At 41.4% G+C, this 261,221-nt stretch overlaps 11 protein-coding genes across 17 annotated transcripts; 5 read left to right on the forward strand and 6 right to left on the reverse strand.

Moving 5' to 3' along the window:
* Positions 1-955: 955 nt before the first annotated feature.
* Positions 956-6,801, reverse strand: snrpa1 (small nuclear ribonucleoprotein polypeptide A'). Its single transcript, XM_041044486.1, has 9 exons — positions 6,624-6,801; positions 5,458-5,605; positions 4,214-4,292; positions 3,748-3,794; positions 3,545-3,647; positions 3,110-3,189; positions 2,355-2,430; positions 1,756-1,849; positions 956-1,234 (listed from the first exon to the last, which is right to left on the reverse strand). The coding sequence occupies exons 1-9, from the start codon at positions 6,703-6,705 to the stop codon at positions 1,077-1,079; spliced, it is 867 nt and encodes a 288-aa protein (XP_040900420.1). The 5' UTR covers positions 6,706-6,801; the 3' UTR covers positions 956-1,076.
* A 10,085-nt stretch (positions 6,802-16,886) lies between these two features.
* On the forward strand, positions 16,887-52,365 carry LOC121181958 (mucin-5AC-like). Its single transcript, XM_041038200.1, has 45 exons — positions 16,887-16,896; positions 17,000-17,261; positions 17,569-17,683; positions 17,821-17,911; positions 18,017-18,129; positions 19,036-19,264; positions 19,959-20,084; positions 20,178-20,295; positions 20,465-20,603; positions 20,980-21,090; positions 21,218-21,287; positions 22,132-22,269; positions 22,595-22,759; positions 22,843-22,937; positions 23,051-23,177; positions 23,270-23,525; positions 23,785-23,837; positions 24,308-24,411; positions 24,576-24,727; positions 24,889-25,027; positions 25,396-25,506; positions 25,633-25,812; positions 25,926-26,165; positions 26,345-26,501; positions 27,074-27,202; positions 27,468-27,618; positions 27,738-27,781; positions 45,397-45,467; positions 45,728-45,899; positions 46,035-46,282; positions 46,516-46,699; positions 46,909-47,092; positions 47,397-47,575; positions 47,710-47,779; positions 47,897-48,027; positions 49,100-49,134; positions 49,246-49,414; positions 49,666-49,764; positions 49,884-49,924; positions 50,164-50,286; positions 50,756-50,806; positions 51,155-51,283; positions 51,508-51,547; positions 51,839-51,962; positions 52,140-52,365. The coding sequence occupies exons 1-45, from the start codon at positions 16,887-16,889 to the stop codon at positions 52,363-52,365; spliced, it is 5,901 nt and encodes a 1,966-aa protein (XP_040894134.1).
* Positions 52,366-61,028: 8,663 nt separating this feature from the next.
* LOC121185747 (mucin-5AC-like) lies at positions 61,029-64,966 on the forward strand. Its single transcript, XM_041044137.1, has 4 exons — positions 61,029-61,110; positions 61,419-61,460; positions 61,533-61,791; positions 63,454-64,966. The coding sequence occupies exons 1-4, from the start codon at positions 61,035-61,037 to the stop codon at positions 63,572-63,574; spliced, it is 498 nt and encodes a 165-aa protein (XP_040900071.1). The 5' UTR covers positions 61,029-61,034; the 3' UTR covers positions 63,575-64,966.
* Positions 64,967-66,780: 1,814 nt separating this feature from the next.
* Positions 66,781-104,569, forward strand: LOC121185731 (mucin-2-like). Its single transcript, XM_041044112.1, has 50 exons — positions 66,781-66,922; positions 67,076-67,201; positions 67,310-67,427; positions 67,712-67,850; positions 68,057-68,167; positions 68,338-68,407; positions 68,770-68,907; positions 69,102-69,266; positions 69,397-69,491; positions 69,576-69,702; positions 70,032-70,287; positions 70,709-70,758; positions 70,991-71,100; positions 71,201-71,352; positions 71,636-71,774; positions 71,871-71,981; positions 72,556-72,732; positions 73,238-73,477; positions 73,668-73,824; positions 73,985-74,113; positions 74,376-74,523; positions 75,262-75,305; positions 77,631-77,834; positions 78,472-80,511; positions 80,710-80,985; positions 81,184-82,723; positions 86,243-86,531; positions 86,991-89,432; positions 90,291-90,347; positions 90,525-90,722; positions 92,430-92,607; positions 92,800-92,982; positions 94,627-94,901; positions 95,455-95,626; positions 96,337-96,584; positions 96,763-96,946; positions 97,364-97,574; positions 98,127-98,299; positions 98,387-98,456; positions 98,739-98,857; positions 98,973-99,004; positions 99,088-99,256; positions 99,952-100,047; positions 100,767-100,807; positions 101,694-101,951; positions 103,055-103,153; positions 103,361-103,489; positions 103,601-103,640; positions 103,782-103,902; positions 104,177-104,569. The coding sequence occupies exons 1-50, from the start codon at positions 66,796-66,798 to the stop codon at positions 104,367-104,369; spliced, it is 12,966 nt and encodes a 4,321-aa protein (XP_040900046.1). The 5' UTR covers positions 66,781-66,795; the 3' UTR covers positions 104,370-104,569.
* Positions 104,570-104,645: 76 nt separating this feature from the next.
* On the reverse strand, positions 104,646-110,956 carry LOC121185739 (toll interacting protein). The gene is made up of 6 exons (XM_041044124.1): positions 110,800-110,956; positions 108,873-109,022; positions 108,208-108,390; positions 107,697-107,849; positions 107,037-107,121; positions 104,646-106,760 (listed from the first exon to the last, which is right to left on the reverse strand). The coding sequence occupies exons 1-6, from the start codon at positions 110,830-110,832 to the stop codon at positions 106,537-106,539; spliced, it is 828 nt and encodes a 275-aa protein (XP_040900058.1). The 5' UTR covers positions 110,833-110,956; the 3' UTR covers positions 104,646-106,536.
* A 2,247-nt stretch (positions 110,957-113,203) lies between these two features.
* celf1 (cugbp, Elav-like family member 1) lies at positions 113,204-153,677 on the reverse strand. 6 transcript variants are annotated; one of them, XM_041041357.1, is made up of 15 exons: positions 153,495-153,677; positions 149,313-149,438; positions 139,177-139,364; positions 138,281-138,363; positions 128,094-128,142; positions 126,794-126,928; positions 126,203-126,282; positions 125,871-126,032; positions 125,653-125,722; positions 125,266-125,388; positions 124,278-124,391; positions 123,691-123,879; positions 121,860-122,003; positions 120,605-120,777; positions 113,204-116,313 (listed from the first exon to the last, which is right to left on the reverse strand). In XM_041041357.1, exons 2-14 carry the CDS (start codon positions 149,414-149,416, stop codon positions 120,650-120,652), a joined length of 1,569 nt encoding a protein of 522 aa, XP_040897291.1. In that variant the 5' UTR covers positions 149,417-149,438; positions 153,495-153,677; the 3' UTR covers positions 113,204-116,313; positions 120,605-120,649. The 6 variants fall into 6 exon arrangements, with proteins under 6 accessions (XP_040897291.1, XP_040897374.1, XP_040897463.1 ...); XM_041041440.1 differs by having other exon boundaries at positions 113,204-120,777; positions 149,313-149,435; XM_041041529.1 differs by having other exon boundaries at positions 113,204-120,777; positions 126,794-126,925.
* Positions 153,678-157,465: 3,788 nt separating this feature from the next.
* mtfmt (mitochondrial methionyl-tRNA formyltransferase) lies at positions 157,466-163,272 on the reverse strand. The gene is made up of 9 exons (XM_041036657.1): positions 162,949-163,272; positions 162,221-162,418; positions 161,094-161,216; positions 160,912-161,014; positions 160,741-160,816; positions 160,560-160,651; positions 160,048-160,126; positions 159,430-159,503; positions 157,466-158,223 (listed from the first exon to the last, which is right to left on the reverse strand). Exons 1-9 carry the CDS (start codon positions 163,155-163,157, stop codon positions 158,038-158,040), a joined length of 1,140 nt encoding a protein of 379 aa, XP_040892591.1. The 5' UTR covers positions 163,158-163,272; the 3' UTR covers positions 157,466-158,037.
* A 3,127-nt stretch (positions 163,273-166,399) lies between these two features.
* On the forward strand, positions 166,400-180,637 carry vps35 (VPS35 retromer complex component). Its single transcript, XM_041035529.1, has 17 exons — positions 166,400-166,520; positions 167,630-167,728; positions 168,484-168,580; positions 170,525-170,648; positions 171,276-171,458; positions 172,398-172,617; positions 173,220-173,303; positions 174,139-174,248; positions 174,501-174,597; positions 175,784-175,932; positions 176,107-176,314; positions 176,770-176,925; positions 177,291-177,413; positions 177,508-177,687; positions 178,124-178,363; positions 178,441-178,584; positions 178,904-180,637. The coding sequence occupies exons 1-17, from the start codon at positions 166,518-166,520 to the stop codon at positions 179,081-179,083; spliced, it is 2,397 nt and encodes a 798-aa protein (XP_040891463.1). The 5' UTR covers positions 166,400-166,517; the 3' UTR covers positions 179,084-180,637.
* A 1,946-nt stretch (positions 180,638-182,583) lies between these two features.
* Positions 182,584-190,034, forward strand: c1h16orf87 (chromosome 1 C16orf87 homolog). Its single transcript, XM_041044162.1, has 4 exons — positions 182,584-182,848; positions 185,841-185,937; positions 186,524-186,703; positions 188,350-190,034. The coding sequence occupies exons 1-4, from the start codon at positions 182,783-182,785 to the stop codon at positions 188,466-188,468; spliced, it is 462 nt and encodes a 153-aa protein (XP_040900096.1). The 5' UTR covers positions 182,584-182,782; the 3' UTR covers positions 188,469-190,034.
* Positions 190,035-194,849: 4,815 nt separating this feature from the next.
* On the reverse strand, positions 194,850-220,315 carry LOC121181051 (plakophilin-3-like). 2 transcript variants are annotated; one of them, XM_041036842.1, is made up of 13 exons: positions 219,840-220,315; positions 212,987-213,075; positions 210,058-210,677; positions 209,625-209,748; positions 208,097-208,301; positions 207,780-207,939; positions 206,931-207,039; positions 204,378-204,542; positions 201,415-201,594; positions 201,176-201,329; positions 200,334-200,529; positions 199,842-199,929; positions 194,850-195,407 (listed from the first exon to the last, which is right to left on the reverse strand). In XM_041036842.1, the coding sequence occupies exons 1-13, from the start codon at positions 220,042-220,044 to the stop codon at positions 195,366-195,368; spliced, it is 2,337 nt and encodes a 778-aa protein (XP_040892776.1). In that variant the 5' UTR covers positions 220,045-220,315; the 3' UTR covers positions 194,850-195,365. The 2 variants fall into 2 exon arrangements, with proteins under 2 accessions (XP_040892776.1, XP_040892768.1); XM_041036834.1 differs by having other exon boundaries at positions 201,415-201,597; positions 219,840-220,313.
* Positions 220,316-226,131: 5,816 nt separating this feature from the next.
* Positions 226,132-251,763, reverse strand: LOC121181074 (CD81 antigen-like). The gene is made up of 8 exons (XM_041036867.1): positions 251,584-251,763; positions 241,567-241,681; positions 232,420-232,517; positions 231,821-231,895; positions 231,419-231,538; positions 230,255-230,353; positions 229,190-229,273; positions 226,132-228,009 (listed from the first exon to the last, which is right to left on the reverse strand). Exons 1-8 carry the CDS (start codon positions 251,647-251,649, stop codon positions 227,947-227,949), a joined length of 720 nt encoding a protein of 239 aa, XP_040892801.1. The 5' UTR covers positions 251,650-251,763; the 3' UTR covers positions 226,132-227,946.
* Positions 251,764-261,221: the final 9,458 nt, after the last annotated feature.

The following is a 261,221-nucleotide window of genomic DNA, read 5'->3' on the forward strand; positions in this document are numbered from 1 at the left end:
TCTCTGCAGAAAATCAATAAAACTTTTACTTCCAGAGGTAGAGACACTGACAATAAGTTTACAGGTTTTGTGAACTGATTCCAGCTGGAGGCTACTGTTCAAAAATTTGTGTACATATTTATTGTCAGTGCATTTATATGAAACTGGAGAGAATTGCCCTTGTTTGTATTTCAGGTTTGTTATTTACAATTAATTAATTTATAATTACAAAGAACTCCTTGGCATTGCCAATCTATTTCATTACTCTTGTATTACAACTCTCTGATAAATAATCGTGGAAGTGACTAGTACTGGCTGCATATGTGTAGAAAGTAATGGGTTAAAAAGGGAGTCCTGCTTAACCAGCAAACAGTGATAGCAACAGAGTTTTCTCAGCTCATGCTTGGAGACTAACAATTTAAAGTCCACACCATAACTATTTGGACAGTTAGAGTTTTTTTGTTCTTCAGTACATTCAATTTGAAATTAAACAGTGGACACCACATTCAAGTTTCAAGTCTCAGTTTGAGACAATTTGAGTACTTTGTGACTCATTGTCCTGCTGAAAGATGAAATGTCACCCCATGAGATTGATGCATGTGTGAATCTGAGCACAGAGTGCTCCTTTAGACCTCATTCAGTTTCAAATTCTCAGTTTGGACTGTACCAGAAACTCTTCCTTACAAAACAGGGACATGAAGTATCTATCAGCAGTGTCAAACAACATGATGCTATTGGCTCTATTTTGGGGAGTGCAGGATCCAGTGTTCCATGGAGTATGACCCACTATAGTGACAGGTCAGGAGATCCTGGCCTCTTATCATTTGATTTTGACCTTTCTTTTTCAATACATCTCTTGTGAGTCCAAAGCTTTTGCCGTTTTAAAATACAGGACACTTAGAGGACATATAGTTGGACTGCATTCAGCTGGGAAGGTCAACTGACTGCTTCAAGAAAGGAGTCCCACTCACAGCAATATTAAAAATGTGTTTTAATTTTGTCATTTTACAAAATAAACAGACCCGGTAAACGTATGTTCAACACAAGAAACTGACAACATGAAAAAAAAAAAAACAACTCAAATAATTTCAGGGTACTCAGGAGCCATTAACATGTGGTTCTTCATCCATATCTTCATCATCTTCCTCTTGATCTCCCACATTCATTTCCTCTTCAGCACCTCCACCCATATGTTCCTCCATCTGTTCAGTGTCTCCCTCTTCCTCCTCCTCTTCCTCCACCATCCCAGCTGGACCTGATTTTACAAATGAATAGATTAATCCATCAATCAATCAAAACACAACATTATACAATCTAACTCAAACTCTGAGGAATTCTGTTATCCCAAACTTTTCCCTCCTCTGTCTGTGGCTCTCAGCCACAAGTCCACTGGTTCCTACTGAAGATGAACATTTTTAAAAGCAGCTCACAAATGTTTTTACCATACTGAAAATAGTCCTTTGCAGTGGCAGATTAATCCACACTTGGTGCTCTAGTGAGTATTTTCACACACACACACTGCTTATCAGGAGGGTCAAGTAATTGCTAGTTCAGTCTTTTTATTATAAAACACTACCATTTACCATTCAGAAGCTACTACTGTGATTGGTCAGCAATATTACTGCCTCAGCATTTCTGTCACAACCTCTGAATAACCCAATGTAAGGAATCCTGGTCAAATGTGTTTATACAAACAAAATGACACATCGGCATAAAGAGTTCATCAGGCTCTGCAGCTTCACTGGAGATCTGAGGTAGTATTCAGTCAGCACTGACCTTGTCTGAGATCTCGGCCTGGGATCTGACCGGCCTGCAGCATCCCTTTCAACCTCTCCACCTCTGCCAGTGATGAAGCATTGGCGATGGCATTCTGAAATACAAACACACTCATGTAAACCTCAGCTAATATGATCCCACAAATTCTGTTCATCGCTTTACATTCTGCAAATTCACCACTACAGATCAGACTCTTCATACAGGTCACTTAGTACATCAGTGATTCCTCATCTCAAAGCTTCAAAGCCACATTGAGTCCTACATATGTTAAGAGTGAAATTTGACAAAGTAGAAATTTTAGCATGAATGTTATTAACATTAGAAACTGTAGTTTGACATAAAAAAAAGTCTAGACTCAAGGCTCCCTTACTAGTTTTTTCAGGAGCTTTTTAACAACATCTCACTGTTCTTAGTGGGTGGAGACTGCCCAGTAGTCATGGAGCTGGCTAAACTGTCATCATGTGATTGTTAACCCTGTGTCTGTACTCCAGGATGCTCTCTGGCTGTCTGAGCATCAGAACAAAACCAACATACAGCGTCACCTGAGAAGAGGTCAAAGGTCATCCACCTATCCTTGAACAGAAACCATATAACTGCACCTTGACAGCCTCCACGTCCGCTTGAGACGGCCCCGTCCTCTTCTTCTCAAGCTGTGCTGCCACCCCAGGAGTGAATCTGAAAGGAACACACCTCCTTTAGACAACATGGACACACACGGCTTCTCTGACCTCTCAACCAGTGTAGTCAATCTCATGTGTAGTGTCTTTTCTTATGTCAAATAAACTGATACATTGTCCAAAGACAGCAGTCCTAAGCAACACTGTGGTCAAAGTTACTGGCTTCAGGTTTAAGTAGTTAAGGCCCATTCATGTATTAGCTCCATTAAGGGAGGTTTGCTTTAACTCACATTTACTGGGACAAGTAGCAAGTGTACTTTACTACTCAAATCATTCAAATCTACAATTTAGACCTTAAGTATTTGAACAGTTACACATATTTTGTTCCTCAAACATTTTTGTCTGTCAGCCACATGCGTCCAAGCGTTCTTGAAGTGGTTTTAAATTGCATGTGTTAAAGCACAGAGTCTGAAGAACAAGACATGTTTAACTGTCCAAATAATTATGGTGTGGCCTGTGTGTTTCAAAATTTGGGGAATTATGTAATGAATCATTGCACACAGCCAAAAGAAACATAGCAGGCCAATATATGTTTGTCCACTGCTATGTGCACGAATGTATTACATAAGACGGGTGGCCACAGTGTTTACTTAATTGAATGCATGATTTAAGCCGCTCCATCAGCCAGGGTCCAGCGGTTCTGAGGAGCTGCTGTCTGACATGGACTTTTATCTTACGTTTTCGTTCGCCTGGCAATATCCTTTGCAAGCTGAGCACCTCGTTTGCCTTTGAACATTTTCTCCGCCTCCTGGCGTTCCTATGATGATATCACACAGTTAAAGTGAAAACCCTTGTTAAATTCAACCGAGGGGGGGCAAGTCCGGGCAGGAAAATGCACAATTCACCACAACTCCTTCAGACATTCAACAGGATGTGAACTCCAGAGTGTAACATATATTAGTTTAAAGGTTATTCAGCCACTGTAAAATCCATAGTTTTGCTTTAGCCTCCATCTCCAACACATCTAACCCATGAATAACACCTCATGCCAGGCCTGGAAAAACTGTACGTGGTCACTGAGGACTGGTCAACAGCCCTGTATCCCACATTACCTCACATTTAAATAGGACTTTCAAAATACTGGCACAATATACCTGCTCGCTCGCACTTACCTTGAGTTTTACCTTCTGGAAGTCAAGCACACGGATCTGTGGGATCTTGTTGATGACGTAGAGCCTGTAATGCTTCTTGTTTGTCACTGGATTCCTTAACAGGCTGAAATTTCAGTAAGTATTACAAACATGTACGATCACAATTAATTGGTGCACAAGTTAGTTTAACAACCAGTTTGTCTTTGAGTATTGACGATTCATACCTGAGAAGGGTCAGTGTCTTGACTGAGGCCAGCGGGTCCAAGTCGCCCTACACAAGAAAAGAACAACTGTTCAGGAAAACTCATTACGGTAAAAGAGAGACGCAGAGTTTCCAAAGTGCCTGATGGTCTACTACCAACTACAGAGTCACATTAAACTAATTTAGAGGGGATTCATTCCACTCTTTTGTAGGTGATATTACTCAGTCTTTGCTGTCACAGGCAAAGACTCAACTGTTGTTTTAGGGGATGTAGTTGTGCTGCTATGATGGAAAATTTGAACAGAAAAATTACAATAATCTTCACAGAGGTAACAATTATAGAAGGGCGTCAGAGTGTAAAGGAAATTCCATTTTCTGGTATTTCAGAGTAAATCAGTAAACTTTGTACTCAACATTGTGATCACAAATATAAATATCTATAACATTAAAACGTTCTGTTGCATTAATGGCTGTTGAAGTGAACTCACCAGCTCCTGAATATGGTTGTTTGTGAGAACCAGTTCTGTCAGACTTGGCAGAGACACCTCCAGATTCTCACCTATACGACTGGAGAAAACATTTAACAGTGTTAAAGGTACGCACTGTGTGCAAAATAATAAGGAAGCAAGATCGCATCAAGACACTGTTTATTAATGTAACACTTATTTTGTTTATTTCAGCTGTTATATCCTAAATCTGTTCTTCTCACACAGATTCACTCAGTGATGTTCAGACCAAGAAAACAGCTCTGTGTTAAAGAGAAGCTATTTTGATGTAGCTGCTTGAAGTACTACTGAGATGATTAAGTATAATCTAGAAGGTCAATTTAACATCTTATCAGACACTGTAGCACTGCACAGTGATTTATAATCTGATGACAACCCTGTGAAGTTATGACACATCATTCGCAATTAGCACAAACATTACATTAAACACTGTGTCTGTGAGCGGTAATTAAGCAGGCAAGTCACTAACAGACCACATAATAGCAAACTGACATTATTTGTCTCATCTGTCACAGACACGTTTTTGTCAAACACCTACAGACTGCACACAGCCATATGTAGTGCACCGCCACCTCAACATTATTCATAAGTGAATTTCATTCTGAAATCTTAAAACCTTTCATAAAGCTGTTGATGCTGATGATGTTTCCATAGTGTTTGATCGTATATTATCATTAAACCCCCTCAGGAGGTTTTCATTAATAATGGGCATTAATGCAGATGAGTGAAATTTAAAAAAAAGCCACTCTCCTGTTGTTTTTCCCAGGAGAAAATTACATCAAGAGGTTTATAACAGTCAACACTGCGGCACATCAAAACACATAATATTAAGGCAGAGTTCTGCCTGGATAGAAAGCCTTGCTTTAACAGTCCGCATACAAATATACATACTCCAGCTTTCCTACTAGGACTGTATGTGCGTCAAAAGGTTAGCTAGAAATAACACCCCATAGACTGAGAAGCTGTAATTAATACTGACAGGTAGGCAGGGGAAATGTTCACATATGCTCTAAATGGGAGTAAAATTGCTGAATAGCAAGGGCAATATTAGACCAATCACACCTGAGCTCAAAGAAATAAATCACTAATATATTATTTATAATCCCAAGTTTATTTTGAGTCTGCAGAAAGCACTGAAATGCTCTGTGGTTAATTTGACTATACAACATCAACATGCTTTCCTTTTTCAACTCAAGACACTGGAGGATGCTGCAGCATTCACTTACCAAATCCTGTTGTTGTTCATAAGCAATGTTTTCAGTCTTTTGAGCAGAGGGAAGCCATCCAGTTTCCTGACTTCATTATCAGAGAAGTCAATAGTGTCAAACTGGTCCAGAGTAGCTCCAAGATTTTCAAGCACTGGAATTTTATAACCTGTGACACGAAAAAAACATGATTGTTGAGAAGGAACCTTTTCTTGCACCTGACCAGTAATACTCTCCAGGGATCAGTGTGAAGAGGAATAAAGTGACTGACAGAGGTAGTTTGAATATTTCATTTTGTTTCTCCTACTGAAATGAAGGGGACAGGCTTACTTTCTTATCCTTACCGTTTGTTTACTTTTTCCATTAAACGTTTCATTTTCAAAACTGGGTTAGAATTAGTGTGCAGTAAAGGCTTAATGCAAGGAATTACAACAACACAGGGCTTGAATAATTTCTGCTTCAAACTGACCTTTAATAATTTAGTAATACTTATTATATATACTATCTGCTGTACTGGAATGAGAGTTAGGGTTATCCAATGTGAGGGCTGTGTCTGTGGGCCATACAGTCACAGCTTTTAGAGTCTGAACCAATTGAAAGGTACATTTTTTAAAAATCATAATATTTATGAAAAATATTATTAATACACAAAGTACTAATATCCAAAGCAGCTAAATGGAAATGATTTTTTTGTAGGTATAGGTATAGGGAAAATTTCCCATGTCACATTTCGGTCAGAGTGATTTACAGATGGTCCCTAACTTTCTTGTAACATGGCGGGATAGGTGAACGCTCGCTGCCGAAATCAGACAGTAAACACCGGCTGTCCGGAGGCCTTTTTAACTAAATGTCTGTTTAAAACCCAACTTCAAACTATTTTCACCATGGTTAACAATCCAGCTTTCACGTGTACCTACAACACGACACAACAATTTCCACAGAATCCTGACACTTTTAAAGCAAACACAACTGGTTTGCTTTCAGGCCCCTTAGATGATGCTAGGTTGTAGCTAAGAGCTACGCAGTAAAACAACTGCAATTTATCTTAAACCTACATTAAAGTCACTTTGCCGTACATATCAGAAAGTACAGGACCCAGTTTGTGAAGCTGTTGAATGAAGCGCGGCATGAGGCCTGCACACAGCCTCAGTAAGCTAACTGAACACATCAGCTAAAGTTGAACTAACCTCGTAAATCCAGCTCTCTGTCTCTCACAGGGTTGGTATATTGAGCAGCCTGCTCAATTAGCTCCGCTGATAATTTCACCATGTCGAAGCCAATAACAGACGATATCAACTTTTGATTTTTGCAGCTAAACCAAACACGCTGCCGCCCGGAACAAAAGCTGCGCTTTCTTCTTCTTCTTCTTCTTCTTCCTCTTTTTTGAGCTTCCCCGGCGGCTGGCAAACACGGAATTGACGCATTACTGCCACCAAGAGGTTTGGAGTGTGAATCGGGATGTCTAGCGTTGACAATGTTCTTCAAAAAAACTCAAATCAGTTCATCTAACATACTGAAATGGGATTTGATGACATTTTTACTGAGTTTTGTGTTTATTTTGTAGAATGATGAAGAATGCAACGAAATCTCGTTCCTAATACGTACCTGAACGTAGAAGGAATGACAATAAAGTTCTCTGAATCTGAATCTGAAAAAAATATATATATCAGATCCTCCTCCCTCTGCTTTTGCCAACTTTCCTTCAGTCTCTGCTTCATAATGCTCTTGATTTCTGTCCTGCTGAAGCTAACTGGCAAATCAGTGTTAATATCTTTTGGGACCGCCTTTGTAACCTTATCTGCCATGTCATCTCCTTTGATATCAATAAGTACTGGTACCCATCAGAATCTTACTGTACCCATAATTTAAATTTTGCACGTTTGTTGTACCTGTTCTATCAAAATATCTGGTCTGCTGTCAGAGTGACTGTACAGTAAACTGACTGGTGATGAAGTCCAAAGCCCAGAAAATTAAAAATCATCATCAAGAGCCAAAGAATATTAACGTTGCTTTAAATCCATTTTTAATCACCTGCTGCTGAACATCAGTTCCACCTACTTCAGGTACACCTTCCTCCTCTTCTTTGACTTTATTGGTTGGCTACAAACCAACATCAAAGGTGCATCATGCTGCCACCTACTGTCCTAGTGTGTGTAACATCATGATTGTGGAAGGAGTTTATTTTCTAGATGTTAGACGCCCATCCATCTATCCATCTTCTATACCGCTTGATCTGTCAGGGTCGCGGGGGAGCTGGAGCCTATCTCAGCTGACTATGAGCAAGAGGCGGGGTACACCCTGGTCTGGTCCCCAGTCAGTTGCAGGGCTGACAAACAATGACAGACAACCACACACTCACATCTAGGGGCAATGTAGGGTAGCCAGTTAACCTACTGTGCATGTTTTTGGGGATTGTGGGAGGAAGCCGGAGTACCTGGAGAAAATCCACGCAGGCACAGGGAGAACATGCAAACTCTGCACAGAAGAGCCCAGACCAGGGTTCAAAGGATCACACGAGGCTAAATATTGGAAGAAGCCATGCGAACCGCTTAAAAGGACTGTACAACCATCCACCAGCCTGTCTTACTCAGGTTTCGCTCCATGTCCAGCACCACTCCTGCTAGGCAAACAGTAGCACCCAGCATCGCCCAGAGCTATCAGTCTAAGCTGATACACACTGATTACAGCTCATACACCTACACATCAGGCTTATCTCTCTTGCATGCCAAGTTCGACCATACCTGTGGCTTCTGTGTGCTGTGGACAGATAATCATCAGTGGGGTTAAAGGGGTGGATTTCAGAACAGGCAGTCTGTCTGGTTGCTGCAGTTAAATAACAAAACACAATTTTAGGTGAAATAAACTGTTTGATTTAATTTTAAGCCGTTGATAGTTTCAGTACCTAATTGTGTCACAGTACCTTCTCACACCTCTTTAACAGCTTAATCCATGCGTACTCTTATCTCCACCACAAAGCTGGATGGAAACTATTGTTCATACAGCAGCTGCATCACGGAGCAAAGGGACAGCTCCTGCTCTGTTTCTAACCAGTGGTGGAGAGTTATTAAGTACATTTTACTCATGGATTGAACTCAAGGACAGTTCTGAAGTACTTGAGTGTTTCCATTACACAGGCCTGTTGTGAAGTTTTTACATACAGGCTTGCATGTATTATATATGATGTATATCACATATAACTAAAATTAGCTCCATCTTTGTAAGATGACTTTTTACTCGTAATAACAATTTTCATTCATTAATCTTCTATATACTGCTTGATCCGTCAGGGTGTCATAGCAATTTTAAAACGAGATATTGCTACTTTCTGATCTCAGTACTTGTTAAATTGTGGCAATTTGTTTAGTTTTTTTATTCTATTGAAAACACATACTCAATCTGTGGGCATAATATACTATAATCAGTTTTAAATGAAGGTGTTAAACTTGTGTTAAGCTCTATTTGCCAGCAAATGAAGGAGCTGAGAGGTAAAGTTGAATCTAGATCTTATTTCCCACAGTTTCACACTGTTTTAAGTCTGTTTTAAAACAGTACTGATATGCTCAAAATCCATAGTCTCCAAAACTTATTAAGTTTATCAGGAGTCATTCTGTGGCTGAGTTCATTAAATAATGATTGAATAGCAACACAAACAGAGGATCTGAGGACTACATATGACTCTGATGAAGATACAGCAGTGTTAAAACATTGATCTGTTTGCAATATTAAAGGCTACAAACCAATCAATGTGCTTCATTTGCATTTTCCCTCAGAGGTTTGTTGTCCTTGAGTTGAGAGGCACCTGATTCCTCTTAGTGCTGTGGCTGCAGAAATTGTGGGAAATGAAACCTAGATTCAAATTTACCTCTCAGCTCTTTGACTTCCTGACAGAAACAACTTAACACAAGTGGTCATCTCCCTGTGACAAATTACTGCAGTATATTGCGTGAACGTGTGTGTTGGGTTCAAACTGACAAGAGCACTGGGAGAAAAAACACAGCCTCTTCTTTTATTTGAGTGAGGCCACAGTGGAGATGCCAGGTTCTGGTAAGAGAGTTGTTGAGCAAAACAGTTGAACCTGTTCACCTATAAGCAGATGGCATTGTTCTGTTTTTAAAAAACTTACCATCTATTCCTGCACTTACTTAATTTTTAGATGTATTTGGAACCTTTTCTGAAAACTTTATCTATCATGCATAACTATCAAGGAGGCATCTGATGCATAGTCCTGTATTATTCTTCTTTTCAACAAATCAAATGTGCGGCTTCAAACCACCAATGAATTTATCCCAAGTGCTGTGCGTGTGTCCAAAGCCTGATCCAGGATCTTACTCCTCTGTGTCATAATGTTCCTTTGTTTTCAATAAACAATTTAAAACACATCAGTGAGCCACACCGTTACACAGGGTGACATGTTCCGTCATTATTATGCTGTATCTTATTTTGACTCACACACACCATCCTGCTGCCAAAAATACTCACTACAGCTCCACCTGTATGATTAATTTTTTTTTTTTTTTGCAAAAGTGAGCTGCTGCACTTTCAGGAGTATCTGACTCTGAGGTCCACTGAGGGTCTGACTCACACAGGAGAGGAGAGGACAGGCAGAGGAGCAGGGCTCTGAACATGTTCCTCTGTTTGGACAGTTAACATCCTGCTGTATTTCCGTACACACTCAGGTAACACCCAGAGCAACAACAATTAAGCCCTTACACCTCCAGGAGATGAAGCACACTATCCCCCTGCCCATCTCAGATATTCATTTACATCATAACGTCCCAGCACGTCCTGTCTCTTTTTAAATTTGTTTACCGTTTTTCATACAAAAAAAAACAAAACCACATAAACCCTTTTATTGATATAAAGACATGACCTGGATGCTGACAGGTGGACAACCCTAATGTCAAGGTGATTATTCTGTTCCATTATGGCAATGTCTGTCCAGGTGATTTCATTATATATATTTTGTATTCATTTGAAATTGTGAAAAAGTGGAAGACAATGTAGGAACGTCTCAGAACTATTTTCCCAGCAGTGGAGAGCTCTGTGTTGACAGTCTGGTGTCTTCATGCATTTCTGAAAGAAAACCAGAGCAAGACCCTCCTCTGACAAATATGTGGCACTGAATGTGGAGCCACAAGGTAAATATAACCTTCTGTGGTACCAAGAGGTGCTAGTGGGTTACCTGTGAGGCCTGATGTGGCCCTTGTTCTTACACAGATTTAAAATGGAAGGGCTTCAGCCTCAACTTCTAACATTCCCACACAATGGCAAGCTTCTCGTTCAGTCTCAGACTAATGATATTCTACATTGACAAAGCTCAGCTGGCATAATACACAGATGTTTGTGGTCTATCACTTTGTTTATGGCTCATTGTTGTTCCTAATCTCACAGGATTGGCATCAACTATCACACGTGTGTCAGCATCTTTGTTGAAGTGTCTCATTACTGCCCTACTACATCCTCTACAAACACTGTTTCCTGTGCTAATACGTGGGACTAATGTGATTCTGATCATCTCTTATAGAGCCATAACCCACATTCACAAGAAGGTAGTTTGATGGATGGCTGATGTATAAAGTGAATAACTATCACACCAGAGACTGGGGTTTGTCCTGACTTATCAAAAAAGCCCTTTGGTTAAAGTTAGAGAAAGATGGTGGTTTGGGTTGGATGTTAATAAGCTGTTCAAAGCTCTTTTCTATGCAGCATCACAAAGTCCCAGTGTAGTTTAAAACTATTAGCTCACCTCTGCAGGAGCACTCTGACATCAGCTGAGTGGGACAACATGTCAAAGGAAGCAGCTATAGACAAACTTAAGCCATTATCACATGTGAAGTCTGCTGTCCTCTCTTCCTTTTCCCCAAGGTCAGCTTCAGCTTCATCCATTGGCAGGTTGCTTGTGTGCAGAGTAGTGTTCTTATTTGTCTTTAACACTGGACACATTACTCTGTTCAGACAGTTACCATCCTGCTTTATTTGTGTCCACACTCAGGTAAGACCTGGAACAGCAACAACTTGTAAATCCTACCTTTTTATCTGCTGGACTTGATGTACACTAAAGGTAAGAAGGGGAAACTCTCAGAAGATTGGAGGTGATTATTGTGAATGTCATAATTTGTCACTGGAGTCAAAACAAAATTTTATGACTTGCCGGATACATTAATTAGCAGAATTTCATCTCTGCATGACAAACGTAATCTGGCATCACATTCCTCTTATATGTATTTACTGTTGCTCATTTGTAGTATATAAATGTAATTAGTAGAAGACAGTGTTGTATGGTCACATGAAGCTGGGACAGCTGTGGGACTTGACTGATTGACTGATTGATTGATATGTGTGTATGTGTTGGAGCAGCTGGTCAGCACAGCAAGGCGACTGGCAGACAGGGCAGAGCTTTCCCTCACAGTGTGAATGTGTCTGAACTTAACAGTCAAAGTGACCAGTGTCGGTCAACTCATGGTCATCCAGCTGTTCTTTCTGTGTCTGCAGTCTTTTGTCGTCCACATGCATATTCATTATAAGCCGATCAGAAACCTGATTAGTAGTATATGCGGCAAAAAAATAGGTGTCCACCTGGAGAAATCTGTTCAGGGAAATCAAGTTTTTCTAATCCACTACCTGTGTTAGGGAAACCAACTTACTGCAAAAAGCAAACTCCAAACCAGGTTACTTAAGTGCAAATGAATGCACTATCTCACACTTGAATTTGATCCAGACAAGTAGTTTATAAATGTGACTCAGTGGAATTAGATCCTGTTACTGTTCCACATTGGTTTTTAATTATCTAAATGATACCACGTCATACAAATCCTGTACTTATACCTTCGAGTTCCATTTAAAATATTTAATGATTACAAACAATTATGTGCCATAAGCTACTGAAGCTAATAGCACATTTGTAATCAGCTTATAAAACAACTTTAAACTCATAAATGAAAGTAAAGCTTACACGTGTGGCACGCGAACCATTTCACATGTAGTCCATTAGTGAGCCAGCTGACTGGTCATATATTCCTTAACAATTTGATGATAAAAGATAAGTCTGGATGATATAAGGGGAGTTCCCGCTTTAGGCATGCCAGCTTTATTTTCATCTTATCAAATATTTGCTGTGTAACCTTGCTTTGATAAAAAAAATACATTCAGATTTCTCCAAAATGATCCAGGTCAAACCACAGGAGCTGGTTTGTTGTGGTTGGGCCCAAACCACCAAAGACTCAGCTCAGTTATCACTGTTGGTTAAAGGAGGTGAATGCTGTCCAAACACACTTTGACCCTGTGTTGTCACGTCTGAGGTTGACTCAGAAAATCTCGATATTGTGCAACTTTTTCACATTAGATTAAAGTTAGTTTACTCCACCACTGGACACACTGAGGTCACGTTCTCTAGGCTTTTTTCAAAGCCCCTGTACAGCTGTCAGCTTCCAGCATGCTATTTATGTATTTTCGCTGCAGTTCTGCCTCTAAAATATGCACTGATTTACTTTCATGGTCTATTTAAACCTACTGATTTATCATTCATACAGTGACATGGTTCACATATTTTTCACTAGTATTGAGTATGATATGTCACATGTAATTACTTTGATATGTAAGATCAATGTTCCACATTTTCCAAGGAACAGTGGTTTTGTGGAGAGGCCACCAAAAGAGCTTCAAGGAGGAAATACACTCACTGAGCACTTTATTCAGAACATCATTCTAACAGTGGGTGGGGCCTGCGTTTGCTCTCAAAACTCAAAAATGGGAACAGATTCTGGTACATGTTGGATCAGAATCAGAAAAACTTAATTGATCCCTGCAGGAAAATGGCTCTGTTACTACTGCTTAACACACAGTTCGGAAAGAGGACGTGAATAAGTAAAAAAGTAAAAACTACTATAAAATAGTGAGAATAATAAATGCACAGAAAGGGAATGGAAAAATTTAGCAGTGGAAAGCTGGTGCATGTAAGCTCAGACAGGCCTCGGTCTTTATGTGGTGCCATTTTAGTTTTGGTGGTCCTCTCAATTGTTAACAAAGATTCAAATGTTACACAAATGACATCAGCTCTGACAGGTTTTTTTTTCTGACAGAGGGTCCCTTCCCAAAAACCTGAAGCTGTTTGGAGCTTTGTGGCAGTGGTTGCCCGTGGCTCTGCCCTCAGAGTCCACATCTGTCCTTATTTGAAAATGATGAACAACAACAAACATGCATTTGGGTTTTTACAACCAGTGAAATAAAAATCATTGCAACAAGACAATTTCTGTTTTTCCACATGTAATGATTTTTTAACTTTAAAGAGGTTGAAGGATGACACACAGTTTTCTGTCCAACTGGGCTATTTTTTTTCTTTTGACTTAATTATGTGGGGGAAAATTGTTTTGGGTGGGTGGTGATAAGTTGGACTCCTTTCTTTATATTTGGGTTTCCACCAGCAGAAGGTTTGGTTCCAATAATCTGGTCCTTATGGTCATCACAACCAAATGTCATTTCACTTTATTACAACTAAACTTTTCTTCTATTCCAGTTATTATTCTATCACAGCTCTGTGATAAGAGAATGATAAAGGCTTAAATCTGTTCATATGAGTGTTACATTGAACATGATGTAATTACATTATCTAAAATGTATGTATTTGAGTAGTTTCATAATTAAAAATTCAGCCACCCCTATGACGCTTGTGCAGGTTGGTGCAGGTGTGCTGATAATGATGTAGGTGTGTTTGGGATAGTACTCTCCCATTGTCTGGAGAACCTGTGCACAGGACGCACAGACACACTAACCCTACACTACAGTACTGGGTGAAATAAGGAAAAGATGTAATCAACTCACTGTAGCTACAACAGACCATGTTACTGTATGAACAATCAAAACTAAGACAAGGGTACTGAAACAATAACAGCATCACAGCCATGTTTTAAAGTGGCAAAATAGCAAAATTGTTAAAGTGACTTTAGAAATTACACAACCAAAGCATCTTCAGCTCAGTATAAAGTCACTAAAACAACCAGTATGTGAACTTTTTACACATACACATCATTTTTTACACATGCACTGTTGCCCATAAAATTGGAATAAAATATGTTTTACCTCTTCTCATGAAATGATTGTGACAATGTGATTTATTCTTGATAGATAGAAGTATATACCTTCTCAAAACATTATTGATCAATCTTTTCTAGTGTGATTACTGATGTGTATAAATAGGAATAAAAAGAGGAATGTGTCTATATGTCTATATGTCTATATATATATATATATATATATATATATATATATATATATTGCTGATTGCCTAAAAACTGCTGTTTTTAGGTATAGAAACATTAAATGATGTTTTACTGTTGAGGCATTACCATGAGCCCTTGTTGTGAGTGTGATTTACAGAACCTCCTATGAAACAACAGGATTCTGAAAACAATTGCTGATTAGTGGTTCTTTGTCGATGGCAGGGCTACACCCAGGACTGTGCAGCACAGAGCAGACCCACGTCACAATCCTCATAATCTCATTTTGGTGGACAGTAAAACAATACTAATGGGTCTGTAATGAAATGAAGTGAATGTAAGTAATCTCAACTTTCCATTCATGTTGAGTCACTGCTGAGTCTTGCTATTGTCGGAGATGACTGCTGGCGATAAGAAAACAAAAGGCAAAAGTGTTAATCACTCAGGGATCTGAACACACCTTGGATAGATTTAAACTTTTATCGCCTGAGTTAAAATATGATAAAGTAAAGCAAATAAAAACACGCAGGAGAGTATTTAGTGAAGTCCTTATTTATCTAAAGTCTTACATTATATCAGTCCATTATTGGTGATAGACCACCACGGTCTATTACTCCTGCAGGTCTAAATCAGATTTGGTCCTTGTGGGTGTTTTCTACTTGAACCTTGAACAATGCCAAAGCTGTATCCTGAAAACGCACAACCTTTCCTATCTTTCTTACTGTTCTTTGCCACAGGTAGAAACTGGCTGAATACACATACACACAGGACACATGTTTGGATTTGAGTTGCAGTTTTAAGCAGTGGATATCACCAGCCCTTAAAGTTCCCCTCAAATCTCTGTTCATGTTTTAAATGGGTGGGTAAATATATTTCCTCACTTCCTTCTAGTGATTTATCTCCATGCTGTTTTCGTTTTATTTGTCCAGGTTTTTCTGATATCTGTCTCCACCCCAACGCAACAGAAGGAGCTGGAATTTCATTTGTAGTGCTCAACAGCACAAAAACACACAGAACAGAATCTTAACATTTACTGATCACGGTGAGGTCTACTGATCATGCCATGCTGCTGAATTTTTATTTTTTAAGAATAATTAATAATATAAGTAAAATAAAATAAATAATATAAGAATATATTCATGCAAGCTGTGACCCATGATCGGGCTCATTGCTATTTTACTGTTGATCCCCACGGCTGTTACATATGATGTCACACACACTGCAGTCTTCTTCTCAGGGCGATCCTATCTTTAGGGTGATTCAGCAGAGACCTTACGGTGCTGAAGGTATCACTGGGATGATTCTGATCAGTTGACAGTGTCCCCGTCTGATCTGAAGTTGTGGTGGGATCGTCATCATCTGCTCCTTGTAGCTGAGTGCCCCTTAGACCTGCTGCACCTCCCTCTCATTATCCTTCTCCTCACTGGCAACATGCTATGCTCTGTGAAGAAGGGTCTCCTCCACCAAGCTTTAATGGTCTCTGTGAGTGGGTCTCTTGTACAGTGTGTGTTCTGTACACTTTGGTGGAACTCACCCAGTTTTAGGATGTGATGGTGCTACTGGTCCTATGACACTGTTAAAGAAATATAAAGTCTTTGAAACTGCAACTGAGTTAAACAATGTGTTTTCAGTTTTATTATGTAGTGAAGTCACATAATAAAACAGTTATTCCACATTATTATAGGCTGTGGTTATAGGTACCAAATGTCCCAAGGTGTGTGAAGTGGAGTGAACCAGGTACTATGGAATTAATTGAGACATAGGGCAGGACCAGCGGTCATGATTCATGATGTAAAGCTATGGGAATGCCACTCCCTCACATGTCAAACTAAGACCTTGCCCCCTGGTATAAAGACCTGGGCCTCCCTCCCCTTGTCCTCAGTGATCCTGCGGAGAAGCAAATGGTCATGGCTAAAGCGTGGCTGCTATGGCTGACCCTGTCTGCCATCGCGGCTGCTTGGCAAAGCGGTACATACATTATTCTCCATTAGACAGCCTGACAAATATAACAAATGGGACAGTTCAGCAGTTCAAATGTTTATCCTTGTGCTGCAGCAAAGTTCATTCTTATTGTGTTTTAGTGTGGTTTGAGATTTGATGATTGATTTCTTGACAAATAATTCTCATTTCTTTCAACAGAGGCAAAGTCTGCTGTGAACTTGTTCTCCTCCATGTCCCAGTTTCCTGAAAAAATAACTGGTGAGTTTGTTGGTTGTTGGTAGTAACTGTAAATTGAATATGTCGTTACGTAAGGCAGTGAGTGAACATTCATCCATGTAGGCAAAGACCTGTGTATCACATCTAACCCTAACCCTGCCTTTGTGGTATCACATCCTGATTTGTCTTTGTAGGTGTGAGTCCCATCCACAATGGCCAGGTTTGCAGTACATGGGGCAACTACCACTTCAAGACCTTTGATGGGGATGTCTTCCAGCTGCACTCCACCTGCAACTACGTCTTGGCGTCTTCATGCAGGAGCAGCTACAAGGACTTCAACATCCAGATACGAAGAGAAGAGGTTGGCGGCCATCCCACCATCAAAAACATCATCATGAAGCTGGAGGGTTCTGTGGTGGAGCTTTCCAAGGGTTCAGTGATCTTTGATGGCAAAGTGTGAGTTTACTCTAAAAAACTCCATTTCCATTCTGCCTGCTTAAATTATTGCTTCGGACTGGATGAAAATGCTGTATAAACTGTGTTTATACAAATGTTTGGTGATTTGTGACGTGTAATGAAGCCTGATCTTGAGAATTGTGCTTGCTTGAAGTGATCAGTCATCAGAACAGCATAGTCAGAATATAAAGACATTAGACACACAATTAAATTTCCTTATAAAATACTGACATCTGCTTCCACTCTTTGCCTTCACCTTCCTTTGGCTCTAGGAGCAAAAACACATAACGGTCATTTTCTTTTGCAGAGCCGTTCTACCGCTCAGTCAAGCAGGAGTGTTCATCGAGAAAACTCCCACCTACATCAAAATCAAAGCAAACCTGGGACTGGTTGCTATCTGGAATGAGGAGGACTCTTTTCTGGTATGTGTTATGTGTCTGCACAGAAAATATGAATGTAATATATGTGTGTGTTTTACATATGTGTATATATTTTTATGGACATGTGTACATTTCTATTTTTTAATGTTTTTATGTGTGTATGTGTCTGTGTTGCTCAGGTGGAGCTAGACCTGAAGTACAAGAACCAAACCTGTGGTCTTTGCGGAGACTTTAATGGGGTCCAGACCTACAACGAGTTCTACAGTCACGGTACACTTCAACACACTTCGACACACTTCAACAGTCTTCAATAAGTCAGTCACTGTAGGCGTGGGCACAGAACTGAACCACGGTTCTTCGATTTTATCCAAACAGGAGTGAAAATCTCCCCGGTGGATTTTGCCAGCTTCTGGAAACTGGATGGGCCTACTGAGAGCTGCTCTGACTACACACTGGAATCAACAATTCAACAAAACTGCAATGACATGGTGAGGCTTCACCCAGTGAGATGGAAATCAAAATGGAAAAAAAATCATTCTACACAATATTATATCACCGTTACACCGTGGGCAGTATCTGTTTTGGGTTCTGGGATTTGATATTTTCAGATAACTACGTGTCTTGTGGTGTCGCAGCAGCAGCTTCATCGCTGCTCTCGGTTCATATGCTGAGCTGGAGCGTAACTGGTTTCAACAACCATGTTCTAGAAGCAGCTTTTCCTCCATATCAGAGTAGAAAAGTAAAAGTTAGAAGATTGACTCACATCAATGAACATTTGAAATGGGCAAATACTTCCCAGCATGCTCTCTGGCAATGTGCATGAGACTGTCACCCTTTCACAATGACTCGATGAACTGATGCAACATTAATAGTTAATACAGTCTGACTAAATTACACTGCGGAAAAAAATGTGTCACATTATAGTATTTTCCCATCTGAAAACTGCATTATGACAGAACATGCTTTACTCATCGTCTGCTTGCACATGTGATATTTGACTACCACTGCCATTAAGTAATACTGTCCTAATTACAGTAATATAGTTTATAGTTTAGGTTATTTCTGTAGGTCAAGTGGGTTCAGACTAAACCACCAGTGCAGTTTAAACCACAGCTTCTGAAAGACTTCAGTGACCATTTGACTTTGACCCGGACAGTGTAGGTTTAAACCTGTCCTAAACCTTAAGTCACAGCTCATCCAGTGATAGAGCAACAGCCCCCTGTAGGTGGAGTGAGAGCTTAGTGCACCAAGCCAGACAACAGCATTGCTACTATGACTGCACTATGCTTCATTTTTCACCTTATTTTCCTTTGCCTTACAAATTATTTGCTCTCTTTCCTCTCTGTGCTTTTCTTCGGTTTCCAATTCTGTCCATCTGTCCATCTGTCCTGCAGAAACCTCTGTGCGAGCAGATCCTCACAGGGCCGGCCTTCAGCAGCTGCCACAATCTGCTGGACACCGCCGCCTTCACTGCCGCCTGTGTTGCAGACCTCTGCCAGTGTGGTAACGGAGCGAACGTAGATGCAGACCCCTTCTGTCTGTGCAACACTGTGTCTGAGTTCTCCAGACAGTGTGTCCATGCAGGTGGGAAGCCCTACAACTGGAGAACCAAAGCGCTCTGCTGTGAGTACACTCAATACACACCACTCATTAAATATTGGTTCACTGACTCGAAAAGAGCAAAAATCGTATTATAACCCAAAGAAACCCAAGAAGAGGCTAAATTTAAAAAAATCTAAATTCTGTCACAGAGTAATTTCAAGCCACAAGCAAGCCACTCAAGACACAGCAGAATATAATGCATATTTTTGCAGAATCTTTTTCTAAATGTTCATGGAGAATGAGGGATCTAAGGCCTAATTCACTTAAAATAGTTGATTGAAGTGATCGTGAACCTTGACTTGGGGTTGTGATTTAACTGTTGATGGCAACAGACCTGGTACAGCTCCACCCACTCTGTTACTCATGGCTGGACCACTTCTCCAACCAAGAACAGCAAGTCAAAGGCAACTCCAGACTTTAAGACCATGTTACTGGGCCTGGAAAAATGCAGGATCTACTGCATTTGTTTCTATATTTTATTTCACATTACTAGACTAGTTCCTCATTAATCAAACACTGAGGTCAGAGTGAGTAGGCTGATTCATAAAACATGATCAACATGTCGTCCGGCCCCCACCCCTCCTCAAAGCTGTGGTCAGAGAGGATACTTTAGAAGCGTGGGCAGGCCGTTCACGGGTGGAACCAGGACTCAGTGATATACTCTGTGTGAATGAATGTTATCTGAAAGGTTATGTAAGAACTGGTTTGTTCACAGGGAAGTCGTGTCCTCTGAAAATGGAGTATAAAGAGTGTGGAAGTCCCTGCGCCGACACCTGCTCCAACCCCGAGGCCAGCCACACCTGTGACAACCACTGTATCGATGGATGCTTCTGCCCTGCAGGTGCAACAGAGTGACACACATTCACATATACACATATGCATTAAGCTGCACACACACCATGTATCAACAAAGTGACACTTTGATCACTTACAGGCACGGTCCTGGATGATTTAAGTGGAAAGGGTTGTGTTCCACTGAGCGAGTGCTCCTGCAGTTACAACGGCAAGGTCTATGGACACGGAGAGTCCTACTCCAGTAACTGCAAAAAATGGTATGTTTATACAGTGTGCCAGCCTGTCTGTCTGTTAAAGGAACACTCCACATTATGGGGAATGTGCTTGCAGGTCCCAGAATGTGTTCTTGTCTATTGTAGCCTAGTCTGTAAATAAAAAAGCTTTGGAGATGACTGGTAATTAAGATTAACTTGTGTGTGTTGACAGTGTGTGTGAGAGCGCTCAGTGGAAATGTACAGAGGAGAACTGTCCAGGAACCTGCTCTGTGGAGGGAGGAGCTCACGTCAACACCTTTGATGGAAAGGTCTACACCTTTCACGGGGACTGCTCCTACATCCTGACTAAGGTAGCATTCATCACTTCTGTTAAACCACACACACACCTGTGCTAAGGTGACAAATGCACAACACTGCTACACAAGCCTTAACACTTCAACCTCAAACTAAAGCTATTGTAGATAGCTATAATTAATAAAAACATCTCTGTACCTTCCCATAGGGGCTAAAACTATTATTGTTACTTCTGCTATTACTACGTCAACCATGTCTAATAGTAATACTATAAGTATTAATGCTGCTAGTATTGCTGCTGCTGCTGGTGTTGCTACAGCTGATACATGCACTGTCACTTCTCTTAGTGTTATTCTGCTGCCTGTGCTCTGCGCTCTGCAGACATGTTGTCCCACCAGCAGGAGCTGAACAGTTCTGTGTCTGTGTGTTTAGGACTGCAGTGGAACCCAGTTTGTGGTTCAGGGTGAGCTGATGCAGTGTGGACTGACCGAGAGTGAAACCTGCCTCAAGTCTGTTACCTTAGGTCTGTCGGGAGGGGCTAATGTGAGTATGATACGCACACATACGCACACACTCACTTAACATTATTTATTATACTTCATTCATTTTGGAAAACTGTACTTTTTGTCTGACAAGATTTCGATAACATGTTGTCGTCTTTCATATAAAGGTGATCACCATCCAGCCCAGTGGCAAGGTTTTCGTGAATGGCATCTATGCCCAGTTACCCTTTTCTGCTGGTGAGAGACTTTCCGCTGTTCTGTAACCACCTGTGACTTTCTCTCTATCTTACATGTACAGAAAATGCACAGTTATATACATTAAAAGCTACAGTAAATTTTATCTATTTACCTGAATGATAAATCCTTCCCTGTAGCTGCAGTCAGTCTTCTCAGTCCTTTCATTATTGGATCTCAGTGCCCAAACTATAGCATCTGCTCTTTTCCTTTACTCCATCAACATTTAAATACCATCTCATGTTTGTCCTCATTTGGTAGTAGTAGTAGTAGTGATAGCTAAGGGTACAGGGTGGTGCAGAGGCACTGCATCAGCAACACCCACTGGTCAGCCAGTGAAAAGCTAGTGTGAAAATAAAGTGTGGCTGGCGACATCATGCGTCCATGTTGGGTCACTATCTCATCTCAGAGCTCAGCCATGCTGCCATTTATATGGAAAGAAACAAAACAAACAAAAAAAAAATTGAAAATAGAGCTAAAAAAAAAATCACTTAACAATATATATTTTTTTTTAAACTAGAAATGCCACTGAGATTCATGCCATGTTTGTATTTTCAGGCACTGAAATCAACAGCATAAGCTCAGTAATATCAAACTGCATGAGCATCATTTTCCATTTTCTACAAAATCTGACAAACATCAACCAAACAAACCCAGTAGCTGTTTCCACATGGTCCTCCCCAACAAGTTAACCATCTTCACTGCAGATCCAGCATCATTTCATTTGTCTGTGGCCCAGATAAATTTAACAGCACGTAATCAACTGTAAACTGTACTATTTCATTCTGTCCATTCCCTTCCAACCTTATAACAAACTCCTATCCCTAACCTTTCTCTCAACCTGTAGCTGGGATCTCCGCCTTCAGAGCATCCTCTTTCTACCTGCTGGTCCAGACATCTGTTGGAGTTCTGTTGGAGGTGCAGCTCAAGCCAGTCATGCAGCTCCACATCACAGTAACCAGTGAACACCAAGACAAGACCTGTGGTATGTACACTAAAATGATCTGTATGCACTCTGAGACTGACAACACCCCTAAGTACTCAAAGAGTGATGGCGTTATTGAATCCTGTTGGTGCATTTGGGAATGTATGGATAAATAAATTGGGAAAAAAAGTAAACAAATACAAGCACAAATAAATAAAAAGCAATAAAGGGCATAAACACAGGTTATCCAACACTGTATATTTTACTCTTTAATGGGAGCTGTAAGTTACTGATGACTGAACCTTTCCTGCTGTTGTTTACTCAGATGTCCAGTTTTCTTTTAAAACAAAGGTGATGTCATTAACATGATGGTGTCCGCCTGCAGGTCTGTGCGGGAACTTCAACAGAAACCAGGCTGATGACTTCCTTAAGCTCAGCGGTGTTCCAGATGCTACAGCAGCTGGTTTTGTCAACAGCTGGAAGACTCATGCTGCTTGCTCAGATGTTAAGAGCAACTTTGAGAACCCCTGTGCCCTCAGTCTGGATAATGGTAGGTTGGACTCCTCCAGATTCTCTGTTGTCCCCCTGAGGTCATCAGAATGACTGATGTTGGTCTTTGTGTGTCACTGACAGAGAAGTACGCCGTGCACTGGTGCTCCATGCTCAGTGATCCTCAGGGAGTGTTTGCCCCCTGTCACTCAGAAATCAGCCCCGACTCTTACAAAGAGGTGAGTCTCACAGCTGCAGCTTTACACTTCAGTGGACTGTACCCAGACCAGTCTCCAGACCTGTGACATGACCTCATTCCTGTTTCTTTTTTTTTTTTTTTGTATCCTCACAGAACTGCATGTATGACAGCTGTAACTGTGAGAAAAGTGAGGACTGCATGTGTGCTGCAGTCTCCTCTTATGTCCATGCCTGTGCAGCTGCAGGAGTCCAGATCAGCGGCTGGAGGAAGACCATCTGTGGTGAGAAGTGAAAAACAAATTTGCCATTGAATTGAATTGTTAAAGCATTACAAGTTCCCTCTGATTCTGATTCTGTGGTCTGACCTCCTCAGGGAAATATGCCGACTCCTGTCCGAGAAACATGGTATACTCCGATAACATCACATCCGGCAGTCGCACCTGCCGCTGCCTCGGCTCCACAGACCTCAGCTGTCACTTCTCCTTCCCGACCATCGACGGCTGCGTCTGTGCCGACGGAACCTACCTGGACGACTCTGGGAACTGTGTCCCATCTAAGGCTTGTCCCTGTTATGACAAAGGCTCTACAGTGCCTCCTGGACAGGTCGTCAACAAGGACGGGGTCATGTGGTATGAAAACTATATATTGCATTTAGCAAGTTTTTTTTGTTGTGTAATTGAATGTGATTTGACAGGTTAAAATGAGCTTACGTTACACATCATATCATAGTCTTAAAGTCCCAGTAGTTTTTTGATTCGAATGTTTTAGATTCATGTATATAATTAAAGCATTTTGTTTCTTTCTTTGTAGTCAGTAGTTTTAAGCAATGCACTGAAAGGTTATATATGTACATTAATATCGTTTTTTTTTTTTTAATCTCTCCACTAGCACCTGTAAGGAGGGCAAACTCAGCTGCATTGGAGAGTTTAGTGTACAGCCAGGTAAGTTACATGATTCAGAATAACATGACAAGTAGCAGCCTAAAAGTGATAAATTAATTCATGATAGTAACTTATACAACTCTGATGGTACAGGGTTGTTCTTTTTTGGGGGCTCAAACACTGTCATCTAGCATTTTGTAGTTTAAAGACTTTGGCACACAATCAAAAGCAAGTACATTTTCATTCTGCTACCAGGAGGCGATGTTTACCACAGTAATCAGGGCCCTCTGGAGGCTTGGAATATGGCTCTGGTAGAAAAAGCAAAAGAGCTGCTGAGTCTAGTGCATCATTTTAATATGCTATTACAAATTTAAACTACAGAAAGCTTGCTCTGTGTATGTGTTACTGTGATTCTCAGGCTGTGCATTTAGTAATTAAGACTTGAATGTGTCAAAATCAAGAAAACAGTGGTAATGTCATGTATAAATTAGTGACCAGAAGGAAGTGATCTCTGACACATCTATTTTCAGAGGCCTGCCCTGCTCCCATGGTGTTCTTCAACTGCTCTGCAAACGGTCCAGCTGCAAAAGGAACTGAGTGTGAGAAGAGCTGCAACACTTTAGACATGGCCTGTGTGAGTCATCTGTTGTCCGACATAAAAGGAAATCTACATGCAAATACAGACTATTTTATGACAGTTTATATCTAGAACAAAGATTTGGATAATCTGAGGGGAAATTAAACTTTTTCTCTCAAAAATGAAACTTAGGACTGAATGAAGTTTGATCTTTTCTCCAGGTGACCACTGGGTGTATCTCTGGCTGTATGTGCCCATCTGGGATGGTATCTGATGGTAAAGGAAGCTGCATTAAGCCAGAGGCCTGTCCCTGCGTTCACAATGGCATCTCCTACCAGCCTGGAGAGACCACCAGGGTGGACTGCAACACCTGGTAAATGAATCACAAGCGGAACGAAATACCGTAAAACTAGAAAGACGTGCCAGCTACTAAATTCTTTTAGTTACATCCTAATCTGTGACCGATATGTACAATACAAAAAGACATGTATTTTATAATAACCCTGATTCCACGTCATCTGAATCTGTTTACAGCACTTGTAAAGATCGAAAATGGAGCTGTACCACCAATCAGTGTGATGGAACCTGCTCTGTCTATGGTGATGGGCACTACATGACTTTTGATCAGAAGCGCTTCACCTTTGATGGCAACTGTGAATATATTCTCACTCAGGTATGAATGTGCACAAAACAGTTGGTGAACAGAATGATGGAGGTGAAGTGCATTTTCAGACAGGAATGAAGAAAGAGCCATCCAAGGTGGCTACAGCACTTTGGCTTATGAGTTATTTTATAGAAACTCTCCATGAAAGGATGAATATCACAAACACAGAGATGGCGTTACACATTCTTTCACTCCCTGTTTGTTAGCCACTATGACCTCCATGCTTCAGTAACTGTTTGTTTCAGTTTGTATAAATACCAATATTTTATTTCTCTGACCAATGAAAAACTGAGAACCAGCAAGTCAAGAGTCAAAAGCAGAACCACGAGTATTTATTATTTGCCTGTGTGTGTGTCTGTGTGTGTGAACTTCCTTAGGACTACTGTGGCCATGCTCAGAGTAATGGGACCTTCAGAGTGATCACTGAGAATGTTCCATGTGGAACCACAGGAACCACCTGCTCCAAGACTATCAAGATCTTTCTGGAGGTAAACAGTCAATATAAAACCATTAAAAAAGCAACTGCATTGTCCAACTCAATGTAAACAGTGCAATCAAGGGAGATTCACATAAATAAAGTTTGACCAACAACCAATGTCTGCTCTTCTATTTAGAGTGCAGAGCTGATTCTAACAGATGGAAACTACCAGCTGCTTTCAAGTGGAAATGAAGAAACAGTCCCATTCCGTTACAGCAGTATGGGCAACTACCTGGTAGTTGAAGCCAACAATGGGCTCATTCTCCTATGGGACAGGAAGACTACCTTGTTCATTGAGCTCAGCCCAAAATATAAGGTAACCCTAGAATATACGAAGCAAGGTTTTGGTTTTAATGTGAAAAATTCAAGCTTTGTTTTGGTTTGGTTTGGAAATTTAACAACCTGACATAAGGAGCTTTACTTTTTCAGGGCCGTGTGTGTGGGCTGTGTGGCAACTATGACAACAATGCAAATAATGACTTCACTACAAGGTGCCATGCTTTGGTGGTCAGCCCACTGGTGTTTGGCAACAGCTGGAAGGATTTACCAAGCTGCCCTGATGCTAAGAGCATCACCAGCCCCTGCACAGACAACCCACACAGACAGTCGTGGTCCCAGAAACAGTGCAGCATCATACAGAGTGATGTCTTCGCTGCCTGCCACTCCACCGTAAGTTGTTGTTGAAGTCAAGTTTGTTGTTGAAATGTTTCTTCTGTTTTTATCCTGCAAGGAACAGGATGTGGATGTTCGTCAGTTTTAACTGTATCCTGTATCTTTCCTCAGTTTTTTGTTGTGGAGTTGCTCTTTCATAAGCACTGAACTCAATTATGTATCATCACGCTGTGCAGGTGGATCCCACTCCATACTATGAAGCATGTGTGTTTGATTCATGTGCCTGTGACACTGGTGGAGACTGCGAGTGTTTCTGCACTGCTGTGGCTGCTTACGCTGAATCCTGTAATCAAGCTGGTGTCTGCATACGATGGAGAACCCCTAAAATCTGCCGTAAGTTGCCAGAATGGAACATTTCTTGAGTTAAACTTCATACAGTTCTTCTGAGCTAAATTAATTTTTCAAGACAAGGCAAGAGACCAAGCTATCAGGGCTGTGAACAGGGACTATGGAACTATGGGAGTGAAGAACAACTCAGGAATGACCTAATAATCATTAGAATCATTAATGAGGAGTTCCTGAATAACAGAATTGAGGGCTTTATAGCAGATAATTATGAGTTACTGGAGGACATACTGGAAGGTGCTATATTAATGATTTATTAGGTAATGACCAGTCCATAAATTGGGATAATGCCACTTTGAGTAAGGAGTAAATCTTGATGAACTCTCAATCAGCCGCTGAGCAGCACAGATAATAACGACCCATTCATTACTCAATACTTAATCATTGCTTACTCTTTTTGTTATGTCTGTGTTGGCTAATATCTGATGAAAATGAGATGGAAATAACTATCATATATAATTATATGTAATATGTATTATTGATCATCATAAGTCATCAGTATGCTCACTGAATAGTGTGGAACATTCCTGTACTGTATAAGTTGTATTATCTTTTTCCAGCTCTCTTCTGTGATTACTACAATCCCCCTGGTGAATGTGAATGGCATTACATGCCATGCGGATCTCCTTGTATGAAAACCTGCAGGAACCCCACAGGGAAATGCGCTATGCAGATACCTCCTTTAGAAGGTACAAGATAAAGTTTTTATAACTTGACCTAGTCAGCTAATCAATTTATGGTTCAAGGCTAACTACTGAACACATCAATTGTCTTTTTTTCTTTTTAATATTGACTATACTGTTTACAGCACCTTAATAATATCACTCAATCAACTGCGATGCCAGGTGAACACAAAAAAGCTGCAATGGTTGTATCCCTGGTTTGAACAATACCAACAAGTTTTAAAGAACTTATATCTTGCTGTGTATGAACATCTGTTTGTTTTTCATTTAGGTTGCTATCCAAAATGTCCTCCTGCTCAGCCATACTTCAATGAGGATACAATGACGTGTGTTTTGAAAGAACAGTGTGGCTGCTATGATAAAGAGGGGAGACACTATGATAATGGTGAAAAAGTGCCAACAACTGAAAACTGTCTTACATGGTAGGTCTTGCTTATGTGCCAGTCAAGGTAATATAACTTTGTGGCAGGTTCAAAAATGAAATCAGAAATGAAAATAAATAAATAAAAACTAACTGTATTTCTGTTTTTTTCTCTTGAAGTACATGCGATTCAATGACCATCACGTGTCATTATGATGCCCAAGGTATGCAAAGATTTGTAGAGATTGCGGGTTTTAAAAATACATACTTAGGTTTATTTGTCAATAATACATCTCCTCTTTTTGCAGCCTGTACTTGCACATACCATGGAAACAAATATCCCCCTGGTCATACCATCTATAATACAACAGATGGACATGGTAACTGCATCACAGCAGTGTGTGGGAAGAATGGTACCATTGACAAGAAGTCATACCCATGCCCAGTACCTACACCAACAACACCTATGTCCACCACAACCGCTTCTACAACCAGCCAGCCTACAACCACTTTTGTTTTTACATCACCCACACCAGGTACGCTGAAGGTTTTTATGTTGGAGACTGATGACAGACTCAGCAGTGTAATGTAAGATTTACCACAATGTATTATGTGTGTCCACAGAGCCAGTTACAGTCACATGTAGTCCTTGTGAATGGTCACCATGGTATGATACCAGTTTTCCCACATTGGGAACTCCAGGAGGAGACAATGAAACTTACGAACACATTAGAGCAGCAGGGCACAAGATATGTGAAAAGCCAAGCAAGATCCAATGCAGAGCGGAGAAATTCCCCAACGTCACCATTGACAGTGTGGGACAAGTGGTGGAATGTGATCAAGCTAAGGGGCTGACATGCAGAAATGAAGACCAGGCAGGGCCTCTGGCCTTGTGCTTTAACTACCAAGTCAGAGTTCTGTGTTGTGACTATACTGCATGCCCAACAAAGCCTACTCCATCGCCAACACCTCCAAGCACAACCACAAAACCACCAGTGACACCTAAAACTACACATGTAAGCACAACACCTTGTCAGGAAACATTGTGTTCCTGGTCAAAATGGATAAGTGTAGACTACCCTGAATATGGTCCTGGAGGTGGGGACAATGAAACCATCAAACGCATTATCGAAAAAGGATATGACATCTGTGAGAATCCAGTGGCAGTGGAGTGTCAGGCTGTGCATTATCCAGGGGTTCCTCTAAAAGAATTGGGACAAACAGTAACGTGTAATACCCAAGTTGGATTCCTGTGTAAGAACAGCTTACAATATCCACCAATATGTTTAGATTATGAAATAAAGGTAAAGTGCTGCAAAACAGTACAGTGCACCACAACACCAAGTCCTACAAGCACTACTTTCACGACTGTGCCAACTAAACCATCTACTACAACGCCTTCTACCACGACTGAAACTACAACTAAAACTGAGCCACCTAAATCTACTACTTCAACCACTAAACCTTCAACAACAACTATGACAATTCCAACTCAGCCACCTAAAACCACTAGTACAACCACTACACCTTCTACCACAACAGAAAAAACTCCAACTCAGAAACCTAAAACCACTAGTACAACCATTACACCTTCTACCACAACTGAAACGACAACTACATCTATGCCACCTACAAAAGTACCTTGCCCTGGTGGACATGATATGACATGTGCTTGGTCAGAATGGATCAATCTTGGCAAGCCCACACAAGGTCCTGATGGTGGAGAAGATGAGTCCATCCAGAAAATAATCTCTGCTGGTTATCACATTTGCTCAGCTCCAGATGAAGTCCAGTGTAGAGCTGTTCTTTACCCAGGACTGCCCATTTCAGACATGGGACAAACTGTTACTTGCAACAAAGACGTGGGTCTTATATGCAACAACAAACAACAAGGACTTCAACAAGAGTGTTTTGATTATGAGATTAAATTCAAATGCTGTTCGTGTCCCACACCTTCCACTACTACAACTACAACAACTTCTACCACTACTGAGACAACTGCAACTCAGCCACCTAAAACTACTAGTACGACCACCACACCTTCTACCACAACCGAAACAACTACTACATCACAAACACCTACAACTGCACCTTGCCCTGGTGGACGTGATATGACATGTGTTTGGTCAGAATGGATCAATCTTGGCAAGCCCACAGCAGGCCCTGACGGTGGAGAAGATGAGTCCATCCAGAAAATAATCTCTGCTGGTTATCACATTTGCTCAGCTCCAGAGGAAGTCCAGTGTAGAGCTGTTCTTTACCCAGGTCTGCCCATTTCAGACATGGGACAAACTGTTACTTGCAACAAAGACGTGGGTCTTATATGCAACAACAAACAACAAGGACTTCAACAAGAGTGTTTTGATTATGAAATTAAATTCAAATGCTGTTCGTGTCCCACACCTTCCACTACTACAACTACAACAACCTCTACCACTACTGAGACAACTGCAACTCAGCCACCTAAAACTACTACTTCAACCACTAAACCTTCAACCACAACTGAAACAACAACTACATCTCAGCCACCTACAAGCGCACCTTGCCCGGGTGGACATGATATGACATGTGTTTGGTCAGAATGGATCAATCTTGGCAAGCCCACAGCAGGCCCTGACGGTGGAGAAGATGAGTCCATCCAGAAAATAATCTCTGCTGGTTATCACATTTGCTCAGCTCCAGAGGAAGTCCAGTGTAGAGCTGTTCTTTACCCAGGTCTGCCCATTTCAGACATGGGACAAACTGTTACTTGCAACAAAGACGTGGGTCTTATATGCAACAACAAACAACAAGGACTTCAACAAGAGTGTTTTGATTATGAGATTAAATTCAAATGCTGTTCGTGTCCCACACCTTCCACTACTACAACTACAACAACTTCTACCACTACTGAGACAACTGCAACTCAGCCACCTAAAACTACTAGTACGACCACCACGCCTTCTACCACAACCGAAACAACTACTACATCACAAACACCTACAACTGCACCTTGCCCTGGTGGACATGATATGACATGTGTTTGGTCAGAATGGATCAATCTCGGCAAGCCCACAGCAGGCCCTGACGGTGGAGAAGATGAGTCCATCCAGAAAATAATCTCTGCTGGTTATCACATTTGCTCAGCTCCAGAGGAAGTCCAGTGTAGAGCTCTTCTTTACCCAGGTCTGTCCATTTCACATCTGGGACAAACTGTTACTTGCAACAAAGACGTGGGTCTCATATGCAACAACAAACAACAAGGACTTCAACAAGAGTGTTTTGATTATGAGATTAAATTCAAATGCTGTTCGTGTCCCACACCTTCCACTACTACAACCACAACTACAACAACTTCTACCACTACTGAGACAACTGCAACTCAGCCACCTAAAACTACTACTTCAACCACTAAACCTTCAACCACAACTGAAACAACAACTACATCTCAGCCACCTACAAGCGCACCTTGCCCGGGTGGACATGATATGACATGTGTTTGGTCAGAATGGATCAATCTTGGCAAGCCCACAGCAGGCCCTGATGGTGGAGAAGATGAGTCCATCCAGAAAATAATCTCTGCTGGTTATCACATTTGCTCAGCTCCAGAGGAAGTCCAGTGTAGAGCTCTTCTTTACCCAGGTCTGCCCATTTCACAGCTGGGACAAGCCGTTACTTGCAACAAAGACATGGGTCTCATATGCAACAACAAACAACAAGGACTTCAACAAGAGTGTTTTGATTATGAGATTAAATTCAAATGCTGTTCGTGTCCCACACCTTCCACTACTACAACTACTACAACTTCTACCACTACTGAGACAACTGCAACTCAGCCACCTAAAACTACTACTTCAACTACTAAACCTACTTCCACAACTAAGACAACTACAACTCAACCACCCAAAACCACGAGTACAACCACTACACCTTCTACCACAACAGAAACAACTCCAACTCAGCCACCTAAAACCACTAGTACAACCACTACACCATCTACCACAACTGAAACAACAACTACATCTCATCCACCTACAACTGCACCTTGCCCTGGTGGACATGATATGACATGTGTTTGGTCAGAATGGATCAATCTCGGCAAGCCCACAGCAGGCCCTGACGGTGGAGAAGATGAGTCCATCCAGAAAATAATCTCTGCTGGTTATCACATTTGCTCAGCTCCAGACGAAGTCCAGTGTAGAGCTCTTCTTTACCCAGGTCTGTCCATTTCACAGTTGGGACAAGCCGTTACTTGCAACAAAGATGTGGGTCTCATATGCAACAACAAACAACAAGGACTTCGGCAAGAGTGTTTTGATTATGAGATTAAATTCAAATGCTGTTCGTGTCCCACACCTTCCACGACTACAACTACAACAACTTCTACCACTACTGAGACAACTGCAACTCAGCCACCTAAAACTCCTACTTCAACCACTAAACCTACTTCCACAACTAAGACAACTACAACTCAACCACCCAAAACCACGAGTACAACCACTACACCTTCTACCACAACAGAAACAACTCCAACTCAGCCACCTAAAACCACTAGTACGACCACTACACCATCTACCACAACTGAAACAACAACTACATCTCATCCACCTACAACTGCACCTTGCCCTGGTGGACATGATATGACATGTGTTTGGTCAGAATGGATCAATCTTGGCAAGCCCACAGCAGGCCCTGACGGTGGAGAAGATGAGTCCATCCAGAAAATAATCTCTGCTGGTTATCACATTTGCTCAGCTCCAGACGAAGTCCAGTGTAGAGCTCTTCTTTACCCAGGTCTGTCCATTTCACAGCTGGGACAAGCCGTTACTTGCAACAAAGACGTGGGTCTCATATGCAACAACAAACAACAAGGACTTCGGCAAGAGTGTTTTGATTATGAGATTAAATTCAAATGCTGTTCATGTCCCACACCTTCCACTACTACAACTACTACAACTTCTACCACTACTGAGACAACTGCAACTCAGCCACCTAAAACTATTACTTCAACCACTAAACCTACTTCCACACCTAAGACAACTACAACTCAACCACCCAAAACCACGAGTACAACCACTACACCTTCTACCACAACAGAAACAACTCCAACTCAGCCACCTAAAACCACTAGTACAACCACTACACCATCTACCACAACTGAAACAACAACTACATCTCATCCACCTACAACTGCACCTTGCCCTGGTGGACATGATATGACATGTGTTTGGTCAGAATGGATCAATCTTGGCAAGCCCACAGCAGGCCCTGACGGTGGAGAAGATGAGTCCATCCAGAAAATAATCTCTGCTGGTTATCACATTTGCTCAGCTCCAGACGAAGTCCAGTGTAGAGCTCTTCTTTACCCAGGTCTGTCCATTTCACAGCTGGGACAAGCCGTTACTTGCAACAAAGACGTGGGTCTCATATGCAACAACAAACAACAAGGACTTCGGCAAGAGTGTTTTGATTATGAGATTAAATTCAAATGCTGTTCATGTCCCACACTTTCCACTACTACAACTACAACAACTTCTACCACTACTGAGACAACTGCAACTCAGCCACCTAAAACTCCTACTTCAACCACTAAACCTACTTCCACAACTAAGACAACTACAACTCAACCACCCAAAACCACGAGTACAACCACTACACCTTCTACCACAACAGAAACAACTCCAACTCAGCCACCTAAAACCACTAGTACAACCACTACACCATCTACCACAACTGAAACAACTACATCTCATCCACCTACAACTGCACCTTGCCCTGGTGGACATGATATGACATGTGTTTGGTCAGAATGGATCAATCTCGGCAAGCCCACAGCAGGCCCTGACGGTGGAGAAGATGAGTCCATCCAGAAAATAATCTCTGCTGGTTATCACATTTGCTCAGCTCCAGACGAAGTCCAGTGTAGAGCTCTTCTTTACCCAGGTCTGTCCATTTCACAGTTGGGACAAGCCGTTACCTGCAACAAAGATGTGGGTCTCATATGCAACAACAAACAACAAGGACTTCGGCAAGAGTGTTTTGATTATGAGATTAAATTCAAATGCTGTTCGTGTCCCACACCTTCCACTACTACAACTTCTACCACTACTGAGACAACTGCAACTCAGCCACCTAAAACTACTACTTCAACCACTAAACCTACTTCCACAACTAAGACAACTACAACTCAACCACCCAAAACCACGAGTACAACCACTACACCTTCTACCACAACAGAAACAACTCCAACTCAGCCACCTAAAACCACTAGTACAACCACTACACCATCTACCACAACTGAAACAACTACATCTCATCCACCTACAACTGCACCTTGCCCTGGTGGACATGATATGACATGTGTTTGGTCAGAATGGATCAATCTCGGCAAGCCCACAGCAGGCCCTGACGGTGGAGAAGATGAGTCCATCCAGAAAATAATCTCTGCTGGTTATCACATTTGCTCAGCTCCAGACGAAGTCCAGTGTAGAGCTCTTCTTTACCCAGGTCTGTCCATTTCACAGTTGGGACAAGCCGTTACTTGCAACAAAGACGTGGGTCTCATATGCAACAACAAACAACAAGGACTTCGGCAAGAGTGTTTTGATTATGAGATTAAATTCAAATGCTGTTCGTGTCCCACACCTTCCACTACTACAACTACTACAACTTCTACCACTACTGAGACAACTGCAACTCAGCCACCTAAAACTACTACTTCAACCACTAAACCTACTTCCACAACTAAGACAACTACAACTCAACCACCCAAAACCACGAGTACAACCACTACACCTTCTACCACAACAGAAACAACTCCAACTCAGCCACCTAAAACCACTAGTACAACCACTACACCATCTACCACAACTGAAACAACAACTACATCTCATCCACCTACAACTGCACCTTGCCCTGGTGGACATGATATGACATGTGTTTGGTCAGAATGGATCAATCTTGGCAAGCCCACAGCAGGCCCTGACGGTGGAGAAGATGAGTCCATCCAGAAAATAATCTCTGCTGGTTATCACATTTGCTCAGCTCCAGACGAAGTCCAGTGTAGAGCTCTTCTTTACCCAGGTCTGTCCATTTCACAGCTGGGACAAGCCGTTACTTGCAACAAAGACGTGGGTCTCATATGCAACAACAAACAACAAGGACTTCGGCAAGAGTGTTTTGATTATGAGATTAAATTCAAATGCTGTTCATGTCCCACACCTTCCACTACTACAACTACTACAACTTCTACCACTACTGAGACAACTGCAACTCAGCCACCTAAAACTACTACTTCAACCACTAAACCTACTTCCACACCTAAGACAACTACAACTCAACCACCCAAAACCACGAGTACAACCACTACACCTTCTACCACAACAGAAACAACTCCAACTCAGCCACCTAAAACCACTAGTACAACCACTACACCATCTACCACAACTGAAACAACAACTACATCTCATCCACCTACAACTGCACCTTGCCCTGGTGGACATGATATGACATGTGTTTGGTCAGAATGGATCAATCTTGGCAAGCCCACAGCAGGCCCTGACGGTGGAGAAGATGAGTCCATCCAGAAAATAATCTCTGCTGGTTATCACATTTGCTCAGCTCCAGACGAAGTCCAGTGTAGAGCTCTTCTTTACCCAGGTCTGTCCATTTCACAGCTGGGACAAGCCGTTACTTGCAACAAAGACGTGGGTCTCATATGCAACAACAAACAACAAGGACTTCGGCAAGAGTGTTTTGATTATGAGATTAAATTCAAATGCTGTTCATGTCCCACACCTTCCACTACTACAACTACAACAACTTCTACCACTACTGAGACAACTGCAACTCAGCCACCTAAAACTCCTACTTCAACCACTAAACCTACTTCCACAACTAAGACAACTACAACTCAACCACCCAAAACCACGAGTACAACCACTACACCTTCTACCACAACAGAAACAACTCCAACTCAGCCACCTAAAACCACTAGTACAACCACTACACCATCTACCACAACTGAAACAACTACATCTCATCCACCTACAACTGCACCTTGCCCTGGTGGACATGATATGACATGTGTTTGGTCAGAATGGATCAATCTCGGCAAGCCCACAGCAGGCCCTGACGGTGGAGAAGATGAGTCCATCCAGAAAATAATCTCTGCTGGTTATCACATTTGCTCAGCTCCAGACGAAGTCCAGTGTAGAGCTCTTCTTTACCCAGGTCTGTCCATTTCACAGTTGGGACAAGCCGTTACCTGCAACACAGATGTGGGTCTCATATGCAACAACAAACAACAAGGACTTCGGCAAGAGTGTTTTGATTATGAGATTAAATTCAAATGCTGTTCGTGTCCCACACCTTCCACTACTACAACTTCTACCACTACTGAGACAACTGCAACTCAGCCACCTAAAACTACTACTTCAACCACTAAACCTACTTCCACAACTAAGACAACTACAACTCAACCACCCAAAACCACGAGTACAACCACTACACCTTCTACCACAACAGAAACAACTCCAACTCAGCCACCTAAAACCACTAGTACAACCACTACACCATCTACCACAACTGAAACAACTACATCTCATCCACCTACAACTGCACCTTGCCCTGGTGGACATGATATGACATGTGTTTGGTCAGAATGGATCAATCTCGGCAAGCCCACAGCAGGCCCTGACGGTGGAGAAGATGAGTCCATCCAGAAAATAATCTCTGCTGGTTATCACATTTGCTCAGCTCCAGACGAAGTCCAGTGTAGAGCTCTTCTTTACCCAGGTCTGTCCATTTCACAGTTGGGACAAGCCGTTACTTGCAACAAAGACGTGGGTCTCATATGCAACAACAAACAACAAGGACTTCGGCAAGAGTGTTTTGATTATGAGATTAAATTCAAATGCTGTTCGTGTCCCACACCTTCCACTACTACAACTTCTACCACTACTGAGACAACTGCAACTCAGCCACCTAAAACTACTACTTCAACCACTAAACCTACTTCCACAACTAAGACAACTACAACTCAACCACCCAAAACCACGAGTACAACCACTACACCTTCTACCACAACAGAAACAACTCCAACTCAGCCACCTAAAACCACTAGTACAACCACTACACCATCTACCACAACTGAAACAACAACTACATCTCATCCACCTACAACTGCACCTTGCCCTGGTGGACATGATATGACATGTGTTTGGTCAGAATGGATCAATCTTGGCAAGCCCACAGCAGGCCCTGACGGTGGAGAAGATGAGTCCATCCAGAAAATAATCTCTGCTGGCTATCACATTTGCTCAGCTCCAGACGAAGTCCAGTGTAGAGCTCTTCTTTACCCAGGTCTGTCCATTTCACAGCTGGGACAAGCCGTTGCTTGCAACAAAGACGTGGGTCTCATATGCAACAACAAACAACAAGGACTTCGGCAAGAGTGTTTTGATTATGAGATTAAATTCAAATGCTGTTCATGTCCCACACCTTCCACTACTACAACTACTACAACTTCTACCACTACTGAGACAACTGCAACTCAGCCACCTAAAACTACTACTTCAACCACTAAACCTACTTCCACACCTAAGACAACTACAACTCAACCACCCAAAACCACGAGTACAACCACTACACCTTCTACCACAACAGAAACAACTCCAACTCAGCCACCTAAAACCACTAGTACAACCACTACACCATCTACCACAACTGAAACAACAACTACATCTCATCCACCTACAACTGCACCTTGCCCTGGTGGACATGATATGACATGTGTTTGGTCAGAATGGATTAATCTTGGCAAGCCCACAGCAGGCCCTGACGGTGGAGAAGATGAGTCCATCCAGAAAATAATCTCTGCTGGTTATCACATTTGCTCAGCTCCAGACGAAGTCCAGTGTAGAGCTCTTCTTTACCCAGGTCTGTCCATTTCACAGCTGGGACAAGCCGTTACTTGCAACAAAGACGTGGGTCTCATATGCAACAACAAACAACAAGGACTTCGGCAAGAGTGTTTTGATTATGAGATTAAATTCAAATGCTGTTCATGTCCCACACCTTCCACTACTACAACTACAACAACTTCTACCACTACTGAGACAACTGCAACTCAGCCACCTAAAACTCCTACTTCAACCACTAAACCTACTTCCACAACTAAGACAACTACAACTCAACCACCCAAAACCACGAGTACAACCACTACACCTTCTACCACAACAGAAACAACTCCAACTCAGCCACCTAAAACCACTAGTACAACCACTACACCATCTACCACAACTGAAACAACTACATCTCATCCACCTACAACTGCACCTTGCCCTGGTGGACATGATATGACATGTGTTTGGTCAGAATGGATCAATCTCGGCAAGCCCACAGCAGGCCCTGACGGTGGAGAAGATGAGTCCATCCAGAAAATAATCTCTGCTGGTTATCACATTTGCTCAGCTCCAGACGAAGTCCAGTGTAGAGCTCTTCTTTACCCAGGTCTGTCCATTTCACAGTTGGGACAAGCCGTTACCTGCAACAAAGATGTGGGTCTCATATGCAACAACAAACAACAAGGACTTCGGCAAGAGTGTTTTGATTATGAGATTAAATTCAAATGCTGTTCGTGTCCCACACCTTCCACTACTACAACTTCTACCACTACTGAGACAACTGCAACTCAGCCACCTAAAACTACTACTTCAACCACTAAACCTACTTCCACAACTAAGACAACTACAACTCAACCACCCAAAACCACGAGTACAACCACTACACCTTCTACCACAACAGAAACAACTCCAACTCAGCCACCTAAAACCACTAGTACAACCACTACACCATCTACCACAACTGAAACAACTACATCTCATCCACCTACAACTGCACCTTGCCCTGGTGGACATGATATGACATGTGTTTGGTCAGAATGGATTAATCTTGGCAAGCCCACAGCAGGCCCTGACGGTGGAGAAGATGAGTCCATCCAGAAAATAATCTCTGCTGGTTATCACATTTGCTCAGCTCCAGACGAAGTCCAGTGTAGAGCTCTTCTTTACCCAGGTCTGTCCATTTCACAGCTGGGACAAGCCGTTACTTGCAACAAAGACGTGGGTCTCATATGCAACAACAAACAACAAGGACTTCGGCAAGAGTGTTTTGATTATGAGATTAAATTCAAATGCTGTTCATGTCCCACACCTTCCACTACTACAACTACAACAACTTCTACCACTACTGAGACAACTGCAACTCAGCCACCTAAAACTCCTACTTCAACCACTAAACCTACTTCCACAACTAAGACAACTACAACTCAACCACCCAAAACCACGAGTACAACCACTACACCTTCTACCACAACAGAAACAACTCCAACTCAGCCACCTAAAACCACTAGTACAACCACTACACCATCTACCACAACTGAAACAACTACATCTCATCCACCTACAACTGCACCTTGCCCTGGTGGACATGATATGACATGTGTTTGGTCAGAATGGATCAATCTCGGCAAGCCCACAGCAGGCCCTGACGGTGGAGAAGATGAGTCCATCCAGAAAATAATCTCTGCTGGTTATCACATTTGCTCAGCTCCAGACGAAGTCCAGTGTAGAGCTCTTCTTTACCCAGGTCTGTCCATTTCACAGTTGGGACAAGCCGTTACCTGCAACAAAGATGTGGGTCTCATATGCAACAACAAACAACAAGGACTTCGGCAAGAGTGTTTTGATTATGAGATTAAATTCAAATGCTGTTCGTGTCCCACACCTTCCACTACTACAACTACTACAACTTCTACCACTACTGAGACAACTGCAACTCAGCCACCTAAAACTACTACTTCAACCACTAAACCTACTTCCACAACTAAGACAACTACAACTCAACCACCCAAAACCACGAGTACAACCACTACACCTTCTACCACAACAGAAACAACTCCAACTCAGCCACCTAAAACCACTAGTACAACCACTACACCATCTACCACAACTGAAACAACAACTACATCTCATCCACCTACAACTGCACCTTGCCCTGGTGGACATGATATGACATGTGTTTGGTCAGAATGGATCAATCTTGGCAAGCCCACAGCAGGCCCTGACGGTGGAGAAGATGAGTCCATCCAGAAAATAATCTCTGCTGGCTATCACATTTGCTCAGCTCCAGACGAAGTCCAGTGTAGAGCTCTTCTTTACCCAGGTCTGTCCATTTCACAGCTGGGACAAGCCGTTACTTGCAACAAAGACGTGGGTCTCATATGCAACAACAAACAACAAGGACTTCGGCAAGAGTGTTTTGATTATGAGATTAAATTCAAATGCTGTTCATGTCCCACACCTTCCACTACTACAACTACTACAACTTCTACCACTACTGAGACAACTGCAACTCAGCCACCTAAAACTCCTACTTCAACCACTAAACCTACTTCCACAACTAAGACAACTACAACTCAACCACCCAAAACCACGAGTACAACCACTACACCTTCTACCACAACAGAAACAACTCCAACTCAGCCACCTAAAACCACTAGTACAACCACTACACCATCTACCACAACTGAAACAACTACATCTCATCCACCTACAACTGCACCTTGCCCTGGTGGACATGATATGACATGTGTTTGGTCAGAATGGATCAATCTCGGCAAGCCCACAGCAGGCCCTGACGGTGGAGAAGATGAGTCCATCCAGAAAATAATCTCTGCTGGTTATCACATTTGCTCAGCTCCAGACGAAGTCCAGTGTAGAGCTCTTCTTTACCCAGGTCTGTCCATTTCACAGTTGGGACAAGCCGTTACCTGCAACACAGATGTGGGTCTCATATGCAACAACAAACAACAAGGACTTCGGCAAGAGTGTTTTGATTATGAGATTAAATTCAAATGCTGTTCGTGTCCCACACCTTCCACTACTACAACTTCTACCACTACTGAGACAACTGCAACTCAGCCACCTAAAACTACTACTTCAACCACTAAACCTACTTCCACAACTAAGACAACTACAACTCAACCACCCAAAACCACGAGTACAACCACTACACCTTCTACCACAACAGAAACAACTCCAACTCAGCCACCTAAAACCACTAGTACAACCACTACACCATCTACCACAACTGAAACAACTACATCTCATCCACCTACAACTGCACCTTGCCCTGGTGGACATGATATGACATGTGTTTGGTCAGAATGGATCAATCTCGGCAAGCCCACAGCAGGCCCTGACGGTGGAGAAGATGAGTCCATCCAGAAAATAATCTCTGCTGGTTATCACATTTGCTCAGCTCCAGACGAAGTCCAGTGTAGAGCTCTTCTTTACCCAGGTCTGTCCATTTCACAGTTGGGACAAGCCGTTACTTGCAACAAAGACGTGGGTCTCATATGCAACAACAAACAACAAGGACTTCGGCAAGAGTGTTTTGATTATGAGATTAAATTCAAATGCTGTTCGTGTCCCACACCTTCCACTACTACAACTTCTACCACTACTGAGACAACTGCAACTCAGCCACCTAAAACTACTACTTCAACCACTAAACCTACTTCCACACCTAAGACAACTACAACTCAACCACCCAAAACCACGAGTACAACCACTACACCTTCTACCACAACAGAAACAACTCCAACTCAGCCACCTAAAACCACTAGTACAACCACTACACCATCTACCACAACTGAAACAACAACTACATCTCATCCACCTACAACTGCACCTTGCCCTGGTGGACATGATATGACATGTGTTTGGTCAGAATGGATTAATCTTGGCAAGCCCACAGCAGGCCCTGACGGTGGAGAAGATGAGTCCATCCAGAAAATAATCTCTGCTGGTTATCACATTTGCTCAGCTCCAGACGAAGTCCAGTGTAGAGCTCTTCTTTACCCAGGTCTGTCCATTTCACAGCTGGGACAAGCCGTTACTTGCAACAAAGACGTGGGTCTCATATGCAACAACAAACAACAAGGACTTCGGCAAGAGTGTTTTGATTATGAGATTAAATTCAAATGCTGTTCATGTCCCACACCTTCCACTACTACAACTACAACAACTTCTACCACTACTGAGACAACTGCAACTCAGCCACCTAAAACTCCTACTTCAACCACTAAACCTACTTCCACAACTAAGACAACTACAACTCAACCACCCAAAACCACGAGTACAACCACTACACCTTCTACCACAACAGAAACAACTCCAACTCAGCCACCTAAAACCACTAGTACAACCACTACACCATCTACCACAACTGAAACAACTACATCTCATCCACCTACAACTGCACCTTGCCCTGGTGGACATGATATGACATGTGTTTGGTCAGAATGGATCAATCTCGGCAAGCCCACAGCAGGCCCTGACGGTGGAGAAGATGAGTCCATCCAGAAAATAATCTCTGCTGGTTATCACATTTGCTCAGCTCCAGACGAAGTCCAGTGTAGAGCTCTTCTTTACCCAGGTCTGTCCATTTCACAGTTGGGACAAGCCGTTACCTGCAACAAAGATGTGGGTCTCATATGCAACAACAAACAACAAGGACTTCGGCAAGAGTGTTTTGATTATGAGATTAAATTCAAATGCTGTTCGTGTCCCACACCTTCCACTACTACAACTTCTACCACTACTGAGACAACTGCAACTCAGCCACCTAAAACTACTACTTCAACCACTAAACCTACTTCCACAACTAAGACAACTACAACTCAACCACCCAAAACCACGAGTACAACCACTACACCTTCTACCACAACAGAAACAACTCCAACTCAGCCACCTAAAACCACTAGTACAACCACTACACCATCTACCACAACTGAAACAACTACATCTCATCCACCTACAACTGCACCTTGCCCTGGTGGACATGATATGACATGTGTTTGGTCAGAATGGATTAATCTTGGCAAGCCCACAGCAGGCCCTGACGGTGGAGAAGATGAGTCCATCCAGAAAATAATCTCTGCTGGTTATCACATTTGCTCAGCTCCAGACGAAGTCCAGTGTAGAGCTCTTCTTTACCCAGGTCTGTCCATTTCACAGCTGGGACAAGCCGTTACTTGCAACAAAGACGTGGGTCTCATATGCAACAACAAACAACAAGGACTTCGGCAAGAGTGTTTTGATTATGAGATTAAATTCAAATGCTGTTCATGTCCCACACCTTCCACTACTACAACTACAACAACTTCTACCACTACTGAGACAACTGCAACTCAGCCACCTAAAACTCCTACTTCAACCACTAAACCTACTTCCACAACTAAGACAACTACAACTCAACCACCCAAAACCACGAGTACAACCACTACACCTTCTACCACAACAGAAACAACTCCAACTCAGCCACCTAAAACCACTAGTACAACCACTACACCATCTACCACAACTGAAACAACTACATCTCATCCACCTACAACTGCACCTTGCCCTGGTGGACATGATATGACATGTGTTTGGTCAGAATGGATCAATCTCGGCAAGCCCACAGCAGGCCCTGACGGTGGAGAAGATGAGTCCATCCAGAAAATAATCTCTGCTGGTTATCACATTTGCTCAGCTCCAGACGAAGTCCAGTGTAGAGCTCTTCTTTACCCAGGTCTGTCCATTTCACAGTTGGGACAAGCCGTTACCTGCAACAAAGATGTGGGTCTCATATGCAACAACAAACAACAAGGACTTCGGCAAGAGTGTTTTGATTATGAGATTAAATTCAAATGCTGTTCGTGTCCCACACCTTCCACTACTACAACTACTACAACTTCTACCACTACTGAGACAACTGCAACTCAGCCACCTAAAACTACTACTTCAACCACTAAACCTACTTCCACAACTAAGACAACTACAACTCAACCACCCAAAACCACGAGTACAACCACTACACCTTCTACCACAACAGAAACAACTCCAACTCAGCCACCTAAAACCACTAGTACAACCACTACACCATCTACCACAACTGAAACAACAACTACATCTCATCCACCTACAACTGCACCTTGCCCTGGTGGACATGATATGACATGTGTTTGGTCAGAATGGATCAATCTTGGCAAGCCCACAGCAGGCCCTGACGGTGGAGAAGATGAGTCCATCCAGAAAATAATCTCTGCTGGTTATCACATTTGCTCAGCTCCAGACGAAGTCCAGTGTAGAGCTCTTCTTTACCCAGGTCTGTCCATTTCACAGCTGGGACAAGCCGTTACTTGCAACAAAGACGTGGGTCTCATATGCAACAACAAACAACAAGGACTTCGGCAAGAGTGTTTTGATTATGAGATTAAATTCAAATGCTGTTCATGTCCCACACCTTCCACTACTACAACTACAACAACTTCTACCACTACTGAGACAACTGCAACTCAGCCACCTAAAACTCCTACTTCAACCACTAAACCTACTTCCACAACTAAGACAACTACAACTCAACCACCCAAAACCACGAGTACAACCACTACACCTTCTACCACAACAGAAACAACTCCAACTCAGCCACCTAAAACCACTAGTACAACCACTACACCATCTACCACAACTGAAACAACTACATCTCATCCACCTACAACTGCACCTTGCCCTGGTGGACATGATATGACATGTGTTTGGTCAGAATGGATCAATCTCGGCAAGCCCACAGCAGGCCCTGACGGTGGAGAAGATGAGTCCATCCAGAAAATAATCTCTGCTGGTTATCACATTTGCTCAGCTCCAGACGAAGTCCAGTGTAGAGCTCTTCTTTACCCAGGTCTGTCCATTTCACAGTTGGGACAAGCCGTTACCTGCAACAAAGATGTGGGTCTCATATGCAACAACAAACAACAAGGACTTCGGCAAGAGTGTTTTGATTATGAGATTAAATTCAAATGCTGTTCGTGTCCCACACCTTCCACTACTACAACTACTACAACTTCTACCACTACTGAGACAACTGCAACTCAGCCACCTAAAACTACTACTTCAACCACTAAACCTACTTCCACAACTAAGACAACTACACCTCAGACACCTATAACTGCTCCTTCTACCACAGCCTCTCACCATACTCGTCCACAAATTTGCCATTGCTTACATAATGGCACAGAGTTTAACCCTGGTAAGTTCTTTTTAATAATTACATTTTCTTTTTCACCTTAACCTATCAGTTGGTGTACATTTACTATAGATATGTTTGTTATCATACATTTAAAAATTTTGTTCATAGCTTTTTTTTCACCTACATGGGCATTAGTGACTGCTAAATTACCATCAAAGTATTTGGGGTATATCTTAAATACACTTGTAACAGTCTTTTTTTACTGAATTCATTGCAACAAATATCAATATTCTAAAGTAACGACCAAAATAATTATTGGTGTAGCAAATTTGATGCAATAAACACAAGGAATCAGACAATCAGGAAGGTTAGACGTACACTTCAGGTAAGCCAAATATATAAAAGGGAAGGTGAATTACTAAATTGTTACCATTTTGCACTGTAAACATCCTTCACATCTTTTAGATTGACTCCCTGGTTCATACTTTGACAAACTATGTACATTACGCACTCAGAGTTTCATATTTTCATAATGGCTTTCTAAACAGTGTGAAGCTGCTCGTTTTTTTGTCAAAGAGAAACTTTAGTGACTGTGAAGTTAAAGGTGTAAAATTACACAGCAGCACAAATGCATATGGTAAAACAATAATACAAAAGTATAGGCTAAATATCTACAGAACATACACTTTAAAGTGTATACATTTGTGTGTCAGACATGTGTTGTACTGTGTAATATGTGCTATCAAATATGTAATATGTGAATCTCTCCGTGCCTCATTTGCAGGGTCCATGATCTACAATGTGACAGATAATGATGGCCACTGTTTCATAGGGTATTGTAGTGAGGACTGTCAGGTAGTCCCTAAACATGAGCCTTGTAATCCATCTAGGAAAGAGTGTGTTGATGTTACTCCTCCAAGAAAGGTAATTCTTTCTCTCCAATTTGTACATAATAAGCTGTGTTTCTATATGCAATTGTTAAACAATACTGCAGTCCTTGAAATGCTAGCATTTAATGATTGCATGCATTTAGCAGGACTAATTACTCTGACATTCTCTGAAAATAGCAACCCTCTCTTTTTTTCTTCTCTTCCCATCTGTGATTCCCCACATAGGACGGTGAAAGTTGGAAGGAAAGTAACTGTCGTACAGGAACATGTGAAAATGGCAAAGTGACCTATAACGTCACACAATGTCCAACTGCAAAGCCTGTAGTATGTGCAAATAACTTCCCTGCCATTGAAGTCAAGGATGGTGATGAATGCTGCTCCCACTATGAATGCCAGTGTAAGTCTGACTCACTAAAATATTGTAAAACTCTCAAACATATAAAAAGAATTTTAACTGTAGCAATGTTTTGTTTTATTCTTTAATTTATCTTGAACTGTCATTTTAAAAATGGAATATTTATATTGCATGAAGGTATCTGCTACGGTTGGGGAGACCCCCATTATGTCACCTTTGATGGAACCTACTATGGATTTCAAGGCAATTGTTCCTACTGGCTGGTCAAAGAGATCTTGCCCAGATACAACTTCAGCGTTATGATTGATAACTACTACTGTGGTGCAGCTGATGGCTTGTCCTGTCCTCAGTCCATCACTGTCTTCTACAAAGGCTACAAGATCTTTATTACACAGAAAGATATTAATGGTATTTTCACAAACCAGGTAAATAAATGACATCATTAAAATTCTACATTTTTAACTCAAAGTCTACTCATTACCCTTCAGTGCAAATGCATGCACAGGTTTTGACTCATGTACGTACCTGACCTGATCCTAATTTGTAAAACTGTCCAAAGAAGGGCTTTCATACCAAAGAGGATAAATGTATTGGACTTTACAAAGAAATTTGTGAAGGCTATTTTTCTGACGTTAATTCCATGATGCTTTTGTTTTAGATTTCTGTGAATGACAAGCCTGTAAGTCCTGCATACCAGAATAGTGACTTCCGTATAACCACCACCGGCATTGACACAGTGCTCGTCATCCCTCAAATCAATGCGAAGATCACCTTCTCAGGGCTCATATTCAGCATCTACCTACCCTATAGTAAATTTCACGGCAACACAGAGGGACAGTGTGGTGAGTCCTGTAGCATCTTACTGTATGTAGAGTTTGTACATCAGTTGATAAATGACATTTACAGTAGTTGAATATTTTGTTTATTCAACACAATCTGCATTCTGTAAGAATGCAGATTGTGTTAAATTCTAGTAATTCAGGAGGTAAACAGCAGTGGAAGACTGACTTGAATTGTGTCATGCTTTCACTAATGATGAGTGTTTCTTTAGGCACATGTGACAACAACCGGACAGATGACTGCATGTTGCCCAATGGCAAAATTGATCCTTCATGTCCTCATATGGCACACGAGTGGCATACTAACAACAGTCACTGTGAACCTCCAGTTCATCCTACACCAATACCTAAACCTGGTCCCTGCAATACAAACATCTGTGAGGTCATCAAGAGCAGGTAGGAGGAAAAGGGAAAAACATGTCATCTGCAGCATTAGGTTCAGACATTGGTTAGTGCGAATACGAATTCTCAGCTGGTAAATTTGTAAATTGACATATAATAATAGTATAATATAAATAAATGAGAGAACTTAGCATTAACATCTTGTCATGCTTAAGCACTTCCAAACAGGGAGACAGAAACCTGGAAGCAAAAACCAACACATTACTGGTTTATTCACTTGTCTCAGCTTTATAATGTGTAGTGATGTACTCAGTTTGTTTCCATTGTTCATACTGACTGTAAATCCCATCTTCCCCAGTGTGTTTGAAGCTTGCCACAAGATCATTGACTACACTCCATTTGTTGAGGCCTGTGAGTTTGACGTGTGTCACATGCACCTTGATCACATTGGCTGCACTAGCATACAGACCTATGCTGATGCCTGTGCTGAGGCTGGATTATGTGTTGACTGGAGGAGTGCCACCAAAGGACTCTGCGGTATGCCACTAGAATATGTGATGTTTAGGTCAAGCACCATTTCACACAATTTTTTTTTCAGAACTCACCAACAACATCACAGCTATTGACCTCTACTAAAACATGATGTTTATTCCCTTTCCATCTCACAATAGCATATAAATGTCCAAGTCCCAAAGTGTACAAGGCCTGTGGCCCTCTGGTGGAGCCTACCTGTGAATCCTGGTACAGAAATTCACCACCACATTGTTGTTATCCGTCACAGTCTATCAATTTTAATTCATTTATGCTTTGATTTGTATAGAACAACACAGGTCACACTGTATGCTGTTGTTTCTGCAGGTACAACCAGAAATTCATTTATGCTGTCAATGAGTTCAGCGACATGACAAATATCAAGCTGGAGGGTTGTTACTGTCCACCTGGCACTTTCCTCCTCTCTTCAAGCTCAAATGAATGTGTGCCCTCCTGTGGTAAGACAAGATAACACTATTGCATGACTACAGCTGTGTCACATTCTTGCACTTTTTTAATGGCTTTTTCTGACCAAGTCAAACTCACAAGTTTATGGATACAGTTAATATCCTGTAGCAAAGAGGAAAGTGAGGGTTTGAGGGTGAGGGTAACACATGGAGCTTCGATGCCATAAACCCAGGTTTGCACCTCAGCTTAAACCAGCTATTGATATGGGCAGTTGTTACTATGACAACAATCTATTCCATACTTCAGCGGCTTCAAGACAACAGGAAGGTAGTCTGAGTTTATTTAGTGGGAAGATGTTGTATAGCTTCTGTTCTGGTTTCACTAGAAAATCTAATATGTAAATTAATGTACAAAAAGTCTCAGGCCCACAGAATTTTGTTGCAGAAAAAAATCAATAAAGGAAGAAAAGCTCCTAAAATTAAAATATGGCTGGTGCTGAATTTACTGCCACACTGTCCAGCTTGAATCCTAATCTTTACAGTCCCTATAACTTAAAGCTGTAGAGAGTGGAAAGTGAAGGAGAAATATGATGAATGTATGAAAATACAAAATACAGTTTAATTCAATACAAACTGAACAGCAGCAAATAGCAGCTACTTTATGTATAAATGTTCGATTTGTTGATACTTGTTAGGGTGTCCTTCTGTTATGATGTGTCCTGGGCTGATTTTTGTTCTCCTGCCACAGTGATTTAAGAAAGCTGAGACTCAAGCCATCAAAGCTTTAACTGTAGGTGCAGTCTGAGTCTGTTTTGCAGTCTTAGCTATATAAAAGAAGGAACATGCAAACCATCTCTCTGCACTTAAGCAAGCACAACAATCTCTGGCTTCTACACAACACAGTGCCTTAGCAATAGGTTAAGGACTATTTATACAGTTTTAATGGTAAACCAGTGGTTACAATATGAAGTTGGAAAATAGAGAAAGGGAATGCTTTTTAAAATAATAATAAAATACATTTTTAGCATTCAGCATTTACCTGTTAGCCTGAGCTCTTGAGGCAGGCTGACCATAAGTCTCATGAGTGGAAATGACTTTATGCTTCATACTTTTCTCCCAATAGAACTTTGTCGGCTGCCAAATGGAAAATGGACAAAGGTAAAACATTTGTTTACAGTCCCAGTCCCTTTGTAATGTTTTGACAGGGCTATAACTGCTGATAATACCATGTCCCCTGACATGATTTTACAACTAACACTGTGTCCTCAGGCCAATTCAACATGGACAGAAGGCTGTAAGGAGTGTATCTGCGAGGAGGACACACTGCAGGTCACCTGCCGTGACATGTCCTGTCCAGCACAGCCACCTCTGAGCTGTGACCAAGAAGGTCAAGTCAAGGTCACTGACACTAGTGGCTGCTGTCAAAAGGAGAAGTGTGGTGAGTGAGCCCCCAGGAGGTAGCAACTTCTAATACTGAAATCACAGCTTTCCTGCTCAGTGCGCTGCTCAGTGTCTTTATAAATACAGAGTGCATTTACATATTTAACAGTGTGTAATCTATCCATAGGTGTATCCATCTCTGTATTCAGAGAAGTGAAAACACAGTATGCTCTGTTCTGGCCTGTTATGAAAACATCTTGAAAAGTGGTGTGAACATTCCCTCCTTGATTCATCTGTGTCTGTGAACAGAGTGTGATGTGAAGCACTGCCCCAGTACTGTGCCGTCTTGTCCTGCTGGTTATACTCTAAAGACCACAATGGGAGTCTGCTGTCACAACTACACCTGCGGTGAGTGTGCTCATGCATGTGAATGTTATTGTAACTGCTTAGCCAGGTGTAATTTTTGCCACTGTGATTGTTGTGGCACATTTAAAATGTATTAATTGACTTTTCTGTTTCCTTCACAGTGGTTAAGGATGTGTGCGTTCTCAATAACCATGAATATCAGGTGAGATCTCACATCTGTTCAACAGTCCACACCTATATAAACCTGACAGCCATTTCCAAAATTTCGAAAAATTAAAATTGCAAAAAAACATTCAAAATAGACAGACAAATCTATGTGGGAATGGGTGTGGTGTCTGTTCATGACTGAGGTTGTAGTGTACAGTGGTGTTTTACTTGACTGGACAAACATGAGTTTATAGTGTCTGTATCTGTACTGACCTTCTCACCCTGCCCATCAAGGTCGGAGACCTGGTGCCCATGAAGCCATGTGACAAGTGCATTTGTAGTGATGAGACAGATCCCAGCAGCCACCTGCACACAGTACAATGTCAGCCCATACCATGTGACACACACTGCCCTCTGGTAAGACCAGTCTCTTTTCCCTCCCTCCCTCCCTCCCTCCCTCTCTCAGTTAATTCTTACTGACTTCATGGATGAGGACATTCACAGATTTTTGTTCAACATTAGAAGACAACAGTAATTTTTCTTGTTGCCATTAATGCAAACAGAACTCAGGTTTGCAGTGCTTTTTAATCCTTTCTGCTTTTACAGTCTGTCTGTATTGTAAGTTCTTCCCATGCTTCAATTAAGCAAAACTATCGGGTACAAAACAGCACCTAACAAATCTCAACAAGGATAATATTACAGGCCCAGAAATGAGAATACACACCCACAGATTTGTAAGTGCCATCAAGAGGAGAGAGCAAGGACAGAATAAAGTGTCAAAAATGTGTCTCTAGAGAACTTGTGTCAATAGATTTGGATGGGCAGCTTTATTACCTTTTCCATCTCTATTCAAAACTTTCCACTCACTGTTTGCGTCTCTCATCAGGGCTCTGAATACCAGATCATCCCTGGCCAGTGCTGTGGAAAGTGTGTCACAGTAGGCTGCGTTGTCATGCTGCCGAACAACTCCACACACGTATTAAAGGTTTGTAAATGTGTGTATGCCTGCAGTGTTTGTATGTGAGTTTGGAGAGTGAATGAAAAGACGAGGAGACTAGATTTTATATATATTTAAGATCACCATGGTCTCTAACGTCTCTACTGTCTTTTAAATACAATAATAATGCTGCAGGATCATATTGCGTTTATTTGTACAGCCACACCTGTTATGTTATTTCAGCATAACATGTCACACATGAGGAAGAGTCCACATATGTTGATAGCGACTGTGAGGCAGCCCTGCTTGGGAGGCTGTGTTCTAATATTCTGTTGTGTTATTCCTCAGCCTGGCACCATTTGGACTCCCCCTGACACTCCCTGTGTGAAGTTCGAGTGTGTGAAGATCGCTAATCAGTTCGTCACCATTGAGGCCAAGACCATCTGTCCTCCCTACGACCCTAATGAATGCATACCGGTATACTGCATATGCACACAGAGACACACACATGCTTAAACTATCATGAGTGTAGCTTCTCAAGCAATGGAAAATTTGCGTCCTTCAAATCACACATGTTCACTGACGATACAATGTTCACGTCACCGGAAAAGATTTAGACACACAGGAGCACACTGCCACCTACTGTTGATGTGAAACATGGCCCAACAGAGCACTGATGTGAATGTGTATCTCTCCCACAGGGAACAGAGACCATAGCTCCAGACGGATGCTGTCATGTCTGTACGTATTGCTTCCATGAACACTCCGTCCTTTCACTCTGGTTTCACAAACAGACCAGAGAGCTCAGACAGGTTCTTCCTGCTAAGTTAAGTTAAACTGCAGTTAGATTTCTTGTACTTGTGATAACAAAAACACAAATAAGTCAACTTTTCCATTATGGTTTGCACCCAAGAAAACCACAACCAAAGAAAGTGTAGCGTTCGCATCACAGTCTTCATTTTCGGAAGCGTCTACAGAAGATAGGATCAGTGCAGATCAAGTGAGACAACATGTTTCTCCTGCCTGCCTCAGGTATTCCAAAGGGTCATCCATGCGGCGTGTCTACGACTACTGTGCGCTTGGAGAACCAGGGATGCCAATCCAAAGACCTGGTGAACGTGACATCTTGTAATGGAGCATGTGGCACCTTCACCTTGTGAGTCCCCCTCATTTCATTTTATTTATCATCAGTGCCATGGAATATTCTCAGCATCTTCACATGAATGCTTCTGTTTTTTTTTCTCTTTTGCTGCATCAGTATCTATTAAAACTGAAATTATAGACTGAAGGCAGTTTTCCCATCCTTCACACCATCATTTCTCTTTTCTCTCAGCTACTCCAACAAAATGAGATCCTTGCAGCACACCTGCTCCTGCTGCCAGGAGCTGGCCACATCCGAGAGGCAGGTCCAACTCATCTGCCCCGACAGTACCGAAATCACCTACTCCTACATCCACATTGATTCCTGCGGGTGCCTCAAGACAGAGTGCACTGTGGTTGGCCGCGGTGAAATGGCAACCCCTTCGTCCAGAATCAAGTCACGTAGACGCAGGAGATAAGGCAAAAACCAGAACCGGCCACTTCAAACCAGCATGAATTTGTAGAACCCTAATTATAATTTAATCAGTGTCAACTTCATCTGCTTACATGATTCCTCTATTTATGTCTAATGTATTAGTGTACTTAGTTTTAGTTTGACAGGGTTGTAAACCCACAAAGATCTCATCAATAAAGATCATACTGTAACTGCAGGCTGAGCATGTCTGTTTTTGTCCTGGTGTCCTACTGCATGCACGATGTGTGTGAATGTGTAACTCTCCTCTTCACTGCAAACATACATTTAAAAACCTTATTCAACAACAACTGTGATGCCAGCTACTGACGTGGAGCTTACTCCCAAGCTGGGACAGCCTGATCACCTCCGCCAACTCAGTTTAATGTAGTGCCTCACATGTTTACTGTGCTAGTTGAAGGTTTGTTAAAGCACATATCACACATCACACATTTAAATGGCATCTTGAAAGAAAACAGATTCAGATGCTCTTTAGACAACAGAGGGCAGAGAGACATTCTGCCCACAGCACATTAAACTGGACTTGCTTTAGATGTGAACGAATCTAAAGTAAAGTGAACAGCATTTTATTGCTGAATTGTTTTTCTGTGTTTTTAACCTCGGCTGCCTTTTCTGGTGATCTAAACTGCACAAAAACATTTGAAGAACAAATTTACTCTTATTAAGAGTAGTTAAATGCAATGGTTATTAGTTCAGGGTTGACCTTCTCTCACTGGCTGCTGTCGTTCCTTCCCTCCATCATTTCATTGTCCTGAACAAAGTTTGCAAAAATGGAGCTGAAAAATGTCGCACCATTTCCTGGAAGAGAGGAAATCATGCCTACAAACTGCTTATGCCTACCCGCATAGGTGTGTCTAACCCCTTTAATGATCTTTGTTAGTGAATTCAATATTAAACTAAGTGTGTGCGTTAAGCTGCCTCCACCTTGATCTGCGGTAACACTCGACTTTCAGGTGTAGCCCATCAATCAAGCGGCTGTGTGAGAAGCCTATCGCTGTGGCCACATCCTGCTTTCAGTTTACTTCCCAACCCAACATGAGTGATAAAGGTCTCACAGAAAGATCATGGCAAAGCCGTGATGACAGAGCAGCCAAACATAGCAGTCGCAAGCAGAGAGCCGCACACAGAGCCGCAGACAAACACTCCCTGTGTGTGACACTGTGTCTTTGGGCAAGGCGGCACCACACAGCACACATCACCACAAGTCAAACCTTTCACAGGATAATGGGTGGAGAGAACAGGTATTCATAAGAGTCTTGGTAAACAAGGATGTTTACTTAATTTAACATTTATATAACTAGATAGGTCAATGAAAGCAAATTATCGTGACCTGCGTCTCAACACCACAATGATTTAAAGACACAAGCAATCAGAGAGCAGAAGTTACAGTGTGTCCTGAGAAAGACTTCAGCAGTACACGCCTCAACAATTCCCACATTAACTGAAAATCAAACACGCGGACAAGATATGTTGAGTCAGTAACACATTCAAGCACATGATATTACGGAGGAAACTCACCGATAAAACACAAATACATTTTCAAAGCATGGAAATTTATAAGACCTTAACTCTATGATTTGAGCATTGATCTCTTCTGCCTGTAAGTCACCTCACCTCTGGGATGTTTAACTGCTGTCCTGAGTGGATCAGAGGAACAGAGTTGATTTCCATGATGAAACTAGTACTTGTCCAGTTCGTTAATAAGCTCAGCTACTGGCCTTTCTGCATCATGAATCTCACTCTCCTGATGGAAAAAAACAAGTCATTACCATTTCATTTTGAACTAAATGTTTCATCCCAACTTTCTTTTCTGCTTGTTACATTTACCAATAATGCATTGCATCAATCTCCAGTCTGCAGACAAAATGTTCTGCTTCAAAACAATCAGACTGAAAGACTAAAAAGTCTCAATCAAAATATAAATGAACATAAAAACGTGATGGTTTCAGCAACTCCTTCCAGACTGCAGTTAATAAATTAAGAAAGAGCCAAGTCTAAACAAAATCCACTTTTTCATCCTTTTAAAATAGACTGATTTGCTAATATTGCACTGGTAAACTACAAGCCTGGAGCCATTCTATATTTTTCTTATCCGACACAAGGCCACATCTGAAATCACTTCCTTTTATGTTTTGCATTTACTGTCCATCATTTTTCATTTTAAGTATCCAGAGCATTATTCATGATAGTGAATGCCTTCAAGAATTCCCACCCTCATCATCACAATGCACACAATGCAATGTGAATGTGAACATTACAGTCCAGTGACACCACACCTGTCACTGATAATACAAACAAATCTAGAGATGGAAATTAATATCTCAGTAGGTAAACTTGTCGGTCTGTCTGTTTGAGAGGAGTTTATTTTATTTTGATGGACTTCCAGAAAAAAAAACAACTTTTACTTACTTTAACTTCTCGATCAATCCATGTGCTGCCCCATCACAGGGTTAGTAAAGATAAAGGTTTGTTTTAAAAAAAACTGACTGTTAATGAAAAAAATGAACATGTGAACATTAATTTTTAGCTTCTTGCAAAGATTGAATTACTTATCAGTGAGTTCTGACTGTTTCCTTACTGTACTTTCACTTCATTTCATTTGAGGGACAATACATTATAATGAACTAGGCACACATAAGAGGATACAGTATAAATTAACAAAAACTTAAAACAAGTACTAATAATCACAGAAGAGACAAGCATATAAAATCTATTTTTAAAATAAGTACCAACACCAAATATCACATTCCTGTTAAGGTCTGCTGATTTTGGTTCACATAGGACCAACAGTGAACAGCCAATAAAGAAATGTTTAGTGAAGAACAGAGGAGCCTGGATGGTTCAACTGGACCTGAGAAGTAAGAGTTACACACCAAATTAAACAGACAAAACTTAAACTCTCAAAGAAAAGAGCTCCATCCCCTCTGTGAAAGATGGACGAGGATCAGTTATGTCATCTGGCTGATTTGCTGCATCTTTCACAGAGTTCATTAAATCTGTGCAGAGTAAAATGAAATCAGAAGATCAAGACATTCTGGGGTGAAACACACCGTCCAGGGTCAGAGAGCTCTGTCTCAGTCACAGATCCATCCTCCAACAGGACAATACCCCAAAACATACATTTACAAGCAGCCAACAATGGATGAGAAGAAAACACAGGACCGTTCTGAAGTGGTCTGTCATGATGTGATCTCAGTCCAACTGAATATCATGGAGAGAGCCGAAAGTCTCAGTTAAGAGAAGGCACCCATCAAACCTGAGAGAGCTGGAGCAGTTTGTTCAAGAAAAATATTTGTATAAGGTTCCCAATATTGCTGTCTGTGCTATTTTGTTTTGTTGTATTATTTTAAATAATAGATTATATACAAGCAACGCTCTCTGTTCCAACAGTGGAACAGTGGATGCGAGACAATCTGAATGATTATGTTGACATTTCCTGTACTGACACAAGTTAATTTGATGGCATGTGTCAGAACATAAATCTTAATTACACAACAAAAACACTCCAGTTGGCAAAATACAGCAGGGTTTTAATTAAAGATGCACCACAGGATGCATATCCTGGACTGAGGGAGCTGAGTCACTGTGGCTTATTTACGCAGGCCTCTGACATCAACACAAGCCTGACAACCCTTCTCCTCCTTAGAGCAACACAACGTTATGTTCACACCTGAACAATGTTCTATATTGTGTTCAATTTCCATAGCTGCCTGAGTGATGGGTGTGGACCGCAGCATGTTAGGATGTCTTACGCACTGAATAAGCTAGTGATTAGATATTCAATGTCACAGTGCAACATGTTTGTTTTTACTTCAGTATGTTTTTATTGAGATGGCTCGGTAGCTGTAAGTCATTTTTAGTCATAAACATGTGTTGACATGTAGATTTTGATGTCTGATAATGAAGGAAACACAGCTCTTTATAGTCCCTGCTTCCACGGTCACATAGATGCACAGACAGCATGGAAAGGCTGAGGGAATGGACTGTTGAAACACCAAATGTTAAATCACAGAAGGCTCTGGCTCAGGCCATGCCCAGGAGGACCATGCAGTGATCCATCCATGCCCTGCAACTGCAGTGAATCTGCCAGTAAAATAAGAAGCATTCAGAATGCAAACCTCTGCTACACAATCCTACACAGAAGCATTATAGTAATGGAAGAAAGTGGTTAGTGCATCAAAATACACACAGCATGAAGATGTCAGGCTGCTGGGGATGAATCCGAGACCCCACTGATCAGGATATGAGTCAGAGGTGATGTTACATCTGATACCTTAGCTACAAAGGCTGCTGCAGTATTCCAGAGCAGTGATGCTGAAAGCACTGCATCAGGACTATGCTGAACCACCCTCCATCCTGAGGGAAGTTCACGCACAGTTTGCTTGTTGTGTTAGTGGCAGAGTTGAAGAGGGTTGTATTTAGTGGTTACACAGGGAATTAATAAACCAATGCTGAGTTTATTAACTGTGTGGTTGCACATACAACACACATGGACAAATCTTTCCATACACGTGTCTATGAAATCATTCATTATATCATGAAATCGTATTAACATCTGAGAGTGCTGTCTGACTCTGTGCACAAACAAATCTGGTGAGCCTCAAAGATCCCAAGCCGCCTCAAATGGGCTGCAGTTCTGATCGTACAGGAACAGTTGAGGGCAGACATCATGTACAAGAGCTGGTATCAGCAGCAGCCGAGTACTGAACGGTGTCAGCAGTGACTAGACATCACAGAAAACAAGAAACCAAAGAAACAAAGGCAGAATGAAAACTTAGCAATACGGTATTTATATAAAATATAAATATATTAACTAAACTGGGTCTAAAATGAAAAATTAAAAAGCTAAACACACATGACAAAAACTGAAGAAATGAATAAAAGAGCTTTTCATCTGATGGGTGAGATCAGAGAGAATGAAGCTCCGGTGTTTCTCCTGGTAACATTTCTCCACCACAGCTGAATAAAAAAAAATAAAATAAAATAAACAAAACTAAAACAATAATCTTATCCAACATCTTGGTGACTCATCCAACAGGCCCAATTCTCGGCCTCGCCCCTTTTGCAGGTATTAAGAAATTCAGTTGGTACTGCAGCCTGAGCTTATCTACATACTTCATGACTCAATAAAGTAATGTGACAACACTTTTCTGTGGCTGCGACAATGTGGTGCTATTTCTCATACACAACAGCAGAGACTGAGTTAGACATAGTCTGTCACATACACAGGTACAGTTCGGTGCAGTTAAGTTGTTACGTTACTGAGTGAAGCACTGGAGACAGGCGAACTACTGGGGACTTTTGCAACCAATAAAAAAAAGTAGTTATAAATGTCACTGAAAATAATTAACCTACTGTATCTGCTCAAATAGCTGCCAGGGCCTTTATTTACTTGAGATGCAGAAGGTAACAGGACTTTATTCAAAGCAGGACTTCATTTCTGATTCCCGCTGAGAAAACTGAGAAATAAATCACATGACATGTACAGTACAGTGCATCATTAATGCAACATTACCACTCCTTATCACTTCTATTCAAAGTATTCGCTCACAGTTGATTTTTTTCACACTCTTTTTTCTGTTTCACACTCATAGTCATCTCAATAAGTATTGTTTCTTACTTCTATGAAAAAGTGCTCTGTCTCTCAGAGGCCTCAGCATTATCCATTCTGTAATCCTATTGGCTGAAAATTTTCCTTATGAAAACATATCAAACCATCATTTTCTTCCAGTGCATGTTCACAGAAAAGCACTCAAGTGGACCGCACTATTGCTCAGCTTTTGGTGGACATTATAAAAACACATTTTAAAAATAAAATGAAGAAAATACCAACAATGTCTTCAAATGAACCTGACTGTGTCCTACAGCCTTTATCTGCTGGTCGTGGCAGAATAGTGATTTGCAATCATGGGGCCCTTGGATTGGATTACAGCAGCAGTGAATCTGTCTGCTATCACAGCACCTCTGAGGAGTTTCCCTGCTGCTGAGGAAAATTATTAGGTCTAAATGGGAACAAATCAAACACGGAAATAAAGAAATACAGAAATATAACTTATTGTTTGTTTTTTTTGTCTGCACTTACTGTTACTTAAATGACAATGGATGTTAAATGGCAGCTTTTTCACGTATGTTTTTCATTTAATTGTGAAACAGTAAACACACAAAAAGCAAATACAAATAATGTGTATTGTATTTCATGTTATTTCTGTGCCTGATTTGTTTTCATTGAGGTTTTTAAGATTCTTCCACAACCGTGGATGTTAAACCATCAATACTGGTGTTCTTACTGTACTTCTGTCATTTCTCCCACAGCAGTCCTTTCTCTGAGAAAACAGCATTGTTTTCTCAGAGAAAGTTACATTATGATTAAAAAAAAAAATGTAATCACTGGCAATATTCAGAGTTTTTACATCTAGTGTCATCGTTAGAAAAGTGTCATAAATTTACAAAACAGATGATAAGATGTTTTTCAAGGGGCAAATGTGCTTGCTAATCATCTTCTGAAGTTAACTGTTATACATAGTTGTTCCAACCATAACTCTCACAGAAAATCAGAATCTGTTTCCCAGCATTTAACTCACCCAGCACCATGGAATCATAAGCCACTGATCCCAAACAGTGCCACCACTGTAAAGTCTACGTAAAGATGTGAGGCACAGACAAAAGTGATATTTCTGTCATGACTGGCCCCTAAGGGGCCACAACAAGAAAACTCAGGGATGACAACAGACAGACTGACAAAGAGACAGGAAAAACAAGACTTAAATACACTAATTGGTTGTCACCAATTACCCCAGGTGATCCATATTAAGGCGGGACAGACAATCAACAAAGGCGGAAACCAGGCAAGGAAGTAGACTGGGAACAGATACACAAGGAACCAGCCTTCAAAATAAAACAGGAAATGCTGGTGGAAACCAAGGAACCAAGACAAGAGTCCAAAATTCCATAAAGAGTTCAACAAAAGCCAAAAGTGGTTCAAAATAAGTTCAAACACAGGCCAAAACAGTCCAAGAAGAGTTCACCAGCAGTCACAAAAGGGCTGATCACAACAGACAGAGGTGCAAAGAATGAAAACAAATCACTGAGGCAAAAATCAATCACATCAAAAATGACTATCTCACACTATCACAACAACTCTGAAGGAATCTGTGAAGGCACAGGAGGCTGCCCTGCTCTCTGATCACACTTGACAAAGACAATTTTTAAAAGGCAGAGTGTGCAAAAATATGACAACACAACCAACCACAATAGAGGTCAAATGCTGCTTCTCAGCTGGTCATTGGGTTTGTATATGGTCAGTATCAGCAAGTGACATGGGGACTCACAGCATGGGTTTAATGCAGAGGAGTCCAAACTGTTCCACAAAGGGCCGTGTGGCTGCAGGTTTCTGGTCCAACCAAGCAGCAGCACACCAGACTTGACTCATTTAATCAACTGATCTCAGTCTTCAGACAGCTGATTGGTCAAACTGTGTGCTCTTCATTGGTTGGAACAAAAACCTGCAGTCACACGGCCCTTTGTGGAACAGTTTGGACACCTCTGGTATAAGTAAATGTATGAGACTAAATAAAAGTTTTCCTTTCCTTTTCTTTCACACTTCACCTGATATGAATGGGAAATTAAATCTCTGTGTTCAGGGTGAACAGTAAATAAATCACTGACTAAATATAGGTAAAGTCAGTAATCTTAATGGGCCATGCTCAGACATACAATGTCATTTGAGTTGTGTGGTTGTTTTTCACAGTCAGTTAGTGTTACTCTATTTATTGTAATATTTTCCAAGAATGCATTGAGAACAGTAATAATACTGTGAAAGCAACAAAAAATCAACTAGTGCAACTGTCACAGTGTGTGTTTGTGTTTTCTTCTATTCATATATTTAGTTTAGTGTATATGCCATTATGTATGCATAATGGCACCAAACATCTTTCTAATTATTATTATTGTTTGTTGTTTTTTTGTTTTTGTTTTTTAATTTTGGTTTTCAGCAATATCAGGGTTCTGATCAGTTTAAGTTTCTACAACAGCTGGTTAAGGTTAGGGAAGGATCGTGGTTTTGGTTAAATATTGAAAAACTTACTTTTCAAATCAGCACTGATTTTTTTTTCTTTTTTCAACACTGAACAAAAACACAGGATCTTTTTTTAACCCTTTAACTATGTGAATAGAGTAAAGGTCCATCTTAACAGGCCTTTTAACTCATCATCTTCTTATCGTCTTATTCATTCCTGTTCCAACATACTGACACGCAGTGTAAGAGCCTGAGGCTTTCATGCTGATAATAAAAGATCAAAGAATCCTGTTAGTTCTGTAGTTCGTCTGAGGCCTGTAGGGTTAAGAAGCTGCTGGGTGCAGTGATGGAGGTAATGACGTGAGCAAACAAATAGTAAACGTGTGTGCAGTGTCAGATATTTATTTAACATGTAAATGTCACACACTGGAACCAACCACACTGAAAATAGGTGAAGGAGGGATGAGTAGTGGAGCTGCTTTACAGAATCTCTCTCCCTCCCTCCCTCTCTCTCGCTCTCTCTCTCTCTGTCTCTCACACACCCCTGAAGAAACTGCCTTAGCTCCACCTTGACTGGCAGGTTATAAAGGGACTCGTCCTCCAGGTGAGTCTCTCATATCGGGTCAGTCCTCAGGGCCAACATGGGGACTACAGGACTCCAATCGACATTATGGCTCATCTACCTGGTGCTGCTGGTCGGCTCACTCACTCAGACCGGTGAGTGATGACCTCAAAATTATTTACAGCAAAATTATTTAGAAAAAATTTTTTTTAGATGATTGCAGGAGGCCATAGAGAGGATGACTGGATGTTGTTCTCTTAGCAGAAGTTTATTTTGGTGTGTGGTAAAGAAGGAAAACACATTCAGTTCATTTTCATCTTATGATGTCTTCTTTGTATTTATCTGTAAAAATCATAAGACGAGATATTGTTTTATTTAGATTATGTTGTAGTTTAACAACTGAGCCATTTGATTGAATAGTCTATGGGTTTGATTATTTTTTAACTTCTTCTCTTTACTACAGTAACCATCGTCCCATCTCTAAACACTCTGAGCCTGAATTCAGGTAACTGCAAATTTTTGGAATTTTCTTTATGTTGGTTCAAACTGATGCTTTAACGTGTTAATGTTGTTGCAGTTAATGCATCTCACATTGGCCGAGTGTGCACTACTTGGGGACACTATCACTGGAAGACCTTTGATGGAAATTTCTTCCAGCTGGGCTCCACCTGTAACCATGTCCTAGCCTCGCAGTGTAAGGGTAGCTATGAAAATTTCAACATCCAGATGAGGCGAACGACAGTCAACAACATCCCCACCATCAGCAACATCATCATGAAGCTGGAAGGTTCTGTGGTGGAGCTCTCCAGCAGCGCAGTGATTGTCAATGGCAAGAAGTAAGTCCAGTCCAAACCAGCCCAATGCATGCATACAGACTCTGAACCTAATGTGTGTGGGGTAGGCTGAGACACTGTTAGGAGTTTTGTTCCAAACAAATATTTACATTCAGTGCTGCAGCACTTGTTGAGCTTGAAAGTTTCTTTACCTTGAAAACATTAGAGTGACTGAAACCAAAAGAAAAAGAAAAAAAAAAACAACTTTGAACAGAGCTTTGAACCACATCTCAGGGTCTATCTGTCTCTGTAAGTGGACCTTGAGTTAAGATTCTTTAGCCCATATACTAACAATTGTCGCCTCAATGCTGTCGACATTTTTTGAAGCCACTCTATTTCAGTTTGCTTTTTTCAAGCAAACAGTGCTTCACTTCCTTTAACGACAATATGAACAACTTGACACACAGTTTGCACTTAAAGCCACTGTGTCGATGATTTACTGTGTGTGATTGTAGTTTTATTCTGGTGTCATCTCTGTAGAAAAATTAATTTTCCACTCCCAAAGGAAAAGCACTGGTCACATATTTGATAGCACCACTGGGAGTCACCAAGACATAGGTTTTTTGAATGCCACACTGAGGCTTTAAATATAATAAATGTATTTAATTCCAATGAACATTTAGCTTAGCTTCAAACTTATGATTTGATTTGATTTGATTTGATAAAATAAAATAAATGTACATGTTAGTGTTTAAGAGGAAAATAAACACAAATTGGTGTGATGCTGATTTTTAGTTATTCATTGTAACCTGTGAACTATGAGTTATGACAGGCTGGTGCACATGACATGCCTCATTTTTATATAATTAAAAGTGTTAAATAACACCCAGTTTAATATCAGATTAAACCATTTGGAACATAACAAGATGGTGTTGATGATGGGGGTAATAAGACTGTGGAGGTGAGTCAAGCAAGAAAAGTTGGGAACCACTGAAGTCCAGCACCTGTAGTGTGTTTTAAAATACACTTTCTGTATTTTTATACAGAAAGTGTATCATGTCTAAAAGGACAGATCTGACAATAGTGGTTGCTTATAATCTTAATTTTTAACATCACTGGAGAAGAGATGAAAATCTCATTTAGAATCTACGGCTCTTTTATGAAGTGACCTAACTGGGTTCAGGACTGTCTGTCTTTTTCTGTTCTACTGTTTCTGAGTTTGCTTTTAGTTACATTTCAATGAACTCATCTTGTCAAGATGCTTCTTCACATCAACAGTAGCATATCTAAATCTCACTGGGATGTCTAAATATTTGATCTCATTGATAGGATTTGTAAATGTACAATTTGAACCTCTTTTTTTTGGCTTTACATTCCCTGATAATTGGTGCCACTGGTGGTGAGATTGTGATTTCCAGAACAAAGTTGTATTAAATCAGCTACATGCTGCCTGCAACAGCAAATGTCAGGAAGAAAGACAGCATTTTTGTCTGACCTACTGTGTCACTCTGGGAAGGCTGGAAACTGCCTGAGGTGACTGTAGTCCCTGAGCTGTTCTCTTCCCAGTTTCCAAATTCCTTACAAATGAGCTTTATGGCTTTGTCACACTGTGACTGTGTCATTTTACTTTACTTTATCATTCACAGAAAACTTTGATCATTTTGTCTCACATTGGTCTGATCAGCTGCTGCTCATTTTCATACTAACTCTCTGTGTTTGCTGCAGGGTGTCTCTGCCATTTGTCACATTCGGGGTGACAATCAAGGGGACGACGTCTAGTGTCTCTGTCGAAGCCAAGCTGGGAATCAGCGCTATCTGGAACATGGATGACTCCCTGGATGTATGAAGCGCACCCTCACACGCACACATGTCTGCACACTGGTGTATTTTCACCTGCTGTAAAGCCTGTTCCTGAACAGGCTCATTATGTATGCATATGCGTACAAAGAAACATGCTCAGTCTCAAGCTGTTTTACTTGTTTAAAGGATCAGGTAGATGTTATCTTATCACGAAAAGACCAAAACCAACAATGAATTTATTTTTCTAACAAGTATTATCTGTGTTACCACAGTCTGATAGATATTATCCCTCCTTGCCACAGAACTACACTGTTGTCCAAAAGCTTTTAAAACCATATTCAAGAGCCACATTGTTTCACTTTAGAGACATATTTGATAAGTGTGATGAAAACAGACAGTGTAGTTTGGTCCCCTCGGCTCATTAAAATAGTAACCACAGATAGGCAGCCAGATCAGCTGTGAGCAGCAGCCTACGCTTTTTATACATTTTCAGTTGAAGAGTCTGAATAAAAGCATGATTGTCACTGATATCTACCACCCTTTAAATAAAGAGGTGGAGTAGCTCCCTTTAGGGTGGAGGTATCAACTCCTCAGGGCCTGGAGCAATACTTTCAAACATCCTGTGTAGCTTGAGCAAATAAATAATAAAATTCTGTCAATAAATGAGAACCTTCTGTATTTACCAGAACTGTAGCACGCACACTGCCTGTCCTATGGAGGAAATATGAGAGGCATTTAAATATATCGTGTTCCTGTGCATCAAAATTTTGCGCCTTCAGAAATGATGTTAAAAGACATGTTGCAAGAGAATTACTGTAGGAATGACAACGGCGCTGTCCAAACCGTCCTTGGCCCATCAGGCCTGCACTAAAGGAAAAAAAAAAAAACAAAAAACAAATAAAAAAGGGACAAATATTGATCAAGTCTCACTCAGTGAGTCACTGGGTGAGTTTGTGGGATATGTCCTGGAGAGATAAGCAAATAATGTGAATAAGCCAAGCCTGAATACCACAAAGGCAAATGGAGCTGCTTTAAGTAAACATGTGGCTTAGTGATTAAAGGATTTACTGATTAGAGCGATAAGAGGTCTGAGATTTCAATACAAGAAAAAATATGTAAACAGAATTATTTTTACTGAGGTTGCATGGGAACCATTAATCATAGCTTAATACCTCTTGATATTATACTGGGAGGGATGGAATTAACAGTAGTTACACTTGACATTAGAAATATTTTCTCTTTATTTGCAGACTAATTGACAGCTCAGGCACCAACTGACAAATGGCTTCACTCTCCTATGATTGCCCAACACTGAGCCAAGAGTTTACCCATCTCAGAGCTCACACACAGCACATTGCACACTGAGGTTCCTCACGAGATTTATAACAAGTTTCTCAACCATTTGTGGCACATGAGCTTTTATTTAGATCAAAAAATCTCGAGCATCTCAGAAGGAGTGCAGACAAGTTCTGATGGGAATTTGAGTATGATTCACTTGCACAGAAAGACTGGCATATTTCAGACTTTTATTGATAATGTGCTTTGAGTCATAAATGACTGATTACCTGCATATGATCTTGTCACCAACTGCTGTATGCTTGGGGTGTGTTCACAGATTGAAATAGATAATAAATATCAGAACCAGACCTGTGGACTCTGTGGAAACTTTGACAGCATATCCAATGATCTCATGAAAGACGGTAAGATCATTTTTCAGTATTATGGATGGGCCATACACTGAAGCTTGTTACCATGTTTCCACTTAACATTGAAAAGAGAGGTACACAGCCTACAAGAACTGATTACACACTGACACTGTTCGGTGAGGAGTATGACGCTACTCACTGTGTCAACACAACGCTTGTGTGTCTGTTGGCACCAAACCATGAAGGGATTTTGGATTCATGAATCACAGTGGGAAAGATAAGGATTTTTTTTTTTTTACAGAGATAAATAGAATCAGTGTTTCAATATCAAAGTTAATTAAATCACAAAATTATTTATAAATCACACACACACACATATATATATATATATAAGGGTCAAAGGTTTTAGAACAACTCCCAGCAGAATCTTATTGTTGAACTAAAATTAAGATAAATCTTTGACTCATACACTCATGACATCATTGTCTTGCTGTAGGATGAAGCTCTGACCAGCCAGCTCTGTCTTCCTCTGTTACTGGTCTTCTTCTCTCCACTCTGATAGAAATATACACAACTACTTCCTGTAGCACAGTATTGTCCTGATAATGTATCAGAGGGTGTAGAAACACAGTTTGTTCTGCCTTTGTACAGACAGAGGGTTTGGAAGTCATAAACAAAAGCTGGGTCACCTGTAGGAATTTTCTGCACTAACTTTCCAAGCTTCAATTTACTTACATAGCTTTTACTTTGCTTTTCTAAAGGTCTTTGTAGTGCTCTTCCTAGTGTTCTTATAGGAATCTGTAATCAATTTACAGTTTTCACAAAATGACAAACTCTGCATTGTTGGTATGGTTTATAGCTCTACTGTAGGCTACATCAAGCAAAAACGAATATACTGCAGGTGCAACCTGTATTTTACTCAACAAAAACCCAAAACAAGATTCAGGTTCCTGGTGCTAGTGACTGTTGCAAGAACCTTTAGCACAGAGTAATATTTACCAAACAAAATAAAAGATTTCTGCACTAAAACTTATAAAAACTGGAACTGGAACAGAATGATTGAAAACGTGGCACAAACTGCATTGCAAGTTTTTACTGAACTACTGAGTGGGCTGAACAATCACAATGACCACTGCTGTGTGATTTGATCTACTGTAACACAGGAGCACCGCTGTCTGTGACAGACTATGCTGAGACCTACAAGGTGAACGGGCCGACAGAGAGCTGTGAGGAGCCTGAGCTGATCCCTGTCCTGAGCTGTGGCGACAAGGTAACGCTTCACTGTGGAACTACAGGTTATAATGTCTTATAAGGCTGCAGCCTCTGTGTTATATATTTTTTTACTATAAGTATTGGAGCAAGTTCATCAAAACATCTTCAGTTATCCTGCCTTCATCACATACCATCAGACAATGAACCTGTTACGTACACCTTCCAAAAAGATAAAAACAGTATGAGATGGAAACAAATCTTCTGTTAATGGTCCAAAATGAATTGTTATGACTGGTTGTTTAATTCTGTTTCGTTTGTTTTTCAGGAACTCTGTGACCAGATTTTCTCCAGTTTTCCATTCAGCAGCTGCCAAAACCGTCTGGATGTGGAGTCCTTCAGTAAAGCCTGTATGGCTGATATGTGTAACTCTAAAGACAACACAGACTCCGTTCTCTGCAAAACCATCTCAGAGTTCTCCAGAGAGTGTGTCCATGCAGGTGGCAGACCCCAGCAATGGAGGAATGAGACTTTTTGCAGTAAGGGTGCTGATAGCTAAAGAAACCTATGTGCAGTTCACGTGAATGTTCTAGCTCTGAATTACAGACGTGTGACAGTGCTGTTTGTTTCATGTTTGGCAGAACTGTTTGATTGTCACTGGTACAGCAACATTTAAGTGTTTTTCTCCACAGACAAGAAATGTCCATATAACATGGAGTTCTTGGAGTGTAGCAGTTCATGTCCTGACAGCTGCTCCACCCCTCAGGCCAGCCAGACATGTGACGGCCACTGCCACGATGGTTGCAGCTGCCCTGCCGGTATCCACACACTTTTTACAATATATATTCCATATGCAAGCATTTGCAACGTAACCCATGTCTCATGCACATGACAGTAAAGTTTATCATTTCTCCTCTTCTCTTCAGGAACGGTCTTTGATGACATCAGTCACACTGGCTGTATTGCACTGGATCAGTGTCCGTGTCTACACAACAACAAAGTCTACAAGTCAGGAGAGTCGTACTCATACAACTGTAGATCCTGGTAAGATGAGAACTAGGGTGTCTTTATTGGGACAGAGGGTTGCTGAGGTGCTACTCATACAGATGCAGCATTTCTTCATTTTCTTTATACCTTGATATGATTTACGTGACATAAATTCAAATATCATTACATCCAGCCTAAATTTAACCTTCTTCCCTCATGCAAAATCATGTTCTCTTTAATTCAAACTATCACGTTAAGATTAATGTATTAGTATAATTTACTCATCATTACAATGCTGCAAACAAATTGCGTGCGTGTGTGTGTGTGTGTTTTTCTGACAGTGTGTGTGAGAGTGGTCGGTGGATGTGTACAGAGGAGAACTGTCCAGGAACCTGCTCTGTAGAGGGAGGAGCTCATATCAACACCTTTGATGGGAAAGTCTACACTTTCCATGGAGACTGCTCCTACATTCTGGCTAAGGTAGATATCATCAACACTACTGATAAACCACCACATACACATGTTTTATACCAGGAGCATGGATTGATAAACCATCTGCACAGGACAGGCACCATGCTATATAATATGATATAATGAATGTTCTACATAATGGTCCCATTCAGTATTCAAAGAACCGGATTAGTGTTTGTGGTTGGTCACATGCTTTGTCACAATGTTTGTTGCAGGAAAGTAATGGCTCCTCATACACTGTGCTGGTGGACCTGGTCAAGTGTGGCCTAGCTGACAGTAGGACCTGCCTCAGAGCTGTAACTCTGGCCTTATACAGCAATTCTTTGGTAAGCTCCAGGCACACACACTCACAACACAAAAACAACTTACAAAAGCTTACAACAACCTGTAACACCAAGCAGGTTCAAAGCTTTCAGCAAAGTCTAAGAATTATTTGGATTTACTGTTGCACTCATGTTTGATGTAATCTAAAATGTGTCTTTCCACAAACTGACAGGTCGTCAAAATCCAGGCATCGGGGCAAATTTATGTCAACCAGATTCTTTCTCAGCTTCCCCTGTTTACACGTGAGTTACTTCAAATGATACGACAGCTGGAAATGTTTTTTTTTTTAAGGAAAAGACCATCAGAATCAGTCATTAATTCGGACTCTAATCTATTTACTCAAGTGCAAAATAACAATAATAAGACGTTGAAAGAATTTTGAATTTGCACTGATAAAGTATATGCACAGACCTGCATCAAGATCAGAGGACAACACTGAGCATGGCCACAGTCTAACATGCAGAGAAGCTTACAGCTCTGTGCTTAAACCTCAGGCGGCACTGAAAAAGAATTGAGGAGACACAGAAATTATATGTACATTTCTTTGACTGATTGAAGCATTTGCTGTAACACTGAGTTGTTCAATATTCTCTGACTATTGCAGCGGAGCTGAGTGCCTTCAGGCCATCATCCTTCTACATCCTCATCAATACCAGGGCAGGAATACAAGTGATGGTGCAGCTGTCCCCCATGATGCAGGTCTTCGTTTCAGCTCACACTTCACTCAAAGGAACCACCTCTGGTATGTCTTCATATTACTGCTTCAGTGTCTGGAGAAAGTGTCCTCCACATTTTTTTTACTAGTATTTACAAATTAATCAGTTAGTTAAATTCAGAAACAAAGTGGTGGAAAAGTGTCTTGGTTTGTAAAACTTAACACTCTTCACATGTATAAATGTTAGTATGTGTATAAATGTGTGTCTTTCCATCCAACAGGTTTGTGTGGCAACTTCAACAACATCATGAGTGATGACTTCAGGGTGATCAGCGGGCTGGTGGAGGGTACTGCTACAGCGTTCGCCAACACATGGAAAACCAGAGCCAGCTGCCCTGACATTACAGCACGCTATGGACACCCCTGCAGCCAGGGCATCAGCAAGGGTACAGCTAGGACTCTCTGCTCATGACATGTCATGAAACCATACCATACCACATTTTAAAGTTAGTCATGCTAAATTCAAGCTTATAGTGTTTTGTAACCACCACATTTCTTTATGTTTCTGTGTCTCAGAGAGCTACGCCCAGTACTGGTGCTCCAAACTAACAGATCCAACGGGAGTGTTTGCTCCTTGCCACTCTGTCATCAGCCCCAGCACATACAAGGATGTAAGTCTGCACACACAAAGCTGGAATGACAAACCATGTAAACTACTGTACTCTTGTTAATGTGCCTGCTGTGTCTCCTCATAGAACTGCATGTATGACAGCTGTAACTGTGAGAAAAGTGAGGACTGCATGTGTGCTGCAGTCTCCTCATACTTCTATGCGTGCTCAGCGGCGGGAATCCATATCACTGGCTGGAGGTCAACCATCTGTGGTGAGTAAAACACCAAGGCCCCGTTTTGTTGTACCGTGATAATAGAGAGAGGCTGGTATGGTAACAAACGGGCAATCACATGCAACTTCAAAAATTCTACAGCAGCATATTTAACAAGATTTTCTGAAATTATTATTTATCTATTGCAGCAGTAAACAATAATAATAAAAACTAAGCACATGAACACCATGCAATTACTATTGTAATACTCAATAGGTGTTAATAGGACCAGATGACCCTTTGCTGTTGCCTATCTGCAACAACAAACAGCTTACTGAACTGGTGGATGTACTCTCACGCTACAACTCAACTCTTCTCTCTCACACCAGGTAAATTCAGTGAATCATGTCCAGCAGAGACAGTGTATGACTACAACATGACCTCCTGTGGTCGTACCTGCCAGTCCCTGAGCCAGCCTGACTTCTCCTGCCGCACCAACTTCACCGCAGTGGACGGCTGTGGCTGTGCTGAGGGAACCTACATGAACGAAGAGGGGCAGTGTGTGTCCGGTGCAAGTTGTCCCTGCTATGATAAAGACACCATTATTCCTGCTGGACAGGCTGTCAGCAAAGATGGCACCACATGGTAAATACAGAGTGCAGTGACCTGTTTAGAATTTGTGTGGATGCTCCCAAGTAGGAAACTTAACATAACAGGACATTTTTGCCATTCCACCAGCTGTGCCAACACGATGTGCAAACATCAAAACAGCTAGAATTTTATCACTAAAGAATAACTGGTAAAAAACGGAAAAAAAAAAAATGGGAAAGTCAAAGTGTAAGTAGTTTTTGTGCCTAAACCTAAACAAACCATGACTGTTCTATAAGCTTAAAACTTACAACACTAATCTATCAGGACAACACTAAGCTTAACACAGAGGGTATTGGAGCGTGGGGACAAACAGCCTATATTAAGAGAGACAAGGAATTCCACCAATGGACAGCGAATGACTTCACGATGCAAGCTGTGATGATGTTAACTCTAGTCTTCTTATGTGCTCTCACAGTGTCTGCAGACAAGGGGTTCTCAGCTGCTCAGGAGCATCACAGCTGCTATGTAGGTTTCCACACATGGACATACTCAAATCCCTGTAATTCAGATCTATGAGCAGTTTGAATGCTATTGTGATTAACTGCTGAATTTAGTTTGTGACTGATATAATGATTATTGTTCTTCCAGATCATGAAGTTTAGAATCTAAAAGAAAACTGGAATTTATTCATGATCATAATGTCCTTTATAATACCTATAAAGCTCCTCTGAATTTGAATTTGTTATTTATTACCCAGCCTCACCATCATGCATTGCCCCCATGGTGTACTTTGACTGCTCCACTGCTCAACCTGGGGCCACTGGGATTGAGTGTCAGAAGAGCTGCAGCACTCTGGACATGGCTTGTGTAAGTACAGCTCAAATACACTCACAGAAGTCAGACGGTTTCACATACCGTCGTATTTGGCTCACTCCTTCTTTTCACCCTCCACTCTGGCCAAATACAGATCAGCACAGGCTGTGCATCAGGCTGTGTGTGCCCGAATGGCCTGGTGTCAGATGGAGCAGGAGGCTGCATCAATGAAACCAGCTGTCCATGTCTGCACAATGGAAAGGTCTACCAGCCTGGACAAACACTGACTGTGGACTGCAACACCTGGTTTGTACAGTGCTTCACATACACATACCAGTATAGTATGCACCTATTTGGAAATGCACACACTAAATATAGAGTAGTAAGAGTGAATTTTTGTATTCAAATTTGCACAGAGATTGTTGTATTCTTAACAGTAATAATTCCCGATCATTTTGCTGATGGTTCTTTAACAGAATAACCCCCCAAAGACATGCCCTACATGGGTATAAAAAAACATTACAATTTCATAATTTTTCTAGGCAGGTTTACATGATTGAACGTTTGTGTCTGGTGTGTGCCTTCCTAGCTATTGCAGTGGAAGGAAGTTCACATGCACCACCAATGTGTGTGACGCTGTTTGTGGGATCTATGGTGATGGCCACTATGTCACGTTTGATGATAAGAGGTTTGACTTCAGTGGACAGTGTGAATACACACTCCTCCAGGTAAAGAGACAGATGAACAGCGGTTAAAGCTGAAATTCTTAGGATGTTATTCCTGGTCGATTTGGTAACAAACCTGTGCATCTGTGCTTTACTCAGGATTACTGCGGCTCTGGTGACGGCAATGGAAGCTTCAGAATTATCACTGAGAATGTTCCTTGTGGAACCACAGGAACCACCTGCTCCAAGACCATCAAGATCTTCCTGGGGGTAAACAAGCATAACAAGCTTACAAATGCACAAGTTGTGCTTCAAGCACTAGATCAGAATATCAAACTAATGCTGAAGAGAACACACTGAGGTTGGGATTAGGGATCAAATGACAATTGTTAAGGCTTGGACCAATTATTTATTTTATTATGTTTGATAAACCCTATAATGCTTGTATTAAGTCATCTGTGTCACCAATGGGGAAAAAAAGTGAAACAGATTAAAACTACACTGAAACTTAACTTTATTTGCTACAATAATCTGATGCATAAGGTTTATTCTACGACCAATAATAATGATGGAATTTTATTCCATAGTCTTGCTATGATGCCAATGCCCATAATGAAGCAAATATATCCTGGACATGTGCATCATGTGCAAACGTTCGCATTCAGTGACACTGTCAACGAAATGTGGCCTTCATACACAGTCAATTCATATCTGTTCGTTTTGTGAGGAAGGAGGGAGTTTTTTTTCCAGATATCAGGGAACAGGAGTGATTACTTGTTACTTGTTCCATTTAATGTAACAGGTGCAGTAATAACTGCATCTTCATTTCACGTTACTTTCACAGGATAATGAATTCCAACTTAAAGATGAAAGCTTCCACGTGGTAAAGGGCAGCAGCCAAGTGCTCCCTGCTCAGGTACACAAGATGGGTGTTTACCTGGTGGTGACGATCAAGCCAGGACTTGTGCTCATGTGGGACCACAAGACCAGTCTTTTCATTAAACTCAGCCCGCAGTTCCAGGTAAACAACCAAGGCTTCATATCCTGGTTGATGCATGGCTTATGCTGTGAGTATAGTTAATAGTCAAACCAGCTCTTTTCAGTCTTGCTTATTGTCAGAATACAGCATGAGAATCTTCACAGACATATCAGGACATTTTGTTTGACAAAGCAGCTTGTGTTCATTAAATCTTTTGAGCTGCCTGAGGTGTCAGGAGACATCAGATGTCTTAAGCAGAGAGAGATGAACAGTGCACGTTGACACCATGTATTGTGATGTGAAGTTGTCCTCCCTGGTGACCACATTAAACCCTATAATCACGTCATTCTTACTACCTATCAAAAGAAAAGGTTATTAGTTAGGTTATCAGTCCAGCTTTAAGTTAGCTTAAGTAACATTTCTTATAGAAATCTTGTGTACACAAAACTGCAATACTGCATTATTTTGTATTTGTGTTTTGTTACCTTATTCTGTATCAGTCCTATCATATAGCTATAAATTCTGTCACTGGGTTCCTCCCTCTCAGGGTCAAGTCTGTGGTTTGTGTGGAAACTACGATGGCAACAGTATGAATGACTTTACCACACGCTCCCAGGAGAGAGTGGCAGATGTTCTAGAATTTGGTAACAGCTGGAAAGTTTCATCCAGCTGCCCCAACGCCGAACTCATCACTGACCCCTGTGCCTCCAACCGCTACCGGGCAGCCTGGTCTCAGAAACAGTGTAGCATCATCACCAGTGTCACCTTCCAGAGCTGTCATTCACAGGTAACTACGGTGATAACAAACAAACTTACATATACACAAAAATGTATACACATACCTAAGCATTATTACAGCAAGTTACAGTTGCTTCCAGTGACTGCTGCTGTTATTACTACTAGAATAGTAGTAGTAGTAGTAGCCTCAACTATTAAACTATTAAACTGGCTAAACAGTACATTATTGTGTATTCAAGGTTGACCCTGGTCCATACTTTGATTCTTGCGTGAGAGACTCTTGTGCTTGTGACACCGGTGGGGACTGTGAGTGTATGTGCACTGCTGTGGCTGCCTATGCCAAAGCATGTAATGAAGCCGGGGCCTGCGTTAAATGGAGAACTCCAAAGCTGTGTCGTAAGTTTCGCCACGATCACACCAGGAAAATCTAAGCTACAGGATTTGGGGATTTAGGGGACACTCCGGGTGCTAAAGCAAAACCAGGATTGTATCTGTAGCCAAAAGGTTTCAATTTATTTGTCACATTTAGTACTGAAGTACTTATTTTGTCTTGCAGCCATTTTTTGTGACTACTATAACTCCCCTGGTGGCTGTGAGTGGCACTACAAGCCTTGTGGAGCTGACTGCATGAAGACATGTAGAAATCCATCAGGAAACTGTTCCAATCTCATCACTGCCCTGGAAGGTACATTAGACAGATCTTTTGTCATAAATATTGACCTGACAGTTCTCTTTCAGTTTTGTTTTTATCCTAAGAATGGGAACTGATGGGGCAGATGTGGCTCTTGAGGTACAGCAGGTTGCCCACTGACCACAGTGTTGGTGGTTTGATCCCCAGCTCCTCCTGTCCATATGTCCTTATTCTTTGGATAGCGTATGAAGCATTTTATCAGTTGGCCATACTTGCCTCCGCTGAGTTTAATCAAAATATTATCATGGTTTTGCAGGCTGCTATCCACAGTGTCCACCAAGCCAGCCCTACTTTGATGAAGACACCATGAAGTGTGTTGCCTGGGGCCAGTGTGGCTGCTATGATGACAAAGGCACCCATTACAGCATCGGAGATAAGGTCCCATCAAACAACTGTTACACTTGGTATGTCTCATATACTTGGTATGATTCAGCTTGGAACTTAGTACACGGTAGGCAATGATACAGCATTTGGACATTCACACTTGTGATGTTAAATAACATCAAGTGCTACACCCTGCCAGTATGTAACATGTGGATGAAAAACTTAATACGCTGCTCACAGCCACATGACTGGAGAATTCTAAGCTCGTGTTCTACACTCGTAAACTTTGTTTTAGAGTAAAAATGTTAATGAACAAGTCAACTGCCTTCACCATAGAAACTGGACACGACTGTAGCTAACATGGTGAGAAAGGCAACGGTGCATGTGCAAGAGGTCGTAATCTAATTTGAAAGGATTTGACTGTCCGTACACCAAATGTTCAAGATTTGGCTGGCATTTGGTTGGTTTTATGGGGAAATGGGCCAAAGCCAAAAGAAAAATGAATGGTCAAGAAGACTGTGAAAGCCACAACAACTTTTGGCTGATAAAATCAGCACTCACATGGCACAGAAAAAGAATTCTTGCACCAGCATGCTGAGGCATACCATCACTCCTGATCTGCTTTGCCATTTTATGTTTTATGTCAGTTTTCATCAAGAAATTTGACTGTGGTTATCATGGAAAATAGCAGTTATATTTGGGCTATTTAGAGAGATGGCAATGAAAATGTTATTTATTATGATGACCTAAAAATTTGCATTTTGTGTATAAAATGCCAAAAAACAATAAAATGACCACAATTTCCTTGCATTTCAAAGCTCCTGTACAGTTTCCGGAATACATTGCAGCTACGATGTGAACAGTAAGTACACTTATTTATTTAAACACACACACACACATACACACACACACACAAATTGCTGCACTGCTGTTGTCCATACTAAATATATCATTCAAATGTTCACAGTGTAGGTTGGAAAACATACGTAAACCCCTATAATAATGAGATCAGCAAAAACTAACTGGAGTTAAGTGCTAGCAAACCTGGAGTCCAGTCAATGATACAAGGTTGGAGGGAAGGGATAAAACTATATTGACTTGTAAAGCAAGAAGCTAAAGAATACTGGTGTCCAAACAGCCAGGGTCCGTCCCTGTCAGTGGGTCAGATGCAGAGGTACCTTGGAAATTTGGACTGTACAGAATATGTTGAAAGCTTGTAAGGGCCTCTGACATGTGGCTTTAGCCTGAAGCATAACCTCAAAGTATATAGCTGATTGATGGTGCCAGTAAGGATAACAGGAGATTGCTGAGATGAGGTAGAATAGCAGAATGGGTACCTGGCAGCTCAATGTCAGAAATGAAAATGATGGGAAGTTACTAAAGTGAGAACAGATGAGTAGATGCAATGGAAATAGCAGAAGGTTACTGAAGAGAAATAATAATAGCTGAATAACTGGCAACTTGTATCTCTAATCAAAATGAATGGCAATAAGCTATGTAAATAGAGGAAGAACTGAGTCAACCAGTAACTGCAACAGGGCCAGGTAGCTGAGGTAACAGATCAGATTGCTCAAATGAGAAAAAAAATAAATTGCAGGAAGTTACTGAAGTGAGGCAAGAATGGTCCAAAATAAGCAACCAGTAACCAGTAGCTGGTGGGTGAAATGGTGTCAAATTGCTGAAATGAAGGTAGAATAAGGGATTAAGTTAATTGGTAACCCAATGCCAGTAATGGCTAGTCAAGGCCAGAAGGCCAGGCAAAAAAAAAAAAAAATTAGCACCCCAGTACTGGTACAGGTATCAGAAACAGTGAGAGGCAAGAATGGCTCAATGAGTAGGTGGCAACCTCAAGTTAGAAATGCATGGAGTGTGATGTTACTGAAATGAGGGCAGAATAACTAAACAAGTAACTGGCAACTCTGTGCTGGTGATGGAAAAGACAGTAGCTATAATGAGGGAACCAACCTGAATGAATCATTGGAAACCCAGAAACAAGCTAGATTAATAAAAGCATGAGATATTTTTCACCTCACTAATTATATAGGTGGAGAGTAAAAGAATTAGCAACCTGGTACCACTCACAGAAACTTGATGTAAAGGGGGTAGTACCCTGATGCCAGTAATGTTACTAGATTTAACAGAGAAGGCAATGTTGTTTTGGGTTAGGGATGGTGCAAACCTGGAAATCAGAGCCAGTACCAGAAATAAGGAGAGGTTGTTAAGGCAAATAAAGGACAGTTCAAGCTTTACATTCTGGTGTCAGTTATGCCGTTAGATATAGGAAGGGCTATTTAGGTAAATGGGGAATAGTACAAATATGGAAACCTGGACCTGATGAGATTTATCACAGACATTTGTGTAGAGAAATTTTAGGCTTTACTGGATGATTTTGGCGACATTTTGCTGGATGAAAGCATTAGATGTCACACAGAGTTAGAGGATTGCTGTTTTATTCAGGAGGAAACTAAATGGCCACTCTTCTTCAAATGTGTCTTCTCAAAGTGTAGCTGAACTGCAATCAAAGTTTCCAGTATTTCCCAGAGCTCACTGATGTGGTTGGCACAATTGGTGAAGATATTTTTAACATCAATGCAGAGGCTGTGACACAATGAATCTTGAGTCGGGTTGTTACCATGTGAAACTAGGCTGGTGATTAGCAGGTTAGCTGGGAGAGGATCTGCTGATAGGGATGATTTAGTGTTCAAACTAATTATCTTATAGTTAACTAACTACTTACGTAGCTTAATTTCTTGCAAAAATAAGCATAAAGTGAAGCTGACATTCTGAGGATCCATGATTGGAAAACAAGAGCATGCAGAGGAAGGCATTTATAAAGGAATGACAGAAGAGAAGTGTTTGAAGTGGGTTCCTGCTTCTGAACTTCAGAAAAAATTATCTCTCAAAAATTAAGATGATTCAGTTCTCTGACTACTCTCCCAAGAAGTGAACATCCAGGTAAGATGACTCCAAAAGCAAAGTACAAAATACTCCACAAGGTTAAAAAAAGGAACTGAAGACTTCAAAGAATCATTGGAGCTGATTAAAATCTCTGCTCATGAGTCTACCACTGACAGATCTCAGTATATGGTGTATGGTTGTGTCCATGGCAGGAAACTATGCTGTACTATGCTGACACACATATGTACTTTACGTATAAAACTGACAAGATGATGTTCTTGTTCTGCAGCTTGTACATGCTTTGTCAATGGAAAGACCTACACATATGGGACAACAATATACAACACAACAGATGGACTAGGAAACTGCATTACTGCTGAGTGTGGGGCCAATGGAACTGTAACAAGGAACATGCACCCATGCTTAACGACCACCACGCTTGGCCCAACAACATTGCCCTTTACATTCACCACAATTGGAACAGCAACAACTGGTAGGGAAGTCTACAAATGATAACCACTTATGCTGTGTTCATATTTTAGATAACAAATGAAGGAAGACACTTAAATATTTTAGGAAAAAGAATGTTAAAAACTACTAAATACTTTTGTAGTGATGAAATCTGTATAAAATTCCATGTGTTGTAAAAAACAGTGCTTTGTAAAAAAAATTTCATTTTATCACAGTTGTTACCACACCACCATCAAAAACGACAGAAGTAACAACATCGAAGACTGTAAAAACAACAACGTTTCGAGAAACAACAACACCTGTTGTTGAAACCACCACTTCACTGCCTGTTGTCACAGCAACCAGCCCAGAAACAACAGTGGTAACATCAAAACCACCTGTTAGCACCACCGCCACTAAAGTACCTCCAACAACAACCACAGTGACTACAACCAAACCTGCAGAAACAACTACATCAGAGGCCACAACAGTAAAGCCTGAGACTACAAAACCATCGAAAGAAGTCACAACACTCCCAGTGAAAACCTCTACCACAAGTGTTGTTGAAACCACCACTTCACTGCCTGTTGTCACAGAAACCAGCCCAGAAACAACAGTGGTAACATCAAAACCATCTGTTAGCACCACCACCACTAAAGTACCTCCAACAACCACCATAGTGACTACAACCAAAGCTGTTGAAATAACTACATCAGAGGCCACAACAGTAAAGCCTGAGACTACAAAACCATCGAAAGAAGTCACAACACTCCCAGTGACCACCTCTACCACAAGTGTTGTTGAAACCACCACTTCACTGCCTGTTGTCACTACAACCAGCCCAGAAACAACAGTGGTAACATCAAAACCATCTGTTAGCACCACCACCACTAAAGTACCTCCAACAACCACCATAGTGACTACAACCAAAGCTGTTGAAACAACTACATCAGAGGCAACAACAGTAAAGCCTGAGACTACAAGACCATCGAAAGAAGTCACAACACTCCCAGTGACCACCTCTACCACAAGTGTTGTTGAAACCACCACTTCACTGCCTGTTGTCACAGCAACCAGCCCAGAAACAACAGTGGTAACATCAAAACCATCCGTTAGCACCACTACCACTAAAGTGCCTCCAACAACAACCACCACAGTGACTACAACCAAACCTGTAGAAATAACTACATCTGAGACAACAACAGTAAAGCTTGAAACTACAAAACCATCAAAAGAAGTCACCACACTCCCAGTGACCACCTCTACAACAAGTGTTGTTGAAACCACCGCTTCACTGCCTGTTGTCACAGCAACCAGTCCAGAAACAACAGTGGTAACATCAAAACCATCTGTTAGCATCACCACCACTAAAGTACCTCCAACAACCACCATAGTGACTACAACCAAATCTGTTGAAACAACTTCATCTGAGACCACAACCGTAAAGCCTGAGACTACAAAACCATCGAAAGAAGTCACAACACTCCCAGTGACCACCTCTACCACAAGCGTTGTTGAAACCACCACTTCACTGCCTGTTGTCACAGCAACCAGCCCAGAAACAACAGTGGTAACATCAAAACCATCTGTTAGCACCACTACCACTAAAGTACCTCCAACAACCACCACAGTGACTACAACCAAAACTGTTGAAACAACTACATCAGAGACCACAACCGTAAAGCCTGAGACTACAAAACCATCAAAAGAAGTCACCACACGCCCAGTGACCACCTCTACCACAAGTGTTGTTGAAACCACCACTTCACTGCCTGTTGTCACAGCAACCAGCCCAGAAACAACAGTGGTAACATCAAAACCATCCGTTAGCACCACCACCACTAAAGTACCTCCAACAACCACCACAGTGACTACAACAAAAGCTGTTGAAACAACTACATCAGAGACCACAACAGTAAAGCCTGAGACTACAAAACCATCAAAAGAAGTCACCACACGTCCAGTGACCACCTCTACCACAAGTGTTGTTGAAACCACCACTTCACTGCCTGTTGTCACAGCAACCAGCCCAGAAACAACAGTGGTAACATCAAAACCATCTGTTAGCACCACCACCACTAAAGTGCCTCCAACAACCACCACAGTGACTACAACCAAACCTGTAGAAACAACTACAGAGACCACAACCGTAAAGCCAGAGACTACAAAACCATCGAAAGAAGTCACCACACGTCCAGTGACCACCTCTACCACAAGTGTTGTTGAAACCACCACTTCACTGCCTGTTGTCACAGCAACCAGCCCAGAAACAACAGTGGTAACATCAAAACCATCTGTTAGCACCACCACCACTAAAGTGCCTCCAACAACCACCACAGTGACTACAACCGAAGCTGTTGAAACAACTTCAGCAGAGACCACAACAGTAAAGCCTGAGACTACAAAACCATCAAAAGAAGTCACCACACGCCCAGTGACCACCTCTACCACAAGTGTTGTTGAAACCACCACTTCACTGCCTGTTGTCACAGCAACCAGCCAAGAAACAACAGTGGTAACATCAAAACCATCTGTTAGCACCACCACCACTAAAGTACCTCCAACAACCACCATAGTGACTACAACCAAAGCTGTTGAAACAACTACATCAGAGGCCACAACAGTAAAGCCTGAGACTACAAGACCATCGAAAGAAGTCACAACACTCCCAGTGACCACCTCTACCACAAGTGTTGTTGAAACCACCACTTCACTGCCTGTTGTCACAGCAACCAGCCCAGAAACAACAGTGGTAACATCAAAACCATCTGTTAGCACCACCACCACTAAAGTACCTCTATCAACCACCATAGTGACTACAACCGAAGCTGTTGAAACAACTACATCAGAGGCCACAACAGTAAAGCCTGAGACTACAAAACCATCGAAAGAAGTCACAACACTCCCAGTGACCACCTCTACCACAAGTGTTGTTGAAACCACCACTTCACTGCCTGTTGTCACTACAACCAGCCCAGAAACAACAGTGGTAACATCAAAACCATCTGTTAGCACCACCACCACTAAAGTACCTCCAACAACCACCACAGTGACTACAACCAAAGCTGTTGAAACAACTTCATCAGAGACCACAACCGTAAAGCCTGAGACTACAAAACCATCGAAAGAAGTCACAACACTCCCAGTGACCACCTCTACCACAAGCGTTGTTGAAACCACCACTTCACTGCCTGTTGTCACAGCAACCAGCCCAGAAACAACAGTGGTAACATCAAAACCATCTGTTAGCACCACTACCACTAAAGTACCTCCAACAACCACCACAGTGACTACAACCAAAACTGTTGAAACAACTACATCAGAGACCACAACCGTAAAGCCTGAGACTACAAAACCATTGAAAGAAGTCACCACACGCCCAGTGACCACCTCTACCACAAGTGTTGTTGAAACCACCACTTCACTGCCTGTTGTCACAGCAACCAGCCCAGAAACAACAGTGGTAACATCAAAACCATCTGTTAGCACCACCACCACTAAAGTACCTCCAACAACCACCACAGTGACTACAACCGAAGCTGTTGAAACAACTTCAGCAGAGACCACAACAGTAAAGCCTGAGACTACAAAACCATCAAAAGAAGTCACCACACGCCCAGTGACCACCTCTACCACAAGTGTTGTTGAAACCACCACTTCACTGCCTGTTGTCACAGCAACCAGCCCAGAAACAACAGTGGTAACATCAAAACCATCTGTTAGCACCACCACCACTAAAGTACCTCCAACAACCACCACAGTGACTACAACCAAAGCTGTTGAAACAACTACATCAGAGGCCACAACAGTAAAGCCTGAGACTACAAGACCATCGAAAGAAGTCACAACACTCCCAGTGACCACCTCTACCACAAGTGTTGTTGAAACCACCACTTCACTGCCTGTTGTCACAGCAACCAGCCCAGAAACAACAGTGGTAACATCAAAACCATCTGTTAGCACCACCACCACTAAAGTACCTCTATCAACCACGATAGTGACTACAACCGAAGCTGTTGAAACAACTACATCAGAGGCCACAACAGTAAAGCCTGAGACTACAAAACCATCGAAAGAAGTCACAACACTCCCAGTGACCACCTCTACCACAAGTGTTGTTGAAACCACCACTTCACTGCCTGTTGTCACTACAACCAGCCCAGAAACAACAGTGGTAACATCAAAACCATCTGTTAGCACCACCACCACTAAAGTACCTCCAACAACCACCACAGTGACTACAACCAAAGCTGTTGAAACAACTTCATCAGAGACCACAACCGTAAAGCCTGAGACTACAAAACCATCGAAAGAAGTCACCACACTCCCAGTGACCACCTCTACCACAAGCGTTGTTGAAACCACCACTTCACTGCCTGTTGTCACAGCAACCAGCCCAGAAACAACAGTGGTAACATCAAAACCATCTGTTAGCACCACTACCACTAAAGTACCTCCAACAACCACCACAGTGACTACAACCAAAACTGTTGAAACAACTACATCAGAGACCACAACCGTAAAGTCTGAGACTACAAAACCATTGAAAGAAGTCACCACACGCCCAGTGACCACCTCTACCACAAGTGTTGTTGAAACCACCACTTCACTGCCTGTTGTCACAGCAACCAGCCCAGAAACAACAGTGGTAACATCAAAACCATCTGTTAGCATCACCACCACTAAAGTACCTCCAACAACCACCACAGTGACTACAACCGAAGCTGTTGAAACAACTTCAGCAGAGACCACAACAGTAAAGCCTGAGACTACAAAACCATCAAAAGAAGTCACCACACGCCCAGTGACCACCTCTACCACAAGTGTTGTTGAAACCACCACTTCACTGCCTGTTGTCACAGCAACCAGCCCAGAAACAACAGTGGTAACATCAAAACCATCTGTTAGCACCACCACCACTAAAGTACCTCTATCAACCACCATAGTGACTACAACCGAAGCTGTTGAAACAACTACATCAGCGGCCACAACAGTAAAGCCTGAGACTACAAAACCATCAAAAGAAGTCACAACACTCCCAGTGACCACCTCTACCACAAGTGTTGTTGAAACCACCACTTCACTGCCTGTTGTCACAGCAACCAGCCCAGAAACAACAGTGGTAACATCAAAACCATCTGTTAGCACCACCACCACTAAAGTACCTCTAACAACCACCACAGTGACTACAACCAAAGCTGTAGAAACAACTACAGAGACCACAACCGTAAAGCCTGAGACTACAAAACCATCAAAAGAAGTCACAACACGCCCAGTGACCACCTCTACCACAAGTGTTGTTGAAACCACCACTTCACTGCCTGTTGTCACTACAACCAGCCCAGAAACAACAGTGGTAACATCAAAACCATCTGTTAGCACCACCACCACTAAAGTACCTCCAACAACCACCACAGTGACTACAACCAAACCTGTAGAAACAACTACAGAGACCACAACAGTAAAGCCTGAGACTACAAAACCATCAAAAGAAGTCACCACACGCCCAGTGACCACCTCTACCACAAGTGTTGTTGAAACCACCACTTCACTGCCTGTTGTCACAGCAACCAGCCCAGAAAAAACAGTGGTAACATCAAAACCATCTGTTAGCACCACCACCACTAAAGTACCTCCAACAACCACCACAGTGACTACAACCAAAGCTGTTGAGACAACTACAGAGACCACAACAGTAAAGCCTGAGACTACAAAACCATCAAAAGAAGTCACCACACGCCCAGTGACCACCTCTACCACAAGTGTTGTTGAAACCACCACTTCACTGCCTGTTGTCACAGCAACCAGCCCAGAAACTACAGTGGTAACATCAAAACCATCTGTTAGCACCACCACCACTAAAGTACCTCCAACAACCACCACAGTGACTACAACCAAAGCTGTTGAGACAACTACAGAGACCACAACAGTAAAGCCTGAGACTACAAAACCATCGAAAGAAGTCACCACACGTCCAGTGACCACCTCTACCACAAGTGTTGTTGAAACCACCACTTCACTGCCTGTTGTCACTACAACCAGCCCAGAAACAACAGTGGTAACATCAAAACCATCTGTTAGCACCACCACCACTAAAGTACCTCCAACAACCACCACAGTGACTACAACCAAACCTGTAGAAACAACTACAGAGACCACAACAGTAAAGCCTGAGACTACAAAACCATCGAAAGAAGTCACAACACTCCCAGTGACCACCTCTACCACAAGTGTTGTTGAAACCACCACTTCACTGCCTGTTGTCACTACAACCAGCCCAGAAACAACAGTGGTAACATCAAAACCATCTGTTAGCACCACCACCACTAAAGTACCTCCAACAACCACCACAGTGACTACAACCAAACCTGTAGAAACAACTACAGAGACCACAACAGTAAAGCCTGAGACTACAAAACCATCAAAAGAAGTCACCACACGCCCAGTGACCACCTCTACCACAAGTGTTGTTGAAACCACCACTTCACTGCCTGTTGTCACAGCAACCAGCCCAGAAACAACAGTGGTAACATCAAAACCATCTGTTAGCACCACCACCACTAAAGTACCTCCAACAACCACCACAGTGACTACAACCAAAGCTGTTGAGACAACTACAGAGACCACAACAGTAAAGCCTGAGACTACAAAACCATCGAAAGAAGTCACCACACGTCCAGTGACCACCTCTACCACAAGTGTTGTTGAAACCACCACTTCACTGCCTGTTGTCACTACAACCAGCCCAGAAACAACAGTGGTAACATCAAAACCATCTGTTAGCACCACCACCACTAAAGTACCTCCAACAACCACCACAGTGACTACAACCAAACCTGTAGAAACAACTACAGAGACCACAACAGTAAAGCCTGAGACTACAAAACCATCGAAAGAAGTCACAACACTCCCAGTGACCACCTCTACCACAAGTGTTGTTGAAACCACCACTTCACTGCCTGTTGTCACTACAACCAGCCCAGAAACAACAGTGGTAACATCAAAACCATCTGTTAGCACCACCACCACTAAAGTACCTCCAACAACCACCACAGTGACTACAACCAAACCTGTAGAAACAACTACAGAGACCACAACAGTAAAGCCTGAGACTACAAAACCATCAAAAGAAGTCACCACACGCCCAGTGACCACCTCTACCACAAGTGTTGTTGAAACCACCACTTCACTGCCTGTTGTCACAGCAACCAGCCCAGAAACAACAGTGGTAACATCAAAACCATCTGTTAGCACCACCACCACTAAAGTACCTCCAACAACCACCACAGTGACTACAACCAAAGCTGTTGAGACAACTACAGAGACCACAACAGTAAAGCCTGAGACTACAAAACCATCGAAAGAAGTCACCACACGTCCAGTGACCACCTCTACCACAAGTGTTGTTGAAACCACCACTTCACTGCCTGTTGTCACAGCAACCAGCCCAGAAACAACAGTGGTAACATCAAAACCATCTGTTAGCACCACCACCACAAAAGTACCTCCAACAACCACCACAGTGACTACAACCAAAGCTGTTGAGACAACTACAGAGACCACAACAGTAAAGCCTGAGACTACAAAACCATCAAAAGAAGTCACAACACGGCCAGTGACCACCTCTACCACAAGTGTTGTTGAAACCACCACTTCACTGCCTGTTGTCACTACAACCAGCCCAGAAAAAACGGTGGTAACATCAAAACCATCTGTTAGCACCACCACCACTAAAGTACCTCCAACAACCACCACAGTGACTACAACCAAACCTGTAGAAACAACTACAGAGACCACAACAGTAAAGCCTGAGACTACAAAACCATCAAAAGAAGTCACCACACGCCCAGTGACCACCTCTACCACAAGTGTTGTTGAAACCACCACTTCACTGCCTGTTGTCACAGCAACCAGCCCAGAAACAACAGTGGTAACATCAAAACCATCTGTTAGCACCACCACCACTAAAGTACCTCCAACAACCACCACAGTGACTACAACCAAAGCTGTTGAGACAACTACAGAGACCACAACAGTAAAGCCTGAGACTACAAAACCATCGAAAGAAGTCACCACACGTCCAGTGACCACCTCTACCACAAGTGTTGTTGAAACCACCACTTCACTGCCTGTTGTCACAGCAACCAGCCCAGAAACAACAGTGGTAACATCAAAACCATCTGTTAGCACCACCACCACTAAAGTACCTCCAACAACCACCACAGTGACTACAACCAAAGCTGTTGAGACAACTACAGAGACCACAACAGTAAAGCCTGAGACTACAAAACCATCGAAAGAAGTCACCACACGTCCAGTGACCACCTCTACCACAAGTGTTGTTGAAACCACCACTTCACTGCCTGTTGTCACAGCAACCAGCCCAGAAACAACAGTGGTAACATCAAAACCATCTGTTAGCACCACCACCACTAAAGTACCTCCAACAACCACCACAGTGACTACAACCAAACCTGTAGAAACAACTTCAGCAGAGACCACAACAGTAAAGCCTGAGACTACAAAACCATCGAAAGAAGTCACCACACGCCCAGTGACCACCTCTACCACAAGTGTTGTTGAAACCACCACTTCACTGCCTGTTGTCACAGCAACCAGCCCAGAAACAACAGTGGTAACATCAAAACCATCTGTTAGCACCACCACCACTAAAGTACCTCCAACAACCACCACAGTGACTACAACCAAACCTGTAGAAACAACTACGGAGACCACAACAGTAAAGCCTGAGACTACAAAACCATCAAAAGAAGTCACCACACGCCCAGTGACCACCTCTACCACAAGTGTTGTTGAAACCACCGCTTCACTGCCTGTTGTCACAGCAACCAGCCCAGAAACAACAGTGGTAACATCAAAACCATCTGTTAGCACCACCACCACTAAAGTACCTCCAACAACCACCACAGTGACTACAACCAAAGCTGTTGAGACAACTACGGAGACCACAACAGTAAAGCCTGAGACTACAAAACCATCGAAAGAAGTCACCACACGTCCAGTGACCACCTCTACCACAAGTGTTGTTGAAACCACCACTTCACTGCCTGTTGTCACAGCAACCAGCCCAGAAACAACAGTGGTAACATCAAAACCATCTGTTAGCACCACCACCACTAAAGTACCTCCAACAACCACCACAGTGACTACAACCAAAGCTGTTGAGACAACTACAGAGACCACAACAGTAAAGCCTGAGACTACAAAACCATCGAAAGAAGTCACCACACGTCCAGTGACCACCTCTACAACAAGTGTTGTTGAAACCACCGCTTCACTGCCTGTTGTCACAGCAACCAGTCCAGAAACAACAGTGGTAACATCAAAACCATCTGTTAGCATCACCACCACTAAAGTACCTCCAACAACCACCATAGTGACTACAACCAAATCTGTTGAAACAACTTCATCTGAGACCACAACCGTAAAGCCTGAGACTACAAAACCATCGAAAGAAGTCACAACACTCCCAGTGACCACCTCTACCACAAGCGTTGTTGAAACCACCACTTCACTGCCTGTTGTCACAGCAACCAGCCCAGAAACAACAGTGGTAACATCAAAACCATCTGTTAGCACCACTACCACTAAAGTACCTCCAACAACCACCACAGTGACTACAACCAAAACTGTTGAAACAACTACATCAGAGACCACAACCGTAAAGCCTGAGACTACAAAACCATCAAAAGAAGTCACCACACGCCCAGTGACCACCTCTACCACAAGTGTTGTTGAAACCACCACTTCACTGCCTGTTGTCACAGCAACCAGCCCAGAAACAACAGTGGTAACATCAAAACCATCCGTTAGCACCACCACCACTAAAGTACCTCCAACAACCACCACAGTGACTACAACAAAAGCTGTTGAAACAACTACATCAGAGACCACAACAGTAAAGCCTGAGACTACAAAACCATCAAAAGAAGTCACCACACGTCCAGTGACCACCTCTACCACAAGTGTTGTTGAAACCACCACTTCACTGCCTGTTGTCACAGCAACCAGCCCAGAAACAACAGTGGTAACATCAAAACCATCTGTTAGCACCACCACCACTAAAGTGCCTCCAACAACCACCACAGTGACTACAACCAAACCTGTAGAAACAACTACAGAGACCACAACCGTAAAGCCAGAGACTACAAAACCATCGAAAGAAGTCACCACACGTCCAGTGACCACCTCTACCACAAGTGTTGTTGAAACCACCACTTCACTGCCTGTTGTCACAGCAACCAGCCCAGAAACAACAGTGGTAACATCAAAACCATCTGTTAGCACCACCACCACTAAAGTGCCTCCAACAACCACCACAGTGACTACAACCGAAGCTGTTGAAACAACTTCAGCAGAGACCACAACAGTAAAGCCTGAGACTACAAAACCATCAAAAGAAGTCACCACACGCCCAGTGACCACCTCTACCACAAGTGTTGTTGAAACCACCACTTCACTGCCTGTTGTCACAGCAACCAGCCAAGAAACAACAGTGGTAACATCAAAACCATCTGTTAGCACCACCACCACTAAAGTACCTCCAACAACCACCATAGTGACTACAACCAAAGCTGTTGAAACAACTACATCAGAGGCCACAACAGTAAAGCCTGAGACTACAAGACCATCGAAAGAAGTCACAACACTCCCAGTGACCACCTCTACCACAAGTGTTGTTGAAACCACCACTTCACTGCCTGTTGTCACAGCAACCAGCCCAGAAACAACAGTGGTAACATCAAAACCATCTGTTAGCACCACCACCACTAAAGTACCTCTATCAACCACCATAGTGACTACAACCGAAGCTGTTGAAACAACTACATCAGAGGCCACAACAGTAAAGCCTGAGACTACAAAACCATCGAAAGAAGTCACAACACTCCCAGTGACCACCTCTACCACAAGTGTTGTTGAAACCACCACTTCACTGCCTGTTGTCACTACAACCAGCCCAGAAACAACAGTGGTAACATCAAAACCATCTGTTAGCACCACCACCACTAAAGTACCTCCAACAACCACCACAGTGACTACAACCAAAGCTGTTGAAACAACTTCATCAGAGACCACAACCGTAAAGCCTGAGACTACAAAACCATCGAAAGAAGTCACAACACTCCCAGTGACCACCTCTACCACAAGCGTTGTTGAAACCACCACTTCACTGCCTGTTGTCACAGCAACCAGCCCAGAAACAACAGTGGTAACATCAAAACCATCTGTTAGCACCACTACCACTAAAGTACCTCCAACAACCACCACAGTGACTACAACCAAAACTGTTGAAACAACTACATCAGAGACCACAACCGTAAAGCCTGAGACTACAAAACCATTGAAAGAAGTCACCACACGCCCAGTGACCACCTCTACCACAAGTGTTGTTGAAACCACCACTTCACTGCCTGTTGTCACAGCAACCAGCCCAGAAACAACAGTGGTAACATCAAAACCATCTGTTAGCACCACCACCACTAAAGTACCTCCAACAACCACCACAGTGACTACAACCAAAGCTGTTGAGACAACTACAGAGACCACAACAGTAAAGCCTGAGACTACAAAACCATCGAAAGAAGTCACCACACGTCCAGTGACCACCTCTACCACAAGTGTTGTTGAAACCACCACTTCACTGCCTGTTGTCACTACAACCAGCACAGAAACAACAGTGGTAACATCAAAACCATCTGTTAGCACCACCACCACTAAAGTACCTCCAACAACTACTACAGTGACTACAACCAAAGCTGTTGAAACAACTACAGAGACCACAACCGTAAAGCCGGAGACTACAAAACCATCGAAAGAAGTCACCACACGCCCAGTGACCACCTCTACCACAAGTGTTGTTGAAACCACCACTTCACTGCCTGTTGTCACTACAACCAGCCCAGAAACAACAGTGGTAACATCAAAACCATCTGTTAGCACCACCACCACTAAAGTACCTCTAACAACCACCACAGTGACTACAACCAAACCTGTAGAAACAACTACAGAGACCACAACAGTAAAGCCTGAGACTACAAAACCATCGAAAGAAGTCACCACACGTCCAGTGACCACCTCTACCACAAGTGTTGTTGAAACCACCACTTCACTGCCTGTTGTCACAGCAACCAGCCCAGAAACAACAGTGGTAACATCAAAACCATCTGTTAGCACCACCACCACTAAAGTACCTCCAACAACCACCACAGTGACTACAACCAAAGCTGTTAAAACAACTACAGAGACCACAACAGTAAAGCCTGAGACTACAAAACCATCAAAAGAAGTAACCACACGCCCAGTGACCACCTCTACCACAAGTGTTGTTGAAACCACCACTTCACTGCCTGTTGTCACTACAACCAGCCCAGAAACAACAGTGGTAACATCAAAACCATCTGTTAGCACCACCACCACTAAAGTACCTCCAACAACCACCACAGTGACTACAACCAAAGCTGTTGAAACAACTACAGAGACCACAACAGTAAAGCCTGAGACTACAAAACCATCAAAAGAAGTCCCCACACGCCCAGTGACCACCTCTACCACAAGTATTGTTGAAACCACCACTTCACTGCCTGTTGTCACTACAACCAGCCCAGAAACAACAGTGGTAACATCAAAACCATCTGTTAGCACCACCACCACTAAAGTACCTCCAACAACTACTACAGTGACTACAACCAAAGCTGTTGAAACAACTACAGAGACCACAACCGTAAAGCCGGAGACTACAAAACCATCGAAAGAAGTCACCACACGCCCAGTGACCACCTCTACCACAAGTGTTGTTGAAACCACCACTTCACTGCCTGTTGTCACTACAACCAGCCCAGAAACAACAGTGGTAACATCAAAACCATCTGTTAGCACCACCACCACTAAAGTACCTCCAACAACTACTACAGTGACTACAACCAAAGCTGTTGAAACAACTACAGAGACCACAACCGTAAAGCCGGAGACTACAAAACCATCGAAAGAAGTCACCACACGCCCAGTGACCACCTCTACCACAAGTGTTGTTGAAACCACCACTTCACTGCCTGTTGTCACAGCAACCAGCCCAGAAACAACAGTGGTAACATCAAAACCATCTGTTAGCACCACCACCACCACTAAAGTACCTCCAAAGACTACCACAGTGACTACAACCAAAGCTGTAGAAACAACTACAGAGACCACAACAGTAAAGCCTGAGACTACAAAACCATCGAAAGAAGTCACCACACGTCCAGTGACCACCTCTACCACAAGTGTTGTTGAAACCACCACTTCACTGCCTGTTGTCACAGCAACCAGCCCAGAAACAACAGTGGTAACATCAAAACCATCTGTTAGCACCACCACCACTAAAGTACCTCCAACAACCACCACAGTGACTACAACCAAAGCTGTTGAGACAACTACAGAGACCACAACAGTAAAGCCTGAGACTACAAAACCATCGAAAGAAGTCACCACACGTCCAGTGACCACCTCTACCACAAGTGTTGTTGAAACCACCACTTCACTGCCTGTTGTCACTACAACCAGCCCAGAAACAACAGTGGTAACATCAAAACCATCTGTTAGCACCACCACCACTAAAGTACCTCCAACAACCACCACAGTGACTACAACCAAAGCTGTTGAAACAACTACAGAGACCACAACAGTAAAGCCTGAGACTACAAAACCATCAAAAGAAGTCACCACACGCCCAGTGACCACCTCTACCACAAGTGTTGTTGAAACCACCACTTCACTGCCTGTTGTCACTGCAACCAGCCCAGAAACAACAGTGGTAACATCAAAACCATCTGTTAGCACCACCACCACTAAAGTACCTCCAACAACTACTACAGTGACTACAACCAAAGCTGTTGAAACAACTACAGAGACCACAACCGTAAAGCCGGAGACTACAAAACCATCGAAAGAAGTCACCACACGCCCAGTGACCACCTCTACCACAAGTGTTGTTGAAACCACCACTTCACTGCCTGTTGTCACAGCAACCAGCCCAGAAACAACAGTGGTAACATCAGAACCATCTGTTAGCACCACCACCACCACTAAAGTACCTCCAAAGACTACCACAGTGACTACAACCAAAGCTGTAGAAAAAACTACATCTGAGACCACAACAGTCAAGCCCGAGACTACAAAACCATCGAAAGAAGTCACCACACGCCCAGTGACCACCTCTACCACAAGTGTTGTTGAAACCACCACTTCACTGCCTGTTGTCACAGCAACCAGTCCAGAAACAACAGTGGTAACATCAAAACCATCTGTTAGCACCACCACCACCACTAAAGTACCTCCAACAACCACCACAGTGACTACAACCAAAGCTGTTGAAACAACTACAGAGACCACAACAGTAAAGCCTGAGACTACAAAACCATCAAAAGAAGTCACCACACGCCCAGTGACCACCTCTACCACAAGTGTTGTTGAAACCACCACTTCACTGCCTGTTGTCACAGCAACCAGCCGAGAAACAACAGTGGTAACATCAAAACCATCTGTTAGCACCATCACCACTAAAGTACCTCCAACAACCACCACAGTGACTACAACCAAAGCTGTTGAAACAACTACAGAGACCACAACAGTAAAGCCTGAGACTACAAAACCATCAAAAGAAGTCACCACACGTCCAGTGACCACCTCTACCACAAGTGTTGTTGAAACTACATCCTCTTTGCCCGTGGTTACAACTGTTGGCGTAGTAACAGGAAAGCCACAATCAACAACTGTAATTACAAAAGCTTCTATTTTAAACACAACTGTAGTGACTTCAAGTGTAACTACAAGAACAACAGTCAAAGCGACAACTTCAATTGGCCCAATAACACAGACTCTTCCACCCAGCACATCTGTTGTGACTTCAAGGGTAACTACAGGAACAACAGTCAAAGCTACCACTTCAATTGGCCCAATAACACAGACTCTTCCACCCAGCACAACTGTTGTGACTTCAAGGGTAACTACAGGAACAACAGTCAGAGCTACCACTTCAATTGCCCCAGTAACACAGACTCTTCCACCCAGCACAACTGTTTACACAACTGGTACAACCACTGCCATACCAACCAGAACCACAGCTGCTTCCAGTCTTTCACCTTTCACAACAACATTATGTGCCTGTATTGTCAATGGAACTTCACATCATCCTGGTAGGAGATTCTCCATTTTTCATTTTCACATGCATGTTGTTTTATTTATTATGTTTTCGAAGTACAAAAGGTCCTAGGATCCTTTTTGACTTTGGTTTTTCATCATGAAAGTATTTTTTTATCATGCTATTTTTCCCAATTTAGACATTCGATCATTTTATATTTCAATATCATTTGTGCAATTTTGAACATAAACATTTTTTTTTGCATCCCATCTCCTACAGGAGGGAAAAGCAGGGCTTTTTCACTTTTGATTAAGACTTCATGTCAAAATTACTTAAGCTTGGGTTTTAATGATGAACATTAAACATATTTTGTTTCTCAAATCCATGACCTAATACTATACCTAATAATGCAAATGTTAGTTTTCTGGTGGTTTTGACATTAATGTTTTACTCTTTCTTGCATTTCATGCTAACTTTGTCTTTGTCCAAAGACTTGGGCCCCACAAATGGTAGCTTGTTTGTGTGTTTGTTATATTCGGATTTAGTTAGCAGAGGTACACACAATACATTTATGTTCAGTTAGCCCTTTTTTATTTAGGTTTCACCACAATTTGTGTCTATTAAGAGTAATAATTAGATTATTCTTAGTAATAATTGTTAGCCATTATGTCCACATCTGCCCGAATAATCTGTGTATTATTATTATATGTGTATTATGGATAATGCTCCATGTCATAAAGCTAAAGTCAAACTGGTTTCAGGAACATGACAGTGAGTTCAGTGAATTTCAGAGTCCTCCTCAGTCTCCAGACCTGAATCCAGTAGAACACATTTGGGATGTGGTAGGAGAGATGCAAAGGCTTCATACATTTTTGCACATTGTGCAGTTACAATTTTGACATTAGCCACCAAGGAGCAAGGTAATAATGTAGCTCAGCCTACAGTTACAAAGGCCTACGTCCCAGGACAATTTTTCTATTGAAAAGGCTACATTTTTTCTTTATAGCTGCATGATGTGTGATTCAGTTGTTTAATTATTAGATAAAATAGAAATCCTGAACAGAAACTTGGGATTTGTTCATAACTGACAGTTGTCAGTTAGTTGATAGTTTTTTTTCTGTAAAAGCTTGTTGCTGTCCAGTAACAGTAATGTTTTTTTAAATGATTCTCCTCACTATCACCTGTTTCACAAACATTTTCACTGCACGCACATGAGCCTTTTCTACTGGTAGCTCTGCCTTTATTTCATTAATTATTTCTGTGTGCATGTGTTGATATTCTGTTTGTAAATTTGTAATTTAATAATCCATATAATGACAGTGAAGTCTTATATATTGTAGAAGTGTTTTATTAGCATATATGTATGTATGTATATGTAAAAAAGTGGTAATTATGTTAATATCTTGCATCAAAATATTTCCACTCGACAGACTGGAGATTATAAGCCTTGTGCTAATCAGACAGACAGAGTTAATCATTTCAACAGCAGAGTGAATCAGAAAAACAAAAAGGCTCATTAAACGCAGACTTTTCTTCCAAGTAATGACACATCATATAGAGTAGTTACATGGCCTACTCTCTGTGATCCCCTGAAGTAAACTGGTACATTGTACTCTCTCTTGTTGCTATACATTTGTGTATGAATCACTACACCTTTAATTTTGTGCACTAACCTTTTATCGCCACTCTGTTTTTACAGGGGACTTGGTGTACAACGTCACTGATGGCTTAGGGTGGTGCTATGTCGCGTATTGCAATGCATCTTGTAAAATTGAGACACATTCCAGTCCATGTCCCACAACACCAATACCCAGCACAACCGCAAGTTTGACTACTGCAGTGTTCAGCACCACTGCAAAGGCCACAGCTTCAAGCTCAGTTCCCACCACAACTATTCCTACCTCTACTTCCACTCCATCAACAACCCCATCTACAACTACCCTGGACTGTAATGACGTGGATCCACCAAGAAAGGTGTGACATACATACGATATGTTTTAATTCATGATTGTGTTTCCAAAAGACATTGTCCAGAAACTGGTTTGTGTCCAGGAACAAACCTGTGGGGACTTTTCTGTCAAACTTAAGACACAGGTTGCTCTATTTTGGTGCATGGTGCAGAACACAGCGCCGCACTAGTAAACTGGCATTTTCTTGATGCACTCTGAGATTATTTCCTCAGCTACACCAGTGCAATATGTTAGTGACTTACCATGTGGCCTGAGGGGAGGAAAGGCATGGAGCTTCTATTTATATTTGCAAGTCATCAATTCCCAGATAACAGTTTGTTTCTGAAGAAAACTTCACAGGTTTTGCACACAGGCACACTAACAAAGCGTAGCAATGAAATTACCAAATGTGCATCTGGCTCGCCCACAACACACTGGGCATGGCACAGCACCACTGAATTCACTGAAACAGAGCCCTGAATCTTAAAAAGATAAATTGAAAAAAATTGAATTGCACCCTACTGTTTTATACACCTATGTTTTCCTGTATGACTTACTGCTTCTCAATCCCCATCCAGAATGGAGAGACGTGGAAGGCTGGCAACTGTACCACAGCTGTGTGCACTAATGGCAAGGTCACAGAGACACCTACTCCCTGTCCCACAGTACAACAACCCATCTGTAGTAACGGACGCAAAGCTGTCAAGATCGATGATGCTGACGGATGCTGCTTCCACTACGAATGTGACTGTAAGTTGAAAAGGTAACCTTTCAATACAGGTTACCACTTTTGACGATTATACACAGCAGAGAATCCTGTGTCCATGTCCTAAGACTCTTGACATTAATACATCCTTTCATCCTTTCTGCAAATGAGTGACATTTGCACTGTACAGTGAGCTAAGTTTACTAAGAAAACAGTTTTGTGAAAATGTGTTGCACTTTGCATTGGATTTGCAGCCACAATCTGCATCTATTAAACACCTAATTTAAAGGCCAATTCGTGGTTTCCACAAATGATAGTTGCAAATTGTGTAACTAGTAAATCCAGCAAATACATAATCAACCTCTGTCAGTTTGACTCCTTTTGAATAGCTGTTTGTGTCAAAAAGGCACAGAGAAAAATATCAGACCATGAATAATGAATCTTCATTCAAACATGTTATCTAGAAAAATGGGTAAAAACTGGATGAAAGCAGATGGTGAGAAAATAGTCACATGGTGTCTCTAATGAATTCAGTTACACATCAAAAGTTACTCATTTTCTTCTTGATCCCTCTCCTGACCATAAATCCCATTAAATTTGCTTCAGTAGTAATAACTGTCAAAGCATATAACAACAAAAGTGAATCTGTAGTAGATGCTGACTGCTAATGAATATGGATGTCCTTGGTGGAGGTAGTTGTGTTGTCTGCCTGTTCCAGTTCTTATAATTTCCACACCTGGTTCTTCTCCTGCAGGCGTGTGCAGTGTCTGGGGCGGATCCCACTATATGACATTTGATGGAAAATCCTACAGTTTCAACACCAACTGCTCTTACTACCTGGTCAAAGAGATTGCCACTAAATATGACCTGACTATCATAGTAGATAACCAGGACTGTGATCCTTCAGACGGCACATTCTGCCCACGCACTCTCATCGTTACATACCAATCCTACAAGGTTGTTTTGACTCAGATCAAGATTTCAGGAACAGTAACTAATGCGGTAAGCAACAACTCAAACTGTCAGAGACATTTGTTATTTTACTCTCAGTATCTCACATGATTCATTATTTTTAGAGGTTAATCTGTTAAAGTGGTGTGATGCCTGTTACAGTTGGACTCAGGAATGCTGCTGTGCTTGCGCTCATCCCTCTGACGTGTTTCGTCTCCTTGTCCTACAGGTGTACATGAATCAGAAACGTATCTATCCCGCCTACAGCAATTCCGTCCTGCGGCTCACTAGCACAGATATGGTGATCACGTTGGATATACCGGGGATCAACACAAAAGTGGTCTATAGGGGCTCGTCATTCAGCATTGACCTTTCCATGACGTTTTTCAAGGGGAACACTGAGGGACAGTGTGGTGAGTTAGCAGAAGACGTAACCTTTGATCTTCACCCCGAACCCTCTCGTAGGACATTCCTTTCTTTCACAGGATGAAAGAAATGAAAAAGTTCCGTTTCAGTGCCATTTATAACCAGAAATTAACAATTCTGAACAACAGAATTGAAAATAAATAATAAGAAGAGCAGATATTAAAATAGTCAATACAGCACTTCAAAGAGCTGATACAATCCAAATGACCTGAGGAACGGGACGTTACCATATAAGGCCACCTGTTTAGCATCAACAAGACATCATGTACAACAAGACGTCATGTTCTGTTTCATGTGTGGGCAAGTTTGATTTATAAAAATGTTCCTAAATGTAAAGTGTACTCCTTATGAAAAAATCTGTTACAGCCAGTTCTTGCATGACGCTTCATCCTCTCCTTTTCCAGGAACCTGTGACAACTCCCAGACCAACGACTGCCGTTCCCCCAATGGCCAGGTGGAAAGCTGCTCAGACTCTGCAGGCCAGTGGCATGTCCCAGGTACACCCTGTGTCACCCCCACAACCCCATCAATTACTACTACAGTACCCAGTACCACCTCAAAACCAACAACACAGCCCGTTTGCAAACCTGCCATCTGTGATCTTCTAACCAGCAGGTGAGGGGAACCATAAGTTATGTGGTTTGATATTCTTCTTTTTGGGTGAAGGAATTTTTCTGGCGCTCCTCAAAGGTTCTGTCATAGAGTATTGACATATTTTCTGCAAATTAAATGCTCAGTTTTAGACAGATTTGATTTGACTGATTCAAGTCATCCTGATTTCTTTAATAACTCTGATTTCTCAACACCATCATACAGAGACTGCTCAAAAATGGCTGAAATTCTGATGGAAAAGAGCATTTTGATAATGTACAAGCTATTTACACTGAGTGACACTTGAGCTTTGATGTATTGTGATGCAGTCAAACACAACACCACTACAGAGTATGGCCTCAAAATACACCATGGAACTGAATCACACAACTATAACACAAAACACCCAGAGCAGGGGTTACAACAAAATTGGAACATTTTATGAAAGTTAACGTTTATCGCAGGCTTATTTAACTGCTTTAATCTCAGCATAACATCTTTATATTTTTATGGGTACTAGGTGTATGTAAGTGGTATAATAACTCCTGATATACTGTCTTCATGTTCTCCCTGCAGTGTATTCGCACCGTGCCACTCAGTCATAGCCCCAGGACCATTTGTGACATCCTGTGTATCTGACGTTTGTAAAAGTGGCAATGACACCTGCTCCAGCCTGGAGGCCTACGCCACTGAGTGCTCTAATGCAGGAGTGTGTATCGAATGGAGGAATGCTACCAATGGGCAGTGCGGTGAGCAAAATGATCAGTTGTGTACAATCCTACAGTTGTTGTGTGGAGCTCTTAAAATGTGTATGTGAACATATCTCCATCTTACAGAGCACAAGTGTCCAAACGGCAAAGTGTACATGGCTTGTGGCCCCTCTGTAGAGCCCACATGCAATGACAGGTAAAGTTTACTGGATGTCGACAGTATAATGTTTCATGTGTTGTGTGATATTAAATTGATTTTGAGGTCATATGAGAAACTATGAGAGACAGAAACTTGATTCCAATCATAAAGACACACAAAAACCTGTTACTGTATCTAGGTAAAACAGTTTGGAGAATTCTTCAACAACAGTGGTAGCCACGGTTTCCACTCTCAGAGCCGTGTTATGTGATGATCTTTCAGAACATTTTCATGTCTGCTCACCACTATAATAACAAGTAATTCAATATCTGACTTCAGATACAACAAGATGTTTGAGGCAGATAGCCAGGGATCCACTAACTACACTGAGGGCTGCTTCTGTCCTCAAGGCACCACCTTATTCAACACAGTCTACGGCACATGCGTTACCTCCTGCGGTAAGATGGGAAAAACACAAACACTTGCGTTGACTGGGTAATGTAAAATTTTTCACAAAAACATCAGCTGTCACACCTACACATCTACAAACACTTGTTTTTGTTTGTATTTCAGGTTGTGTCGGACCTGATGGAAAACCCAAAGAAGTGAGAACTTACTCTTACGTACATTCACGTACATCAGCAAAGCATGAGCTGTGTGTCTGAACTGCTTCCTTTCTCTTAACCAGCCTGGCGACACATGGACGAGCGGCTGCAACACCTGTGTGTGTGACAAGGACTCCATGAGCATCCAGTGCCAGCCTGTTAAGTGCCCATCAGTGCAGAGCCCCAACTGCAGCGAGGCTGGCCAGCAGCTGGTCAACAAGACAGACGGCTGCTGCACAACACAGTCATGTGGTCAGTTGTTGTGTCACAGAACTAGATGTGTTTCTGTTTGTGATGTGACAGTGGATGGCAGGAAAAAGAACTTTTATTATATATTAACTTTTAAGTGTCAGTATATCTAATCTGGATGAAGAGAAACACAGGTTAATGCAGGTGTAAATACACACTGGAAGATGAGTGGAACTGGATCTGCCAGACCACATCTGGAGGTGGTCTCATCTCAGCCAGACCAGCTGTTTGGCCCCCCTGTTCTTCATGTAGCCGGTGGTTTCAGTGCTTTTCTGTACGGTAAAACATGCCTGAGACATGTCCTCGGTCACACTGAGCAGCCTCAGCTTTTTGATCTGAGTCACCGCATCTTACCTAATGCAGAGCTCCAAAATCTAAAACAACACGCGTTTAAAAATGGTCAGCAATAATGCAGGAGCTCAGTGAAGAGCTCATGGGCAAAGCCTTTAACCCCTACCTGCTTCAGCAGAGCAGTTCAGTAACCAGCAGATCAGACTGGTTATACTGGACAACTTCCAGGTGTGTAACTGTGTAAGTGTGAGCAGGGCCTTTCTGAACAGAGAAAGCCTGGGCTAAGTCTCCTTCTAACCTGTGGTTAGAAGAACTGCAGAAGAACTGCTGTTATGATTGTTAAACTTCTTGTTATCAAAGGTAAATTCAGGTAAATCTCTACATTCACACACTTTTGTCTCCAACAGAATGTAATGCAAATCTGTGTCCGGCTCCTATCACCTGCCAGCTCGGCTTCCAACTCAGCATCACCAACGGCACCTGCTGCCAATCCTACAAGTGTGGTATGTGCCTGTAGTCTATCAACATAACATTATCTGCTGGTGTAGAACATATGTCATGCAGAAGTGTATGTCCTATAGAAACATACCACAGTGAGCTTGTTAGAGGTTTGTTGTTGAAGAGCTCCACAGCAGCTGAAAAACAGAGAGAAAAACAAACAGAAATCAGTATCTGTCTTCATGCCTGAGAATATCACAGAGCTGTAGTTTCACATTCTGAGGGTGTTTGCTGTGGTCTCTATGTGAGCAGTCAATGCCACAAGTGAACCTGTTGACTGTCGTACAAAGATTGGTGGATTTTCATTTGCAGGGCCCTTTTTGACAAAACCAATTAAAAGACCATAAAGGACATTTAAAATGACTCTAACTCAAAGTTATAGTGTGGAGAAATCCATGGTCTCACTGACTTTATTGTATTGTGTTTTTTTTTTTTTTGTAATGTTAGTTTCCCATTCATATCTATCATGAAGTGACAACAAAGCAGTCATTTCTCAAGAGAAATAGATTCGACTTAGCACGATTCTTTTAACTAATTCCCTCTGTCTATATTTGTTCATCATTTACTGTCAGAAAATGACCTTTCAAAGAAACAGCTTTGGGGAAAATGCCTGTGAACTGTCATAACATTACATTTCTATGTATCCACTACAGAGACAGATGAGCTTATCTTACCACACATGTGCATTACTAATCTAATTAACTCTCTTTATTTGTCTCTGCAGTTCCTAAAGGTGTATGTGTCCATGACATGAAAGAGTACAAGGTAAGCACACAGACCACACTCCAACGGGAACAAGAGGAAGGAGGGTCCACATACATATACAGGCAGGGCAGGTTGAATTACAGCTTATTTACTTTACCAGAAGAAAAGTCAACGAGCGAGCTGACAGCTCAGCAGCCCTAACTCACAAACAGTGAGTGGAGGACAGGTGTGCAGGAAAGAACAGGTCAGGGAGCAGCCAAATCAAGAGATGCTGACGTGCATATGCACGGTTACGAAATGAGAAATGTTAAAGGAGATTTCTCGGCAGTTGCCATGATGAGCAGATTGATCCCTTATCGTTATTATTATTATATTATTTCACAGCATTGAGTTTACTTGGATGTTTTCTGTCCAAATGACAGCATTCACACCATAGAGTAATAACAGCAGGTGTGACAGTGCTGTGTAACAGGACAAACAGCCTGCAGTGTAACTTAAGCCTGCTTTTTAAATGTTTGGTCTGGTTCAAACTAACTGTGGTGCTTTTGTTTGTTTGTATTGGTGTGAACACTGTCATTTAAACTCTGGTTTGGACTAAACAACTGCACCAAGACCACCTGAAAAGGTTTCTGAGCAAACTCTGCTGTGGATCGTTTGTGATGCAGCTGCACCAGCTGACAGCAGATACATCAGCACAAACTGCTGTTAAATAAAGTGAAGCTGTTGTCAGTCAGAATAAACAGTGTGATGACCGACTACAGTCACTAAAACTTTACACCTCCTGGTTAATTTGTACTTTCACTAGTGTGAACATGACACAGACCAGAACTAAAAGGCAGCAGTGGATTTTTTTTCCTTGGTTCAGAACAAATGAAAGTGTGAAAGCTTCCTTACAAAACCGAACAGATGTTTGAGAGAAAAGCATTGATCATTGTGTATTTTATAGCCTGGTGCCAAGATACCAACTTCAGAAACGCCATTAGAGCCACCACTAGAAGCACCATCAGCACCAGAACAAGAATCAAGAGCAACAACAACAACAGAATCATCAGGACTGGGAGAGGCAACACTGGGACCTGTAACAGAGGAGATTACCCAGCCTGGCCCCTGCCAGGAGTGCTACTGTGGCCCCAAAATGGATCCTGTCACGAAGCTGAACATCATTATCTGCAAACCGATTGTCTGCAACACAAGCTGCTCTGAAGTAAGTTCATTACACAAAAGCATCACAAGCTCAGGGGTACAGTCACACTACGTGGTAACTTTATTTGGCACACCTGTACAAGTTAATGCACGTTGTAGTCAGGAGTCACAGCTTTCAAGTATCTTTGATTAGTAAGTGAATAAATCCAGTTGGCAGTGTTCTACGTAATAATGTTATCAGTGTTGTACTGAACTGAACATTACACACACAGCTGTTGAAATAGATTGCACAGGTGTACCTAATAGAAGTGATCACCGAGTACATTCAGTGGCTTCAGAAATTATTTGCACCTCTTCACTTTGTGTTGTAGATTTAAATTTAAATAGATAATATTGCCCTTTTTCTTCATCAATCCTTGTTTGCAAATTTATTAAATTTAAACTTCCTGTTTGCTTTAAATATCCTTCAGATGTGTCTAGAACTTGACTGGAGTCCACATGTGGAAAAACTGATAGTTTAGAAGAACACACACCTGCAAAGTGTGTGCAATAATGGTATTTATATCCACTTAAAATTAATTATATAATACAATAAAGTCTGCAAAAAGCAAAGGGATCTGAATATTTTCTGAAGCCAGATAAATATGTGTGCATTTACCCCATCCTTTATGCACCGCCTGTCTTTCTTTTTTATCTTATTTGCATTGTTTGTTTGTTTGCTTGCTTTCCTTCTTTGCATTTATTCTGTTGGAACCACTGAGCAATAATAGTTCACAATGTCAGATGATATAAAATAGTTACTCACAGAGCCACTACTGAGGGAGTGAGAAAATGACTGAGCCCCTTGTGACACAAGGCAGCTGAGGCATTAACTCATGATCACTTCAGTCCCCCAACAACAACAACAACAACAACAACAACAACAACAACAACAACAAAAATGTACCCACCTTTATCTGTCACAGCAACTGCTGACAAGTGAAACCTCCTTTCCTTAAGATGTTTTTCAGTCTTGTACAGACAGCACATAAAGAAAAAAGAATCATAATAAGCCGCATTTCAAAAACACCTGCTCAAAGTGGCTAACACACACACACACACACACAATGTTTCCTTACAAAGCCAGAGCAGTTCATCTGATTTTCTCCCTCACTGCCTCTCCAGGGTTATGAATATCAGACTGTCCACGACAAGTGCTGTGGGACCTGTGTTCAGACGAGCTGTATTGTCACCACACCTGACAACACAACGCATATCGTTAAGGTCAGTCCTCCAGCTGTGTGAGTGTCACCTCACATTTCTAACCAATAGGAATCTGAGAAAAGACAGAGAGAAATACATCACATCTGATGTTGTTAGTTCTTGCTAGAATTTCTCTTCTCCAGAAATGTAGAAGCATTTAGGTCAATCTCTGTAATCTCTTTGTTGAACATCTGACTTACTGTAGCTTCTGTTCTTCCCTCGGTACAGGTCAACAACACGTTTGTACCTCCTAATGACAAGTGTGTGCAGTATACCTGTGACAATATCAATGGACAGCTTGTTACCAAGGAGACCAAGACCACTTGTCCTCCATACAACCCCTTGGACTGTGAACCTGTGAGTTTATCAAACCTCCAGAGCCGATATCCCTCCCCCTGCCCTCACCGCCTCACACACTGTCCAATGTTTAATGTCTAACACACAACATGACATGTCTTCCTCCGCCAGGGAACCGAGACAACTGATGCTAATGGATGTTGCAAAACCTGTAAGTCAGTCACAGCATTTGAATAATAACTACTAAATCTGAAATCATGAAACAGGTTTTAAGAATAGAAAGTTGACTTCAGAGTGTAAAGCTGTGCATCATGCGTTGCTGTTAGGGCCTAACAGGTGCTGTGTGTTTCAGGTAAGCTTCGGAGTGTGTGTGAGGTCCAGAGTCAGCAGACAGTCATCGAGGTGAACGGCTGTAAGAGCGCAAAGCCGGTCAACATGACATCCTGCTTCGGACACTGTGGCAGCTCGTCCATGTGAGTCAAATTTGATTTTCTACTCAAATCTGCAAACGTACTTAGTTTTGACTGTAATTTGAAGGAGAGTGAATGTTCTCAGGTTGTGTGAAAACTGCAGGGCCTGATGATTTTTCAGTGAACACTGGGATTCCATAAGAAGGCTCAGCCAACTTCTGGCACATTTTAATGTTTATCAAATTTATCTTGCCCTGTTGTGACAGCTGTGCCACTCTTTGCCAGCCACTGAGTGAAGATAGTAAGAAATGTTGTCTGCGTGTGTGTGTGTGTGCAGGTATTCTGCAGCATCAAACACGATGATGCACCAGTGCGAGTGTTGCCAAGAGGCCGCCACCAGTCAGAAACAGGTGGAGCTGATCTGCAGTGACGGGTCCACGCTCCAGCACAGCTACACGATGGTGGAGACGTGCCGCTGCACCAAATCAGAGTGTGTGACGCCCAAATCACAGCGCCGCAGGAGACGCTGAGCAGTTACTCACTTACACTGGACTGAATCCTCACAAACACGATGCACAACTTAACCTTAGATCATCTTCTTCTTCTTCCTCTTCTCAGGTTTTATTATTTATAGCCCAACACGCTCTCTTCTTCATTGTTACAACATGACGTAAACTTTCTTCAGCTTAGGATTTCATGGATGATAATTATTAAAATTATATTTCTGCAATATGAACACTTGATTCGACGTTCTTACTGATTCCTGTGAAATGATGAATATCAAAGAACACACAATTAGTCAACATCTCTGAAGAACATCAGTATGTTCTAAGCAAAATGGAGGGCACAAATTAAGCTCTAGCTAACATTGGTGTCAGTGAGATCACATTGCCAAATCAGTGGCACCAGTATTCAAAGTAAGTCCAAGACCTCACACAGAGGTTTTCCATTCACACAGTTTCCAAAATTCATCATCATCCTGTCACATACAGACTGAACACCTGTACTACATGTTCTTGTTTTCTGGTTTAAAATTCTGCAATCCATACCAGAACTTTAATAAATTAAAATTTAAAATATGCAAATCAAATTTAAGACCAAAGTGTCTACACTTCCAGACGCTGTGCAGCAGTGAATTTGAAAATAACAGAATCACATGACACAATAATAAAATGACTGTGACATTTTAAGAATCTGGACAGCGATCGTTTTGGAACCACAAGTGAAAAAGTCACAAAGAGACCACGAATCTTAAATGAAACCTTTGGCAGACAGCACATTAACAACAAGACCTTAAAACCTACAAGAGTCAAAGCTTCAGGACCTACAGCGCACAGAAACACTGAACATTTAAAGCTCTGCCTGTGGTGTTACACACTGCTGTACAGTACGGACAACTATCAAGCATTAATGAGATCCACAAGTTTAAGATCGGTGGGGGGCAGCTTCTGGGGACCATGAACATTCAGGGTACACTTCATGGAAGTCTGGTCAATGACATCTTCACTCACTGCTCAGGGGGAAAGAAAAGCGATGTCTGCAAACAGCTGTGGATATGTATGTAACTCATTAAGACTGAAGTACTCTGTTCAGGTCTCCGCTTCACCCGAGTCACTCCGCAGGCATCCTGAAGGGAACCTGCATGGAAGTGTTTCAGTGTTAGAAGGGCTTCATAAAACATCTGGCTGAGCTTCAAAACATCTGCATTTCATCATTCTCCTCATGCTCACACTGCATCTTCACACTTGTTAAAAAGTGACTCCACAGGACATTACTTTATGACAACAAGCCTTCACATCCTTGCTTCACTGACAGAAAAAGGGTTACATCAAAACTTTACAAAGGAATGTTGTTATCGCTTTGAAAGATGGTTCAGAGTGGAGTGATGGGCCTTTCAGTGGTTATACTCTTCTGCACCTCAAGTCCCTCAGGTCATTCTCAATTCATTTGTCCCCGTGTAGAACTCTATATAATTAAATATTTCCATAATAATTTATCTGACTTTGAATGCACTAAACATTTTACAGCGCTATATAGAAACAGAAGCAGTTCACTGCAGGTTTCTACAGACAGGTTCTCCACACATTAGTAACAACAACGAACATAAACAGAGGATGGACTCTGAACATGACTCTCTACAACTCAAACTGTGCAAATCAAACCCTGGGTTCAGGGAGGACAGACGGCGTTACCATGGATACAGTGAGAGATGCAAACTGATTGGGGCTTGTAAGATTTACAATACTCATCAAGTCACACTACTGCAAATGCAACATTCTGTTTGAGACTCTACTGTGATACACGCCTTGATAATCCTGTCACGACTTCAAGAACCTCCCAAATACATCTGCTTACTGATCTTAAACCAGTGACTTCTTAAAACCAAAGGTGAACACAGTTGTTGTGATGCTTTGAGGATCCAGTGACAGAGGGTGGTGTGTTAGCAGAGAAAGCCCAGGCTTCATGTACTGTTAGGCCAGAAAGAGTCAATAACGGGGGAGGAAACAGATCTCTGTGGCTACCAGCTGCTGGAGCTGGTGGGAGCTCAGATATGGCTGCAGTATGTGGGTGAGCAAACAGCCACACTGTGGGTGGACTGTGTGTGTGTGTGTGGGAGGGATGCATGCATATGTGTGTGTGTGTGTGTGTGATTGTGTGTGTGTGTTGGGATGTCCACTGTGAGCTTGTGTTCTGCAGTTAGAGCTCCTCAGCCATCTGCAGCAGAGAGTTGATGGCAGCGTCCTTGTTGCCCTGCTGTGCTTCCAGCACAGTACGAACCACCTCCTTATCCAGGTTGGGGAACATGTCCTGCAGAGCCTTCAGGTCCTCCTCGCTGCACACCGGCCCCTGGCCCCCAACAGCTGGCATGGCTGCTGGCATTGCCATGGGCACCATGCCCTGGTTGTAGACTGTCGGCACTCCTAACAACACAGGACAAACACTGCAGATGTAAGAGTTAGCTTTAACATAGCAGATGAAAGTATTGTAGCATGAGCTTTGTTAGAAATGTATAGTTTACAAGACCAGGCTGTGATAACCCTGATGATATCACTGTCATATCATCAGGGTTATTTTCTCAGACTTAACCAAGTTTCTCCACAGCCACAGAGGACATTACATTTAGCCTGTTTTCACAGGCTGGGTGGGTGGACAAAAGAACATGTATGTGTGTGGATGCGTGTGTCTGTTTGTCTGACCTGCAATGGGCACATATCCTACTCCTTGCTGATACACTGAGGGCATTAGGACAACAGGCTGAGTCATCATCCCTGCTGGTAAGGACTGGAACAAAGACACAGACACAGAGACAAGGTTAAGAGCTTCACTGCTTCTACTGAATGTGTTTTACCATATGATATCAAACTCCAGTTGGTATCACAGTCCCTGCAATCTCTGCACTCTACAACCTGGAGTCTCTGGAGTTCACATCCACACACCAGCAGAGGGCAGCACAGGAAAAAGTGTGCAGTGAGGAGGTCGTAGCATAAACAGTGAAAGCTAAACACACGGTGAGATTTGATGCTGTTCCACAGGAAAGCTGACAGTTGTGAGCATTACCCTTTGTTTTCTTAAAACAAAAACCTTGTTTTACCTTATGTTAGGGACACATCATCTGATCCATCACAATGATGTTCAATAAATCATATACAAACAACAACAGGTCAGCTACCATCACATGTACCGTGTAACAAGCTGATTATTAAACATTCTAATAGCAATAAAAATGCCATGAATAGTTTTTATTTATCGATTAACTTCATATAAAATGCAGTCAACAAAAAAAAAACCCTAAATCAATATCAAATCAAACTCAGTCTGTTCAGTCTGTGTGATGGGATGTGTGTAAATGTACTCACAGCAAACGACATCACCAGGTTGATCATGCCCTCCTTGTCATCGCCCTGTCTGCCGCTGAGGCTGAACCACTCATCCACCACGCTGCCCTCTCTCAGGCTCTCAGGGATGGTGACATGAGTCCATGCTATCCTGTCATCCATGGAGAACGCTCTCTGGATGGCACATCAGCAATAACACATTTAAACCGACAAGAACCTACATGCTCATCAGGTCACTATGTACACACACACGGGTAAAAAAGAAGGAAACAAAACAGAGAGACGCGTTGCTCTGGCATCAGCTGCAGGGAATGAGAAACCTGAATTCAAATCTTTTCGTTCAAACCTGCATTCACAGTACCATCTTTTAAACAGTGAATTGTGTGTGGCCTTATTTTTTTGGGGACAGCTACAGCACACTCTGTTATTAGTAGTGTAGCTCTTCCTGTACCTTCTCCTAACCACTGCTGCGCCTGTGCTTCAGTTTATGTTCAGTCACCTACTGCTCTTGTTCCCTCTTCCATCTCCTCACCTCATCAAAGATCTCCAGATAGAAGGAGTCCACCCCTGGAGGCACCGTGCACTGGATCACCTTGTTCCAGCGTGGGTTCTTGGCTCCGTTGTGAGCGGTTGGTGTCTCGTAGACTGCATAGCCCAGTCGGATCCTACAGTACGGATCCATCCGTGTCATACCATAGTTTTTAGCCAGCTTGGCCTGAACAGCAAAACAAAACAAAAAGGCCTCAGTCAGGGGATACATCCAAGCTGGCTACTGTCACAGTTCAGCCTGTGTGTGATACGTGTGTATATATATATTCATCAGGTTAGAGTCCAATACTTTAAACATGGACACCTGTGACAGGTGTTTGTTTGCAGCCATAAAAACTAAATGTACCAGTATCAAACTGTAGGTAAGGACAGCAACACAGCATTATCGCTTACTTAACTCATTCAGGTTAACATGGTGAAAGCCAACTAAAATGATCCTGTTAATTCTCACCAAGCTAACACCAAGCATTACAAGCATTTCAGAACTATTTTTGTTGACATACAGTTAACTTGCATGATAATCTAAAACATTGTTCATAATAGGCTTTTATACCATAAAGTCCCATGTTATTTGGTACAATTACCAGATTATCCATATATAATGAGATTCTAGGTGTATTTCTCACAGCAAAACTGAGCTGTGTTTACCTGGACCACAGTAATGCTGAGTCGCCCTACGGTGCCTATTGAGCCTCCATACTGCAACTGCCGGGCAGCCTGGGCGTCCAGCTGGACCTGCTGCTGCTGCTGGGTGGGAGTGATCCGCAGGAAGTCCTGTGGAAGCTCCCCAATATACACCTGAACACATACATACATACAAGGATTCAGAATGACAATGCAAGGAGACAGCACACACCTGAGACAGATGGACAGTTAAACACCTTGCTATATCTTGAAAGTTACACTTAATTAAATCACACTATAGCTGGTAGTTTCAACTCAAAGTAAACATTTTTGCTGGTTTTAATCTTGTACACATCATGTGAGTCTGAAATCATTCATCCTAATGGTATGGCCAGTAGCTGCCTCCTTGTAGTCATGTGCATGTGATCAACAGCATGTAAACCACAGACTGATTTACGTATGACAGACATGCACAGAATCACTAAATGCTCTAATAAGTCTGTCCACAACCTCTCTCATGGACTTATTCATGTGAAAATCAATACTGTAAATAGATTTGGTTCAGAATGGATTGATTTCAGTTTGTATTAAAACTGTTTTAGAGGTGCTGATTCAACTTTACAGTCATTTTGGGAGCTGCAGTTTGTGTTGCTGTGTTATTTTAACATGTGTTTCTATTTTTTTGTCCACTCCATTTCTATCATGAGGGTAGGCTAAATAACATAAACACTTCCCTATATAATGCAATATAGTTCAACAGCACCGCAAACTACAGCCTGCAATTTGAGTTTCAACACAAAGTGGATTAACGGGTTTACGGCAGGACTGTTATTAGACTGCATTAGTTTTAAATGGTAACTGGGTGCAATCCCTTAGCTCTCAAGGTCACTCAGAACCAACAAGTAAAAGGAGCGTATGATGACCATACTACACCGTCTAAAGACCAGGACAGACACTGACAACAGCAGAGGAGCACCAGAAGCATCCCAGTGAACTGCTTGCTGAATGGCCGCTCAGCTTCAGAGAGGTGCAGAAGAGAGCTGCACAAACAAGTGAATCACTATGAATGTCGAGGAGAGACTCTCCAAAAATGTACAACCGTATCTCCACATTTAAGCAATTCCCCTGTCTCGTCCCTCCCTATGATGAAACATGTTCGGAACACATCTGCCTTCCAGCATGTTGACACATCATACTAACTGGTTCTTTTCACCACACCTCAGCTGTCACGTGGTTAGACTGTCACTACATCCAGCCAGAGTCTTCAAGTCACAAGGGGTCAGCACTTACATCAAACCACTCAGCACATTAAAGTCTCTGCTTCTTACACCCTAAAGACATAACATGTGACAGCTGAGGGAACACTACTACAGTGAAACAGGGAGGACCCTGAGCAACAGACTGGATGAACACCAGACCAAAACCCCTCACAGTGCAATGGGAAGAGGTTAAAGGTCATCAACCAGGAGTTAGGGGACAGCTGGAGAATGATTTTTGAACACAGACGGGAGTTACCATCTCCCCCGCATACAATTACAGCCTTGACTGAAGTTTCTGTACCACCTCTGGAGACAGACTTTGTCGTCAGTGTTGAATTTATGGCCAACTCTCAGGTCTCACACTCAGGTATTTAACGTTAATAAACCGCTACAGCAGCTTGTTCCGTGCATGAGCTAATGTAACGGTTTACTGACGTTAAATCCGCAGACGATTAGCTAACCTCAGCTAACATTAGCTCGTTATAAATACATCCTGGCTGTCTATGTCCTCGCTAACGGACGGAGATAATGCCAGTGAAGTAGGCCGCTGTGTGCAACTGTATGTCGCTGTTGAATGACTAAAGTTGGTCAACTATCAGAGGTGTTGTTAAACTCTAGTCCAGCTAGTTCCGCCTAGCCGTCTGCCTGTCACTCTCACAACAAACTGAATTAAAGCAGAGTCCATGGCGTACCTGTCCCCGCTGGGTGCTGATGGTGGTCGCCATGTTATCTCTCCAATGTCCGGGAGATTAGGTTTTCGAGTCTTCTTTAGTCACAGATGTACTGTTAGCAAAGTAAACAACAACAACAGCACAACGCTCCGATTAGAAATGACGAGTTGACCCGGAAGTGTCACGTTGTTGTTTTTTCTTTTTTTCAAGAAATCTTTATTGTCAACATTCGGCACACAAATACAATCCCTCGAGGGGGAGTTGGTTTTATGAAAAACAGAATCCAACAAGAAGAATGTTTGAAAGTCATTTTAACAACTGAAACTTAATGAAATATTACATTTATGAAGAACAGATATAAATAATAATAATGATGGATGGATGGATGGATGGATGATAGATGATGATAATGATGATGATAAATAAGAGTAAATGTGTACAAGGGGTATTTATTATTTCAGATTGTATTGAACTAGTAAAGCAAATTGTATATATTGAGGGCTGTTCATCTTCTCCAGGAGTTTGCTGCTCTTTATCTGCCATTTTAAGGTTCCCTTTCTACTTCCTGTTCCTTCTAATTTATAAAATAAAATGTATAAATAATCCTAGTCGGACATGGTCTAGATGTGACATGGTCTAGATGTGGAAAAAAGCAAAACCATTTTCATAACTAGAATAAAGGTTTCACAAATCTGAAACTGTGTTTTAAAGAGCCTCTGGCTTCTCCGGGATAATTTAGTCCACATTTGACAAGTCTTAGTGGTTTTTGATCTAGAACTGGTCCACTGTGGACTGGATGTGGGGGGAAAAAAAGCAGTGTGATCTTTATTTCTTGCTTGCACAACTACAATAAAGTTTTCCCAAATTTGAAAGTGGGTTTCAAACATAATAATGTTCAGGTTTTACCTAAACTGTCTGACACAGCTTCATAACAGTAAGAGGAGCAAAAAGCAGAGAAATCATTGACATTGTTTGGGTAGATCATCTTCCAGTAATAACAGACTTGTTGGTGAAAAGCAGAAATTCCGATTGGTAACTGGGATGAATCAAAGTCACAGTTTAACAGAAATTCAAAACTCCTAATTTTACCGAATTTTGAAGCAGGAATAGGGAAGCACAATAAGCTGCCTTTTGAGAGCTCCATTCATTATTTCTGGCTTGATGGCCTTTATTCCACCCTCCTCAAATACCCTAATAAATCATGTAACCTCACCTCTGCCATAATTTGCACTCAACTATTTACATTCTCATTCACATTTTTTTTCTCCAACTACAAATCTTTTCTACACATTGGCAAACTCAGTTTCTCATGGAGACTGTTTTTTTTTTTTTCATCAAAAGGTGATTTACAACTACAGACTTTTACAAGCTCCAAAACTTAGTATCATTATCTCTCATCTGATCCCACAGGTCAGCTCTGAGGGTCACATATGCTGAAGAATTCAGTCATTTTGCAACACAAAAAGAACATGTGATCTACCACATTGCTGATTAAATACATCAGTATATTTTTAAAAATTTACAAAAGACTTCATAGGGATGAATTTAAATGCCAGGAAAGCTGTTTCAAAGACTATTTACACCATGAACATAAAATTTCATTTTTCATATTGAAATTGAAACCTGATTCTCATTAACTTCCTCTGTTGTCATAAATTAACTTGTGAGAGCGATGAAAGATCATTTAATGTTTCTCCATACATGGACAGGAGGGTTTACAGTCTCTACAGAATGTTTAAAATGCTGTATATATGTAAAACATCGCTGTTCAGATTCACACTTTGGACGTTTAAACACACATCAAACAGCCACATTCGCTTCATTTAGATCAGGTGCTGATTCCAAAACATCACTAACTTGTGTCTTCTCCTCATCATCTCCTTTTGTTTCTCGTTGTTTTCCTCAGTCATTTGTCACTTTGTGCTTGGAGCCTGCAAAACACTGCTTACCGCTTCTTTAAACTGCAACCAGCTCCATCTCTAATTACAGTGTGTCCATTATCTCATTAAGTGTGAAGTTGTTTTGTTTTGTTTTTTTCCTCCCCTGCATGTCAGTCGAATTTTGTCACTGCTTATAAAGCAAACAGTCAAAAGCTACAGAAAAGGCTGATGAGTTAAACTTACCACCTGCTCTATTCTTAGACTTGGACTCATTTCATGCACAAAAGTACTGCTGCGCTTTTCGGTATTTAGGGAAGATGGTCATTTGAACCATTGATGTGTGACGGTCTCATTACCTTAACTACCAGACTGAGGTCGTAAAGTAACTGTCCACTATCCCATTTCAGTGGGGGCCAGTGCCACCCCCCTTATATTCTATAGTTAATAAAATACAAGTATGCGTAATGTGGATTACTGTGTGGTGGAAACACTGACCCTGCTGTGTTGGGGCTCTAACAGACATCACAGGAAATACGAAGGCTTCTCAAACATTTTATTTGGGACAGAAACCAAACCAACCGAGCAGTAAGGATCACATCGTTGGCTCACAGAAATGACAGCTGGATTGCACTGCAGCTTCATGTGGTACAGAAAGCAAAGATCCAAAGCTTAAAAACAATCCAAACACTGGAGACACACACCCAACCTAAAGAAAAACAAACTAACAAGGGGTTAGTTCTAGTGATTCAGCAGTGTCTCACATTACAATCACAGCAATGGAATCCTCAACAAAAACAACAAAAACTGCATTTATATCAGTGCAATGGAGCAAAAGGCAACTTCACAGAATGACTTCAAAAGGCTTCGTCAGTTTGGGTCCCGCACACGTGAGCAGGGAGTTTGGTCAGCGTTTTTACCTTTTAACAGTTTCAGTCTCAGTGTGCAGGCAGATGGTCGTGGTAACAAAATCAAAAACATGTTTATCCAAAAGTGAACACTGGTACTGTTACACCAGGAAGAAATACAGCATCCAGTCCTGTTACATGTGAGGAAAACCCACTGAAATGAACCAGATGGAGAGAATCGGAGTGCTCTCTCCTGCTCCACAGCAGAGAACACTGACTTTACTACTATGTGTCATGTGACGTCTTGCTGACGATCTGATTTGTGAAAAGCAGAGCACTTCACCCCCTATTAACAATTTTATCTTTAATGACTGAATCATTCAACTCTGTCTCATACTGCCACATTCACTTCTTACTATAATCACATAACATAAACCTCACACATACCTTTGACATTTCTCTCCTGAAAAACACGCTGATACTGACACGGTCACATCTGTGTTAAACTAAAATCAGTTACAAATGATGAATATTTTCGGAGCTTCTGCTGTATAATAACAGTGTGATCCTTCCAGAATGTGGCTGATATGAGGGACCTGTCCATCTCTTTCTAACACACGTACACGTGCAGGTCAGAGGATGATTACAGTTTTACAGTGAACAGTGTCAAAAGGTACAATAATGTACTGTAGCTAAAGTCAGCTGCACATTAGATGGTAGAGGATAAAGTGAATGAACAGTGCTTTGATATAGAATTTGTGCATTTCACTTCTCAAGTTGGTTTTATTTACTGTTTACTTTAAACGTGATGTTTTTTTTTCTGACCCTAAGTTTTACTGCTGAAAGAACATTAGTAAATAATGTCTTGAGAAAACACTCACCAGAGCACACACACACGCTTGTTTTTTTTTCCTTCTCATCTGTAATATTTACCTGTGTGTGCCTTCCAGCGTTACTGAGACAACTGACGCGCTTCACTTACACAATCAACAGCTCAACATTGTGACTGCTTCTGTTATCAGAATAAATCACACAACTACTAAAACAGAGATGATGGACGAGCTGAGTCACGGATGTTTCAAGCGTCTCCACACTGATTTGTGATTACTGATGAAGTACTGACATGATATGCCGTAAACTGACCTATATTAAGGCTGGGTAGGAAAACCTCTCTCTTCCTCTGGTGTTGACTAAAATATGTCCACCACACTGCTGAAAACTGTCAAGTACTGAAAGCTGCATCAAGTGTCGGCTTAGATTAGTCTAATGTGATGTATTCACTCTGATCATAACACACAGGGGGTCAAAAAGTAAACCTACACAAAATGTTCATAACCTGTACACTACAATGTTAATAGATTAACTGATTAACAGTCAGACAACACCGTGTGATTGTAGGGTCACGACTTATTACTGGGGCTTTTACTCTCCATATATGTTGAGTTGTTTATTGTTCCCTGCAGACACATTTTTACATGTTTGCATGCTAAGCTGACCTGCTGCTCTCTGACTAAAACACTCTGTGGGTTTGACTTGAAATGAACAGGAAATAATTGATTAAAAGTGTACAAACAGAACTGTCCCCATTATCCCCTTAATTTGTACCAAGCTACACAGTTCATCCCAGGAACCCTCCTCTGAATTCACAGATTTTTATCTGGGAAAGTGTAGGAAAGTATGGGACTTGTTAAATAAAGTTTTATCAAATATTAAAGCAGGATGAGAACATGGTGAATGGTTGATTACAATCCATACAAACCAATGTCAGTCCGCTGATCAGGAAAAAAGACAAACTGCAGCCTTAAGGAGTGTGGGTCTGTAGCCTCTGGATTATATTCAGTGAACACACACAAACAGTACACACACACTAAGTGCTTAAGAACAGGCCGCTTATGTTTCTTGTTGCTGTGTGAGCACTCTAGGTCTATATAGTTCCACACAAAACTCATCAGTCAGTTCTTCTGTATCACCTGTGGTGCTTGACGCCCCCTTCCACAACAGACAACCCCTGCTCCTACAACTGATCTGACCAATAAAGCAAGTCCAAGAAAAGGGGAAAGTACTGATTGTGCGAAACATTTGGCACCAGTTTATTCATAATTTTTAAGTTAACACAAACTAGATCACATTTTACCAAGACTTTCATTGTGGATAAAAAAAAACAAAAACAAAACATGAATACTAAATATAGTGTGACAAAAGTCTCTGCCCTGTGGATTTTATGTCTGATTCTCCACACAAGAAAGAGCAGAAAAGCATCATGTGCTTGCGGTGGTGAGCTAAAAACTGATTTTTACACTGACATTAAATTCTACCTCCTCATAACATCACTCAAAATGGGAAAACCCAGGGATGAACTCACACACCACATCGTCTGGAGGCAGATTAGCTGCTTTCACACACACACACAAAAAAAAAAAAAAAAACACAGCAAAACCAGAGGATGGGGGCACTGGGAGGACTGCTTCACAACACAGGAGATAAAAACAAAGTTAAAGCTCAGACTCGTGTCAAACTGATTTAGCAAAAATTCTAGTGGTTATGTCAGTCAGGTCTAGAAAAATAGATTCTCTTATTTGCTCGTAATAATTCTAATGTAACTTTCAAACATATTCAGTGGCAGTCTTTCAAGTGCCCCTGTTGAGAACACAGAGGACAAATAGGAAACAACAAAACAAAACCTCCTGGAAATCAATGTCAAACACAAGGTCAAAGGTGAAATTGGAAGCATCAGAGAAGCGCAGGAAACACAAGGACTGGACGATGAACTGTGACGCCACATCAACATGCTAGGGCAAACAGGAAGAGATCTAGAAAAAACAAAAAGAAAAACACAACAGGGAGACAAACCTAGGTTAAACAGCAATGGAACACAGACAGGAGAGAGAAAAGAAACCAAGAATGATTATCTCTGCATGGGGGTTGATCACAGTCTAAACACTTAACAGTCAGTATCAGGGACAGAGTGAGGACGAGTCACACGTTACCAGAAACTGAGGTGGATGACACAGAGGCAAAACACACATGACAGCCTAAATAAAATGGCAGCACACAATCGGTGACAACATGCAGGTCACACCAGGCCTCCAGAGTTCTGGATCAGCAGCTACAGTCTGGCACACCAGCATCTACAAACAGCTGGTCACATATGGAGGCTTGAGAGGATCTGATCTGTCATCATCAGTTATTATAAACTACATTTGAATGATGCTATTAGAACAAAATAAGTAAAATAGTAAAATGTTCATTCATAAATAACTAAATTTGTCAGTAGATTTGGAAAACGATTATCAAAAAGGTATTTAAATGATGTACTGAACCATCTGAGCGAGTTTCTATAGTCTGATATTTGATTTTTATGCCATAGAGATAAATGAAACCCAATGGCTGCCTGGAACTGAAGCAAAAAGATACCTGAAACTACCCAGCATGCATCTAAAAACTGTAAAACTGTAAAGAATACATGATTTGTAATGAAGAGATGTTACCTTTGTCCTTACACATGGATGGTCTTATTTTATTCCATGTGGAAATTCAAATGTCTCCTGCTTTATTTTTGACAGCCTCCATTTCCCCACAGAGCAAACCAACACTGAGCTGATCCTACTGAAAAGTAATGTGTGTGAGTCTGATATGTATCTCATTCCTCTGTGCCACACTGAAGAGCTTCATTATTGTTCAAAGACTGTTACAAACACGTCAGTGAGCCACACTGCTGCACTGGGTGACATGAACACACACACACAGTGTACTTTCTTTCGACTAAGTCCCACAAACACTCACACAGTCCTGCTGTCTGAAAAACTCACTACAGCAACAAAATGTGGATTAATCTGACTGAAAACAATCCCAAACAAAAACACAATTTCCTCCCGCAGCGAGCCAGTTTAGGAAATTACTCATCCTTTTAAAAAAATTGAACTATATATTAGTGATGAGCTTTTAAAAGATCTGCAATCAAAATCAGTGGGCTTGGGGGCTCAGAACGACAGAGTAGGGAAGTCAGAAAGTACTAAGAGATGGACATTGTGTGTGTTTTGGTCTTTTAATTGAATTTTTTTGACTTAGGTCAGTGCGCCACAGTAAAACTTTAACACGGTGCTTTTTTGGTGCACCTCTCATGTGCACAAAATGTTAAGGCAGAAATGTCCCAATTCAGGGGCTGTATCCTACCTGGAGAGATAGGTTCCTCTAAAGATGAAATGCTCTAACCCCACAGAGACAAAAAGTGAGAGTGAACTGAGGTGATCCTTATTAACTTACACAATGTACCACCAGGAAGTGGCCCTCAAACGGCTGACATGTTCATAGCTGTGTTAAATTCAGCTGACTTCCTTAAAGAATTTGCAAAACCAGCTGTAATGTTCCACTTCGTAACATAAGAGCATAACATGTACAAGCTTAACAGTAAACGTATCATTGTAACACCCATTTATCTCTTAACAGTGATAAACGACACATCCTGGCTAATAACTACAGACAGTGGATTTCATTCCTTACTTCCATTATTCAAATCCTGCAGCATATTTTCCAGTGGTCCAGTTCATGTGATGGATGGATGGATGGGTCATGACCCATGACCTTACCACCATTACTCATCACTGAACACTTGGAACTGGTTTAATTTTCACTGTGCACACCATACAGCCAGTCTTTAGTCTTTGAATTAAAGTATATATATATATAGAGAGAGACAGTGATCCTAAAGCACAACACGGCTACAACACCTATGACGAGTCAAAAGTCCCTGACACATAATCATGATTTTTGTGCAATAGTGTGAATGATTTTGTACAGTAGACAATATACCAAGAAACTTCAGCAATAACATAACACTGAGTAAATGGGACAGTATTACACAGAACATGGTGATGTTCAGCTGCTTAGACATGAATGACCCTGTGGCAATGAGAGGTCCTCTGAGCACCCTGGTCATACTTCCATCACACATGGTTATAATCTGACTGTCCCAGTGCAGAAGACTCGATCTTTGGACCTGGACCTAGAATCGCTTTTAAAACTAGTTCTAGTACTAGAAACACACCCAGGACTTCGCCTGGCGCAAAGGTGTAGATAACACATTTAGGATGGCTCTGTATTCATATAGAGAGACAGGACCAACAGGCACATGGACTTATGGAATAAACTATGCTCCCTGTGTTTTTGGAAAATGATTTATTCAGATGGAGGCATGTGTGACAGAGAGGGAGATCTATGAAGTCTGTAGCAGCACTGATGGATCCTACACACACAGTCCATGCCACACTGACACATAGTACACATCACCAAAAGGAAACAACGCATAACAGGCAAAAAGAGGACACACACCAGGAGATCAAATGGAGTTGTTGGACTTCACATTTGTCTTTCAAAATAATTTCAATTCAGATAAATAATTTAGGCAATAAATAATTCCCCAACACACAGGGGAAGTATAAAACCTATATAAAAATAGAAAAGGCATAATAGTTTAAATATACATCTCAACAATTGTCTTGCTTCCTAGTTCTATTAAAAAACACACACACGCACACACACACAAACGCACACACACACACACACAAGGAAGTCTAAGCTAACTAACATGTTTGTCTTGAGCAGTTTGACATTTATATGAATTCTCCAATTACAGAAGATATTCAGTGAGAGACATAGTGGTGTAGCCCTCTATAGATTAGCTAGCCGCTAACTAGCAGGACAGTAGCTGAGGGTTGTGATGAATGTTTAACAAATCACCTGGATTCAAAGTTCAAACCAACTGAAACAATAAAAATGTGTTTCTATGAGTCATTAAATCTCCATTAGACAGACTGTTGGATATTAAAGTTGAGTGGAACAAGTCGATGATGTTTGGTGTTTGTTTTTTTGTTTTTTTTCCCCCCAAACTTCACAGTGTTGCTAGTTACAACTGCGGCCTTCACAGCCACATCAGCCCGACCTCTGACCTGTCACTCAGAGTGCAGCAGCACAGGAGGAGCACCACCAAAACATGCTGAGCTTAGTCCTCTGGAAAAGTCTATACTGACATGCAACTTCAACTGCATTAGAAATCTGTCTCACTAACCTCCAGATAAAAAAAAAAAAATACAATAAATGCAATGAGTACACTGTTTGACAGAAGTATAATATCTATATCATACAGGAATCAATTCCAGCCACTGTTAATATACAACACAACCCACACGCAAATACATAGCCATCCGCCCGAGGCTACTTGATTAGTGTAAGCCATGCAACAGCTGCTACACCCACACGACAAGTCACATATAAACAAGCATTTATGTGTCATCTAACGCACAAACAGGTGGCAGTCCTTTTCAGTAACTTTAGATCTGAGTTGAAAAAAACCAGGTAGCACTATGTTCACAGCATCAACAGGCTTCTTAGCTGTCACAACAGTGACTGATTAAGACTGTGGCCTCACAGCACTAAGAAAGACACACACACACACACATTTCACAAACTCAGAGTGAGGAAATATATGTCAATATATCTGCATGTTTTGGTGGCGCTCCTCCTTATGAACAATCTGAGCTTTTGCACATTACAGCTAATTTAGGTGTATATCACATACACTGTTTCCATTTCAAGAGATAATACAGATACCTAATACAAAAGTAGGGAAAATCACAAGTTTGGTTTGTAAAAATGTAAAAGAAAAGTGATGATTTCTGTTTTCTAATCAAACGTAGCTCTGTCTTTTAGCTCTGTCAGCTGCTGCCTGCTTTCAGGAGCTTTAAGCTGAGTCTGGGTTGCGGAGGGAAATAAAAACAGATGGATTTTGGCACCTGACTGTCAAAGTGCAACAATACCCTAACAATGAACTCATATGTTTATTATGTACCACAGCAAACTGATAACATTTCAACTGAAATTAAAATACACCTGTTTCTCTGATTTGTTAAAGTGAAAACAAAGTGCATAAACCACAACAGAACACAGGAAGAATCCAGTCAAGCCCAAAAACTCTCGGATGTAGCTTTATGTGTCTCTTTGCCTGGACATGTTATAATGACCAGGAGAGGCAGCGCAGCAGACATCACCCTGTAATGCACAGACAAGTTTCTGTGGACCAGTCTTGGTTATTCATACTCCACTTACCATAACACCACCCTGCCTAACTAAGTCTGCAGTGCCTCAGCACCCTCAGTAGGGCTTGCTGTCATTCTTTGAGCGCTTCAGCTGCACCTTCAATCTCTTCATACCGATCTGGAAACCATTCATTGACTGGATGGCTGCCTGTGATGACACGGGGTTGTCATAGCTCACAAAGCCTGAAGGAGAAATACAAACATTCACACAATGTTAAGACAGTTCAAAAACAGTCGCTCAGGGACTTAGCAATGAAACCAATCCCCACTTCATCTGTAAGAGCTTGAAATTCTTTCCAGTCCTCCCAACTACAACACTGACAGTGGTCAAATCAGAACAATGCTCTAAGTAACCAATCCTCACTCCAACATTAAAGGACAGGTTCAGGTTCTTTTTTTCCAAGACTTTCTTTAAACAATAGTCAGGTGCCTATGTGTGTACAGAAACTTGTTTTGTTTGCTGTACTCTTCCCTCCTGTCCACACAGGACACACAGAGATCCTGTCTAAAACAAATGTCAGTGTACATGTTGGTATTCCACTCTCCTTATTCTGTGCAAAAATACATTTTAAACTTCAGCACTGTACAGCGAATACAGTGTGAGGCTGATGACCATTCAAATGGTACCAACTACAAAACTCTGAAATGGCACATTAGCTCCAAAGTTAGCTTAGTTTTGAATAAAACGAGGACTGTGGATTTTGATCCTATCACTTACATTTCACACTTACACACCTTCCAAGTTAAACACACTATTTTAATTGTGCAAGTGCTATGACCAGTGCAGAATGGTAGGTCTTGGCACACAGACTGTGTGTATATACAGTAGCACAAAGTACACAAAGGCTGGATCAAGTTAAATATAAATCAAAGTGCGTGGTTATTAGCAAATACATTCTTAGGCAGGTGCAGAGTGGCACAACATGAGGGAGAAGGTTTTCATACAGTATAAAGCAGCCATGGACAAAAGATAATGTTAGAATCACCCATACCAATTTATAGATAAGTGCATACTTATTTACCAATGTTCCTGCATATTAAATGTTATTTTTTAGTGCCATCTACTGGTTGGAGAGAGTTTAATTAACATAATTTACATTTTAATTGTTTTTGTTTACATTGCATTGTTCCAATTTTTACTGTGCATGTTGCAGCAGAGTCATTTATAATGATTTTAACACAGCACTGCACGATCCTGGAGGGACTGATTCAAACAAGTTACTGATCATCATAGGGGTTATATACAGTGGTTCACATGTACTCACCAAAGCACTTGCTGAGGTTTGTCTGTTTGTCAATGAAGACTTTAGCAGAGATGACATTTCCAAAGGGCATAAACATCTGGAGCAAATCCTGGTCTCCAAACTCCTGGGGCAGGTGGTAAATGAACAAGTTGGCACCTTCCGGACCTGTCAATCAAGGAGTCTGCTTTACCGGTCAAACACACATTAAACACTAAGATATTTTAACAATTTGAACAATTTATGACTCTATATTTAACTAACTTTTAAAACGATGGTCATGATCAAATTACATGTTCAACAACAGCTGTACCATGTGGAGTCCCGCAGGACCCATGTAATTTAAAAAACATATATATTGATGTGGAAATCTGTGTTAATAGATAAATAAACTCAATCAGCTGTTTAAAACTGTTTAACCCATGTATGTAGATTGATACAATAAAGCATTAATACATGCTCATTTAGATGTGGTAGCTGAACTAGCTGTACTTGAAGATGACAACCTTCTGTTGCTTCTAACTTTCTCTGAACACAACACTGAAATATCTAAAATGATTTGATCTGCAGCTCAGCAGCATGGTAATAACTGCTGGTCAACATGGTATTTATAAGTCATGAACAAATTTTGGTCTTGTTTCATTATCTGTAAATAGATACAAAATATAAACAACTAAATAACCACACTGCAGCTGTTTTCATCCACCAACCAGTCAAGTTACAGTTTACATCTAGGTCTGTACAGACTCATATGTAGTGAAGACTTTGAATTAAAAAAAAGTATCAAGTGTAATTTGTAATAATTAGTGTATGAATTCTTGACTAATGGCCAAAAATGTGTTTTGTGCCAGATATGAATAAATTCTGGACATTGCGTTCACGAGAATGGGACGGACAGATGGACAACCTGAAAACATAATGCCTCCGGCCAAGGCAGCAAATGTGTTTTTTTTCCTCTTATGCACGCACAGTTATATTTCGTCCAGGTGGGTCTGTGTTGAAAATTGAATCTGTGCATTAAGTTTATCAATCCAGATTTCCACATTAACATTTTATGCTCTACCATATGATCCCTGGGGGCCTCCATAGTGTCATTTAAAACAATGAAAAAAAAAATATAAATCAAATCAAACTGAGTGACAGTATCTGAGAAATAGAACTAACATGAACATACAAACAAGGACAAGCCTTCTGTTATGGACTTGAACTTGTTTTTAAGTGGAGCTGTTGACACCATGATCTGAGACCATGTCAGAGAGAAGGTGGGGACGTCTTACCGGTGCTGTGACTGTTGCTGGCTGACGCAGCATTTTTAAAACAAGACAGAATCCTTAGCAGAAGGTGAGATCAACAGACAGCACACACATCTCAAACAACCTGCCTGCAACAGTACTTTAAACAAAGCATCAAAACATACCGTGGAATTTCCCATCATTCAAAGCTGCAGTATGCCTGCTCCCTGTGGCTACTGTTACCTTTCTTGTATCTCCAAAGGAAGTGGAAGCCCAGGTCAGTTTGTAAAAAAGTGGGCACATTTAGAGTAATCATCTAAACTCCAACTCTTTTATGCCTGTAGCTCTTTTTTTGTCAAGTTTCCCTGAGTGTTTGGCCAGTTTGAATGAAAACTGGACTGAGAAACACTCAGAAGCATGCTCCGACAGTACTTTGGAATACTGGTTTTCCACTGGATCTCTGTACAAGAGTTTTTCCTCATGTAAAGTGTCCATTTCTAACACTGGTTATGCTAAATGACCCTCAGTTCCTCCTGCTCTCTTTTCTCCAGTCATTTAATCTGTACTTTCTCCCACCCTCCCATGACATCTTCCTTTTTCTACTACCAGCCCACAGAACCCACCTTCTTTTTGGCTGCCTGCAGCTGACACGCTCTGCTGGGGCAGCAGACTCTGGTTGTAAAGACTGGGGATGGCGGCAGCAGCAGCATACTGTTGGATGCCGGAGTAGGCCTGGCTCAGGGCCTCCATGGTGTTCCCGGAGCCATTAGACAGGCCTCCGGACCCAAGGCCGCCATTTAGCGCTGCCATGCCTGCGTCAGAGTCACAATACAACAGAAATGTCATGAGTGAAAATATAAGCTCTTATACAACATAACAGTTGTGAACAGAGCGATGACAAAAGTCCTTATCAGTGTCAGACCTCAATTAAAGCCTCTGTCTGTTAGACTGTCTGGGCTCTGATATGATTTCTTGCTGTCAGCATAAAACTACGAGAAACCAAGAGTAGCAATATGTTGACACGTGTGCCCGATGGCAGTTACAGGAAGCTAACATCAACACACTATCACATTCACAAGACAACCTTGTCTGCTCTGTGAATCTCTAACACAAAGATTTAAATCAAGCACACTGCCTCACAGTGATTTAATCAGTGGACATTTTCAGTCTGACGCAGACAGTGAGTACAGGACCAGCTTAGGGTTAGTACCTGCCAGGGAGCCCATGTTGAGGCCAGCTCCAGCACCAGCAGCTAGAGACTGCAGGGCTCCCAAAGAAGATATAGGGTTCACTGAGGAGTTGCTGCTGGAGGTGGGAGAGGAGCCTGAACGGGGAACATTTACTGTTAATGACAGAATAAACACAACTGGAAAATATTAAACAAAGCTGTGTTACAGTGCTACAGCAAAGCAATGTCAACATGTTTACTGCATAAACAAATGTTATTCATGATAATGAACTTTTATTCATAGTTTATTCATATATAGTTAATATATATAGTTATATATAACTGTACAGATGTTTAAAAAGAAGAGTTTAAATTCTGAGAAAAGGTATGTGAACCCTTAGGAACTACCTGGGCTTTTGTAAAAACATAAAATGTGGTCTGATCTGAAAAGTCACAAGTATTGACACAACGTACTTAAGGCAATAATACACAAACAATTACAGTTGTTCATGTTATTCTAAACTAACATTCACAGGTCAGGTGGAAAAACTAAGCGAAGCCTTGGATTTAATAACTGTCCAAGAGCCTTTTTGAGGTTGTTGGCAGGAAGAACCTCAAAAAGGTGCTTCCAGTAGCTGCAGATCAGACCTGCACAACATTCAAGAGGAACTTTGGATCATTCACGTAAATTCAATTCATTTTTTATGTCAAAGTAGCTCTAACGCACACACACCTCCAACTTGCACCTGGACTTGACTGAGGTTCACATACTTTGAATGATGCATTCAGTATGCACAAGAACACTACAATGATTTGTGTGATTGTGTTTGTACACAACTGTAACTTATATGAAGATCTGACCATGTTTTAAGACACATTTACACATGAGTGCAGGTAATTCAAAGGGTTCACCTACTTTTTCTTGCCACTATTATGTTATGTGGACTCAACATGGCTGTCATCATACCACTAAGCCCTGCTGCATGTGCCTTGACTATGATACAGTACTATAGTTGCAATTTTTTGTTACCTGAGCTTGTTAGTGCACTTAGTGGGCTACTAGATGTTGTCATGGCGCTGGAGCCTGTGGGCGTGGCCTGTGTGGCAGTTGCTGCTGCTGCTAAAGCAGCCAGGTTCTGTATAGCATTAAGACCTGACAGACACACACAGAGTTTAACAGACCACTGTTGTATATATGAACAGTACATGTAGATGTGTTTCTCTGCTGGCTGGCTGAATGATTATGAGGCTGGACACTGACACTTTACTCAGCATCTAGAGGGATGATTAAGCCACTTTGTCATGAACCTCTTCTAAACGATTATTCAGCAAAAAATACATATTCACATATTCAAACCCTAATCCGACATCTCATCTCTAATCTTACATCTTAAAGAGTGTGTGTGTGTGTGTATACCTGAAACAGGGTGCAGATTGTTGAGTGCGTTCCCTGTGGAGGCTGACTGTTGCAGCAACTGTAAGTAGAGCTAATGCCAGGAGGAAACATGAGAAACAACATGCTAAAGCGGAAGTGACAGCAAAGATTTAACTGGTCAAACCGCTTTGTCACTGGGCTATTCACAGAATTTTCTGTTATGACACACTCAAGCCCTATTAACACACACACACACTTACTGCTAAGTACTGTGGCCCCAGGCTGTTGAGACCAGTGAGATTTCCCCACATGGAAGCAGCACTGAGTTGCTGCATCTGCTGCTGCAGCTGCTGGGCCATGCGCTTCTGCTCCTTGTCCTTCTGAGTGTCTGCAAACTTCACCACAATGGGCGATGAGCAGCCCTAAACACAGACACAGGAAATGTTTTATTATGTGACAGCTTGGTACAAATGTTGATTAAAGATGATAAACAGTTTTTCTTGGTAATATTTCCAAAATGGAGACAACATAATCTACCAACATTGAAATCAAAGTCACAATTTTACAGCATGACATATTGTTTTCAGTTCACCTCCATGGTCTGTGACTGATGCATGGACTTGATGGCTGACTGGGCCATTTGTCTCGCTGTGAATGTCACAAATGCACAACCTGAAAGACAAAAACATCATGATTCACACAGAGGAAAATTCTGTTGTCAATACCTCAAGGTCTTTGTTCAACAGTGACTGTGGACCAGAGTGTATCTGTTATGATTTTGGCTGTGTCTAACTGTCTGACATCTGCTTGTTCCTGTCCCAGACTGAGGCTCCTGTGTAGTGTGTGTGATTTTAATTTTTACTACCATGTTTTATTCGTATTGTTCTTTTTTTTGTTCTTTCCCTCTGTGCTCTGAAGCATGTTGGATCATCTGTCAGCTGAGTTAGTGTTCTGCACCTCACCCTGACCTCACCCCGGCCTTTAGGACACAGCTGGACCTGCCTGGTTTTGCTAAATTTGGGACCTGACCTGAAGATGTATGGAAAATAGCTCAACAATAAGCTGAAACTTACTATAAAGCTCTGTAAAGCTGTGGGGAGCTGCAAATTTGAGTGATTATTTGTAGGTTCATCAACGCTTTCAAATGGTATCGTTTTACCATTGTCGGCAGAACAGGCCTTACCACGGCTGAGTCCATCAGGTCCTCGAAGTATCCGACACTCCTCTATCTGTCCATACGGTGAGAACATCAGTCGGATGTCGTTTTCATTGCACTTCTTGGAGATCATTCCAATGAACAGCTTCCTGTCCTCCACTGCTGTTTTCAACACAACACCAAACACACCAGCTCTGTGGTTATGGGGCATTACAACATTCAACACACACACATGTTTAACTGTGGCTCTTGTTTGCTCAGGTTGTCTGCTCAACAGAATAAAAATGTTTAAAGCCATGTCCACACTGTTGTGGATAATCGGGATAGTACAGATCTTTTAACTTGTAGAGTGGATGAGTGGTGTTGGTCTGTCAGCATGTGGAGGGGACTCCACTAAACCACGTTTTCTGATTTATCCACACTACTTTGAACACATCTAAGATTTACTAAAGGCTGCCCTACTTTCCTTTATTATGTAAAGAAGATGCATAAACTACAATGGTACATAGACATAAAATTAAATTTCTTTGACTCTTTGCACTAGTTAAACTTTTTTTGTTGTTTTTAATTAAAGTTATATGTAGAGTGAAGCAAATGAGAAGTTTCTCTGCCATCTCTGCAGGTGATAGGGTTACAGGTAGTGGTTTTCCATTTCACTCATGGCAGACAGATCGGGGAATAGACTGTCTGTGTAGGGCTCATTTTTAATCTCTATTCTCCATTCTTTCCTCACAGTTCACAATACTGATGGCAAAACAAGGCTTTCCTGAAGAAATGAGGATTCACACAAATGAAAAACATGCACTAACTAACAGCCATTTCTGAAATAGGGGTTATTCCTCGTCGATGACACTGAACTGCATCATACTCAGCTACAAACACATCTGAATGCACAGGAGCCAACTGACTCCATCCTATTGAGATCACCACATATGCAGCTGTCAATGAGTCACTCATTCGTCAGACACGGAAATTATCTCAACTCAATGAAATGGCTGATGCAGACCACCTGTGGCGCATCACAAACAACAGTGCTAGTCACTGAAGTGTTAATTTATTTACCTGCTGAGTCACAGCTATTCCCCAAATCTACCCTCAGTCACAGGTTAGCACCAGCACAACTCACACAGCTGGCATTTCAACAGGGTTGTAGTAAATTATGTCATTCAACTGTTTTAACAGTGTGATTAAACTGAAAAATGATATGACTGTTTAAAGAAATATGCTTTATTAGGGTTGTCATTATCATGAGCAAATGATTTACAGTCACACAGAGCTGCTAGTATGAAATGACAGAGAAGACATGGAAATGCTAGAAAATCCTTACCATTGTTTTTCTCACTGTCAGCTGGTTTCATCTGGATTGGGTGGTGCATCTGAACAGGGCAACAAATAACACATTAGTACTCACAATGCTGAAATATGCACCTCTGTGTTTTGCAAAGCATTTCAGTAAGGCTGGCAGAGATACCACATCCATGTTACTGGTTCTAGAAGTTAGAAAACAAAAAGTAAAAAAAAAAGGAATCAGCATCATGGTTCAGGTATAGGATAGAGAGTTATGGTATGAAGATAGCCAGCTGTGATACTGTTACTGATACAGATGGTTTGAGTGCTTAAACTATGTTGGTAACTGGTGACAGCAGGCAGAGTGGCTGAAGACGTCTTATTTCTACAAGTTAATGTTCTGCTTTTTCAACAGATGTTTGATTGATGTATCATCTCTTATGGATAACACAGAGAACTGCTTTTGACAACATGTGAAACTTAACCTAAAGTTCGTTCCATTCAAACTGGCCTCTTCTCTGAACTGCTGACCAGCTGCGCTCTGTGTCTGTGTGTGTGAAGAGCTCAACACAGTGCCCATTCACTCATGCAAACACCGACACAATAAAGCAGAACAGAGGAGAGAAAGGCGGACAGGCAAAAAAAAAAATCCCTATTCAGAACCAGGGTTTGAGTGTTGTCCCTAATTCACAGCGAAGGCTCCACATTTTCAGCAGAAATCCATTACAAGAACGATAATAATCATTTTTATCACAGTAACATTTCAACCACAGAAATATTGCCCAGCCCTAATTTTCGTCACCTGATACTTTCAGAAACATCTATACGTTTTGTAGTAGAACCAAAAGAAAACACAGGTCTGAACAGCAGAGAAAGATATCACACAAGTGCCACAGCAATGTTGTGTCGTTTTCCATGAATGCTCCATTCAACAATGAACCTGTGGAAGTTAACCAGCTAACATGGATACCACAGGAAGTGCCACAGCTACCTGCAATAGTCACTCTAAGCACTTGCTGTCCATCTAAAAGGAGATTATGATGCCCACACATCTTCTAGTATTTGCATTCAACAATACAAGTGGCAGATGGAAGGTAAATAGAGTGACACAACTTCCTGGCCATTGGCTGTCACTTGAAAAACTGCTGACCGATGGGGTTGCAGCCCTATAACACTTGCCCACACGACACCTTTGTGTCAGAACTGAAACTGATTCTGATTTTTTTTCTGTTCACACAAATCTAATCCTGTATAAAGTAGAATTACATGGTGTTGTGAGCAGAAGGACAAGTGATTATGAAATAATCTGACTATAAATTATACAGCAGTGAAATAAAATGAAGGAAATTTAATGACTCAAAGGAATAGACACCGATGTCTAAATGAAGCAGAAGCTGAGTGACAGCAATTAACTGAATTTGTATAAATAGGTCACATAATAAAAACAAATGGCAATGATCTCTGTGATGAAACATTATATACTAATCTATCTTATTTTCTAATGCACTTAATTACATTTCAGTAACATCTCCATTCAGGTAAAAAGAGAGTAGTGTGAGGGCTGTGGATGATGTTTAACAGAGCAACTGAAAAACACAGAAAGAGACAGAGACAGAGCGAGAGAGAGGGAGAGAGAAGGAGAGAGAGGAAGAGCTGCCCAGAGAAGAAAGACTGTGCACCCACTGCACACAGCAGGAGGTGGAAACTGAGCTGAACTTTTTAACCACCTGTTAACCCTAATTGTACAAAGACATCAGAGACAAATACTACCCGCAGATTACAATCATCCAAAACATCTGTGAGCTGCTGTTACAGGTAAAGGGCGTCAATGGAATACAAGTTGTATTCCAAAGAAACATTCAATGTTTACAGAAATCTTTCATATATCACTATTTAAAATTACATTTTTATTATTATCATTATTCATCATTACTGATTCCTATTTTTATGAATATTTTTATAAAATTATTATAAATAAGTATTATTCATAATAAGTATTATTAATACTTAATAATAACTTTCATTATTAATAATAATGATTGTTTCGTTAATATGTCAATGGGAACATCATAAAGGGACAATGATGACATCACTCTTTTGTGATGTCACTGGGGTAAAGAGACAATGATGACATCACTCTTGTGATGTCACTGGAGACAACATAAAGGGACAATGATGACATCACTCTTGTGATGTCACTGGAGTGATGTCACAAGAGTGATGTCATCATTGTCCCTTTATTTTGTCCCTAGTGACATCACAAGAATGATGTCATCATTATCCCTTTATGTTGTCCCTAGTGACATCACAAAAGAATGATGTCATCAATGATAACATCACGTTTGTGACACTCTTGTGACAATGATGACATCACTCTTGTGATGTCACTGGGGACAACCACTCTTGTGATGTCACTGGGGACAACATAAAGGGGCAATGTTGACATCACTCTTGTGATGTCACTGGGGACAACATAAAGGGACAATGATGACATTACTCTTGTGATGTCACTAATGACATCATCATTGTCACTTGTGATGTCATCATTGTCCCTTTATGTTGTCCCTAGTGACATCACAAGAGTGACGTCATCATTGCCCCTTTATGTTGTCCCTAGTGACATCACAAATCTTGTGACAATGATGACATCATTCTTGTGATGTCACTGGGGACAACATAAAGGGACAATGATGACATCACTCTTGTGATGTCACTGGGGACAACATAAAGGGACAATGATGACATCACTCTTTTGTGATGTCACTTGGGACAACATAAAGGGACAATGATGACATCACTCTTGTGATGTCACTGGGGACAACATAAAGGGACAATGATGACATCACTCTTTTGTGATGTCACTAGGGACACCATAAAGGGACAATGATGACGTCATGATGACATCACTCATGTGATGTCACTGGAGTGGTCACAAGAGTGATGTCATCATGACGTCATTATTGTCCCTTTATGTTGTCCCTAGTGACATCACAAGAGTGATGTCATCATTGTGATGACAATGATGACATCACTTTTGTTGACATCATTGTCCCTTTGTCCCGTGACATCACAAGAGTGATGTCATCATTGTCCCTTTATGTTGTCCCTAGTGACATCACAAAAGAATGATGTCATCAATGATAACATCACGCTTGTGACACTCTTGTGACAATGATGACATCACTCTTTTGTGATGTCATTGGAGACAACATAAAGGGACAATGATGGCATCACTCTTGTGATGTCACTGGGGACAACATAAAGGGACAATGATGACATCACTCTTGTGATGTCACTGGGGACAACATAAAGGGACAATTATGACATCACTCTTTTGTGATGTCACTAGGGACAACATAAAGGGACAATGATGACATCACTCTTGTGATGTCACTTGGGAAAACATAAAGGGACAATGATGACAATGATGACATCTCTCTTGTGATGTCACTTGGGACAACATAAAGGGACAATGATGACAATGATGACATCACTCTTGTGATGTCACTGGGGACAACATAAAGGGACAATGATGACAATGATGACATCACTCTTGTGATGTCACTGGGGACAACATAAAGGGACAATGATGACGTCATGATGACATCATGACGTCATCATTGTCCCTTTATGTTGTCCCTAGTGACATCACAAGAGTGATGTCATCATTGTGATGACAATGATGACATCACTTTTGTTGACATCATTGTCCCTTTGTCCCGTGACATCACAAGAGTGATGTCATCATTGTCCCTTTATGTTGTCCCTAGTGACATCACAAAAGAATGATGTCATCAATGATAACATCACGCTTGTGACACTCTTGTGACAATGATGACATCACTCTTTTGTGATGTCATTGGAGACAACATAAAGGGACAATGATGGCATCACTCTTGTGATGTCACTGGGGACAACATAAAGGGACAATGATGGCATCACTCTTTTGTGATGTCACTAGGGACAACATAAAGGGACAATGATGACATCACTCTTGTGATGTCACTTGGGAAAACATAAAGGGACAATGATGACAATGATGACATCACTCTTGTGATGTCACTGGGGACAACATAAAGGGACAATGATGACATCACTCTTTTGTGATGTCACTAGGGACAACATAAAGGGACAATGATGACGTCATGATGACATCACTTTTGTGATGTCACTTGGGACAACATAAAGGGACAATGATGACATCACTCTTGTGATGTCACTGGGGACAACATAAAGGGACAATGATGACGTCATGATGACATCACTCTTGTGATGTCACTGGGGACAACATAAAGGGACAATGATGACATCACTCTTGTGATGTCACTAGGGACAAGAGTGATGTCATCATTGTCACTTTTTCTTGTCCCTAGTGACATCACAAGAGTGACGTCATCATTGCCCCTTTATGTTGTCCCTAGTGACATCACAAATCTTGTGACAATGATGACATCATTCTTGTGATGTCACTGGGGACAACATAAAGGGACAATGATGACATCACTCTTGTGATGTCACTGGGGACAACATAAAGGGACAATGATGACATCACTCTTGTGATGTCACTGGGGACAACATAAATGGACAATGATGACATCACTCTTGTGATGTCACTTGGGACAACAAAGGGACAATGATGACAATGACATCACTCTTGTGATGTCACTGGGGACAACATAAAGGGACAATGATGACATCACTCTTTTGTGATGTCACTGGGGACAACATAAAGGGACAATGATGGCATAAAGGGACAATGATGACGTCATGATGACATCACTCTTGTGGTGTCACTAGGGACAACATAAAGGAACAATGATGACGCCATGATGACATCACTCTTGTGATGTCACTGGGGACAACATAAAGGGACAATGATGACATCACTCTTTTGTGATGTCAATAGGGACAACTTAAAGGAACAATGATGACGTCATGATGACATCACTCTTGTGATGTCACTGGGGACAACATAAAGGGACAATGATGACATCACTCTTTTGTGATGTCACTAGGGACAACATAAAGGGACAATGATGACATCACTCTTGGGATGTCACTGGGGACAACATAAAGGGACAATGATTACATCACTCTTGTGATGTCACTACGGACAACATAAAGGGACAATGATGACATAATTCTTGTGATGTCACTTGGGACAACATAAAGGGACAATGATGGCATCACTCTTGTGATGTCACTGGGGACAACATAAAGGGACAATGATGGCATCACTCTTGTGATGTCACTGGGGACAACATAAAGAGACAATGATGACATCACTCTTTTGTGATGTCATTAGGGACAACATAAAGGAACAATGGTGACGTCATGATGACATCACTCTTGTGATGTCACTGGGGACAACATAAAGGGACAATGATGACATTACTCTTTTGTGATGTCACTAGGGACAACATAAAGGGACAATGATGACATCACTCTTGGGATGTCACTGGGGACAACATAAAGGGGCAATGATTACATCACTCTTGTGATGTCACTAGGGACAACATAAAGGGACAATGATGACATAACTCTTGTGATGTCGCTAGGGACAACATAAAGGGACAATGATGACATCACTCTTGTGATGTCACTAGGGACAACAAAGTGACAATGATGACATGTCACTAGGGACAACATAAAGGGACAATGATGACATCACTCTTGTGATGTCACTGGGGACAACATAAAGGGACAATGATGACATCACTCTTGTGATGTCACTGGGGACAACATAAAGGGACAATGATGACATCACTCTTGTGATGTCACTTGGGACAACATAAAGGGACAATGATGACAATGATCACATCACTCTTGTGATGTCACTGGGGACAACATAAAGGGACAATGATGACATCACTCTTTTGTGATGTCACTAGGGACAACATAAAGGGACAATGATGACGTCATGATGACATCACTCTTGTGATGTCACTGGGGACAACATAAAGGGACAATGATGACATCACTCTTGTGATGTCACTGGGGACAACATAAAGGGACAATGATTACATCACTCTTTTGTGATGTCACTAGGGACAACATAAAGGGACAATGATGACAATGATGACATCACTCTTGTGATGTCACTGGGGACAACATAAAGGGACAATGATGACATCACTCTTTTGTGATGTCACTAGGGACAACATAAAGGGACAATGATGACGTCATGATGACATCACTCTTGTGATGTCACTGGGGACAACATAAAGGGACAATGATGACATCACTCTTTTGTGATGTCATTGGAGACAACATAAAGGGACAATGATGGCATCACTCTTGTGATGTCACTGGGGACAACATAAAGGGACAATGATGATATCACTCTTGTGATGTCACTTGGGACAACATAAAGGGACAATGATGACAATGATGACATCACTCTTGTGATGTCACTGGGGACAACATAAAGGGACAATGATGACATCACTCTTTTGTGATGTCACTAGGGACAACATAAAGAGACAATGATGACATCACTCTTTTGTGATGTCACTAGGGACAACATAAAGGGACAATAATGACATCACTCTTGTGATGTCACTGGGGACAACATAAAGGGACATGATGACATCACTCTTGTGATGTCACTGGGGACAACATAAAGGGACAATGATGACATCACTCTTGGGATGTCACTGGGGACATCACCTGGGGACATCTAGTGACATCACTCTTTTGTGATGTCATTGGAGACAACATAAAGGGACAATGATGGCATCACTCTTTTGTGATGTCACTAGGGACAACATAAAGGGACAATGATGACGTCATGATGACATCACTCTTGTGATGTCACTGGGGACAACATAAAGGGACAATGATGGCATCACTCTTGTGATGTCACTGGGGACAACATAAAGGGACAATGATGACATCACTCTTTTGTGATGTCATTGGAGACAACATAAAGGGACAATGATGGCATCACTCTTGTGATGTCACTGGGGACAACATAAAGGGACAATGATGACATCACTCTTTTGTGATGTCACTAGGGACAACATAAAGGGACAATGATGACGTCATGATGACATCACTCTTGTGATGTCACTGGGGACAACATAAAGGGACAATGATGACATCACTCTTGTGATGTCACTGGGGACAACATAAAGGGACAATGATTACATCACTCTTTTGTGATGTCACTAGGGACAACATAAAGGGACAATGATGACAATGATGACATCACTCTTGTGATGTCACTGGGGACAACATAAAGGGACAATGATGACATCACTCTTTTGTGATGTCACTAGGGACAACATAAAGGGACAATGATGACGTCATGATGACATCACTCTTGTGATGTCAACATAAAGGGACAATGATGACATCACTCTTTTGTGATGTCATTGGAGACAACATAAAGGGACAATGATGGCATCACTCTTGTGATGTCACTGGGGACAACATAAAGGGACAATGATGATATCACTCTTGTGATGTCACTTGGGACAACATAAAGGGACAATGATGACAATGATGACATCACTCTTGTGATGTCACTGGGGACAACATAAAGGGACAATGATGACATCACTCTTTTGTGATGTCACTAGGGACAACATAAAGAGACAATGATGACATCACTCTTTTGTGATGTCACTAGGGACAACATAAAGGGACAATAATGACATCACTCTTGTGATGTCACTGGGGACAACATAAAGGGACATGATGACATCACTCTTGTGATGTCACTGGGGACAACATAAAGGGACAATGATGACATCACTCTTGGGATGTCACTGGGGACATCACCTGGGGACATCTAGTGACATCACTCTTTTGTGATGTCATTGGAGACAACATAAAGGGACAATGATGGCATCACTCTTGTGATGTCACTGGGGACATCACCTGGGGACATCTAGTGACATCACTCTTTTGTGATGTCATTGGAGACAACATAAAGGGACCATGATGGCATCACTCTTGTGATGTCACTGGGGATAACAAAGGGACAATGATGACATCACTCTTGTGATGTCACTTGGGACAACATAAAGGGACAATGATGACATCACTCTTTCGTGATGTCACTAGGGACAACATAAAGGGACAATGATGACATCACTCTTTCGTGATGTCACTAGGGACAACATAAAGGGACAATGATGACATCACTCTTGTGATGTCACTAGGGACAACATAAAGGGACAATGATGACATCACTCTTGTGATGTCACTGGGGACAACATAAAGGGACAATGATGACATCACTCTTTTGTGATGTCATTGGGATCACTCGTTCAGATTTTAAGTCTGTAAGTAGGACACAATGTAACAGTCTGGAGTCACTTCACACTCCACATTACTACATTACTATCAGGACAATGGAACAGGCAGGTCAGCAAGAGGACACCAAATGCAGCACTAAGAAAGTGTTTAGTGAAGTTGCTTGTAGGCCTACTTATTTCTCGGACAAGAGCTAAAACTGAATTGAATTACGACACTTTAGAAGAGGCCATCACAAAACGCTTATTTAATAGAATATGGGCTGATGTTCAGGACACTCAGTTTGAAATAACACCATACACCTTAGAAACTTTAGATAAGGCTGTGTTAAAGGAACTGGTCAAAAAATTGGGCAGCAACGTCAAGTATTATTCCATATGATGTCCGAGGACCCTGTACATGAAATTATAATTACTAGTTGTTTCATTACACACCTGTTGAGACCAGCAGGCTATAATTTCATGCATCGATTCATAAGATTCGTAAGTGATAATTGGCTCTTCTTAGCAATAACCACAACAATATCAGCTATGCTACTGTTAAATAAGTCTGAGATTGTAATTTATGTAGGATCGTATGTTGCACTAACATAATACCACAAACCAACTGACTAACTGAAAGCCCAAGAAAAAGACCATCCTTTAACACTGTGGTATCTGGAGGAATACTAGTGTTCCTCCAGATGAATGCCTTTTAAATGTGATATAGAGTCAGTAATGTTGTGGCACGGGTTTTCGCCAGGTGCTCTGGTTTCTCCCATTAGTTTCAACTAATAAAAAAACTCCTTTAACACTGTGGTATCTGGAGGAATACTAGTGTTCCTCCAGATGAATGCCCTGTGATAAGGAGTCAGCAATGTTGTGGCACGGGTTTTCTCCAGGTGCTCTGGTTTCTCCCATTAGCTTCAACTAATAAATAAACTATATATATATTAAAAAAAAGTTCTGTTTGGATTTCTCATTCCATTACTTGTTTGTGCATGCTTTACTTGACATCAGTACTACATTTCTGTGAATCCTGAATCCCACTGCTGATTTCCAGCAGCTCAAAGGGACAACATTGAATCGGAGTAAAACTAGAAATGAAAAGAGAAAACAGAGAAGATACAACCACCATGAAGAGCGTCATTCACCTATGCAGATGTGCTGTCAGCCATTGAGGAAAATAAACAAAGACAAAAACTCCTGATGTTTTGGTGGACTGAAACATTACCCCGTTTGGGGGAGGGTAATACAATTACTAGACCACCAGATGGCAGCATGAGATAAGTAAATGGCATGAATCTCTGTATCTGGAGTATTGTATTTACCAAAGTCTGTGGTATTTGAAGGGTGTTATGTGTTTTGCATCACACTTTGCAGATCAGTAAATCCGGAGCTCATACTGAATATTCCTGTCAGTTTTCATGCAATTTGAAGCAAATCTTGATTTCACAGATGCGCAAATCCAACATCCTACCAAGGAAGAATTTACCTTCTATTTAAACTTTTACCAATGCTATACAAGAAGATTATTTATTTATATCTAAAAACCTACTGCAAGCTACAGTCTCTAACACCAAACATAAAACTGCCTGAGTGTGAACCAGTCTCCCTTGGCCTCAGATTGTAAAGTCGGCAGGGCCTGTCTAGACAATGGAGGTTTAATCCCCTTAAAATGAATGACCATAATTTTTCTACTTTATGGAAGAATTTAAAAGTTAAATCACTGACTATTAAAGTTAGAGATCAACAACACAAGATAACTCTACGCTGACTATGTCTGGATGTACCTACTGTATCTCATTTTTCATTTTTTGGGGCTTCTTTGTATTTTTGTAAAATTTGTCATGTGGTTTGTACAACATCAAAAATGGGCATGATGAGTATTGACGGGAAGGTTGCAGGGAAACTACTTTGTAAAACTACATGTACAAACATAATAACAACACCAGCATTAGTATAAAGCGCAGAATGAGTCACCTACCCCTGGCAGAATCTTCATGTTGTGCAGAGCATTCTGTGCTTCCAAGGCTGATTTGCGAGTGTAGTACGTTATAAAACAGCAGCCTGCCAGGGAACGTATAAGACACGTGTCACACAACTGACTCAGTTACTAGATTTGGTGTGTAAAACCACACATCTACTATAATGGAAAAAGGCTGGGACCAAAAACAGTTTGGCACTACCACTACTAGACCAGAATGAGGTCCTTGATCATTAAAAAATGATTCATAATGTAATGTGACCTTCAGCATTCACAATAATAATTAGCAGTAGGACTATAGGAATTACTAATGCAACAAGATAATTACTTTTGCTATTACCAAAAACATAAAGACACACAGACACACTAAAAGAACACAATAATGGTGTGACTGCTACAGACACTAATCAGTCATGGTACAGTGTTAATGTAAAGACAAAGACACCGTTACATTAGACATGTAATGTATATAGAATTAAGACGCATGCAACCATTTTATTCTTTAATAACTTGTGTAGCTGATCTTTGAAAGTGTATTTTTCCTCATCCACAAAGTAAACCTGAACACACAAAAACACAAGCTACAACATGTTTGTATCTCAGATAAATTGAGGAGTTCTTTGAAAAAAGACAACAAATGGAGCCTGGGAAGGTGTCAGGTTAGCCAGGTCCTTCTAGTTTCTATGTGGCTATAAAAGGATTTTTCAAATTAAAAAAAAAAAAGACAAAAAGAAAAACTACAGAAAAGTGTAACAGCCAGTCTAATTTTATACTATACTGCTAAATTGAAGGGTCATATATGGACTACTAAAGATTCTACTGTGGCATTATGTCTCTAGTATTTTGGTATCTGTGTGTGTGTGTGTGTGTGTGCAGTACTATTACTACAGGCCGACCTTTGCTCTGTGGTGGATTCTGGCTGCGGTCTCGGAGAACATTAATCTCATAGACTGCTCCATAAGGCTCAAACAGCTCACGAAGCTGCTCTTCGGACCAGGACCGTGGAATCTGTCCCACAAACATCTTAATCGCATCAACATCTGGTTGGTCGGGATGGTCCAGAGACCCATTCATCTTTTTCCCACTGTGAAAACAAATATCAGTGCATTAGATGGAGGTTTCTTTATTTATGATGCTGATTATCAACATCATCTACTAATCGCATACTGTACTCATTTCTTTCAGTTATCACATAAGGATATATTCAGATCAAAATTTCATTTAGTTTTTAGTTTATCTGTAAAGACACTGGATTTGATATTTATTAATTAATAATTAATGCAGTCATTATTTAACCAACAATCAACATAGACACAGTAGAAATGCCCATAACTGGTCTGGTTGCATTTTGGATTAAAAAAACTATGAAGACAGTGAAGAACTGGAGAAAGACAAAGCCACTTACAAGATGTGAAAACCAGAGATGAAATACTGTGGAAATACCACAAATCTCTGAAACCATTAAACAAAACATCACCGAGATACACAATCTGCAAAAACATCTGACCCGAAACAAACCCCATGGGAGAAGGCATTTGCGTTAAAGGTACCATTCAGTTCTCTGTGTTCCCAGTTTAGGTATGTCTTACTTACACTGGCATAATTCAAACACACAACTTTAGAATCAATTTTATCAGCTGTTTTAGAGCAGCAATTTTAAGAGCTGGAGCAAAATAGTTCAAATGGTCTGATGCACTTTAAGACCGGAAATTTTGAATTTGAACAGGCCATTACAGTTTGAATATTATATTTCTTCCCACATTCACACAAATGTCCAGATTATATATAAAGAAAGAAATTGTTTTTAATTATAATTCTGAAGTGAACACTGTCAGTTCAGATGAGACAGAGTATCAAAATCAAGTTGGAACATAAACAAATAAACATTTAGTCCAAAACACCCGTTTCCCCTGGGATGTGATCCCGTACTCCTGGCCTCCCAAATGAGAAATCACTGGACTACAAACAACATGCTGACTGCAGCCATTTTCTCCAAAACGATACACTCACTGAGCACTTTATGAGGAGCCTGTCATGTACACCTGCTTATTCATGTTATTGTCCAATCAGCCAATCATGTGGCAGCCGGACAATGGAAAAAAAGGTCAAGAGCTTCAGTTAATGTTCACATCAAACATCAGAATCTCAGTGACTTTGACGGAGGCATGACTGTTGGTGTCAGACAGGCTGGTTTCAGTGTTTCTGAAACTGCTGATCTCCAGAGAGTTTCTCACACAACAGTCTCTAGAGTTTAACTCAGAATGGTGAAAAACAAAAACCATCCAGTGAAGCAGCAGCTCTGACGACAGAAACACCTTGATGATGAGAGAGGTCAGAGGAGAATGGTCAGACTGGTTGGTACCAACAGGCTACAGTAACTCAGATAACCACTCTGTACAACTGTGGTGAACAGAGAAGCTTCAAACTTGAGGTGGATGGACTACAACAGCAGAGACCACGTCAGGTTCCAGTCCTGTCAGCCAAGAACAGAGATCTGAGGCTGCAGTGGACACAGACTCAACAAAACTGGACAGATGACTGGAAAAATGGACCCAACCTGCCTGGTGTCAACAGTCCAGGCTGGTGGTGGTGGTGGTGGTGTGATGTTGTGGGGAATGTTTTCTTGGTTCACTTTGGGCCTTAATACCAATCAATCATGGTCTGAATGCCTTGGTCTATATGAGAATGCTGCCCCAAAACTGTGGGACTAGTTGTGTGCAGAAGTTTCATGGTCTAAAGAAAATTTGAAAAAAAGATAATGCGTATGAGGAACAACAGTGGTCGTCCTTTGCATCCTCTGTGTCAGTACACCTAATATGTGTGGAGGACTATAGTAGTTGTGATTTGCCAACTAGTGATGAAAACAATAGTGTACTGAAGCCGTATTATGACTACATTACGTCAATTCTTTTTCAGTCTTAATAATCCTAATGTTGTAAACAGTCACACCACATCATAAAATGTGACACAGCAGCTTTGCACCCTAATGCATTTCAAAATAACACATGAAAAATTGAAAAAAAAAATGCAAAGAAAGCTAAAAAGAAGGTCATGGCACAGGATTAATGAAACCCAGTTATCCAACATCTCCAGCATAAACAGGCAGAATAGTCAGAGTTACAGCCAACCAGTGTGATGTGTGCAGAGGTGTAAGGTGTTACTCTGTAGCAGCCAAATGTGTTAATTTAATCAAGGTAAACACACTGAGCAGCCATGCAAAATGCCACTGCACTCTGCTGCAGCACTTTTGAAATCAGATGCTGCAGATAATTATTGCTGCACATTTGATAATAGCATTTAGTATGATCCTGTTTACAAAATCACCAAAGTTGCAGTAGACACATGTTGTGCTAGAAGTAGACATGGTTCTGAAACGTCTAATCTTAGCAAAACATCGACGACCCATCCCAACGACTCACTTTGCATCGTCTCATTTGGATGAAACTTCCACCTTGTATCTCAGATCCAAAATACCACATAGCCAGGCAAAGCACACTGTCTGAGCTCTACCTGCACTGGATACTGCACCTTTATTCTAATGTGATGCAAACAAACATGCACCAATACTGAGTTTCAGGGTTAATAACAAATAACCCAATAACTATCTGTTGTGGTGGATACCCAAACAATAACTAACCACATCAATATTACAGATGGAAAAGAGTAAAGAACAATAAAAGCTATACAGCTATATTAAATTGATGTTTATTTTTCTAATATAACACAAAAGGCCTTGGACTCCACTGAAAGGCTGCAAGCTTTTTACAATATACAGGTCAACACTGTGTCATCATTCATCCTCTCCTCTGAGCCTCCTCCCTCTGTTGAAGAAACACTCCTGGACTAACTAGGCTTAGACATTACATACAAGAGCAGTTAGCTTTTAGCTCGTCCATAACAATTTGATATTAGCAAAACATGCTTGATATGCCCTGTGGATGAAGAGGGAATGACAGCTGACAGTGGACTGAGCAGTTGAAGACATCTTACCTTTACCTGTTAGTGTTGTGCTTATTCTCAGGTGTCTGATTCACATACTGTTTCCCTTACGGCCAGACTTTGGTGATGCTCCCAACGGGAATACAGAACAATAGTGGGTGATGGCAGGTGCTTGCTGGTGGCTTTTTACGGCATGTTGTTCTGACTTCTCATGAGATTTTTTTTCCACCAGGCTTCAATCAAGCACTACAAGTGTCGTTCTCGGGCCTGAACTTGTTGAACTTGCACTCAAACTTGTTAGATGAAAGTAACTTTGACATCAACCACTTTAACTGCACAGTTAACTGCTTTAATGATTATTGGTTTCATGTTGGTTTCATTTTGTAGCATAAACTGCAATGTGTCTTGATCAAACTATGCTTAGATTAGCGTTTGACCAAACCATCAATAAACCAATCTTAGCTTATTGCTGATTTACCTGCATTAGTGCATATGGAAGCTGATGAGTAAAAAGAAATCAGTGTGATGTTAAACTAAAGACGTGTTTGAGCCATATTATCTGAGCTGGCTGAAAACATCACTGTTTTGTGATCCACAACATGTAACCACTGCTTTTTTTGTGTTGTGTATTGACAAGCACTAGAAAAAGAGTTATTTCTCCCATGTTAGCTTCTCTAGACTGGATCCCTGTAAAATCCAGCTTGTGGTGACATGCTGTCATGGTAAGGTGCTGATTTGAATGTGAAATACATGACTTGAATGATAAACATTGCCTCCCGCATTTCCCCTTGTTGTATGAACTAAATACAATTCAACAGCTGGGTTTGAAGCTGCCGGCCAGCTAGCATTCTGTGTTTGTGTGTTCTCCAGGTGCCTGCATGGGTTTCCTCCAGCTTCCTCCCACAGTTCATGCAGACATGCAGGTTAATCTAAATTGCCCTCAGGTGTGAATGTGAACGGTTTGTTTCTGTGTGTCAGTCTTGTGACAGACTGGTGACCCATCCAGGGTGTAGCCCACCTCTCGCCCAGCGCAAGCTGGGATTGTCATACTTCAGACACTGACTTTTCTGACAAGGTCACAGGTCACAGGCAAGATGTCCCTCTGATTACTCCTCTATGTAGACTGATGTTTCTAAATGTCAAAAATGATCAAATTTGAATTGATTACATAATGCTGCACCACCACTCCTTTGTCACCTAAACCTTTTTGCAGGTTCTCTGCAGTCCTCTGTACCTTGAGGTCATTTTTGACCACGACATGTCCTTTGCCTCACAAATACACAAATCTCTAGGACAGCCTTCTCCTACCTGTGCAATACTGTCAGCATTAGAAACATCCTGTCATGCATTTGCAACCTCTAGACTACACTACTGTAATTCCTTAAATCAGGATGTCTATGACTGCGAAAAGCCTCCAGTTGGTCCAAAATGATGCAGCGCATGTACTGACAGGCACTAGGAAAAAGAGTTATTCCTCCCATGTTAGCTTCTCTACACTGGATCCCTGTAAAATCCAGAACTGAATTTAAAATCCTTATCTTAAAATCCTTCTCCTGTTCTCAAAATGCAGACTTACTTGTGGTTCCTACACCGTCCAAGGATAGAATGGGAAGCAGAGCCTTCAGCTACCAGGCTCCTCTGTCTCCCTGTTCTCAGTAGCTGCAGGATCCAGACCTGCCACTACTCAGTCAACATTCATCATCATAATTAATTGGTTCTGCCACCGTCTTATTAACAACATTATTACACCTATAAGTATCACTATTATTATTATTAGAACAACCAGTCTGACAGTGCTTGAATACAACAGCATTTACAGCCGTTCTTACTCTCTGCCTCTCCCCCCTCTCCCTCCTGTTTGAGGTTTCTTCCTGCTAAGAAGGATTGTTTCCACTCCACTGCCACCAGCTTGCTACTGGTGGGAACTCTTGGGTTTATCTCTATTATATAATATTTTAGTATTGTATTTTTACATAATATTGTCTTGGCCTTACTCTGTAAAGTGCCTTGATGATTTGGTGCTATACAAATAAAATTGAACTGAACTGAATATGGAGGGGTTGCTTTTCATTTATGCCCAGTAAATGTGCAGTATTATCTGTGTTTCATGGTCTTCCAGATTTTGTCTTGTCTTCATCAGTGCTTTTACTTAAAGACATTTCAGAGGAAAACTCTAGCTGAAAGAGATCTGACATGTTTTTAAAGCCTCCCCTGCTTTGTGTGCAATACTTAGCTTCATTTTCAGATCCTCAGTCAGTTGTTTAGAGGAGCTGATGGTTGTTGAGCGTTTCCACAAAGTTTGAAGAGTCAGAGAAAGGATCAAGCTCTGGAACTGTCATTGGCTGACAAGTCCTAATGAGTCAATGAAGGCCTAATGAATAAATGAGGTTGTGAGACTTTAAACACTGAAAGGTCCTAAAATTTTTTGTACATGCCACAATTAAGTGTTTTTTTTTGTTTTTTTTGAGTTTGCATAGCTGGCTAGCTGCAGCACAAGCAATAGTGGCAGAGTCTGAACAATGCTCAAAGAATGGCAGTTTTAAGTAGTGAGTATTACAGCATGACGGGTGATAAATTAAAGGAGAAACCAACATGTCTCAGTGAGACGTTGGGTCACCACGTACCGCCAGAATAGCTTCAATGCATCTTGCCGTTGATTCTACAAGTCTCTGGACTCTACTGAGTGATGAACACCATTCTTTCTAAAGATACTCCCTCATTTGGTGTTTTGAAGCTGGTGGTGGAGAGAACTGTCAGACAGGTTGGTCCAAAATCTCCCATAGGCTTTCAACTGGATTTAGATCTGGTGACTGTGAAGGTCATCACATATAATTCACATGGTAAAAGATGACTCATCTGACTCATATCACTGTTTTCCACATCTCTGTGGACCAGTGCCTGTGTTTTTACACCAATGAACTCTCATTCATCTTTGTAACGTTGGGTTTATGCTCTGCAGCTCTACTATAACATCCCTCTGTATGTAACTGCTGATGGACTGTTCTCACTGACACAGTCTGATCATGTCCTCCTGCTCTGCTGTTTGTCCTCACACATCACACTGATGCAAGAGCATCACAGTCATCAGTGAGCTGTCGACCACAGTCTCTGACCCTATTTACTGACGTCTGTCCCATAGGTCCAAATGCAGACGTCACTTTAGTCACAGTTCCTGTTGAAACAGTATCCAGCTGAACAGTCTCTGTGACTGAAGCTCCTGTAATCTGTGCTCCAACAATGACGCCTCTCTCAGAGTCACTCAGATCTTCTATTCTTGCTCAGCAGTTTTAAACAGGCCACAGAGCAGGACTGGATGTTAACTGCTTGATTGCTATCTTTTGTCATGAAAATCTATCATGTCTAAATTTATCATTTTTAATTTTACTCTCAGATTTCTATTGATAAAATATAAAATCCTATAAAGTCCTATTTTAGGCAAGTTACATAAATAAAAGGTATGCAACTGCAACTGTACAGATGGTCTTTAGTCACTAACAGTTTGCTGCATCATCTAAGATGACATTTCTTTAAATGACACAGACAACTGAACTTGGAAAATGCTTCGATCATACAGATAAATATAGCATAGGACTGGTAAATTAATCAGTTATTGAAAACAGGCTACAGAAAACTGATCTGACAATAAAACAAGTTTATTTTTCAACAGGATAATGTCTTGCTCAGTAAAGAATAATTATAAAAATGTTTGTGCTTCTATTATAAAAATGAATACTGACTGATATTCTGCTATCACTTTTATAATATCCTTCAAATATCAGTATGTGCCTTTAAAATGCAGTATTGGTTAGGTTCTACTTAAAATGTGATAAGACATCAGAGCTTTCATGCATCTGAGGTGTCATTTCTTTTCCTAAAAGTACTGATGATATACCACAGCATACCATGACCTCAAAGTTAGCTGTGCCAGGGGATGCACAATACTGTCAAAATCAAATATAACAACTAGTGTGATCAAAGACCTTGATATCAATATCATTAGACATATACACACATTACTTCAGCAATGACAAAACAAATTTGTTTAAATACAGAGCTCCATGTCTCTAAATTGAAACTACGGGATCAAAATTTTCGAGGGAATTTTTGCCAACTCTTCAATGGACACAGAGGGAACCCATGTTGTTGGAAACAGTGAGCAGTGCTGACTACACAGAAAAACAGTTTGGATGTCAACACATTCAATGTTCCATTGAAAAGTGGGGTGCAACTTTGAAAGCAAAGTGCACCCAATCAAATCAAAGATTTTAAAGGTTTAATAGAACGTTATTTAGCAAAGTCTTTCACTAAAGATGAACATAATCAAATCAACATGAAATGTGAACAGCTTAGATTTACTGCAGGAACATTTGAGCATGAAAAAACTGCAAAGAGAAAACAAATGACCAAGGAAAGTGCATTTCTCGTTCTTTGGCCTGGTACCACCCTGACACACCACAACACAGCTGCTCATTATTAGCACTAATTACACACGCAATCACAATATAAGACCTTAAAACAGACCAGATCCTTTCAGCTGATTTTCAAAAACACAAGACAAACCTGTGAAACATACAATACTTACAAAGCCGGCCAGAGGGGATTACTTACACTGGACTAGAATTCAAAGAGCAATGGTCCACCATCATCTCAGGGAGAAAATCCAGCTTAAAAGAGGCCATGATGGCAAAATCTGTTCGTTTTTCTTTCTTCTTCTTTAACACAGTGAAACTAAACTGATACCGTGATCAGAAGGGGGTGGTAAACTCCAGAACATACACTTGCTGGTAAGTCCCTGGTGACTGGTATAGCGAGGCAGCCGACAGTGCAGGAAAAGGCAAAGAGAAACAGTGTGCTGCAACAAAACGATCCACGTGAAGAACCCGTCCACAGGAACACAAATACAACAAACAAAATGTGCCTGAGGAAACACCTTTGTCTGAGATGGAGGAAAACTACAAATGACAGACACGAAGTGACAGGCCTTCAGGTTGGCTTTCCAGGTTCTGCAACTGGGACTAACCAGTGCATTGGGGATCATGGAAACAGAGTGCTGGTGGGATCACTGGGGCCAGAGAGAGTAATGGCCATTTGGGGTCCCACAATCAAAGTGCTGATGATCCACGGCCTTTGTGAACATTTCTCCAAGGCCAGCAGATCTGGCTGCAGCATCAGATAAACAGGGTGTCAGATTGATGGTGATAAGGCCCAGTGGGCAGAGGGAATGAAAGAGGGAGTGAATAGTACTCCCCAGCCAGTAGCTAATCCCTGGACTAGGCACAACAGGGGCTAACAATTAGGTTCCGGCCTGAGGGGGGCTGTGTTTGCCCTGTTGTCCTACAGGCTGCACTGGTTGGTGTGTGATTTGTGTGTGTGTAAAAACAATGTCAAATGACACTGGCTTTGGTCTTTGTGCAACCCACAGTGCACACACAAACTCACACACACACATTCACACCTATGAAATGAGATAAACTCCAGGAATGTATGTAATATAACACTGGACTACACAGCCTGTCCACTTGCCTCAAGGCAGTTGTTTCCTGGACTCAACGTAACATCTTACTGCTGCATATTGCTTTTGATTTCAATTATAGTACTTGTTTTTTTTTTTTTTACCCACAGCCCCTCCCTTTTATACATACATGCGGACCCCACATGGAATTGTCAAGCATACTGTTTGTCTTCCACCTGTCCTACACATACAAGCAGGAAAGTGCTGTCAGATACCTACCAGGTATTACCGCAGTAAACAGAAATGTTCTCTTTCAAACCCTGCTCACTATGGGAGATGTGGCCCACTCCCAGACTGCATGCTCCAAGGACCATAACACCTTGGCCCAATAAGGTCGACAACACAAGCTCGTTAGGATGAACCAACACTAAGGACAGGCGCCGTCACATACAGGTACCACAATTTTTTTTTTTAATTATGGCAAAACATTTGTGCACACAACAGGGAACAGTTCGGAAAAATGTCTGTGATTAAAAATCAGAAATCGATGATATAAATCTGAAAATCTTATTTTGTATAAACTTTCACAGAGGTCCCTGACTTCCAACAGTTTCCCACCTACTTTCAAGTCATGTGTTAATATGGGATTGTCATGGGGTCAGCCCTGGCCCTATAAAGTATGATGCACACACACCTTGTACTAAACAATTCTATTCATTGTTAAATGTGTTCAGCAAGGAAAAACGATGTTGATCACCCGTTTCTCCTCAGCTTGCACTGTTTAAACCCAGAACTGCTGAAGGAGTTAAAGAGGCGGTGCCTAACAAAGATATCAGCTTTGCTTTTCACAGGTTTTGGATTTAGTTGTTTCTTCTGTGCTTATTTTGTTGTTTTTGTTTGTGTTTTTTTTTAAAGTACTGTTTTCCTTCAGTTATTTTATTTATTTATTTGTTTTTCTTTGCCTTTGGACTGCACTGTACATATTGCTGCACAGCACTGTCGGTTTCCTAAGGGTAAATAAATACACCTGGCCTGAATAACTGTGTGTTGTCTCAGTTTTTGTGCTTTAGCCACTGGGCCAACCTTACAGGAGCACTAAGACTAAAAGCCCAGTGTAAGCTGAGTACTGTACCTGATACACTTCCATCTACAAACGATGGTGGCTATCAGTCAGGCCTACAGGATGTGCAGCTAATGCGGTTTTGTTGATTTTAGCAACAGCTACAGGTGACAACACAAGAGCTTTCTCATGTAATGTAGCAAATTATGACTGAGTTGTATTTAAAGCCTTAGGTTTTATGTTGTTTTTAAAACATGGAGCCAGTTATTGGATCATGTCAACAACAGGTAGTGAAGTTACATACTCATTACATGTAAATACCCTTAAAGTCACTGTATCTGTCTGATAAAGCATACCATCAGAGTATCTAGTTTTATGTTCTGTTGTGGTGACGCCCACTGTACTGTAGTTATACACAGTTTACAGCTTTGTATGTGTAGATTGACTGACTCACTGTGAGAGATAGTATATATGGCTTCATGGTGAGGACACTGTTTTACTGAGAGTTGGAAAAATGTTCTACAATCCTCTGTTGTCCCTCACGCTGCAATACAGATCAGAGCAGACTGAAGGCTCCTTACCCCACTAGTGCCGTGCTGGAGACTTCCAAGGAAGGGAGGGGGAGTGTGGGCTGTCCAGCCTGCTCTGGGGACACATACAGGGTTTCAGGGTCCAGGCTATCCATCCAGGGCCTTGCACTACTACTTCTAACACACACACACACACACACACACACACAAACAAACACGGGACCAGACCCACAACACACAAGGACACAAAAAACAACAAACAAATAAATACACAACAAAAATACACTTGACAAATATTTACACATTTAACAGAGACAACACATGAATCGGGCTGTAGCCTGTGCTCTTCACAAACAGGAACATACAGTGACATCTAAGACTGATAAACAATGAGTTCAAGTGATTGGGTTTTTCCATGGGAAGGTTGGTTTGGAGTTTAGCTTCATGTATAAGTCTTGTTCTGCTGTTTATGGATCACTTTTAAAACTCACAAGTTAATGCTGACGCAAACAACGTTTCCTGCTGCGGCTGCCTCACATTAAAAGCCTTCCACTGGCAAACCAGCAGGAGGCTTTAACTGTGCTGAAGGAAAGCAGCTTTGTTAGCAGTCCCGTTCTTCAATTAAAAAAACAGGTCGACACAAAATCATATGGATTATATATTATACAGTGTATATTCAGGTTTTAAATACTGCAGGGAGGGATGATACACACAGAAACAGCCACAGTGAGCTGTTAAATGAAGCATACCACAGGTTTTTACTGGGTTTTCTACAAACCACCACATCTCTAACACATCATCAAGTAAGCAACTAATTCTACCTTGCTGTGTTGTGCAGTCAGAAAACGCTCACACCATGCCAGCACAGCACGACCCTGGCTGTTCAAGGTTCAGCATGACTAGACCCGCAACATGAAAAGACCCTGTTAGTCTTGCTCCCTATAAGCTACCTTAGGTGATCCTTGATAACCCCCCATCAAAAGGCCAGTTATCAATGGCTTAGTTAACCACAGGTTTACACATCCAGCAATGGGTAACATTCACAATCTAGGTTGGAATATGTATGTGATTCTCTCTGTTAATCACATCAACAAAAGCTAACTGGAGTCACAGTTCAGCATAACTGGAGTTAAAATAATGAAACCAGACTGAAGGTGTGAGTTAGAGCTGCTGTGACTTATAAAAATAAACATTTTAAGTTTGCTTTTCACAAGAAGCATCTGCTGATTTGAGCCGTCCCTCGCAACAAAAGGATCTCAGCAGGCAGACGATCAAGAATTGTTGATCTGCATAAACCTGGCAAGGGTAAAGTAAGGGTAAAGCCCCATCAAGACTCACACCTTCGTCATCTGCCTATGCTGCCTGTGATTTTTTTAAGATGACCCTTTCAAAAGCTTCCTTTCTTCTTTTCACAATGTAAACTTCCTTTCTTGTAAGACAAAGATGTGACAGTGGAATCAGTCTGATCGCTGTTTTTCCTCAAACACACCCACCTGAATATAAGTGGTTGAACTGTCTGCCTCTGCTTTTCCCATGTCTCTGTACATTAGTAAAAATGAAATTGTGATGTTCTGGGTTACTCTGTGAAACAACTCAGAACATTTGATATGCTCTCAGTGTGACCGTGCAGTAGGTATCCAGTTTGCACTAAAAGCCTTTCCCAGTAGGCCCAGGAGAGCTCATTTTATCCAGCATACTCAGCCATAACCATCTATGTATCAACTGCAGGCTCACAGCAGGAGATAACTGCACTGACCCACCGTATTATTTCTCTGTGTGTCAAGTGTGCAGTAACTTATACCTAACGATCTCTGTGGTTTGTGCTTGTATCACTCCTACACTCCTGTTACGTTACCACAATGTAATGTAAAGCCTCTGGTAAAAATCTGAAGAAACAGGCTTAACAGAAGTACCTGGACAGGCTTGGTCCAACTACAAATTCAGAAGTAACAGTTAGGTATTAGTTTATTTTGATACTTAACATTTCAACATGAGAATTGGAGCACATCTGTAACATTTCTGTCACAGTGCACAGAGCAGCGTTTTTCTCAGGAGGAAGAACTGTGTGTTTCTATCAGACTGCATTGCAGACATCTATGAATTAATTACACTAAATCAAGTGACAGTGGCTTAAACCGATTAAAATAACATTCATCATGTCTTTCAAACATGCTAAACCTTCAGCTCCAAGAACGTGACTTCACCAAAGTACAATACACAACAAAACTGAGTGCATCACAGTACAATATCACTAGTGTTACATGATTCAAAACTGTCTTATCTTCCAAGAACTGTATTATTTTGGGCAAGACAACAGTGGGGCCAACTTCATAAACATGAATGTATGTCACTGACTGACTGAGTGATGAGGTTACACCAGTGGTCGGCTGGCCAAGTATTGGGAGTTTCCCCATTGGCCCTGGTTTGCCCTTTCAAACATTTTTTATCACGTCATCAGGGGAACATTTAAATGCCGTGTTGCCAACTTAGCACCTCTGACACTTCTTGGACAGCTACTTTTCATCAGAGTCAAGAGTACTGCCCTGTAAGAGTGAAGTAATGAATTGCCTGAATAAAGAACCAGACTGTACGGCTTCACAAAGACTGGAGAAGGTACAAGAGCATCAATAGGCTAATGAACAAACGCTGAAACAGTTGCAGCAGTGGTTAGGAGGTATAGGAAGAGCCAGTGACACAGTCCTCAAAAAAAAGATGCCATTCACAATTAGCTATTGACACAAACTCACACTGAAAAATAGGGAAGTGCCTCTTACTTTGTACAAGGATTATTTGTGGAAATTGGTGTTTCAGTGACTGGTCAGACAATGTGAAGGACATGAAATCATGAAGTCAACCTCTAGTGACTGCATTCAAAAAGAAAACCATTGTGCACAAACCTGCACCATTAAACTTTGTAAGAGAACATGAAGAAGAAGCCTGATAAATTCTGGCAGCATATTCCAAAATAAATTTGTTTGGATCAGATGAATCCAGCATGTTTGGCCTGGACCACCACCACTGACCACAGTGACTGTACAGTGCTGAGTGTGAAACATGGAGGTGAGAGTTTGCTGATATGATGCTGAATGAGTGTAAAAGGTGCAGGGGAGGTGACATTCCTAGATGGCACTATGAATGCAGGTCTATACCCAAATACTGAATGAACAGATGACTAGCAGCATCAATAAGATTCACAGGAGAAAAATTTCCATGATAAAGATCCCAAACACATCAAAACACACAAAAATCACAAGTTTGTAAAGAAGAGAAAAGTGAAAGCTATGACCTGACTTGAATCACACAGAACAATTTAGGAGTATTCTGCAGCGTGAGACAGAGAAAGAAAACAGAAGAATAATATGTCAGTGATGGCAGAACATGGAATTAAACAGAATCTCACTAATGAAGAATGTACTGACTTCTGTTAATATGGACCTTTCATTTTAGTGTCATTAGTCAAACATTTCTGTTTTCAAATTAATTGGCTTCATTTTCCGTTGGCTAAGAACAAATTAAATTGTATTAACTGGATAGGATTTGTAATTATTTAGCATGTTATTGATACTGACCATGGGTGTAGTCACCTTTATTATAAACTGTATGTGTTGACCTATGGATGTATTATAACGTTTGTGAAGTTCTAAAAGACTTTAGTCATACTGGCAGTATGGAGTAACTTCTGTTTTAAATCTTCTGAATCAGTTGGTGCAGGTGAATTGCACAACAGCCCTATCAACACTTTAGCAGGGTTTCTTCATGTGAGCCCAGGATGACAGATCCTGACTGTGGGAGGGACAGAGGCAACTTCCGCGTTACGTGACATCACGGGCATGCCCTCATCTTTCTGATATGTACACACACATATATATATACATATACGTGTGTGTGTGTGTGTGTGTGTGTGTGTGCTAACTACACACCTTTCAAAAGCTTTGCAGCAAAACCCCACAGAGGCAGCGTTACTGCTCAACAGCACAAGAAACATACATCATTGCTTACTTATGCAAGCCAAACCAACTCTGTCATGACGCAATTTCCTAAACATATTACTGCCATATTAACAAACTGTGGTTCACACCGTAAAAGCAGACCCTATATGAAGCCTTGACAACCAGCAGAACCTGTTTAAATGATCAAGACAACAAGTGCTTGCAATGCTAAAGCACTGTGGGCATGTTATGGTAACGTTAGCTTGCTAGACTAGCGTTTAATAACTTGGAAGGACCAACTTACCCGTGTGTTCTACGCCACTGTTAATTTGAGTCGTGCTTAAGAACAAAACGCCGTTTTGGGTGTGTGGTTACAGTGAGACGCTGTTTACGCTTCTGGAAAAACAAACTGAATACCACATAGGCTAATAAGTTGTGGTCAATCACTTTAGAGATTTAGCTAGCACTCCCTGTGTAAAATGGCAGTCTCTCCTCCTGAACCGTTACCACTCGACAGCTGCAAGGGGGGTGGGGGTGAGGGGGACTGCTAAGAGCCAGCGTTATATGTCATATTTTGCTTCAAGAGAGATTTAAATGGCTGCACGTACAATTGTATTTTTGAACCGAAAATATTTTTATTTATGAGTGGTCTTTGTTATTTCCTGCGCTCTGGCACGATAGTGAAAGTCCATGTGACAGTTCCCTTGTTAAGTGTAACGTGGTACGGTCCATAGAGAGGAACTCTAGCATGGACAATCATTTCCTAATTTCCCACAAGCCCTGAACGTGGTTTATGTTTTAATCCATATTGTGCATGGACACAATTTAACAGGAATAAACAAGTAAATACAACAACAAACAAATAAATACGATAAAAAATAATATGATACTTTCAGAGCAACAAAATGACTTCAATAATAAATTGAACCATCAAAAAAAATAAAACTAAAATTGCACCAACACAAAATGTAATGTGAGAACAAACAACACGTTTAAAGTCAAAAGCTACTTCATAACCTCATATTAAAGCATGTGCTGGATTTGTAAAGGCTGATACCAGAGTTACAATAGAAATATGTACAACTCTTATATATATAAAAATAATATATAAAAATGCAGCAATAAACCTATTTACACACACACTTACACACACTTACACACACACATCCCTCCTTTGTCACACACATCTGAGCCAGGTTGTGACAAAAATGGGGTTCTTCCACATAGTTTCCTAGTTGATAAGTTGAGTTAGAATTCATAATCTGCTGTCTCGCAGGTTGAGCTATGTACAGTTGAGCTGGCATTGTTGGTCTTATAGTACTAGTTTTGGTAGTTGAGGTCAGTTGTCTGTAGCATACACAGTTCTGGCTGGTAGTTCAGTTTGCGGTTCTTGTGTATATTTTTGCTTTGCTTGAATCAGCTGTTCAGACTGTTGGGGCAGTGCTTTAGTGCTGTCTTGTGTGGGCCTGGAGAGTGTTTCAAATGTAGGGCCATGGTGACAGTGTTGATTGTGGTTCACTGGAGCTGGAACTGGAGCTTCTCTCTTATGCAGTGTAGGAACGTTTCCCCTTTAGGATTCGTTCTTGAATTCTTCATTGTGCCCTGGTGAAAACAGTTGGAGCAGTTGTCTTGGGAGCACATCAATAGACTCAAGGGGGTTGTTGTTTTTGCAGTTGCTTTTCTCACTCACCTGCTGCAAGTAGCTGTATGAAGACTAGGGTTGAGATTAGTATGTGTTCTTTTTTCACCTTGGGGATCAGTGCTGTCCTGTTATGGCTACCATTGTTAGTTTTGATCAGTCTCCCTCTGGGGAAATGGAATAGTTGCACAAAAAGTTTGAAGCTTGTTGCTTGTTGTTATTCTGGTGCTGATGTTGGAGAAAAGAGGTTAAAGGATGAAATTAGCCTGTGACGCTGCAGAGTCCAGGTGACAGTGCTGGTGAGTCTACAGTTTCTCCTATAACAGCTTTGTCACTGTGAATGAAGGGAGACAAATTGAGCTCAGTTGCAAGAGTGCAGGTTTGACATAATTAAAGCAGTTAAATCTGTGCAGACACTGTACAGTTTTACTGATCTTTTGCATTCTGTTAACTCAAACTACACATTTTAATCAGCTTGGCCAGATCCCGTGACTTCTGTGCTCACACAGTGCAGGTCAGTCGAGATGTCACAATGTAGACTAACACTGAATATAAGCACAGAGCACCAGGCTTGTTTTGTCCAGTGACAGTTCCAGTAAAGTTTAATTGCACAAGATAACTGCGTCCTCATTATTGACAGAGAGCGAGAGCAGCAGCATTACCTTATACAATTCTATGATGAATGGAAAGTGAGATGAAAAAAAAAAACATATGGAGCTGTAGTCTGTCTGTTCTCCAGCGAGGTTCAGTTTTATATCCCAGCAGTCTTAGTTTTAGCCACAGCATGGAAAATACTACCCAAATAATTTCAATCCAAGCTCACTACAGTTAAATAATGGATCCTTTGACATTAGACCTCACTCTGCAAGACAGCTAGCCACAATTTCTGACATGCAAATATGTACAGTGCCTGTCCAGCTTGAGCTGTCAGTAATGCTGACACAGAGTGTTGAGATGAGTCTGTAGCATTTGTTTCACAGGGTTTAAAAGTGTTTGATGTGGTTATTAACTTTTATCCAGAACCAAAACAAAATGAAAACTGGACACTTTGTTCCTCCCTTTTTGAACATGTCAGTAATTCAAAAGGGTTGGCCTGAGGCTGATCTGTGTGATCTGATAGTGCTAGAGCAATTTTAATATTCTTCTCCACCTGAGGCTGTCACTCATTTCTGACATGGAGTGAAAACTGGAGCTGCCGCTGTGACAAATGAATATGTGTTGCCACATAAAAGGAAATTCTGAGATTATTGTGCTTCAGATGATAATGCTCCTGCTAAAGCTATTGATGAGTCAGCCACACTGTAAAGCAGAGTGAATCACACAGGTGGTAAGCTTTTGTCTCTCACTAGAAGTGATGAAGCACCGGTGAAAATTCTCCAAGATACAGAGAGGCATAGTCTCTGAAGAGAAGTGAAAAATTGTCAATGCAGAAGCCGAGTACATGCTCGATGACAACATTGGCATACCTTCTTCTGCTAGTTGGGCTTCTCCATGTTGCACAGACGTTCACAAAGTAAATGCTGTGACAAAGCAAGATTTTTATCTATTCTCGCCCTCTCGCCCTATAATAATACAGTTGGTGGAGTGAAATATATATGAAAGCATGATCTGTTCAAAGGGTACTGACAGGTGCCATTAACTCAAGAGCACAAGAAATATCTGGTCTGTTTTCATGGTCCACTGCTGTTCAGTCTGTACATGTTGCATCAAGGCTTTACAATCCAGTGATGTGTCCTTAATTTGCAGGAGAGAACAAATTGGAGTGCAGTAACCATTCTCAGATCAGAAGTTCATTTTACAGTGAATATAAATGTTATTTCTCACCTCTGAAACCTTGCTCCTGAGAACCTGTCTGCTTGTCGAATATGAACCTCAGAACTGTGTCACAGGCCTTCTGCTTATTACCAGGGTTATATCAGAAGTTGATAAACCAGTCATTGGTTTTTATTGTCCAGGTTTCATGATTACATTGCATGTGCTCCATTCCTCTGCCTGCAATTACACAAAAACATATATATCTGTAATTGTTATGTGTTATATGTTCTCAGATGAGAAATTATATGGATATGCCCTGATTTCTTTCAAGACTGTTACTGAAGTTCACACATGCAATGTATGCAGTATGTTGAAGAAGTTATTACTGGTCATCAAGCAATTCCTTTGTACCATGACTACACTGTGATGGACTGGGGACAAGCTCTACACTCTTCATTCAGTGTAACAAAGCATTCCACTGCTCATCTTCAGTCAAAAGGTAAATAGACTTTAAACAAGACTACAAGTCAACAGCCATGCTAGAATTCTATTTAGGCACAACGCTGCTTTGAGCTTAATGTTAAAGTGTCCATGGCTGTTTGAAGAGGAACTGGATACCATGTTTTAAAATAGCAGCCCATTCATTCCTATGGACACTTGGAGCATAGCTGAAAAATGTTCATGTTTCAAAAAATGTCATCTGGCAGAATCACTGACCGTCCAAACATCACCAGCTCTGTGAGGCTAAAAATCCAAACCTACCCTCTAACTTTGTTGTAGAACTTAAGTCCCTTCAGTAGGCACAGACCATATTGCAGTTATAATTTTACCGCATTTAATACAACTGATTTTATGTTAATATTTGATGTGTACATGTACCTTATATATAAAGATGGATTTTTGCCCCCGTCAACTTAACATGATTTTCCTAATGTGCTTTTGGCCCCACACTTCAGGATGTAGCATTTTCTAGAGGTTTGTGGTTCGGTATGTAAATACCAAACATCTGCAAACCAACTGCACTAAACCTCTGCTGCATCAGTCATAGCTGACAAAGATCCAGCCACTACCAGAACACTGTCAACGAGTAAATAAACTATAAACTGTAGTTTGTGTACAGTCTTGTGATAATGTGTGTATAGCTGAGCTCCTTGGCCACTGATATGTTACCATGGGTCAACACTTACTCTTCCTATAGGCACTTTTTAAAATCAAACATTGCTGCTCAATGACATTACAGTTGAGAAGACTGTTTTCATGATTGTTCCTAGCCTCTGTCAATCAAGAGCACATTAATTTATTGCAAATATACAGCACAAATACATGAATGCAGTAAATGTACTGTCGATGCAAATGTCTTAAAACAGACAAGAGTAAAAGCTAAAAGTAAATTCCATTCGATGAGGTTGTGTGTGCAGTGTTCACATCAGGGAATAAAATTACTGTTGTAACATCACAACACTGAGTTTTCCCTCTTCTGATGTGAAGCATCAGTTCCTCCTTTTCTGCTAACAAACAGTCCACCCTCTGTCCGGCAGGGTGTTGTCTTTTTCAGGTTCTGATGCAGGTAGCCATTATAGAAGTCAGCCGCTGTCAGTCTTTTCTTCAGGAGCACTGCCTTGAATCCCACCCAGCCATCCTGGAACAGGGAACATGTTGATTGAAAAAAACAAAACAAAACAAAACAAAACAGCAAAATAGAAGTCATCTGGAATTATTGAAAAATGAGTGATGAGTCTGATGTGACTTTGTTGTTATGCTAATATAGTGAATGCTGTGGAAATGTGCATTACATTATTTTATTATTTTGGCGATATTTTATGCCTTTATTATAGCCAACTGCAGCTCAACATTTTAATTCATATGGTCCCATCAGTTATTTTAAAATGAAATTTATATTTGGTCAAATGACTAAATTAAAATAAAGGTCCTATTATGAACACTAGGTGGCACTAACACCATTTGGGCACTTTGATTGCTGCTCTTTCTGAACAAAAGAGACTTTGCCAATCACAGTCAAGACATGGTAACAGTACCAAGAACACAAAACATGACAGTGAATGCAAGAGATCCCAGACACACAAAATGACTCGTTTTTTTACAGAGCTGAAGGTGAAGTTTGGTGGTTTCATTTTCCAAGAGTCTGCTGTTGTGATTTAACCCAAGAACCTTTAACCAAAGAAGATATTTTGAAACAAAACCCTGAATCCTTCAAATCCTCCCCGGCTAAAGAGACAGAACAGAGGTGAGACAATTTGCAGTTTCAACTGTTTGACAGACAAATCAGTGCTGGTAATGCCGCACACTTCCCATCTCCAGCTTCCCAAACACCAAAGTTTCTGTGAACTTGGGGAAATATGTGACTGAGTTCACATCAATCACCGAATTTAACCAGCACCTGTAAGATTTCACTGCCACTGAGAAGGACCTCATCCTGTTCTCAAAGACCTGCTCTGTTGATTTGGAAGGAGCACGAGAGGATGTGCAGTTGGAGTTGAAATGCCATGTGAAGATGTTCTCCACAGACACCACCAGCAGCACCCAATGTCAGAGTCCTACAGGGGTTTGGAAGAGTGCAGATTTCTCCAGATGTGGCACTTTGCCCAAAGATGTTGAGTTTCTTTGGCTCTACATACATATTCATTCTCTCTAATGACAGTGAACAGGAGCAGACTGAGGTCCAAGAGAAAAGACAGTCACCTCTGTGATGTACTTCAAACCTGGACAAACCGAGGACATTTTATTTATGCATCACCCAGTTCTTTTTAAAGAGACATGATTTGATGCGGCAGTGATTGTGGAATAGAGAGGGACAGGGTCAGGTTTAGATCAGATTTGGACAGACCTTACAGCAGACAGCCAAAGTATTGGACTCCTTCTGATAGGTCACTGAGCCAGGGACAGGTCTCCTTGTTGGATCTGCAAAACAACATGTCAGAGATATATGACAGGGTCCAGGTTCAGGGTCATGGCACTCAGGTTATGCATTACTGCAGTAGCAGAGGGCAACAGCAAATACACATGCATGAGTGTCAAACCTCTGGCCTCTCACTCTCAATGTCTCAAACACGGACACATAACATTCTTCTAGACAGCTTTCAGATGGAACAATATGCTTCGCAATCTGCTTCATTTCAAGCTTCCTGATTGGATGTTTCTCACAGCAGTGCTCTATGGGAATTCAAAACTTGTCATGAACTTTGTCTACCTTTGGAAATTAACTATTTATTTAGCTAAACAAAGCTGCTTATTGTTTGTACTAGTGCTTAAAAAAGGAGAATTTAGGAGTTTGACAAGCTCCAAATGTCACCTGATACTGTGCACAGAAAGCACACATACATCTGCTACTCAAGTTGACTCTGCTGCATTAAGCTTCTCCATCTGATCAATCAGCCCCCCCAAAAATGTGCATATACTGTAAATATATCCATGGATTAAATAAATCTGATTTGAACAAACGTACCTGATAATGAAATGTGATATTTTCCTACAAAATCGAGAAGTTTTATTGTCCTGCCCATCCATGTGGTCCTCAAGGGTACCTGATGACAGAGAGATGGATCATCACAGTGACACAGTCACAAAGGATCATAACACTAGGAGTCTCTTAAACACTGACACAAGCTTCAAACTACAACTTTCCTCTTCAGAGCTACTGACAAAGCTGCAGAGCAACTTTTTGTAGGGAACTAAGAGAAGGGGCGGGGCTGACCCATCTGACATCATGTTTTATTTAAGAACCTACAAACTGTTACCACAGTGACTGGTGATAGATAGATAGACAGATAGATAGACAGATAGATAGATAGATAGATAGATAGATAGATAGATAGATAGATAGATAGATAGATAGATAGATAGATAGATAGATAGATAGAGAGGTAGCCTCTTAATTTCAGTAGTTTGTCCTAACTCTTTGTTTAACTTCAGCTTTCAGTTGTTGAGTGAACATGGCCACAGATCAGTTCTCATTACCCGGGATCCGATGGCACGATATAGACGATCGATTTGGTCACAACTCTGTTCCTCCCACACCACCCAGCTCATGGAAGTGTTGATTTTTGGAGCTGTTGGAGGAAATTGAGGTGTAAGTTGGAAGGATTTGTGATGATTTATGTTTGGTAAAACTGTGCGTATGTAGCTCAGACCTACGTACCAAATGTTGCACCTGTCTGTGTCTGCTCCCTTTTATGTGCTATTTTCTCAGGCAGTGTCCTCAACGTATCAATCAGCTGCAATCGAGAAAACGAATACAGTAAAAAGGTCAGCATCTTGTGACTAAGAGGATAAGGTATCCTCTGTGAATATACACATTCCAACAGCTCACCAGATGTGCTCCCTTAGTGGCTAGGATATCTCCAAGCTCATCAGCAGTACAGTTCTCAGGGACCTGATGGAGCTCTTGGTTGAGAATGGGGCCCACGTCAAACCTGGGATGTGAAGATATTTTTAATCTGTGTTAAGAAAAAAAAACCAGGAAGAACACAGAGAGGTTTTCCTTCTGTTTACCTGCGGGGGCGGATCTGCATGATGGTGACTCCCGTCATAGTGTCACCATGCAAAATGGTGTGGAAGACGGGTGCTGGACCTCTCCACCTCGGCAGCAGGCTGGGGTGAACGTTCAAAATCCCACTGAAGTGACAGAGCAGGAGCACAGTGGGAGAGGAATTACAACATCTCCTTTCTGAAAACTTGAATATGTCCTAAATACAGCGGGCAGTGATTGAGAAATGAATCTGTTTTGTTTGCATTACAGAGAGTGGATGGTTGAAAAGGACAAAGTAACTGGAAAAGCAGAGGCACCACCTGGTTTTACACAGGCACTGTGCAGAGGCAGTGCACGGACTGGTGCTGCTGTGTGCTGAACTTAGAGGTTTCCATGACAACAGACACACAGTTTACACAGTTTATAAAGTTATAATTTAATTCCTTCGCTGTAGATTAGACTCCATGTCTCAGTATATGTAGTGGCCAGGGCTCCAGGCTAACACCATCTGGAACATGGTTTTGAGATGCCTTTAGACAGTGTTGTCCAATGAGGCATTATTTCAAACAGCTGTCTTCTCTCCACCATCACAGTGAGAGTTGGACGCTGCCTTTAGTCGCCTCAAACTTTCCCTGTGATTGTACATTTTAAATGACAATATAAGACAACTATCTGGCATCTCAAACTTTCTGTCTAATAATGCATTTCAGACATGGATACAGCTGATGATAAAGCATGGCTGTTGTCATTAACCTGTATTTATGTTGAAATAAGTATGTGATAAACTGAGCTGTCTGTCCTAGTCATTGTGATAGTCATTACCTTTTGTTGTTTTTCAACTGAAGAGGCAGAGAAGAAGAGATTTGGCCATTTGATGGCGTGTTTTACTTTGAAAGGAGGAAATGCTCATTGGACACACATCATGTAACACGGAAAAAGTGTTTTAACCTTTAGTCACTTTGAGATCTCAGCCATTATTTTGGTGAGTACAGTGTTACCATAACTGATAACATCATCCACTGTTGTATTAAACTGCAGATTTCTTTAAAACTTGGATAAGTTTTAGACACAACATGACTTCCAGACCATGAGGCCTCCACAACCAGACCAGAGGAGAGCAGTAGTCCACAGATGTCATTGAAATGCTTACTATGGAAACTTGTTGATTAGTCTCTCAGGAAGTAAACAGCCAAAAGACACCACCACCCCAACATCAAACCGTCCATCCACGTTGTCAGGGGGCCAGCTGTGGACTGGAAGCTGGTTCTGTAGAGCAAACCTCTTCACGGGGACATCACCAGGCAAAGTTACAACTTCAAGGGAGTCCACTACCTCATCACTGGAGCTCCTACACACGGAACATGGAGGTTAATCATCATGCACTTTACACTCATTTCTCTTATTCCAAGATTATGAAGCACAACAAAGTCCCTCCCATCAGTTTTCAGGTCTTCTGTGACCAGACTTTAGTTGTTTAACCAGAACTGAAATGAAGACTGGGACTTGACAATCTAATCTAACGATTGTTTAAAACCCTACACCGTCTGTGTATTTATATTCTGGTCCAGGGGACCCAGTCACCATAGCAACCTGTTACTGTTGGCCAAATCCTCTCCTAACAGGGAATATTGAACAGCAGCTTTAAGGCAGATCAGCAGAGCTATTGCTGATGGCCATAACAAGGCCTTAATTTCTGTAGTGACACTGGTCAGGATAAGTCTCCAGGACATGAATGGAAGTCCATGTAATGTCCTCAGCATCTGACAGCTGATTATCCTGGACACGCACCGTGCAGCAGGCACATCTAACATTTCTGCAGATATTATCTAGTTTGTGTATATCATGTCTAACACTGGAAGGTGTGTAGTAGGTTCGCACCTGCTGGATGCGAGGAGCTTTAGAGATTCCACAGCAAACTGATCAGAGCCAAAGAACAAGAGCCTCCACGGGGGTCCTGATGAGGACATGCACCTACAGAGACGCCGCTGCCCATCAGCCTCCCTCTGCAGCACCCGGAGGACACAGCAGCGCTGGACGTGTTTGAGGATTTTCAGAGTCGCTCCTGCTGTTTTGCGGCTCGTCCACATGCTGTTGCTGCAGTTCAAAATACCATGTGTCCAAACTGTCAGTACTGACACTCAGGGAGAGTCTGAAGCTAAAGTGAATTTGCCCTAAGTGTGTCGACACAGGGCGCCGCCATGTTTTCTGTCCCACTTCCGCCCCGGTCTTCTTCGTGAACGATTATTGGCCGCTGGCAAACAAGCTTACTGCCACCATCTGGATACTGGCTAACAGAGAAGGAGGTGGGTTTTTATTAATAAGAGCCTTTATTAGCAGGAACTAAAGGCTGTGCTGAGGGATGAGTTTGGTTTCTGAGGCAGATGAAGGAGGAGAGGAAAGAAACTCCAGAACTTTACAGTTACATTGGTATGCTGTGTCTAAACAAAGACAGGTGTCGGCTGGCCTGGCTGGATTTACAGTTACCAACTCAGGTCAATTCAGTATAAGATAAAACATGTATAAGAATATGTTTGTTTACCGAGATGCCTCAATGGACCTTGTTTTGTTGGGGAAAGCAATAAGGAGGTAAAGTTCAGGATAAGTGATCATGAAGTGTAATTAGGAATAATGGTGTTAATGCTTCAAGGGGCTATTCAGACACTTGAACGGGTATGAGCATGGGAGGTGGAGAGCTCTGAGGAGCAGAGATGGAAAACTCCAGCACACTTCTGCTTCAAAACTCTCTCACCTTACCCAAAGGCACAACCTGGTGGCAGAAGCTGGACATCACACCCACAAACATTAATACTGCATAAAATATTAAATAAATACTAAAGTAACACTAGACCCTGGAAAGCATGTTGTATCTGTACATCATAGAATATAAATACTACCTGCATAGAAATGAATTTCAAATTAACCTACTAAGGGTGAAAAGCCATTTGTGTCACATTTGATGGGTGAGTTTCTGGGAGGGATTCAGGTCATTGTGAAAGCTACAGAGCAGCAGGTGGAAAAGATAGATTTAACATGGGAAGAAGTAATGACCCAGGTTAATGAGAGAATGAGCAGAGAAACGCTTGACAGCAAAATAAAACAAGGCAGAATATTGGCTGCACTGGAATCCGTTCCTAAATGTAAAGGCAGTATAAAGACTAAAGTAGCACCATTGTGGGCTAATAGGTCTAAGGAAGTAAGAAATAGAAAAAAGAAATACGTTTAAACTAGTCAAAGAGCTCTTAATTTTCAACAGGATTCAGTACAAGCAAGCCCAGGCAGGAGTAAGGAGGAGAAAAGAAGGACACACTGGAGAAAGTACTGAGATTGAATCAGAAATACAGCTCTGGTAAAAAAAAAAAAAAGTGTGGGGGATGATAAAAAGATGGGAGGGGACAGGGGGGATTGGAGCTCTGATGGATGGAAGTGAGACTGCAGTAACACAAAGGAGGAAAAAGTAGAGTTGATTCCAAACACTTTTGTTATGTTGAATAGGGAGTTGGAAATTAATAATAGAAGGTGTATTGTGTTCAGAGGATGAAATAGGTAAATGAAGAGACAGTAGTTGTAGTGTTTTCTGATGCTGAGAAAGCCTGAGATATGAGAAGAGTGGCTTCTAATCAAACAGCACTTAATGGGAATCGGAGGGAAAATGTTCAGTCAGGTTAAAGACTTTTTAGATGAGATGGAAGAACTATTCAGTTCTGCACAGTTATCAAGCCAATAAGCTGTAGAAAACAGAACGGGACACCTCGGGGGAGTGTCCAGCTATATTTAACATTATAACAAATGATATACAATATTTGTAAATATTCCACTGGATATGGGGAGATCACTGTTTGCAGATGTAGGGGCTTTGTGGAAAAGAGGGAGAAATGTTGAACACATTGTTCAGAGTTTGCAAGATGGAATTAATCAAGTTGAGAAGTGGGGAACAACATGGGGATTAAAATTTTCATTGAAGAAAAAAGAAAGAAACAAGAAAGAAACTCTTTATGAAAATAACTTAAAGATACTTGACAGTTTTCAGTTATGGGAGAGTATTTCAATCTGAGTTTAACACAGAGAGAGCATATTAGATGTGCAGTTAATAAATGTAAAAAAAAAAAAAAAAAAAACAGTATTTAAAGTCATGAGGTGTCTTGCAGGATTGGAGTGGGGAGCTAGTTTTACATCTCTGAAATTATTATTATGCATTCTTTATAGGATCAGGATTAGACAATGGGTGTATTGTATATGGATCAGCAGCCAAATCTGTGCAGACCTGGATATTATGCAGGCGGGGCTTCTAATAGTGTATTAAGAAGCAGTTAGAGCCTCCACAGTGTGTGCACTCCAAGCTGAAGCAGGTTAAATGCCACTATGGTTGCATGGGAAACAGCTGGTGGCTAATTAATGGGTCAACCAACAAAAAGGGTGCTGCAGACATGTTGGGAGAAGGAGAGGACACAAAAAGAAAGTTTTGGCTGGGGCAGGAGATAAAGTGGCAAAAGATATGACAGTATATGATAAACAGTTTGGCACATCTGTGGTGTGGCTTGTTAGACCTGTGTGGGTATTTGACAATTTGTGAGTAGATCTGGAATTACTTAAGAAAACGCACAGTAATTTTAGGGACTTTAAATATAAAGGCAGTGGTCAGAAGATGCAACATGGTGTGAATAGACTGAACAGGTCAGTTACATGTCGAGACACTTATTATATATGAATATATTCATATGTAGTGATTCTGTGTTGACCCCTGCAAGCATTACTACAGTACAGCTGGAAGTCACCATCTGCTTCATGACATCTTGGCATGATCAGTGCGGTGAAGCTGAGGCAGCTGATCCTATACTTATACCCTGCAGGAAAGTTACATGTGAAAGACAAGGAATGATGACACAGTTGCAGAAAACAGGATGGACAGAGGACAGTGTTAAGTATATTAGAATATAGAGACAGTGTTCAAGGGAGGAAATAGTTATTTAATATTTTAAGGATGAATGGCCTGGAAAGACAGATTCGAAATGAATGAATGGACACTGAGGGAGAATAAAAATTGAGGGTGGCAGTAAATCAACAACATAAATGCCAACTGCAGTAAAAACCTCTCAGAAGTCATTGTATAGAAATAAAACATGCATTACAACCATTAATGTAACTGCACTTTTAACACAAACTGTAAAAACCTCGGTTTCATTTCTGATAATTTGTTGGTCATTCGTGGTCATGTGTTGCAGTCTGTTGTGCTGCTCATGTTGTGGCACTGCCTTTTGAACTGTGTGAACCTGATAGTTCAGTAAAGGAGAGTAAGCTGCCAGATCACTCATATCCTGCAGCTGGTGGATCCCTGGCCACGCCTGTCCTCTGATGTGGTGGTGGCTGAGACCAGGGCCGTGAAGGCACCATTAATGTGAGTCACATGACAGGCCAGCCTCTCCGACTGATCTGATACACATCTAATAATCATGGTAAGCAGTTTTCCAAATACAATGTTATTTTGTGCAGTCACATGTTGTCTTCAGATACCCGCCTGTGTTCGGTGTCGGTCAGTGGAGCAACTGATCTGAAGTGTGTTACGCTTATCTAAAATTAGTCTTGTATTTTGAGCGCTACTATGGCCTAACGTCTGACAGCGGCTAGCGATGCTAACAAGCTACCAACTGACTGCAAGGGTGTAGATAAGTGTTTTACTGAAACGTTTATTGTATTCACCTCTATAAGGCATTTATCATGTCATATTGCATATGATGTGGTGGTTCAGGTGAGCCAGTGAGCATAACCTCTCAGATTTCCTGGACGAAGCAGGTGACAGTGAGAAAGCTACCGCTAGCTGTTGTTTAGCGCACTCTTCCGCTTTGCTGTGTCATATTTTTCTGTCGCTAAATGTTGTGGCCTGAACTCGTTTCAGCATAAACAAGTAGGGCTTTCGTGTGCTGGTTAGCGGCAGTGCCGTGCACAACCCCATAAAAGCCCAGAAAACGTTGGTATTTCGTACGTTTATCGTTCATATGCACGAACATACTTCGCGCAGACCTGCCTGCGCTAACAGCAGACATGGGAGTAGTTACCTCTGGGTTCATCGCGCTCCAGTGGAAACTCTAACGGAGCAGCCGAGTTCAGGGACATTAGTTTGGTTGGTGTGGGCTCTGTTCATGTCTCACACAGACCACGGTCCACTGACAGTCCCAGAACATGAAGGCTGTGGATGCGATAACGGGGATTACACATAAATAAAGACATAAAATTTTTATTCTTTATTGCAGGTTTATTGCATTCTTTATTGCAGGTTTTCATCCTGTTAAGCTCAGTATGCTTGAATCAAGGACAATCTGAAGTTATTTTTATTTCTCCATTAAAAGAACGATATAATGTGATGTTGATAAAGTCCTGACTCTGTAGTGTTTATTTGTAGTTTTGTCCAGTGGAGCAAACGTCAACAGCAATTTCCACTTCAAAGCCTTAAACAGCGTTGCATCACTGTGAAATGTTCTTGATTTATTCTGCAGAATTACTTAAATCATTACTTGTACATCAAACAAAGATTCAAATAAGTTGTGTTTCCATCCTCCTGTTTCAGCCGACCACACAGCAGTCTCCCCAGGATGAGCAGGAGAAGCTTCTAGATGAAGCTGTTCAGGCTGTCAAGGTCCAGTCTTTCCAGATGAAGCGATGCCTGGTAGGCTGACTTCAGTTTGTTGCAACTGTCATTGTGGTTGTGATGTTTGTTTAAATCATTGGTCCTCAGCCCTGTATGTTTATTAAGATGAGCTGACCAAGGGCTTGAGGACCCTTTTGCTGAAGGGAAACTATTTGCATCTCCTGTGCACATTTTCAGTTTTTCTTTAGTAAAACAGATTCTGCATCATATGTTAAAGGGGAATTATTGTCTTCACCCTGCAAATCTATGTTCAGGTCAATCAGCCCATTGAACATGTATAATAGGCTGAGCCAGCCAGTTGTGGTCCCAGCTCTTCTGTTAGTTTATTTTATAGCCTGGTTCCAGATCACTGATTCATTGCCCACATCTCAGATTTTCTCCTTGATAAAATAACGACTCAAATTCCTCAGTGAAGTGAAACAAAGCAGATATTGATTCTGATGACCATGATAAATTTGAGTGGTAGCATTTGTTCTTACTGTTGGTTATCTATGATAAAGAGCATTGAAGCTGTTCTGGAGGATCATGGTGGAACAGTTTTGTTTACTAAGACTCTCCTGTGTGTGTGTGTGTGTGGGCTGTCAAAATAAATTATTTACATGGGAGGCACTGTCCATCATTGCTGCTGTCATTCATACCAACATTTTCAAAATGTTCAGCTTTCAATTGCAGGCTCAGAGAAAAGAGGTTGCATTTAAGCTGGTGTGTAACTTGTTATATATGTGGTGTGGTGTGTAACTTGTTGTATATATGTCTATACGTGTGGTCTGCAGGACAAGAACAAGCTGATGGATGCTCTGAAGCATGCCTCTAACATGCTGGGTGAGCTGAGGACCTCCATGCTTTCCCCAAAGAGCTACTACGAGCTCTGTATCCTTTGCAGTTGTGGCTTAAGCACATTGGAAACTGCAATAAGACGGATACAAAGATATGTCATGATGTGTGTCAAACAGTGTTTAGACATGTTTTATGGTCTAATAACTAGTGCAGGCCTTTCTGTAGACAGCTTAGATTCTAGCACCATAACACCAAGAAAACAATCAATAAACTATCAGTCATCTTGATGCTTCTTTCCTCTCTGTAAAGTCTAAAGTACAGGGAGACTAACAAGAGAAAAGGCTACATAAGCAACTTCAGCAGGGTTTTCAGCCGACTTGGTGACACAGCTCCTCATCAGACTACACCAAAAATAACAGACAGCCTTGCTCAGCCTCAGAGGAAAAGCAGCTTATGCTTATGTAGGTTACATTAAAAAAAAGAAAGAATAAATGGTGTTCATTATAGACATCCACGAATAGCACAGAAGTGCAGTAACAAAGCATCACTGTGGATCAGGTCAGACAGGCAGTTTCTCACTCCACATTTCTGTGCTGTTGGCTATGTGAGCACCATATGAGTCCCCCAGCAGAAGCGTTCAGTCCCTGTGTGGGGCCTGCTCTGGGAAAATAATCAAGGTTCTACTAAAAGAAGGTGCAAATCCTGTTCAGGTTCCACATCAAGTGTGGCTCCAGAGCCACTGCTGCGAGTCAGATTGAATCCATCTTTAGTCAGTGCATCTCAGTTGTCTGGTTCTAGTTTACATATCCTTCCCATTAGAGACACAACAGTCCATGTCCACAAAAACTAGTTATTGTAAACACTAGTCAGACACACCAGAGCCTCTGCATGTCCTCGCCATCCAGATGGCAATGTACCGAATTCTCATGACTGACGCTGATCTTTCAGACTGAGCCCAACTGGTGCAGGCCCACCCACCAGACGCTCGACTGTGACCTCCCCACCCATGCTCAGCTCCAGAAGGTGGCCCTGGATGAACTTATTTGAGGCGATGTGATTCTTTCCTTTCCTAGCCTGATACCAGGCTATTCACATAGGGAATCAAAGGCTGGAATAGCCTGCTGTTCATTGTGAGTGACACCAGGTGTTTCAGCCTGGTGTCACTCACTGAGCTACAGTGGCACTACAGGTGAAAACAGAAAGGCTCCACGTTATGCAGATGTCCTCTGATGCAATGCAGAGCTCGTTTTAAGGTCTGCAGAAACAGAAGCGTGGAGTTGTTTACTACTGGCTGCCAGTGCGGATGCAGAATGCTGATCAGTATTGTCAGCATCTGTGCCATTTCTTTATTAGAGCGGTTTCATCAACTTGTACAGTGAAAAGGTGGCTCTGAACCTGGGAAACAAACTGCACGATGAGACACGAAAAACTCCCTTGTGTGTGGTACAATGGCTACAGTCCAGTCTGAGCAGAGTGTGTAGAGTAGATGCACAGCACAACACTCACAGTCCACCAAGGAGGCTGTGTTTCCATTTGTGTCTGTTGGTTGGTTTGTTTTTTGATTTGTCAGCAGGATTACTCAAAAAGTACTGAACTGATTTACACCAGGGACAGGGTCTGGGCCAGAGAAGGACCCATTACATTTTGGTGCTGATCCAGTTAAAGGGGCAGATCCAGGATTTTTTTTTTATCACTTTTCTTAACATTGTGAGACAGGTCATTTTTCACCTTGGTGGACGTATGAGCTCGACTGAGTGACATTCTAATTTAATATGTCTGTCTTTGTATCTAACCAGAGTTATACATTTCTGTCCTGACATTTTTGGAGTAATGAACTGAGTGTTTTAAGCTGAAGCCAGTAAGCACAGTTTTCACTTTTACAAATGTAATTACACGAGTGTGTGTTGGGCTCTAAGTGCTGCCAGCAAACTTGTGTGGCCTGTGTAGACTGAAGCTGAAGCTGTTGTGCCTTCAAGCATTTATTGCGACGTGGATGATTCGTGGTGGGTTTGCTCTGGTCCTTAACTGTCTGATCAGACATGGCCATCTCTGATGAACTCCACTACCTGGAGGTTTATCTGACGGATGAGTTTGCCAAAGGACGCAAGGTGGCAGATCTCTATGAGCTGGTCCAGTATGCAGGGAACATCATCCCCAGACTGTGAGTATCACCTTAACTCAACTTCCATCAAACATGAAATAGCTTTTTATTTTAAATTCCTTTCACGTTGTAAAAGCCTTTAAATACTGACAGATATTGCTGTTTGTGTTGTGACATGAAGCAGTGATTATGAGGACTAAGTGCTGACTTCACACTTCACACTAGACTGTGACGCTAAGAACACATTAAAATATAAACAGATAAATCAGAAAATAACTTATTCTCCTTTTTAATATACCAAAAATGTTTCCTCTAGAGTTACAACAGCAAAATGACTCGATATAAACTCAATAATATTTCCCTACAAACAAACCTGAATTGAAATAGATAATATTCCTGACATTAAAACCGGTTAATAAAAATATAGTGTGTACCTATAGTATCAGTAAAACCAGAAGCTAGTAAACACCTTTCACCAGACATGTTGCAAATAAAAAAAATAGTGCTCTGTCTGTACCAGGTTTTATAAACTACTGCATCTCCTAACTAACTGCTGCTGTTTATGCCTCTTATAAACACACATCAGTCTTCATTCACATGTTTACTTGGGGTTTATACAGAAAAAATATTGGCAAATATGAACATCTGACCAGATCAAGACTCTTTGCTTTGCCCTTCTCTCCCCAGCTATCTGTTAATCACGGTGGGTGTGGTGTACGTTCGCTCCTTCCCCCAGTCTCGTAAGGACATTCTGAAGGACCTGGTCGAGATGTGTCGGGGTGTCCAGCACCCGCTCAGGGGCCTCTTCCTCAGAAACTACCTGTTGCAGTGCACTCGCAACATACTGCCAGATGATGGAGAGCAGTCAGAGTAAGCAAGTCAAGCTTTTTCTCTCTGTGTCTTTCATCCACTCTTCTTTCCTGTAGCGTGCTGTCCTGCAACCTCCTGTCCTCCAACAGCAGAGGGTAGGTGGGCTCAACCCATTAACTCTTTGAGGAGATGTGGTCAAGAAGGTGAAGACAGAGAGAGACTGGCAGAGCCCAGCAGAAGACAGAGACAAACTGCAGAATGGAGGAAAGCACAGGAGATGCAAAAGAAATTGGTGGAAAAGAGACGACAGAGAAGAAGCAGCCCTGAAATAACGTAGTGCCAGGGAGCATAGAGGCCTGCTTCAGCTTTACAAAGCAGAGACTGTCTGTAAAAACCAAGAGAAAAGCAGCTGCAAAGGACAAAGGCCTTCTGTGGCAACCCCTTCAAGTTCACGGCTGATCTCCTGGGAAAACCTAAGAGTGGGAGACTGATTTGTCTGGAAGGGGCAGTGGAGGACAATGTAGAGGAAGCCCATAGTTCCCCACACTCCATTTGATGTGTCAGGCTCCTCCAGGCTGCTCCTGCACCAGGTCCACTGGACACAACCTACAAAGATCTACAAAAGCTGCCCACAGCTGCTGAGGAGACTATCTAAGCTTTTTGTGGTTCCCTGTGGAAGAAGAAGAAGAAGAAGGAGGAACCTTGCCAATGGGGACAGGCTGAAGGTGTCTTTGTCCCTAAAGAACCCCAGTTGGTGTGTGACAGATGCTTTTTTTCACAAAGGGTGGAGCCAGCTTTTCCTCTGCTCCCAGTCTAAGTGCTAAGCTAAGCTGACCAAGTCCTGATCCCAGCTGTGTACTTGACACAGCTGGGATGTAAGATTGATATAGAGCTTCACGTTCATGTGAATGTCACAGTGTGTCGTTTTTAGTTCAGTCTTACTCTGACACGCTTATTTTTACACGTCTTTGTTCTAAACGTGTACTTTTCCCTCCACAGGGGATCAGAGGAGATGACTGGTGACATCAATGACTCCATCGACTTTGTCCTGCTGAACTTTGCTGAAATGAACAAGTTATGGGTCCGAATGCAGCATCAGGGTCACAGCCGAGACAAAGAGAAGAGAGAAAAGGAACGACAAGAACTTAGGATCCTGGTGGGAACCAACCTGGTTCGCCTCAGCCAGCTGGAGGGCGTCAATGTGGACAAGTACAAACAGGTGTGTGCTCGTGTTTCTCGTGTAATCAACCATGAGTGTCCAGTTTGAATTTGGATGGTGAAAACAATGAAATGTGAACTGCAGCACAGGGGATCGAACTCTAATCTGGGGTTGCTGAGAGGTTCCCAGCCCTGCTGACAGGTCTGCACTGTAGCAGCCTGAGCTCAAGTCAGTTTGCTGCTCAAAGCAGCTCATGAGCTATGATACATGCACGATACATAACCCTGCACCTGTAGCCAGTTTGTATCGTGAATGTAAATTAGCTTCAGCTAATCAGAGTCTGCAGGTGGAGGTTTTCACTTCAGTGAGTCTGCTGCTGTTGGAAAAACAAATCTGTGAGGAAGCACATCAGAATGTTTCCTCCAGGACTGGGGTCCTTGGCAGAAACTCTCCCCAGCATCTACTGGAATAGCTGTAATCATCATGTAATCTTCTGTCGGCCTACGTCATATTTGTTTTAGCTGACTCTGGGGAGTTGGTGCTTTTCTTTCCTCAGTGTCATATGTGTTGTATTTAACATAATGTACAATAATTTAGTTGAGGTGATTTGACGTCTGTCTGCTAAAAGAGAGTTTTCCCTCTTTGTTTGTTTCTCTCCACAGATCGTTCTTCCTGGAGTGCTGGAGCAGGTTGTGAACTGCAGAGACTCGTTGGCTCAGGAGTATCTGATGGAGTGCATCATTCAGGTAGGTCATAGATTCAGTCCATGTGGGTGCCACTGCTGAAATTATTGAACCGATCTGTTATTGGCCTTGACATGGATGCCATCAGTCCACATTAAATGCAGTTTCCTTGGTAGTTTTATAATAGAATTCACTGTTTCTACTATCTACACTTGAATGCCAGTGATCCCAGATTTATTGATACTGACGAAAGAATGAAAGAGAAGAAGGAAGAAAGAATTAGAAAGAACGCACCTGTGGGTATGAACAGAAGGAGGATGTGAAAATCAGACTTTAATTTGGCAGTGATTAAATGTAATTCTCTGGTTGGCTGGTGAAGTGTATAGTACCACACTGCAGACAGCAGACAGCCACAGTGACAGCTCTCTCATATGAATGAATCCCACGCGTGCTGAGTAAACGTGCAACCTCTGTGTGTGTCTGCAGGATGTAAATGGTTATTAATAATCACAGACAGGCTGAAGACTACAGCAGAAGAGTAGATGATCCTGCAGAGTTGCACTGAATCCGTTTACAGGTAGTGTCAGTTGTACCTCCACAGCACAGACAGTGAGAGGAAGGGAACATGGAGGCAGAGACTTGTTTTTTAAACTTTCAAACTAAGATTCTAGGGTCAGGTTTGGGTTCTGGCTCAAAGGTTGTGGTTGCTGTCGAGTCACATGACCTCACCTTTTAGTTAGTTTGTGCAGTCACTGTAAAGAGGGTTAGACTGTGAATTTAACAAGGCCAGTTCTTTGGTTGAATTTTCAACCTTCATGTTTGCTTCACAGATAAATAGATAATATAAAGTATAAGCACAGCACCACACCCCGGGACTAAAATGACCTTGTCTTGTAAGGTTTTCCCAGATGAGTTCCACCTTCAGACCCTGAACCCTTTCCTGCGTTCCTGTGCTGAGCTTCATCAACACGTCAATGTCAAGAACATCATCATCGCCCTCATTGACAGGTACAGTGTGATTCACTGTAAATCCGCAAAGCTCATGAAAATAGAAACTCTGTAAATAGGTTTTTGGTTTGACAGTTTATTGTATTAGCAATGTTATTATCTGCACATGCAGGTTTTTAGAAAACAAAATTAACCTTACTTGCTTTTTAATGAAGAATGAACATGACTGCCTTTATGATCTGTGTTTCTGACCTTAGCCGTGAAAATGCACTTACACTCTGTCAATCTGTGAATTTCCGTTTTGTTTTTCAGACTTGCTCTGTTTGCTCATCGAGAAGATGGCCCTGGTATTCCAGCTGAGATCAAACTGTTCGACATCTTCTCTCAACAAGTGGCCACTGTCATCCAGGTAGGTTACATTAGGTTTGCCTGGTCTGTAAGAACATTTCATTTGTTAATACACACTCGAAATGCTGTTTAAGGCCAGGGTGAGGACAAGTGATCTTTATATGACATGATTTAATAGGCAACAATCAGAATAGATTGGACCTGGTAACACTGACACTTCTTATTTGGCTCATGCATGAAATGTATTCAGTCACATCCTTCCACCCTGCTCTCCAAGCTGAGGAGAAGCCCTGCAGGGCCTGGAGATTTGAACAACATGCTTTTCTGGTTCCACTGCTACAGACTTCAGTGTCTGCTGCTTGCTGTTGGTTTATTGTTATCATCTCTGGTTTTTGCTGCATGTTTCCTACACAAGTGTGGGTTTCAGGAGGCTGACTCAGTCATGCCCACTGTTGTTGTTGTCATTGTGTTGCTAATGTAGACTCATCTGTTTGCAATTCACTTTTGATGAAGTTATCAGCTATGAGTAGTGTCAGCCATGTTAAGACCTCAGTCATCTGTAGACCTATGAGTCTGCCACTGAGCAAGACCACAATTCCCACCTTGCCTGTTGTTATTTATGGTCCATGCTTCATTCAGCTCTCTGTGTCCCTCCCTGAACCTCCTAAAGTCCACATGCTGATGGTCTGTGTGACACAATCTCCTTATCCTCTGTGCCCGCTCTCTTCTCAACACTTTGATCACTGGTCATGTCTGTCCTGCCACGCCCCAGCACATTCGCCTCACTAATGGTCAATGATGCTGCAGATACACTCTCCTTCACTCTGAGCTCTTGTCTGAACAGTCTCTGTCCATTAGACCTTCTTGGGTTATTCCATCCCAGCTGTTCCATGGCTGTGCAATGTGTTATACAAGCTGCAAACCAGTCACTCCTTTGGTCTGATTATCCACTCACACAGTTTTTCTTCTGAGATGATTTCTCTTATACTGTCCTGAAGATGCTGTGCTCTATCCAGCCAGTCTTTGTTCTGTACAGCATCACTATCCCACTTAGCTCTGCCTCACTCTAACCAACTTAGTCTACTTGAAATCAGGGCATCAGTTTACACTGTGGTGGGTTTCTCCTTTAATTTGTCACCTGTTTGTGTTTATATTGCTGTCCCTCACAAGCTCAGGTGACTTCAGGTTAAAGTTTATATTGTACTGACCATACTGATGTTTTCATTGTATGTTTCCGCTTCCTTCAGTCTCGCCAGGACATGCCATCAGAGGACGTGGTCTCTCTCCAGGTCTCTCTCATTAATTTGGCCATGAAATGTTACCCTGAACGTGTGGACTATGTAGATAAGGTCCTGGAGAGCACTGTGGAAATATTCAACAAGCTCAACTTGGAACAGTAAGTCCTCATACTATATATGGGATGCCTGCAATATCATGAAATCTTACAGGAGGGTTGAAGGGAATGAGTCCAGCAGTTAGAGACAAGATATAATTTCAGTCTTTGTTTAGTTAGTAGTTGTGAGTTAGAACGTCAGTGTCGCACTCTGACCTTTTCTTTCCCCTCTTGTAGCATCGCGACCAGCAGCGCAGTGTCGAAGGAACTTACCCGACTGTTGAAGATCCCGGTGGACACCTACAACAACATCCTGACGGTGCTGCAGCTCAAGCACTTCCCACCACTGTTCGAGTACTTTGACTATGAGTCGCGCAAGAGCATGAGCTGCTATGTGCTGAGCAACACACTGGACTACAACACCACCATTGTGGCACAGGAACAGGTCAGATTTCAAATTTCCACCCGAGCACAAGGATGTGTCAGCTGGATGGCTGGGCATTACAGCATTTTCAGCTGAATACTTTCTCACTGTTTCACGTCATGTCACCTTCACTCATTATAACCTCATGACTGTAAGCTTTGACCAGATGAAGGGTTTTAGTCATACGGCGTCTGGATCTAATGTTATCAAAAAATCAAGCTGAGCAAACAGCCCCTCCTCTGTCCTGTGTCTGCCCAAGAGCTTTGGAGAAACTGCTTTATGCAGACAATAACATGGGTAGGCTATACTCTTCAAACACAAGGGGTTAACAGTAGTCTCCACATAGATAACTGTGTCCCACAGATACAACAGAGCAGCATTACCTAGTGTTAACTAAGGTTAATCCCTGAGTGTGGCCATCTCTTTAGAAAAGTATATCACATCAAATCTCCTCACTCCCTCTCTGGTTTTTCTAGGTGGACGCCATCTTGAATTTGGTATCCACGCTGATTCAGGACCAGCCAGACCAGCCAGCGGATGATCCAGACCCTGAGGACTTTGCCGAGGAGCAGAGCCTTGTGGGTCGTTTCATCCATCTGCTCCACTCTGAAGATCCAGATCAACAGTACCTTGTGGGTCTTTTCCTCAACATTAAAGGATCATGACAGTGATTTTTCACATTTATCTCAATGTACAAGAAGTAACACATTCCACACTACCACTGCTGTACTTTATATTACTGCTGACTAGTTTGGTAACGCTGCTGTGATGAGTTACACCATGAACTGATTTACATATTGTATGGAAATGAATGGAAAACAGTGGCTACCTTGTATGAAATTTACCAGCATGCTTTGGTGAAATGATGACAGATTTAAAACTGTCACATTTTTTATAGTTGAGTAACTTTCTCATCCCAGAGTTTGTGGCAGCCACAGTATCTTTGTTGTTGTCGTCTCTGTTGTGCGTTGAAGTTAACCCTGTGATTTGTGGTCAGATTCTGAACACAGCCCGAAAACACTTTGGAGCGGGTGGAAACCAAAGGATTCGCTACACACTCCCTCCTCTGGTGTTCGCTGCCTACCAGCTGGCCTTCAGATACAAGGAAAACTCCTCATTGGTGAGCAAACATCACTCTCCATTACACCTCACATGCTGTATTTGTAGTTCTATCCGTCCTGTTATCAAATTATCTCACATTTTTCTCCCCACAGGATGACAAGTGGGAAAAGAAGTGTCAGAAGATCTTTTCCTTCGCCCATCAGACCATCAGTGCACTTATCAAGGCTGAGCTTGCTGAGCTGCCTCTTCGGCTCTTCCTGCAGGGGGCACTGGCTGCCGGCGAGATTGGCTTCGAGAACCATGAGACTGTAGCGTATGAGTTCATGTCACAGGTAAAATGAAACTGTTCTTTGAATATCCTGAGCCTTCAGGCTCAGATTGAATCTATACAAGCTATGTAGTGAAAGCAGCTCTTGTCCATTGCAGACCAAAATAAACCTAAGTACAAGTGTGAAAGTGTAATTGGTCATAGAAAATAAAGTAAGGTACAAAGTGTTTCAGTGGATTTGCTAACACTTACTCTCAGGCCTTCAACTGAAACATTCTGTGGGGGCTTTTTACAGTGAAGATCAATTTGTGGTGTTTCACAGAAAAGTAACACTGAGCAACTCGAGTGTAGTAATTCTGAAAGTAGGGTGACTAACCGATAACTGATACAGCCATATTGATTTCTTGCATTTATATTTTTCCCTCATTTGTATCCTTCTCTCCTTCCTTAACCACCAACCCCACCTTTCCCATTTCTTCTCCATACACCCCCCTCACCAGGCCTTTTCTCTGTATGAGGATGAGATAAGTGACTCCAAAGCCCAGTTGGCAGCCATCACACTGATCATTGGTACCTTTGAGCGGATGCGTTGTTTCAGTGAGGAAAACCACGAGCCGCTGAGGACTCAGTGTGCGCTGGCTGCCTCCAAGCTGCTGAAGAAGCCTGACCAGTGCCGAGCTGTCAGTATCTGCGCCCATCTCTTCTGGTCGGGTCGCAGCACTGACAAAAATGGTGAAGAGGTGAGTTGGAGCCGCAGACACGTTTTTGGTGCTCTTAAATGTGTTTCCTCTGCTAATGGGTGCCATTTCCTCTTTAGATCCGCGATGGTAAGCGGGTGATGGAGTGTCTAAAGAAAGCCCTGAAGATTGCCAACCAGTGCATGGACCCGTCACTGCAAGTCCAGCTTTTCATTGAAATCCTCAACAGATACGTCTGCTTCTACGAGAGGGAAAACGATGCGGTAGGACTCCACACGTCTAATTTCTACATGGTTAACACATGTGGTCCGAGCTGTGCTGTGAGCAACTGTCAGTTTGTTCTTAAGCAGCCAGGTTACTGTGTCGCATCTGACACGTCACGTAGAGGACAGACCTGGTTTCTGTAGTTGGTGTCCACAGATTTCTCCAGGAGAGAGAGCTGATGTCTTGGCCTGTGTGCACAGGACTGGGTTTCATCAGTCAGTTGCATCTATATTATGTGAATACAGTGTATTAAAGTTATGTCAATATGAGACCGTAAACAGGAGCTCTGATACTGTCCCTTATCCTCCACCCGTCCAGGTGACTGTCCAGGTATTAAACCAGCTGATCCAAAAGATCAGGGAAGATCTTCCCAACCTGGAGGCGAGTGAGGAAACGGAGCAGATCAACAAACACTTCCACAATACACTGGAGCATCTTCGCCTGCAGAGGGAATCCCCTGAGTCTGAGGGCCCTGCCTATGAGGGCCTGGTCCTTTAAAACTACTGCAGGTCGGAAGGATGTGAAGTCCATCCCTAGATGTTTCACTATATTATGAATATGAAACTACACACACTCACAAGGACACACAAAGGCGAGGAATAAAAATAAACATCAAGAAATGCTAAAAGAACTCAGTCCTTCATTTTTAAAATCATCATTATTATTATTATTATTATTATTATTATTATTATTATTATTATTATTATTATAATTCGTTTTTTCTGCATCATTTCCTCCTCACTGTCCCTCAACAGCAGAACTGTTTTCTGCAACAGGTTGGAGATGTTACATTTTAAGAAACGTGTGTCAGCAACAGTGTACTTAGCTTCAATTTGCACTTGTGGCAAGTCTTAGGCATCATTCCTTTATGAATCCATACTTGACCTTTAACCTGCATCACTTTATCGTCGATAGTAGACTAACTAGCTGTGATAGGTGTATACACTGAGCCATCGACCCCTCACCTGTTCGCATCTTTCCATACTGAGAAGTGGATATATTAGCTGAGTGTATAAAGGCTACAGAACATAGTAGTGGTGTCACAGCTGTGAAAAACATGAGCTAGTTTCCAAACCTGAATAATCAATAACTCTGCTGTTGTTTAGGATTTGGCTTTGTGGCTTTGTAAACAGGTTGGGACCAACCGAGCTGAAGACCACACAAACTTTGGCCCCACAGACCCACTGACCCCCCAAAACAACACAAACCATGTTGTTCCCATTAAAAAAAAAACTGGTGAATCTTTTTAGAACAGAGCATCTTTTCATCTTGTCGGACTTTGACTGTGGGAGCTTCAGTTAATAATTGTGCGAGCGTTGCATGTCCCTCGGTTCTTACGCCATCTCTCGTGGGCTGCAAAGAAAATGACAACCTCACGAGTCCAGTCATGTGTATGTGGGAAAACGTGCATATTTTTCATATGATCCCATCCTCTCCCACTTCAGCAGCGCTTCTTTTTAATAACATGGGATTGTCTCTCCATCTCTGTGCACTCCATGTCATATGTATGAGGTGGATTGACACGTTCTGAACTGCAGCATGTGTTTGCATGCTTTAGTGTGCTTGTACCATAAGGCCTGGTGTCAATGTCAATTTGCTCTACATGCCACCAACTACAATGTCTGACTTTTTGTCCAAATTTTGTTCATTAATGAAACCCTGTTGCTTGGTGACACTGTCCTTTCAGATGAGCGTGTGGCGAGGAGGGGGGGGTGTAGGGTGCGGTGTGCAGCGATTCCTCAGGATTGTATGCCTGACAAGTTGCCATACTGAGTACGTAATGATGTACAGGTTTGTGTGTAAGACTTTGGAATTATTTGCTGCAGCATCTGATGTGTGTCTGCTGATCTCTCCCTCTCTTTTTTCTTTTTTTTTTTAGCTCTTGTTGATTTGTTGAAGGCGGTTTCACCAAATTCTCTCCCTTTTTGAATCTGTTTGAACCCACTTGTAAATCGGATAAAGAAAAAAAAAAGCAGATTAAATAGCAATTATCATCGTCATTTACTGAAATAAAACTGAAATTAACAATAAATATTTGCATTTTGTTAATTTTACACACAGCATATGAATATAATAAAAATCTTATCATTATTAATATGTTGAGTGACTGTCATATATTCTGGTCTTATGTTCTTATATCTTACTCCTCATGTGTATCTTGCATTATCGTGACACAACACTTTGCACACTAACAGTGAGATTCCAAAAAGTCCAGACTGGTCTGTGAATATTATAAAAAATACTTCTTTTTCTCTCTGGTACACTTTTGTCTGACTTGTTCCAAACTTGTTTCCCATCATCTCTTTAATCTCTGTAACAATAAACCATCTTGATGATCAGTGAGTTAGAAGCTTGGTGATCATATCATATATAAAAGCATATTTCAGTTCTGACATAATGTGGATGCAGTGAGCTGTTTACACATTCATATACAATGATAATGGATTCTATCAGAAGAAAATGTGTTGTACAAGACTATAAATACGATGAGGTAATAAACTAAATACATTAAAACATAAAAGAAGTTCTTATTTCCATTCACTGATGTTATTTACTGTACACACACCACACACCACAGTGAATATGCCGGTATTTGACAGATGATTTAAATGCAGACTCTGTAACACTGAAAGCCAAACAAAAAGGGGGGAGGAAGATATATTAATACAGCTACAGATACAGAGTGAGAGTTGTTATTGTGGAAAAACAAAAAGACAGAATCACTGTTCTTTGTGGTGAAATGTCTCATTGTGATCTGAGAGTGCAGCTTCTGGTTTGTTCTAGGCTTCATGTTCTAATCTGTGTTTAAATATTTTAACAGGTTGTGCAACAATGACAAATGTCACATGACAAAGCAGAGGAACTGAATTCATGTCCCTCTGACTGGCTCTCGCTTCTCTAATCCACCCGACAACATGACTGCAGCAATCTCCGCTCAGGTACTAAGAGAAAAGGGTTGGGGTCAACAGAGAAACATAGGAAGCTTGGACTCAGACAGCCTGGGGGGGTCGCTTGTTGTTACCAGTGAAACATTAAAAGCCTCATTAGATGGCAAAACAGTGCTCTGTGGTTTGTGAATGTGAACAAGTTTTTGTGACAATCGAGAGGTAAACAGCAGAAATATGCAGCATCAGATTATTAAATAGCAGGATGAGACGGACACCGACACATCTGTAACCTCATTTCTTCACTCTTCACTAAGTTCTTTAAAAATATTTCATCAGAGTTTGTATAAACAACACAAACACATACTGTATGTACACATGACGTGTACTGTCATTTTAGTTGTGATTCATATTTGTCAGTAATATTGTTTAGTTATAAACACAGATACAGTTCCCTAAAAGTGAAACAGTACCATCAAAGGAGGAACCCAGCCAACAGGACACCTTCAAGGACCTTAATGGTTCTCTGAAGGTTACCTTTATTTTTTTTTTGTTTTGTTTTTACAGGTACAATTTTTATTTTGCAACCTTTAAGGAGCTCCGGGAGCATTAAGAAAACTTTGCTGAATCATCTTATGGGGACGTTCACAGAGTCGAAAAATTGTTTGCTGAGAAGTCACGTGGCTAGTAAATGTCCCAGAGCAGCCGTGGACACCATGTTTGTCTCTGCAGGCTAGATCGACATGTGGGGTTTTCATATTCCTCAAATTTGAGGAAGGATGTAGCCCTGTTCAAGGAAAATGGATGTGAAGTATTTGAATGTGGACTGTATGGTTAGATTTATGACCCTGATTGCATTTACTTTTACTATAATAAAAACTGTAGTAATATCAAAATATTTGCAGACTATTAATGCTTTCCCTTAAAATTTCGCCTTTGCAGCAGTGTAATAATAATAATAACAATAATAATAATAATAATAATAATAATGTCCACTTGGTACTTGGACCTAAAAGGACTGAGGAAAACCACAGTGCTGTAATTACCATTTTTTCCAAGGATCTTGAATGCAACCCGCCACCAGAAAGGCTCTCCGTGCGCATGCTCGCAGCTTTAGCATTATTAGTATACTGTAGTATGTTGGTTATGTGCTCCTTAAAGGCTTGTTGTCATCCAGCGACATAGGTTTGCGTTTCTTGCACACACCCTGCATGTTAGCAGAAGTCGGAGGGAATCAGCTGCCGTCCATGAATTGCAGAGAGAAGTTGTAGTTAGCGTTGAAGTATCGGCGTGTCGCTGGAGGAAACGGACTATGTCGGCAAATAAAACAAAGAAAGTCAAAATGGCTACTAAATCTTGTCCTGAATGCGACCAACAGGTGAGAAAATACATTGTTTAAATTTGAGCGTTGTCACAAGTTGCGTACGTTATGTGCTTTCCGTAGTTTTGTCGGTGTTTATTGGGGGTTGAACAGTCACGGCAGCACACACGGGGCAGTTGGGAGCTCTTAAGACGGAAATGGGGTTCAGGGGCAGCCCCCAGGGCTCAGGCTGTGTGGACCACGGTATCATCAGACCCCCTCAGAGGCTGAGCTGGGTAGCTGCTGGTTTTCTGTCTGGTCTCTGAAATGTGGGTTTGTTTTATAAACCTGTTTAGGCAGCTAACGTTTTGTCACAGTGTTGCATTCAGTGCATATATTATCCAAATTATATTTGACTACATTTCATAACTTGTTTTATTATTGTAGTTGTTTTACAGCATGTGAACTTCGCCATAAACAAAATCGTCATTAAATTTATAATTTTCTGGATGGAATTTTGTATGATCCACTGTTTTCCTAAGGCTTATACTGTGACAGAACCACTGTTTATGGGGATTTTTAAACCTAAGGTGAATTACAGTACACCTACAGCTGATGCTGTCCTGATATGTCCTGAATAGCACACCAGAAAACACCGCACAGTGCCACTGAGCTATATTTTGGGGGGTTTGCAGTTAATGCTGCAGCAGTTTCTCATTTAAAGGGGAATTTCGTTTTTACACATCAAAGTCTGTTTGCAGGGCTCTTGCTGTGACTGCACATGTGAAAAAAAAAAGTTGAATCAAGCTTGTGGTGGCTCCACAGGGAGATGCACCGTATCTGAAGTTGCATCAGGTGATGTTGCTTAAGGCAATGCCTGTGCAGGCTGAAGACTACACGTCTGAGAATGGAAAGAATCTGGGGTTGTTGCTTTGTGCCCAGTTTAGGGACAACCTAGACAACATGCAGTGTGACTGCCCCATTCTTCCCATTCCTAGGAAAGGCCAGCTTTTGACTTCATGTTCACAGTAGTAGTTTACTGAAGCACTTCCCAAAACAACAAACAAACAAAGGTTCACTAATCAGACCCTAAACTTCTCTAACTTAAACAAAAGTTCAAATAAAACATTTAACCTGAACTTAAACTAAAAACAGGTGAAAAATGTTCTTTAAAAGGTTTTCTCACTATTTTTACTAACTGACATCAATGTAACATAAGCCCATCATAATTATTAACCACTAACTGCTGTAAAGCTACAGATCTCACATGGTAATATTCAACTGCATGCTGGCTGCAGTCGGGAGTGGCAGAGGTGGAGAAGGGAAGATTACTGTCAGCTGTGCACACCGAGCAAAAGGGAGAGAGAGAAAGTAATCTGTCAAATCACACATCAAAATAGAAATGACCTGGGGTCAGGTGGAGTTAGGAAGACGGGAGCTTGCCACAACTTTGTGGCCCGCTCCTCATCTCTGCTTCAGGCTAGCAGCTTGAGGCTATATTAGCCGCTACCGGCAATGGGGCAGATGTGTTGTATGTGCTATCAGTGCTGTCTGAGCACACTGAATATCAAAGACATTTTGATGCGGTTGGACAGCATGTTAAATGAACCAGTTCGGTTCAAGCATAACCCGACCCTAACACACTTAAATCTCCAACCCAGACTCAGTTGCATTGTGGGTAATTTAGGTGCCAGGTTTTGAGGAGGGAATAACATTGTATTTTACCTGTGCCATTTTCTAATGTCAGTGTTTTTTGTTGGGCCTGTTCTTTAAAGTTCACAGTATTCATCAGGACCACTGTGTGTTGAAATGTACAATTAGCACTCGGCTCTGGAAAGAAGACCAGTGTGTAAATTTCATGTGGCCTTGAAAATGAGGAATTTGAGGAAGATTAATAAAGACTTCACAGGAAGTGGCTCAGGTTGGAACAGAATGCCTCATCTAGCTGTTGCAAAAGAAATAAGTGTGAATCACTTCTGTGTCAGAGACATCTGAAATACTCAGGAGCTGTTTTCCTACGTCCCAGCAGCAGCAGCTGCTTCATTTCCTAGAAGCCATGAAAATCATTTTGCAGAGACTTGAAACTTGTTTGATTTAGATTGCCTAACTCAAACAAGTCTGTTATGTTAGCTGAGTTGCATTTTGTGAGACCAATCACTGAGATCAAATTAAAATCATATTTCCCATAAATCCACATTTAATATGATTGTAATCATTGGTACACAGAGGGACTAATGCTGGAAGTTCACCACTGTTCAAGTCACTTGCCAGAGAAGACATTGATATCAGGCTGGTTCAGGAAAAGCTCTGACTGTTTAATGCAGAGCCACTGCAGCATGGAGCAGGGTCTGGCAACCGAAACACAACTTTGGAGCTAAAAAAAAGCCTGTTTTTGTTGGATTGAGGGAGTTTGCGGGTTACAGCCTGTGATGGTTTGGTTTATTGCAGACTAGACGATGTGATCTTGTTCCATGTGTCGGGAAAATATGAATCTTAGTTCCTCAGATCATTGCACATTTAATATTTTGCAATTTCAAACTTTTCAAACCTTATTTCTGACATCATCATCTAGTAGTAACATAAAGCAAGTCTGGACTGGTCTAATCCCACCTGAAACAGGTTTGGGAAGATCGTAGTAAAATGGATTGGAGCGTACTCAGAGGCTTATAAACAAATACAATCATAATTCATTTCATCATGATAGTGAGATCATGGAAAACAGACACCAGGAACACACCTCTGGAATCAACTTGTCTTACACTCTGGATCACATAGAACATGATATAATTAATAATATTTAAATACATCAGCATGTTTTGTAATATGGTGAAAGTTTCTGGACATTCAGATTTATGGATCAAGTGATTAGATGCAGTAAATCAGTGGACTTTCTGTCTCATTTGGACATTTGGAACACCAGTTTTTTTTTTTATATGTGCTGATTCTCTGAGCTGCTCTGTTGTGACATCCATGTGTCTAACATTTCCACTCCCCCCCCCCCTCCCTCCCCGCGTGGCAAGGCTGAACAGTAATTAAATTTTCTTTATGTTTCCTGTTTGTTTCTCTCTAGATTCCAGTGGCCTGCAAGTCCTGCCCGTGTGGTTATGTGTTTATTAGCAGAAAGCTCCTAAATGCCAAGTTAAACGAGCGCTCTCCAGCCATAGCAGGTAAGGTTCAGCTTGGACCAAGCTAATGAAGAAATAAGTTTGGAGCTGAGTGATATTAATTGTATAAAAAACAGTTCTTCTGCATAGTCTGAGTGTTGTTGTCGTGCTGCTGAACTGATTGACATAAAGCGTTCCCTAACCTTAACCAGACTAAATGCCTCACACCCCAACCCTTACCCTATGTATGTATCTAAATGTGTGTCTGTGTGTGTACATGTACATGTATTTCTACATATGTAGATAGGTAGAGAGACAGAAAGGTGGTTAGAGATGTGATGTGATTGAGGAATAATTATTTAAAAAACTTCAAACTGTTGTACTGATTGTACTTAGAGCAGATAGTTTTTACACTGATCAAAGAAATATATTGATTTCAGACTTTTTCATTTTGTAACTCAGCTCACAGCGAGGTGAACAGCTGTATCTCATCCACATTTGTCACCATTGTTCTGGCTCTGACACAGGACTTTTCTAACTAGGGTCAACTCACTGGAATCACGGAACAAATCAGAGGTGTCAGCCAGGAACCAGTCTAACACAGAAATTATGATGATATGTTTTCAACTATCCACGTTTTCCTCTGTAGATAAGCTGGACTTTAAGCGGAGGAGGACAGAGCGAATTCGCAGAGAGAGGATCGACTCTCCTTTAACCGGTGACATGGAGAACAGGAGAAGGTCCCGGGCCAACAGCCAGTCAGATCCTATCCGGAGGGGACGAGGTAGACCAAAATCAGTGGGGCTCAAGAAACAGGAAGAGGAGAGAGGTAAAATAAGAAAACATGTACAGTTGGATATTACAGGTCTGGATCTGGGCACAGCTTCAGTGTTTGATTATCTGGTCTAGAACAGTAAATGTTTCTGATGCTAGTTAGCAAAAGTAGCTTTATTAATCATGTCATATTGCTATTGATTATATGCACTTATACATTTTGTCCAGGCCGGTAGGATTGGATGGAACTGGGAGCCAGGAACTGTGTTAAAGCATCTTTCATTGACTTATCATGTATCTATAAACAATCATCGCAGTAACGTCTGAACGTCAGAGGGATTATCAATGATTCATTTATAGCACTCACACTGAAACAGGCTTTTTACAAAGCACTTTGTTAAAGTTTGATGAGGAAATAATGGCTCAAATGTAAATGAGAAGAATGATACAAGACTCATAAACAGTGAAGCTGATCAATGCTCCTGTGAAATTTTAGTTTGCTGTGTAGATAAAACAAAAAGGAAATAATGTTTCACTATATGATCACGTTTCTCACTTTATCTTTGATCTCTGCTTTATCATGTCACCCGCAGCTGGTTTTAAAAAACTGTGTGTATGCCTGGTTTGAAGAATGCAGCATGTGTGCACTATGTCTCCACACATTTATAAATACCAGTTCATGGCTGGGAACCCATGTATGCCTGGTTGTTGTACCTTCACATCCTTCATCCATCCATCTGACCCCTGGTCCTTTCCACTGTGGACAGTCCACTTCCTTGTAAAGCTCTTTGTGTCCCCTTTCATATTTCTCACCTGTGTGACCTAGTTGTGCAGGTAAACGGGGCTGTGTTGAAATTTCTGCCATACTTGTGTCTTCATTGTTGTCGAACATTTTCCCATTTGTCACAGTTTCTGTGGTGGACTGTTAAAATTTGTCAGTTATACAAATATACAACACATCTGGTTCAAGTTCATGCAGATGTGCAGCTGCAGCCTCAGTATACTGACATGTCAGTAGTAGGCCAGCAGCAGGGTTTGGTTTGGTTTCACACTCACAGGCCACTTTCAGCAGGATGGTGTTACATTCTGTATCTTTATTGTCTGAACTAATAAGCAGCCTCTGTGGTTTGTCAGCTGAAGCATGACTGAATCGTTTATGTGGTTTAATGAGGAGCTGGGTGCTTTTCGTCTGAATGATTTTTTTTTTTCTGTGAATGTCAGTGTTTCACCCTCACACTGGCTCTCTTCATACTTTCTGCCCTTCTCCTTTGGAGTTATATCCTCTGCCATTGCTAAGACCTGATCATCACATGGGCTGTTGCTTGCATTCTTTGTTCATGATATTCAGTCAGTACTCAGGTGGAATAGACAACGTCTCCCTGTCCAGACCTGAAGAGTAGATGATTTAGTGTTTCATCTTGTTGTGACGTACTTCAGGAACGCAGCTATTTATCTCTTCCTGTCGCCCACACTTCATTAACACGTGGTGTCTGTTACAGCAGAACTGAAGCACTCTGTCATGTGTTCTTCAGTGGCTGACTCTTGTGTACACAGTACAGTTGCACTCAACACATAGTGACTCTTTGCAGCACTGGACCGTTTTGTCAAATTCATTTTAGCTTTATCGACATGACCACAGTTAAACACAGTATGGCCAGAAATGGATTTTCTGTGATTAATTGTGTTTTGTTGTGTTCACAGAGAAACAAGAGAAGGAGGTGGATATCTATGCCAGTCTTTCTGATGAGAAGGCCTTTGTGTTTTCTGTGGCCTTGGCTGAGATTAACCGCAAGATCCTGGGTCAGAAACTCATCTTATAGATGAAAGCCTGAATGACTGAGAGACCCAGCACAGAGGACCTATCACAGGACAGCTATCACAGAGGATGACCAAAGAGGGCATCACTGGCTGGAGCTAAACTTTGACCTGGATGAGCTTCACTTGGATGATGGCCATGAAGACAGTGAATTTTCTTAAAGGGATTAAAAACATATAGACATCAATCACCGGTATGTACAGTACACACCATGTATTTAGTAGATCTGCTGATAGAGCAGGTCACATGAGCTTATTTCAGATGAATTTCACCTTGTTTGGAACGTGGAGGAAACAAAGTAACAAAAAGCTGCAGCAAACTCAAGGCGGTGTCCGGGGATTGTGAGGCACTGCTGAGGTAGTGGATATGTTACTGTTGGTTAATCGACGTTCTCTTTGATGGGCCATAGCAAAATGCCGTATATCCCTGTATTATGCGATTATATCACAATATATATAAGATATAAAGACACCATACACCCTAAATAGGGCAGACAGTCTGGGCTCAAACGCCTTTCTTTAGACCATTTTTTCAAAATCATCACATCCCACTTGTTACCAGTGGATCAGTTATCAAACCAGTTAAACTAAGGGTCTGTTATCAAACACTCTCAACGAGTATCTGGACTGTCAATCCAGAAAGGTTCTCAGTTTTACCATTAAACAGAAAATGCATATGTTGAATCAAACATGTGAGCAAATGAGCTTTTAGTGCTGGAAAAACAGCAAGAATTTTAACTGCCATTCTGTCTGCGGTTGTAACTGCTGATCCTAACCTGGCTCACCTCAGACACAGCCATGGATAAAGTTTATCTAAAATGATTTACAGGTCTGTAGTTTACATATTGTTCAGTGGCCAAAGGGTATATTTCTTAAGAGAGATCACCAATGATTCCTGTAAATCTGGATTAGTTATAGAACATTGTGTTGCACAAAGCAGGTTTTAGTTTCAGCAGGGATGGGAACAGTGATGCTGCAGAGGAGGAGAAAGTGAGAAAACAGCCCTAGCTTCAGTTAAAGCAACCTGTGGATGCAGTTTGGATTTTAAACTCGCAGCTAATAAGGAAGGAGCCTGACGTGAACACTACAGTCATGGAGACTGGTACTCTGCTACCCAGACAGGAAAAGAAGTGTCAAACAGATGCCCAGTACCAGCACACAGACTGGGCCAACAAACACACACTGAACCAGTGTGTAAGTCTGTCACTCGCCTCCGTAAGGGTTGGAAGAGTAACTCACATTTACACATTTATAGCCTTTCATTTCAAAAGAGCTGCGGTTAAACGTTTTTAGACACTGAGAGAACGATTAAAGACGTAGCTTCACCTCCCACAGTTTCATCAGCAGTGACAAAAAAGAAATTCTTGTCAGTGGTGTGAAGCCTCTGCAGCAGGACATACTTCAACATTTAGTCTCAGAATGTATCACAGGTTATTATTTAATATGTTTTTTTTTCGTTGTTATATATGTAACATGTAAGCCACAACTGTAACTTTCTTTCTCTGAACACTTCACGGTGAATACACACTAATTTACAGATAATGTGATCAATAAAGTTTTCTTGAAATAAAATGGAGGTCGATTGGAATGAGGCGTGATCTGGGTATTGACCGGTTCGCTGAGAGTGTGACGTGGTGGAGTCTTGTCAGAGGACGCATCGTTACCGGGGCTGGAGTCCTGGAGAGCAGGCTGCAGCAGGTTAGTGGTCAGAGCTACTGTTACCTCAGGGGATGTGACAGCTTCTGCACATTACTGCACCTGGTTACCGCACCTGGTTACCGCACCTGGTTACCGCACCTGATTACCGCACCTGGTTACCGCATTTGATTACCGCACCTGGTTACCGCACCTGGTTACCGCACCTGATTACTGCACCTGCTCTGTCTGATGGTGGAAGGAAATCACAGGTGATTCACGGTCAAAGTTCATGTTTTATTAAATGCTGCTACAACGAGCTGGTTAGATTTCACACAAGGTGTCCACACGAAGGAGCATCAATGCATCTTCTCACTATGACAGCAGAGTAAACTGTGTGTGTGTGTGTGTGTGTGAGAGAGAGATTGGATAGTGTCACAGGTAACCAACTGAGGGAGACGTCATGTGACATTTACCCATAATAATTTGGTCACATCGCCAGTGTAATGTATGGTTTTTAAAGTTCATAAACAATATGAATTTAACAGTTTGCAGACTTTGTGGCGTTGTAACATTAAATGTGCAGATTTATAGACAGCAGACAGAGCTGAATAAAAGTTGAGTGTTAAAGAGAATCTCCTCCCCAGGAACATTTATCCATTTACCATAATCACCATAAAATGCAGCAGTTAGGGTCCAGTCTAAATCTCTGCCTCAGGGACGTTATTCCTGTAAAAGACTTAAAGTAAACTTCTTTAGCTTTTGGTGAAATAGGAAGTGTAATATTATTGAAACTGAGCTATTGCATTTCTGTTTGACTGAAAGGGCCGAACGTGTCAACAGAGGATTTCTGAGTCAATTTGTTAGTGTGAAATCTGTGTCCATTCCCCAGACATGATGTCCCTCACTGACTGAGGGGTAGTATTGAAGATATTAAAAGACTCCTCATGATGTGAAGAGGTTATATTCTGCGTAGAACTCTTTGAATAATTTAATAACTTTCTTTCGTTTAACAGGAGCATCACAGACCATATCCCTTTGTCCCACTGTCATCTGCGTTTGGATACCTAAGTATTTAACTATAGTGGGTTTTTATGGGAATATTGCATGCAGCCACAAGGGGGCGGTATTTTATTTGTTTTATGAATTTTAGAAAAATCCTCAGTGCTGCTCACAATTCCAGATCCCTCAACAAACTCCCTCCCATACTCACTTTCTTCCTCTCCTGTGACCACTTCACCTCTGTTCTCCAGAGCTTTTACAGTCTCTCTGTCCCATAGTGATCACGGTCTAACTCCCTCTCACTGGACACAAAGTCTTCCATAACCAGGCCCTCTCCTGTCTTCTCCACTGACACACTCCTTCCTGCAGCCTCCATTCATCTGATACCAACCTCTTGTCCCTACCAGCTGGGACTAAGTGCCGGTTTTTGGGTGTCAGGACTTTCTTCCCTCTGGAACAGCCTCCCCTCACACATCCTTGACTGCATCAAGTTACTCATCTTTCTAGAACTGCTTTCAGTATTTAATGTCCTCTGCCACCTAAGGTGCTTTTACTTTTGCTTTTATGGTGTTTTTATTTGTGTGTTGCATCGGCTGTATTCATTTTTTGTCTAATGTTTGCAAGACTGATGAAAATATAATTTCTACTACTTCAGGGTTCAACACGCCCAGATATTCTGTGCTTTTCCACACTTTGGTGATGTGTTAAATGCAGATTTAATTTGGATCCAGGCAAACCATTTAGAGCTGAGTCCGTTCAAAGGATGTGAGCTGAACTCTATCACAAATCTCAGGACGTTTAAGCAAATCTTCAAAGTCCTTTCTCTGGATAATCCAAATGAACTCTGTTCTGTTAACGGGATTGTTACAGCGGCTTCTCAGCTCACGCATCATTTAAGCAGCCAGAACACACAGTAGTGGCACATTTGTTTGCACAGCATGTGAAGGTAACCAGATGTGACAAAAACAAACCTCTCTATCGGTGAAGTTGGTGAAGAGTCCAGTCATCGTTGCCAACTTTACCTGCCTAGTTTTCAGCTCTGAAGAAGAAACAACAGTTTAAGGTACAGTTGTGTTAAACTATTTTCCACAATTTAACAAAAGGAGAGTTTATGAGATGAAGACAGAGAGAGGGAGCTGTTGGCCCTTTGGCTACATTTACCAGCTCAGATCTCAAGGATCTTGGTTTTGTAGAGAAGTTGATGAAACTACTTTGAAAGTAGTTTCAAAGTTAGGAAAACATTTTTACCCAGTCTGACTGTTTTCCTTATTTACTCTTTTACACTGAGGCTGTTGGGTCAGTGGTTCTTCCACTAGAGGGCAGAGAAGATCCATGTATCCATCTATCATCCATCCATCCATCCATCCATTCATCCATCCATCTCATGTGGAAATCCACTTTCACAAAGTCAGACATTTAATCTGGAATCAATTAAAACTGTGAACTCTGCAGGGTGTGGTTTAGTTCACTCACAAATGTAGTGGAGTGAAAAGCACTGTTTCCCTTCAAATGTAGTTGATTAAAAATATAAAGTATCATAGAATGGAAACAATTAAAATCTATGCATGAGACCAACTGAACTTACAGTGCAGCCATGTTCTGTCAGTATGAACAAATGCTTGTATTTCAGTGGTTCCTGCTAACCTAACATTACTGCAGCTCCCTGTGCTGCTCACTGCAGAGAAAAGGAAGGTAGAGCTACAAGTCCAGAGGCTAAAGCATCTTCTGAACAAGAGATATTTTCTAATCAGGAGCTACAGTGTGTGATTCCACAGATGCAGGCTGTTGAATAAGACTTAATTATTAAAACATGTCCATTCATCCATCTTTCACATTATTGCGTAGTTTTTATTTAATGACAAAAAATGTAATACATTTCATCACAGTTCTTGGGTTTGAAGGTTACTTGGATATTTTTTCAGGCGAGAAAAGAAGCGTTCAGATCTTAAATAGATCCCAGGTGAACAGAGCATTAAAAAAATGCCCTGATCCTTAAGATCAGCTCAGGACATCTCCAGTATCTGTACATCTAAGAGCCCCAACATCCCCAGAGTCACATCACCACTGCTGTTAAACTGTCCAATAAAATGTGTATTTATTATGTATCCAGCTTTAACCTCAGACAAACTGGCAACAACTAATATGATATTTCAAGTCTGAGACCAAAATTTACCTCCCACAAGGAATTTTAAGATATATTAAAATGCTATGGACAATAGAGCCTTTGGTAAATTACCAAAGGGCTTATCTATGATGGTCTTTTTGGGAGCCGCACTGCGAGCTGCTGAGACGACCACCTGTCTCAGCAGGAAGTGGGCGTCCTCGACTGAGCCTCTCCCTTCCTCCCTGCCAGGTCTGAAGGTTACAGCATTCTCTCCCACACGACCTTCCAGAGAATCTGTTTGCTTTCTGAGCTGTCCACATCAGCCTGCCTGTCCTCCCTGCTGTAGCTTTACCCCCTCATCACCGTCTGCTCTACTGGCCTCTCCGCAGACATTACTGTGAGGCTTCAGCGTTTCAATTAAATTTTGTTTGACTGGACTGATTATATGGGACAGAGTAAGGAGTATCTTCTTATTTTCTTAAATAACACACTATTTTTGTCATCTTTAAACCCATTCCACTGCACAGTCTATTTTTCAAGGTCATGATTTACTTCATTGTGAGCTCAAGATCCCTTTTTGTGCACACAGGGCGACTGTTGTGTAGTGGCTAATTTGTATAGATTATGTGCACACATTCATTAGAGTACTAGTCCCTCAGTCTACAGTACAGACTCTACATTTAGTGCTCGGGGTAATTCAGAACAGCCCTCCCCTGAGATCAAATGCTGTTGTTTGGTGAATGATTTGATGTTTGGTGAAGTCTTTCACTGTAGCTGACGCTCCTTTCTCAGACTGCCATGATCACGCTGTCTTCTCAGCTATTCTTCTTTTATCAAACAAACAGAACTGGTGATAACTATTTTTTTTCTTTCTCTATTTCTTTTTGCACCATATGTCCTTTGCTGCTGATTTGAAAAACTTAATTCAGTCCATAGATTCGTAGTTACTGAGTTTGTAGGATGTTCACTCTTCCCCCTCAGATACATTAATAGCCACAACAAGTGAACACGTTAATGTTCACACAGTCTGGCGGTCAGTGTGGATTCTGTCTGTTGCTATTCGAACTGTCACTGTGCACTTCAGTACAAATCTAGTCTATACAATACAAGCTCTGTACATACGGTTAATTGCTGAGCAGCCTATTATTTCCGATGCATCATATTACGATTGTTTCTGTCGGTCAGATTTGTTCATACTAAAACACCTCTAGTCTGATGGAAATGTCATTAGTTTTGCAAACGTTTGATAATAAACCCCTAGGCAAATAAAAATTCCAATTATTCCCTACACATTTATGGCAGACGTACACTGTTACTGCTTTGTGCTGTCTACTCTTAATGCCAGTAACATATTGTTTTAATAATACACACAAAAAACATCTTCACAAAACATAAAAAAAGCCAAATATCTCCAGTCTGAAGAGTTAGTCGATGCACTCATTAAGGCTACATGAATAAATATTCATGTACAGACGTTTTGGTGCACTTTTGGTGTGTTTGTTTTGCACTTGGCATTTCCTCAGAGCTCTGACTGGACTTCTGTTGATCAGCATGAAGCTCTGGTTGCTCTTTAGTTACAGGGTCTTTAGTTTCAATGATTCCATACTTTCTTACATAGTGTTTAAAACATAGAATCAACTTCAGGTAATATACAAAGTGCTGAGGGCCCTGAAAGTCTTTTTTTTTTTTTTTTTAAACACTATGTCACTTGCTTGGGAACAGAACAAGCTGCACCTTCTTCCAGGACTTCTCTCCTTTTTCCTTTGTCTCATTTTTTCAGACTGCTTAGTCACGCACATACTGGATGTGTTGATTTGTGTGTGGGCATCACATCAGTGTCAGTGGGAAAAACCCATATCAGTCAAACATACACACACACACAGCATGTAATAGTTTTGGGGGTGAAGTCCACTTTTCTGTGGTTCCTGGCAGCACAGGCTATCTGCTGCAAGCTAAGCCAAGTCAACAACAACCACCTAAAAGAGGGCAAACTTAAAGTCCCATCATTCCATTGGCTCCAGTCCATTTTTCTCTTCCTGTAAGTCTATCACAGTTATATAATCTGCTCATTAAAGCCTTTTGATGTTCCTCCTCTTTTCCTCACAGCAACTTGTGATCCAGAAGTTAAAAGCTCAGAATGAATCATGTAACATGCGGCAGCCTAGATGCTGGCATCTGTGAAGTCTCGTCTGGTAAATCCTTTCTGAAAAACACAAAGAAACAAATATAAGCAAACAAACGGTAAACATGTTCCCAAAGAATGATGCCGTGTCAGGCTGGGTTAGACATTCACACTGTGCAGCTTCAAGTTAGTTACCTTCCTGGTTAGATTTATTGTAATGCACTTTTCACCTGCATATCTGAAACTTAATTTACTTCAAATGTCAATGTGGCCCTGAAATAACTTACTAATTATTGTTTAATGAATTATTAAGCGTCTTGTCTTCATCTTTTTTTATTGCGGGTTCAAGAAAAGAAAAATGAATGGGCAAACAGATAACCAGTGTTTTTATTAATCTAATATTTGGGGACAATGGAACAAGCTGGAAATTAAATATTCAATCATGTTAGCAACCAGCTGCCTATTTACACACCCATCAGATACAGAGCAACATTAGCGTTCATGTGGAATCATGTTGTTGGACTCCTTACAAATCCAAGTCTAACATTCACTCTTCTTTTAGCTCTGGTTTTGTTTCCACCAGCTCCTGAAGGAAACACCTGCCTCTTTTAGCTGCGAAAAGCTCCACTATGTTCACCAGCTACTCACTAACATTGTCTGTCTGCTGTTTGGTGCTTCACAGGTCGTGCACAGTGGGTTTACTAAACCCTTTGCATTGAAAAGAGCCGCCTGCTGCTGCTGTTGGAAAAAGTTTTTGTGTGTGCAGAAACTGAACCAAAACTATGACGCTGCAAAGCCTGCTGAGAGACGAAATGCTGTGCAGACCTGAGGGGAAGTCGGGCGATGCTCCTCTGTGGGTTCATCACTAAGAGCAAAACCTTTCCTGTCAGACATAAACACTTGATCCACTGGTAAGAGAGATTTTATGTCTTTCTTTTAAGATGAGGAAATATTTTGCTGGCAGTCATTTCATTCAGAGGGTAGCTCTGAGGTAAAGCTCATGGGTAGTTAAAAATGGAAAGGATTTGCCCCCTGGGAACCATGAACAGTCACAGCAAATTTCATGGAAGCCTGTCCACTGGTTTTGCTTTGGATCAGTTTGTTTGCACTGTGACTAGTGAAGACAGCCCAGAGTGTGAAGCAGCTTTTGTTTTGTTTTGGCAGGACGAGTCACTGTTATTCCACAGGAGGAGAATAAGAGCCACTGCCAAGTTCACCTAACCACACTCTTCTTTCATTCTTCCCAGAAGGCACAAAAGAGACAAATGTCTCAGCCAGAGTCTCATTCCTGCTGAGAGCTGGTCACCCAAAAACTAAAACCCAACAAAGCCCCAGGCCAGACACAAGCAGTGACAGACACAAGTCGAACTTTCAGGAGATAAAGCAGAAGCAGAGGAGTGTCGTCACTATGTTAGACAAAAGATACAAGTGTTTAGGTTTGTTAAATCTCTAAAATCATGCAAGTGCAGTTTTGATATCGTCAGTTTTTCTGTGTGCTCTCTCCACTTCCAATTAGAAACCCTTACCAGCAGGCATTAAAGGAGTAAAGTCTTATCTAATATAATCCAGGCTGCTGTAATCCTGTTAGCCACTCTCTGTACAGTTTGTTCTTGGTTGTATTTTAAATTAGTTTCACATATTTTAGTTCGTTCACAATTTCAATAATTCTCACTGTGCTGTGGAAGAAATCATTCTTCAGTGTGTGACATGACAGAAAGAGACCAAGCTACCAGAACTTTGGCAACTCTACAATCTATTTGCTAACAGCTACTGAGAATGTATTTGCATTTACAGAGCAGAGTATCCCTAGATAAGGCATGAATAGAAGCTAACAATGTCCAGGCTTTCAGAACAGAGAGAAGGATGGAGGAGTAGGACCAATGGGAAGAGGGGAGTGGAGGTCAAGTGGGATAAAAAACAGATGTGTGCACACATCAACCAGAAAACCATCTGGTGAAGACAGAAGTTTAGAGCACAGTGTCAGCCAACACCCACACATTCTGCATTTTAACCCAAGGCTCGTCTTCATTCAAACGTAGCAAGATAAAATATCAGATAAACAGTGCAGCGTTGTTTTTTGCTTCTGTGTCTCAAATGTGTGGGGGATGGGGGGGGGGGGGTCGATTAGCTTTGTCAGTCAGTAAGAACGGCCATTTAACACAACAGCAATCATCTAAGATAATTATTTACACCTTACAATATCTGTATTTAAATTAATATATTAATTAATATATGAATACATGTAAATATGTATATTTAAAGTTTAAGTTGACACCATTACTCTTGATAGCCAGAGTTTAGTTGGGTTTTTTTTTCTCCATCATTGTTGGTGAACAGCACACTGAATTTCCAAGTTGTTGTTTACTAAAATATTAACATATATATGTTTGTCAATTACAGATAAAAGCAAGGGAAAAATCTGTAAGTTCATTTAATGTAAGCTTTAGCTAAGGTGCTGTGGCTATCTCACCAAGTAGGATGCACTTGATATAGCTCTCTTGCTTCAGCTGTCTAGTTTGTTGTCTCTGTGTGGCACAGAGTGCAGTAAATGCCACAGTGACTCCAATACAAAGTTCAGATACTGCAGCAAATACAGCACAGTACAAACTGTGGAGAGATATGGGGATACTGTGTCAAGAAAACACAGGACTTTGACATGGGAGACTGTTGTTTGTTTCCTGTTTGTGGCATCATTGTTTATTTTGACCGTAACTATCGAACAAATTGACTGTGTGTTCATCATTATAACCATGATGACAAATGTCCTCTAACCCTTATGAAGTACTTCTTTCTAATTCATCATATTCTCCTAATATGATGAGCAAACTGAGCTTTGAACCCATACTTTTATGGGTATAACACTATACAGTATGGAGGAAAGAAACTATTCACCAAGGCTTTGAGTACCAGGTGGCATAGTTGTTCAGCTTAGTTAACAGCATACAAGTGTGTGGGGAAGCTGTATGAGACCTGAGCCAAACACAGTGGGTCAGAAACTCCACCAACCATGCAAGAACACAGGACCTGTTGCGTGGGCATAATAGGTGAACTTAATGTCTTGGAAGTCTGTCTAACAACACTGGAGGCCAGTAATTTTAATGAAGACTTTTGTGATCTCATCTCTGAGCCTCAACTTAAGCTCCTCCAGAACCACTCGATAAGATCACTGTCAGGTTGCAGGACAGTGGCAGCACTGTGGAGATCACCGAAAGGAATTAATTAATGTTTTGGCTGCATTCAACTCTCATGACCAAAGCCAAAGGCCTTCGAGTTACTGTCAGACAACTCCTTTTATGAATGCTTAAGAATGTGGACCTTCTTGCATGACAGAGCACAAATACACAGAGTTACAGGCCTCACTGCAACTTAGCTCTACAGAGTGCTTTTTTACTTAACCTGTTTGATGCAAACAGACTGGTGTGTGATGACTGGTTTACAATGCTTCAAAGTTCACTCCAACATACAAAAGTTTGTGTGAGATCATGTGAATCTGTAGGTGCGCTATGGCAAGAAACCCTACCTCCAAATCCCAATCCACCAGTCTCCAAAGTTAAAATGGAAGAAGTTAATATCAACCTTCTGCCTGCAACCTTTAATTCTACTGGCTGGAGGCTTGGTGGCTCAAATAACTGCTTGTAATGTGAAATGGGCCACTCCTAGTGATGAACGCATAGAGAATTATCACCTCATGTTGCAGTTCCTTTGGTTCTTGGGTGCTTTTCAAAATCGTTTAGTATGTTTTGTCTGGGCCTCAAACTTTGATCAAATCAGCCTCATTTCTAGATGGCAAAAAAAGCTCTGATAAATCTACTGTACACTACCTGCCCATTACCAAACAGAACACAGATAAAAGTCAAAGACTGGCTTGCAGGTGAATATAGTGGAGTGTTCAGCAGCTCAAGAGCCAGATATTTCCCTCAGGAACTGGCGGAAATCAAACAAGAACTAAAAGAAGAGTAAATATCACAAAAGTGTGTCTCTGTGCCGTAGTGACGCTGAACCCAAAGAAAGTTTCCCCAAGACCACAAAGTATATCTTCCCTCATCTAAATACTGGACTTCATTTGTCAGGTGAACAAATGTTCATTTAATTCCAAATGAACATTAATGTTGCTTTCTTTGTACTGACTGTGTAAATAATAATAACTTCATAAAACAGTTTTATACTGACAGTAATTCCACTCTTGCAGGACTTCCTGCTTTTCTCTGATATAATTAAAGTCTCTTTAGACTTTGGACTAATTTGAAGACATCACCTTGGGCTCTGCAAAATTATGGAAAACATTTTTCAGTATTACCTGACATTAAATAGTCTAAACAATTAATAATAAAAATCAACTCATTAATCAACAATAAAAGATTAGATAGTTTTTGTCCTTTTCTCTCTTTTGGCCTGCACCAAGATTTCACGTGCTTGTTGCTGCTTAGCCAGCATTTAACAAAGGTGGCAGTTGTGTTTACAATATTTGAATGATTTTGCATAATGTCTCTTGGTATCAGCAGCCGTGGATCTCACCAGTTTGTAGTCCTTGTGTAGCTTGTTGTACTGGAACATGTTGAAGAGGACAGTTGAGGCCGCTCTGGCAGCTTTTACACTCCCAGAGCTAAACCAGGACACAGTAACAGTGAGAAACAAGGAGGAAATACCAGAGCATACGCAGTACACTGAACACTTTAAAACGATTTGCAAATGAGCAAAAGGTTACATTTTTGTGTGGTCAGTGGCCAGTGGGGAGAGCAGTAACATCTCCAGAATATGTAATGTCATAAACAGGAAACTGAGGTCACTGAGAAGTCACAGCTTTCAGAAGTACCTAAACCTAAAACATACTGAGCAATCATAAGGAACATGAGGAGAGGGTTTTCTTTCAGTATAATAACTTTCATAGATTAATGAACATCATTGGTGAGTTAATTTTTTTTAAATGTATGCTACTTTCTGAAGCAGCTCTGTTTTCTCTCTGCACTACACGGATATTTTCAGTATTACAGTGGAAGTCAGTCCTACCTGTTATCATGGAATGACTTAATGCCCACCAGTTTCGGGATGCCATTGAAATACGTGATGTCACGTGCTGCCAGGGAACTGCAGGCGACCAGGTGATTGAGTGCTCCACACATGTTGACCACCACCTCACTTGATGGCGTCTTCTGATGGCCATCAGAGGGCAGCTTGGACACCAGAAAACTCACCATGTTCTTAGCTGAATGGACAAAGAGCAAAGGTTCTAACAGAACTGATTATAGATAAATTCTCTGACCTTTCAGTAATTTCAGCCTTTGAAAGGTCCACCCCTGTCACTTTGGCGTTTCAGGTAATCTAACACTCATTCTTAAAGGGGCAATTCCACCAATTTTACACATCAAGTTCTGCCTAGGTAGATAAACTGATAGAATGTGTCAGTAGAGGCTGTTTCAACCGTAAATAAAAGTCCATGGGACATTCAGGGTTCGAACCCCGGTCTGGGCTCTTCTGTGTAGAGTTTGCATGTTCTCCCTGTGCCTGCGTGGGTTTTCTCCGGGTACTCCGGCTTCCTCCCACAATCCCAAATACGTGCACATTAGGTTAATTTTTCAAAAGATGATAAAATAGGTATCAGTCCCATTATAACATTTAATACTTGGGAAGACCCATTATGTTCTTAAGTTTGTAATCCTCTCATAAACTGGAAACTAGTTAGCCAGGCCGGCTAACTTTAAAACTTATTGTTCATGTCATTCCACAACCTGCAAAGTCATCAGCAGCTGCCACACACTCTGTGCTGTGTTTGTTGCGCATTATATTCTTAGCGAGAGTTTCTCAGCCTAAGAGGACAGGAACTCCTTCAGAGACCCTAGTTTGTGTCTTACCTGTGTGGTCTTTGTTGGTGGAGTGTCTGGCCAGATTTCTCAGCAGGCCAGTCAGAGGCCTCAGTTCCATTTCACTGTGGGTGTCTAACAGATCCAGCAGGATGGGCAGCATCTTCTCCTGCTCCATCACCACACCACCCAGCACTGAGGCCCACTGGCAGAGAGGAGCACAGATCACGTGAGCCTGTACACGGACTCTATGCAGCAGCAAAAAAACAACAACTGACATGAATATATACCCTGCCGTCTCCTGTAGTGATATTTTGCAGGGCCCCTATGGCAGCCTCGCGGCTGTTGGAGCTGATGTCCCTGTTTTGTAGAACATGCTTGTACAGCCCCACCACCTTGGGGTGCCACAGCCACTCAGCTCCTTTAGGTTGTCGGGACATCTCAGACAGTATGGACAAATTCTGGTTACGCTGCTGTGGAGACGGTGAAAGAGAAAGAATTTTTTAAAAAGTTATTGTACTGTATAGTAACATACAGTTCATTTTGCTGTAGCTACACATCAGTGAGTTCATTATATTTTTCTCATATCACTTTTCTGATGAGAGTTTTTCTCTTGTATCAGCTTAATGTTATAGAGACTGTGCATCTGTGAGCCCTGTGCACAGGCTCTCAGGATCATTCGGAGAACAGGCACAACATTTATAACACACCCCCATCAGGATGGACACACCCAGCCCAGGAGGTGTGGATTGACACAAACAACTCTCTCACACACACACACACACACACACACACACACACACACACACACACACACACACACACACACACACACAACCATGATGTTATCAGCCATTCCTGCCAGGTTCTGCAGGGAAACAACAGGCTTCAACCTCTAAAGTCAAATCTGTCCAATACACTCTACTGTGAAGTCTTTTGTGTACAAGTTAATTTGGCCCTGTGGCGACGTAGCAGGTCAAATGATATCTTGCATCATTACCTCCAGCAAATTTCATACATTTGTACGGTGATGATATGATGTCTTCGTGTCAGACAGAAGTAGAAATAGCAGCTTCTCATTTCTAGCCTGAAATGACCACCTTTGCTCACAGATTTTACGAGCTAATATTAACTCCATTAGTTGGTCAAATCCATTATGTGCCATTAAATGTCTGTCTGACTTTTCAAATGTTTCCAGCTGATTCGTTTTAAAACAAGAACCTTGTAAAATGGATCTAAAATATACTCCTCATGGCTTCACGGTCCTAAAGCTGCATGTCTGAAGCAAAAAGCAGCAGCAGCCTTGATAAACAGCATCACACCTGTATCCCAGTGTAAAGCTAGTCTTAATAATAAGTAATAGTAATAGTAATATACTGTAAATATGATAAGGCTGTGATGAGACTGTTATTTCACTCTAACATAACCCTGTTTGGCTGTTTAGCTTACATACTTGGACAAACATGGCTGAGGTTAGATTTATGCTTCAGTGTTGAAACTTTCAGACCGTGTGTTTCACTTTGAATGTTAGCAGATCAACAAAGTGTTTAATCAGTTCCTCACATTGTGCTCTTCTGTTTTTGGTTATGGAAAGGCTGAAGACACCACCCTCCTAACTCCTTTTATGCAGAGTTTCACTGTTATGTACGGCCCAATGCACATTGCTTCAGTATGTGGGGCAATACTAAGCTTGACAGGCCTGCGGTGCCTAGTTACCAGTGCAAAACTATGTTTGGACATTTGCTGTTGGGGGGGAGGGGTTTAAGTACACCGTGTGTTTGGCCATTGGTTTTCTAGAAGGTAGGACCAGAGGTGGGTCAAGGGAAAAAATCAGACCAGAGCCCAGGTGTCATCCTTTGGAGACCCTGTTTTTTCCATACAGGCTTTCACAGTATTCTAAACAGGAAGTGTCAACATGTCTTTCTCCAGACTTAAGTGTCAACAGATGAACAGACAAAGGGACAGATCACTACCCTCAGACCACACTAAAGCTGGATTAAAATCCTCCCTGCTCACCCTTCATATCACCTAGTGAATGATGTCCTCTAATCATCACATTTAAAAACACAACATATGTAGTTATAAAAGTCCTTTTCTCCTCACTCTAAGGGTGACTATGGAAGAACATGCACAACAGTGGGCCTGATCTTTACTCTCCATTAGGCTCCAGTGCTTGCTGCTGAAGTGTGTAATTTGATCTGTAGCTTCTCTTGTGTTGTACTGAAAACTCCCTGTGGACCTGAGGCCACTTCTAGGGTTTCTATCTACTGGGCCACTTATTATCATGGCTATTGCTGAGATTCCTAAGAGAAGCCTGACCTGCTCTGCGTCAGCGGCTTGACCTAAAGCTGAACTTTTCAAGGCTTGATTAGTGAAACATTTTTAAAATCGCCTCACATCACAGTTTAATGTTAAAAAATTCTAGATGTGTTATAATGATTGTGTATCTGACAAATAACACTTGTGGTGAGGTGATGTACAGGCTACATCATTTATACTATTCAGGTGGTTATATACCTGGATACACGTAGCCTGAATACAATACAGGCAGCTCCCCAGATATATAGAGTTGCATCAGCGAGTGGGATGTGAGGGGTGTAGCTATGGCGGACAAGTTGAATGAGCCTGGTCAGTATCACTGAAATGTTAAGTAATTACATACTCTGTCAACTTAATATAATCTTATCTGTTTTTAGCCAAAGTCAGAGGAGTGAAGCCAAACATAAGAACCTGCAGTAACAAATCAATACACCCTTCATTAGTGAGATTGCATTCTTTTATTTGTTTAATATTTTATATGTCTTCCTTTATTATGGTGATAGATTCAGTCCTCCTGTTCATTCCAGCTCTTTGATGGATGGGGTTTGTTGCTCCACCTTCCACTTTAAAATACTCCTAAGTTGTTCTATGGGATTGAAGTCAGGGGACATACATGGTCAGGTCATAGTTTTCACTTTTCTGTTCTTTATTAACTCTTGTGTGAATCCCCCTCGCAGTGTGCTTGGGATCATTGTCAATTTCTCTCCTGTCGAGCCTCCTGAGGCTGGTAGTCATCTCTTCATTCAGTATTTGGGTATAAACCCTCATTCATAGTATCTATAAATGTTATCTCCCCTACACGTAGCATCATATCAGCAAACTCCCATCTCCATGTTCCACAGTCAGCACTGTGCAGTCACAGTAAACAGCACTGGGGCAGATGGTTTCATAATTGATGACAGGTGTGTAATTTCATGAGTGTGATGCATTTTACCTCAGTGTTTTTTTTGCCATACAGAGTAAAGCAGCCGATGGCGGAACTGTCCCTGGAGGCAGAGTCTCTCGTTGGGCCCTCCAGACGGAGTCGGACTGAGGGAGGAAGCTCTGTGTACAGCTGGTAGGACAGATTCCTCATCACACACAGTGAATTCTCCAAACCCTAAACATTAAGAAAGACAGAGAGAGTGGAGGCAAATGTGGATTTGACATGAGGGTTAACTAACTATCCTGAGTTAATGCTGAAACAACTGGGTAGAAGCTGATACTTTGATCATATGAAACCTGATCTCAGTGCTTGATGTACCTCCTATATGTCAAAGTCAAGGCCCGCGGGCCACATCCGGCCCGCAAAAGAATTTTCTGTGGCCCCCGGGATGATATTTGATTAGTATTAGAACCGGCCCACTGGCCGTAGCCACCCGCTGCCGTTTTGCGTGCGCCAATACCACATTACCCACAATGCAACGGTAGCGAACAGACTCACTGCAGTGCTAGCCTGGTTGTCATGACTACCAAAACTCTTCGCGCTATTGCAGTGCAGCAAGCGGGCATTCTTTTAATTATCCATCAGCAGTCAGAGCAGATGTCGACTTTCAGCTACCCCCCTCCCTAAAAAATGGCTAAACGGAAGGTGGACGCTTGAAATTACTAACAGAGCCATAAGACAATATTGCTTTATCCATTTAATGTACAGGACATGTGATTTTTCTTTAAAGGAAGTTTGTTTTTGTCTATGTGCCTGTTCAAAATGTTTTCACTGGAAATTACTGACAGAGCCATAAAAAATACTGGATTATTCATTTAAACATTAGCCTAAATAGTATACACCTTGTTAGGTATTGGTTCAATAGGCTATGTGTAATCATTTCAATATGTTTTAATAAACACTGAATCAGCCCGGCCCTTGGCTTGTAGCAAATTTGTTTTTTTGGCCCTCTGTGTATTTGACTTTGACATCCCTGATGTACCTTGATGTTTCAGTTTCTATACTGATGTGTAGAAACTTAAACTACCTTATGCTATAAATGCTCTGGTAAGTGGCATTGGTTCATTCTATATATAATATATACATTTCTATAATAAACATTTCACTATAAAAATAAACATGACATGTCTGAGAACCATGACTTCTGTTCAAAATTTTTGGGGCTGATCCCTCAGCTAGTTTACCGTTCAGATAACAGTGATGCTACATCCCCCCAGCATGTTTGTGTTGATGTTTAATGGAAGCAGCATGTTTATCAATCATCTGCTAGAAGGTTACAGGTTTACCTAAGTGTCTGCAAAGTACTTTTAGTTTGTTGCCTGTTGACAGTGTGAACTGTCATCTTCAGGTCTCTCCATAGATGTTCTATCAAGGACAGTCAGAGACTGAAGCTACTTCTTGGCGGCTTGCTTCAGGTCATTGTCCCTCTGACAGTTAAAGTGTCGTCCCAGTGTTGTGTGCACTCTGGAGAAGGTTTTCCTCAAAGACCTGTCTGTATTTGGCAGCATATATCCTTCCATCAGACTGATCAGTGTCCCTGTCCCTGCTGCATCTGTCTCATTAGACCAGAGAATCTTTTTCCTCATTATCTCAGAGCCCTTAAGATGCTGTTTGCCAAACTCCAAGTGGGCTGTCGTGTGGCTTTTACTCAAAGTGGCTTGTCTAGCCACTGTGCCATAAAGGCCTGACTGATGGAGTGATGCTGAGACAGTTGACCTTACAGCAGGCTCTTCCATCTCTGCAGAGGATGCTCTGTTAGACAGTTGGGCTCTCGGTTACCTCCCTGACCAAGGACCTTCTTGCCCAGTTGGCTAGGAAGAGTCCTGATGGCTCCATACTTCTTCCATTTCACAATTGTTGAGGCCACTGTGCTCCTGGTTAGAGCCAGTTCCAGCTGATATTGGGGGAGATGCAGGGTACCCCCACTAATTTACTTCTAAAAATGAGACTACCTGTTTGTGAGTTTATATGTGTTCAACAGGAACCAGAGCTGATCCTAACCATAGGTATCAGGTCGTTCCCAGTGTTTAATAATGGATCAGTATCGGCTAAAATAAACCTGATCAAATTACCATCCTTTCTTTATTGTTCACTGCTGTTTGGCCCACAGTGCTGCAGGGCTGCTCTCTTCTACCAGACCCACACGTGTAGTGAGCACATTCCACTACACAGGATTGAAAATTTGAACGTGAATGTGAAAATTTCTTTGAGCAAATCAGAGCAATCAATTGAGTGCAGACACAGAGGCTGGAAAATACACAGATTTACTACAACCTGATACTAATTCACCTACTACCTGTATACCTTAGTTTCAACAACTCCAACAGAGTGATACATCTTCTCTCTACTTGATCATATCACGTCAGTTTCAGGAGTCACATTAATTCAGATCATAGCAATTATTTAACCTGAACAGTTTCATGGTTTGGAATCAGGACCCTCAGAATTTGGATCAAGTAACTTGTGAAAAATACCGTGTGTCAGATTTAGTTTGTGTCAGTAGCCATAATGACCATAGTAATTATCAAATCAGGCATTGCTATTGTGCAGGTCATCAGTTACCTTGTCATCAGCCCCTTCCTCTTGTTGAATGTAGGACACCAGAGAGTCCACCAGGCCTCGCATGTCTCTCATCTTCTGTCTCGTCCTCTCATTTACTGAGCTCAGGTTCCTATCCACACGCACAAACACATGGGTGGAGACATTTAAATCCAGGTTGGGCTATCAGAGCACAGCACAAACTCTATGAAGCTGTCTTCGGTCCCTTCAGTTGGACCATCACTACTTTGTGTTTGGAGATTTCTGCTCTGACACATAATCCTGTCTCTGTTAAGGAACTCCTCAGGTTAACAAGGTACAATCTAAATGCACTTTCAGTTCCACAGAGTAAAAAATTAAGAAGGTTTATAGGTTTATATGATCGCGACCAAATTTTCCGTTGTTTTATGATACAGGTGCATGAAAAAAAGGTTACTGTACTGTATTTATTAAAAATATCCCCGAGCATCTTAAGCTCACCCAGAACACCTCAGTGTGAGCTAAAGTAAATTTTCAAATACATATAAGTAGAGACAAAAATTTTCCCAGAAGCTCCATCTCTGTCCTGTTTCCTAATCTACAAAGGACATGTCACCTGGCACCAAAGACCAGTGGAAAACGTGAGCAGTTCAGTGCCCTGCAATCACTGGCAGACTTCACTCAGACTCTCTGACCTATCATCTCATCGTCAGGTCTTGTTATCCAACACTGGACAAGTTTAGTTTGTCACATGCTGAGTAACTAATCACCTTTCCAACAGCCTCAGCTGTACTTTGAGTGTGGTGCTAATGAGCATATTTGTGACAAATTCAATCCATGAAATTCACACATGAACACGTGTTCCAGGTTGAACAGGGTCTTCTGTGGAGTCACCTGAGGCAGCCGGTGGTGTTGTTGAAGATGTCTTTCTCAGACGGACACAGAGGAATGCTGCTGCACAGAGGGACCAGTACTTTTTCTGTCAGCTCTGATAAAGCTTCTTTGGACAGCTTCTCCTTCAGGTTGTCTCTGGAGGACAGATTCCACAGGACACCTGCAGCCACAACAGGTTTTTAGTCAGCAGTCTGAGTAACCAATTCAAACTAACAACATATACTGTAAATAAAGATAAATGATTATTAAATACCCACGTATGGACATAAGTTCATTAGCAGGGTTCAAACCAACCTGAAAGCGAAGACCATTATTACCTGTGATGATCTTTCGAAGCTCCTCGTCAGGTTCGCTCAGGATGCTGACGAGACGCATCAGTCCTCCGGCGTCTATGAGTGCCACCTTGTTGTCAGCGTTTTCGTAGATGAGGTTCCGCGTGGCGCCAGTGGCGTAGCGCTGCACTTCACGGTTGTCACTTGTGAAAAGCTGAACCAGAGCTGGAATGCCATGCAGCACACGGACCTGAAAGAAAAGCAGATCAGGAACAACACACACCGTATACCGTGACTAAACATATGCATCCACACACACAGTACAAGTGCACTAACATATGGCTGTGCCCTTTGAAATAATCCTTCCACAAACACAGTTGCCTGTCTCAATCTTTTTTTCATTAACACACAGAGGATCACGTGCAGCACACGAGCGTGTGATCCTTCAGAGAAAACACCTGCAACATGCATGAAGACCAGCGTGAGTTTAATACGCAGCTACAGCTTTTCCTGGCACCTCTGTTAGGTGACAGTAGAATCTGTGCTCTGCTTTCACATGACTTATGCCTTCTTCAACTTTCAGATTCCTCTTTAATTTTTACCATGGTGTAAACAAACCGTATATTATCATGCTCAGCTACGCCTGCTGACACAACTGCAGCTCCATTTTATGGGCAATTACACTTCTCCTCAAGAAAATGTGAACTTGACATGTTTGTTTGTGTGGTTTGTGTTGGCTGGGGGAGAGATTGCAGTCTCATAACCAGAAAGTGCAGAGTTCAATCCTAGCTCAGGGCAGACAGCTCTTGGCAGCTGCTGTCCCAACACTCACTCACAGTTTACTCTGAAACTGCTTTCTCTAGATATAATGATTACCATGAGACCTACAGACACCAAACTCGGCACATACGTTCAGGAAGGTACCCACTACTCAGGCAGCAGAATTCATTTCAGCTGACCTCATGGTGACACCATAATAACCATTTCTACAGTTTTGCCAATAGCAAACATCTATTAACATCAAATCTCTGATGGAGCCTGTACTGACTGTCACTCCTCCTCTGTCGAAGCTACATACTAAAATATGACCAATTAGAGAAATAAAGACCTGCCCTAATACAAGCCTGATTTAAATAAAGGCCCTCTGCAGGTGAGGGGCTGCTATTTGAGGAAATACAGTAGTTTGTAATTTTGTATTATTTATTTGTATTGTATTTTTGTATTTTGTGTGCTCTATCTATCTATTTAGTTGTTGTTTAATCCATAAATGTCAGAACAACGCACTTAGAACCTGCTTATTGCTGTGTGTTACTATAACCATCATTATTATTTAATTCCACACACATGCACACACATACATGACTCCCTTTAACAGTTCCCTAACTAAGCAGCTCTGTCCTCTCCTTACAGACTCCCAGCATGGCGTCACACCCATCACTGACTGGTCTATCCTCCTCTGTGTAAGTTTGTTGCATTATTTCACCAATAACAAACACATATGGACACATAAACAGACAAACACATAAATATATCGATAAATACAACCAAACACATCCACGTAGAAGTGCATTACCTGGTTTTTGGCATCGTTGCTATGGTAACACTGGTGTTGTATGTATGCAGCTCCCAGGACTTGCAAGGCAGTGTCTGATTCAGACAGATATCTGACAGCTGTAGCCATGTCCAGACTGTGCATCCTACACACACACACACACACATATATGTATATTAACAGTGGCTCTGACCAGCAGTGTATGCTGATGTTGTAATCACATGACAGCTGCATAAATATTTCTCAGTCATTGATTAATCTGTTCATTGTTCTTTCCATCTATCAACTAATCATTTGAGTCGTGCAGTAATAATGATGTCACACTCCTTTATCCTTTCGCCTCTTCCATCTTATGCAGCAACGAGTTAGTGATTCATAAATAAAGCTGATCCAAGCCACTGGTGACCCAGATGTTTTAGCTTGGATAAATGAATGAATGAATAATATGTCTCACTCTCCCAGTGGGTCATTGCTGTGTATTGATGCTCCATCCAGGACGTCCGCTCCTTTCCCCACACTCCTCACACTGCGGAGCGAGGCGGCCCGGTTGAGCGTGGCCTGGTACTGCCCCGTCCCCATGACCTGGTTGGCCCTGGATACATGCTGCTGCCACTGTGTTCCCCAGCCATCCCCAGCCATGGGGACCCCCCTGCCAGTCCCCAGCCAGCCCTCCCTGTCATACGCAGAGCCCTGCTGCTGGTAGTGCTGCTGTCGGTTGGTGATACGGCTGATGGTTCGGTGGGAGGGGCCTTTGTAGGTGTACTGATACGGCAGCTCCTCCACCTGCCAGTAGCCTCTTTCCTGGGCCAGTATCCCGCTGAGGCTGCGCCTAAGGGTGCCTGGAGGAGGCACAGTGACTGGGTTGGAGGCATTCTCTGGAGGAACCGACACAGTCGGAGGTAAACCCTCCTGGTCGGCCTGACACAGTGACTTAGAGCGCCTGCTTCTGCGCTGTGACTGCGAGGCCTGGAAGCTGCTCTGTACCACGCTGGTTGATTTACGGCTCATCCTGGAACTGGTTTCCACAGCAGAGTGAGAGGAGAAACCAGAGGAGTGAAGGGGCACTGTGGGAACCTGCAGGGTGAGTGGTGTGAGGAGACATGAAAGGTTAGCACACAAACAGCAGCAGGCAAAGACAAAGACACCCTTTCTTCTGAACATGAAAAAGCAAATTTTCAAATTCTTTAGTAAAGCAAAAAGTTGTAATACAGAAGCTCTTACAGCACAGACAAGAAAGAAATATCACTTTTAACTGTTTTATAAGAAACAGTGCTTGAGGGGAGTGAAACTGTCCTGGACAATAAAAGATGATGTGAGAGTTCCTGTATTCAGCGGCTCTTTCTTCTCTGCTTTATAAAAGCCTTGTTACTGTAATCTGCAGGAAGCTCACTGCAGCCTTTGTATTGTTAGACCGGCCAGTTAAACACGCACATGTCCTGTTGTTGTTGTTTCTGTCTTTACATTGTTCTGAATTTGGTCAGTGGTGTGGGGCTTCAGCTTTCCTTCTCATGGACTCAGACACAATTAGACCAGAGAGGAAACATTATTCATGCACAACACTGGCTGTCATTATGTTCAAGTGTGTGTGTATGTGTGTGTGTGCATGAGCGAACTTGTATAATAATAATATTTTAGATCCTAATTGAACTACTGTTTATATTATTTTATTTTTATTATTTTCCTTCTTTTGGCTGAGTACTGGAAAGTGTCAGTTCATCCTTTAGCACATCAGTGTGGATGGTTCTGAGCTGTTCTTCAACCTTCCCTTTTGACTCTTGCTGGAATCCACTTTACACATTTAAAGTGATCTTTATTTTTCCTTTTTTTTTTTGGCGTTTCCTTAAATTCTCTGCTCTGTGCACCTTCGAGAGCCTCTGTTTTAGGTCCTTCTGAAGGAGGTCGATGCCCCTCCTTTCCTCTGCTGTAGCTTTTTTCCTGTTCTTTCTGTGATCAGGCTGAAGTCTGCACTGATGGTTTCCCACTCTTTACTGTTGGACTTTACTTATATCCTCCCACTTTACAGGGAGCCTGTTCCTGTTTGGACCTTTGACTGTTTCTTCCTGCTGCTGAATTTCATCTGACTGATTTGACGCTCCTCTTCGTAGAATCTGGTCAGTGAGGGGCCCTGGCTTTGAGATTTTCAAGCATTTCTTCCATCACTGATGAGTTCTAACAAGTTTATGTTGCTTTACTCCAACTGCACCTACAAGTCTGAAGAACAGACTGCTGGTTTCTCAAGAGTATTAGCACTTTCTTGATTCACTACATGCTATGAGGGTGGCTCCTGCATCCTGACGTACTGATGGAGACTGCTGTTATGGGTAGCTAGCCTATAACAACCCTGTTGAAGTATATTTCCTCCTGTCAGCTTTCTGTCCGAGCTGTAACACAGTCTCTCACTTGCTGTCAGCTGTGCTTTCAGAGCATTCACTGGTTTTCTACCAGAAGATCAGTAGAGCTAATAGGACTTGGTGTTTCAGTCCCTGTGGCACCCTCATTGATGAGCCCACAGCAGTGAGGGCTCACTGGTGATACCTGGTGTCCCAGTTAGATCTTCCTCACTTCCACACCCTCCTGCCTTCGTCTTGCAGCCCAGTTGTTTTAGTTAGTGACTTGGAGGGAGTGACCCCCCACCTCAGAGACTAGTTGTAGATGTAGCAACAAATCCCTTGCATCCCACGTCTACAGGGAAAATCTTGGTCTTCCAGTTGTTCTGGGCAGCTTCAGATGCCAGTGCAGAGTACTTGGCCTTTTTTCCTTTCATACGCTTCTTCAGCACCATCTTCCCACAGCACTGTCAATTCCACAACGCCTGCCAGCTTAGCTGCTGTAGACCATTGGCCTGAGTGTTGAAGGCACAATGTCTGGGGAAACACAAGCTTTTATTCCAAGTCTGCAACCATTTTCTGATCCCTAGAAACCCGCAGAAGGCTTGAATCCCTTTATGATACATGGTGCTCTGGGGTTTGACTCCACTGTTTCCAAGATCCTGGTTATGGACCAGATCTCAGTGCTGTCCAGTGCTGTATCTTTGAACTTCAAGACTTAATTCCCCAGAGAAGACCATCAGTCAAACTTAGAGCTTTCTGACAGGGAGAATACAGTGAGTCCTGACAGAGCCACATGGTAAAGCTCAGTACACACAGTATAAAATATCTAAACCACAGATTTCTGTAGACCTATCAAAGAACTAACTAACAGGAGACTGTAAATGGACAGTCTTTAAGTTGTTGTTTTCCCCCTGCTTCCTGCCTTTGACTTAAGCTGCACTAAACTTGTCCCAAACCTAAATTATTTTTGCACTGATCAGTACCAGACCTTTCTTCAGAATGCTTTCTTGCATTGGTTTCTGATGTAATGCAGCACTGGCAGAAGGTACTCACAGCTATGACGCGGCTGGGTGTGTGGATCATGGATCTGGAACTGAAACCATGGGTAAAGGCAAAGCTCTTTGGTTCAGGAAGGCTGTAATCTGGACAAAAAGAAGAAAGATAAAATATGAGTGTTTTTGGTCACTAAGCCAGTGTGTCAAAATATATTTAATATTAGTACTTAAAATATCACCTCATCTTATCCTGAGACACATAAATGTGTCCATAATAATGGCATAACAGTTACATTAGTATGTCTTTCAATTACTGTAATCATTTTTTCCAAGAATGTTTTTACTATTTGGCAAAACCAAAAAATATGACTAAATGAGGCCTGTTTTTGTCTATGCATATTCTCTCCTGAAACTGTTACGTGTTGTTGTACTTATCTAGATTATTTTTTATTATTATTTATAGATTATTCCTCAAGCTTCTTCCCACCTTTTTCCTCTTGTCGTTGTAATAAAACTTTGTATATGCTTTTTGAATTGAATTTTAACATTAATCAGTTCATAGTTTTTTTCCAAAGATATTGAATAAAGAGGGTGCAGGTCATTCATCAATAACCCTCAAAACAAAAGCAAAACTGATTGAGAGCTTCGGCTGCGTTTTTTTTTTCATAAAGGTTAAATTTTGGGGATTTTGCTGTTGAAAATATTTTCGCCAGGAAAGACACACGTTAACATGATTACAGAAACGGGGCCTGGACACTGGAGGCGGTGGGATGGTGGAAAGGTTAAAAAAAAAAAAAACATACTATACAAACTGTGACCTAAACAGAGAAACAGGACTCTGCAGTGTGTGAATGTGTTTTTGTGAACAAAGCGGCATCCAATGGTGACACCCTGCAGCTGAATGCAGGGAGTTTAAATGGTTGTGTTTACTGTGGTGTCTCAGGCAACTGGCCTTCAGGGTAGTGGGGGTGGTGGGGTGGTGTGTGTGTGCTATCTGAAGTTTAACTGACTACATCATGTAGTCAGTCAAATGACAGAACCACTGTAGCACAGATGGATTCACTTCACTGCACTAATGGAAATAATGTACACAGACATAAAGGAACGTGGATGAATTAACCTTATATAGACTGAACACTGTAACCACATGTGTGAACAGTCTCAGACTCAGGAGTATGTTAAACGTTATATAAGTAGGCTGCTGTGAAATGAACAGAGAGAGGAAGGGGGAGGAGGGGTGGCAGCCCATCCCGTCCAGCAGCACGGAAGGAAGGAGGGAGGGGAGAGATGCTGCTGGGAGGGGAACTGGGCTGCATGCCTGAACATAAGAATCACCAGGTCAGAGGTCACAGAAGGTATGCTCATACACGACCACCACAATAGGGACAACACCCACAAGCACATAGCCTATAACCTATTATATGTAACCAGAATCTCTTATCACATAACAGCAGAGTCACAGAGATCACAGAGAGGCCTGTACATGAAGCCTCTAATCAGCTGTAATAATCAACATGTTTTCACACACATTTTGAAATTTTATCAGATTTGATCCTTTGATGCTTAAATGCCCCACTGTTTTTAAACCTTATCTCTATCCCATTCAGCAGTGGGAGTGATTATTAACACTTGGTTTAAAGCCTGTCCATGCTGATGAAAAAAGACATCAAGAGCAGTCCAACTTGTCCACATGGTGACGTGTTCATTAGAAAGTGAAACAGTTCTCTTCACTGCCACTTGAGGTGACGGACAAACCCTGTGCATGGGTAACGCTGCTTATCTACCATCCAACCAAGTTGGCTAGGATCTTTTGGAATATCATGTCTCTGGATGCTGATCATTTTTCTAGGCATCCAGGGTTTTGTGAGTCAAAGCCTACTGATTTCTGCAAGTATGTAATGTTAGACGACCTGCTGCTAGAGCACTTATCAGGTGTGGAGGGGCACAACATTTTTTCTGCTGAAAAATCAGTTGAACTCAGTTGAACACTGCAGTAAAAAATCTCCATCAGTAAGTATAATATTTTGACTCCTGCAGATTGTAGAAGTACTTCTCATTTCTGACAGTCAGACAACGTGTCATACAAACTGATCATCATCACCTCTAATTGGTGGTGAAGTTGTTGGAGCTTCCCTGATCCCATGAGCTGGCAAACATCCTGACTTTTCTGTCTGATTTTAGTCTTGGCTGGACCCAATTTATGTCTTTTAGCTGTTCACTGAAGGTCTGTGAATTTCATACCTCCTCTATGAGAGACATGCCGCTAGGAGACATGGTCAAATGGGGATAAAGTGATCATTTTCCCATTTATCCAGGGGGTATAAGAAATAGCTGATCTGATTACTGATAAAATATTCAAATCTTATCAAGAACCTGTTGCACAATTTGACCTAAAGGATAAATCAGGCTTCTGGAAACAATATAAGTAGTAGTTAGGGGGATAAAAACTTGCATAACAAAAAAAAAAACACATTCACATGCCAGAAGAATTTCAGAATATGCTGCTATCTGAAGTTTAAGTATGTTTTCAAACAAGTTCTTTGTCAAAGTTTCATAACTGTGATTAAGCCCATTTTCCAAGATGACACTTTTTTTTTCTTTGGCGAAACAAGAAGGCTTTCACTGATTTATGTGTGCGGCTCCTCTCTTTCACTGTGATCCATTATACAGTTGTGGTATCCAGCCAAGCCTTTTCAAGACCATGTTTTCTCAATATTCTCCATCGCTGTCATAAATCTCATCTTTGTCCCATTATAAAAAATTGAAAAAATAAAACTTGCTATCCAACACCTTGGTCTCAAACGCTCGTTATAACCGTTATAACCCTCTGCATGTTACTTACACCCAACAATGCAAAAGTACATGTCACTAATTAACATGTTATGTCTTGTTTGTTAAATCCATACAGGAATCAACAGGCTGTTATGTACCAGACTCATGCAGACACCAGGATACCAGTGGAGACTCCAGCAGACACATGGTAGGCAGGTTTTGTTACTGCTGGACAGAGCCATGCTGCTTGTTGTTGAATAAGCACATTTCCCAAAATGTCAAACTGTTCCTTTAACACTCTGACCTGAGGTGTTGAAGAAGCTGGTGGAGTGTAAAACACATGGGACATTATTGTGTATGGAGCTGACTGCTGCTATCATGCTGGACTGACAGTTTCATATTGCCCTTGTTGGTCAGGATGGTTGTATTCCTTGCTCGTGTCCTTTTGCCCTTTGCCTCTTACCTCACTTCACTGAAAACTGAACTGTTTTTTTTTTTTTTAACACAACATGGATCGGGTGTTTTAACAACCTTTCACTCCTCAGCTGTTTTCATTACCTCAGGTAGTGAAATAAAAACTCTTCTGAGATGTTTTTCCTAATCACTTGGACAGGCGGTGAGTTTCTGACAGTACTTCCATCATGCTTTATTTTAGGTCTCAGGACAATAAAACCTACAAATCTTCAAAAACAGAAGCCCTGCAATGAAAAATGATGAAAAATAATCTGGTCTAATTATATCCCGATTTCTCTGTTAAGCCCTCAAATTTTAAGGCTCAATGAAAAACATGAGACCCAGCAGGCCTTACCCGACTGACTGAAGTACAGGCCAGGTCTAAAATAGTCTCTGATAACATGTTGTGAAGAGGAGATTGGAGAGGAATGTTCCGCACACAAGGTGGTCAATGAGCTCAAGGAGGATGTTGAACCAGACAATCGGCGAATCTGCATTTTTCTTTCAACGTGTTTTATCACTTTACTATTTAAAGATAGCCCTGTCCATTCACATCCATCCTCACAAGCTTCTCCTGTGACTGTACTCCTTTCCGACAAAGTTTGCATTATTTTTTTGCTCCACTCGCCCCACTCTCCATCTGTTTCCTTTGCTTTCATTTTAATCGTGGCTGGACTGCATCCAGATTACACTGAATTTTGGACCACAATGAACTTTTGCCAAATCCTCTTTGGCTCATTTAATTCCATTCAACTTCCAATGTGACACACAACTAATTCCAAACTTAGTGCACGACAGGTTATACACTGACTTTCATGTCATGACAAAATTTTACTTATTTAGGCTAAAATAAAATAAAAGCTACGTCACTGTAAACTTAACTAGTAACCATATCATTGGTTTTACATGTATTAGCTTATTTACCACACAATCACAGTCACTCTGCTGCCGAAGGCTGTGAAAGCTCATCACATTTAAACATACAACATTAAACATGTGGGTGGATACACTGTTCCTTTCAGTTTGGATGCCTCCTACACACAATGCTGTGCTCGTCACCAGGCAGCTGGTACATTTACAGAAATACTGAGTAATGTGCGTTGTCCTTAAGAATTAATAAATGAAATGAAATATTATGCAAAGGTTGGAGTGTAGCCAACATTAGCTGTCTTTCTTTGATAGGTCGAGATTTGATGATGGCAAAGGACCAGACTGTCAGCACTGACAGCAACGTGCAATTTATAAAGGGTACACAAGTCAAAACAAACACATACATACTTATAATGTACTTTGTGTAAATGTATTAGCAGACTCTTCAATCACAGTGAACCAAGTGTGCTTCAGTCAAAAGGTCAGCAAAAATGTAAGTTGTACATGTTTTAAGAGGCTTAAACTTGTTATTGTCCTTTAGCACCAGATAAACCATCATTATACTGTGTGTAAGAGACATTTGACTGTTATTTGACAAAAACAGGAGACTGAGTCTAATGAAAAGGGTCAAACTTGTGGGTCAAACTGAAATCCTGTTGTCTTATCAGAGGCAGAGGCAGAGGCAGGGGGAGTGGTAGTGTGTGTGTGTGTGTGTGTGTGTGTGTGTGTGTGTGTGTGTGTGTGTGTGTGTGTGTGTGTGTGTTGGGGGGGGGGTTGCTCCTTCCTCTCTTATAGTTTCTCAGTGAAATGACTATCCAGCCTACAGTGAGACAGATGTGTCTGGACTTGGCAGGCTGACTAGCCTCTTTCAAAAACCTGACCGTTTCCATGAGTTGTTTTGTGATCTGTGTGTTTAACTGTCACTTTCATTTTATGGAAAATTCTTTAAGTTCTTGATCAACATGTGAACATTTTTAACCCAAAACCATCCCGACTGGAACCTTTGACGCCGTGAATGAAATTTTCCTTAGCAAGTAAAGAAAACAGGAAATGAGCTGGAAATGACAGAGAGGTCAGGTTTACGTAGTGAACAATAAGAATCTGAGACTGAGGTGAACAAAGCACCGTGATAAACAAATATTCTGACCTTATTTTGGTTTTTGGTTAAAGGTTTGTGTGATTTGTTCTTTGTTGTATGAATTTCTCATCTCATTAAAAACTGTGAGGTAGTCAGAATCAGGGGGGGGCTTCATAAAGCCAGCTGACGCACTAATCATCCAGCTATAAAGTGAATAACATTCATGAGAAATGACTTAATGGTCTGGCCACTGAAGTCCTGTGATATCAGTCCTCTGAGCAGCCTTGGGATGAACTGGAGCACAATAACAAGCACCCGCCCATGAGCATATTTAGCTTTAACACAGGGATGCTATAGCTCTCTAACTGCGTTCCTGCCATGATGAGTTTCAGCTATCAGAGCTAAAGTTAGCCCGGCACAGCACGGGGGGGGGCTCTCTGAGAGTCAAGTCACCTGAGATTTTCTAAAGACAAAGAAGTAATGATGAAGCAGAATTTCAAAACCCTCACATCAGTTTCCTGCACGCTGTCTGTGTAACACGTTTCCCACATCTGTTGTTGTTTTGTGTTGAGAGGACTGGTCCTGGCTGTGTGAATAATGGTGCTGCGGTGGTATGTGTTTTCATGCCGAACAGCTTGGCACAGGAACAAAAAGGTGCTATGAACAAAATGATTTCTGTTAAATTGTCAAACGAGCTTCATTCTGTCCAGTTAGGTCCACATCTTAGAAAATACAGGAGCAGTTTCGATTACAATGCAACTGAATAACATCGTGTATTAGACCCTCCATGCCCCCTAAATGCCCACTTCTGTCACAACTTCTTTTACCTCCATGTTCTCTGTTAAAAATGTTCAAGCCCGAGCTGTGATAACTCCTGATAACATCATCAGGGTTGTTTATTTAAACCCTGGAAACTTTTTGCAATGGAGCAATACAGACTTTTCTACAGAGTTTGGCTCACTTTCTTCGTTACTGACCACATGCCAACAGTTCAGTGGGGTATCTTTTGCAGTTTCTTTTTCCAAAGTAAATGAGTAAAATGCTACGTTTTGGGGTTTTTTTTTTTCAACCAAAATTTACACAACCCCCAAACCTCAGCAAGACTCAGATATTATTTCCCATCATACCCTCAATAAATAACACCAGGAATTTCTCCAGAATTCATTTTTAGGCAACTGAAATGAGTAACAGCAAACGTACAAGGGGGTTTTCAGCCAGGTCCCTCCCGCCAGTTCGATTTCTGCCTCTGGATCCAAACCCCAAACCCTAACTAAGCTCAAATGGTGAACAGTTAGAAGTTACAGGAGGAAAGTGGAGGAAGGCTGTACCAAACAGGGATGTGGTTATCATTCAGGTTACCCATTTTAGAAAAAGAAAAAAGGCCTATAGACCTTAACATGATTCCTGCTGCTCCATCTTTAACTTGGACAGAAGTCATATTAAACTGAGGGACCGAATCTGAGTTTAATGTTTAATGAGCTGCTTGGTGAATGAATGACTAACTTACATGGACAGATCCTGTTTCATGTTTCATGACAGCTTTATGAATAATGAGCTGTTAATGCTGGAGATTAATAGTGATTAGACCATAAACTGGGTAAGAATGGAAACATGAAAAGAATCTAATGGTAAACTGTAATAAATAACTATCACCTGCTCTTGGCTCGGACAAAGCCATTCACAAGCACCGGGGGATGATATGAAGCCAACTTTTTTTAACGAGCTGTGACTGACTCACCTGTTGATCCGACCAGCGAGTCGTCCAGTCTGGGCAGGGAGGATGATTTCTTCTCAGCGAGGCGCATCCGGACCTGCTCCTGGACTCTCCTGGCTTTAGCCACAGGGTCCGGAGACGGGCCGTCCGACGGGACCACATAAGCGGTGCAGGAGGAGTTGGGCTGCAGGGCAGACAGGAAACATCCCTCCGCCACCGCTACACTCATGCTTGCAGCGGAAATTTAAAAAACTTCTCACCCAGGCGAAGGGGACGAAGCTGTGGGTCCGGCGGCGGGCGCGGCTCGTCCGACTTACAGGCTCGATTGTGTCAGCGTCCGCTACGAAATGGCAGCAGCCCGACTCTCTGTAGGCGGGACCTACAGAGAGTTAGGGGGGCAACCGAAAAACCACCTGCAGCCAGGATGTGTGTCCTGGAAATGAAGTTTATAAACAGCTGAATTTGCAACAACTAACAGTCATTTTCCGTTTCCACGTTGGAGAGATGTTTAAGTCTGTCTGCCAAGCTGCAAACCTGCTGATGCTGGATAAGATGTTGTACGACACTCCTCCCCAATCTGCATCCTACATGTAACAAACAAACAAATAAGAACCTGATGTAAGTCGCATAAAGATATAACAAAACAAAACAAAACATATAACTCCTGCAAACTCTGTATAAAGAATCAGGTTCTTCAGGCTGGGTGAATCATGCCCATCGGGGGAAACTGGTCTCAGACCTTTTGACCCTGTTGCAGCCTGGTTCAAAGCAGCTTTTCTGACTCACAATCAACTCACTGTTTTCTGCTTGTTCAGTTTGTTTCAACAGAAGAACAATACAACAGTAAATTCAGTTACATTTAAACAGTGCATAAGTGATAAGAGAGCAGGAGTGGACAGAGGTTTACCAACTGATACATAGCAGCTATGACTAGACCAACTATACTGGCTGTGATGCAGAGTTTCATTGTTCCAAAGAAAGAGAACACTTGGCAAATCTATCTCACAGGGCAAGTGCGTAGGAAGAGGACAAATGGATCCAGAGTAGCAAACAAAATCCCACACACTGTCAAACTCACAATAATGGATGTATTTTGTTTCGACAGTCTGCTGAAGGCCAGGCATGGAAACGTTGCCACTGATTTCATCATTTCCAGGTAAACAGTATGTGGGCTTTTGTTTGCTGGAGTTTCATTGTTTGCTAGCTCAAATAGAAGAAGACATTTTGTAGTTTTCTGTCATTAATAACAGTAAACCCTGATATCATGTCTGCATGTTGAAAATGATCATTCTCATCCAAAGCTAATGATGACCGGTGCCCACAGAGGGAACAGGGTGGAGTCAGGGGATTAACACGTTCAGCTCTGATGACAACTACAATGTGACGTCATCTCACGGTCCTCCCAGAGTTCAACGAGGTGAGAGTCAAGGTTAATACAAGCTCATGAGAGGCACAGCTATATGAGATCATGCATACACAAATACTATGAGTGAAGCCATCTACTTATTCTCTTTCCCAACATTTCAAATGATAGTAAATGAGAATGATAGGACTGTGAAATAAGTACAGTGGTGTTAGTGGGGTGATTGTTTAAGGGCTCAGGAATGTGGAAATAACCTCACCACACAAAGCTAACATGATGAATTCTTTGGGGAGGTCTGGGAGACTAAGTCTGAGTCTGAGGAGTAGTAATATGTCAAGAAGCGAGAGGCTCAGGGAGGGATTCCTGCAGCCTGTCTCAGGAATTCACAGGACGGAGACCATGAGGCTTTCACACAAACCTACAGAGAAACCAATGACTCTCACTTTGGGTGTGGATGCAATGAGCATTGCATCTAACTGGTATTTTTAGTAACAGCACACACACACACACACACACACATGCTCACTTACACAGGGAGGACATTTCACTTCATAAACCCAGGAATGTGTACAAAAAGATGTGTACTGTAACACTGACATCATTTTGTTTTTTTTTTAGTTCCACAAAAATGTAAAATGTCACCTCAGTCCATTTTCACTTTTTGCATTATTGTCACTTTTTGGGTTAATTACAGGCTATTCCACCAGTACCACAGCCAAGGAACCACTGGGCCACAAATTACAAAATTACAACTTCAACATATGGCTGTGCTCTAATGTTTAATTTTTATGCTCTGAGTGTTTCTGTGCAATCAGTTTGGACCCATTAGCTAAACGCTGTGATCTTTGTTTTGTTCTGTGTCCTCTCTGTGGAAGTCTGTGGCTGCAGATGTAGAAATGAAAAAATATGACCGGATAAATTTCAGTTTTCTGAATCTGGCAAACTGGATTTTGCATCTGAATTTTGAACTGTGACCTGATTGTATCTCATTTTCGTGCAAATGAAACAGAAAAGGCATTTTCATTGTCATTTTAATGATAGTTCATTTTATAATGGTTGAATATGAAAATTCTTTATTTTTGTTTCATGCAAAACTTCAGCTTGTGTCAGATTTCAGTCCCATTGAGAGTCTGTGGACTAAGATGATCTTAGCAAACATCACCCAGGTCTAACAAATTAAAGGCATAGTTTTTTATACAGTGTGGTATGAGTTGGTAGTACTATTGATTCATGTGTTAACTTACCCCCCAGGTGATTATGTAAAACATAATGTGTTAACGTCTGCTGTGTTGCTCCTTAGGCTCTGTGGGCCTCAGGTCCTCTTCCTCCTTTGTACCATTGGCTGGTCAGTCTGGGGAGATGAAGCCAATCACAGTCCCTCTGAGGGTTCAGAAACACTGAGGGGCTGCGTTTCTAGGCCTCTTGTCCACTTATGCTGCTGCTTACATGCAGAACGATTGTGTATTGTGCTACTTTGTCAGGACTTAGTCCATAGCTCTTTTGTTTGTTGCCAGGCTAATGTCAGAAAGGTAGTGATTTTTATTTATTTATTTATTTTTTGCAACAATCAACAATTAATTATTTAGTTACTGTTTTATAGGTTTTTATACGTGAACTATCTTTGACTCCTTTCAAGGAAGCCCATCTGCCAAAACCTTTTTTTGCCTGTTTTCATGGGTAAAAAAAATGGAGGAATTGTAGACAGCTAGTCCTTTTTTCACGTTCTTAAGTCTTGAGACATAGAAAATGGATCAGAAGAATTTCTTCTCTCTCTCTCTCTCTCTCTCTCTCTCTCTCTCTCTCTCTCTCTCTCTCTCTCTCTCTCTCTCTCTCGCCTCTCAGGGCTTCCGTAGAGGGAGAGATGGTTTTCATTAGGATAAGGAGTGGGTTACTCTCTATCCTAATCTTACAAGATTAATGCTATCAACTATCAATCACAACAACTGGCACTGATATTATGTGCAGAGATAGATGAGCAACATACAGAGAGAGGGGGAGGGATGGTGTGAAACCTGGCTTACACAGGCCTATTGAAAGACAACCAATACAAATTACTCCAACCCAAAGAGTGAGAGACTCTCACATTAAAAGCGTATGGGCCATAAAGTGTATGCCAGCAGCCCCTGTGAGGTGGGGGAGCCACCCCACCTATCAACATCTATTATGATAAGAATTAAAAACAAAAAAAAAAAAAAACAGGTTTTCTTCATTATATACCTCATAGACTTTTGGTCCAACTGATACATCAGGAGGGAAATTCAAATCAGTACAACTCAGTGACAGAACCACAGTGTGGAAACAGAGCCACTTTGAAAGTTAAAGGAAAATAAGTGGTGCCCAAAAACAGCACAATAAACAAAAATCTGAACAGAATCTACTGCCAAACAAATATAATGTCTTTATCTGAAAGGGTGAATCCTGTCAGCTGTGAAGGATGCAGTCTGTCTGCAACTCTGCAGCTGTCTGCGGAGTTTAAAGGTGCAGAACTCTGATTATACAGGCAACTGCTTTCACATTACACAAAAACATCTATGACAGTCAAGATTCTTTAATGTAGCGTGCTAACTACCAGGGATGACGAAGTAGCACAAGTTTATTGAGGGACAAAGCACCAGTGCGCTAACATTTGTCCTGATTGGCTGAAATGAGATGATAATGTTAAATCATGCCACCTCCAGCTGTAGCTTCATGTTGCTTAAACTATTCCTTTAATTTGATCAGTCTCAGGGGGTCCTGCTCCACTGATGTCCCAGTAAACGTCTGTGTGAGTGCACACACACACATACGCACACACACACGCACACACGCACATACGCACACACACTCTTAGCCTTTGTTATGCTTCATATTTTAAATAATGTTTTCTCCTCCGTGTTTATTTTTGCATTGCATCGTCCTATTTAATGTCCCTGTAAGATAAACAGTGAATTCACCTGATGTGGAGTTTGTTTGGGAATAAAACCAGCTGCCTGTTTGCGAGCCATCCTGTATTTACAGAGCCACACAACTACAATATAGAAAAGGGAAAGCAGCAGGTTACAGTCTGTCCTTCTCAAATCTCCATTATAACTTCACATCCTGCTAATTCCCAATGGCAGCAGCAAAAGGCAAGAGTTTCAAAATCCAGAAATTTAAAACCCTGAAATTCTGCATGGTCAATAGAAAAGTCTGCAATGCTTCTCCCTTGTTTGAAATCCCATTACATGTAGTTCCCATCAAGGAGGAAAATAGCCTGTCATGTTTATCTGAGGTCATGAGCCTGAGACAACACACTGGATTTCCTGGAGTTCTTAGGAATTCTGGCATAGATGTGATTTAATTTCATTTTTCCTAGTAAAGAGTGGGAGTCCTCCCTCAGTGCTGCTGTTTGGCAGCAGCTCTGAGATCAAATTAAACAATTGGACAGTTAAAATTCTTGAATTCCTGTTCCTCATCCCTGGTGCAGGAATCGCATGTGGCTTCACTTAGTTGTTTTCTGAAACTTTTATATGACATTTTTGAAATTTACAAAATTCCGAATATTTTTAAACCTAAATCTAAATCTGAACATCATTATTTACACATACAGTAATGCTATACAGTAAGAAAGTACTCCGAGGTGGAGACTGACCAGAGACACAGTGGTTTCACTTTTTGCACACTTTATGTTGTAATCTGATTTTAAAATTTAAAAATTCTCAAGGATAATTAAAGCAAATAGCATGCCACATCAGAGGCTCTGGACACTTATGTAAATGAGAGATTACAATTTATGATTTTTAATGACTTAGCTATAAATCTTATGTTTTCACTTTGTCATCATGAGTTGCTGAATGTAGACTGATGGACACAATGATCATTTTATTCATTTAAAAATAAACCACACCACAATAAAGTGTGGAAGAAGTGAAGGGATCTGAATACTTCCTGAAGCCATTGTACAGTCTCTTATTCGTCACTCATGATGAACAGATACAGTGTTCAGTTATTTATTCACTGTTTACAGGAAAAGTGTTTTTTCTGACCCTGTTGTTTGCTTAAATTAAGAGAGGAAAATCAAACATGACTCAGTTCAAGATAAGGTCTGATCTGTTCTATCACAACAATTACTGAAGCTGTTTTGAAGCTGTGTGGTGGAACAGCATCTGATCAGAGCACTGTGGTCGTGTGCTTTGTCGGTGCTGAATTTGTTTAATCTGGCACCCCCTGGTGGCAGAGTCCATGAACTGCCTGTGCTGCTGCTTGTTGGAAACTTAAACGTGATTTGGGTAAACACGGTGACTCTATAGCACCTTCATTATTTGGAAACCCTGTGATCTGTTAAGTCTCGGTCCAAATCTGAACTGATGCAGCTTTAAGTTAAGCATATCTTCACAGACAGCTGTCATTGAAGGCAGTTTAACCAAAGCAGAGACTGGGCAAAGGCACAGTGCTCCATTGTTCTCATACATTACATCAGATGTGATTAAAAGATGAGAGATTAAAAGATCCAACTTGAGTGTTTTGTGGTTTCAACAAACATCTCCTTCATTATGTTTCTTCTTTGTGCTATTTGTAGATACAATAAACTAATAAGAAGAAGGCTTAACCAAGGCTGTGGGGAACACGTTTTCCTTAGGTGGCTTCATGTTTTATTACTAATGGATAGCAAAGTTAATTTAAAAACCCAAATTCATTGAAGCCTGTTCTACATGTTTCATTATAACTGAGGGCAAAACAAAGTTTGTGGTAAATATGGGTTCTGACAAAAGATCACCAGCAAATTGCCTTGGGTTCGTTTACAGTCAGGCACGGTGATGGGCACCTGTTCATCGTGTTCAGATTATGATGCTTCAGGTGTTTGAAGCTGATACTTGGTATACGTGGTGGTGAGCTGCAGATTTACAGCTCATTTGTTCTCATCTTTGTGGTTTCAGCTGGATTTTCACTCTTCATGTTAGGATTCCCAAAGAAAGAGACAAGACCACCTGGATATTTATTTGTAAAATACATTTAATCCCTTTATATATGGGCAAACCAAAGTCTACAAGAGTAGAGAGAGGTTGAGATTTAAGTGGCAGTGGGACCTGAGTGTCAGATACCAAATTTAAAAGGCAGCAACATGGACAGTACTGAGAAACACAGCTAGTGCCCTCATCAGTGGGGAAGACTGGACCAACCGGTCCATACAATCATTTTTTTCAATGACTTCTAGGGAGAAACTATCTGATGTATGGAGGGTTGGACGTCCTCTCAGTCTGCACTGCCACAAAATCTTCCACCCTTTCTGTTCAGACTCCTTTGACAACGTACCAGACAAAGATATCACAATACAAAGAGAAAAAAAGGCATACATTGTCTCTTTACAGCCTTCATTATTTTCATTAGTACGTCAGAGCTGTAAATATTACAAGACACTTTTACTGTTTCTCAGTTTAGGTATGAGATGTTAACAAGACAACGTTTTAGTTGGTTGACGAACACTGTGATAATATGGAAGGTTACACAAGATGACACGATTTTATGCGAGTGTGTGTTTATGATGCGTTGCGGTGCAGTTATGTGTTAGTGGCAGATGGAACAGACTTCAGGACCAAATGTTTTCAAGCCTTGGCGGTGGAATAAAAAGCCCACTCGACTAAACAATCAGCACGTTCAGTTGCCAGGTGGAACTTCAGCAGGCGGGTAAGACTGATTGGCATCAACGTGGCTGCGCTGCCCTCTACTACTACAAATATTACCACTGCAGTTAGTCTGAGACTATCAGAAAGGAAATTCAAAGGCAGCAGACACAAAAGCATGAACACTAACATCTAGTTTAATACAACAGCCCTGAAAAGCATCACCAATTTGTGAAACGCACAAATGTAATTCTGTGAGATTTGAATACGACTTGGGTTGGTATTAATTATGAGTTCCAGTTAAGGGGCGTGACATGCTGGAACTCCCTTTTTTTTGTCCAGGTGTGAGTTTCCACTGATTGTCTGGAAAACACATAGTAACAAGACTCCAGACGTCACTGCACCTGGAGAAAAATGCTTCCAGCACACACTTCCCCTTCCTTCCCGTCTTTATGCTAAGCTAAGCTAATCACCTGCTGGCTCCAGCTTCATTTATTAGCCTAAAGACTAATGAGAGTGGTATTGATCCTCTCATTTTACTTTTGATGTGGATGTGAACCAAGACAATGATCTGAAGGACAGGGAAGTGTGTCGGTGCATGTTCACCTCTATGCGTGGCGTGGTGAGACCAACACGCGTGCTTAACTAGTGCTGCTCTTACACACCATCACCTGGTTCAGTACAGGGCAAGACAAGTGAGCGGGGGGTGCAGGAAGAATACAGGAGAGGAATTTACTGTAATATCCATGCTCATGCAGTCATAAAGCACTGTTAATATACATATTTATATACAGTTTATACATACAACAGTGAAAAAACATCCATAAAACCAAGAATATAAGGGCATGTTCATAGGCAAGGAGGCAGTAAACAACTAATGAATCCCTAGAGGATTAGAGCACCAGGACTGGTGAAAGTAATTCATGTGTGACAGTGTGATATAATACATTTCAGGTTAGGATAGTACTGGTCAAATATGCATAACAGCATCTGTGACTAACAAAAAAATCATTTGACAGTGTAATTAAAATGCACAATGGAGGAGGGTTTACGTTGTCTTCTCAACGAGCTGACTAAATCCAGCAAGCAATATATGTGACGTTTCCTGCTTATAAAAGAAAAGAAAATGAATGAGACAGACTGCACTCGTCCTTCCTTCATTGGCAAGTATGCTGGCAGCCCCGTGGCTTTAGTACACTGGACTGTTGCGGATCCCGCAGCACAACACCATGCTGAAGATCATCTCAAAGATCTGAGAGGACGGACAAAAAAAAACAGAAGTGACGATTAGATTTTCTCATTCACTATAAAAACTTTCATTCTGCAGCGACGGAGTTGCACGTTCTAAATGTTAAGAGTTGAAAGGTGATTAGCTTCGCTTAGCATAAAGACTGGCAGCAAGTTTTTTAAAAATGCACCCGTTAACACCTCCACTAACCGAGCCTTTACAGCTCGTCTGTTTCATCTGGACGCAGGCAGTGCTGTGAAAATGACTGAATTTGTGCTTTTAGAGGAAGTTACACATTGGAATTATTTATAGAACAAGACTCAGTAATTTCCTGTAAAACTAGTTTATTTTGACTCAGTCCCACATACACTGCCTGTCACAGACACTGCTGCACTCACTAAAGCACCAATTATGTGTATTGATGTGTATTAATCTGACACTGAAATTAGTCCCTACCAAATCCACTATTCACTCCCTTCTGAGTTACGTTTGACAAAACTGTTTTAGAAAATAATCAAGACTTTTAAAAATATGAAACTATATATTTGTGACCCCCTTTAGCAGGAAGCAGCTGGCTTGGGGCTGAGTACCACTGACAGGATAGAGAGGTCGAAGTTTTGAGCTAACACAGTGGTTTGTTTACAAGATAAGTTAATATTAAAGTACAGGGTACAATTATGACTGAACTCAAAAACGTTATTGAAAGAACAGGTACAGATGTGAGCAAGCTCTCTGTTCTTTTCTACATCTGGTGCTATGAGCCACATTTCAGAAGAGCAGGCTGCAGCTGCAGCCTGTTTATTTACTCAGTAAATAAAGTCATATTTAAGCTGTCTGTTCCTGTTTAAGAAGCCAAACAGTTACTGCCATGTTTTTTTTCTGTAAAATGTAGTGTCGGTAAAATTACTTTCTTGTTTTGTGGCCCAAGAAAAGAAAGAACTGAATAACAGCTACTCAGCTGTGTTATAGAGAAATATGACGATGTTTCTCATTGAGTAAATGCAGTGAACACAGACACACCCAGTGCCATGAATACTCTACCACATGGTGGAGCCTAAAGGAAACATATTTCACATGTAACACAATATATTGTGTGCGGTGTTATGGTATGCACCTTCTGTGTGCTTCTGGATAAATTCCAGGACAAAATACACCCTGTTATTGAAAGTCTTGATGTCTGTGAGGTGCAGCTTTGTGTTCTCACCATAATCACTGCAACCACCAGAGCGGCGATACCAATCAGATAAATCTTATCTGAGAACAATTCCTGGATCCTGGTGTGGCAGTTCTGCAAAGAAAAACCAAGAAACACATACATTTATATCTGCTTCAGGAAGAACCTCCTGATTGTCCTGTGTGCTGATTCTGAGGTTCTGTATTTTACTGTTCCACAGTTACTCCTGTGACCAGTTTGGCTGCTTTGTCACTCGGGGCTGTGATCACCTAAGGAGGAGTTAATACCATAACTGCTGACGTCTGCAATAGACTGCTGGCAAAGTCCTGCCCCATTAGTTACTGTTGCTATGCCTGACAAGCTTTCCCCGTTCTCTCACGGGACATTTGCAGCTTATAATGACAATGAGGGCAGATTTACCACTTATAATTCTCGGTCATTTCTGAAACAATGGGCTGTTGATGTCAAACCGGGGGGGCAGGGAAAAGCAGGCTTCTCATTACTGGCCACGACCATTCATTTTGTTGGCTAATTTTATCAACTGTGTCTCTCTAACTAGCTATAATAGTCACTCATTAGCGTTCTGTGTACCAAAAGTGCTGCAACTCTCTCAGAAAGGTCTGTATTATTATGTTTACTATTTTTTAAGCAGTGTGAGGTTTAGAATTGATCAGAATTCTTATTGTTATTATTGTTGTCCATCCATCCATTAGATATACAGCTTAACCGTCACGCCCACATTCACCCCTATGGACAATTTAAAGTCCCACAGACACAGGGAGAACACGCAAACTCCACCCTAGAAAGGACCCAGAAACTTCTTGCTGTGAAGCAACAGTAGCCACTGAACCACTGCACTGTCAGACAAAATATTTCATCCTTCTCTCTTCTGCATATGATATAAGTCCAAAGTTTCCCAGTAGAAAGGCTGAGGAACATTACACTGTGGTGACATGGTGTTGTACAAACCTTCTGAGTAAAGGTTTTGGTTTTACCTTTAATGTTTGACATGAAATGTCAACACAAATGTCCAAAATCCTAGTCTGGCCAAGCTGCTGTTGAATGAAAACTGCTGGGATGGATGATCACACTTACAATTTTTTGTCCGCTGGCGGGGCAGAGGTCGGTCACGCCGAGTGTGTCTGTAATCTGTGTCAGGAAAAAGGTCCCCTGGCCTTTACCACAGCAGCTCAGCTGAAACACAAACACAACACAATGATGATCCTGTAAATGTGTTCTTAGCTCATTTTAATACAAAAAGATTCACAGTTTTTAACTGATATTTTCTAACACAGTTGCTCGTCTTTTGTACTGATGACTCCACCAGGTGAGTTTCACGTCCATCCAAACTGTGGACGTGCTCCAACCGTGAGTCACCTGACACTGTCTGGATGAATGAATGGGACTTTGACTTCTGGAACCAGTGACACCATAAATAGCTCTTCCCACCTGGCAGCTCTTCACCATCACCACTGAGAACTCTACATACTGATCGGCTGCTCTATTCATTTCTTGCCTTGACAGTATTGGAATTCCAAACCTGTGTGAGAAGCTCACCATGGTACATAAGCATATCAGGGGTGTCTCTGTCTCCACATCATCCACTACAGTCGTGGAGTATACACCTCATCAGGCATTTTAATTTCCAGAAGTTCATATTGTAGATTTCTCTGCCATCAGTGAGAAGTATGGTTTGTATTTTTCATGAAATTGTTGAGATTGTATATTTGCGTGACCCCCATTTGATCTACTGTCACATATTATACTAGTGTTATACATTAAAAAGTAAATTGAAATGAATGGACTGAACTTAACATGTGTCGGGGGTTTAGTGAATCTGTCCATGTGGGAAAAGCTTATAAAAGACGGACTCCTGACTTCAGAGCTTTAGCTGAAACACTGGAACCGAACTCGAGACCATGACTGTGCAACTGATGTCACGACAGTGTGTCTGTATTTAGCACAGCTCTGCCTTGTGGTGAGGTTTATGTATTACATCTCATATGTATCTGGGTCACTTGCACACCTGCTGCTCTGTTGAAGGGTCCCAGCCCAGCTCTCACATGATTCAACCAGGGTCTCTACCACTTATTTTTAGATGTGCAAAATAGACCGGAAGATCTGAGGCGATGGTTTTGAAATGAACCATGGGTGTGGTTATCATTAATACCACTACTGTACTAAATGTATATTTTCATTGTATGAAAAATACATCAAATTAAAAAAGGACTGTATTTTAAATGCTTTATTCTCTCATACCGTCTCATGGAAGACCTTGAGGACAGATGCAGCAGCCTTTTTCTTGTCCTGGTCAGTGAGGCTCTGTGTCATGGCCTTGTCATATACAGAGTCATAGAAGTTGATCATCTCCTTTGACACCTGAAAGAGGAACAGCGAGTTTTCGGTGGGCTCAAAGTCAGTTTGAAGAGTTAGTAAATTGTTTGTGTGCTTGCTCAGAGAAAAGCAAAACAGGAAACACATGAAACAATCATCAAATGACTCTGAAGAAAAAGTAACAGGACATTCGGACAAAAGATCAGCAACACGTTGATTCGGTTGTGTTGATGCGGGCATGTTGTTTCAGGATTACTTATGTATTTGCTGTACTGAGCTAAAAGATGCAGGCCTGTTTCAAATACTAGTGTGCGTTTGCAGTCTTACAGTGTCTTTGTGCATGAAGCCCCAGATTCCAGCTGCAACCTCACAGGCGAACAGGATGACCAGGCAGACGAAGAACTGCAGGAGAAGATAGAAACATCAGATAACCATTTAAGGACTTAGCTAACAGAGGTTTTACTTGATTACATAAGACAAAATAAGGCTTTATGAGGTTAAAGGGCGCTCTGTAGACTTCACTCGTAAACAAACAAAACTTATCTCTTACTCCCTAAAACACATCGTCTGTATCCCTGAGGTCTAACAAATGTGTCAAGTGCATTTCATTCCTCATAAAAACAAATGCAAAGCTGAGTATTAAAGTAAGTAAGTAAGTAAAATCCAGTAATGTTTACATCCATGTTCACTGGCTTGCAGGCTTTTCCTTCTGTCTTTTGTTTGCACACTGAAGCAAATTGTGGCACCTTAACGTCACATGTTCATCATGGAGTAACAGTGTGACACAAGTGTTAGGACTTTGTATCAAGTCATTCATGCAAGTGTGTCCTCATGTGAGTACATGAGATAAAGAAACCAGGACCCACTCATCACCCACTAGAGGTCCAAAACTCCAGAGGGAACCTTTAAATGTGATTGTAACTCACAGTTCCTAATAGACACTGGGACTCCTGGATGGCACCATAGCACCCGAGGAAACCGACCACCATCATCACTGCCCCAACAGCAATCAAGATGTGGACACCTGAACAGAAAGACAGACAGTATACATTGACTGATTAGTATCCATGGCGACACACACACATTAACAGGTAGAAATACGAGGGCTGGCAGGGGGTGCTGCAGGGATACTCAGCATACTTGACAGCATACTCATATTTATGTAGCTATAACAAGAATGGAAACCACTGAAAGTTTTAAAACCATTGTGTCTTTGAAGCTTTGCAAGTTTCCTCCGCCCTTTTTAATAACTGCATGCATGCAGTAAGATCAGATGGACAACAGGGGGCGTAGCATTGTTGTTATGCCAGTAAAGAACAGTGAGTCATGTTACAGTTATGTTCACAGGAAGTTGTTTTTTGTGTTTCAAATTCAAATTCAACACATTATTTTTCATCCAGGACATAAAACAGGTCCCACACTTGTTTCTGTCCATCCTCACACACACACACTCATGTCACAGCATCTGCTGAGACTTCCCTGTGTTTCCTGGGTCACACCGTCAGACTGACTTTATAGAGGATGGAGGGGGTGCAGCATGGAAAGAAAGACGTGCTTGCTCAACTGTTCCTTCAGAAACAGTCGTCTGTCTGCTTTACGTCATGCTCTTAGTTCTGTTCATCTCAGGAGGTGTGTGTGGCTGTAAAACCCCCAAGCTGCTGCATGTTTTTCTTTTTTCAAAGCTGAATGGAAAGAAAGGACTGGAGAAGCTTGATTATACTATAGCTGTTCCGTGGTTTTGAATGTAAATTCAAAGCACAGATAAAGAATTTCATACAAAGTCTTTCTGAATCTGTTCAATAGTAACTGCAAAGGGCAAGTAAGAAAAACACTGATTTCATGAATCCCTTCTGTTTTGTTCTTTCTCTAAAGACCAATCTGCTGTTTTACTCAAGACTTCATTGCAGTAAACATAAATGCACTAGCAGAGACTAAAATGTTGTGGTCATTTATTAAATGTGGTTTTAAGTGAGTGGCAGTGCTGTCTGTGCTGAAAGTGTGGACGCAGCTGAGAAGCCAACCGCTAACTGATGGTACATGCATGAGTAGACTAAAGTCTCAGATCTTAGCATTAGCTGACGATTAGTGTTGCTTCCACAAACAAAATGAGCAAACACGACCACAATGCAAAAGAAATAGTGTATTTAAGAGCTCTTGGATTTGAAATGGTGATTTCCAGCAGCTGCTTTTCATCCTGTTACTGTAACAGTTGAACAAGATGAGGTAACAGACAAAAAAACTATGAAGCCCAAATGTGTTCAATATTAAATAAACAACTAATTATGACATAAATAACCACAACTAATAAGGTGTTAAATGATAAGAGAAATTATTAAACTCAACCCATTATTCTGAAATTTTATTTGACCATTCTTATTTTCATATTAACAGACTTTTCATTTTCACTTTATTTCATTTATGTCCTTCCTGTTTTTTTAGTTAATTAATGTTGAGCAGTTTTGGGCCACATAAATAATAAAACCTCTGTCTTATCCAGCTACGTCCTTTTTTTGCATACAAATGCTGAAAAAAAAACCCCCTGAAGCACAGATACAGATAATGTCAGTGAGCAGCAGGCCATTCCCCCACGGTCTCACTGTGCTTGTATCAGGCTGCAGCTCTCGGTGTTCAGTCTCTGCATCATTACTCCTGCTTGTCAGCTCAGACATAATTTGATTCTGGACCACTAACTGGTCCTGTACCTCGTATACCTCATCCCCCACCTCTTTTCTAGCCACAGAGCCACTCACACACACACACACACACACACACTGAGGCTAATTTATAAATTGATATCTTGGCAACTGACCAAGTGCTCCCTCAAGCTCTTGTATTGTGGCTCTTAAGTCTGACACAGTGCTCCTGCGATGCTGTCTGGCAATCTCAATCTCTCCCTCTCTTGCTACACCACCACCCATCAGTCCTTTCCGTGTTATACATTTGCTCATTTGAAATTATGCTCTCAATAATTCCATTTACTTAAATTTCTTCTCCTGTCTGTCTTGATTTAATTTTCTCATGGATCCACCCTGCTTCCATTCATCAGGCCCTCTGACTCTCCCTCGTTCATTCTGAAGAGGAGCTGATGGAACATGAAACTCAGCGTTACAGCATTTCCATAAGACGTGTCAGTATCGTCTCACATTTCAGGGCTACAACTATACAGACCGCATGATGTGCTATCATATCGAAATGGTTCCTGAACTTTGCTGTAAATTACTATTAGTGTAAGATTTTAATCTTTCTTGCTCTTTAAGGTATCAGTGTGCTGTCTGAAAACAGAGCTCAAAACAGAATCACAAAAGTAATGTGCATAAAACGTAAGAAAAATACACTCCATCTTAATAGGCATACACAGTGAGTGAAATGTTAGGTGTGTAGACAGTTGGACTGACCAGGATAGGAGGGTAGTGGCCGTCAGACGTGTGTGATATGGACAACTGAAAAAAAAAAAACTCTTGAAAGCTTTAACCTGCTAGTGGCCGTAAAGTGCTGCTAGCATGGATAAAAATCACGACACTGTAGAGATGGATCATAAATATTGTGACTGAAGTATGGAACTTTGGTCACATGCTTACAATTTAATTATATAATCAAAATCCATCATTGTATTTTTGTATTTAGAAATTTAAAAAAAATTGTTTGTCTTTTATAATGGCCACACACATACTGTAAAGTAATTACTTCCAGCTATGTTCTTGAAATTCAGCCAGTTGTGTTTGTCTGTTCACTGCTGTAAATGACATATAGTACAGGTGGAATTTCCGTAAGATGATGAAGCTAATCTAACAATGTACCAGATCCATTCCAGATGTGTTTAGCTGCTTTGTTGAAGTCATCCGACTATTGTTTATTATAAAGCAAAGCCTTCCTTTCTACTTCTTCCTGTTCCCTGTTATACATTGTTGGTTTATTATTATACTGCAGTCCAGCCATGTAAGGACATTCTGACTAAAGTTTGGGATGAATGTAGTGGAAAAGACTTTTTACAATGACATTTCATGGAGGACACTGAAAGACTGGGGAGGGACATTGAGAGAAAGAGGGAAGATGGGCAGACTGAAGGCAAACAGAGTATTCTGTTTAGGGCAAAAATAAATACTATGTTCTTTCAATTATCCTTTCTACACAATTAGAATCAAAGCCTAGTGGACAAAAGAAATAAAGTAGTGTCATGACTAGCCCCTAAGGGGGCTGTTCTTTGAACTCTTTTGTTTTGTTTGGATCTCTTTTGTGGACATTTGGACCTTTTCAGATTCTTGTTCAGTTTGTTTTGTTCACTGTTCCTGTTTTATTTTGAAATCATGGCCCTTGTGTATCTTGTCTTGTTCTACTTCCTGTCTTTGTCTTGTTTCCCTCCTTTTGTGATTGTCTGCCCCGCCCTAATTGGTTCCACCTGTTGCCCATTGCCTGGTGTATTTAAGTCTCGTTATTTGCCTGTGTTCTTGTTGGTTCGTCTGTGTTCCATGCCTGAGTCTGTCTCCTTGCCTGAGTGTGTGTCTTCCCCGTGATTGTTCCCGTACCTGTGCCTTGCATTTTTTTTCCCCACCTCATGGACTTATCTTGGTTTCCTCTGTTTGCAAGTAAGAACGTTCTGTATTTTTGTTTGGTTTGGTCTCTAAGTATTTTTCTCCTGCATGGATGATTTTTGGTTGAGTTTTGTTCCCTGGCCCTGGACACCTCCAGTGATTTTTGGTTCATTAAGAGACTTTAAGTTACTACTAGCCTGTCTTGGGGGTTATTGCTTTTGGGTCCTGGCCTGATCCCTAGTCTTAGCATCACAAGTACATATTGATGCTGAGTATTCAGCTGGTGCCTAAACCCAGACATCACTGCAACTTATAAATAGTACAGCTTACATGTACTCATATGTAAATGAATTCTAAATATATTAATTATACAATATTAAAACCAAATAAGTGATTTTCTGTTACTCTACACAAGTTACCCATATTTCCATAATCACTACCACTCACAGGTAGGTTGTCTGGCATGATGCAGTATGGGATTTCGGGTGGGCATATTAAGAAGTCCTTACCTTCGCATGTTTACAGAGGAAGGAGGCATTTACAAAGGTTTTGAATGGCCTCATTTGGGTGACATTAAAATAAATCACAATCACAAAGTGTGTCTTATTGTATGGAAACATTTCACGCAGTTAGATCAGATATACAGTGGAGTCAATTAGTCTGAGACCAGTAGTCAAAATAATGTAATACTAATTTATTCATTAGAAATGACATCAGATCAACAATCTGAGTGAAAAATGTACATGTAATGCAATGTGGTGCTTCTCATTGGTCAGAGTGCAGTCAATTCAGTTCCATGTGTACAACTCCTGAGCAGTCATTACACTCACAGACCTGAATATTCCCACCAGCATTCACTTTGGGTTTGACAGACTGAGGTGTGATTCTCTCCCATCCTTCTGTTACTGCCAGAAGGATGGCCCTCTGTTACTGGATCTCAAACATGAGTAGATAGGACTTTTTCCAGTCATCCACTGTGGAATGCTGGTATTTCTTTGCCCACCCCAAGCGTTTAGAAATGCGTCCTCAGGGACCTCTACAAAGCAGCCTTCTATTTTTGCTGATTAGAGTCTTGAGTTCTTTATTTAGCAAATTCTGTATCTATGGTGAAGTTGCTCTTCTATCCCTCAGGGAAATAAGTTTGATATATTGACTTTCTGATGGTGTGGTCACTTTTGGTCTGCCTGACCGTTCTTTGGAAACAGCTGATCCAGTTAACTATTTGACTTTTGACACATTCATTTCTGATGCCATGTTTTCCATTATCATAATGCCATTGAGCAGTGATGTGCTGGAAACCTGAGGCACAGCCTTATTTATAACAGTTTATCCACCTGAGTGTTGTCTGAGCACATGCTTCAGTGAAAGGGATACAACCTAAGGAAATCTGACCTGTACAAAGGAGTTAAGTTGGAATTTTCTTAAATTGGATTGCTGATGAAGCTATAGATAATAGTGAAGATTCTTCCTTATTTTACAGGACACATATTGTATTTGTATTTTTAAATGTTTCTGAATCCTCAAACTTCCTGATTATTTCCAGGTTTATGTTAAAATATTAGAGATTTTCAACGTGGTTTCAGACTTTTGGACCGCACCATTTATACACATATAGATGTAACTGTAAAGAAGATGCATGTCATAAAGTCAGTGCACAGCCTGGCTTTTATTTACTTTCATCAGTGATATTAACTTGTTTTTGTTTTTTTCCACAGATTTGATCTCAGATGGTTTTGTGTCATCATGATTCATGCTCCAAATATGAAGCTGTCGAAAGAAAAAGTGGGTGAGCAGTAACTTATTGTCTGAGGAGAAGCAATTCAGGTACAAAATACTAAAGTACTTTATAAATCTATTTAAATTGTGTTCAGCCTATTTTAAACACTTACTGTTATGACTATAACACAGCCTAATACAACACTGGCACTTCTGATGGTCTAAAGTTTTCTTTCTCCTGGATACTTGGAGTTTGTGTTGTAAAACAGAAAATTAAGATAACTGATTGACTGATATCGCAAGAGTTTACTTCCTTCCTTCCTTCCTTTCTTTCCTCCCTCCCATGTCTGCATGTACTGATTAAATTCATAAGATCAGACCAGACACCATCTCCACAAATCTACATTCCTGATCATATAACCAGTCATTTTGTGTGTTATTTATGTTTTAGATTTTCTTTTAGCCTACGATCAGTTGGAGAAATATAAAACTGAGACTAAGACTAAATCTAAGAATAGTCGTGCTCTTATTCTGTACACTGATCAGTTTTCATTTGAATGAATGATTACAGATCAAACATTCTGAATAAATAGCGACAGCCAAAGTAAACTGTGACTGCAGACAGAAGGCAGTTTTATCATTTGCCTGTTTTCTCTTCCAGTTATGCGTGACAACCCTGAAGGTTTCTTTCAGATCGGACTGATTATCTGACTGCTCGTGTTTCTTTACCCATTGAACTTTTGTTTGGTGAAGCTGCTGCGTTCAGAGATGAACTGACTAATTATTTAGCTGAGTACAGTTTCATCATAATTGAAAGAACAGATACAAAAACAGACCTCAACATGTAATAAACTGTCATTTTCCTTTAGGAAACATTCAGAGCTTATTAGTGTGAGCAGCATACATTATATTGGAATGAATCCCCCAAAATCTTCTATTCACGTCTGAAGAAAGTGACATGAGTGAGGCTTGGTGTGTCTTCCTACACAAAACTGAGAGTCACAGGCCTGTTCTCTGATAAAGACTGAAGCATTTCTCACCAGGATCAAGATTAGTATCCTCTTAGTCCCAGCCACCATCCTCATGACAGCTGCTAACTATGTCACAAAAGCTGTAATGATTATGTAACCTTAAAACGGAACTGACTTTTCAACTCCTTTTCTACTGAGAAAACTGATGCAACTGGAAAGCAATATCACTTAACAAGAAGCATCAAGTTTTATGAACATGTATCAAACTTCATTTACAGCTCAGGAACTAAGGTTTTACAAAAAAAACAAAACATGAGCACACTTTGAACTGATTATTCAGCTGCAGATCAGTGAATTTCTGTTATTTTTTTTAAGCTGGAATGGTTTAGAGAACAGACGTCAGTGATATTCAGGGTAGTAAAAAGCGTATGTATGTTTAATTCTGTACAAAAGCAAGAGGCTGGTCGCCATTGGGTAATTGTGTCTGTGAGCGGGTTGGGGCGAGAGAAAGGAGAGAAGCAGATGCAGTGCTTCATATTGAAAAGTTCCTGGCAGCAGGAGATGAAGACGAGAGGGGAGGGGAGGAAAAAAAAAGGGCAGACAGAGATAGAGGGAGGGACGGAGGGAGGGAGGGAGGGAAGGACTAAGGAAAAAATAAGGAGAAGTGAGACAGCATGACTCGAACACTAACCACAACCAGATGGGGAAGTAATGGGGAGCGACAGTGGAAAGAAACCGAGAGGAGTGAAGGAGAGGAAAACTTTCAAAGAGGAGGGAGGAAGAGGGGTGGGGTCGGGAGGAGGAGGAGGAGGAGGAGGAGGAGAGGAGGGGGCTAGTGAGGAATTTTTTCCTGTACCAACAAGGCTTTTTCTCCCCTCCTTGGGAATGAGAGGGAGGCTTTATGTAATGGGTAGGATGGAATCATTGAGGCTGTTTGAGAGAAAGCCCCTAAGTAGTTCCTCTCTCTTTTTATGGAACTCAGCTATGCTGCCTCAGAGGACCACAAAAACAATGATCCAAACACCCTCTCATTTTCTTCTGTAGCAGTAGGAGACCCTTTCACTCTTTTATTCTGCATTTTCCTACCATCTTCCCTTTCCTCTCCTTTCTCCCTCTTCTTCCTCACAAGGCCGATGACTCAGGTTGTTCGTGAATCACACTCACAGGGGTAATGTGGATGTTGGTGCTCGTTTTGTAGAGTTGGAGAGAAGACAGCAGCTAACTTAATGTGGGAGTGCAAGCTTTTTATAGAGTCATATGACGAGCTGTGTGTCCTCTGTTAGACCTGGTCACAAGTAGCTGGTGAGTTGGGCGAGGCCGGGAAGCCCCACTTAATGGTAATGTATTTCACACCAGTTTAATAATCCCTCAGCTCCGTACATCTTGTGTCGTACTGTATGTGTGAGTGCATGAAACGATCCTATGTCTGACCTGATGCTGTTCAGTAGAGCAGATCAAGAGGACATTCATGACGAATCGCTTAACATCAATCATGAGGCAAAGACGCCACATGTTTTCAAATGTGAGGATTTGTGGTATTTCTCTATTTCAGAAAACTCAAAATTGTGAATTTGAATTTAGTGTTTCAGAATCATATATGTTGTCCAGCACTGGTGCACACAGAGTTTACTGTGGGGTTGCTGATTGAATCTGTGTATTGATGTTTAGTTTACTGATAATCTGTTATTTAGTTTGCTGAGCTAAGGGTGCTGAGGGCTGTGGATGTGAGTTTCCTCTGTTATGTTTACGTCTTGTGCCATGTTTGTGTATTGCCTAGTAACCTGCAACACAAAGTTTTGCTGTTTCTGCAGTCATCTTTGATTTTCTTTATAAATAACTGAAACACCGTCCTACTACCTAATGAGATAAATATATAATCAGTGAGGATTTTTCAGTTTGATATTTACAGTTACACCAAATACTACACTACAACAATTACATGCCTATCCTATATATACTGTATATATAGATAATGAAGAAACGTGATTCTGAAAATCTTTTTATTCTACATGGAGCTAAATAAAAGATCAGTCTTGTTTGTGCAACTGGCAATCCAGTCAAACTCCACCAGCAGGCAGGTTGCTGGAAGTTGATGTGCTGCAAAATGGCAGAAAGCCATTCGGGGTGAGAAAGGCTGACCACAGGCCTCGTTTCAAAACCTCACCCTGGTCAGTTCCTTCTGAAGTCATCTTGAGTCAGTGTAACCCTTGACAGTGTGTGAGAGTTTGGAAATGATCAAATCCCTAAATAATGTCCCAAAAAAATAATAATAAAAAAAAAAAATCACTCTTCATGTAAATATTTGACTATGACATCTATTTAAACTATTTATTATACTTTAAATTGTAATCTTTTATCTTGAACTTATTAATTATGAATATCACATTCTTGTTAATCAATAGGACCTCATAGACTGAAGGAAGTCCACTTATAAGTTCACTTATTCGTCATTAATAGTTAATGTAGACCTATCATTACATATATCACTTCAGAGTCAGTCATAGCAGCACATCATTGCAGTGCTGTATTCAATAATGTTGGAGGAACTGATACAACAGTTCTGGTTTCAAGATGCTGCCATGCTGTTGCACTGACTTGCAATGGTTCCCTGCATTCATTTAAGGTAGCTTTCATCGAAGAAGTTCCACTGAGGAACATAGTGAAAAGTAAACCTGTTCAAATTCTGTTCATTGGGCTTTGACATAAAAGCACGATCTGTTTTGGTGATCAGATATCCTGTGAGGATACATTCAATGTCAACTGAACTGAACTGTGTCCACAGGGTTTGGTGAGAGGTTTTCCATAAGACAGTGTGTCCACAGACATACAGTAGAGATAGTACAGATGAGATACATACTGATGTAGAAGGTGCTGGGGGCCTGGGTTCCATCAAACTGGAGGTCCAGCAGGTTGCTTGTCTGAGGGTCATGTCTCAACCACAGGGCCACACCCAGGATTACACCTCCTGCAAGCTGCAACACACAACACGACATTTAATTCTTTCAGTGCATTTCATTTAGTACATAGTCTCACACTGTTAGTTTTTTTTTTTAATATCTCTGTTTTGTGATTTTTCACATTAACTGTGCTCACTGAATGATCTCCAGTGAGGTCCAGAGCCAGATACTCCCCCAGGATGTTTTATGATGTATGTCATCACAACAATGTCACAGCAGGAAACTATAAGCTGTCTATTTTTATATTTACATTTTTCTTCTAACACTACAGACAGTACAGAGCAGTCTGCTGAGAGACCTCCCGTTGTTGAAATGGAAAAATAAAAATTCCACTGAAGGAACATTTAGGGGAATACACTCATTCACTTTCTTGCAGGAAGTTAGATAAAAAGACTGATACCATTCTCACTGTTTGTACACTAAATACAAAGCTATTGCCAGCAACTGGCTTGCTTATCTTCGCAAAAAGACAGAAAACAAGGGAAACAGTGAGCCTGTCTCTGACAAACAGAAACAAAATCTGCCTATCAGCATCTCTAAAGTTCACAGATTAGCATGTTAATCTCAGCTTTCTCATCCATACAAAAACCCAAGAGTAAAACCAGCCTTTGTGCCAAGTTAACTGGCTGCTGGCTGTGGCTTAATATTTAACCAACAGACACTGGAGTAGTATCACTCTTCTCATCTCACTCTAGAAAAAAGCGATTAAGCGTACTTCTCAAATGATCTAACTTTTTTTTTAAACTTAAAAAATCATTAAGCTTTAATAACTTTGTTTTTCATTTCGAGGGAAAAATGGCAGAGGTGAGGCTGTTTATCTGATTGCTACAGACTCTGCCTCTCTAGATGACAATGAGAACTTGTCAGGCCTTCGTGGAAATTACTCCTCTGCATATTCTGTGTTTTCTCTTTTCTCTGTATTGAAGATTTGCTGAATGAGTAGGATGAGCAGGAAGAGGACATGAAGCAATGAGGACTTTTTTTTGTCGACACTGCGGGTGGTGGCAAGGCAAGGCAAGGTTTATTTATATAGCACCATTTGTACACAAGGTAATTCATAGTGCTTTGTGGTGGTGGGGCATGGGGCCAGAAAAAACTGTTGTCCATTTTTACATTTTGGTTTGTGTACAGATAAGAGAAGGTATTTTTAAACTTTGGTCAGAACCAGGCTAGCTGTTTTCCACGTTTCCAGTCTCCTAGCTTTAGCTCCATACTTGCGCACACACAAACATTGACCAGTGACGCAGAGACATCTTCTCATTGAAGCCTTAGAGGGAAGAGAATGAGCATCTCTCCCAAAAAGCAGAACTATTACTTGAAGCCCAGCTACTAAAAGGTTAAGTCCAATAAACACTGACAATTCAGTAAAATTTTCCAGCTAACTCTATGAGGGAAAGCAACTGATGGTATTTCCCCAAACGCCCAACTTGTCCTTTCACTATTGAAGTGTGGTATAGTAGGGAGTTTTAGAGTATATAACACAGGCTACAGGTAAAGTACCCAACGTCTGAGAGACCCTTTGATCAGTTGCATTCTTACTTTATCTGCTAACCAGTTTCCTATACATTGTATAACTGAAATTGTATACTGTTCTTCGGCATGGTTTACACAGACACAAGTCTTCCTGAGCCCCTTTGTTTGGCCCAGGACAAAGAAATCCTAAATATAACTGGAGTTTGCGTATAGTGCACCAGTCACACAGGAACAAGCACCGCTGCACACAGCAGAAGTCAAATAAACCACAGGCAGACTCAACAGACATCCTTCCTCCTCATGCGTTTGGATATTTTATAAATCTCATACTTCAGTACATTCAAAATACAGAACATGGCCAAAGAGAAGTATCTAAATTAAACCAGCTAACACTCGTTTCTATGAAAAGGTTTGAACCAAAACAGGCTCAGCTGTCCCACTCCTTCCCCATCCTCCTCCTCCTCCTCCTCCTCTCTCACTGAGGTCCATTCCAGAGCTAAGGCCAGCTGCTGCCTAGCAACCAGATCAACACCATAACCGGCGAGAGTGCAGAAATTCAACAGACACACACACACATACGCAGCAGTACTACTGAGTACTTATTCAGTAAATACGTACTTTATATTTAGTACGTATTTACTGACTTGAAGTGACCTCCCCACCACCTTACCACATGAATTACCACTGAGATGAGTCACTTTAACATATGAAGGTTTGATTTGATTTACAGCATTTGTACCAATGACGAATAGAGGGAGAACCCAGACAGAGCATCATGGAAATTCATGATTGCAATAAATGTAACTTGGCTCAGAAGCAACCCTGGTTCCAAGTTAGTTACAGATTTAAGGACACTTAAAGGGGTGTGGCTCGCAAACACATTCACCAGCCACTGGTTTCTATAGAGAAAGTAATAAACTAGTTAATCACAAATCCATAACACGGCCTTTGAGACACAGTCAAGGTACCTGGGCAACTTTTGGAAAGGATCAACCACAGATCTTGTACTGGTCCAAACCAACTTTAGAGGAGAATCACTCAAATTCGAATGAAATTTGGTGGGAGTAGTTTACCAGCTGGAGCACTGACAACCCTTTTGATAATCTATTTCTTCATCTACATTACTTTTAAGTAAAAAATGGCAAGTGGTCACAGTTTGGTGGCAGGATAATGTACACTTTTGTGATTCTATAAAATAAAGTTAATAAGGATAAAGTTTGTTGACCATCGGGTTCTATTTATTAAAATAAGAACAGCACTAATACCATGTTATCATGATATTAAGGTTCCCTCACAGATTTTCTAATCGTGCCTCTTATCAGAAAATTCAAACTGAGAGATGGGAAGACGCCACACTGATAAAATACACTGGGACTCAGGTAGGTAGCTCATCAGTTTACATAAGGGCTGACATCCAACAGCACAACCGATAAACCACCTGCGTCATTTCCAGTGACTGATAAGATTTTTGGCCTCAGATGTCAAAAACATTAACCATGTTTTGCTCATTCCACACCAAGAAAAATGTCTAAACACATGGGCCAGTACCATCATGTCTGCTACACTCTGCTGTCTGTAAGGAGAGTGTACCTACTTGTGGATGACAGTGCAGATGTATCAAGCTACTTCTGAGGAAAACCCAAGATTAAAGACAATATTAAAGAAGTCTCAATATGTTGTAGGACAGGAAAAGAGTTCTAAGAGCTCTGACTGAGTCCTGAGTTCAAGACGGAAGTGCTACACAGAAATGAGAGTGAAACACTGCAGTTGCTTCAAGTACCACCTAATGTGAGATCAGCAGGGCCCAAGTTTCCCTCACAGCTTTCACTCCAGAGTCTATTTCTGCCTACAGCCCAGACTACAGGGGGTTGTAGAATGCTGGGCATGCTAGAGGAGAGGGAGTGGGGGGTGGGTGTCGTCTGCAGTTCCCATAAAACTCCTATAACACCACACAGAGGCTTCCCTCTCCCCCACCCAACCCCCACAGCCTCTTAACCCTCTCAGTGTCCAGTGTGATTTATAGAAACAGGAGGTCTCCTTTTTAAAGAGCCAGGCTGTCTGCTCAGTAACTGCACATCCCAGTCAAAGCATCAGATGGACTGAACTTGTCAGCTCTGACAGATCCTTTCACAAAGCTCTTTAGAGCAACCAATAAAACTAAAAGGGCTAATGTGTTAAAAACAAAGGAGGAGCCAGAGGGATGCTGTAATGCACTAGCAATCACATTAAAGTCACTTTTCAGCGGTATTACCAACACCCTATAGGACATTATCTTCCTCTTTAATTTTCACCATTACACCTGACTGGAATTTTATTCTGTGACAGCAAAGCTTTCCAAAATAGGGTCAAAAAGCAATGCACACCAATGGAATCCAAATTAAAAATATAAGTACTTCCTAGGGGTGTCTTGATCACATTTTTTTTTTGTCCCTGTCCTGATCCAAGTCCTTTAATACTGTTTATTCCAATACTTACTCTCTCCTAAATGTTGAGTAAATATGTATCTGATGCACTGAAGAACCAGCTGTAGCTTATTTAACTGAACGCACATTATTTTTCATAGAGATAAACATTACTATATTTGGACAGGACAAAGACATACATACCACCAATTACAATCATGCCTTAATCCTTTAGTTGACCTTAAAAAGAACTCTTAAAATCACTGATTCATGTGATAGATATTGATCAAATTCACATCACAAATACGGAATTACAGTTTTTACTGGTAATTCATATCCCCCACTTTCACTATAGACTTGTGGGTTGGTTTAAGTGCTCATTCAGATAAAAACAGAATAGCTTCAGTCATTCCAAGATGGAGGGATAATGTGGTATCAGATAGCCATTCAACACTCACATTCTGAAGAGCTGTACTGAGACACTCAGTCTGTGTAATGCTTATCAGCTTAACCATATGAAAAAAAAACAGAAAAACAAAAATAAATTCAATCAATTGTATTTTGCATTTGTCAGATCAATATATAATTAAGACTCTGGTCTAAGATTTTGCCTCATCTTTGTGTTTGAGAACGTTATACAGTAAACAAGATGTTGGTAGAAACTGACAAACCTACATCAGTGTATTGTAGTTATTTTTGCATAGTTGCTAAAATAAGCTATCCTTGGTTTCTTTATTAGCCTTTTATAATGAGGCAGTTACTGAAAATTAGTGTCACATTGTCTCTGGGAGTACAGATGGGTGACAAATTAAAGGAGAAACCAACATAAAGTGCCTAAGGTGTTCAATGCATCTTGCCGTTGATTCTACAAGTCTCTGGACTCTACTGAGTGATGAACACCATTCTTTCTAAAGATACTCCCTCATTTGGTGTTTTGATGCTGGTGGTGGAGAGAACTGTCAGACAGGTTGGTCCAAAATCTCCCATAGGCTTTCAACTGGATTTAGATCTGGTGACTGTGAAGGTCATCACATATGATTCCAATAATTTACAGCAAAACAAAGCCACTGGACTGTACAAGTCAAGCTTTCAGGCCTGTACCATTCTCTTGTTGTAAGTCACTCATGCACCCGCCTACTTATGGCAAAAGATGACTCATATCCCTGTTTTCCACATCTCTGTGGACCAGTGCCTGTGTTTTTACACCACTGAACTCTCAAATGTGCATTCATCTTTGTAAGGTTGGCTTTATGCTCTGCAGCTCTACTATAACATCCCTCTGTATGTAACTGCTGATGGACTGACAGTCTGATCATGTCCTCGTGCTCTGCTGTTTGTCCTCACACATCACTCTGATGCACGAGCATCACAGTCATCAGTGAGCTGTCGACCACAGTCTCTGACCCTATTTACTGACGTCTGTCCCATAGGTCTAAATGCAGACGTCACTTTAGTCACAGTTCCTGTTGAAACAGTATCCAGCTGAACAGTCTCTGTGACTGAAGCTCCTGTAATCTGTGCTCCAACAGTGAACCCTCTCTCAGAGTCACTCAGATCTTCTCCGCTTACCATCCTGATACAAAATCAGAATCAAATGGGCCTGTTCAGCATTTGTGTTTGATACAGCGCCCATGAATTTAAACTACTACTGGGTTAAACTACTAGTCTATATGCTGCTTTGATTCCAGCTTTAGAGAAAAAATTCTCAATGTGCCTTTCACTGTATCTTCCTGAGTGCTGAGGACTTTCATAAACCGATGTAAAGTAAGAATTCAGGTAATGCTAACTGGTTATTTGCGATGTCCCCATTGATATCTACTAAAATACTGTTTGAGTTGACTTTCACTTCACAACAACACCCCAGCTCTTTCAGGGATTTCAACAATTTTCTTGGATCTCTCCTACGTTTCGTAATATTCTGTTGAAATTTAGCATAACTTACATTTCTCAACCTTATTTCCTTTAGTACACCACAATTTTCCACATCTGCAACCTCTGTGACAGTTTCTATTAGAAATATATGTTTTCAAAATATCTTAGGCTTTATCCACATCTTGATATTCTAGTAGCTGAGAATGATCAGATCTTCTTAGAATAGCAGTCAAGACTTCTTATACTTTTTCAAACTTTGGATTTTGACAGAATTCTGATAAAAACTCATTTCCTAACCTTTCTGCGGAGGTAAATAATAATGAACGCTCAAACCATAACGTACATTACCAATGTAAGACTTACCAATGTAAGGTGTGGTCTGTGACAAGAGCGTGTGTGATTCATGATTGACGCATCTGAAAGAGGAACACTAAAAGCACTGTGGTTGGTAAAAAAACTTTTACAGGTTGTGAACTTGACCCAAAATACACAGCAGGTGGAGAACTTCCTTTTCAGTTGTGTCATAGTTTAGCTGACGATTGTGAAATTCTTTGCCTGCTAACAGCTGGCATGTAGTGCACGAGGCACAGGATTTTGGTGGAATATGGCGGGGGGTGTTGTGCACCTCAGACAGCACGGAGAAAATGATGGGGTGGGACGAAAGCCGATGTTTGATTTTTCATCCAAGCACGGAAAACTAGGCTTGTAGGCTGGATCCAGGTAACAGAAGCTGCACTAAAACATTTTTGCCTGGTTGAACAATTTTGACTTTCTGTCGTAATGGCTCTTCAGTTAGGACTGAGTCTGTGCCAGGTTTTCTTGAGATAACTGACACTTAATGGGGACGCCCTCAGAAAGAGCTGACATCATCCAGCACATTACGTTTGGCCCTGGGCAACTCTGACAACCATTTTTCTTCAAGGAGCCGGAGGGGACCGGACACTGTGTGGCCTAATACAAGACTGGGTGGACTGAGGTCTAATGATTCCCGGGTGGTTTCTCCTTCACTATCTATGTTAGTGTTGGTACTGTAGCTTTATTATTAACTCTGTGCTCCCTGAACAGTTAGGCTGAAGGAAAGTGCAGTGGTGGGGAATAAAGAGCCTATTGCTCACTTTCTAACACCAGCACTTTAGCTGCCATTCATCACTGATAATGGCTATCATGGGTGGACCACCATCAGGAGTAACAGCATTTCCTGTGGAGCGAATACTGTGGGCTAGAAGTGTGGATAACATTATAAACTCAAGTTTATAATACATTAAAAAAAAATATATAGTTCTAATAAGCATTTGTTTATCTATCATAATGTAGCCTAGAATACATTATAGATCAATAATTAATATTCTAATGTGGCCTACAATACTGGATGTTGTTTCTAAATACAGTCTTAAATCTGTTTGTATTTACTATTGTATTCATTCATAGTATTAACAACTTTTTTATAAGAAAAATTTCATGTAGATACAAAACAATGTGATTAAATAATGTTTAATAATCTGCAAGAGCTGTGCAAAAGTGGAGGTATTAAAAATGCATAAACTAGAGACAAACAGAAAGACATTGAGCAAACAATGATGAGTCAATAATACTTTAAGGTACTTTCCACGGTGCCTACAGGTGTCTGACTCACAATGACGCAGCAAATGTTACACGTGTTTCTATGGAAACACCAGGACAAAGCAACACAAATCTCTCATTAGCAATATGATAACAGTAACACTTTCCAGTCCTTTTTGCTGATGAAGATATTTCTACACTGACCCACGATCCTACTGACGTTGGTAATCCCCCTAAATTTACTACTGGATGGAGTGCAGGGACATTAGGTACAGTCATCGTCCCCTTCAGCATTAACTGTCATCTCTTCGGTGAAGTTTCCATCTAGAATCGTTAGCTCAAAATTTTCATTTGTCCAGTGCTTTTGTTTATAACCAAATACTTGCAAAGCTAATAACATTCCCATCAGCCTCAGCTGTGATTTGTCTTCAGAGCTAGAGCCTCAGAGCCACTTACTGACCTTGGCTTATGTGGTCCCCCTCTTTTTTCATTTGATTCATGTCTGGTTTTGGCTCTCAATTTCCAGTTGCTGTTGGCAACACAAGTAAAAAGTCATTGTCATGATTGGTCACTTTGGCTGCCAGTGTGTGTGTGTGTGTGTGTGTGTGTGTGTGTGTGTGTGTGTGTGTGTGTGTGTGTGTGTGTGTGCGTGTGTGTGGAGGAGTTGCCCGAGCCCCGCCCACAGCGAAACTCTTAACACCAGAAAAGAGGACAGAATTGAAATATCCTAAATAAATAAAACATGAATAATAATAGAAAAAACAAGACCAGAAACATGACCAGAGGTAACAGAACAAAATCATCTTTTCATCTGGCTTCAGAGCAAAGTGAAAACCCTGCTGTTTGCTCTGGAACCATGTTGCCTAAAATGTAGGTGACATTCTGATGTAAACAAACACGCGTGTAAATTCAACCGGCAATATCAAGGTCAGCAAAAATGATCGAGATCATGCCCATATATGCACGATATGTACCATGTACGATAAGTCGATAGTGTAATAATCCTGACAGGCGTGCTTACAGCTAGCTCACAACTAGCTCGCTGGGTGTTAAGTTATTTTGCCTTGAACCTGATTTATCAACTTTTATTAAAATACATCTTTTGACCCTACTATGTAATGTAGTCATTTACATATTTCATTCATTCACACTGCACTCACTATGTGCATGAGGAAGTATTGCATTAACACATTCTGAATAGCCACACCCAAACAAATTCGGTTACCATTTACTATTTTTACAAACACATAAAACCACAATCTGCCATCATGGCCACCTCTGGCAGTCCTTAGTTTTATACATTATAAAATTATCATAAAAAACTGGTTAGATATTTGATCGAGGCTCAACTTTGACCGCAGCGCAATGCACCGTCACCCGGTATCGTGGAGCAATGGCCAATCAGATACATGCAGGCATATATTCCTGGTGTATTACTTTGTAACTTGAAAGTTGTATTGCTAATGACTACTTCACAATCATGGCAACGAAAAATAAAATAGCTGCTGCAGTGATAACTCTCCGGAGTTGTTAAGTCCTGTGTCAGACCATTATAGACCACTGTGAAGTCTTCTGGCATCAGTGAGCCTTTAAATTCATTGATCTTTTCCTCCTACTTGTGGATCATATTTTATTGCCTCGAGAACAACAGCATGTGGTCTGAATCCCCACTTAAGCTTGTTTTCTTCTCGGTTTTGAACCGGACTCCTGACAGAAGTTCGATAAGCCAATCAGGCTGCTTTACACTCAGCCCCAGACAATGTGCTGGTGGTTTTTTCCTTTTCAACATATAAGAAAATAGAGTCCCACCTCTTGATTAAAGCTGTAACTGCTGAATTTTAACAAACCAGGGAAAGAAAGAACAGCACCAAAGTGAATGGAAATTGGTGAAGAGTTAAAGTGAAGAGAAAAAACAGCAGCTCTTATGTAAGAGGAGTAAAAACTAAACACCCACAAATGTTTCCATGATCCATCACCCAACACTGGGCCTTGACTCACCGAAGGAAAACCACCATGAGTCCCCCTTACACACACACACACACACACACACACACAAATTGGGTGGAGGATTTAATCCATACAAAGCCTTTCTCTCCAAACCTTTGAACAGCAGACCAACAAACTCAAAAAACAAATTTAAAAATCTGATTCATAAGTGCTGACCCGCGTGTTTTATGCCCCTACTAACTCAAAATGGACTGGACTTTAGCCCCATTGTAGGGCTGCAGGCGTTATTTCCCCTTTCGTTTCATGCTGACTGAGCATAAAATACCTCTACCTGCTGTAATAGAAACTATAACATTCACCACCTGGTGAATTGTGCTGTAGTTACATGTGTGTAGTTAACACACGCCTTTGTAGCACTTTATTTGGTTTCCCAATTTCGCCATGGTCTCCCCTAGTGGCGAAAAGGCTGTAACACGGTTGTTCAGTAAACATAACGCTGGCGGCTCTAAATCACAGAGATGTACCGTTAATGTTGGCTCCACCGGCACCGTTCATCCACCGAGGGCTCGGCAGCTTTAACAGACATAAACCGCTAACGACAAAGAGGAGGCGGCACCGACCTGAACACACACACACACTGAGAAAATAAACACGGCTGCTCACCCAGAAGATGAAGTTGAAGAAGAAAAGCATGTACTTGATGCATTTGGTGCAACCTTCGACTCCCATGGTCCTTCAGACGAGATGTACACAGCACAGAGTTCACAAGACGGTGGCGACGGCAGACCGGGTCTCAGGACGTATGACGGACTGAGTCTCAAATGGGAGTCCTGATTATTTCAGCTCAGAGACCGAGGCAACACCCAACTCCTCCCTCCCTCCCTGACGGTGTGAGCATCCCCGCCATTAACCACTCAGTGTCGCCGGATTTGACTGACCAGCAGCGGGCCAATCAGAGCCCAGAACCTGCTCAGACGTTTCTTGTAATACTGGAAAATGTTCCAGTCGTATTCCTGTGCTATGACATGCAGTACCAGACCAGTACCAAGTGCTGTGGTAATAGATCACAGGCCTGGTGGTAATGTAGCAGAGGTACGCCACAGGTTTGCACTGCTGTGTCTTAGAGTGTGTTGTAACACACCATCAGATACACCACACATTGCTGGCTATGAGAATATAAACCACAGATTACCTGTATCTGCCCCATATCTGCCATATGTGTGAAACTGTGGTTGCATTCGTCACATTTGATACTAGCCTAAAATTTGATGATCTATAACTTGATTCATTTACTTAATTTCGCTCTGATAATAGTCCACTTCATGTCTGTTTTAACTTGAGATTGCTTTTACATGACATATACTAATCTGCACTCAGCAGAACCACAAGGGGGGAAATGCATAGCCTATACCTAACCACATGTTCTGTAATGCTGTATCACACTGCAGAATCTGTAATAATCAATGTACCACAGAGGTGGTTGTGTATTATACACTCCACAGGTACAAGCACAACATTTTTGTATTATTATTATTATTATTATTATTATTACCAGTATTATCCTTCCTCTGTAGTGAAACACCATTGTGCAGACTACATTGTGTGCAAGCCAAAGGTGACATTTTAGAGGAATGTCATATTCCATGCAAAAAAAGAGGACATTTACTGTATAGGCCAAAAAGTAGGAGCAGTTATAAGTTATATTGAAGGACCAGACAATTACAGGTTAACAACATCAGATATTATTTTTGAATGGAGAGAGTTGGAAAAACCCTTTATGCTGGTTTGGTAACAGCCAGTAAAGTCAAAAGAAAAAGAAGAAGAAATAGAATGGAGCCACTTAGAGCATCTTTGGCGAGACTGCTGTATTTTAGTGTTGCATTATGGGTTGTCTGTAGCCTTAATGTTGCAAAGCTAGTGATTGTTTTAAGTTTGTTAATAGTGAGTCTTTCAGAGTTAGTCTGTCCCAGATGTGTTTTGTTAGCTCAGTTTAACCTGCAGGAGTTTCTGAAGGCCTGTGTCACTGTTTGTTTCCACAAACTAGAAATAAATTCATGAGGAGTGAAAACAAGAAGTGTTTCGTGACGTCTTTACTGCAGAAATGAACGAGGAAGAAAATCTGTCAAACAGCAAGATTTACAGCTGTCACACATGATGAGCTCAAAGACACAGTTTGGAAAATGCTGTTGACGCGAATGACTCTGGCTGTTTCAACAGTCTGACAGGAGAGAGTGTGAATCTGTGACTGACAGACAACATACATAAATGTGGGTTACAGTATTTCATGTTTCATACAGATGATGAGGACTCGCTTCTCCTTAGATCATGGTACCTCAGGGAAACTTTCTCAACAGGACAATTTTCTTTTTCTCTAAAGACCTGTTTGGAAAGGGAGGATCAGTCTGTAATCAGGGTCAGTTTACAGTCAGACCAATGTATTGCTTGTCTTGTAGAAGAGAAGAAGTTTGGCCGCGGCCTGCGGGCCTCAGGGTGGTTTGAGGTGGATGTTGCATGGGCCAATTAGGGACTGTGACGTCCCTATTGGAGGAAGGTCAAAGTTCATAAGATGACATTTGAGTCAGTGGGGTCAGTAGGTAATCACAGCTCAGAGCATCTAAAGCTGAAAGCACAAATAAGTAAAATTAAAAACATTTAAAAAAGAAAAGTTAATTATTGTAGCAGTTTAGCAAGGTTAATGCAGCATTAATGTTTGTCTTGCAACAACAGCAAGCTTGGCCTGCCATCATGGTGTGTGTGTGTGTGTATGAGAGTGATACTACATATTAGTAAATGTTATTTAGCGCAGGGTGTTTTGTTTAGGATTGATGTTACAGTCTGTGGATTACCTGCAGCAGATAGCAGTCGGTGTGTCCCAAAAAAAACAAACAGACAAACAAGCCCTAACTGTCAAACAATAGCAATCATTGTGTTCATTTTACTTTTACTTCTGATGGTGAAATAATGAAACAAAAATTTCAAACAATCTTCAACAGTTTTGAATTATTTTATTTCCAAATAGCATTAGTTGGTATATTGTAGGCCCCTTTGCAGCAAATTATTATGTTAAAGAATATGGTCATTACTTGGGCATTTCCTGTGTAGAAAATACGTAAAACAAATATGAGCTCCTACGAGCTGATGAAGTTTAACATGTGCTGGTCTCATCAATAGGAACTGGCAGCTGGTAACAACAGCAGCTGCTAGACCAGCAACCACCTGTCAGCTACCAAGCTTAAGCCGGTCAAGCTAGTAAACATCTACTAGCTCAAACTGGACTTCACTGTAGGTTCCTAATTGTGGCCTGTTGGAGTGTTCTCAGAGGGATGGACACACTTGGCTGGAATCAGGAAGTCAAGTAGGAGCTGCAAGACAGAGCCAACAGAATGAAGTCTGGTCTGGAGTCCCCAGTCCCCAGAGACTCTGAATCATTATTGCCCCTGCCCCGAGCACTGCACCAGAGTTAGAATTTTGCCTTTTTCATTAGTTTCACTTTAGTTCTTAGTATTTGTCTTCAGTGTAGTTTCATTTTAAGAATGACTTTGCTAGTTTCACTTTAGTTTTTATTGTTTAAAAATGTTTAGTTTTAGTTTCGCTTTTATAGGTTCAGGCTTCAATTTAGTTTCCATTTTTATTATTGTATGAGGAGCATTTATCAGTGGCAAGATTTAAGAAGTCAATAAACATCCTCGTGCTCGCTGTGTTGTTTTTCAATACAATTGCATACATTGCCTTGACAGCCTGGGACAGTTAACTGTTAATGCTGTTAGCCTTTGATATCCTGGAAACAAGCATACCAGTGTGTCTTAATATATAGTAATAAAGATAAGTGTTTAAACATCAATGGCACCATTTTTCACATCAATGAAAGAAATGTATTTTTGAATTTGAATTGCTTACGTCGTAGTTTCCTAGATCCATCCATCCATTTTGTAGCTGTTTATTCAGAGCCGATTCATAATGGGAAAATGACAAGCAGAACAGCCGTTCACTGTCTACCGTTCACTGCAATAGCTCCTGGAAAAAAAAAAATTGGAATATTGCTTAATGTCAACTTTGGTACATTGAACTGCATCATGTGGTATAAACCATGCTCATTTCTTCTCTGGGGTCAGAGGATTCTTTGGAGCTAGGTTAGCAGTTGTTATTTTGCACATTTTTAGTGCTGCATTTTGTTTGTTGGCTACATGACTGTGATCTTCGTTTGCACTGAGTCATTTCTGGGAATGCATTTTATCTCACCAAAAGCTGAGACCAAATTGTTTACAGTAATGTAATCCAGATATTCCGTGCAAAGTCTGGAGTAAATCTAGACATACAATAGATGGCGCTGTATCAAATGTGGAGCTGCCACAGTATTTTTGAACATATTATTTTTGGACAGTTAATCCCACTCTTTCTCCCACTGGCACCAAACTTCATGTGCACATGCAGTGTGTCTTCTAGAATTGTCATGTGAATTCTAGTAAAACTCTGATGATGTTTAATTTACTAATGAATCACTCTGGTGTGGTCTCAGGGTTCTATGGTGCCATTTAGTTAGCTAATGCTGACATCTGGTGGTCTGACATTCGTATCGCACACCATTTACATTTTCCCCAACTGCAGCACCTGTCCATAGAATTTTTTCACTGCATGAAAAGTGTATGCTTTTGCAGTAGTTTAAGTTTGGTAACAGCTGATCATTACAAAAATAGCAGAACTATTTATAGGAATGAATACTGGGATAATCGGTTTCATCTTTTTGTCTCTGTGCTCTGTACCTGTGGCTCTGTTGATGCTCACCACATTCCATTTTACTGTTTCTCTAGCTCAATGGATGTTTATCATCGAGACATGAGCCAGTGGTCAATGAGCCCACCTGTCAGTCAGAAGACATGTGTTCAGTTCCCAGGCTTTTCATTGTGAACTGTTAGTTAAAACTATTAAGATATGTCTTGTTGCAAGTTAGAATGAAAATGCCCAAGAAAATCCTGATGCTTTTAAAGAAATGTTCTACTATCAGATGATTCATTTAGGCTAGTGAGTAGATGAAGTAGCATTTCATAATGACTTGACCCTGTCCTTGTACATGTGTAATGACAATAAAGTTGTATCTAATCTAATCTAATCTAATCTAATCTAATCTAATCTAATCTAAAGATCCATCCACTTCTTCAGCTTATAGCTCAAACTTTGCCAGTTGGTTCATACAGACATGTTGATATTTACTGCATGAGAGAAAGCTGGAGTGGCTTAAGGTGTTGATGAATGATATACTACAGTATTTATAACAAGGGTTTCCTGAACCAATTCTAAAGATTGGAATTGGGGCTGATCCAGGCATATATTAATGGACCGGCATCTGCTAAAATAAAGCTAATTAAAATCCCATCCTTTCTTTACTGTACAGTCTCCATCCACCTCAGTCTGCAGCCAGTGTTGCAGCACTGCTCTTCTCGTAGGATACTCTGTAACACCACAGAACTGCTTACGGGTTGCGTGTTTGTGTTGCAACAAACTGTCACATCAGTTTCAGGACTCTACATTTTCCCAGTTAAACTTTCATTTGTACCATATCAATAATGTATGCATGAAAATTATTTAATGATACATCTTCTTGGAACGCTTTCAGCCTTTCACAGTTTATTGGTGGACTACATTCTGATAATACAATACATAACCTGAAGGTGTACGCATCATTTCACAGCTCTTTGGGTCAGTATGTGTCACATGTTCTGACTGTGGCCTTGAAAATAACAACAAAAATAACCTCAGCCTGCAAACTTCATATTCAGAGAAGCTGGATAAAGCTCCTCTGGCTGATTAAAGTTGCCTCTTGCTCCAAAGCCCAGTTGGCGGAGAGCAATTGTGGCTTCTGGCTGCAAAATTGCCGCCCCCTTGATATTGTGAGGTTATCTTTGTTTGTATGTTTGCAAGACGCCAAAGCAAGTCAGGATCACTTCAGACAGGAATCTGACAGAGCTGCGCTGTGCAGCGATCATGGGTGGCCTGACCTAATATTCTTCAGCTGTCTGACAGTGTAATGATGAGAGGGTGCTACCGCAGCAGCCACAGCAGAAAACCAGTCTCTTTGAGATTTCAGAGGGAAAGAACAGAATGGACAATACGGATAAAACAATGACTATGTAAAAGTATTGCAACTAGGGAATGAGAATGTAATAACAAAAACTGAAACAAGGATCATAATGAAACAGAGAAACAAACCACAAACTTAGCTGACATTTCCAGCACTTCTTTCTTCCTGTCCTCCTTCATGTTGTTTTTCTGCTATATAAAGAAACTCTTTATAAGAGTAACAATATCTGAGGGAGCACAGCTGCATTCTTTCTCCTCTGTGGTCTCTGTCTCCTCTGTCCCTGTAAGGGCCTGTCCTCAGTTTCAGCATGTTCGGCCCTCACACTTTGGCAATTCAATTAAGCACAATTAAGCATCAGTATCATTAGAAAGGGTCATCTTCTATACCCCTTGATCCGTCAGGGTCAAGTGGTATAGAAGATGAGCTGAAGCCTATCCCAGCTGACTATGGGCGAGAGGCGCTGTACAACTTGGACTGGTCGCAAGTCAGTCGCAGGGGTGACAAATAAAGACAGAACCTATTGTGCATGTTTTTTGGGCTGTGGGAGTAAATTGGAGTACCCGGGGGAAAACCCACACAGAGAACATATAAACTCTGCACAGAGTGGTTCGCAGCGGAAACCCTCTTGATGTGACCCCAATTGGGGTTTAGGGGAAAAAAAGCAGAGAAAGAGAGAGAAGAACTCTCTCTCTCTCTCTCTCTCTGCAACAAAAAGAGGGAGCACAAATTCTCTCGTTCTCTCTCAGGGAGAGAGGGGAGGACAGCAGGATGAGCTGGAGTCGCTGAGACCCCGGCAACTCACAGACGACCAGAACTGTCCCTGCCTCCCCAAAGGGAGTATGGACATGTCAGTGAAAGCTTTTGATATATATAGCATCACAGCCGCTAACGTCATTAGTCTTAATGCCGTCATTGCCAGAAATGTTGCCCGGGGATCCAATGCAGATGATATCGTGACGTCATGTAAATCAGTGACATCGACGAACTAAAGTGGGGCTTGGGACAACTCAAGATGAGAACACAGCACAGTGGCTGCAAAGGGCTGAATGTGAAAGTATCGAACTAAGGACTGACTCAGCTGCAGTCTCTGCTGACCATTTTTCGTCCTGTTGGTTTGGCGTGGCTGATGGGTTTGGTGTATCTTATTAACGCTGAGGAAACTAAAGCCACAGCATGCTGTCTAATACTAATGCTGTCTTTACTCTGTTACAAACCTTAGGCCAGCTCCGGTCAAACTGACACCTGCTGTGGTTGGTGATGATGATGTGAGCCATGGTGACCTTAGAGGGCTCTGGTATCAAAGGAATTTGAGAGCGTTTTGTTTCTGCTCAGAGCTGAGATGTAGTAGGCCACACGTCTTTGCCAAAGATGAGTAAGCAGCAGCCTTTGTTTATCAGTAACCAGACACTGCAATCCAACTCTGCAGTAATTGTTTTTTTTTTAAACAGGCTCACACTTAAAGCCCCCTTCAAACATGGAATATGCATGATTGCTGTCTTCGTTTATTTGTTAAATGAATGGCGTTTTGTCATTCAGGCACAGAAAAGGTGTCCATTACATACGTGTTTTGTTCAGAGCTCTGTCAAACTGTCCTGAATAATCAATAACACAACTGGGATGGAAGCAACATCTCCACAACCTAATGCACATCTTCAGCTGCAAACACGTGCACCACAATAAAATGGAGAAATCTCTAAAGTCAAACGAGAGAAATTAGTGTTTCATTCTGAAATAATGAGTCTATACACAAGTTGCTCAGGTTTCCCCTCTTACTATCCACCCTTCCATCCCTGCAGTACTGACGTACAAAGCATTTCTTTATGTGCTATTTCATGCTTTGAATTATTAAAGGAGCTCCTTTTTATTAAATATTTAAGATGATTTTCATTAGTTTATTCCATCAATTATTAGAAATAACATATTGTTATGCCACCTGTCCTGTTTTAAAAAGACATGGGAGGAGTTGACTGCCTACATGACAAAGTTGTGATAAAAGTATGTTTTTATAGACATGTTCCTACAGTTTAATGATGAGTTATCTTAACGGCTGCCAAAAAAATGATTTCCAACCACTATGGACAACAACAAAAATTTGATTTGATTTTTTTTTTGCATTCACTAATACTTTAAAGCACAAATCACCATGAGTTAATCCATGGCTCATGAAGAACTATCATGCATTAATACTTAACACATCAACAACTAATAAAAAGTCTATCTGACTAACTGACACGAATTACTGTTAATCAAGTCCACCAATTCCCTATCAACATTAATTAAACTGTGAGTTCATGTGTTAATTACCACGATAGATGGGTTACCATGAATTTCAGCTTCCAGCTGTAACTGCACAGGCCAAACTGTGGCATCCATTCAGTACCTGATACCTTGCAGGGGACAGGGACAGAGATATGCAGTCCAGGAGTGAAAAGAAGCACGCTAGGAACAACCGGCTGCTTATCACTTTTTCAGGAGTAGGGACAACTGTTTCTTGTTCAGCTTTTGGTGCTCACACTCTTTGCACACTCTTTGCGCTGCAGTAGCTAAGCCTGTAGTTGGCCCCATGCTGGGAGATATGTATAATGGGGGAGAAGTCACAACTGTCCAGGATGTGGTGTCCATCCTCCAGAACCTGCAGCTGCAAACCCAAAGTATGCTGTCAGAGGTGGAAAGGCTCAGAAAGCTATGCCTGTCACTTCTAATCTCTGTTGCTGCCTCTGAGTGCTCTTTCTGTATTTGGGAAACAAATTGAAGTAAAAGTAGACAGGACTTTGGTAATATAATCAATCCAGCTGACTCAGATGTTTATACTGGTCATAGCCTATTTGTTCTTCATAGACTAATTACTCTTTTAATACACTTTCAGTGGAAGTGAAAGTATTTCTGTCAGACTGCCAGCCCGTGCAATGCAGGCTGTTTACCAACACCGGTGGCTTAGTGTCTGTGCAGTTTGATTTGAGTTGTAAACCATGCATGCTCATTTTGGTCGGTGCAGGCAAAATGCATAGTATGAGGGTATGTCATAAGTCTGTGGTCTAAGATTAGAAGGAGATTAGTTTTATAGCTCTCTTTACATGGACATGCATTTTGAGTGATTATGGAGAAAGTTTGAAGATAAGAACTGTGGTTACTACTGGTTTGGTCAGCACTGACTGAGAAAATGGCTGTAGTGCAGTCATCCGCTACCTCAGTCTCAAGGGCTTATCACCCAAGGAGGTCCTTGGGTGATCAGGATCAGGATTTTAGCAGCAGCTTGGAAAAGGTTTGGAAGTGTCTGCTGATTAACATGTTTCTTAATGAGCCACCATTTCACTGACTATTTCTGTTCCATTGTCTGAGAACAGAAACAGAGAAACATGTAAATGAGAACAGCTTCACTGGGAATTCAGCTGTAGAATTAGATGACTATATGTGAACACAGAGAGGAGGAAACACTGAAAGTGACTGATACAAGGTACGATACAAATATGATGTGGTGACGTCATGAACATACTAATTGGCAACTTTTTGAGCAGGCTTTAGCTACTTTACTTTGAATGTAGGCATTTAATTGTTTTGATTCCACAACAATTTTCAACTAACTTCTGTAACAATTCCACTGTTGTGGCATCACTCACAGATTTGCTCAGGAACAAGGGAAAATTTGTTTGGTTCCCTGTCTGAGGAAAGATTAACACATTCCTCTGCTCTGCTCCTGTCCTGGCTGCCCCACACTTTGACTAGTCATTTACACGTTATATGGATGCCAGCCAATGAAGGCTTTGTAGTTTTTTCTCCCAGAAATTTAACTCTTGCTAGTTAAATTACTCTGTCATCCAGAAAGAGGCAATGTCCTTGATATTGGCCTTAAAACATTTGACATGTATGTTGTTATGTCATGATAACTGACAACATGGGGTGGGGGGGGCATACTGTCCAGGAAACCCTCTGTGGTGTAATGGGATGCTGGACAAACAGATTAGGCACTAGTCCGCTTTAGAACATAATGCTTTACAGATAAGAAACAGTTTGGTAATGTATGTGGTTTTGGGTCTTGTCGTTCTTTTGGGTTTCATAGCTATACCCCTTCATTTTTTCAGCAAATGATTTAAGTCATTTTCATCAAACCATTGTGACCCCTCATGCCCTGTGGATGGTACATTGTCATCCTCTCATCCTTTCTGACCCTATTTACTGACGTCTTTCCCATGGATGTAAATGCAGATGTCACTTTAAGATAAGATAA

The sequence above is a fragment of the Toxotes jaculatrix genome, chromosome 1 (assembly GCF_017976425.1).
Source record: "Toxotes jaculatrix isolate fToxJac2 chromosome 1, fToxJac2.pri, whole genome shotgun sequence".
In the NCBI taxonomy this organism is placed as follows: domain Eukaryota; kingdom Metazoa; phylum Chordata; class Actinopteri; family Toxotidae; genus Toxotes; species Toxotes jaculatrix.

Coding starts and splice junctions, on each gene's coding strand:
- celf1 (XM_041041440.1), bottom strand. CDS start 149,416: ATGGATAGCCTGGACCCTGAAACCCTGTATGTGTCCCCAGAGCAGGCT. Junction 126,033..126,202: donor ATCAGTCACAGACCATGGAG/GTGAACTGAAAA, acceptor GTCTGTGTTTAG/GGCTGCTCATCGCCCATTGT. Junction 120,778..121,859: donor AAACCTCAGCAAGTGCTTTG/GTGAGTACATGT, acceptor TTTCTCCTTCAG/GCTTTGTGAGCTATGACAAC.
- LOC121185731 (XM_041044112.1), top strand. CDS start 66,796: ATGGCTGATATGTGTAACTCTAAAGACAACACAGACTCCGTTCTCTGC. Junction 98,300..98,386: donor TGCTACCAATGGGCAGTGCG/GTGAGCAAAATG, acceptor TCCATCTTACAG/AGCACAAGTGTCCAAACGGC. Junction 98,457..98,738: donor GAGCCCACATGCAATGACAG/GTAAAGTTTACT, acceptor ATCTGACTTCAG/ATACAACAAGATGTTTGAGG.
- mtfmt (XM_041036657.1), bottom strand. CDS start 163,157: ATGTGGACGAGCCGCAAAACAGCAGGAGCGACTCTGAAAATCCTCAAA. Junction 162,419..162,948: donor AAGCTCCTCGCATCCAGCAG/GTGCGAACCTAC, acceptor TTCCGTGTGTAG/GAGCTCCAGTGATGAGGTAG. Junction 159,504..160,047: donor ATATCACATTTCATTATCAG/GTACGTTTGTTC, acceptor GTTGTTTTGCAG/ATCCAACAAGGAGACCTGTC.
- c1h16orf87 (XM_041044162.1), top strand. CDS start 182,783: ATGTCGGCAAATAAAACAAAGAAAGTCAAAATGGCTACTAAATCTTGT. Junction 182,849..185,840: donor GTCCTGAATGCGACCAACAG/GTGAGAAAATAC, acceptor GTTTCTCTCTAG/ATTCCAGTGGCCTGCAAGTC. Junction 185,938..186,523: donor GCGCTCTCCAGCCATAGCAG/GTAAGGTTCAGC, acceptor TTTCCTCTGTAG/ATAAGCTGGACTTTAAGCGG.
- LOC121181074 (XM_041036867.1), bottom strand. CDS start 251,649: ATGGGAGTCGAAGGTTGCACCAAATGCATCAAGTACATGCTTTTCTTC. Junction 241,682..251,583: donor TCTTCAACTTCATCTTCTGG/GTGAGCAGCCGT, acceptor TGTGTGTTGCAG/CTTGCAGGAGGTGTAATCCT. Junction 229,274..230,254: donor CCGCCAGCGGACAAAAAATT/GTAAGTGTGATC, acceptor TTTTCTTTGCAG/AACTGCCACACCAGGATCCA.
- vps35 (XM_041035529.1), top strand. Junction 170,649..171,275: donor GGGAACATCATCCCCAGACT/GTGAGTATCACC, acceptor TTCTCTCCCCAG/CTATCTGTTAATCACGGTGG. Junction 176,926..177,290: donor ATCCAGATCAACAGTACCTT/GTGGGTCTTTTC, acceptor ATTTGTGGTCAG/ATTCTGAACACAGCCCGAAA.
- LOC121185747 (XM_041044137.1), top strand. CDS start 61,035: ATGGGGACTACAGGACTCCAATCGACATTATGGCTCATCTACCTGGTG. Junction 61,111..61,418: donor CGGCTCACTCACTCAGACCG/GTGAGTGATGAC, acceptor TCTTTACTACAG/TAACCATCGTCCCATCTCTA. Junction 61,792..63,453: donor GTGATTGTCAATGGCAAGAA/GTAAGTCCAGTC, acceptor TGTTTGCTGCAG/GGTGTCTCTGCCATTTGTCA.
- LOC121185739 (XM_041044124.1), bottom strand. CDS start 110,832: ATGGCGACCACCATCAGCACCCAGCGGGGACAG. Junction 109,023..110,799: donor TCAGCACCCAGCGGGGACAG/GTACGCCATGGA, acceptor GTATGTGTTCAG/GTGTATATTGGGGAGCTTCC. Junction 107,850..108,207: donor ATCTGGAGATCTTTGATGAG/GTGAGGAGATGG, acceptor TGTGCCATCCAG/AGAGCGTTCTCCATGGATGA.
- snrpa1 (XM_041044486.1), bottom strand. CDS start 6,705: ATGGTGAAATTATCAGCGGAGCTAATTGAGCAGGCTGCTCAATATACC. Junction 5,606..6,623: donor CAGAGAGCTGGATTTACGAG/GTTAGTTCAACT, acceptor TTCGTGTCACAG/GTTATAAAATTCCAGTGCTT. Junction 3,795..4,213: donor ACAACCATATTCAGGAGCTG/GTGAGTTCACTT, acceptor TTTCTTGTGTAG/GGCGACTTGGACCCGCTGGC.
- LOC121181958 (XM_041038200.1), top strand. Junction 19,265..19,958: donor GAGAACCAAAGCGCTCTGCT/GTGAGTACACTC, acceptor GTTTGTTCACAG/GGAAGTCGTGTCCTCTGAAA. Junction 23,838..24,307: donor AGAGTTTAGTGTACAGCCAG/GTAAGTTACATG, acceptor ATCTATTTTCAG/AGGCCTGCCCTGCTCCCATG.
- LOC121181051 (XM_041036834.1), bottom strand. CDS start 220,044: ATGAGTGTAGCGGTGGCGGAGGGATGTTTCCTGTCTGCCCTGCAGCCC. Junction 200,530..201,175: donor CACCAACAAAGACCACACAG/GTAAGACACAAA, acceptor TTGTCCATTCAG/CTAAGAACATGGTGAGTTTT. Junction 195,408..199,841: donor TACACAAGGACTACAAACTG/GTGAGATCCACG, acceptor TGTGTTTTTCAG/AAAGGATTTACCAGACGAGA.